General features: G+C 48.8%; 4 protein-coding genes and 1 long non-coding RNA gene across 6 annotated transcripts in view; 2 read left to right on the forward strand and 3 right to left on the reverse strand.

Annotated features, from left to right (window-relative positions):
- The window catches only part of LOC144155081 (myosin-3-like), a 14,980-nt gene extending 11,402 nt beyond the window's left edge, over positions 1 to 3,578 (reverse strand). Inside the window, exon 1 of the mRNA XM_077686328.1 lies at positions 3,118 to 3,578. Within this exon, the coding sequence (XP_077542454.1) occupies positions 3,118 to 3,237 (120 nt within the window). The 5' untranslated portion in view covers positions 3,238 to 3,578. The remainder of the gene's footprint in view (positions 1 to 3,117) is intronic.
- Positions 3,579 to 18,177: 14,599 nt separating this feature from the next.
- Positions 18,178 to 18,819, forward strand: LOC144155090 (epithelial splicing regulatory protein 2-like). The gene has a single exon (XM_077686339.1). It carries the CDS (start codon positions 18,178 to 18,180, stop codon positions 18,817 to 18,819), a length of 642 nt encoding a protein of 213 aa, XP_077542465.1.
- A 17,975-nt stretch (positions 18,820 to 36,794) lies between these two features.
- On the forward strand, positions 36,795 to 177,608 carry LOC144137874 (valine--tRNA ligase, mitochondrial-like). Its single transcript, XM_077669890.1, has 25 exons — positions 36,795 to 36,943; positions 42,403 to 42,442; positions 43,417 to 43,524; positions 46,290 to 46,398; positions 59,099 to 59,263; positions 60,070 to 60,151; positions 71,869 to 71,988; positions 85,638 to 85,746; positions 88,041 to 88,217; positions 94,545 to 94,669; positions 98,599 to 98,784; positions 104,097 to 104,173; positions 107,967 to 108,036; positions 111,916 to 112,018; positions 119,046 to 119,116; positions 127,173 to 127,298; positions 128,763 to 128,867; positions 136,903 to 137,062; positions 142,276 to 142,412; positions 149,576 to 149,731; positions 159,098 to 159,313; positions 166,151 to 166,259; positions 172,619 to 172,800; positions 172,914 to 173,051; positions 176,236 to 177,608. The coding sequence occupies exons 1-25, from the start codon at positions 36,869 to 36,871 to the stop codon at positions 176,278 to 176,280; spliced, it is 2,991 nt and encodes a 996-aa protein (XP_077526016.1). The 5' UTR covers positions 36,795 to 36,868; the 3' UTR covers positions 176,281 to 177,608.
- Positions 177,609 to 198,662: 21,054 nt separating this feature from the next.
- LOC144166512 (uncharacterized) lies at positions 198,663 to 201,560 on the reverse strand. Of its 2 annotated transcripts, XR_013321691.1 has the most exons (5): positions 200,197 to 201,560; positions 199,236 to 199,357; positions 199,078 to 199,157; positions 198,933 to 199,019; positions 198,663 to 198,863 (listed from the first exon to the last, which is right to left on the reverse strand). It is a non-coding gene; the product is annotated as an uncharacterized LOC144166512 (long non-coding RNA). The 2 variants fall into 2 exon arrangements; XR_013321690.1 differs by having other exon boundaries at positions 198,933 to 199,157.
- Positions 201,561 to 259,881: 58,321 nt separating this feature from the next.
- Positions 259,882 to 261,421, reverse strand: LOC144166523 (uncharacterized). Its single transcript, XM_077696033.1, has one exon. The coding sequence runs from the start codon at positions 261,233 to 261,235 to the stop codon at positions 259,973 to 259,975; it is 1,263 nt and encodes a 420-aa protein (XP_077552159.1). The 5' UTR covers positions 261,236 to 261,421; the 3' UTR covers positions 259,882 to 259,972.
- Between the last annotated feature and the right edge of the window lie 22,925 nt (positions 261,422 to 284,346).

The following is a 284,346-nucleotide window of genomic DNA, read 5'->3' on the forward strand; positions in this document are numbered from 1 at the left end:
GCGCGCGGCGCCGCTCTCGCCAGGCCGTGCATTTAATTCTTTAAATCCGGTTGGGTGTCCCTATTCGCACGTCATGCGGGAACAATTTTTATTTTTAGTTCGCACGCCGCGTGGGAACAATTTTTATATTTAGTTCGCACTCCGCGTCCCACCAAAAAATAAAAATTGTCCGCACGCCTTCGCCTGCGTTTATGGAAGAACGATCGCAGTGCGCCTCTTTCGAATCACTCCGCTCTCCGCTAGCACACCCTAAGCTTAGCAAGCTGCCCGCATAGCTGTTGGCTAATCTGTGGTAGTAAGTAGCTGAGTAGCTTGTTACTATTCCAGTGATAAATTTGATAAACATGTTAGCCAACATGTTGGATCCGCGGTACCACACGTCGAGTGGTTCTTGGTTGAATTGTGTTTCTGGAAGTTCAGTGTTAAAGCTGACTTATCCCCCCCCCCTTCCCCTGTTTACTTTTTTTTCTTGAAGGTAGCGCACTTAAACACGGACACTAGGGAAAGAAACGACAAACCACAGCGTGTGGTTTGTCGTTTCTTTCCCTAGTGTCCGTGTTTAAGTGCGCTACCTTCAAGATGTCCCATATGCATTACCAACTAGCCCAGTTGTCACTTCTACTTTTTTTTGTAATGCGGTTAGGCATCCTGATATTCGTCCACCGGGACAAGCTCTACTCCTGTAGTTTTTCTGCGCTCTATCATGTGACCAATGAGCAGTTCTCGGAGAACCATCGCGTTGTTCAGCGGCAGGTGCTGCTCATTGAAATATGCATACTTCTGGAAATAGATCTCTGGAATTTTGGTGAGTACAGCAGGCGCATGCAATATACTGTGGTGTGGAAAAGCAGTGGCACGTATTGTTTTTGCATCCTGCGAGTGTTGTCCGTTTACCATATATCTTTAGAGACCAAATGCGTGGCGGAAATTGCAGCAGACCACCATGAACGTCTCACACGCACGCCTACGGTGCTCTTGCCGAAACACTTCAAAGCCACAGTTGGCGAAAACATGCCAAATTCTAACCCCTATTATTAAAAAAGATTTCATATCAACACTGAATACATATCTGGATTTAGCAAACACACCAAAGCCACACCCGCCGCAGTGGCTCAGTGGCTATGGCGTTGTGCAGCTGAGCCCAAGGACGCGGGTTCGATTCCCGGCGGCGGCGGCCGCTTTTCTGATGGAGGCGAAAAGCTAAAACGCCCGTGTGTTCGAGATTTAGGCGCATGTTAAAGATCCCCAGGTGGTTAAAATAAATCCGGAGCCTTCCACTACGACGCGCCTCATCGCCTGTGTAGCGTCGGCGCGTTAAACCCCACATTCAATCGACACCAAAATCACAAAATTTTGATCCATCTTTCACGTTCCAAAAGTTTCTTCTATTTAATTCTACCTGACTGTGGCTTTCAAGTTTTTCCCATTAAGAGCACCGTAGGCATGCGCGTGAGAAGTTCACGGTGTTCTGCTGCAATTTCCGCCACGCATTTGGTCTCTGAAGATGTACGGTAAACGAACATCACCCACAGGATGCAAAACATTAATACGTGTACCACTGATTTTTTCCACCACGGTATCTTGCATGAGCCTGCTGTACTCACCAAAATGTATCAGGCGATCTATTTCCAGAAATATGCATATTTCATTCAGCAGCACCTGTCGCTGAACAACGCGATGCTTCTCCGAGAACTGCTCATAGGTCACATATGATAGAGCGCAGAAAAACTACAGGTGTAGAGCTTTTCCCGGTGGGCCAATATCAGAATGCCTACCCGAATTACAAAAAAAAGTAAACGGGGGGATAAGTCAGCTTTAACACTGAACTTCCAGAAACACCATTCAACCAAGAACCACTCGACGTGTGGTCCCGCGGATCCAACATGTTGGCTAACATGTTTATCAAATTTATCACAGCAATAGTAACAAGCTGCTCAGCTACTTACTACCACAGATTAGCCAACAGCTATGCGGGCAGCTTGCTAAGCTTGGGGTGTGCTAGCGGAGAGCGGAGTGATTCGAAAGAGGCGCACTGCGATCGTTCTTCCGTAAACGAAGGCGAAGGCGTGCGAACAATTTTTATTTTTTGGTGGCACGCGGCGTGCGAATTAAAAATAAAAACCGTTCCCACGCGGTGTGCGAACTAAAAATAAAAATTGTTCCCACGTGGCGTGCGAATAGGGACACCTAACCAAGGGCGTCACCGGCCCAGCAAGCTCCCGATTGCTTCTCCCACTGGGGCGTCTCCGGCGCCCAATCACCGCGCGCCGTGTGGCAAGAGAGACTTGCAACCTTTGAATACGCTTATACACTGCAATCTTCGCCCTTCCCCAGGTTTCACGTTAATGGTGATGGCCTGCGATTTTTTTAAAGCCCCACCGGATTCCCTGTGAACATCTTGCTGTAGCTCAATTGGAGAGGTACATAGCTGCACAAGGTGCGCATTACAGGTCTTGCCCAAATGTTCTTCATTGGAAAAATGACTAAATAAAACCAAAGGGCAACAAAGAATGCACACATTGAGGCTGATTATGTTGTCGTCGTGCTTGATGGAATGCTTTGAAATTTGTCCATCACCAAATAATGGGCTTGCACTAGCACTTCACTAGCACTGCACTAGCACTTCTGCGTTCACCTGACTAGCACGTGTAAGGTGAACGGAGAAGAATGACTGAACAATAAATAAATTTTGTGCGCGGCACGCACAAGTCTGACACAATCACCGCGGGGACAAAGTGGCTAAGGCGTCGTGCTGTTGAGCCCAAGGACGCCGGTTCGATTCCCGGCCGCGACGGCCGCTTTTCTGATGGAGGCGGAAAGCAAAAACGCCCGTGTGTTCGATTTTTCGGCGCACGTGAAATATCCCCAGGGTGTCAAAGTTCAGCCGTTGCCCTCCACTACGGCACGCATAACAACTTGTGCAGTTCCGGCGCGTTAAACCCCATAATCAATCAGTCAACAAGTCCGACGCAAAACCAGTGAGTGTGTCTAGTGGTGATTGGGATCTCCGGCAACAACCCGATGGCATCTCGTATAAATACTGAATGTAGATTTTGACTCAGTCTGTGGAAATTCCCCGATGTTGGGTGCTTCAGTGGGGTTCCTGGATCCACCTACCTGGATGAGTTGCCGCGTGTTCCCGCGCGAGGCACTGGCAACGGCGGGGACCGGCGACGCTGCCGAGGCACCGTTCCGCATGGCGGGAGCCGCATCCAAGCCTCCGGCCATCCTCCGCATCTGTTCCTCCTCCTGCGGGAGCGACAGATGAGCGCCGGCACTCTGCGGGACAGTTCCTCCCGCTGAACAAGGACAACATGCTAGACGCCGGCAGCTGCAACGCGAACTTGCCTCTCGATGGGCTGCACCGAGCTCGGATGTTCCTCCTCCTGAGGGAGCGACAGATGAGCGCCGGCACTTTGCGAGGCAGTTCCTCCCGCCGAACAAGGACGCTGTGCTCGACGCAGGCAGATGAAACGGGAACTTGCCTCTCGATGGGTTGCACCGAGCTCGGCTATCGGTATAGGGCCGCGTCGTTGCTAGGCCTGGCACACGAATGATGGAATATGGTGCAATGCCACGCGCTCTAGTTCGGACATTACGCAAGAAATGCCGCGTGCCGAAGCTCGTGGAATGAATGATGGTGATAGCGACAGTGCGCCCTGTGAGGGTGCCTTCCTGTGCTGTAGATTGAAGCGCGTTCGTCTCCGATTATTTTCTTAGGCGCAGCTTCGTTGTAATTTGTCTAAAGTTTTTTGGTAACCTTTGTCTCGCCTTTGTCTGGAATGTTTCAAGAAGACAATGGTCGTATCAGGCCTATATAACAGTGCACATCATAGAGTTAATAGTGCACACGACAGATATGCACTTGAGAATCTGGAGAGGAATTCCCTGAACTCTTGCGATGGCGGCGCCGCCGTGCGGTGGCTGGCAACAACTCTCACGTCGTCTGCTGCAGGAACTTCTGCGATTCGGAGCTAGCCCTTGCGCGGAAGCTAACGCATGCACCCGGGGCTTGAAGAGAGCGCATAAACGTTAAAAACCGGGGGTGAAGCGAGTAGTACTTCCTCTGCGCTAAAATATGCACCGGTAGTGCCGCAGTTCGCCAAATATGTGCTGCTCCTCTTAATCTACCCGCGATTTTTCACGTTTGGGTAAAAGCGCTGCCGACCTTCAGACTTGCAGCTCGCTGCATGAACACGCACTTTGATTGATTGATTTTAGGGTTTAACGCACCGACGCAACGCAGGCGATGAGGCGCGCCGTAGTGGAGGGCTCCGGATTAATTTTGACCACCTGGGGATCTTTAACGTGCGCCGAAATCTCGTACACACGGGCGTTTTTGCTTTTCGCCTCCATCAGAAAAGCGGCCGCCGCGGCCGGGAATCGAACCCGCGACCTCGTGCTCAGCAGCGCAACGCCTTAGCCACTGAGCCACCGCGGCGGGTGAACACGCACTTACGAGGCGAAGATTCAGCGAATGTGATGTTGTCGCATAGAACAAAAGAATGTATAGGTGGGTGTATATATGTATATGACGTATTCGGTGCTAAGAAAATTTCGATGCTATGTTTTTTCTTATAATCGCAAACTACAAATTAGCCCGTGATTGGCCGTTCCAAGGAAGAATGAGCATGGATTTGACTGCCACAGTACGGCTATTGCACGTGGTTCTGACCAGAAAATAAATAGTAAAAATCTATATAGTAACCCTTAAGCGTTGTTCCCCATCGTTTCGCGGACATTAAAAGAGAAAACCAAAAAATGGCTGCTGCTTAGCTCACCTAACCCTGGTTATGCAAAGCGAAAGCTTGGTTAGCCTTGTTAAGTCTTGGTTTCACTTGGTTGGCCTTTGATTTAGCTGTAATTACTATACTTAGGTATACACTCATCGTTGAGCCAGGTTTGACGGCTGTGCATAGGTCGGTGGCTAGACATAACTGTGATTAGGCTTGGATAGACACGCATGGTTAGCCACACGTGACGACTCAAAGCCTCCCACTCGCGCACTACGCTCAGAGCAGACGGCCCGGGCTCGCTCTTATCCATAGCCAAGCTCGTACTGATTAGGCGAGCGCGGCTGCTCCTCTTATAGAGGCGCGCGGTGAGTCGCGTGGTCAGGCGGCGACCCAGCAGCGGATAGTGCATGTTCCAAGCCGGCGGCCAGCGCACACGGCAGCGGCGTAGCTCGGCGCAACGAGTCACGTGTGATGCGTTGCTAAGGCTAAACGTAGCTGCGGTCAAATGAAGGTCAAATTGCCTGTGACGACGAAACTCTACTCGACTAGGTTAGTAAAGCTTCGTTTTAAAAAATATAGCATTACGTCACCGTTGGGAATCGAAAGTCGGTCTTTTGCGTGTGAAGCGAGTATTCTACAACTGCACCACATTTTGAAGTTTTGCGATCACAGCGCCCCTAACGAATTTTACCCGTTTTTGGCTTCAGTTTTGATCTAGTTGAACTTCGTTATAACGAACACTGATACAGCGAATAATTGCCTATAGCGAATTAAATACGAACTTTGGTTGGTCACGGTTCATTTCAACAACACTTGTTCTTTTATAACGCAAGGCAAACTGTGAGAGCCGCGCGCACTATCGGATATAGAAGATATATTTGACCAGTAGGCTGCGACGCGCTCTTTGGAAAAACTCCCGGCGTAAGACACTGCAGAAGTAGAAAAGGCCGCTTTGTTCGTTGACGCTGCGGAAAACATAATCCTGCCCAATGCTGTGAATATATCCACAAGACAAAGGTCACATCCTTCCTCGAAAAATATATAAACGCAGGCATGTTTTGTCAAATGAACTTTGTTCTCTTGTAATTTCCCGCTTCATATTCTGGTTCATTGAGCTTGAAATGCTACAAGAAGAAAGATAAGGGTTACCTTGTTTATAGTGTAGGTTCGAAGATTAAAATACAGTTCGTTTTTGTACCAAGGATTTTTGCGGGAGTCAGATTACTGGTTGGTTTCAACCGATTTCTAGCTCTACTGTTACAACGAATATCGGATATATAATGAACTAAATTACTGTCCCGATACTACTTCGTTGTAACAAGGTTCGACTTTATTAAAAGTACAGTAGACTCTCGATAAACGGAACTCCAAGGGACCGAAAAAAATTACTTCCGTTTAGCAGAAGTTCCGTTTACTAAATGTGTGAAAGTGCAAATATATGTGGGTGCACACTCTCAATACAGTTTCATGGAACTCTAAGCACTAGAAGGTAAATGCAGCTGATGGTTTTTCAGAAGCCAAGGAAACTACAAAAGGTTTAGCCTTTAGGCACAGCATTGGCAAAGTTGATTTGGCAACAATGAGTCGCTGTGCACTACAAAATACATCAATTAGTTTTGTTTGAGTCCTTGCACCTGTATCTTCACGGAGGCTAGAGGCCTCAACTTCGCGAGTTGTTACGAGCCGCCGAATTTAGAAGACGGAAACGCGGTAATGAAACGCGAATAGCACTATACGATGGCACGAACCAGGCGGCAGGAGCTGAGCTTTGTAACGTCGGCGTCTTGAATTGAGACCGAACGACTGGAGTAAGAACTGCGATGTTGCATTCGTTGCGCTAACACGCCTACTAGACGAGGCTTACAAGGCCAACGAGTCTAAAAAAAACACGGAGGTAGAAAAAAAGCAACAACAAAACGGCCGGAACCGTAAAAAGCGGATTCTATGTCAATGGGTTTCACAAGAAGTTCCATTTCTGGTTCCGTTTACGCGGTGACGCGGGAATTTTAGTTCCGATTACCGAGAGTTTTTTTTTACATTATCTGAATACACAACCAACCAACTTACAGGCTACTGTTCCGTTTAAGCGGCAATTCCGTTTAAGCGATTTTCGTTTATTGAGATTCTACTGGATAGGCGTTTGGACCGCTCTCAGTTCCAGTTCACTCTACCAAATTAGAGTGACCCAAATGTAAACACGGGGGGCCGGAGCGACGGCGCGTGATGCGCGCAGAAGTATCAGAAGAGAGAGGAGCGCACTGGCGCTAGGTTGTACCAGAGTCCTTCAATGCTTTTTGGTTTTACGTACACTGTTCGTTTCCCATAAACCCAGCCTTAGTCTAACTATGTGTCCTCAATAAGAAGCAAGAACGCCACAAGCACTGTCTTCACATTTTTTCAGAAAAATTAGGGCAAGAAACCGTGAATCGGAAAGAATGGTTAGAGCGCGAGCCCAGGGTCCACGCGACATAAACTCCACAGAGTTAATTCGCAAGTATGCACCAATCGGCCCGAATTCATTCGCTCTGTTATCAATTTTTAAGTTATTGTGCCGTCGTAAAAAATGGCAACCAATCCGGCATTGGTTTATTTCTTTCCGTAGAAGTTACAAATTAAAGTGATTGCCGCCTGCACACAGGCGTACTGACTGCATGCGATGTATCGGATGGCTTCCTGCTGTTCTATTTTCTTCAGTGGCGACGGTTGCGCCTCCTTAGAGGAAAGTGGCCGGTCTCTGATGGAAACAACGCGTCGATCACTCGTGATGAGGTGCACCGCCCTGATGTCAGGCCTGCGATCGGTGGGTTTGTGTGGCATGCCGCATTAAAGGGCTGTCCTTAAAGAAACAAGGCAAAACAAAAAAAGGCATATATATATAAATATATATATATATATATATATATATATATATATATATATATATATATATATATATATATATATATATATATATATATATATATAGAGAGAGAGAGAGAGAGAGAGAGAGATGACATGGCTTGCTGGAGTCCCTTTTTGCTCTACATGTGGTGGCGGTCAGCCTTTTTAGCTTTTCCCAAGAACGCGGTTCACGATTCTGGAAATGGCTGGAAGCTCGCAAGTGTCGCTAATTCTTAAGGCGAAAGCCTTAAAGGGGCCCTGAAAGAGGTTTTGACTATACATGAGTGTTCGCATTTTCGGGTAAATCAATGTCCTAGTAATCACCTCCTTCCAGAATTTTGTTAAAGCGATGAGTATTAGTGGATGTTATTGCAAATCAAAACATCGCATTTTCTCCCGCCCAGTGATTCCCCCTCGTTTCGTCAACCTCCTCGCACCACGCAAGCCTGACTGCCCGTGATGCCTCGCTTCTGCAAGAACATCCGGTTGCGGGCGTCGCCTGCTACTGTGATTTTCTGCCCCGCAGCATCCCTCTGGGATGGGGCCGTCGGACTTTCTGCGTTCCGTTTGGGCTATTTTTTTTATCATTTTGCTTATGAATCCTGGTGAAAGCTGATGGAAGGAGTCGGGCGGGACTTTTACACTCCTACACCACGGCGAAAGATCACGCGAAAAGAGAGCGACCCTGTTACCACGCGTTCGCGGCGACGACATGTCTTGGTACATATGGGAGTATAAAATATCTGGGCGAATGAGTAAAAAATCGCCCTAAAATTTGTTAGAGTGAGCACATGCGTTCCGAACCGACGTTGGTTTATATATTGCTTAATTGGCCGCTCGTTCGCGCCAATGACGAGCTTGGTCGTGCTTGGGTGACGCCGTGCACGCGCGTACAAAGGCAGTTGTAGTATTCCATTCTGTTATTCCGATCGGTTGTAAACATTTATAACCGTAACAAAAACCAGCCCAAGGGTTGCACGGTACGGCACCGGGACTTTTTTTAGAGAGCGTGGTGCATTCCATTTCCCCCTCCCCCACCCCTTACTTTGTGGTAAACTCCTACGCGACCTTGTGTTTATCAACTACTAGAGAAGCACACCGTAACAGATATTACGTGGGGTCTCGGAAGAGTAGTGTGAGTTGTGGGGGCGTGGGCGCCTGCCTCTTTGTTCGACCGTGCATATGATTGCATAAAACAATTATTCAACCCTCGTTTTTTTTTTTCCTGCAGGCCTGGAGCCCCTTTTGTCTCTATAAAAGCTGTTCGTTAATTTTAATTTTTCACGCGCTCAGTGCTGCCAGTTACGATATGTGGAGGGTGTGGTTGCCGGCCACTGCCCTATATTCCTCCCTCCACCCCCACCCCAAGCCCACCGTTTGCCTTGTTTAAGTCTATGGGAGGAAACTATGTTTACTCTATATAAAGACATACCAATTTTGCAAAATACACACCTCAGTATTTCGTCTTCTGAAACTACAATTGCCTTTTTATATATACAAAGCACGAGTTTAAGACTGAACAAATCGTTCCTATGACTTCAACGATCCATTGGCGTTTGGAATGGTAGTTCCATAGCAATCCGGGATCTAAGCCTGGATAACCTCTTGGCCTTTCCGTTTGCTTCTCTCTCTCTCTCTCTCTCTCTTTAGTTCAGCCAAAAAGTTTTGTTTTAAATTCATGAATACGATTTGCAAACCATGCCACTTGAAAGACAGAAAAAAAAAAAAAGCAACACCATGCTGATATTTGAACCGGCTACTATGGTTGACTGAGCGAAGCTTTAGTCCACTGCGCTAAGAATTTTTTTTTTTGTTTTGCACTCAACATTGCATTTATTGCACTACATGTCAATGTAGGAAACGATATTTACAACACCTATTTACAACTATGTACAGTTGAAACTCGATTTTACGAAACCCGATTTTACGAATTTCCCGATTTAACGAACAAATTCGGATCCCTTCGCAAGTCTCATTAGCTTAATGCTCTTACGAACTCGAAATAAAGAAACAAACTTCGCCGCAAAACCCGTTTTAACGAAGCAATCCGGGAAAAAAGATGCATAGAGAAAGAGGGTTTTCCTAATTTATGGCGTCTAGAATGTCTGGCAGTGTACTGCTAGCGCAGGAGCGGTAGCACACTGCCTCCACACTTTCAAAGGAGCTTCCACACTTCTACTTCCGAGGCTGCGTCGGGCTCCACAAGCCCGCAACACTAGCAGGACGAGGCATCGCCCAGTTGGGAAGAGCTTCGTCGGCGTGACGAGGTGGCCGCAGATCAGAACTGCGACGGCTTCGCAAGGGAACGCCGACGCAGACGCGGACACTGACACAAGTTCTAGACGACAAGGAGATAGTGCAGCTTGTTTCCAGCGCACAAAAGTAGTCTGAACATGCGAACGATCCGGACACTGCCGAAGCTCCCGTGCCCACACCAAGCCAGGGGACGGACCCCGTCGACCTTCTGACGCGGTTTGCTGGGGCACACGAGGGTGCCGAGTATGCTTTGACTTCACTGGTCAGCTACGAGAGGTGTGGGCTCCCGCTGTTCACAAAGCGCGCGCAGACAAAAATCTTGAGCTTTTTCACTAGGCAATAAATTTGTCCTGTTCTCTCAATTTTACGAAGTTCCCGATTTAACGAAATAGTTTGCGGGTCCCGGGGACTTCGTTAAATCAAGGTTTAACTGTACACATACAAATGAGTTAACTGCCGATTGCGCGGAAATAACCTGTATACTACATTGAGACCTCCCCTTTGTGTCCCCTCTTTCTACCTGATTTCAAGGATTCCTGGCTGGCTAACAGAACATTTCTCGAATAGCAGTTGCGCAGTAAGGTTCCACAAAGCACCAACCATAGCTGATCTCCAGCAACAGCACTGTTTCGGCTGCGACTGCGATTTCGCCCTGCGTGAACAGTGCTCGCCGTGCTTTCGTTTTACGCTTTACTTTGGTCGATATTGATTCCTTATTACCTAGCTCATAAACCGGCCGTAACTCCTCTTCTTCTCTTAATTTTTTCACTGGCCGCACACGAATATGCTGTTCGCAACTACGGGAAACGAACTGTTGCCAAAGCGAACGGCCAAAGAGTCGTAAACGAAATACGGATTGCATATGTTGAGCTGCAACTTCATGGATCTTACTACGCTTATTGCACTCTAAGAACTAACAGCACAGAGCCACATTCATTACGGCACGAAGGTTGTCGGGGCGCAGTTCTCACTTGATCGATTTCCGAGTACCGGCGACCGTTCTACCGATCGGCATTGTGTTCGTGCCGCCGTCGGCGTCAAGGCGGTCTGCCAACTCGGAAGTCGGAGTCGCCGTAGTGTCATCGTGTGGGCCTAGCCAACGCGCCTTAAAGAGAGGCGTGGTAGTGAGTAAAAAAGATAAATATGGAGGAACACAATAGCGTTAAGCGTGCTGCATGAAGCGCTAATTAACCAAAGGCACCGCCGCGGCCCGTCGACGCTGAGCAGACGACGCTTCTCTTCGCCTGAAGTGAGAGAAAAAGCCATCCAATTGCAAGATTCCGGCTTTGTGACGCACATGGGAGAATCGATGACGTACATGCGTCGGGATGGCGGACCCCCCCCCCCCCCTTCTAAAAAGCGCAGGAAATGGTGGGAACGCGCCAACCAAAGTGTGAGCTTGCCGCTGCACGTACAAATGTTATACTTGGCACAGCTGAAGTTGACCACCCAACCTAACGATAGTTCATTTAGTGTGCTCAAAACGCCTTTCAGGGCCCCTTTAAGTGCCCCATTATCAGAAAAACCCACGCTGTCCACTCAAGAAAATGGCTGCCGCAGTTAAGAATACATAAATGAAGCACACGTGCTATCCGAGTGTATTTTAGCTCGGGTCTCCTCAGTACCGATGCGCAAGCACTGTACCTTCTCTGCAAGATTCAAGCGGCTGAAGAAAAGTTGGTGTCATTTTTCGTTTCTTTCTTCATGGCTGAATTAGCACTTCGTGCTCGTACCGCGAAACAAAGGAAGACCATGATCCCAGAACGGGTTTACCTCATAAATGGCCAATCCGTTCCAACTACAGCCACATTTGCGAATTTTGGGGCTTGTTGTCCCCAGAAATGGCTGAGGAATCAACACAATCGCCCAGCTGTCCAAAAAACTGTTAACCAGCTCATGTACATTATACAGCGCTTCGCGCACTGCCGCTCCAGCCTCAAAGAGTAGAATTATACAAGCCATGTATACTGATTAGTAGAATCACATATGGAACGCGGCACCTGACACTCAAAGCGAATGAAAAAGCAAGATTTAATATAATCATCTGCCAGGCCTACAAAACCGCCCTTCGGCTGCACTCCAAGCCGTCAGTATCAAAATTACTACAATTAGACGTGCATAACAGTTGGGGAGAACTACAGGAAGCGCACCGCGTTGCTCAAATAGAGCGCATGAAGATAACACATACGGGGCGCGCGACTCTTCGATGATTGGGTTATAATATACCACTGGTCAAAGATGAATGAATGAACGACTTTATTTAGAAATAGGCCTGAGGCCCTGGTGGGTTATTGGAAGATGAGGGAAGGGGAGTCGAAAGTCTCAATGAAAATCTCATGTACGCTATTAAACACAAATTGTCCGTTTGCAGGCCCGCTCTATTGTCCGTTTGCAAATTGTCCGTTTGCAGACCGCTCTACACCGCTTTGTAAAGACCACTGGCAAGTGAATAAATGCCTACACGTTCGAGAAGGCTGTCATCGCAACGCAGGCGCTCCAGGTGCTCCGCATTCGTACGTGGTGGTGGGCAATTGGCTACCAGCTGTTCTCGGCCGCTTTCGAATGTCGGACAAGACCATATTAGGTGAAACAAGTTCGGGAGGGTATTAGCGGCACCGCAGAAATTGCACGTAGGTGCAGATGAAAGGGATGTGCTGCCGTGGTACCATTTGCGAACTATGTCCGGAGTGTAGGCGGCGTCCGCGCGTGCCCTGTTAATAAAGATTTCGCCCTGCCGAGAGAGGGATATCGAAGCAGGGAGAAAGCCTGGGGGGTAGCTTCTTGGAGCCGCCGTTGACTTTGTTGCCGCAGTTGTCGTCTTTTTTGATACCAGGCTAAAGATGTAGGTGAAGTTTCGTCAGCGGGCGTAGTAGCCAGGGGAGGAGTCGAAAGAAGGCACTCCCTAGCAGCGTTGTGTGCTTGCTGGTTTCCAATCGCTCCAATTGTGTGACCAGGTGTCCAAGCCAGACGAATATTAATGCCTTGTCCGCGCAAGGATTGAATTGTGCTTATAATGTGGTTGGTGATGAGATTATGGGTATAAGCCTTGTTGAGTTCCTGGAGGGCAACGTGTGAATCGGTAATGGTGCGGTAATGGTGATATTCGGGTTGCTGGGAGGTCTGAATTTGTTGAAGTGATCCGAGAATGGCAAATAGCTCGACATCGTCAGTAAGGCCGTACGTGTTGCTGATCTGCCGAGATCCATTCAGGGTTGGGTCTTCGGGGCAAGTCCAGGCTATTGCTGCGCTCGTGCCGCTAATAGCCGCATCTGTAAAGATGTCTAACTCCTCGGGGCCTTTGTCGTGGGCCAACTGGGCAATGTACTGCTCCCGTACAGTTCTTCGACGTCGCTCTATGGGGCGGCGACGAAGTAGGCCGAGTGCCGGGCGTACCCATGGCGGAAGAGCAGGCGGCATATTAGAGATATCTGTGTGGCTGATTTGGTGGTCCCATTGTTGGAGAGCTTTCCCTTGAGGGGTAAGGTCAAGGCGCTGTTGGTGATGCAATTTTGTCTCTTCCACGAGGATGGGGAGGGGTGGAAGCGGTGCAGCCTTCTCAAGGAGGTCGACTCTGGTGTGTCGTGGGAGGCCCGTAATGGCACGTATAGTGGCACGATGCAATACACCGAGGTCTTTCATATGTCTATCTCGTAGGTTGTAAGTGGAAAAGCCATATGCCACCCGGCCTGCCAGGGTGAGGCAGGAGCGCTGTTGGGTTCCACCATACTTGTTGGATATTCTTGTAATTAAACGCAAAGAAAACAAGTACACCTTTGAAGACACTTCAGTGCATACGCGTGGCTCCAATAACACAAAATATGCACCCTACTTACAACAAGGCCCGAAGAATGGCCCGAGAACGAGTCATATCCACAAAATAACAATGACCGCAATACGTTCCATGAGGACGCCTCTCCTTATCCGCACCATCCCGCCCCTGTAGTCTGTGTAGTAAACGGACAGGGACCAGAAATAACGCCCACCACTGTCAGGACCACATCAATCGATACTGCCTAAGAAGCAGCAATAGATCATGCAATAACTACTGCCCACCACACAGTCACCATAATCATGAACTGACAGACCGCTTCCAGAAATTTTCAACGAGGACGCATTTTCAAAACGGCACTCCGTATTCTCCAAATAAGCCTGAACACTCCCAGGGTCTACATTGTCTGGTTTCCTACTCACGAATCCCTCGAGGGAAACGAGGCGGCTCACGCCGCTGCCCGGTGGTGGTGGTGATTTGTTAAGAAAGCAGGGAAGAGAAAAGAACTGGGGATATTGTTGAACTCATCGGGGAGTTCACCCTCATACAACCCAGTCCAGGTAAGGGAAGTGGGGGCTTCAAAGGATAGGAAGAGAGAAAGAGAGGGAAGAAGGAGGTGAGTGGGGGACAGTCTATGTTGCGTTCGTCTCGTCCAAGGCTCGACAGCTACAAACGCTGCGCTAGTCCTGTCACAACCAGAAAGTTGAGTAGGTGCTGGAAGACCTCCCGCCGGAAGGCGTCCGATCCCGTGGGGAACAGGAAATCTTCCAACTTGTGGCTTGGTGCACCGAGTCACTGGAGTGCGGCCCGGAGTTCCTCCCTCGCAGTGTCGTGCTGTCGGCAAGAGCACAGTAAGTGCTCGAGTGTCTCGGGCTCTGGGAAGTCGACGCAGGTGGGGGACGCCCAGCGGCCCTGGTGGTGCAGGCGGGCTCCTACGTTGCATTAATTAAGCCGCAGGTGAAGCAGGAGCGACCGGGCGTCTCTGCTGATGCGTCCGGGCAGGACCCGTGGGGCCTGACCACTGACCACTCCGGCATCTGGATTCAGGGCCTCCACCACTCGGGCCAGGAGAGTCCTTGCAGCGTCGAATGACACCACATCCCAGGAGGCTGGTATACTCCCGCCTGGCGAGCAGCACCCTTGGCCAGGGCGTCTGCAACCTCGTTGCCCATGATGTTAACGTACGATGGCAGCCAGTGAAGTCGCAATGGACACCCCTGGGCCTCACTGCATGAAGCTTGGCCGCCAGCGACCGCTCTACGTAGCCGCTGTAGCTGGCTGGCTGGTCTGAAGCTCTTAGACGGAGGAGGGCAGACCGGGAGTCAGTCAGGATGATTGCCCCCCGGACCTGGGTCCCCTGCTCTAGAAGAAGATCCGCGGCCAAGTGGAGTCGAGCCAGCTCTGTGTGGGTGGATGGGGCCGGGAAGGGCAGGCTGCACACCTGGCTGGTTCCAAGTTCCAGGGCCGTGCAAGCAGCTCCGGCTCTGCCCGTAGACTGTTGCACGGAGCCATCCGTTTACACCTGCAGAAGTCCGGCAGCGTCGTCCTGCAGCAAGGCGGCCACCTCTTGGTAGATGGCCTGGGGTATGGACCTCTTGCTACGGACCCCCGGCAATGTGGTGGCGATGCGTAGAGCCTGCCCCGTGCTTGGTGGGGGTGGCTCCAGGCGGGGCCGCTGCGGCAACACGATATAGCTCTCGTAGGTACTAAGCAGCATGTCCATCCGAGAGTTGGGCCGGATGCGGTAGCGCTGGAGGAGTGCCGCGCCGTCCGGTGTGCCCTGCAGGCGGTGGATGTGGTGGAGCCCCACCTGCACGGCCCGCATCTGGATAGGCCAAGAGCCTGCCTCCGTTTACGTCGCCGCCACCGGAGATGTGCTCGGAAGGCACAGGCAAAGGTGGATAGCCCGGCGCTGATCCACCTCCAGCTCCTCCCACCGGCGCGGCTTGAGGTGCACCAGAGGCAGAGCATAGAGGACGGCGGACGACGCCATCCCGTGAAACACCCGCTGCCCGCGCTTATGTACACCGGGCCGTTTCCCTCTCGGGAGGATCGTCACCCCTGGCATCTAATCAACAACCTCTTCTGCGCTACATCTTGGCCCACTACCAACACCAACGGCGAATGTTCCCCCATCCACACCCGCAACTCACAAGAGATGTAGCTAACACCTTCAGGAAACTTCAAATCAACATCTATACGCACCGCACCCTCCTCCATGCCATATATCCGACCGAATATCAAGCCACTTGTAACTACTTCGCAGCACTCGGTACCCTATACTATCAGGTATGGGAGCAGCGGTTTATTCAGAATTTCGATTTTGGAGGGGAGTCGAAATTCCCCTGGGGTGTGGGGGGGGGGATGTTGGAGGGGGGGGGTGTAAATCCCTGGGCAGGGTGTTCGTGGTTGTGGAATCTTTTTTGGGGGTGTTTCGGGGGGTGTATAAATCCCGGTATGGGATTGCCAGAAAACATCGGGCCTACAACCAATCTCCAATCCCTCCATTCAACAGTGGACGTCGCGGTTGGCGAGCCACGACTCTGCGATCCAGCTTGACCTGGTGAATAGGGCCCGCGCAGCCAGCCAGAGCCAAGGAACCCCGGACTGAGGATCCCCTCCACCGCGCGAGTGCCCTAATAGCAGCACCTGTTGTTGATAAACATTTTATTCATTCATTTCTTCGTGGCTCATGCCCACTTGAAAGACTGGGCAGAAATCGGGAGCTTTGAGGGCTGATGTGCCTGCTTCACAAAATTCACAAAACTATGAATGGGAAACGTAAAAGTTGAAAAATATAGTGTGTTCCGTGTGAGACATTAAGGGGATGGTGCGTGAGTAGAACAGGTGCTTACCAGCCGTGAAGAACCCTGATTCTGGAGAAGCTGCGGCTGTACCAGTCTGCTTGCTGACGTGATTAGCGCTAGGAGACGAAGAAACGGAAGCGAAGAAAGAGACGAAAATCCGGTTGAAGAAATTTGCGTTAAAGACAAAGAGTCGATCGACAGCGAAGCAAGTGCATGTGGAAGTAGTGAAGTATTTTATAAATATCGCTTCGCTTTCAGCAAATAACACAATATAAATGCTTGGTAGGAGGACCTTTCCCACCGGCCAACCCAGTTTGTCTAAAATGCAAGAGAACACATTACGACAATTTCAAACTAACACGTTCCTAACCCAGTACGACTAAGTAATCTCTCTCCTACACAACGCTCCGCAGCGTGTACATCACTCTTAAAATATTGGTCGTGGGACTTACTAACAGAACACTAACCAGTTACTTGTCCCAGTATAAACGAGGCACTTAATTAGGATTTTACTAATTGGCCATGCATAACCTAGTAAAAAGCTACGCGCGACCTTGTGTATCGGCTGAGCGTACAGCGCGACATTGACACATTCAACACGCACATATCACACTTACACAACCAACAAACAAATTGAGCAAGAAAACCAAAGGAATGCACGAGGAGAGCTAGTACAACTTAGTTACCTTAGAAATACATCTTCTCTTGTTGCTTTTGTAGCCAACAGTGGAGTCATTTGATAGAGTTGGTGGGCTTGTCGCAAAAATCGAATATTTTAGCGATAATTTTAGACTTATATGCATTTTAATGTGAGTATATGCATGAGGATTTGAAAAAAAAAAACTTTTTAATCGTGATTTGGAGTGGGAAAAGTGCTGTAGTTATTACGTTCAAAAATTCACAGAATTTTGTCACTGTCAGTGAATTTTAGTATCAAACAAGCAGCAGTTACTAAGTGCACGGTCTAAACTAGCAACGGTTCCACACTTAGTGGCAGGACCTACGTACCGTTCTTGGGGGTAGTAAAGTTCGTAAGGAGTTAGTAAATACAGCCGTTACTACCCTTTTACGAGCTTTTTTGTTAAGAATGATTTTACGACATTTTACGCACGCTCTATCACATCGTCTGAGAGTCCGACCGAAACCCTGTCCTTTCCCCCATTCCCAACCCTTCCGGGGAGCGCTTTAAGAAAGCGTGTCATCCAGCGCACGCCTCAACATCCAGACATTCTTGGTTAAACAAGTAGCCAGTGCCAGGATTACCCATGGACTTCCGGACTAGGAAGCCACCCTACAAATGTTTCTCAAATTCTTCTTCGCCTTCAAAGAACGTAAGAAGGCTTAAGTTCCCCGAGGAATGTTATTTTGCCTTTTATATTTCCTTTGGTTTCCTTTTTATTTCACTTCTGCTCTCGTATTTTCGTCATGGCTAATTAAATTCACTGAATAAACAAAGTTCGTCTTGGCCAATGCTCCTTGGTGGGTATACGTCATTTTTATGATGAATCTTCATCGTCAGCAACAGAGGGTCTCGGGCGCTTCAGCGCGTGACGGAACGCAGCCGCCTTCGTGCAGCACCGCCATGGAGCAGCTCTCGTTCAAAGCACCGATTACTCCGCAGCCTTTGGTCGGAATTTTGCCCCGCTTACCGCAACGGTCTTCCCGCCAAAACTGCTTGCTCTTGCGAGGTTTGCCTTTCGAGTGCCGGTTGAACGCAGTCCTTGATTTTATGGTCGATTTCCGGTATTCGGTCGCCCTGGAGGGGGTCCACAGGATCAAGACCATTGAGGGCCATCCAGCGGGTGCAGCCTTCGTCCAACTGGACTCGGAAGACGCAGCCCTCCTGGCTGCCATGCACCTTAACGGCCGCGTTATGATGGGGAGGACGCCGACACGCATCGAGGTCTTCCAATGCTCGGTCGACGACATGAATCAGCTGGTCACGGAACCTGTGCCCGTGGCCCGCTTCGGCCAGCCGGGTTCCCCCTTCGGCATTCACCAACTCGGCACACGTCCAATGGTGCCCCCCGGTGCTGTACCTTCTCTGTCTCCCGCGTGCATCCCACCTGCCGCATACTGGCCCCTAAATAGCCCCTTCTCCTCGACTTCCCACCGTTCAAAAATGGCGGGCGCCACGAAAGTTCTTCTACGCGGACTGCCCTATCAAGCAACGGTGCGCGATATCCTTGGATTTCTTCGTGGCTTCCCTTACCTGACCGCCGACCGTGTCCACATGCGGCGCAAACCCAACGGCCGCCCGAGCGGCGAGGCCATTGTGACCTTCCCGACTCGACTCGAAGCCGAGCGTGCTGTCAAGCAGAGGAACCTACGCAAAATGGGCAACCGCTACATCGAGCTCTTCATCGCCTGAAGAGGAATTCACCTGGCCCAGACGTGCAGTCAGCACCTGTGAGTGGTCTTACGGTCCGTGCAACCTTGAAGACTCGTCCTGCTAGTCCTTCCTTCTACCGTCCACCTGCATGTTCAGAAATGCCCGTCAATCTCTTGTCCTTTGGCTATTGCAGAATACATGCACCCGTGTCGCCTCCTTTGAGCGTACTTTTTTTCCTCTCACTCTCTTCATACCTCTTAAATGCCAGTGGCGTCCGCTCCGTTGTCTCGATGGGCTGTTTTTCTCCTTAGTCGAAGGGGCTCATTCGAAGCCTTAGTCCAAGGCAAACCATGTCTGTTATGAGTGAAAACTAAGAAATTAGAACCGCAAAAGGAGGTGGTATCAATGCGAGTTAATGAAAGTTTCAACGAACGAAAGTCCAGAAGAACAGCATTACACTTCCATTGGAAAGCAGTATACGGTATGTCAACAATTTGATGGTCGTGAAAGCCTGTGATTGGTGTGTGCATTTTGTCGAAGGTGACAGCCGGAACTTTTTGCTTAGACGAGCGAATGTAGCGGGAGGCCTCCTCTTCGTTGCACGACGGGAACGGCTCCTGCAGGGGTGGTGCAGCAGAACTAATAGCGAAATAGCATAGCGTTTGCTGCGTTTGAGTACGTACGTGCAAAGCTAAATTTTTGCTGCCCGCCGCGTCGGCAGTGCGAAGAGAGTTTGGAAGAAACTAAGTTGGCCTGTAAAGTAAAATCGAAGTTGGTCTGGACGTCACTGCGCCATGTAACCCCGCTATGTGAGAGCGCGCCGGCTCCGCCAACCGGACAACACCGGCATGAAGCTATAAAGGTATCCCGGGTCACGTGCATGGCCACATGCTATAAAAGGGCTCGGGATAAGGGCTCGGGAAAGGGAAACAGCGAGGGAGCGGCGTCTATGGAGGTTGGCTTGCGAAAGCCGTTGCATGACGTGATGCCGTCCTCTAATTTTTTTCCTCTGTGATTTTAATGGGTCTCATGCGCTGCCTGCGGTGCTGCACGACAGCAGGCCAAACCGACTTCCGGGTAGTACTTCCGGGTAGACGAGACCGCGGCACCTTGTGGCGACGGGCCTCCGCGTAGACGACGCCGCCGCATACGCCGCATGGATACATGGGCGCCATCATTGTTCACTCCTTGACTTCATCCGCGAAGCGAACATTTTCGTTTTCATCTAATCGCCATCAACCCATACCCCCATATATATGCCCTGTGGCAAAATAAACGTTCACAAAAAAAATCTGCTGGTGTCTCATAGCCTGCCGGGTTGACAGAATTGACATGAGTGCGGTAACCCCGATTGTTTTTAGACATGTTCTCTAGCCCATCCCTGGTGCATCCGATCTCTTCTGGCGATAAACCTGGAACAAGGGGAAAAGCGGTAAATACGTTTACAGTGTTGAAAAAACTGCTGGGACTGTGACGGCGCTCTGCCACTCGCAGGGTTTTTTTGTTTAAGCTAATACACTTGGTGACACGGACTTCTCAGCAACCGCCCATCAAAAAGAAGGAGTAACGATATCGGCGACGATCGTGCGTAAAAGTCAGCGAGTCGGGCGGACCGCAGGCTCGTCTGCTGCGGTGTGCCGCGCTTTTGCGCACCGCGTGCACTTTTATTAAACACAACTGGTTTGCGGCGCCCTTAGGAAGAATACATGGTGCAGCGCTAGCTTGCCCCCCTTTTGTTGTATCGTGGCTCAGTTACGAAATGCAGCGAGCGTCATTTGTGATTCGAAAAGTATACGGGCCGTGAAGCAAAGCGGGCGGACGACCATTCTGTTTCCTTGTTTGCTGTCACTTTATTTAATTACGCTCTTGCTTCACCTGTTCCCAGTTCGCGCTTAATAGACTAGAACAAGGGCCGGCAACCTTTTAAGGTGTAAGGCCGAGTTGCAGGTAGTCGATACGGCGAAGGGCCGGACGGCAAACCTGGTGTGTGTGTGTGAGGGGGGGTGTGGGGAGGGGTTCAAATAGCAAAAATTCTGCGAATTGACGATAATATTTGATAATAATTGACAATAATCTGGCTAAGCATGAAGACGGGGGACAATGCCAACTGGCAGCGATCAATTCTCCGTTCTTGCCTCCCGTCTCAAAACTGGCGTGTGACAGAGGGAGCAACACCACCTAGACTATAAAGCCGAAATTCTCTTTTGCGCGACGCGGCCTACGTCATCGGGCTGGGGCGGGCGGGGGCTGATTGAAAAAGTCGGCTTCTTGGCAAAGCACATGGTCGTCTTCCCTGCAAAGCCCAAATACTTTTCTGCTGGCGTTGCCTGCAAGCTTTTCCGTGGGCCCTGCCACCCCTTCCTCTGTCCCCCGTCCCGGCGCAGGTAGGTACGTGCAGGAGCAGAAAGACGGCCATTGTCGCGAGACACGTTAATTGCCTCCCGATGGGGCCCACAAAAGCCCAACGAGAAGGGGACGAAAAGAAAAGGCACGCCCACTCAGCATAACTTCCCGGCTTATCCTTTGTAGTGGCTGGGCGGCAGGGTTCACTAACCACAACTTCCCAGAATTTTCATAGCCACCCCTCCCAACAAGTTTCCTTCAGGGCAAAGAGGTTCAAGTAGTGCCACACAGCAGAAGCGCCAACTACGGGGGGGCAGTGGGGCTCGTGCCCCCCCCGGACGGCTTTACGGGGGGGCAGAGCCCCCTCCGCCCCGGCTGAGGGTTTTTTTTTTAAGGGCTTGGCTCAGCTCCGCGCCCGTCGACATCGGACTGTTGGCCGTCCTGTCTGCCAACTATTGTTTACAATAGGGGTTGGGGTCTTGAAAGACAGTTCCGTCCTCCCGATGGGCAGGGGGAAACGCAGGGCCGTGTCGCTTTTCTTCACGGTGAGTTAGACGTGCTCAGTGTGTGGATTGTTGACCACAATGTAGCGCTGCGCTTGGCTATGGTGGCTAGAAGGGTGGCCCTTCTAGCCACCATAGCTTGGCTTCAGCAGCACGCCAGCAAAGCGACATTTTGTCGGGAGCAAAGGTCGGCGCACTCACTCGTGAGTACACTCATTTGTACTCATTTGTACTCAAACTCACGAGTGAGCACGATGATGAGTGAGTACACACCCAGATTAAAAAAGTGAGTATGATGACGATTGAATACAGGGGTAAGTCCACTACTCGTGAGTACAGAACTCATGCTTGCACTCGTGAGTACATGCACTCGTGAGTACAGTAGTGCAAACAAGTTCTATCACAAACCCAAGTCTGGACGCACGTGTACGAGTTTCAGACATTTAGCGGTGGCGCTGTGCTGCTTCACTCTCAAGGATGGTAAAATCAGGCAACGAAAACTGCGCCTCCCTCCGTTGCCTGTCCTTGTTTGGCGCTGTTAGCGTTTTTCGGCGGTCGCTCGCTAAGGGGTCGCGGTGAAAACAGAAAAACGAGGGGGTTAGGTCCCGGTGGGAAGCGCGGCCACAGTTACTCTGTTTCTACGGCACCTGTTGATTGGAGCAGTTATTTTCATTTACAAATGCGCGGCCTGGGAACGCGTAGCTGCTTCGTTCAAATTGTTTTAGGGGCATTCCGGTGGGGGCTGCTCACAATGCATGCACTACGCGCACCGAAGTCGCTCTTTTCCGGTCTTAAGCAGTTTCCATAGATGCATGTCATGCTCTGGAGTCGTTTCGTGAGCGGAACCGCTCATTTAAACAGTCGCAGTTAGTTTACGTGATTCGCGTCAAATTGACTGCATGGTCTGCGTCAACCACATGGTTTTATTAGGCTCCCGTTTTGAAACTTTTTGCTCAGGTTTGGTAGGACTATGTCCTCGTGCTGTCCATTTACAAGTGAGCATATAGCCCCACCGTGCAGGTTGTGGGTTGTTAATCGGACATCATAATGTCCAGTCGAACGCGTGTGACGCCTTGTTTCGCCTCGCATATTTTGTCGAACAGCGCTGGCATCTTGCTGCTGGAGGAGCGTTTTGCTTTCGAATGGCAACCCGATGAGCTACTTCTCATTTATGCCACGGTGTAATGATGAGGCTGACGACGACGGCGAATTTCGGTGGTTGTTCTTCCCCTACTTTCATCTGCTGTTTACTGGCGGGGCGGCCACTCCTCGCTAGCAACTTGTGCCGAGTTTAAGCTCGCACTGTGGAAGGCCTCATGAAAGGGCCGTTTTATATGATGAACGCCAACGCCAGACGTTGGGTTTTTACCTTTAGCTCGCGTCTTGGAACGTCTCGTAAAACATGTTGCTTGCCCATAACGACGCCACCACATTTTTTTATCGATAGCTCTCAGCTTCATCAGCGCTTCTCGAACCAAGAGCTGTAGATTTCCACTGTGCAACCAACGCACCAACACGGGAATACAGTGACGTCAGTGCAAGCTATCACGCCTCCGCAAAGCCTGTCTGCAAACACTTTGTTTTCGAGGTCACAAAGCACGCCAGAGCAGTTGGGCAGTGCTGTAACGGCTGCCAAGCACCGGCAGCAACTGGGTGCACTGCGGCCGTCGACTGCGAGCGATACCCGCTCCAAGCCTCCAAAACACATACACTGTTGGGACTGGACCATCCCACCTCAGTCACTACTGTTGCGACGTTGCCCTGCCCAGTCCGCTATCGACGCGGCGCAGACACTTCTCAACTCAGGGCCTTTGATGAGATGCCGCCGCACAACCGCTGCTTCCGGGCTGGTTTTATACCCCCAGGGTTCCGTTGCAGCCGCGTGCAGTTCCAATGCCTCCAGTCGGAGCTATCACTGGCCGCATTATGAATCTGGCGAATGGAGGCGAAGCGATTGCGTCAGCCGAGCCGCCACGACCGGGAAAGGGAAGGCGACTCTGCGGCGGCGTCTCCAGGTGCTACTTGCTGCGTGTCTGCGGGGATTAGTTCATCCCAGACATGATTTGGTCCAGCCGTCGCGATGGGAAAGGGAGAGCAGACTCGGCGGCGCCTTTCCCTCTAAGTCGCGGCACGTGTGACGCGGGCGGTTTGACCTAGGCGCGAATCAACCCCGCCATCGGCACGTCGCCAGGTGCAGCGAATTTGTGTCGGGCGCTTTGGCACAACACACACACGGATACAAAAATGAGTGGTCAAAGTCAGATCCGTTTTGGGGGCTCTTAACGGAAATGAACATAGCAGCGCGTAGCGCCCCTGTCGTGTCCCTTTCTTTTTACCCCGAACTGCCCATTAAAAGAAAAACAAATCGACTCGTTTTTTTGTGCTGATGGTTCAGTCATGCAATATTTTTGAATAAATGTGACCAGTAAAACACGTATACAAGGAAATTTCTACTGGATGCGTCAAACCGCTGAAGTTCACGGTTCATAGATTTGCGGGACGTCTTATTTGGGGACACCTCGTAGTTAGCCGACACAATGTAAAAGGCCCTCACTGCTGCAGGTGCCCCTTATGATGATGATGATTAGTGGTAGCCTCTTTGTAGCGGGGTGATGACGTGTCATCTCATAGGGACCCCCCCACCGCTTCCTCCCCCCCTCCCTTCGCCACTGCGAGGCGCACTCCAGGTCTTCCCCCCCCGGAAAAATAAGAAGTCTACGCCACTGCCACACAGCATGCCCGTGTTTGTGTCAGTTCGCGCAGTGACAACAAATATCGATGTATATTTTGCGGTAGAATGAGAACAGATTGTTCGGTAAATTGTGGACAAAGATAACGTAAAGGTTTATAAGTTACAGCCTTTATTTGCAAGCAAGTTTGACGGAGGTTGAATGATACCTACCCCGCACTATTTTCGACAGCGCATGTAAACTGAAACTGCTGTGTTCTCAGTCAGCTTTTTTTTTCTCACTGCACCCACGTGCATGGTACTGTGCGCATGATCCTGACGAAGCTTCTTTTCGTGCCTGTCACTTGTCATTCTGCCGGGATGGTGCGCACTATATTTGTGATGCCGAGCAAGTGGTCAGTTCCGTGGTGTCGCGGAAATTACACACCAGAGTGGAAGTGCCGGTGTTTCGGTTTTCTCAAGAGGACGAGTAGCGACGAAAATGGAGAGAGAGAGAGAGAGAGAGAGAAACATTTTATTGAGCCGGTGAAGTGGGAGTGGTTCCTTATTCCAGGAAGCCATGCGATGAGCCGGCAGCCTTCGCTCTGGAGGCCAAACGTGTCTGGACGTCCAGATCGCTGCTGGTCACAAGGTTCTCCCACAGCTCAGGGGTGGGAAGGGGGGATGGAAGAGGGGGGAGGTTGGGGTTGTGCTTGCACTCTAATATGATGTGGGGAAGAGTACCGGGTTGTAAGCAGAACTTGCATGTGGCCGGGAATTGCGTGGGAAACATGCGATGGAGGCGGACTGGGTGAGGGAAGGTATTGCTCTGCAGTCGGCGAAGTAGGGATTCTTCTTCTTTTGAGAGTTTAGGATGCGGAGGAGGGAAGTGCTGTCGCTCGAACCGGTAATATTGAGTGATGTCCTGAAAAGTCAGTAGAGGGACGGACGGTTCGGTATCCTCAGTAGCCTGGAGGGACAGGGCGCAGGCTTGCTGGTGAGCAAAGTTATTGCCCGTCAGTGAGGAATGGCCAGGAGTCCAAACGAGGGTGACTTTCCGGCAGGGTTGATGCAAAGACAGTAGTTTTAAGGTTGAGTGGGCCACCCTTCCGGCTAGAAAGCTTCTGCAGGCTGCTTGAGAATCTGTGATGATTACGGGGTTCTTCGTATGAATGAGGGCTAATGCGATGGCGAACTCTTCGGCAACCGATATTGACGACGTCTCGATTGTTGCTGAAGCTACGAGGGCGGTCTTGGTGGTGACTACGGCTACTTGATTCTGTCCGTTGGGGTAGGTGCTAGCGTCCGTGTAAGAGACATCTGCACGCTTTCCATAGATGGTCTCGTGCACTTGACTTCGCGCTTTTCGGCGGCCGGGCTGTAGGTCCGGGTGCATATTTTTTGGCAAGGGGCGAACCCGGATAACACTTCTCCAGTTATGAGGGAGGGGCTGAGAGGCAGTGGATTGGCATGGGACGTGAAGACTTTTCAGGAGGGCTAAGCCCGCAGGTGTTTGGGTGAGACGGAGACGTTGACTAGATAAATGGCCTTCAATAAGTTCTGACACCGTGTTGTGGAGGCCCAGTTGTAAAAGACGGGCCGTGGAGGTGTTCATAGGAAGATTTAGCGCTTGTTTGAATGCTTTTCGTATAAGCCGGTCAATGGTGTCCGTGTCACTTTTGGTGAGGATAAGGTACGGTGCGACATACGTGACACGTGAAATAAGGAGAGACTGGACCAGTCGGACCATGTCTTTTTCCTTCATGCCACGGTGGCGGTTAGAAACACGTCGAAGCATGTGGGAGACTTGGTTAAAAGCCTTGGAGAGCTTAGATAAAGTTTCATTGTTGCGTGTATTGGCCTGGATGGTGAGGCCTAAAATCTTAAGGGAGGAGCCGGGCCGTACAGTATGACCGTCGAGGTGGATGCAGACTGGTTCTTTCTGTAGAGCAGATGGATGTTTACGGATTATGACAAGCTCAGATTTTTGGGGGGAGCATTGAAGTCCCACGGAGGAGGCATAGTTGTGAACGACGTCGGTAGCCTGTTGTAGGTAGTCTTGGATGTTTCCCATGGAGTCTGTGTCTGTCCATATGGTGATGTCGTCTGCGTAAAGTGCGTGATGTATGTGAGGGATGGCTGGATACGTGCAATGCCGAGAAGACTTTCCATCTACACTGAACTCCAGGGTGAGCTCCTGCTGAAGCATGTGCTGTGGTGCAGTACAAACATTCTGCTTAAGAACTTCTGTTGCCGACTGAATGACAAGATCGCGGACGCTAGCGCAAAAACAAAAGAAAGAAAGCTTCAAATGCTGAGCAAGTGAGTCACTGTGTTCACAGCTGCACTGGTGTTCTTTTAGTGCAATAAATCCGTTTAAAGTCATCATAAATGCATTTGTAGTGCTCGATCTGCATGCTTTTAAAAGATAGCTAAATGGTTTCTTGCCGAGAAGTCACAAAGACAGTCCTAATAACACATGTTTCACTAATCTAGACGTATTAATTCCCCAATAAATACTTTACGCGCGGTATCAAAAAGTAAATGGCTCAGGATTGACGTGAACTGGTCCATAAAAAATTCGAGTAATTTTGTGGTGATACTTTTATCTGAATGTGGAGCAACATGCCCTCAAATTTAGGATAAGCGCAATAGTTCGAATGGTCGCATCGTTTCCTGCGAAATACGATAAATAGTCCTGACCCCTTCGAGTTTCAGCGTAGTGTGTGAAGGACTGCTTCTAATGGATTTCAAAAAAAAAAATTAAAATCGTTATTGAGGTGAACATTTTTCGTACCAACTCACTCTTTTTACAGGCATCGGCTGCAGACACCTCCGTGCACAATAGAACATTGCAGGGGTATTATAATGGCGTCCACGAATGATCAGCCAGTTAGTCGTATAATAATCCTATTTGTCGGTCTTGCTTTGCATTACGCTCTCACAGCGCTTTTTGGCCCATGGGAGTGAAGTTGAATATGGTGTGCATGTTACAACGAAATATTCGTAATGATGCTGTTGGTACGTGACAAAAAGATCATCTTTAAAATAAGAACAGGTAAAATTCAAATTTAGCGTTACGTTGAGTCTTTTAGCATGTATTGCATTCTACTGCCCAAAAAATATCCAAAACGAGCTCGTGTGCTTCGTGTGGTAATGTTTTGTGCTTATAACTTCACTTCTAAACTGTCCAACTTCTCCTCGTTTGCGCTTGTAGCTGAAAAACGTGAGAGTTAGTTGCATGTGCAGCACATTTAAATCCCTTGTATACACCACAATGTAATCAATGAGGAGTCTACTATTGTCTTATATATAGTTAGTGCGGTTAATGGTTAGACAAAAAAGTATTCGCGAGCAACAGTGCAAACGATTTTTGTGGCCACCGATATGTTTACTCAAACAACACAGCTTGGCGTTACATGGTCGGCAAACTATGGGGTCATGTCCAAGCACGGGAACAGAAACAGAATACTACTACCCCACAATTTTTGCAGTGACACGGGGGGGGGGGGAGAGAGAAACAACTTTCGCTGAGCCCATTTCAGGTGACGCTCGCAGGCGTCAGACGGGGTGGAACCCTAGTCACGAGTCCCATATGAGTCCAATAGCACTAAACCTGTTCATTACCTCCGCTTCCGTGCTCTGCGGGCGGCGCGCGGCCGCCCCTGCCCTGTGACGTCACGGCGGCACTCCGCAGGCCTTGAAAGTCTAGGTGGTGTTGGAGGGAGGCTTTGGGGTTTGGGGTGAGGGAGAGCCTCAACTTCAGAGCCATAGAGGTGACGAAGAGGCGGCTGGAATGGTGGTGGAGGAAAAGTAGGGAAGGGATGGGTGCGCGGGCGGAGCATGCGGAGGGGAATTTAGAACAGCGCGCGGGGGCAGGAAAAAAAAGGCGAGGGAGCGATGGGAGTTTAAAACAGGGGAGAGGGGGAGATGGGTGGAGGAATAAAATCTATTAGATTAGCTAGGAGAAGGGCACGTAAGTGGAATAAAACAGGGGAGTCGGTTGCTGACAACCGACACCCCGATTCAAACGTAGCGCCAGCCATCATTATCATCATCATCGTCACTCCAGCGCAGGAGGCCCATTACTGCTTAGAACGTCCCACTTCTTCCCCTCCTGATGATGATGATTAATGGCTTCCCGTTCGAATCGGAGAGACGGCACGCGCCATCTCGTCAACGTTAGCCATTTAATGAAATTTAGCTTCCCTACCATACTTATTTCCCTGTAATTCTGCCCTGCCGCTACCCCTGGCTGTGATAATTCCTTTATCGACTTCTCTCCTGCTTTTTTTTCCTACCAGTACACCAGTTGCTGTTTAGTGATACCCACTGCCGATATCAACTGCGAAGCCCAGTGCCTCAGAAGCTTTCCCCCCCATTCTAGCGGGCTGGATCTTTTGGCACTCTATTACTACGTGACTGATTACTTCTTTGTCCCTGCCACAACCCACACGTCTCAACCTGGGTCCTATATTTGTTCATGTACTATCATGGTAAATGGAAATACGGACAACGGCGCGCGTTTTAAGCAAGGGGCTGCGCCTGCGCAGTAAAAGTAAGTTACCAGAGGGCTTTGCAAAACCTTATGCCTGCTGTGCATACACGGCCCGTCTCCATGAAGCGCAGCTTGTACTGAAAACCACGCGCACCGTTGTTCGTATTTGAATTTATATAGTACGCCCTAGTTCTCAAGCAGCCAGCCCTAGCCTCAAAAAGCAACTCACTGCCTTTGTTGTCAGGGCCGGATTAAGCAGGGGGGGGGGGCTACGGAGGTAGCAGCCCCGCGGGCCCCCAGCTGTCAGGGGGCCCCGCTCAGCTATATGAAAAAAAAAAATTGCCTTGTTATTTTAATCTATCAGCCACTGCGGCTGAGGCCATCGCAATTGGCGGTGAGATGTTTGAGTGGCGCCCCCTGGCTCTGACGTCGGCTTAGGGACTCGCTCCGCTGTCGTCTGCTACATTCGCGCCGCTGCTACACCCGCGCCGCGGTCATCCGCTTGTGACTGGCAGTAGTGCCTGTGCTGGAAATCGCCCGCTTTGATGCTCTGGTGCTTTAAAAAGCCTATTTTCAGTCAGATTCTGACAGCTCTGAATAATTTCAAGCTTTATCTCCCACAAGTTTACAACACACGAGGAGAGAGAGAACGACTTTCATAGAGCAGCGCTCAGACGATCGTGCGTACCTCGTCCTATCTAGCGTATTTGCGAGTTTCAGTGCTCAGAGCTCCTCGATAAGTATTCAAAATGCGTAGGCTTCCCTAAACTGTTTCTGAGATGCTCTTATGAAGACTCGGCAGTCTAATGCTATACGCACCAAGCAGCGGGTCGCACAGCAGGAAATAAAACGGATGTCTTCTATATCTTTCGTTGTTGTTGACTTGTGTTAGATGAATGTTTTTTTCTGTGCCCAACTCATTCATTTTTCTGCACCGTCCCAAACGTCTTAGGAGGTTTGGGCATGTTTCCGAGGCTCACAAAGTTCGTGTAGATATTTTCTTCGGGCTGTGAGGTATACAGCACCTTCTTCAGAAATGGGCTTTCCTTATGGCTGCGCACAAAAGTACATACCCACAGCGTGCGTTGTTTATTCACATGCAAATGCAATGAGAAGGTTTGTGCTATATACGCCACCGCGAAACGGCTCATATAGCGTTGTCCACAGTACTCGAAGGCGGCTTTTGTGCACCGAATTTCTATCGAACCATCGTTATCGTAACGAACTCAATCTCAACCCGAACAATTATGTCATTATTACGGTGTTGAAGGCTTGATATACTTGCTAACGAACGCAATAAATAGTATACATGCCGGTTTTCAGTATAACACAGTTCGAAACCGATGAATATGTCCAAACAGCTCTTTATTGTTTTCCAACCCCTTCAGTCGCACAGAACAAATCCTGGCCTACTCGGGATGACGGTCGATGAATTGAAGAAAATTACTCTTACTCTCTCGTCTTGGACTGAGGAGCCTGCCTACTAACCAGCTCGATTTTACTGTTAAAGTTTTCTCCTCCTCCTTGTCCTCCCCCTCTGGAGTGCTGTTTTACTATAACGCCTATCTGAATACTGGGATATGGCTGTGGCAAATGTAACGAAATATCCCTCCAAATCTGAACAAACATAGTCTTACTGTATTTTTGCCGTACAGGTAACTTGTTTTGCTCAATAAGCCCCCATACTGGTTAGAAGCCTGGTATAAAACCAGCACGCGCCTATACACACAGCAGGTTATTTGGAAATCAACCTACATTATTTGTGCCCCATATTGCATGTCGGCACACTTTCATGCCGCGACAACGTAAAGTTACTTGATACAATAGTTTTGAGCGTTAGGTAAGGTTGCCAAATCTGTTTTACCTTACATACGATTAGCTATAATCGTAATGCCTTCTGCCAAAGCCGACAGCCCCGAAGGCCTGGAATTTGTTTTGGTCTTCCATTTTCGCTGTTGTCGGTTGTCAGACTCCGGCTGTTACCTTTGTTCGAAAGATTGCTGAATATAGAAACTGACGCCTAGCTCCGACTCTTCGCGCTCCGCACAGGACCAGCTTCGCAGCAATGCATGGGCGACGCCGGCAATGTTTTTTCCGGAGCGGTATCAAAAAACTATACTTAAAGTCACGCCTTGAGATAGTTTATGCGATTTTAAGTTTTTTGTTACCAAAAGAAGTTGCGCATACGCGAGATCTGCTATGGACAAGCACAAAAAGTCAACCGCGCGCAAAGAAACAGCAGAGAGAGCGAGCCCGAGTGAAGCAGACGACAAACGCGAGAATCCCTAAGCCGACGTCACAGAGGCGCGCTCCGCAGCGCCGCCCGTGGTTGCGCTCACCGCCAATTGCACATGCTGCAACTACCCACCAGAACCAACCACAACTCACAATTCTGCCGGCTGTATCAGTACGGCAGGGTACGGGCAAGCGCCCTTCGGCTCCTCCGGACCTTGCCCGAAGATTTTGAAATCGCCATAGTATGGACCCCAGGCCATTCGGGGCTTGCCGGGAACGAGGCAGCTCACGCTGACACCCGCGATCTGCACTTCCGGGCATTCCAATCCTTAAGGCAAGATTCCACGAGCGGCCCGGGCTCCACAATTCCCTCTCTAACACCCCTCGATCCTACATTCAATGCCATCCTATCCCACTACCTGCACTCCAGAAGGATCTATACCCCGCCCCACCCTATTCTCAGCAACCAACAGTCTCATATCTGGCGCGGGCTACATACCGGTACTTACTTTAACCACACGGTTCTCTCCCACATTTCTCCATCACTCTTTCAACACGACTGCCGCACTTGTAACCTCCCTCTCACTACCTACCACTCGGTGCACTCGTGCCCAGACAGCCCTAAACCCCTCCTCAACCCATCACCTGAGCAGTGGGAGTACCATGTCCTGTACCATGTCGTGTGCAGGCCGACACGGCGCTTCGATTACTTGTGAATCGGTGGTGTACCGGCAATCAAACCATACTAACTTTTACGCAGCTGATAAAATCTGTTATATAATACTAGACACCAAACCAAAAAATTAGTTTCCGGAAAGCGTAAGATTATGTATAATTTATCACTGATCAGACAGAATAACATGGCCTTCAAAATTTTTCGCATATTAAAGCGGAATCATTATCATCATCATCAATAGGGCCCCAAGATGCAGTAGCCCCGGGCCCCAAAATTTCCTAATCCGGCACTGTTTGTTGTTATCATTGAAGTTCTCTTTCCTGATTTCTTGTTTGCCTGCTTTATAGATTCCCAGTGATCCCTCCTTTTCCATCCTCCCCGCCCACATGAGCGTCTATGTTTCCTTCACTTGCTTTTCAACTGCCTCCCTTTGGCAGGTCGCCCCGGTCATGTAGCATTGGCTTTCGCGTCGGTGTCCACACTTCTAATGTACAGGTACCTGTGCCCTCTGGCTGCCCATTTCTTTTCATCTAAATGTCTAAGCCCCTCCTCAAAACGTATTTTAATTACTTTGCGCTTTCCAGGCTTCATATGAAGCCCAGCCCATACCTCAGTGTACAGCGTCATTCGTAGTTTTACTGAGAGCTCCCAGTGATAATCTGCCTACTGCGTTTTAAATTTCGTTAACCTCCAGTCCCGACAGGTTATCTGACTCTAAGCACAATACGCCATTAGAGAACGTGAGCGCCGCCACCATTACCCTTTCCAAATACAGTAAAACATCGTTACAAGAGACACTGTTACAAGAGACACTTGTTATAAGAGACATTTGAGTGAAAGCGGTTTGGTTTTTTTGCCCATGTTTTTCATGTTAGCAGCAATGCATACAAGAGCCCTTGGTTACAAGAGACGTTTTCCGGGTCCCTTGAGTGTCTCTTGTAACGAGGTTTCACTGTACCTCGTACTACCCGAACTTATTGTACCCCCAAAATGCTCGATGTTTCATTATTGCTGAGTTCCTTCTCCCTTTCACTTTTTCATAAGCATTCAGGTAGCCTTTTCCGTCGTTAAAGGAGTGCTAACACGGAAATTTTATGTTCCATTTTTATTGCTTTCATCGATGCTTAATGGTCTGGCGAACCCGAAACAGCACTTTAAATACTTCAGCACGCGATAATTACTGACATTGAACGGCCTGAAAATCGTTTGTTTCAAATTCTCGCGCTTTTGTCCCGTAAGGCGCATATGACAGAATCCCGGCGTGACCTCACCGCTTTGTGCGGTCGTCAAAACACTGCGGAGGCCGGTGGGGGCGTTGTTTCGACCGCGCCGCCGCCGGAGCTGAACGGCATATGCTAGGCCTACCATTGCAGCGGAAATTCGATGACTGCTTTCAATAAAAGTCCTTATGGCGACTTCTATTGCGATTCCGGGCTATATTATCGCTTCCTTTCCTGTGTGTGGAACTTTATTTTTGCCAACAGTGCCTTTCTGGGCAGCGGTTATGCCTGCAGCTCTGGCTACGTGCACCCGTTTGTGAATACGCCGGCCCCCCCTCGCCACTCGCCCGTCCGCGTGCGTGAAGTGTCGTCACGAGTTTTTGACGAGCGCTGTCGCGTCACTTCTTTTGGCTATCACGAGATGATGTCACGCTGATGTCCATTTGTTTTATTATTTATATTTGTTTATATATTTGCATATATTTATTTATACACAAATTTATATTTATTGCTATATTTTCCCGCCATTTTTTCGCGGGGCTGCCTTGGTTGCCAGACCAGGACTGCCCTCTGTTGATTAGCTCGCATCATCCGTAAAGGCCACGGATCTGTCAGCCCGCTCTGGGTATACAAACCCCTGCGCGCTCGCGCCGCGGGCCCGGGCTCGAGCCCGGGTTTTTTTTTTCGCTTCGTCCCCATGGTTGCCAGACCTGGACTGCCCTCCCTTATACGGGCCCCATACATTTGTAGTACCTGCGAAAAAAAAAAACCAAGCTCGAGAAAAAAAAACAGGCGAAAAAAAAAAACCAGGCTCGAACCCGAACCCACGGCACGAGCGATCAGGGGTTTGTAACCAGAGCGGGCTGACAGATTCGCGGCCTTTACGGGCCCCATACGTTTGTAGTACCTCCCGTGGGGACGAAGCGAAAAAAAACCGGGGCTCGAGCCCGCGCGGCGAGCGCGCAGGGGTTTGTAACCAGAGCGGGCTGACAGATCCACGGACTTTACGGATGATGCGAGCTAACCAACAGAGGGCAGTCCTGGTCTGGCAACCATGGTAGCCCCGCGAAAAAATGGCGGGAAAATTTGCGGGTACGCCAGCCGAAATGCTACCAAATTATTTATACTGATTTACTGATGGTACGGCTTCATGTTGAATCCTTACTGGCTCTGTATTAGCTTCCTCGTTAAACAGCATAGCTCCTGATTTCTGTGGGTTAAAATGTAGGCCCAGGCACGTTGCTTCCTCGCCGCAAATGTCGGCTAGTTTCTGTAGGTCTCCCGCATTATCTGCCAGCAACATTAGATCGTCCGCGTACGTGAGTCCCGGGATCCGTTACTCCACCAACTCTCCATTGCTTCGGTACGACAAGTCAAAGCCTAATCCACTGTCCTCCAATCGTCTTTTCATTCCTCTAATGTAAAGCGTGAGCAGCAACGGCGAACGAGGACACCCCTGTTTTAACCCCCCTCGAATGTACACGGGCTCCCTGTCTGTGCACCTTTCCCGTGTAATATGCGCGTTGTTATTTCCATATATTGCCCTGGGCAGCCCTATAAACTCTAATCCAAACCCCTCTTCTTCCAGTACATGCCACAGCAATCCCCTATCTACGTTGTCATGGGCTCCCTTTACGTCCAGAAACATTAGTCTGCCCTGTGCTGCCGAACTTTTGATGGCCTGGGTGAGTACGAAAATATTGCCTCCTAAGCGCCGACCAGGCCGAAATCCGTTTTGCAGTTCCCCTGAAGTTCCGTTACTCTCCACCCACTTCAAAAACTCGGATTTGATGGCTTGTATAGCTAATCTATAAGAACTGACGTTACTGTAATCGGCCTGTATACGAGCTCGCCTTGTCCTTCTCTCCCTTGCCTTTATAGACCAAATTCATGCTGCCTTCGCTCCATTGCGTTGGAATTCTCCCAGATTTTATTGCGCGTTCGATCCTTTCCCGCTCGTCCCAACTGGTTGATAGCTCTGCTGGGATTCCGTCAGGTCCGGTTGTCGTATTTTGGGGAACCTTTTGTTTTGCCTTCTTCCAGCCCAAAAATTCGATATTAAAATTTTCATCTGTCGAGCTTCTATTGGCCACCTGGGTCCCGTTCGTAGATATCTCACTTGTTTGGCCAGAAGTATATTTGTAATGACTACATGAAGGTACGTTAAAACACGTACGTTCCCCCAGGCAAGCGTTACCGTCACCATCTTGTATCCAAGTCTATAGCTGAACCTTCTTAGTTGTTGTATTCCAGAATTTTTTTTTTTTGGAAGCGCTGTTATCTTTCGTACGTATATATCTGACGCCCATCGCTCACTCGCACTTTTAATTTTTGCTTGTGCTAGTTTTTGTACGTCTAATTATTTTTCTGGGTACCAGCACCACAGTAACTGCACCCCTTCTTCCTGATAGCCCATTTTTTTCGCCTCTCTGTGCGCTCTAGAAGCCCGTTGCCGTTATTCTATAGTTAGTTCGATTTCCTTGTCCCACCACCTTCATGGTTTCTTTTACCCCTCCAAGGGTTTTTACCCTTTACTTTGACACGAGCTCGTCATATTCCCACACTTTTGTGGGCTGGGCCTTTAATACACTTTCGACGTTATTGACGATGGCTACTACCTGTTTCTCGCTCGATTTGGGGTTCCCGACGTCCGTTGCTTCCTGCCTAGCGCCTCCCACTCCACTGTCAAATTTCAGGATTATGCGCCTATGGTCGCTACCCAGGCTGCTTTTTCCTTCTTCATCTCTCTCTCTATATATATCGCCACTTCGTTACCCATTTCGTTACCCATCTATCGACATTTCGTTATAACGAAATGGCCGATAGATGGGTAGCAAATAGTAGCAAATCGGTATACCGATTCGCTACCCACCACTATCCCGAACCTTGGCGGATTGCACCTGCTCCCGATCCGCTCATGACTGCGATCTTTCCTCACATCTTCCGCTCACGCATCGCTGCACCACATCCTATGGGCCCATGATAGCACCCCACTGTCCAAGCACCGATCCCATATAATTCTCCTTACCATCACATTCACCAGCTGGGAGCTAGCCGGCCGCCCTGCATTATCCAATGCGGCCGAACTCCCTTCAAAGCTGGGCTGCACCACCCCCGTGTACAGCTGCAGCGGTCGCCAACGAGCTTTGCCGGTCGCTAAACCAGTTCATGGATGATGCAGAAGCTCCTGCCACCGGTTCCCGGCTCGGACACACTGCCAGAACCACAGTCCGTCACGGCCGAAGCCAGTGATCAAACGACGAACCGTTTACCTTTTTTTTTTCTTTCACAGCAGCCTTAAATTGGCTTCAAAATGTGAAATAAACGTGTTCAACAACAACAACCAACCCCCAAGTCCGAGAAGATCTGGCCCGCATGGCCGTCGGCACCGGACCCCTGCCCAAAAGGGGCCCTGCTGCCCGACGGACGACGGCGAAAACGTCGCCGGCCGAATCGCCCCGTCTGTGGCCAAAACAATGGTCACTGTGTATTATCGAGCGCTGTATTTCTTACTTGATTTTGTGGCCCTGAACGATCGATTTATTGATGTATTTTACAGTGCAACGCTGACGAAGAAACTTCACGCTAATGCAAAGGCATAGCGCGCGACGCTGCCGACGGCGGACAGCGCAAACAGCGCTAACAGGCTAGCAGACGACGCGAGGAGAGCAGGAGAGAGGCAGAGAGGAGAAACTTGCCGCCAGAGTTGTGGCTACTTGGTAAAAAAGCTTATGAAGGGTCTTTATCTATAATAAAATTTAACGCATCTGCTGATGAAGTGCACAAACTAATAAACTAAGATTTGAGCGTTTTGTTTTTTTGTTTGCGTTGTCAGCTTATTATTATTTTGGTATCAAGCACCAGCCAATCCAATCCGATCTTACATGTGTTATCCCTGTTCTGTGGTGTTATGTAAACTTTGCAAGCACGTTTTTACCGCTCGCTATGGGACGATATACGCGGACAGTTCACCGTTCGGTGTGCAGCTTTGGTGAGCTGATTCCTCGAACGTTAATTAAGGTAAAGTTCTCACAACGTTTCTTGATTGTGCGCAATATCTCATCGTTGCGTTATGATGTCGGCAAAGCCGACAAGGCGCTCCCCTGTGGGGCGGCTTGCCCGCTGGGACGACAAGGCTTTGCCACTGAAACAAATACGGTTCTTTTACTCACTTCGTTCTGGCAATGTTTACGGTGCAGTCTAAGCCAGCCTAAGATTGTAACTGCAGGATGACGGTTTGGTTTATTTGTCCAGCTGCATTCTGCTTGTCGCGATGCTCATCTCGCGTTTACGTGCCGTGCAGTCTAGTGGAACTACTTTCAAATTACAACCCGGGGAACGTGGGGCTGGCACGTTAGGTGGCACGTCCCTGGTTGACCTGTTGGTGGTCCACTTGATTGTTTTTTAGTGTGGGCTGTGCTTATTTGGCGTTTCCAGTTAAGTGTCGGCAGTGCGCCTCGACATCAATGCAGGTTTTCTCCGCTGAATTACGTTTTTCCGAGGAATCGTAAACAGTGACCACTTCCTCTTAATGTGCCGCAGCTTTTCACTAATGCTACGCACGTATCTTTAATCTGCCGTTCGTCGGCTCCACGTGTACGTTTGAGCCTCTGTAGTCCGTATTTTCGGGGCTTGTGCTGAAGTTTCTGCCCCGTGCGCCGTGCATTCAGGGTCGTGAGTCGTTGCACCTCTGCACACGCAGCCCCCATCCTTAATCCTCCGTTAGGGCTGCTTTTTCTGTTCTTTTAAAAAAGTGGCTCGCCTTAGTTGAGTTCTAGAATCACGAGCCTCATTGCTCGTGTGGGTATGTGGCATCTCTTCGAGGGCATCACGGGCAGCAATTGGCTGCTTACGAAGAGGACTTACGCGACAGCCTTCTTGTACCACCTAAATCTTTTCGCTTTCCAACAAGTCTTGTTCTAGTCACCTTTGGTATCACTGAACACTTGGCGGGCTATTTCGTCTTAATGTGATGTGTCAGATGCTGCCGGCACTGGGGCTGAAAGTGAGGACCCTGGCCATACAAGTTTACGAAGTGTCTGGTGCAGTGGTGTTCTTCCAAAAGTGCTGACCTTACTCATTGGTTTCGCGTCTCGGAAGTGTGTGGGCATTCATGAACGGCTCTTGTTTGTTATTGTGATTGACCAGAAGGAAGTTGGGAAAAGACTGTGGACATAGGGATATTCTGCCCAAACAGTACCGCTACCGCGTGCTGTGCGCACAGTCATGGATAAATCAAATACAAACCGCGGAATGCCTGGTCAAAGGAACCGGTGCCGTCACTAGGCAGTGGCCCTGGAAAAGGCACGGACATGCGCAGTAGAGAGATGTGAGCAAGGGTGTGAGATCCACTGTCATATGTCTCCCTCACCTCACTTGCATGCTTGCCTCGTCGCCATGCCGCAAGTTCGCTGCAAGCACTGCAAGTACTACCGCAGCCACAGCTGGAAGTGTTGGTCGTGCTGAGGGCAATGCAGCGCGTAATTGCTTGCAGCTGCGGCCAGTGCTTCCGTGGGAAACACGTGCACGCTCATTGAAGGCATACTGTTGAGTTCATGTTTTCTTGAAAGAAAGCAGCACACAGAATTATAGACAAAGATGAAAGCATGCTGCCTAATTTCTGATGGCACTGCATTGATGTGTGTTCGTGGTGCAGTGGCTCGGGAATTGAACAATGATCAGGCGGCCAAGAACACGCCTTTGTTTGACGCAGTCGTGACTGAGCTTTAGTGCGAGAGAACCGCTTGACTTGACTTGTGCAAAAACCCTGGCTTCATCAGGAAGCCATATTGGGTAACGGCATCCAAGGAGCGTGCTTTGTGCTTCTCATTGGCTGTGCTGTGCTGTGACGTGCAAAACGACCTGCTACGGCAATACAACCAATGTTCATTCACCACGCCTAAGCAATGCACTCAGCAGGAAGTAATACTCTTGCGCTTACATGTCATGAGAATTGCTTTCACATATATGCAAAGAGCATGTTTCCTGAAACTTTTTGTTTTTCCTTTGCACCAGATTTTTGCGTTGCTGTCTTGCACACTGAATTAGGCCTGCGAGATTCAGTGAGGACTGTGCTTGCAGAAAATGGCTGTGCCAATCATGCTGGTGCAAATACACTAGAGTAAATCCAGCGACATTTGTCTGCTGGGTGAATCTGTACAAGGATGCGAAGTTTTATTGACATGATTAGATTTATTCAGAAGTTGAAAAAAATGTTCATTCGTTGTCTCCCGCTGCTTGCCAGAATGCATCGTCATTTGGTTGCGGAGAAAAACATGAGAACCCTTGAATGCACCTACCTAAAAAAAAAACTTTACTGCACTGTGGTAAAATGCCTGCTTTTACCTTATTCTTACTGCAGCTAAGCTTCATAGTTTTGGACCGGCAAGGAATTGACTGCAGCTATAAATAAAATTAGGAAATAACTCATGACCTCACTCAAAAAATACTTTTTGAGTAGGGGTTTGCAAATGCTGAATAGTGGCTCTCAAAGAAAACATCGAATCGACTGAAAGCATTGTCAAATTGAATACCAGATAGCTATGAATTCATGTGCCATGAGCCCGAACCTTGCTTTTTATTTTGTTCTTTCTTTAAAGAAAAGCACCTTTGAAGGCGGATTTTGTCAGCCGTAAAAAACGTACGTTTGTTTTTCGGTTGGGCCTTTCCTTTTCGGTCCTTTTGGCCGGGCTGTCATTGCATTCATGACCATTTTTGCATAGCATGGAGAAGTTTTGTGAATATTGTCTTCCACAGTTGTCAGCTGTGTCCTTTATCCCTACCTCCTTTCTGAACTATCAACCCTCAGCATCAGAGTGGAAAAAAAAAAAAGGGAGGGTAAGCAGGGGTGTCAGGCATTCACACTTCATACAGCACTCACGGGGTGGGATCAGTTTTGGGACAATGGCCTTAAAGTGTTTGGGATGCTGATTTTTTTTTTTTTTTTTTTTTTTTTGTGGCATCAAGTGTGCCAGCAGGCCCTTAACACTGCGGGTCATCTTATGGCAGCTTGTGCCCTTAACTCAGACTATTTCTGCTAAATGAAGGGTAGTTACATTGAGTGTGCACAAGTGACAGAAGAGTACTGCTGTTCCGGTACGCTTCTCAATCCAAAGCTAGAAACCTGAGTTTTTCTTCGTTTTGTGGGTAGTTTCCTGGCACGCTTGCTCTTCCCATTTGAAGGCCCCCGCCGCATCAAACTGAAAGTGGCCAGATAACGGGCGCCGGGAGACGAGAAGATCGCTCAGCCTGCAGCAACATTGGCTACATGAGAAGGGCTCGGTTGAGTGCACCCATTTAGAGCGTTGCCATGTTCTAAGTGTACAAAAAAGGACAGCACATGGCATGTTGGCCAAGGGCACTTATCGCCGATACATTGACGGGGATTTATCGTTGCAAGCATCATCGTTTGGCCTTCTCATCCAAGGGGGTGTTGCCCGTCCCTGCTTTCGGGCGTGCCGGCATATTTTGTCAACCTTGGCGGGGTTAAAGAGGCCATGAAGAGAAAAGACAGCTTTGTTCAACTTGAAAGAGCTAGGCTTCAGTACCCCACTCAGCTCTATTCCAGCCACGAAAGATGTTTTTTTAACCAAAAAATGCAAGAAGTATTGAAAAATGTTCAAATTTCACGCTACAGTGAGGTGTTAGGGGCAGGAGTGATGTCATATGGGCCCGCACTAAAACATAATTTTCACTGTGTTCACTGCACATTAGCATTCAATTGATGTGATCAAATGAAACTTGAGGCCTCATTACAATCGTCCAGTCATGCGTATTAGTGATGGTTTAGGTCAGCCACTGCCAATCGCACAAACGAAGTTCTGTGACGTCATAGAAAAATTGCCAGAAAGGAGCTAGGGAGTTGCCACTACCTCACACGTTTTCTTTAATATCTCTATTATTTGTTCAAGGTGTGCTATAAAATTGTTATCATTGTTGTAGGGACATAGCATCTTTCTGATGAACCAAACTTGTATTTTGTCTACATGTGGCCCCTTTGACACAAGACGTTCTGTGTTTCCGTGCTCACTGCAGTCTCGGTAAGGCGTGCTTCGCACCGTCGATGTTTTGTGGGCAAAAGAAATTGTGCTCTGTGGCAAACCAGGGGGATTGCTGTGCGATTCATGGTTTCGGGTTTTTTAGGACGGCAACTGATTTGGGTCAGTGGTATTCAGCAATTATTTGCACCACTTAGAAACAGTGTGTTTTGTCGGAGAAGCTAAATAGTCGGTATTCGGTTTTTTGAATCGAATTTGGAAGGCTGAATATTCAATTCTTATTCCAGAGTCGAGTATTTGTACATCCCTGCTTCCCAGGGTTCTGCTAGAAGTCCTTCACTTTATTCTTCATTCCGTGCACCAGTGATATCTGGTGGAAGGGGATAAAAACTGCATGTTACCCAGAGTGCAGCAGAATGTCTGTACTCTTTCTACTATTTGAGCATCCAGACATTGTTATGCATTGAAACTACTTGTGCATTACTGTAGGAAGTGTGACAGGCGCTGCACAAAGGAGATCAATGATAATTTCTTTAAATGAACCCAAGAAAAATGGTGGGAAGTTATGCCATGTCAAAACTGATGAGTGAACAGAAATACTGTCAGGCAGGAGGAACAGAGCTTTATGTAACCGCTGTTGTCTGAGACTTCAGGTGGCATCATTTCCCAGCAGTGTACCATATTTTCGCGCGTATAACTCACTCCAAAAATGCGAAAATTTCAGTGGCAAAGCACGGGTACGGATAGTACGCGGCGTTTTTCCCTTATTGCAGCTTCATGGCAATGCGTGTTGTGCCGTGAAGCTGCACTTCGCGTTGTGCTGTGAAGATGACCTTGTGGACATCAGTGAGTACTGCGGCTCAAGTGATAGCTCTAGCGAGAGCAGCGACACTGAGTGAATTGTGACTTTCGCCTTGCAGTCAGTGTATTCTACTTGCTAAATATATGCTTTTTCTGTCTACATAGTATGGGATGTTGGTGCAGCCTTTCCTGTATCAAATGTGTGGGCAGTACGCGAGGATATTTTTTTCTTTTTTGGCTGGCTAAAAGTGGGGGTGCTGATTATATGCAGGGGCGGGTTATACATGCGAAAATATGGTAAGTGCACTTGTGGCACCAGGTCTGGGCCTCGCATGATAATTCATTGCACACGTTTTTTCAGTTACTTACCCCCCTCCTGTGGGAGAGCTGGACAGGGGACAGGTGCTAAGAAGTGGCGGGTTTATGATCTCTAGCCTCGCAAGGGAGGAAGTGTTATGCAGCCATGTTGAGGTCATGGAGATGTTGATGAAGGAATATTACACATCTTTTTTTTATTTAAAAAGCAGCACGGTGGACTGCACTGCAAGAAACTTATGTTCGGGGCCCACATTTAGCCTTTTCTTGAAGGTGGAGAGGAATTGTGAAGTTATAAAAAGAGCCTTCTAGACTTTTGCGTTTTGTCAGCCTCGGCTCTTACCAAGTTGCCTGTTTACATTGCAGCGGCTGTGTTCAACTGTTTCAAGCAGCCCGTTGCCTAAAGGTAAGCAGGAAGGGGGCAGCATATGAAGCAATTCAAATGGAGCTATGGAGTGGCTCCTTGCAAGTAGTTGAGGCACTGCAATAGATACACACTTGTCTGAGCAGAGTTCAAAACCAGAAAGGGCTTTCACTGAGAATGGCTATGTATACACAGCAGCCGTATACGGTCCAGCTGCTTCTCTGATTTGTTCTTTGGTTTGTCCACTGTGGCCACTGCAGCTGCGCAGCAAAACCCTAAACCTGCCCCCGGATCGTTTGTTGTGGGACAAGTGTGTTCTAGTTTATCTGATTTCATCTGAATCCTTATGTCAGAAGTTTTTGGAAGGAAAAAGAAATATTCCACACATACTACTACTGTAGCTGAACATTTGTGTGCGCAGCGGTGTACTTGTTGGTCTCAGGCCGCTAGCATGCCTGCTCGTCTTGAAGCAGATGCTTCCTGGCATCTGGTGTAGGGCCCCCGTGGCAGTTTCTGGGCTCATTCTAGTAACTAACCTCTTGTGTTGCGGTAGGGAATGGGACAGGAGGTTTTTCTAAATGATGCAGTGGGACGCTTGTGAATAGTGTTACGACACATAAGAACTTGGATGAAAGCGTGCCCTGTGTAGAAAAACAGCTACCGTCATTGGGAACTGTACCCATGGATGCTCAGTGCCATTGCAATGCCTGAACTATCATGGCGGGTGTCTCTTCTTTCTCTCGCAGGTTTTAATGTGCAGTGCATTTTACAGTCAGCATCGCAGGATTGGGGGGTTGCAGAAATGTTTGCTCAGCAGTACGACGACACAGGGGTTGCACATTAATTAAGCTGCTGAATCGGAGATGGCTCAAATGCAGCCAGGTGGGAAGGTGGGAAGGCAGGAAGTGTGCGCACTCTACCCATAGGAGAGAGCCATGGCGGGGCCTTGCTCGAGAGATTTGTTTGGAGCTGGCTTTCGGGAAGAGTCCCGTGAAATTGCTGTTCCTCTCCCACAGACGTGTGCGGCGAGTTCCCCCGTGTGTACAACTCTGAAGATGTGGAGGCTGGCTGGTTCCAGTGGTGGGAGAGCACGGGCATTCACTCACCTGGCAAGGAAGAGGCAAGTTGAGGGAGAGGTGCTGGGTTTCGGGACGGTCAGGGCCACAGCGCCCTCCGCTGTGTCACTGCTGGGCGAATGATGAAAGTTCTCTGGCCCACGCACAGGAGAATGAACACTGTGGTCTGCATGTATCTGCTTGGCATAAAAACGGTTCCATTCCAGTCAGGGCGCATAATGGGGGCAGGTCTGATCTGTGCACAGGGTCACAAGTGTGCGACAACCCTTTTTGTTCTAGTTGTCCATGTCAGGGAGTCTAGGCTGCAAGCGCTGCTGCCATTTGTAGCCCTGAAACCTTGGTGAATGGTGTTTTGTAGATGGCCATTTGTCATTATCTTTGCGTTGTTATTATTATGTCAACTTATTATTATTTCAACACCTCAACCTTTGTGAAACTTTGAAGTATGTGCCTGCAAAGAAATTGTGTGGATGCACCGAGGGAGCAGAAGGTTTTTTTTTATTTTTTTAGATGCGATGGCATCTCATTCACTCGCCTTGTCCCTCCATACGGCGTTGTCATTGTCCGTCCACACCCCTCCCCCATTCTCCTCGCCGCATGAGCTGCGCTCTCCGTCGCTCACCCCCTCTCCTCTCCGATAGCGAACACTCTCTCGCGAGGAGCATTGGATTGGATTCGATTGGCTTGGCTTGGATTGGATTAAAGTGGATTGTGTTGGATTGTGTTGCGTCATAGCCGCGCCACGTTGCGTCATAGCCGCGGCAGGGGGTTCACGGCACGTTTCACGCGATGGGAGAATCAACCTAACGGAAACAACAACGGAACCCCCTATGCGTCGCATCTACACAGGGGTTCCCGTGAGGGGAGGTGGGAGTAATTTTTTTTTTTAAAGTGTCGTACGTATTTGAGCACGCTAGCTTTCAGTCGTGAAAGGAGGGAAAGCTGCTAGCTTGCAAAGTTTTTTTTTAGGGTGGCACAAGTCAAGGGGTATTCAGTTTTACAAGTGCGTGGTTGTTAATTGCCTTCCTCGGCACGCTTGCAGTCATCAAGCAAAAGGGCGGCGCAGCATCTTCATAGAGCGGAAGCAGCATTTAAGACAGTCCCTAGCAAGCGACCAAGGTGGCACAATCTCAACTCACCGGGGAAACAGGAATGCCATGCATGCTTTGCATGCGGTACCGTGGTGCTCTCAAGCACACAGATGCCGGGTGGTGCGAGCGAAAAAGATGAACTTTTCCGTCCTGCAGAGCATTTAGGTGCCAGGCTGGGACGTAAGGTCATCGTTATCCGATATGCTTGGACTCTGGAGGGAATGAGCTCCTCCTGTCCATGGTCTGGCTTGAGGTGGTGTGTGTGAAAGCAGGCACTGAAATGCTCACTTGGGTAGTCAGTCTATTTCCGCCTCAGTGTGTGGCACTTGTGGCGTATTTTTTGCCTGCAGGGAAAATGGGCATTGTTGCACACCAAGTTGGCAGTGCAAAACCCAGCCTCTTTAATTCGTGCAAAAATGGTTGGTAGGTGTTCGCTCTTGCTGCGTAACGGGGCCACATTCCTTGGATGCCAGATTGGAGGCCCTGCCCTGTTTGAGATGGGCAGCACTTGTGCCTGGGGCTGCCTTGGGAGGCTGTGGCACTTCGTTACCGACGTAAGCTCCCTTAGCTGAAACACTGCTGGGTTATTCTTGGTTGTGAAGGAACGCCGAGGATGGTCATGCACACACGCACCCACCCGTGTACACAGATGCGTGCAGAACTGGATAGGCTCAGAACTTACAGGAGGTACTATGTCCAGTATTGCAGTGCATGCTTTTGCACCATCTTGATTGTTTGTGTATGCAGTATAAAGAGCTGTGGGAAGAGCTGCATGCAGGTTGCACGTCAGAAGCTGCTGAATAATTTGCTGTTCGCAAATGTAACGTCCCCACTTACCCCTAGATAGGCAAGCAAATAATATTTGTGCCTTAGCCTGATCTGATGTGTCTTGTCCCCCTGGAGTGTTCCATCTTCTTATGAGGCATGGTCATTGGGACTCCCATGTGTGCATGTGCAGTAAGCAACTTTGTTTTGGGTGGGACAGTCTTTAGTGCAAGCAATGGCTGCCAACTTTTGTAAGCTGGAGGCGTGATAAAAGGAGGCCCAGAAATATTCACATGCACTGATGCCCTGTCGGGCGTGCATGTGTAATACCAATCCCTCGTTGCCTTCCCTTACCAAGTGCTGAATGCACGTGAGGAAGGAGATGAACAAATGTGCCGTACCAATGAGCAACCGCAGCGGGTTGCTGAAATAGAAAAAAAAAAAAAAAGACGTAATACCAAGCACAGTGCTTTTGATGTGTGGGCCAAATCCTAGACCATAAATAGCCATGCAAGTAACAGAGGTGCACAAGTATGCAGCGTTTCTGCTACAAACCTGTGGGGACACGGCCTCTGGTGCCATATGCTTGACGTACGTTCAGTGAGAGAAACTGTCTACCCTGGGTACCGTAAACAGGCTGCTAAAGGGAGGCTGAAAACATTGACTAGGGTTGTGTGGGCTACCACCGTGAGCTACCAGTGAAGAGGTGCTTTCTCATTTTTCTGGGCATTTTGATCGACATCCTTTGCCAATCTCTTGTCCTTGGATGGCTCTTATGGTTTGGTGTCGTTTTCTAGTTTACACAAAAAGTGTGCAGCCATTTTGAACCGGTGCGGTCATCTGTGGTCCGCACAACTGAGGGCTGACCGAGTGTGTGGCTGTGTGAGGGCACCCTGTGGCTGCCCTGGCATGACGACTTCTCTCCTCTCGCTCTCCTTCCCCTCAAATGGCAGAAAGAAGGAGGCGGAGGGACGTTCAGCATGGTGCTGCCTCCCCCGAATATCACGGGCGACCTGCACCTCGGGCACGCTCTCACGGTCACCATCCAGGACACCCTGGCCCGCTGGTCAGTGCTCCTCTTCAGGGGGTCTCAGTGCGAGGGGGTGCAGGGGACCTTTTCCTCGAGTCGTCTCAAGATTTGTTCGTCCCACTTCCCTAATATCAGGACTGCAAGGCGTTACAGAGTGGTATGGGTGCACGAGTGTTTGAAACTTCGCGGGTATGTGTGCTATTCAATTTGCAGTACTTTTTTACCATTCGAAGCATTTGTGTTTTTGAAGTGTTCATAATTTTACTTGGAGGAATAGATGTTGGCTTTCCCACACGACACGCACATTTGTTGAGCTTCACCATGTGACATGCATTCGTTTTGTTTTCATTTCTCACACAATGCCGCAGTGCTGTGAAGACGCACGTAAACCGTGCGTGAAACAAGGGCATGCTAACCATGCACTAGGGGGAGCACCATGCACCTGTGGAATTTTGGAGCGGAAAACGCTTCTCCACAGTGACTAATGGCAGTGTGGCTATGCTTGGGGCGAGGTACAGAGGGGATTAAAAGAAATGCCCCCGCACGGGGCACCTTGAGTAATCTTGGTGACGGTACTGGCGATACCGCGGACCCCGAGCCCCCAAACATCAGCTGGATCCAACCGTGGTGATGTGTTCATAGGTGGAGGGTTAGAAACCATGAACGGTGGCCGTCGGAGCCCAGGTCAAGCTCCGGCGGATGGGCTCCCTGTCTGTTTACCAGGCAGGGAGCTCCGGGACCTCTTTGACTACCAGGGTAAGGTCAAAGAAGAAAGTACCCCCGTCTCCCTGCTTTCCAATGTATCATATGGCATTTTCCAAACCCCCCCCCAAACGTGATCGGCCCCCGAAAAGGGGCCGCACCGAAGTTTCGTTCCCACCTCTTTCAACAACTGTCTTGTCAACAACCGTGAGTAACTATGCTCGTTTTCTTGTGATTGAGTCAGCTGACTCAGCAAGACCTGTCGCTTCCATGTCCGTATTCTTGATCTCTAAATTTCTGCAAGGCACCATAGGTGGCAAATATCAAGCTAAAAAGCTCAGGACCGGAGAAATCCTTGTAGAACTCAATGCTGAACAACAAGCCCACACTCTTCTTGCACAAACCCGCATCCATGATCTGGACATCAGGGTCACGCCCCACAGGAGCCTAAACAGCTCCCAGGGTGTGATTTCTGAGACAGATCTCCTGACGGAAACAGATGCCAACCTTCTCGAAGGTCTAAAGGATCAGGACGTCACAGCTGTGCGGCGCATCACGATGCGCAGGGACGACAAGATAATCCCCACCAAACACATTATCCTGACCTTTGACCGCTCGGCACTTCCACAATATATAAATGCAGGCTTCATTCGATGCTCCATTCGTCCTTACATTCCGAACCCGCGCCGTTGCTTCAAGTGCCAGCGGTTCGGGCACAGTACAACCTCTTGCCGCGGCAAAACAACGTGTGCGAAATGCGCCGCGCAGGACCACCCCACCGACAACTGTAATTCTGACATCCTCACTTGTGCAAACTGCAGGGGCCCACATGCGGCCTACTCCAGGAAATGCGAAAAGTTCCAAATAGAAAAGAAAATAATCAATCTCAAGGTCACAGAAAACATCACCTTCCCAGAGGCGCGGAAGGGGTTCGCCTCTTTCCCCCTGGGGAGGTACGCCGACGCAGCTCGCCGGGGGGCGGAGCGGCGCCTGGTTTCCACAGGGACCCAGTTCAGCGAGTCTGACCTGGTCCCTCCCCCGCCCCCCCCCCCTGGGTTGCCTCTGGCAGCCCAACCCGCCACCACGCCGCTTGCTGAGGCAGCAGCGGTTGTGGTGGCAACCTCTTCCGTCGGGACCGGTGCCGCTCCCGTCCCCGCCTCCCCGTCCTCCAGTGCGTTGGAGAGTGCCATGGACACCACGGGCCCCGCACCGGCTCCCACCGCCACCGCACCGCCCATGCCACCTCTGGCGCCCCGGACGCCCTCGGCGGTGGCGGCTCAAACGAAGGGCTCCCAAGGGGGGGCCAAGTCTGGGGGGCCCGGTTCGACGGGCACACCCAGGACATCGGACGATGAGATGGATGTCGTGCCGTTCTTGCCTGCGGTGCACCGCAAGGAACGCGTCCCGACGCCAAAGCCTCCTGACAAGCCAAAAAAGGCGAGAGTCACAGCCCCGAAAGACGACACATAAACAAACACACACACTCCAGTAGCTCTCACACTAAATAATGGGAAGAGAAAACATAATTCAATGGAACTGTAGAGGCCTTCTTAAAAATCTTGACGATGTGTATGAAATACTGCATGCTAATCAGCCAAGTGTAATGTGTGTTCAGGAAACACATTTGAATTCCAAGCACACAAATTTCTTGAATAGTTACATGGTCTTCAGAAAGGACAGTGATGGCTGCACACACTCTTCTGGCGGTGTGGCCATAATCGTCTGGAAATCCTTAGCATGCCACCCTGTCACTTTAAACACTATCCTTGAGGCTGTAGCAATACGCTTAATAATATTTAATAGGTTGATAACGGTATGCTCCATATACATTCCTCCTGATGTTACACTTTCGAGCTCTGACATCGAGGCGCTGGTTGACCAGCTGCCCGAACCATACATTCTAACAGGCGACCTTAATGCTCACAATTCTCTTTGGGGCTCTTCTCGGGGCCCGGATGCCCGGGGTCGCTTGATAGAGAGGTTTCTTACATCCTCTGGAGCATGCCTTTTCAACAATAAACAGCCTACATATCATAACATAGGACACAACACATACTCATGTCTTGACTTGGCTATTGGCTCTGCAGTTCTCTTTCCTCTTCTCGAGTGGGGTGTGGGAACTGACCCATATGGCAGTGACCACTTCCCCACCTCACTTACATACATAGGTAAAGGCCCAAGCAGTTCATCTTCCCATAATAGGTTCAATGAAGCACGAGCTAACTGGAACACATTTACAGAGACATCGAAACTACACTACACAACTATAAGACACCTACACGTTGATGAAGCCGCACAACTCCTCACGGCGCACATCCTCGACGCTGCCGAAAAGTCCATTCCCCACGCCTCTGGTGCCCCGCGCAACCAGCGGAGGCCGTGGTGGAATGAGGACTGTAGGCGGGCGCGAGAGGCCCAGAACAAGGCGTGGGGTATCCTCCGTCTCGGTACCCCACGTCGGGAAACCTCCTCTTGTTCAAACGGGCCAAGGCATTCGGAAAACGTGTGCGCCGTGAGGCAAAAAGAGATAGTTGGCGCTCATTCATAACATCTATAAACTCGTACACAGACATACGCAAGGTATGGACACGTATACGCAAGCTCAAAGGACAACAGACACACAGCCTGCCCCTGGTCAGTACAACAGGGGACACACTGGAAGACCAGGCTGACACACTCGCACAACACTTCCAACACGTGTCCAGTTCAGCGCACTACACGAACACTTTCCTGAAACATAGTCCCTACATGACAACAACAAATCACAGACTTCTTACAACTCCCTGTTTTCACTACATGAGCTGAGTGCTGCTCTGAGCACGTGTAAACCCTCAGCTCCAGGCCCAGACAACATCACATATACAATGATACAACATCTACACGCAGACACACTTGAAGCACTTCTACATCTATACAATAAAATATGGCTTTCGGGGCACATTCCACACTATTGGAGGGAGGCCATTGTAGTGGCTTTCTTGAAGGAGGGAAAGGACCCGTCATCCCCCTCAAGTTACCGTCCAATAGCCCTGACGAGCTGCCTGTGCAAGCTCTTCGAGAAGATGATAAATCGCAGGCTCGTGTACTTCCTCGAGTACAACGGTCTTGTTGAGAGCTGCCAGGCAGGCTTCAGGGTGGGGCGATCAACGAACGATCAACTGGTTGCACTTGACTCATACATCAAGGATGCCTTCGTACATAAGCAGTACTGTTTGACTGTCTTTTTCGACCCCGAGAAGGCCTACGACACCGCTTGGCGTTATGGGATCCTTAGTGACCTCAGGTCATTCGGCGTTTCGGGTAATATGTTGAACACCCTTGTTAGTTATTTGTCAGAGAGAACGTTCAGAGTAAGAGTTGGTTGTGCACTTTCAAAGGTTCACGTCCAAGAAAATGGCGTGCCGCAAGGTGGCTTGTTGAGTTGCACTCTCTTCATAGTAAAGATGAACTCTCTTGGAAAGGCACTGCCACCAACAATCTCTTATTCTATGTATGTAGACGACGTGCAAATATCTTTCAAATCATGTAATATGTCAATATGCGAACGTCAAGTCCAGCTTGGTGTCAAGAAGCTTGCCGGCTGGGCAGACAAGAATGGGTTTAAATTGAATCCTGCAAAAAGCTCCTGCGTTGTGTTCTCCAGGAAGCGCGGGGTCCATCCGGACCCAGACATTACTCTTAATGGCGTGTCGCTTCCTGTGAACAAGGAGCACAAGTTCTTAGGTGTTGTGTTTGACCAGAAACTCACATTCATTCCACACATCAAGGAACTTAAACATAAATGTCTGAAAACAATGAATATACTTAAAGTTCTCTCCCATCAATCGTATGGTTCCGACAAAGAACTCCTTCTACGGCTCTATACTGCTTTGGTTGGGTCTCGTTTAGACTATGGCAGTGTGGTATATGGGTCGGCGTCTAAAACAGCGTTGCGAATGCTTGACCCAGTGCTACACTTGGGGCTGCGGCTTGCGCTTTTCGCACTAGCCCTGTCGAGAGTCTGTATGCCGAGGGTAATAAGTGGAGCCTTGAGAACCAACGGACGTACATGGACTTACTTTATGCGTTTAAAATTTCATCGCTGAATAACCATCCTTTTTATCCTGTTTTTAACGACACATCCACATCTGTTCTTTTTGTAAATCGCCCATACGTTCCTCTGCCCTTTTCACTTAGAGTGAGAGAGCGAGCCTCGGATCTGAGCGCTTCGTTTTTAGATGTGTACAGATCAACCTTTTCAGACATTTTACCTCCCTGGAAAGTTCGTCCTGTGTCCTCCGACCTTTCTTTTATGAAACTTGACAAAAATCGGGTACCGCGAGCTGCAATACTGCAGCACTTTCTGTCTCTGCAGTTTAAATACCCACTTGCAGAATTTTACAGTGACGCGTCTAAAACCTCCACTATGGTCTCCTGCGCTGCTCATGGTCCGAATTTCAGTGCAGCCAGAACCATGAGCGTCCACACGACAATTTTTTCAGCAGAAGCGTATGGGATTTTGCTGATTGTACGTCACATACTTGAAAATCAAATTCCGAAGTCTATCATCTACACAGATTCCTTGAGTGTTGTTCGCGCACTCTCATCGCATACACCCCCCAAAAACCACATAGTTAATCTTGTATTTGACACTATCACGTCTGTGTATGAAAAGAAGCATCAGCTGCTCCTCTGCTGGGTTCCAGGACACGCTGGGATCGCTGGGAATGAGTTGGCAGACGAGAGGGCTGCTGCTGCGGCACTCAGGAACACTGTAGACATAACAACCGTACCCTACACAGACCTCAAGCCACACATAAGACAACACCTGCGCAGAACATGGCAAACACACTGGGACGAACAGACAGACAACAAACTACATGTAATAAAGCCACACTTGGGACGGTACACAGCTGACTCACGCAACAGACACACGGAAGTCGCCTTGGGTAGGCTGCGGATAGGGCACACCCATGCGACGCACTCGTATCTGCTGACGGGATCTTCTAGACCCCAGTGCAGCAGGTGCGGAGAGGCCCTATCCGTAGTGCACATACTAATCACATGCAAGGCGCTTCACACAACACGACACAAACACTTCAGAGAACTCTACAGACAACATATTCCCCTACATCCATTGTTTTTTCTAGGTGACGATGCCATTGTTTCTGTGAAACGTGTGTTTGAGTATTTGTCAGAGGTCAAGTTTTTAAACCTCATTTCCTATCACGCATCATGAAATCTGGCCCTATACACCAGCCATGCTCATTGTCGTTTTGTGATTTTACTTTTGTTTTTGCTGACTTTACTTAGTGTTTAAGGTTTCACCCCTCATATATGACTATTGTTTTGGCGCTCTTTGCCCCAGTTGGCCTTGCGCCATAAACATCCAACCATCATCATCATCATCATGATTAAAAGAAATGCGAACAATAGAGCTCACAGCCTCCGACACATGCCGCACCGTCTGGCTGCAAAGTCAGTAAACTGCGCGCATGCGTAGTTCTTTCAGAGCATTTGAGAGTGTGGTTTACTGTCAGGGGAAATGCTTGATAAAGAAGTGACACCGGTAGTTTATTTTGTGGCACCTTTTTATGGTCTGTCGCCACTGGGCATTCTGTTATCTACTACATTCAGGAGCCAAGCGCGCAGCAGGCTATTTGCAGCTGGCATGATGCCCTTCAGCGACGCAGCGTGAAAAGGCGCCTCAAAATAAACAGCTGGTGTCGCTTCTGTATCAAGCATTTCCCCTAACAGTATAGGCCACGCTCTCAAATGCTCTGAAAGAACTACGCATGCGCGCAGTTTACTGACTTTGCAGCCAGACGGTGCGGCATGTGTCGGAGGCTGTGGGCTCCGTTGTTTGCGTTTCTTTTAATTCCCCCTGTACCTTGTCATGCCGACCTCTTGCTTGTTGGGGAACACTTCTTTGGGACAGTGTCTGCCGGGTGTCCTGTTTGATATGTGGTCATAGTCCTTCACTTATAATTGTCCTTACTATTTTTTATTGTGCACAAACATGCAGGCATGTAAAACCCTGGCACCCCCCAAAATTATCATATTTTTTGTCGCAAGTTCAGAACCTCAATACGCATGATGCACAAGGTATTTATGGTAGAAAATAATCGATTTCATCTTGAAGTTGGTTTTTAATTTGAACTAAAAATATGATGTTTGTACACCTGTAGAGTGGAAGTGGGATGATTGAAGGAGACGGCATTTTTTAAAGGTTGTGGCTAGCATTCCGTCCAGACGGAACGATATACAAGTGCTAAAGTTCCGTCCAGACGGAACGGAGCTCTGCGGGTTATCCTTCCGTCCAGACGGAATACAAATGAGAGCTTAGCGTTCCGTCCAGACGGAGCCGGCGTGAAATTTGTACAGTTCCGTCCAGACGAAAGCAAAACCGGCTGATTAAACGCCATGTTCACTCTACCGATTTGGTGTAGAGGGTGCGCCTCCGACAACGGCACTCTTGTACCGTGTTCGATTCCCCCTCGACATGCTTCATTTATAATTTTTTTTTTGCGTGGTTGTACCAGCGTTTAGCAACAGCTCTTCGCGCCATTGAAGCGGTGAGAGCAGTCGGTCTTGATTTTGCACTCAACCGGCCGCTCCGCTACCGCTCACTACAGCCAAGGCCGACGTATCCATCGCCAGAGTTCCGATCATCTGTAGTTCGTAATGGTGATCCCTAATTAACGGTTATTCTGGCTAGTCAATGAGTGGAAGCGGTTCATTCGGCTGGGTAAATATCGAGAAAGACTGCTCTCGCTGCTTGTTGTGAAGCGGGCGGGGTCGAGGTAGCGGTTTGGAGTTCTGTTTGACGGAGTTAGAGTTTGTATGGAGACTCGGCGGAAGTAACCGCAGTTAAGTCTAACCGTGGTTACTAAACCCTAACCGCAGTTATCGCAAGCTGCGGTTTTGGCTGTTACACGCGAAATTTTAAGTGTGGTGACCGCGGTCACTTGGTTGTGAGCGTAACAAAAATAAATTAACACACGTTTAACTTCACAATAAAAAACAAAATGGAAGCAGTGTAGACAAAAGGAAATATCGTTAAAACAGTCGCTTCCGACTCAAACGCAACGCACTCGCGCGCGGCGAGATTTAGGAGAGGGGCTTCCACAACAGCTTGCAACCGGCTTGGTTTTCTCGCGTTTGCTCGGTGTTGGGAACTTTAGGCTTAGCATCGCGGTGGATATTTGACCGCCGGTCCGCCGCTATCTCTACAACTGTGAAGTACAATCCATAGCACAATTTTTCACCGCACTAACATCCACTTTCTCGCATGTGGAAGTTCTTTTCCGCGATCAGACTGATTTCGAAGAGCGGCGACAAGCTGTTGCTGCCGTGGTCTGTGCCGGTTCGAGCCGGTTTCAGTGCCGTGCGGGCAGGCGCGCCAGCATGTTTGCAGGCACGGCCGATGCGCCGATCGTTTCCGAGTGCTGAAAACGCACCATGATTGCCTGCTTTGGCGGACGACGCGCGGAATTGACAAATTTAGCACGGCTTTTGTCGTAGTTGATCGGGTGGATCGGGAAACGAGCTGCTGCTGACTGGCAGTCGCGCTGACTGCGAGATCGACGCAAAGAACGCAAGCGCCTCTTAGGAGTAGCTTTGGGGCGCCCGCTATTTGAGAACCTTCGTCTCCTCCGAACGCCAGGTGATTTTTTATTTTTTTTTTTCACCGCCGCTGATGTGCAGCAACTTGCGTCCCAACTGACTTGTGCGATTTTGAACTGCGGTTAGCGTGACCGAATTGAGGTGGCCGAGCTCAGTGTGCATTAACCACGGTTAGCGGGGTAACCGCAGTTTCATTTGTCATGTAACGCAGCAAACTGCGGTTTTGTCTAACCGCGGTTCGCTTAACCGTGGTGAACTGTGCCCGTGTAACTAGGGAATTAGACCGATCGGCTTTGCTAATTTTTACCCAACCGGTCAAACCGCTTCCGCTCATTGACTAGCCAGAGTCACATTTGATTTATAATCACTCTTATAATTTATAATCACGAACCGCCAAGCTCGACCACGCCCGCTTCACAACGAGCAGCGCGACCAGACTTTCTTGATATTTACCCAGAAGAACGACCCCCTCCCGCTCATTGACTAGCAAGAATAAGCGTAATTAGTAATCACCATTACGAACTACAGATGATCGGAACTCTGGCGATGGATACGTCGGCCTTGGCTCTAGTGAGCGGTACCGGAGCGTCCGGTTGAGTGCAAAATCAAGACCTACTGCTCTCACCGCGTCAATTGTAAAGTGGGTGCAAAGAGCTGTTACTAAACACTGGCACAACCACATTAAAAAAAAAAAGAAACATGTCCAGGGGGAATCGAACCCGGTACAATAGTGCCATTGTAGGAGGCGCACCCTCTGCACCAAATCGGTAGAGTGAACATGGCGTCTAATCAGCCGGTTTTGCTTTCGTCTGGACGGAACTGTACAAATTTCATGCCGGCTCCGTCTGGACGGAACGCTAAGCTCTCATTTGTATTCTGCCTGGACAAAAGGATAACCCCCAGAGCTCCGTTCTGTCTGGACAGAACTTTAGCACTTGTATATCGTTCCGTCTGGACGGAACGCTAGACACAGCCTTTTTTAAAATGCAGAGACAAAGTCAGTCATGGTGGTCGAAGTTTGTCTTACATTGTTTATGTATATTAAGAGTGGGGAGGGGGTGTAGAGGAAGTAGTGTAACCTGATCTTTTTTGAGGGAGTGATTGAGTATGATAACTGGCCAAAAAAAGAAAAAAAAAAGAAATACCAGTGAAGTGCTGTATGCAAAGCATTAAAAGTGTGCGAGTAGCGGTTTTGTGTCTCTGAAGTGAATAATGATTTTGTTGGAGTAGCAGTGAGTGGAAGTGAATATTTGGCAGTTCTAACACGAAAACTGAAATTTGCAATTTCTCAAGCTCGCTTCAGTAACAAGCCAGCAGAAAGGTGAAAGGCTGAATTAAAGGGGTTTGCAAAATTTTCCTGCGACATAAAACAAGCACGAGGAAGCTATACTGCAGCTTTTAGCTTATTGGTGGCATTATATTGTCTATGGGGGCAACTTTCGTCTCGTGGGGTAGCCTCAGCCACAAGTGCTTTGGCGTGTTATTGCGGTATAATTATATATTCGGTCAAGCTATACGATTAACACAATTGCCTTATAAACAGTAAATGTAAATGGTGATTAGGCTTATTTGTGAACCCTCTCAGGCGTGCCCTCGTAGTGTGATGATATCATCCCCACTTTGTAACAGTCTGCCCTGTAACTTACGGCGTATTAATTTTACCTTCCAAATACATTGTGTGGCATGGACAAGAATCTTGCATATGGCTTGTGCAAAGTTCATTTCATGTTTAAAATGGAACTATAAAAAGGTTTCCGTCTTTTTTTTTTTTTCTGGAAGCTTTATTGCAGTGTGTACAAAACTAGACGAGGTTAACATTTTAAATGTCCTATAGGGAAGACGGGAACATTACTGGTAGAAGAAAATATCAACTTTGTGCGTCATTTGATTAAAAAATAAGGTACTATGGCTTTCTTATCTAAATAGTGTTAAAGCAACTACGTTTATCAGAATGCGAAAAGAGAAGCACCAGGGGGAAGTTTGCCCAATTCGAGAGATCGGAGGTGCTCTCCAAAGAGCAGCTTCCTGCTGCCGTTTAGCCACACCTCGCCGGTGCTGTGCGGGAAAGCTCGCGGCCACTTACGGAGAAAGACAGAGCATGTTCTTTGTCAGAGTGCGAGGCATTTGGTGCCCACGTACGTCTAACTGTTTCCAGAAAATATGTTTTAGCATGTGCTTTAGCGCTCATTTTCAGTAAGGCATAATTTCATGTTCAGCAGAGTTTAGAAGCAGTTGGAAGTTAGCGCTTGTGCTCGTTACATCTTTCTGTGCTCATGCGTTTTTTGTGCTACACGAAGTTATGGAAAATTTCATGTATTGAAATTTATTGAAACAAGGGCCCACTTGTGTTTTCGAACTTTGAAATACGTCGAAAATTTAAAATGTTTTATTCAAAATTTTTAATTGTGCTATTCAATTCAAATATTATTTTATGTATTTGCTTTGATATTCAAATTTTCCAAATATATGCACACCCATACAAAACATGTTTGTAATCGCTTAGGGTAATTTCAGACAGAGGGTGCACCTCTCGAAACCCTTTGGAGATGTTTTCTTTAGTGCCATATTTCGTGTGCAGCAACCTGTGAGCATTCAGTAACTGAAATCTTCAAACAACACTTAGTTAATTTTTTTCTTTCTAAATTGGCCAAAATTGGCCAATTTAGAATTGGCAGTGGAATTGTACTTCACAAGCTTTTGCATTTGAAGGGTTTGGGGAGGCTTGGATTTCTGTGAGGCAAGCACCTGTTATGAAGCAGTTACAGGAGTGTTACAAAGGGGATGGTGCTGAGAATTCCTGGCTGAAAGAAGTGGCCAGGAATCGTATTCAAAGCAATCCCTCCCATCATGGAGTCGTATCAAGAAAAGCAAAATGGTTCCTGTGGTTACTACTAAAACTACTCAACAGAAAAAAAGTGAAGTACGTCAGGATTTGTTTTTTTTTTTTCTTTTTCCAAAATCTAATTTGGGCATTGCACACTTGCTTGAAGGAGGTGTGAAAATTTCCGAGGTTTTGTAGCTTCAGGCTCGGCCGTGGCGGACTCTGTATAAATCCCTGGACAGTTGCAACAATGGTGGCACTGCAGGGGCTCGAGTAGCTGCTAATGGTATATGACAAGTAAAAGAGCAAGCACACGAGCAGAAAATGGCACGAGTTCAAGATGATTGGCGCTTGTTGAGATATATAAGAAAAGGAAAAGAGCTGGCCTTTTAGAACAGGGTTGTTGTGGTACGTCTTGACGAAAGAACGCCAATGAGAACCTCTCTGGTAGGACATGAGAGCGAGCAGATTGAGAGTATTTTTTGTGGACAAGGCTTTGGTGGGGCAGGAATACCTGAAAAAGATCGAGTCAGGTCGTCCGATGTTTCAGTTAATGTCTGCAGTGTCTGTACCCTTGGATTTTTCAATCCACCAGCACGCCGGCTGCATTGGGGTGGGTGGGGGGGGTGAAATTCTTTTAGGGAGCGTGGCACAGCCTGGGGTCATCGACTGGGGCATTGTGCATGCGTAGGAAGGACCACGGACGGGGCGGGCATAGTCTGTTTTTATGTCACTTTCCAACCAGAGGGTTGGAAGGTGGTTAGAAAGGGAATGGGTGCAGAAGAGTGTCTTGGGTTGTGTGAACCTGTGGTTGGTGTTGTTGCAGACTGTCATGAGCGTGCGTGTGCCATGGGAGATGGGAAACGCAATGAATGCGCAGGTACTGGTTAAGGCATCGAGTTGGGGGCTTGTTTAGTGCCCTCCATCAGCACAGTGGAGCGCGAATGTTTGCTTCCTTCGATAAAAATTCATTTGATAGTCAGCGCTTGTTTTGGGTTCTTCTTTCTCTTTCGTCTGCGTTACAAGTTGCACTGTTTTGCCACCATCACTGACGTTCACCAACTCGCCCAACTTACAGCACAGTTGGAGTAATTGATTCTGGCAAGAATTCGGTAAATAAGATCGGTGCTAGCGCAGCTATGCCGTATCAAAAGACATGTGTTTTTGTGTGCGCTTTTCTGCCCTCCTTCGGAAGCCATTGGTAGTGCTGCTCTAATTCAGGACTGTGAGTGTCCTGACTGTGCGTGTGTCAGTGTTTTGTTGGTCGTCCAGTGTGCTTCCCACTGCTTTATGATGGGCAGCACGGCAGTGGCACCTGTTGTGCGTGCAACAAAGTTGTACTCTGCGGCCACTCGTGGCTGCTGACATCTCGTCAGCCAAACCTGTTTTTACTGGGAAACAAGTGTATTGTGTAAATGAGCCGGTCTCGTGTTTCTTGACTTTATGAGGTCAGCAATTGTGTGAGAGTTTTACAAACTCTCACATGTATGAGTATATTCTGTGAGAGCATATACAAACGGCCACCCAAATGGGGGCCCAGTCCCCGTGTGCCTGTCGGGGGAATCCCCCTTTGCCCACCGGGTCCCCTCTTTCCCTCCTGGGGTGCAGGCAGCGCATGCGAGGCCGGCGGGTGGTCTGGGTTCCAGGCTGTGACCACGCGGGCATTGCCACCCAGCTGGTGGTGGAGAGGAAGCTGTGGGCCGAGCAGGGGCTCACACGACACCAGATTGGTCGGCAGGCCTTTCTTGACGCCGCCCATGACTGGAGGAAGCAGTTGAGTGCTTTGCTGCTGCCCACGGGCATGTTATTGCGTTTGGGGGCACCATCTGGCTTCAGGGGAAGGGTTGCAAGAGCGTTTCAGGGGCACGAGCCCGCTCTTTTCCAGCGTGTGGGTAACGTCTTTCGTGCCAGGAGCCGAGGCGTTGAGTCGGCGGCTGGAAGGAGACACTCGACGTCTGGGTTGTCGGGGAAGTAGCGAGCTTGCTGTCCTATATGGGCAGGTGGTCTTTTGCGGTCCTTGCCACCACCACCACACAGGAGTCGTAGACGGGGCTGTTATTTTCGTTCGCTTTTTTCGCTTAGTATTTAGTAGTTCGCTAAATAAAAAAAAAAAGCGAAATAAAAGCTAGTTTTCTTCCTTTGCAAGGCCAACTCGCACAAATACTAGAGCTGAAATGTAATAACTTGACACCTTGTTGTGGTGGCCCTTTGCTTAATTTTTATGCGGCAAGTTAGTAAGGTGTGCCGTAAATTTCACTGAGCAGTGCAGTAAGGTGTCACTGTTGAAACATCTCATTAGTGCCCAGCACACATGCTACTGAGCACAGAGGTGGGGATATGATTCATGGCTGTTTTTATGATGGAGGTTGGAAACAAAGCATACGCACCTAGATTTTCGCACACTTTAAAGGGCCTCAACGGTCTGCACTGGTTTGTAGCTGTCCACTACACCGTGCTCCAAACCCCCTGGTGTAGCATAAGTACGTGAAAGCCCAGTTTAAAGTTGTAACTGTTGTGCCATTCACTTTGTTGTGGCCAGAAGAGGCCATGCAGACAAATCATTTCGTTCTTCTTGGCAGGAAAGAAGCCAACATCCTGAAGCAGCTGAGGAGGCTGGGTGCATCTCTGGATTACTCACGCTACACATTCACCATGGACGAGGTGAGATGCATCACTCTGCTGGCAGTGCATCGTGTGTCTCGGCATCACTTGACGGGGCTTAGGCAGGGGTGCGGGACTGGAGGAATCCTTGATTGCTTGTATGCGTTGGGCATTCAAACTTGTTAGGACCACCCTTTTCTCAGGTTAATGGCTTAGCCATGTGCGCAATGTGGCTGGGCTTCCTTTGTAGCGAGTACTGCACAGTCAAACGCATTTAGGATGAACGTAATAACTCTGCGAAAAGTCATCATTTTATCAGTATCTCGTTATATCTAGGCTAACCTTTAAAATAAGGGGAAAGACAAATAAAGAGGTGTGCTACCTTTTTATTGCAGGAGCGAAGTGATGGTTGCTTGTTTTCGCACTGTAACGTGCACAACAGTCTTTCCCAGGCTGTCCAAGAGGTCAGCGTGCTCCTCGGATAGTCCCCTTGCAAAAACAAGGTCCTTGAGAGCCGCAGCGTAGTCCAGTGCCTTGGCAGTACTTATAGGCTGGTGGCCAGGAAGGTCTTTGTCGCAGTCGTCGTCCGACGATGAGGCCGACCAGCTGCAGCTCTCACTTGGCGGATGATCGACATCCAAAAACCATGTGTACAGGACATCTTCTACCTCCTTGTACAGGCGCGGCCACTGTTAGCAGTAACATGGAGCACATGGCCGCGCTCTGCGGAGCACTATGACAGGTGCCACACAAATCTTGCAGCACATGCGCTATCATAGGCAGAGATAGCTGTGTGTCGTCTGCTACGGTTCTTAACACTTCGCCGTGCACGCTCTTGTTATGCCGCTTTGTGTTCTCCCACATGTGCTTTTTTTGTTTTTCCCACAAAGACGGCCTTGAGTGCCCGTTGTAACAGTAAGCAGCCATGTAAAGCGGTCATTATATCTGGACGAAGTTTCAATGGGGAGGATTTAGGATTTGTGCATCTGAGAAAATCCACTAATTATAGCCGATATGTTGTTATATGTGCGAACATTGTACGTGGGTTTGACAGTGTTTGTTCGAATATGTAGGCAGTCATGATTATAAGGCGAAGGGGGAGTTGAAGGACCCAAGAAAAATAAAAAGTTTTCACAATACTACGAGGCAAAAGAACGAGCTAGAATTTTTCCACGCTTTCCAGGCAACTTAGAAGCGCATATTGATGCAGCAATCCAACAATCACTAGCTGTCTTCTTCCGATAGATGATTCTGATGTGACAGCACTACCTATCACATTGGTGCTTTCCTTGCTGCTGTCATGCTCCAAAAGTTCCTATCCACGGTGCTGCCCAAAGAGTTTTAAATACAGCGTTTTTGAAATGAAGCCACCAGCGTGGCTTGGGGCAGCTTTAAAGTCTCCATTCTGAGGGGCAAGCCAATGCTCTTCATGAACTTTTGTGCCCAGCCTCAGCTGTGGCCTTGAATACTAATCCAGAGGGGCTGCGATCCACTGTAAACCCTTGTGCCTCTATCTGCAACACTTCCATTGCGCAGCCAAATTATGGCTTTTGGTTCCCCTGACACATTCACTCAGGCTTTCCCCCACCTCAGGAAACGCACACACATGCAACGCACTCGCACCTTCTCACTGCATCTCCAAGACCTCTGTGCAGCAGGTGCGGAGAGGCCCTATCCGTGATCCACATCCTCATACAATGTAAGGCACTCGACATTACACGACGCAAACACTTCCCACAACTACACTCACGACATATTCCACCACACCCATCATACTTCTTGGGAGACGATGCCATGTTTTCTGTTCAGCGCACCTTTAAGTTCCTATCAGAAGTTCACTTCTTACAACTCATCTCATACCACCCATAGTTTTACCCCTGATCCTATACATCAACCACCTCATTTATCTTTTAAAGGGACACTGAAGTGATATGTAAACATTGCAGGATTACTTGCGCAAATTGTAGTCCGGAGTCCCCAGGCCATGTTTCGACCACCCTGGGCGCGTTTACGCGATTTTATTTAGTAGAAAAATTAATTCGAAAATGCTGTCCTCCTCTCTTTACGCTCGCCCATTTTCTGCGGCGTTTTCGTGTGACGTCGCGAGGAGCCGAGCTCGCAATTGGCTGCGCTACTGCACGGCTCCCCGGCCTTCAGGCAGAGTCAGTCGGCCCAGCGTTTCGTCCGCCGGCCGCCGACGGGTCGTCGCAATTCGTTCGCTCAGTTGAAACGAAGCCAGGACACGTTTGTGAATGGAAGAATCTGCCTTTATTTACTTGGTTAGTTTGTACACTGTATCTAGCTCCAAGTCAAGGTCGCTTCACACAAGCGCTGCACAAGCGCACATGTGACGCTTCGCTGACTGGTACGCCAGTAGGAAAATATAAGGCCTCTTGAAGGCGGGAGAAGAGTCAGCGAAGTCAATATAGGTACTAAGGAAATAAAATCAACTGATATTTTTACCGTACAGCGTAAAACTAGGGTGCGGGAAGCACTTTTTTTGCGCTGGGCGAACAAGCACAGCGGTCAGCAGCACGACTACGCATCTGCGAACGCTTTTCCGTATACGAAATGCAATTGCTAGACGTGAGCTATTGTGGAAACTCGGGCAACGCTTACTGCACGAGCGCAATACAACAAATAATCACCTAAGCTGCTTGAAATGCCAAAACTAAATAAAAGTGTAAACTGGTTGTACAATATATACCCTATATTAGCATCGGCCAGCGGATCCCGCCCCGTGGCCGAGTGGTCTGGGGCGCTAGGTATGTCACTGCAAGTGTTTTGCAAGTCACGAGTTCGAATCCCCGCGGGTACGTGCTTTTTTTTTTTTTTGTAAGTTAACTTTTTCGTTTTTCGCCGATGTTTTCTATATTGAGTTCACCTTTTTTTGGGCCGCAACGTTCATGGCTCCACGAACTATTCACAAAACGCGCGCAGGCTGGCACTGGCGCGCTAGCGAGTTCTCGTTGGCGTGCTGTTGCCATAAGCACCGACTGCTTGCAGGCAGTGGGCACAGGCCAGAATGAACAGATCCTTGGCCTGGTGCGAACACGCTTTTTACGATACAGGCATGAGGGAGGCAAGCTCCAAATATGGGGGAAAAGCGCATGACATTTGGGCGTCTGCGGGTACGCGGAGGGCGTTCATGCACTGCGTAGGTCTCGGCTAGTGAATGCTACAGTTCCAAGCCGTCCTGGGAGGCTTATCTTTATGCATTTTTACAGCTGACAACATGGCAGAAGCGCGGTACGATGATTACTGAGTTATTGAGAATGCCCATCCAACAATACCACCGGTTGTATTTTACAGAACCGAAACCGAAACCGAAACTTGTTTGGTTGCTCACCTTGGGCATCGTCCAATCACGGTGCCCTCTCCTCCCAACGTCACAGCTTTAGTTGGTGCGGCCGCCGCAAACCGCGCATGGTAGTTTTTCTTCTTTCGCGCTTTGTAAAATAATTACCGATTTGTCAACCGGATAAACGATGAAAAGTGTGCTAATTTGAGCCAGTCTACGCAGTGCAAGCAAAAACGGGAGCTTGACAAATTCACTTCAGTGTCCCTTTAACCACTCTTGTTCTTCACCCTGGCCCTTTACACCAGCTGTGCTCATAGTTTTTTAACTGATTTTATTAGGCGTCCCGAAAGCAGGAAAACCACCGGATAGACTCAGCAATCTACGGCCGATTGCTCTGACATGTACCTTATGCAAGCTGGCTGAGCGTATGCTAGCATCAAGGCTCACATGGTGGCTTGAGGGCATGGGTTGGTACCATCCCTCTCAGATCGGCTTTCGGCCCCACATCGGCGCAGAGGACGGCCTTGAAGCGTTCTCTACTTCCGTACTCATAGGAGGACGCTCTTGTCGTATTCGTTCTGTTCTTGCCCTAGATGTGAAGAAAGCGTACCACAATGTGAGCCATCAAGCAATCCTACAGATACTGCGTTGGCTTGGGTGCCCGGCGCCTGTGGTGTTCTTTATAGAGTCGTTTTTAACACACCGCACATTTTCAATTAGAGTCTCAGGACAGGCGGTTGGCTCCTTTTCAACATGCCGCGGGGTACCACAAGGATCGGTCCTGGCACCCATACTGTTCAACCTTGCCCTTCTCCCGCTCGCTTGGACAGTAGGGGCATTGAAAGATCTAAAATGCCTCATCTATGCGGATGATATCACGCTCTGGTCGACACTTCCAGACATTGCGGATCAAGAACACGCTCTTCAGAGTACTTTAAATATGGTTGACACGTGGTGCAAACGCGTGGGACTCATGCTATCCCGAGATAAGACAGTGTTACTTATCGTCGCCAATCGAAGGGCTCGACAAAAACTGCAAAACCGACCCATTTTACTAAATCTTGATGGCGAGCCAGTGACGAAAGTTACTTGTCACCGCATCCTTGGCCTGGACGTTGCGGCCTCCGGCTCAGCTACGCCATGGCTCCGGGAAGCTCGCCGGCGCGCCCTTCAACTGCTACATCTAGTTCGATGGATTTCCATGAAATCGGGAGGAGCTCGCACAGAGATGGCTCGGCTTCTCGTACGTGCAATCCTGCAGCCACGTATCACGTACCAGGCTCAGTTTCAGTACATGACAAGGGCGGAATGGGATCGTCTAGAGGCCATCAATAGAGAAGCCATGAGGACTATTACCTGCCTTCCTCGCTTAACGCGCATCTCCACACTACAGGAAGAAGCTGGCCTTAACACGATAGATGAGTTGGTTCACCAGCGGCGACAGGCACGATCTCTTAAAGCGCAGGTGTACACATCTGTGGCTGCTTTAAGGTGGTATATGGGCCTCCAAACTAACACGCCACCAGATCCCTCTCCAGAACCCCCTCCTTGGACCCGAATATTAATTACTGACTGCAAGCCTCTGGGTCGGTCAAGCCGTGTTGTGCCGCAACTCTCATCCAGTGCTGGCCAAGATACGTTTTACGTCGACGCCAGTATTTCAGGAAGCCTTATTACCACAGCCGTCGTAATCCCAGCCATGCAGTTTTGTCAAACCTGCCATTACTACGCCCCTCAGAGGCCCCCGTCAACACTTGCTGAGCTCAAAGCGATTTTCGACGCCTTGACGACTATAGAGTTGCTGAGGCCAGACCAATCGCAACCTGTCAACATCTTTACAGATTCAATGCAAGCAGTCCGAGACCTCCGGAAAGTACTTCATCAAGTGCCCATGTCCCAAACCATCCACGCGAAGGCTGCGGCCCTAAGTTTCAGAGTGAAGATTACTTGGGCCCAGAGGACATCGACCCCTGGACAGCAACAGGCGGATGCGGCGACCCGTATACCTCCAACGACGCATCCACTGCCCTTATTTCCAGTTGACGCAATGTCAAAGTTGGCCACCGACAAAGAAGACCTTCGGCGCTCCACACGCGCACTTATTCCACCGTGTGGATCAAACCTCCCTGGTGGGCTCACCCGCCGTGAGGAGGTGGCGCTACTAAGGATTCGCGTCGGGGCTGCTCTTACACCAGCTGTCACCCACACCTGGCCCCCGGATCGACGGGCTCCGTTTGGCCGGACATGCCCATTTTGCTCCACGTCAGCATCGACCGCAGACATTCACCATCTTCTGTGGACTTGCCGTGGCCTCCAACGTTCCCGACAGCAAGTACTACTACATAGTGTGGGACTCAACCCAGGCCGACCTCCCGACTACAGACGCTGGCTCTTTGGGCCGTATCACCGGAGCCTTTTAGACTTTCTTAGTGAAAACTTCCTGTTTATGTACATTTAAACACACTCGCCTCCACCGTTTTATGCTGCAGAGCAAACTTTCGCAATTAAAAAAAAAAAAACTGATTTTATTTCGTGTTCTCTCCTCATCAAATAACTTTGTGTCTGGCGCTCTTTGCCCATGTCGGCCTTGCGCCAATAAAATCAAACCATCATCATCATCAACACACCCTTCCAAGGTCCCCAGAAGGCTTTTTGTGTCGCTGCGCAGAGGGCCTCTGCTGTGGTGTGTTATCTCAGAACAATTGCTCTCCTCTCCATCAAACTCGCAGCGCAAGCTGCACGAGCCTTTGATGCTGTGCGCTGGCGCCACCACCTGAACTCGCTTCTTTCGTTCGCTTTTTTGTTTGTCTTCGTCATTGCGGCAATGGTGCAATGTTTTCAGGCCTGCTCCGCAAGTTGCCAGCACTTCCCCGTGTCAATGTCTCACCATAGTGACTTGCCAACACGCGAAGGTCCTCGTGGCTGTTGTGCGGTTTGACTGCCGTCCGTTCGCTTTTTTTATCTTTCTTTTACTGACGATGGGTGATTTGGTTTGAGGGCGAACATGACCTAGCGTTACTCAGTTAAGTGTTTTGAAAATTTTTGCATTTCCATGCAAAATGATAGCGTACACTTCCTCACACCGAAACGAGCATCAAAGTTGTTTACTTCAAATATAAGGCAAGGCTAGACTTTGGGGCCATGGTTTTCAGAAAAAAAATCTCACCGTATAGTCGAATAAATATGGTATTCTGTCGAGACTGCACCATGCCGCGAGCAGCCCGACTCTTTGCTGTGCAGTGTGGCCAGGGAAAATTCAGCATTTTTGAAACTGTGCTAGTAAGGTGTGTACGTGTCCTGTGGCGCATATACAGTTAAACTTCGTTTTAATGAAACGGAAGGCGCACCCGGGATTTGCTCATTATAGCCAATATTTCGTTATAGCCGTAGTGACCATTTACTGCAAATATTGTGCACTGTATGTACCCAAAACAATTATCGGGTGAAATTGCATCTCGCTGCATGGCGGTACACAAGAAAATAACGGCAATCCGGAGATAAAGGAAAAAGTCATGCACGTACCGTATTTACTCGCGTAATGAACCTACTTTTTTCCAGAAAATTTCGCATGAATTTGGGGGGAGGGTTCATTATGCGGGAAAAAATTTCAACAGATTTTTAAAAGTTGAAATTTTATACAGTAAAGCTGCTAAGAAAAGGCGCTGTCAGAGCCTTGCCATTTTTGTAAAAACATGTAAATAATTAAATTTCTTTTTTATTTCCAACATGTTAATGGCCCCTACTCGCCATGGAGCTGTCCTCACCCAAGTTGCTTGCGGTTTCACATTCGTTGTCGGCCCGCAGCGCACCGTCTTCCACGCCGTCGAGGCACTCTAAAACTTTTTTTTCCCACACCGGGAAACTTCTCTTCTTTGGGGCTACGAAACACAAGGGGATCCCTGTTCATCGCCCAAAAACGTCTCGCATGCACTGGGTCAACACTGAAGTGCCGCCCAGCCATGCGGTTTCCATGTGCGTCGACGCATGCTCCACTACCTTCAGTTTAAAACCGGCTGTGCAGCTCACGTACTAGCCCATCGTACGGCGAGCTCCAGGGGCACAAAAAAAGGTCGCAACACAGCTGAACAACAAAACCAACAGAGCGTAATGGCGACATCGCGGAACAGCAAGAGCAGAGGAGTGTGGAGTACTTTTAGTGCTTTGTTCGCATGCCGAAACGTTTTCATGGCGCAAGAAGGTCCGATTTGTGTTCTGCAGGTGGCACTGCGCAAGCGCGCAATTTTTAAATTGTGAGCCACGGCATTCGCGCTCACGTCTCCGGCTACCGTTGAGATTTCTTTTTGTTGGAATGCGTTTTTAGTAGGGGTGTGCGAATATTCGAAACTTCGAATATTCGATTCGAATTTTTTGGTATTCGATTCGATTCGAATGACACTTTTATTGTTCGAAATATTCGAACCACCCAAAAATAAAAAATAAATAAATTCAGAGCGTGTCTCAGCAGCCAAGTCGCGAAGCATATACACGGCGAACGGTACATGCTTTCGCAGACTGTATCGGTGTTTATTCGTAGTTACACTGGACTCTTGATGATTCGATATGATACGAATTTCCGAAAAGTCCCGGCGAAATTGCATTGATTGCAATGGGAAAAATTTCGGCTGTTAAGAACGGACCTGCGCGGCCCGGCGGCAGATACGAACGAGCCGGCGAGGCACCCGACTGCCGAACTATAGTGCCTAGAATATACTCCAGGCACTATAGCCGAACGAGCAAGTGACGGCTCTCGCTCCCCTGTTTGCCACTCTTTCTCCAGAAACGGCCGGGTTGTTGTTTTCTGCTCGCGAAAACGCTCTGCGCACGCCCAACGCGCGCTGACACCGCCGCGAAACCACCCCCACGCTGCGCGCGGCGCGGCCGGCGGCGTCAACATGGCGTCTGCTCCAGCCGCGAAGTGGCGCGAGCGCTCGAGCGACCGCTTCTAACCGTTCTTTAAAATGCCGCTCAAGGCAGACACGAAGTTGATTGTGCGGTAAAGGTGCTGATAATGCATGCGAAAACGGTACTATAAAACATCATCCGCGCCGCTAGTGAAAGCGCCCATAAAATATTTGTCTTGGTGCTAAGCCTAACCATCTCCGGTGGAGCCAAGCCGGCTGTCTTGTCTCATCGCAAGTAGTCAGGCTCCTCCGTTCTGCCGCGCGCGTCGTGCGTCATTTTCTGACCGAGGTAGGCGCTACCGCGGGCGCGAAATCGTCGATGCGGGCGTGAAAATACAGCGCTCGCAGAGCCGAGGCGAGCGAATCGCGTGCAAAAACGCACCATGCGGTTCACGCTTGACTGTTGCGGCGTGTAGCGAGCTTGGGCACAGCGATTGAGGAGACCAGTGCGAAGCTTTACGTGCTCCAGAAAGGGCTGCTTTGCGACATGGGGGTTAAAAAAAGCAGAAAAAATCACGAATTTCTTCACGCAAAAGTAAGAAAAGAAATAAACGAAAACTTCTTTCAGCGCCCAATTTTTTGGTCTGTGTTGGTTAATACGAATTTCGGATGATACGAATATTTTTCGCTGTCCCGCGAGATTAGCATCATCGAGGTTTTACTGTATCAGCGCGCGGCCATGTGCACGGGCTCGGGCATGCCAGCCACTAGTGTCTCAAGTGAGCGGCTGTTTTCGGTATCTGGTGGAGTCGTGACGAGCAGGAGGTTGTCACTGCTCCCCGAACATGTAGAGCAGTTAACCTTTCTCCGTGTTAACATTTAAGTGAGTGCAGACCTTAACCTGTTGAGTGCAGTGGTATTGTGTAATTCCTAATTTTACTTTGTGTGATTCGTTCTGCAATAAAGTACAGTTTTTGTGTTTCTAGATGGTGAAAACTTTAATTTTACAAAAAACAATAAGTATTCGTATTCGAAAAATATTCGAAAAATATTCGATTCGATTCGAACTTTGTTTTTATTATTCGAATTCGATTCGAAATTAAAAAATTGATATTCGCACACCCCTAGTTAGCATTTCTGCGCGTACTGTAGCTTGATATCAAGTTGCTGCGATCGTTTACGGCATCAGCAACCATGCTGAGATAAAAGCATATTCTCGCTGCATTTTCTATCAAAGTGACAAAAAGTAAATTATTAAGAAGAAAAGTGGGGGGAGGGTTCATTACGCGAGTGGGTTCATTAAGTAAATACGGTACTTTATTTCAGTTCACAATACATAACTTGTCATTTCAAACAGACTTTGCTGCAAGGAAGTCTGTAATTGACCGCTGATGCATCTTTCCGATAGGAACGATGACTCTCTCAGCTTTGTGCCTGATGTGATGGCTTTTATCATAGCCGCCTTCAGCTCTAGCATTACATTCTTTCGCTTTAGCTTCCCGCCTGACGCATTCGTGCTGCTTGAATCACGTGCACAGCATGATGAAAGATACTCAAACAAACAAAAAAAAACATGCACATAACTTTAGCAACATGGCTCACGTTGGCGAGTGCAACAGTCGCAGGCGAGCGCGCCGCAGCAGTGCGTGCGGCATGCATTGGCTGTGTCCTGCGTGCAGCGAGACGAAGGTGGGAATGGCTTTGCGGGAGCAGCGGACGCTTGGCATATGCGTTGCTGGAGGATGCATGGTGGGAGTTTTGAACTGCTAAATTCACTTGTAGCGTTGCGCACAGTCTCAAATCCGCATTTTGCACTGTTGTGAAATTGGCTCAAAATTTTATTTTCTAATGAAATTTGTTATAGTATTCCGTAAGGAGAAAATTTTACCTCGTTAGAACGAGGTTTTAAATACCGTATTTGCACTATGCTAACGCGCCCCCAATTGTGATGCGCAGGTAAGTTTACTTATGAAAATTAAAAAAAATAATTTGAAGCCGATTCTACTGCCCAGATGTAAAAAAACCATGACGCCGCATGCCTGACAGAATACATCTGATTCAATGCTTGCACCTGTGGCAGCAAAATCTCTTGTGCTTTGTAAACTTGGTTACCCATCTCCTGCTGGAAAAAAAACAGCGGGCAACATTGAGAGCCGATTTCGGTTTTGAGCTTGATTGTAACGTGCACGTGAATTTTCGGGCTACTTTTAGCGAGAAAAACGTGCGCGTTAGAATTGTACAAATACGGTACATTGGTTTCTATGGCGACTTCAAGGGGAGTTACGATTTGCTCATTATATCCATTATTTTGTTATAACCTGTCTCATTATAACAAGGTTTAGCTGTGTATATATATATATATATATATATATATATATATATATATATATATATATATATATATATACCCCTGTCACACGGCAAATTTAATGTCATTTAAGGGTGAATGATATTAGCTATAAATGACATTTGGTTTGGCCGTAATTTGTACGCAGGGAAGTAAATGTCATTTGATGTCAGCAGTGGTGATTATGAAACATGCAGAATTGCAAGTTATTCTTTAAGTCTGCCCTTTTACTCGTTTTAAACAAAACAAATTTACCGTATTTTCGCGTGTATAACCTGCCCCTGCATATAACCCGCACCCCCACTTTCCTTCGACGAATAAAAAGAAATATATCCCCACGTATTGTCCGCATATTTTACACACGAAAGGCTGGATCAAGGCTACTACTCAAGCAACATGGCACATTTGTTAATGCAAAATAACTTACCTAGATGGCTAGGTAACTAGGTGACTTGCTGAATTTTTTTTTCCCATGTTGGTATATTGTTAATCTGTGTGTGCAAAGTGAGCACTGTCCATGGGATAAGAGTGGCTTAGTCGCTATTATGGCTGTAGGGGTATCATGGCCGGACACGCATTGCGGTGAAGCTGCACCAAAGGGAATACCTTGCACATAATCCGCACCTCTGCTTTACCCAGAAATTTCCGCATTTTTGGTGCGGGTTATACACACGAAAATACGATACTTTCATAATGAAAAAGTGAAGCTCTATTTGAGGGGACATTCACATCCCAAGCAGAGAAGACAAGTAAGCAACAGATCTGTATCCGGGGGGCAGCAAACATGGTGCAGCTTTGCAAACGTGTTGTTTACTTTCTCTGTTCCACGTACGTAGCTTGCACTGACGTCACGATAGCTGCCATGTTGGTGAACCGCGTGAATGGCGAAAGGCAGTGAACTTATCTTGTGCTCTTATCTCGAGCAGCGCTAGGGAAGCTGCAAGCAGTGTGCAAGAAAGGGTGGTGGTGACGTCAGGTGCAAGCTATGTTTAGAACAACGTGCAGGGAAAAGTATTGGTTTGCTGGTAGGTTTTAGACACAGATTTGTCCTTGTTTAGTGACGAACCACCGCTGTTGAGGTTTCTCATTCGGTTCGGAAGCTAATGTGAATATGTTCCCCAAACTCAGTCGATTGCTGCATGACATTCGCGTAAATACCGTTTAGTATTCTTGTGTAGTGCTAAACTAATGGCATTTTCTGCTAATGTCATTCGCTGTAGATGTCATTAGATTTGCTGTGTGACAGGGGTATGAGACGAGCCGTGTTGTGGGCACCCCTGTGTTGCAGCCCATGAGCAAAGCAGTGACGGCGGCGTTTGTGCGGCTGTTTGATGCGGGCCTCATCTACCGGGAGAAGAAGATGGTGAACTGGTGCTACTGGCTGCAGTCAGCCATCTCGGACAGCGAGGTGAGCGTGCTGTGCAGCTGAGCAGCAGGGCCCTTCTCGCACTGGGGTCTGGATAGGCAGTACTGCCTGCCAAAGTAGCAGGCTGCCAAGGTACATCACCAGGTATGGTGTTAAGTACAGAATAGTCCATCCACTGAGGCACACTACATGTGCACAAGAAATGGTGCACAAAACCTTCAGTTCAAATTTTTCTCCAGCTGCCAGGATGTCCGCTTCGGTTAGCAGCTTCCGTGCTGCTTCTTCGTTGAAACGACTGAAAAGCAGGACACCTGCGAGTACAACAAGAGCTGTAATGATAGAACTTGAGGTGGCAGTCGCTGTTCCCTCCCCCTTGGTGGTTGTTCTCAACGTCTGCAATTTGCTGACTGGTCCAGGTGCCAGTGTGGCATTTCGGGCATGGTGTGTCTTTGGCAGTACCCTCTCCATCATCGCATTTGTGAACGCATTACCTGCACACCCCAGTGTACGATACTTTGGCGCACGTTAACGATCCCGAGGTGGTCAAAATTAATCCGGAGCCCTCCATTACGGCGCGCCTCATCGCCTGTGTAGCGTCGGCGCGTTAATAAAGCTCATAATCAATGAAATCAACCTGCAGACCCTAGAAGTAGTAGAGCTGCGAGTGGAGTGCAAGGGATCGAATTCTGGCCACATACAGTCTGGTCCTCTTATAACAATATCCAAGTGCCAACAAACAAATGCCAACCAGAAGACACCCAGATAAAGCTTTTTTGACAAGAAGGCGTTGACGCTGCGGCACCCACGAAGCTGCTTTGCCCTGCACAATTGTCACCACCCGATTGCCTCTGTAGTCACTCGCTCGAGCCAATTTCAGTCTAACTCTTTTTTTTACCTTGTAATTAGGCAAGACATGTCCTTTTCTGAACCCATACTTAGGTGCTTGTGGTTGCATGCAAAGACGTGTTGGCGTGAGTGCTTTTTAAAAGCAAAATTTGTGAGTACTGGGAAAGGGAGCTGCGAGCAAGTGCAAAGCAGGGATGATACCACTGTGACGCCATAACGGTATGCTGTGGAGTGTTTATGAATCAGGCCAATTTTTCATGCCTTGCATTTCCCCATAAGCCACTCGTTTTTTCTTTTTTTTCTCAGAGTTGACATGAAGGCATTTGACATGAAAGGCATGACATGACAAGGAGTTGACATGAAAGGCATGACATTTCCAGAAACTACCATTTCCAGTTCCTGTTCATAAGGCAATCGTGCTCATTGTATAGATTGTCAAAATACATAATCATACCATGATTACACTACATAGTACATGTTGCACGTGGTCCTCCAGCTTTTGAAGGGCGCAAGCCTCAGAAGCTCATGGTGATTTCCTATGAATAGCGTTAAAAAAGTGCTGATCGGGGGAGTGATTGCCGGCACACCACGCAAGGCTAGGTCCGCCAGTTAATTAACACCACCACAACCACCACTAGTACACTGAAGCACTTGTGGTTAAAGTTACCACAAGAAACGAAAGTTTCCCCCACATAACATCTAATATATCAGTAAAGCAACATAGCTTCTTTGTGCTCATTTTATGCCGCACGAAAACTTAGCAAAACCTTTTACTCGAGCCATTTGTATTTTTTAAAGGGGCCCGGAAGACAAAATACGAGTTCGTTTTATTCAAAAGATTTGGTGTTTTGTAGTGCCCCCAGTGCTTGTTTGGCAGCAAACGATTGTTTATTCACTGAGAAATTAAACATTTTAAGCCAAAATTTTCGTTCTCCCACTAAATCGTGTGTTTTGTAACGGGAGTGAGGACGTTTTCAGGGAAGGTACCTGAAACGGAAGTTGGTATGTTGACTGAGGCTGCTGTTAATGGTGAAAGCTGTCTTTTGTTGTCTTTTGTTTACTGTTTGTCTTCATAGGTTGCCACAATACTGCCAAGAGACCGCTTGCACTTGCTTTGTTTTTGACCTGATTTGTACCTGAACCTGACTTACTTTTGTTATGGTTGGTAGTAACCGTTGGTAAAAGATGCGTATGCTTGACCGGAAAGGTCGCGTAAGTGGCGATGTCGCTTATGACAGTTAGCCTGTGTTGTGTCAGACAGGCCCAACGTGCCCGACGGCTCTGCCACTTCGAACAACATAGTGCATGCTATACGCACTTAGTGTGGTGCTTCCATGTTTACATGTTTGTTTGTAACTTCTGTTGTTTACCCCACCATTATCGCTGCTATAAAAAGGTTGTGCACTAAAGTTATGCCTGAATAGCTCGTTCTCTAAGCTTATAATCCCTGCTTAATTTGCCTTAGATTTTGTCGGCCTGAGCCAATTGCGACGAGCTGCCCATAATACATCATAAACTTAGAGCAGAAAAGTAGGTATGGTGTCACATGCCCATTCTCTATTTTCCTCATTAGACTGCTTGCTTGCGTGAAGTTTGCGTTGAACCCCGCACGGGGCAGCTTGAGCAATCATCGTGACGGTACTGGCGATACCGCGGACCCCGAGCCCCCAAACATAAGCTGGATCCAACCGTGGCGATGTGTTTATAGGTGGAGGGTTAGAAACCACGAACGGTGGCCGTCGGAGCCCAGGTCAAGCTCCGGCGGATGGGCTCCCTGTCTGTTTACCAGGCAGGGAGCTCCGGGACCTCTCTCGGCAACAGGGTAAACCGAGCGAAGAAAGTACCCCCGTTCCCTGCTTTTATACATGCTGTATGGTTTTTTCAAAATTTCCCAAACCCAATGATCGGCCCCCTAAAAGGGGTCGCACCGAAGCATCCTATCCACCCCTTCCGATGACGACAACAATCCGAAAACCTGATAACTACCCCCATTTCTTGATAATTGAATCTCTTGAACAAGCCAGGCCTATTGCTTCGCAGTCAGTGTTCTTGCTTTCGAAGTTTCTGGAAAGTGTTATAGGTGAATCCTATAAAGCTAAGAAACAAAGAACCGGTGAAATCTTGGTCGAGGTACATAGTGAGCAGCAGGCCACAAAACTCTTGAAGCAGACCCGTATTGCCGATCTTGACATCAAGGTCACGCCCCACCGCAGCCTCAACAGCTCTCAGGGCGTGATCTCGGAGCCAGATCTTGCAAATGAGACCGATGCCGATCTTCTTGAAGGCCTGAGAAGTCAAGGTGTGACAGCAGTCAAGCGCATCACCATTAGAAGAGACGATAAGATAGTACCAACTAAACATATCATCTTGACTTTTGACCGTTCCACTCTTCCTGACCACATCAATGCCGGTTTTATCCGGTGCTCCGTCCGAGCGAACATCCCAAACCCGCGGCGCTGTTTCAAGTGCCAGCGGTTCCGGCATGGTACTAACTCGTGTCGGGGCCAAATAACCTGTGCCAAGTGCGCCCAACATGACCATCCCACAGATAATTGTAGTTCACAACAACTCCTCTGCAATAACTGTCAGGGCCCACACACGGCGTACTCCAGGAAATGCGAGAAGTTCCAGCTAGAAAAGAAAATAATAAACATCAAGGTCACAGAGAACATCACCTTCCCAGAGGCGCGAAAGAGGTTCGCCTCTTTCCCCCTGGGGAGGTACGCCGACGCAGCTCGCCGGGGGGCGGAGTGGCGTCTTGTTTCGGCGGGGACCCAGTACCGAGAGTTGGACTTGGTCCCGCCCCCGCCCCCCCCCTGGGTTGCCTCTTGCAGCCCAACCCGCCTCCGCACCGCTCGCTGAGCCAGCAGCGGCTGTGGTGGCATCCACGTCCGGTGGGGATGCTGCTGCACCCACCGTTTCCCCCTCTCCACCGGCCCGAAGCACACGCGAGGGCCCGGACGAGATGGAGACGGAGGCAGTCGCAGCGACCCCCTCCTCCGCCTCACTGCCTGTGCCTGTGCCATCTGTGGTGCTCCCCACGCCTTCGGCACTGGCAGCGCAGGCAAAGAACACCCGAAAGGGTACCACGTCAAGGGGGCCCAGTCCGCTGGGCACCCCCTTGCCTTCAGATAATGACATGGACGTCGAGCCCTTCCGGCCTTCATCGCAGCGGAAGGAACGGGCTGCGACGTCCAGGTCAGTAGAGAAGGCCAGAAAACCCCATCCAAGAGTCCAAGCCCCGAAAGACCCTACATAAATAATCACTCTCCAGTAGCTCTAACACATCGTAATGGGAAGAGAAAACGTAGTTCAATGGAACTGCAGAGGCCTTCTGAATAATCTTGACGACGTGCATGAGATTCTGTATGCCAACCAGCCAAGTTTAATGTGTGTCCAGGAAACACATCTGAATTCCAAACTAACAAATTTCTTGAATAGTTACCTGGTATACAGGAAAGACAGGGATGGCTGCACACACTCTTCTGGCGGTGTGGCCATAATTGCCCGCAAATCCTTAGCATGCCACCCTGTCACCTTCAACACCGTCCTTGAGGCTGTAGCCGTCCGCACAATAATTTTTAATAGGTTGATAACGGTATGCTCCATCTACATCTCTCCTGATCTTGCACTTCTAAGCTCTGACTTTGAGGCGCTGGTCGACCAGCTTCCTGAACCGTACATCTTAACAGGCGACTTCAATGCACACAATTCTCTTTGGGGCTCTTCTCGCACGGATGCCCGAGGTCGCCTGATAGAGAAGTTTTTAACATCCTCTGGAGCATGCCTTTTCAACAAGAAACAGCCTACATACCATAACATAGGACACAATACATACTCAAATGTTGACTTGGCTATTGGTTCAGCAATTCTCTTTCCATGTTTTGAGTGGGGAGTGGGCACTGACCCATATGGCAGTGACCACTTCCCCACTTCACTAACATATACCGTATTTACTCGCGTAATCCTCGCACTCGCGTAATCCTCGCACCCTTAATGTCAGCCACCAAAACTTGGATTTTTTTGGTTCCTCGCATAATCCTCGCACCCCCAACTTTGAAGCGGCGAAAGTTGCCTGCTCGCGAAACCCGCATGGTGCACGCGCTCTCCAACGCGCGCCCTCCCCCGCCGCCTCTCCGTTCGGCGGAGAGCGCTGTGTATCCAAGGCCATCCAGGCGCCCCAACAACCTGCATGGCTACTCCCTAACAGGCGCCCTAACACGCTACTCGCACTGTACTTGAGCCGGTTTCGCGTGCGCGCAACTAGACTGTGTTCGCGCAGCCCGCTGTCGTGTCGTCGTGTCGGCGTCGTGGTCCCGTCGTTGAGCAGCAGCAGTCAGTGAGTCACTCGCGTCAGTGGTGGATATCTCGCTGCCATTTTGAAAACTTTTTGATCTCTTTGTTTTGTGCTTGGTGCCGCTTCACCATGGGGAAGAACGCCAGCTACATTGCCGCTTTCAAATTGAAAGCGATAGAGTACGCGATCGAACACGGCAGCCGCGCCACAGGCAGGCACTTCGGCGTCACCGACTTCAACATGCGTTACTGGAGTAGGGCACGCACGTGACGCCGATGAGATAGGGCGCGCGCCAGAAAGCAAAGGCGGCAATTTCATGAACGCTGATCGACGGGAGACTGTTTACGTTGTAAATAATAAAATAAAAAGAAATAGCTGCTGTTGGCAACACTGAGCTTACAGATACAAAAAACGACCGCTACATTTAGCGGGACTGGCAGAAGGCAAATTGGCAACACGGTGCACCGGATTTTTTTTCCCCGCATAATTCTCGCACCCCTATCTTCGCATAGACTTTTCCGAAAAAAAAGTGCGAGGATTATGCGAGTAAATACGGTATAGGTAAAAGCCCAAGCAGTTCATCTTCCCATAATAGGTTCAATGAAGCACGAGCTAACTGGAACACATTTACAGATACATCGAAACTACACCACACATCCATAGGACACCTACACGTTGAAGAAGCTACCCAACTCCTCACGGCGCACGTCCTCGACGCCGCCGAAAAGTCCATTCCCCACGCCTCTGGTGCCCCGCGCAACCAGAGGAGGCCGTGGTGGAATGAGGACTGTAGGTGGGCGCGAGAGGCCCAGAGCAAGGGGTGGGGTATCCTTCGTCGGTGCCCCACGTCGGGTAACCTTATTTTGTTCAAACGGACCAAGGCGTTTGGAAAACGTGTGTGCCGTGAGGCAAAACGAGAGAGTTGGCACATCTTCTTGACATCCATTAATTCATACACAGACACACACAAAGTCTGGACACGTATACGCAAGCTCAAAGGACAACAGACACACAGCCTGCCCCTGGTTAGCACAACAGGGGACACACTGGAAGACCAGGCTAACACACTTGCACAACACTTCGAACACGTGTCTAGTTCAGCACACTACACAAACACTTTCATGAAACACAAAACATCTGCAGAAAAAAAGCCCTTACACGACAAAGACAAATCAAAAACTTCTTACAACTCTGAATTCACTCTCTATGAGTTGAGGGCTGCCCTGAGCACGTGAAACCTTCAGCTCCAGGCGCAGATAAGATTACATACACCATGATACAGCACCTACACCCAGACACTCTTGAAACACTCTTACACCTATACAAGAAAATATGGCTTTCGGGGCACATTCCACGCTCTTGGAGGGAGGCCATAGTAGTGGCTTTCCTAAAGGAAGGGAAGGACCCTTCCTCTCCCGCCAGTTATCGTCCCATTGCCCTGACAAGCTGCCTGTGTAAGCTCTTCGAAAAGATGATAAACAGGAGACTCGTGTACTTCTTAGAGTACAACGGTTTTCTCGAGAGCTGCCTGGCGGGCTTTAGGGCGGGGTGATCTACGAACGATCAACTCGTTGCGTTAGAGTCATATATTAAAGATGCTTTCCTCCATAAGCAGTACTGTATGACAGTATTCTTTGATCTTGAAAAGGCGTACGACACTGCTTGGCGGTACGGCATCCTCAGCGATTTGAAGTCCTTTGGCATGTCGGGTAACATGATGAATACGCTTGTTAGTTACCTGTCTGAAAGGACGTTTCGCGTGCGAGTTGGAACTGCCCTTTTTTAGGGTTCATGTGCAGGAAAACGGCGTGCCGCAAGGCGGTGTTTTGAGTTGCACTTTGTTTATTGTAAAAATGAATTCTCTTCAGAAGGCACTGCCACCATCGATCTCCTGTTCAATCTATGTAGACGATGTTCAACTCTCCTTCAAATCGTGTAACTTGTCTATCTGCGAGCGCCAAGTGCAGCTTGGTGTGAACAAGCTAGCCGGCTGGGCAGATAGCAACGGTTTTAAATTTAATCCAGGAAAGTGCACTTGTGTTCTGTTTTCCAAGAGGCGTGGCATTCGGCCGGATCCAGACATTCGACTCCACAGTGTCTCTATTCCTGTCAAAAAGGAACACAAGTTTTTAGGTATAATCTTTGACGAAAAGCTCACATTCATCCCACACATAAAACAACTAAAACATAAATGCTTAAAAACAATGAATATCCCGAAGGTTCTGTCGCACATCTCTTTTGGTGCTGACAAACAACTTCTTTTACGTGTTTTTACCAGCCTAATAGGTTCACGACTGGACTATGGTAGCGTTGTCTATGGGTCAGCCACTAAAACATCCCTCAGATTGCTGGACCCTGTGCTTCATCTAGGGCTCCGCTTGTCGTGTGGTGCCTTCCGAACTAGTCCAGTTGAAAGCCTGTATGTAGAGTGCAACAAATGGAACCTACAATGTCAGCGAGCATACACAGACCTCCTTTATGCTTTTAAAATTTCATCCATGCCTCACCATCCTTTTAAATCAGTTTTTCATGATACCTCCATGACTGAACTCCTTTTAAATCGACCATCGTTCTCTGCGCCCTTCTCTTACAGAGTTAGAGAGGAAGCGTCAGAGCTTGCTGTCTCCTTTTTAGACACCATCCAAAGTTCTGTAACAGATTTCATAGCACCACGGCATCTCCGCCCTGTGTCATGCGACACATCTTTCACACATGTAGATAAAAACCGAGCTCCCACATGTGCAATTCAGCAGCACTTCTGGTATTTGCAGGAGAAGTATCATTATTCTGAATTTTATACGGATGCCTCTAAGACTTCCATCTCTGTGTCCTGCGCGGCGCATGGGCCCGGCCTTAATGTCACTAGAACTCTGAATAGTCATACAGTTAAACTTCGTTATAACGAGACGGGCTATAACGAAATAATGGCTATAACGAGCAAATCGTAATTCCCCTTGAAAGCCCCCATAGAAACCAATGTATTTAAAACCTCGTTTTAACGAGGTAAAATTTCCCTGTTACGGGATATAACGAACAAATTTCGTTGAGAAATCAAATTTTGAGCTAATTTTACAACAGTGCGCAACGCGGATTTGAGACAGTGCGCGACGCGGCAACTGTATTAGCAGTTTAAAACTCCCGCCACGCGCGCGAAGCTGGATGGTGCGCCATGTGGATGCTGCGCCCACGAAGCCCCCACGTTCCTCTCGCTGCGCACGGCATGCAGACAATGGGGCCCTTCGATTTACAGTCTCGGTCTCTCCGCGGGCTCCCCGAGAAGCAGTCCGACGTTCGATTTTCCCACGTATCTCTATGGCTTCGGGGAATCCGCGGACTATCCGCGATGAGTCCGAGAAAAACTTCAAAGCTCACGGCGCGCGCGGTTGCGTCGCCTTCCTCTCCCCCCCTCCTCCTCCCCTGTTCGTATCGCCAACGTCGCTGCGTAGTTGTGTGTGCGTGGGTTTTGGCAGTCTTCAGCCTTGTCTTTTATCGTACTGCCGGCGTGATTCCAACAACGCGAATGCGACAGGCGGGAAGCGAAAGTGAAAGACTATCACGCTTGAACAGAAGACGGCTATGATAAAAGCCATTTAATCGGGCGCGAAGGAAGGTAAGGTGCACTCCGTGGTAAGGTGGCAAGAGACTTTGACGTGTGGACGAGTACGCTGTCCACCATCGTGAGCAACCGAGAGTCTATCGTCAGCGCTGTTGCACGTGGCTTGAAAAGAAGCACTAAGGACGGCGTCGGAGGCACTAGATGCGGTGGACGTGCTGCGTCGCTACTTCGGCGCGCACGAGGGCAGCGAAGATGGCGTGAACATAGCGGCCGCAGCTGAGGGAGCCATCGCTCGCATCAGGAAGGTGCATCAACGTCCAATTACAAAGTTCTTCGAAGCTAAGTCTGGTTGAAATACGAGTTTTGAACTCCAATAAAGTAGGATCGTGACTTTTCCTTTTTATCTCCGGAATGTGTTTATTTTACTGACTACCACCGTGCAGAAAGATGCTATTTTGCCCGCTTTTTGTTTTAGGTAACTACAATGCATAATATTTGCAGTAAATGTCGGTTATGGCTATAACGAAATATTGGCTATAACGAGCCAATCGCGGCCCCCCTTCAATTTCGTTATAATGAGGTTTAACTGTACTAGTATCTTTACGGCAGAGGCTTATGGTGTACTTCTTGTTGTTAATCATATACTCCAAAGCCACACCCCAGAATATATTATCTATACAGATTCCCTCAGTGTTGTGCGGGCATTGTCATCAACAAAGTCTCCAAAAAATCACGTTGTAAATCTTATCATCAAAGGTATTATGTCGGTGTATGTCCACAAATTTGAACTCGTCCTTTGCTGGGTCCCTGGCCACTGTGGTATAGCTGGGAACGAAGCCGCGGATCGAATGGCCGCTGCTGCTACACTCTCGAATGCAGTAGACATAACCACATTACCCTACACCGACGTGAAGCCACACATCAAACAACAACTTCGCAAACATGGCAAACACATTGAAGTGAACAAACAGACAACAAGTTACACGTAATAAAACCACACTTAGGACCGTACACCTCCGATACACGCAATAGATACATAGAAGTCGCCTTGGCTAGATTACGGATAGGGCACACGCACGCAACGCACTCGCACCTGCTCACTGGATCTCCAAGACCTCTGTGCAGCAGGTGCGGAGAGGCCCTATCCGTGATCCACATCCTCATACAATGTAAGGCACTCGACATTACACGACGAAAACACTTCCCACAACTACACACACGACATATTCCATCACACCCGTCGTACTTCTGAGGAGACGATGCCATGTTTTCTGTTCAGCGCACCTTTGAGTTCCTATCAGAAGTTCACTGTTTACAACTCATCTCATACCACCCATAGTTTTACCCCTGGTCCTATACATCAGCCACCTTATTTATTCTTAAACCACTCTTGTTCTTCACCCTGGCCCTTTACACCAGCCGTACTCATAGGTTTTTTTTAACTGATTTTATTTCGTGTTCTCTCCTCATCAAATAACTTTGTGTTTGGCGCTCTTTGCCCGTGTTGGCCTTGCGCCAATAAAATCAAACCATCATCATCAAGTTTGCGTTGAAAGTGGTGCCAGTGTTATTCTAACGAGGCAGTCTTTCGAATAAACCAAATTTACATTTTGTCTTCATTGCCCCTGTAAGGCTACTGAAGCATCCTTGAGAAATTGGAAATTTCAATTTTCTTATTGAAAACTACTCAATATTCACTTCAATTCGGAAATGTTCGCTTCTCTTCATGCTGTTCGAACAAAATGAATATTCGCTTCATGTTCGCAGTGAAAGCAAAGATCTTTATTTGCACACCCCATGATATAGGGTTCGAAAAGAAGAAGAAAAAAACATTGAAGTCGGGCATTTCTGAAATGCATTGAAACAGACCAAGCAGTGCTTGATCAATATGTTTTTCCTTTTCGGGTTTTTTTTTTTCCCTTGCATTTCAAATCTGTGGTGGTGTCTGTGCAATGGCTGCTGCAGAAAGCGTAGAGGGTTGTGAATGAGCTTTCCAGACCCTGGGGGCTAATGCAGTGTGCAGCAAAAAAAAAAGAAAAAGCACTGCTTAGCCAGACTCGGCCTTTCTTTCCCAAGCTGTCACTTGCCCCGACCGACATGGACAGCGGGATGTGGGAAGGAAGAAGACCTCGCATGTTGGGAGTAATTTGACTGCGCCCGGTCAATTAGGTACGACTAATGGCCGATACATGAGCAACTGCTTTAGGTTCACGGTGTCAGTTTTAAAGCCGTGGGATTCCTTGAGGAGCATTGGAGCTCTTGAGCGATGCTTTTGAAAGTCACTGATGTTGACCAAGCGAGAAAGCCGAGGAAAGGTTACGAAAAGAAAGTGCCGCACGCAGACACACCCATGCACTACTGCTGAACCTTTTTTGAAGACTCGTAATCTTCCGTGTGCGGTCTTTGTCAGAATTTTCTAGGCCCCATGAAAATTTATTGGCCTCAAAGATTTCAAAGCAGAAGCTTAACGTTCAACTCTGACTAAAATATTGCATGACAGTAAGGAAGAGAAGTGCTTTTGCCAACTTTTTAACATAAGCCATTTCAGTCTTGCCCGAAAGATATGCTTGCGTTCTGAATTTTCGGGGCCCTATCACCTTTTGGAATGGCCTAGAAACTTTTCACAAAGGATGTACCTACTTGGTGTGATTAACTGGTGGTTTTGTTGCTGAGTAGAGAGGGCCATGTTTTGAGCACATGCAGTGGCTCAATGCAGAACTGAGCGCGCAACCTGGCTGTATCCAGCAGCAGGTTTAGGATGACTATGAAATGCATGATGTATGAAATGCATGGCTATGAGCATGACTATGAAACACATTGGCTCACTTCTACAGGCAAAGAAAGTCCACCTGCCTCCCTGCTGAGTGATCAGGGGGTTGTGTGGAATTCAGACAGGGCAGGGCACTCCTTCTTATCAGTTTGGTGGCTCCCTGGGGGCCAGCAGGATTGATGCACCCTTATTTAGGACTTTTTTTTTTCCCTAACCCTTTTAACCCTTTGAGGGTCGAATTTTTTCGCCAAATGCGACCCCCCAGGGTCGATTTTTGTTATTGCTAATTTAAATTCTTTGGATGAATCTATTTCGAGAAAAAATTATCGTAATTTTTTTAGGGTGACCATAAAGTGACAAAAAAATTGTTTGTGTTGTTACATACATGTGGTTTATTCATGAGTAACACAAGAAAAATTCTAAATAAAAACGACAGAGTAACAAGCCGGCACCTTTTGAGTGAATCGAAATCAGATAGACATCAGTTTCGCGGGCGCAAGGAGCGGGAGGCGCCCGGAGGACGATACACAAACCAGACGCTGCGCGCGGGCACGCGGTCGGATGCGCGAGCGATAGACGGCGCACCGCTCCTATAAAATACAAAAAAAAAGAGAGAAAAGAGCCTCATCAGTTTCACAGGTGCCTTTGGTCTGTGGCAGGCGCAAGAAGCGAGAGGCGCCCAGGCGCCCGGGGGACGATACCCAGCTGGATGCTGGGTATCGTTACTGGATGCGCAAGCGATAGCCGGCGCGCCGCTGAAGCAAATCATAAAAAATAAAAACAGGAGCCATCAACGCAAGAGAATAATTTGACATATATCCGCAATGTGGCAGCAAATGCCAAGCAAAAGAAGTTGGCGAAAAAGGTGCGCTTTTTAAACATACAAGCGATGACGTACATATACGTTATTGACCATTTTGAAAGTGTTTGCAGAGGACATATATGTACGTCCGTGACCCTGAAAGGGTTTAGCGCCCCACCAGGTTCTTTTCAGAGCACCTTGTTCAAGAAATATTCAGTGCTGTGGCGTTCATCTCGGCACCCAATAGTTCCATTCCTAAAAAAGTACTGATATGAAACTGTCGTGTTGTTTTCTTCACTGCTATGTGTGCCCACGAGCGCCACAATCATAGAATGGCACATTAGAGGGTCGATAGCAGCGTAATTATTTACAGCCTCGTTTATTTGCGTCAGTTTTGCTTTCGACTTGACGAACACCGCGGCGGCCGCTATGACAGGAGGGCGCACGTGACGTCACCACCGTTGCGCACGTTGCACCACCGCCGGTGTGGACACGCGTGCGCTTGCGCTCGCTCGTGCGCCCAGACCAGCCGTGGTCTCTACCATCTCCACGCGCCGGGCGGCTTGACGTCAGTCCCAAAACCGTGATGTGTACAGATTAATCCATCAATCAATCAATCAATCAGCCTTTTATTTAGCCTTCTTCTCATAAAAGAGTGCTGGGACAAGAACAAAACGCCGTAGTGCAGCAGCTTGACGAGGTCCTTGCCTCATTGTCTTGGCAACTGATACAGCGTATGGACTGTTTCATACATACAAAAAATACAGCAATACAACAAACGTGTCGCAGATACTACCGCACGAATACTATCTTATTCACACTATAGGTAATACAGTAGTGGTACAAAACACAATAGTTTACGAGCACAATGTTATTGCAATATACATGTAGCTTTTTGCATCGATACAATGTTTTGCACACTAAGGGCAGAATTAAAAGTACATACATTCTGCATAATGTACAGCAATATTTCACAAAATATCAACCAGAGATGGCGGAACTGCGTGCACCAATTGTAGCCAGCACGTTGGCCACGTCATGGGAGCCCTCATGTTGGCAGTTTAAGGCCAGGAGGAGTAGATGGCGTCATGCTGATGCCGACTGCGAAAGGGTATTCGTTTGGAGCTTTCTCGTGCACACAAAATTTTAAAATGGATTTAAAATATGTCATACTGAGCGGTTACCGTTGAAACTTGCTGGGAGGTATCTTCATATACAAAGGAAGCCTTTTGCATAGTTATCCCAGTTCGAAATTTCGTGTCAGCACTCCTTTAAGGATCTGCAGGAGATGGGGGATACATGAAGCTACTTCCACCATTAAAGCAGCTGTTTATACGAGTATGCAATAATTCTCTCGTCTGGTGGATGTTTAACATCTGTTGGCTCCCCCCCCCCCCCTTTTTATTTTTTGTGTGTCTAGGTAGACCACATCAGTGTGTCGCCTGGGGAAATCCTGCAGGTGCCTGGGTCTCCTGAAGGTGTTGAAGTCGGCTTTCTGGAGCGGGTCGCCTTTCAAGTCGATGGCACTGGTCGGTCTTCTTGGTTTTCTGTGTTATTTTTCTTTTTTTTATCTCAGCACTTGCATCTTTTTTTATTCACCAAGGTGGCACTGCCTGTGGGGCCACTTATTTGCAGTTTCACTCTAGTGAAACAAGTCTGAAAACTGGGAAAGACAACCAAAGAAAAAGGGTGATGCCCGTTTTTCCCTCAGAGTTGAGCGTGGCATTGTAGTGCAGTGATTGCCCTGCCATATCCATCGTGGTGGTGCAGCAGCTAAGGTGTTCTGCTGCTGAGCCCAAGGATGTGGGTTAAGGCCCGGCTGTGGCGGCCGCTTTCCAGACGGAGGCAAAATGCAAAAGTGCCTGTGTGTCAAGGTTTCCATGCACGTTAAAGATTCCCGGGTGGTCAAAATCAATCCTAAGCGCTCCACTGCGGCGCGCCCCATAACCCTTGTGTGGCTTCGGCACATTAAGCCTCGAGAATTTGAATTTTGAGTTGCCATGCCATCTTCCTCGATGCTTCCCTCCTTTGGTTGCATCTCTCTTTTTTTGGAAGGGAGGGGAGGGGAGGGGAGTGAACAGCGAGCTGAGGCTGTGGTTCTTGAAAATTCCGCATTTTCAAAGGGACAGAAGGAAAAAGAAAGGAAGGTTAAACTTGCACCTTGCATCCCGTACATTGATCAGCTGAGACACTAGACCGGTGCCACTCTGCAGTGGTGACAAGGACGGCTGTTTGCTCATCACCCAGGGCTTAGGGCGAGGGCAGTGTTGGAGGCAACCACATCGATGGCCTGTGATCCATTCAGACCAAGCCTCGACACTCTCCAGGGATGGAGGTGCCTGCCTCAATAAGCCGCACACTGGCTGCACCAGTTCTGCAGCTCCGTGTGGCGGCAACACACGAGGGGAGTTTGCAGAGGTGTAGGGGGAGGTTTACGTGCGGCACCGGCATTGCAATCTGTGTGCACACCCAGCCTTTGCACTGAGCAGCCTCCAAGCTACTCAGCTGGGAACAATTGCGGCAATGTCAGTGCTTGCTTTGAATTCCGTTTATGCATGCAGTTTCGGATAAACCAGCTGCATTTGTGTGGCTCCCGTTATTGGATTGTACAATGTAAAATCGTCACCCATGCGCACATGGTCGAATCTGTCATTTGAACCAAGGTTCATTTGAAATGAACCTTGTCATTTTCTCAGTGTAGCGTGTGTAGGGAAAGGGCTGTGTGGCTGCTTCTCAATGGTAGCGGCAGTTACCCATGTACGTGACCTTCTAAGCGGGCTACAGTGAAACCTCGAATTATACATCCCCCGGTTTTACGACGACCCGCTTCTTACGACGGATTACCGCGGTCCCGGCAAACTCCCTAAAGAAAGAATGTATTAAAAACCCCCCATTATACAACGCTCGGGTGCATAGTCTGCTTCATACGATGGATGCTGGCGGAGATAAACCAGCGTTTTGCCGCTTCGCCACCTCGTCTCGACTTTTATTATTTCGTGACTCCCATTTGACGCTGCTTGATGTGCAAAGGTAGACACTCTGCAGCGAGCCCGACTACTTGCTGAACAGACTCAAGCAAGCAGGCGGGTAGTGGGCGGGCGTGAGCCTTCAACGGCCCCACGCGGCAGCAGAGTACCAACATTCCAACTGCTAGAAGTCAAAGTCCAGGTAGCCGGCGGACGCCCAATTTTGAAGCTCCCTTTGAGCTGAGCCGACGAACGTCATGCGCAGTACCCCATGGCGATGACTGAACTCCCGCTTTCCTTGCCCGCTTGCCCTCCCCTGCCTGCGACCTTGCCCACACTCCCGCCTTTCTCTCTCTTGTATTGCTCGGCTGTATTCGCGTCTTGCAGCTTATGTCACCTGCGTGAGGTGCAGGGCTGGCAGGCTAGTGCAGATGCCACAGGGGAGTAGCGTGGCACAAAATGGGCGTTTCTTTTTTTTTACACTTGAGATTTCAGTTAGGGGTTCACAAATTATGCGATGACGTGCTAAGTATTAAGGAAGTTCTTAGCCCACCTGTCACGTGAGACCACCTACTAGGGTGGCATTTACCCCACTCATACGACGCTTTCGTGTGGTTTTTTGAAGGTCGTATTATTGGAGTTCCACTATAAAAAAATTGGAGGTGGGGCACCATTTCAGCCAATGTTGCTATGTGATAGCAAGCGAGTGGTGTGTTGTTTTTTTATTATTGCTGTTTTCCCTCACTGCATTCAAATACTAACTAAAAGTCTAAAAAAATTGTAAACATTCTACAATTTCAGTACAAACTAGAATTATATGTAATACTAATGGCTCCCCTTCTTGTCCATTGCCCCAGAGGTGGAAGTGGCCACCACCCGGCTGGAAACGATGCTTGGGGACACGGCCCTGGCCGTCCACCCAGAGGACCTTCGTCACTCGCACCTCATCGGCCGCCTAGCGAAGCACCCTATCGTCGTGGGTCGGGAGCTGCCCATCGTGGCCGACAGCCGGGTAGACAGGGGCTTTGGAACTGGTGAGGACCTGATTCTCCCCTTCGCCGGGGTGGTGCATACTGGGGCAGGGAGTCTTGTGGTGCTGCGGCTGGCAATTTCAGAGGTCACCTGTGGGCCTTTTTCTGGGCCAGGAGGGACACGCCTGTAGAAGAATGGACAAGTGGGCTTGTTGGTAGCGGCTCTTGAGCATCTTGAAGCAGCGCAAACTGGACACGGACACAGCAGGAAGGAGGAAGTCGACAGACCACAGTGCTGTCTACTTCCTTCTTCCTGTTGTGTCCTTGTTGAGTTTGCGCTACCTCAAGGGGTTAAAGGACACACCTGCGATAGCAAGCCACTGTCTCGGGGTTGGGATGCAGCATGGCTATGGCTCTGAGCTATATAGGAGGTGTACACTGAACCTACTCTCCCAGGTGGCGCATGCATCGACACGGCTCTGTCGCCATATTGTTAGACTAGAATTTCTAGTGGCGCCCATGGGTACCCACAGTTTCGTGATTTTTTGTTGTGTTACACATCTCTATCTGCCTCGAAGTAACAGTGATGAGTTGTTTGTTTTTCACTGAGTTCTTGGTCATTTCTAATTCAACCACGGCACTCATGACCTGCTTGTTTGAAATCGGTTTTGCAGTTCCAGATCGTTTTTTTTAGCAAGCTTTGGAAGTGAGATCATGCTCTGCACTGCTTGAGATTGTAACAACCACTCGAAAAGGAGTGCTGGGGACAAAAATTCTTCCAAACGTGGTTTATTTGCGATACCAAGAGTAAATTGAAGTTAGTAGAAGATACAGGAGCCTATAGCACGAAGACGAGCTTGAGTGGCTCTGCCAGATCAACCAAAGAGTTGGATCTATCACCGAGTGATTCCAGAGTTTTGTGATAGCAAAAGCTTTTTGTTTCAGGTGCCATGGTTCCCTTCCTTGCCACTAGCGGTGCTGTCGTTTGACGTACCTTTATGCTCCCCATCCTTGACACGACCATACCTTTAGACAGAGCCACACAAGCAACGGCAGCCACATGCCTTCACTTACCTTTCCGACGAGGATGACATGGGGTTCTTGTAACAAACCGCTGTTTAGGCAACGGGCCTCTGTGGATTGTAGGCCTTGAATTCTTCACGGGTCGCACAGGTCTTGTAGCACCAACAACGCCGCCTTTGATGTAAGGTCGACTGCAGAAAGGAGGCTGACATTGCGTAACACTTCATTATCGAAAGTCGAGCGAGTCAGAAGCACCAGTGCCGCACGTACTTTTACCCATTGTGCGCGTAGGAGCAGCCTAAATGATGCGGTCACCATAGTGATAAAATACAGTGTAGACCATTTATAATGTCCCGCTTATAGTGCGGGACCGTATATAACGCGGGTTTTCTTGTTCACTGGGAGGCCTCCCATAGAACTCGATGCATAAGTGTACGCCTCATAATGCGGTTGCCCAAAGCACAATACCGTTTATAGTGTGGTTTTTGGAAGGTCCGCTGATCTACCGGTGCGGCCGGGGCATCATCTTAGGGTCACAAAAAAGAAAGAAGAAAGATGGATTCAGCCATTCAACGCAGACCACGCTCCCATCTCTCCTCTAACTTAGACACGAAGTGAAAATAAAAATAAGCACCCTTTATTTCGCATGTTCTGTTTGCACTCGCGTGATAAGCACAGTTGCCCTTGCTCTGGGCACACCACTAAAAATAGCAAGCCTCCCACCCCTGGTAAGTTGTTGCGATTAGAATCTTGTACAGATAGGCAACCACCCTTTTCTTTTTTGAACATCTGGAGATAGCGAGCCAAGCCGCTATGCCGGGGGTTTCCTCTACCGGTACCATAGAGTTTCATACAATGATAACTAGAGAGGAATCTGGCGCTAGCGTCAGCGCAAACTCCGAGACAGTGCTTACGCTTCAATGGGAACGATGGGTAGTAGTGGAAGCGGATTGCATAGGATGGAAACGTGGCTGCGGCTGCGCATATTGAGTTTTTCTACCAGTAAATATTTACTGTGCGGTTTGTTGTTTGCAAATTACATCATGCACAAGAAAGTTAGTCGTTAAAAACTGGTGGTATAAGAAATAAAATGGTGCGTTTAGGTAAAAAGCAGATGCGGAGTTAAGGAGGCTTGCTGAGTACGTTTGCCAATTGCCGCCAACTACAGCGGGGCGCATACTTCTTTAAGAACTATTTATAAAAGTTTCACCGCTTATAGGTTTTATTATTAAGAAAAGGTTTTGTACCCCTAAAAAGAAAGGAATCGTTTGCTTTTGGGGAAGTTATTTTAGCCTGAGTTAGTGACATCCATCAAGCTGCGTTCCTATCGGCCGCCAGTCTGACTGATTTACGCCATAGGAGCTGGCGTTCGTACGAAAAGTGTGGCTGTCCCAAGCAGTTCACAGTTTTCGTCAGCTTTGAAAATACATTGTAGTGGCGCCGCAACTTCTAACTCGCCGACGCATTCGATGCATACAGCCCCGTCATTTGTGTTTTTGTGCTCGCTATGCCGGCAATGATTTGATAACCCACCCAATTCGCAACTTTGGTTATAGAACATTTCCATTCAGCGCGGCGACAGCCCATGTGCGACATTCAGATCAAGGAGGAACGTATTTTTGAACGCTTCTTCCTGACACCCCGCATAGGCAAAGGCATTCATGCAAGACCACGACAAAAACAGAACTGGATGCACGATCTAATCCACAGTACCTTCCACAAAGCCATCGAGCGCCAATCTGAATCCACTACTACCCATCACGTCCATCACAGCGGACAATCGCAGCGCCATATTCCTCTCTAGTCATTGTAGGAAACATACGTTGTGCTTATAGATAAGCAATCGTCTTTGGCATCGCAAACACAAGGCGCGGATGAAAAAAAAAAAAAAAATTCGCTTGCGTTCTTATCACGTCGTCTTGCCGGCATAAGCTGGGCTTCTTCCTCTCTGTGGCATCTGTTCTTCTAGACGCTAAGAAACACAGATCTCTCAAAACATAAAAACAAAGTGTAAGTTACAAGCAGCGTTTGCAGTTTGTAAGACATGCAGCAGCATCTGATGTGAAAAAAAAAAAAAAAGACGTAATAAAGACCGTACCTCTGTTTTTAAGGGGGGACATGGCTCTTGAAAGAATTTCTTTTAACTTTTAAGTAAACTCTGTGAAACTTGTCAGTCGGGCTGCTTTTTCCCCACTGATTTCCAATATGCCATTATTTTTTCAGTGAGTCAATGACTTACCAAGATAATTAGAGATAAATGGCCATTTTTGGAGGAACAGTAGACAAAACAGTGTTAGCCGTAAAACTGTAGTCTTTATATTTTCCAATACTATGAACCCTGGTGAGTGCAATAAGAGAATCTTTTTTTTTCATGCACTGAACTAATTTTGCAGCTCATTAAAGCATGGTGTTTGAAATGGGAATTCAAAATGGTTCCTTGCCACTGCTGCCACCAAGGTTTAATGAGCTGTAAAATTAGTTCTAAGTGGTGCGTGAAAAGACCGATTCTCTTATTGCACTCACCAGGGTTCGCAGTATTCTAAAACATAAAGATTACAGTTTTATGGCTAGCACTGTTCTGCCTATTGTTCCTCCAAAAATGGCTAATTATCTCTATATATCTTGGTAACTAATTGACCGACCCATAAAATAATGGCATATTTGAAATCAGTGGAAAAAAAGCAGCAAGACTGACGAGTTTCACAGAGTTTACTTAAAAATTAAAGGAAGCTGTTTTAAGAGCGGTGTCCCCCTTCAGTGGTGTTCGCCTAAGTCAGTGGTTCTCAGCCATGACTGCTCCGGGGACCCCTTCCGGTCTTCCGAAAGTGATGGGGGACCCTACGATGGAGCATACGTTGATCGGTGTCATAATGTCAAACAATTTGCGCCTGCAGCTCACGTCGCCCACAGACTTATCCAATGCCCGCCTTTTCTGCTTGACGTTAATGACTATGCGGGCCATATTGTCAAACAATTTCCTCTTGAATTTAAATTCTTCTAAACACCTATACACTGCCTTTTCTAGGTCTGTATTTTTGCTTCTCATAGCTAGTGAATTGTGCAAAAATCAGATGTTCAAATATCTGCTACGGGGAGAAACTAAACGTACATGTAATGCGACGAAGCCACCTTTTTTGAATTGCAAGCCGGTGCTGGCAAAATCAAGAAAAGAATGGCGGGGGGAAAGTTTCGAGGGAGGCTTTGCGGACCCCTCAAATGCTCTCGCGGACCCCCTGAAGTCCACGGAGCCCCATTTGAGAATCACTGGCCTAAGTGATGATAAACAAAGAGCGATTGAAGGGTAGCTTGCGATATGGTAGGATGCGCACGTGTTTTGTTTTTAGTGCGGTACCGCTTATAGAACGGATTTTCCCAGTTCATGCGACATACATTATAAGTGGTCTACAGTGTATGTTGCCGGAACATAGTAACGAGTGACAGAGACAAGGTTCACACGGAAGGTGAAAGAGATGCGGCCGCCTCACTGCGCTAGTCCAAACAAATAGTGGCGACTGGGAACAATGAGCGCGCTCCTACTGGATGACGTCATGTGAACACCACCTAAAGCTCTGAGCTATAGGCTCTGAGGCAGTCCAAGCTGTCACAACATACGAGGAGCTTTTTTTTTCGAAATGAGTCAAATCCACCTGAAGAGAATTGCAGAAAAAAGCGAAAATTTTGTTAACAGGCCTAAATGCAACGCTTTAAGAGCTAACTTCCCCTAGCTGACATGTAGAGCATATATAATAGCTTTTACAGCGTTGCACTTAAGCCGGCTCATAAATTTTTGCTTCTTTCTGCAATTCCGTTCAAGTGGATTTGACTCATTTCGAAAAAAAGCTCCTCATATGGTCCTGCTGAAGAAGTCCGAGTGGTCGCATGCGATCCCATTCTTCAAGTGGCAGTGTACCATTCAATGTTGGGGGGTCGGCATATTTGATCTGAGATCATATCATCAGTCTATGGGGTAGCTGGAGGGAGTGTGTGTGTGACGGAGTAACCCGGCTGTGCAACCCATTGTTTTGAGTAACAAGCTTCTGTGGGAAATGTTGAATGGGCTGTGCCGTGCAGCATGGCATGTAAGCAAGGAAACGCCGTTATGTCCGTCTTTTTCAGTGGCCCCGTGAAGTCGTAAGATGGTGAAAACACATCAAGCCAGGCAGTCATGCCATCTGTGCACAGGGATGTCTGTGGAAATACATAGCAGAGAAATACAGTATGGAGTGGAGTGGCTGAAATATAAGCTCCGTTCCATGGAGCGGAGACTTGTTACACTGCAATGTCAGCAGAGCGTGCTCTTTCTGATTGGAAGGGGCAACAGGGTGTCCTTCCAGCAGTTTGATTCTGGGGTGTGAAAAATTGTTTCAGAAATTTGAGGCTGAGGTGATAAAATATGAAGGCAACAAAAATTGGTGCAAGATGGATTCGCAGATGCTTAGAATGCGTTAGCCCCTATTCCGTCTCCCTCGGGAATTTCCTCCTCTCCCTCAGGAATTTCAGGCCCTGCCTGGTGTGCATGCCTTGCTTTGGCGTTTCTTGCACGTCCCTCGCGCACCGTGTCAACCCTACTTTGCTTTCTAACCGTCTTCAGTGGTCAGGTGTGCTCGATTGGCCGCCTGTCGCTCCCTTTGTTCTCCACCAGTATTTGAATTTTGCCGCCCTCATTCCCTTTCCATCCTGGTTTGCCACCTGCTTGGCCCTGCACTCGCTGCACACTCCCTTTTACCGTGCACGCACGGAGTGATGGGTGTCAGGTGGAATGAGGTGGGCGAGCCACCATTAGGTTGGCAGTGGTGCGAACGCAGCGTCACTGCAGCAAATACTGCTGCCAGCTCAGCGATTGTCACCTTTTCTGCACATGCTCTGTCGTTTTCCGTTCTTATATCGCAGTCATTGGATCAACGATGAAAGTTTTTGTCTACTTGCCTCATCTACTCCTCGTGCAATAACAACAAGGGCCTGGGGTAAACTTGAGTCATTATTTGTGCGTGACTTTTTTCTTTTACTCTGCTGGTAGGTATCAAATGTTTAGGTCCCTATCTGTGCATAGCTTTTCGTATGTTGTATACACAAAGACTGAGTTCCGTGCAAGGGCTGTGCATGCATTCTGTGCCCTTACCTTCATAGGCAGCTCTTTCATAATAGTCCCAAAAGGTTCCGAGTTTTGTGTAGTTCAGTGTAAAACTGTCAAGGCATCAGTGTTGAAACTTTTGACTACTGCAGCATTGTTAGCCTCTTGTTTGTGCTGCCCCCAACGTTATTTGACTCCAACTCCTGAGCGGCAGCCTTTTCCCATTACGATGTCCGAGAGAGCAATACAAAGTGCTGTGGCACGCTTGTCACAGTGCCCACTGCTGTTGGTTCCAGGTGTGATGAAGGTGACCCCTGGCTACAGCAAAGTGGACTATGCACTCTCCAAGGCGCACGGCTTGCCCATCGTGGAATGCTTTGGTGACGAGGGCAACGTTATCGAGGGATACGACCCATTTACCGTGAGTGGTAAAAAGACCTTGTCTAGTAACGTGGGGCTTGTAAACTGGCTCGGTATTTTTCTTCTGTCCTTGTATAACAGTTGAGCCCACGTGCAAAGAGCTTGATTGTTGCATTCAAAATCGGTGTAATATTCATTTCCTTCCCATAAAGATGTGGTGCACAAACAACTAACGTAGCTGTGGACACCATTTCCACAGCAGTGGCATTGCGCTGGCTGAAACACTAGAGCGGCTCAAGTAGCTCTTTGTACAGTCTGTTAGTGCTCGCCAGAGTGGAACTCCTGGTGCAAAAAAAGGCACACGTGCAGGAAAATAGGTGGTAGGGAAGGTAGACATTGTCCCATCTATCTGGATCTACGCCACTAATCAGAGAGAGCTGGAATAAACGCCTACTGCACGACCAAGAGATCGGTGGGGTTTTGAAGATTCAGGCGCCCTCAGTCCAGGCTGCCTTGAGCACGGGCAGCATTAACAGCCCTCTGGCCCTACCAGAGTCTGTTGTCCAGAGTTCGCTTCCTCCCGTACAAACCACGACGTGGCAAGACACACACGGAACAGACAACGATAAGCGGCTTCTTGGTGCACTACAGCACAATCATAACAAAAATTGCATGCAGAGCTTTTGGTTCTCGGCAACCTCGTTGATGCTGGATGACGCAGCAGCGGTCGGCAAGCGAGCGCAGCCTTATTGGAAGTACATAGTTCTCCTCTCAAACGTACGTCGCAGGCATCGCACAAATTGCGAGCCGCCATTGGTTGCGGATGAACACAAAATTCCTTTGATGTTGAAAATGCCGCTGCAGAGTTAAGCTGTCACCGACTATTGTTATGTATCTGCTGATAGCTTCTGGTTGTATTGAAAAACGGTTTTTTTCTTTTGTATCTAGTGTAGCCAGATGCTGCTCAGGTGGAAGAGCTATTTGTTATGCAAATAGGTTTAGGCTGGGCTGGTTATTTATAAGGGCGTGTACTTTAAAGTACAAATAAAAGTATTGTTGACAGCTTTTATACCATTCTCCTTTGCTTTGTTTTCTTTCGTTGCTTGATCTTGATGAACTCGTTTTGCGGATTTTGTTGGATTTCGGCAGAATTTGTTGATCGCAGTTGAAGGACCTTGTCCACTAAAGCTAAAGTATGTCTGAACCGACTTGAAATCGTTTGCACGTCTTTTGTAATAAACTGCTCCAAATTTGGGATTTGGTGCTCCAGAATGAAGGTACATTTTTGCTGTGACCTGCTCCAAATTTAGTTTTTCCTGCTCCAAAACCAAGGTTTTTTTGCTTCAAAAATTGCTCCAAATCTAATTTTGGCTGTTGCACCCCTGATGGGGATGCACACATCCGTGAGAGCAGCTACTATCTCGAAATGCATTCCAGTGACAGTGACTGAGCGTTAACTCAAACTCACTTTTAACAAGATTTTGGCTCACACCCTCGAGAAGATGACTGCTAGCAAATTATCCCATTTGGCTAACAATGGAATTCACGGGTAGCGTTTCGGTGGCAGCTATAGGATTTATTTTATGCTACAACTCACGAGAAAAAAAAAAAACACCGCTGGTGTTTCAGCACGTCCACTTAAAATGTACTGAGGTGACTCGCTAGTATGCAGGCCTTCTCTAGGAGTTCAACATTCAGAGTGATGGGAAAGTCCAGAGAGAATATTGCGATTTCAACAAAAAAAGGAAGCAGGAGAAAGTATATTCCACAGACAGCCTTGGTGGTTGCTTCAAGTGTGGTCCCTAGGACAACGTTAGGGTTGGGTGGGGAAGTAGCTGGTCTATCTGTTGTCTTTAGTGTCTGGCCTTATTGCTTACTGTTGTCTTTAAAATTGCACAATATTAAAAGGAAAAAGCAGTATTTTGAATGTACTAAAATTGTACGGAGTTTTTATGGTCTCTTTAAGCTGCAAACTTTTTTTCACACTTCGGTAAGTCTTTAACTCGCTGAACCGGTTCGCAGACTGGTTCGTTTGTGATTTAGTTGAACCGGAACTGAATTTGAACCAAATAAATTTCCCGAACCCGAACTAGACCTGAACTGGTATTTTTTTCGGTTGGACACACTGAAAGGAAGACAAAATAAAAATGATTATGAAAGGGCTAGCTACCCATGGATGTTGGGCCGTCTTTACCCAACTCCAACATTTACTCAACATTTTTGCACAGAAATAAAAAGTACATGCACAGTTTCAATATCAGATCCGTTTTGCAGTTGTACACATCTTTTGAGTGTGGCTAGCGGAACTCCATGGAACCAGTGCGAAATGCTATGATTGGTCGGCGGTGTTACCCATGGAGCAACGCTCTGAGCGTGTCTTGCAGTGAAGCATCCCATTTTCCCACAGTTTGAACATGGCAACTGCTGGCGCACTTTTCTCTGCTCGCAAGAGGTGCTGTCTGTGTGCTGTGGGTCAGCAGCTGTATTTTGCTTTCTGTTTATTTTACCTCTTTCCAACTTTTAACAGCCATTTTGCAGGAAATTTGGCGCATTTTAACTGAGTTTTATTCGTTATATCTGTGCTGGCCCTCAAAATTTTTCATGAAAAGTGGACTGAAATTGCATTGCAAGTAGTATATACAAATGGCAACAGGAAATGGAGATTTGTTCAGTGTGGCCAGGATTTCGTTAAAACCGGGTTAGCTACTATAAGTGGGCTACACTGTAGTGCACAGTGTGTGGGGGGGGGGGAGTGTTCTGTTTGTAGTTGGAGCTAGGTGTGGAGTTAGTTGGAGCTGCGTATGGCCTCTTCCTTTTCACACTAGGTGGTGCTTCAGTGCTGTTGTTAGGTGTTTGGTCTGCTTTGTGCATTTGTTCCGTGAATGCTGCAAGGCCGGCCCTAATGCTTGCAGTCTCTATTTTGAGAAAGGCAGTTTGTGCACTTTTCAGAGCTACTTCTTGCTTTGGTGGGAGCACCGTCACGTGGTATTTTTCATATTTCGGGGAGGGGGGGGGGTTGTTTATCAGTCAGAATAAATGAGTATGCAATTAGTTCTTCGCTGAAAATATTGCCGTTATATACCTCTCGTGGGCATCTACAAGTGCCTCATTGACACTTCAATAATTAGCACAGTACTTCTTGAGTTATATAATTTATTACAATTAATTAATTCATCTCGTTAAGGGAAAAATTACTGCCCGCAACTCCACTATATTGGAAACATTATGCACTAGGTTTTCTTCGGGTAATGCCGTTGCTCTTGTTTAAATTCTTTGTGCGTGATAGCTGGGACACCCTGTATATGTACCAATTACAATTCCATTAAACTGACATACAATGTAAACACAGTTGAGTGCTCTTATAACAGCCCCAGTTATAACAAACAAGCACGACAACTGTTACACTACAACGCAGTGACCTCCCCAGAGTGTTGACCAGTGAAGCTTCACCGATACCACATTATCGGGATGGGAGAAAAGAAGCAGCGGGGCCGACTCAGCCAAAGCATGCAGACTTGGTCAGAACATGCACCGTGATCTGTGGTGCATGTTCTCGAACTTCGAAACTCTTCGATATTATTTTTGAAATTTTCTGATAGGGCTAGTTGATTCAAAGCTTAATCGAATTTTCTGTTATTTGCTTCAATGTTTCGAAAATTTGCACACCCCTCCTAGTTTTGTCTGTAGGTCTGCGAAAATAGGCCCTTTATGCGCAGTGAAATTTTGATTCTGGCGAATGATAAATATTCGTATCATCCAAAATCCATATCATGATTAAGACCTTCTGCGAAGATGTTGGCAGTAAGGGCTTAATCACATCAATGTAGTGCATATGAAATGCCAGGGGTGCTCATGTAGTCTCTCAGAGATGCCAAACTACGATAACTTTTTTTTTTGTTAACTCCAGAATTCGAAGTGCCAGCTGTCCTTGCTGGACTGGCCGTGTGCAGCAGTGTGACGAAAGGCGCCTTGCCCCGTTGCCGTGTGCAGGGCCTGTCCCGTTTCGAGGCCCGGGAGGCCATCCGCGAGTGGCTGCGGCATCGGGGCGCCCACCGAGGCCGCCTGCCGCACCCGACCACCGTGCCGGTCTGCAGCCGCTCGGGGGACCTGCTGGACTTCCGGCTCAAGCCGCAGTTCTTCCTCAGCATCGGCCGCCTGGCACAGGAGGCACTGCAGGTGGGCACCCGCTGCGTCTTTGGCCGGAATGTACAACGCTGTGCTCCGGGACAGGCGACTCCTGCGTTGCGATTGCGTATCGGCCAGCAGCGCTGTCATCACAAAGTACGAAGTCGAGGGCTTGGCGGAAACATGTCTGATCGGGATGAAACGTGTTGCAATATAATGACAGACACCGACTAAAAGAAACTTTTAAAAAGAGACGTGTTGGTTCCGATTGTGGATAAGGCTTCTGTAGTGAAGCCAAAATGTCCCTTGAATGTTGTTTTTTGAAGTTTGTGGCCACGTGAGCCCTTACGTGCTCGGTGCCCCACTCGTGCGGGTGACCGTGCTTAGTGCATGTGCAGCGAAAACGGGGGTGAAGTGCGCCCCACATATATAAAAGCAGCTCTCGTGTGATCAGAAAGGGAGGCCGTACGCGGGGACGTGCGAGAGGAATCGTTGCCGCGGGCAGCAAAAGAGAGCGATGGGGGGCGGCGAGCACAACCATGACACCTGGACAGGGAGGAGCAACCAGCGTCCACGGTGGACGCTCATCACCGAACCGAGGCCCAAGGCATGGAAGACACCGTCGGGAGTGAGCAGCACCATGCCGTGACTTGCTGGACAAGCAACGCTTTGTTGGCCGTAATGGTTAGTATGCGCGCTTTATGTGCTCCCTCGCTGTACGTTGCTGTGCGCGCATAGTACGGGCTTAGAAGTTATTTTTCTTCTGCCTTTCATCTTTGTTTTCCCAGAATAGAGCGGTGATTTGTTTTCATGTGCGTCGGCATAACTTTGTCGGGCAGGTCCGGGCTCGTGAACCCTTCACGCGTGAAGGAGTTTCCTTCAAGTTTTAGTAGTTTCTTTTGGTCGTGTCTGTCATTTTTATTGCAACACCACAAAGCACACGTCCACTCTTGAAGCAAAGTCTGCCACAGTTCTGCCTGCCAACTAGTCTCGGTTCTTTTATTACGAAATGTGACGGGATGGGTGGTTTCAGTGAGGCAAATGTCTCTGTATGCGTACATCACAAATCCCCACTGTTTCTAAATTGCTAATTTGTAGTGTTTACAGACTCGTTGAGTGTCGTCGCAGGGTTCCCCTGAGGGAAATCTAGCAAAAACATTGGCTTAAATTATTTGATCAAAGCATTAATGCTGGCCTATACTAGGTGGCTAACTGCAGTAGTCTCCTGGGTTCGGTGCCTGGACACAGCGGCATTCGTGGCAGCAAAAGCGCTGACCGGAGTGTCCCTATGGCCACAATCTGCAGCGGAGTGGACTTCTCGCAGGTTCCGTACAAGGGCACGAAGCCTGCAGTGCGTAGGGGAGGCCGAACATTCTGGCAAGAAGCACAGGACTTGCAAACAGACGACAAAATTCACGTAACTGAATCGTACAGTCGGTAGATACACGACAGAAAAACAGAATACATTCAGTGAGGTATCCATGTGCACGTTGCATATGGGTCACACACGGGCCACACACTCACACCTGTTAAACAGAAACCAGAGGCAAGATTAAGTTCTCTGAATGACTGTCCTGTCACTTCTGTCACAACATTTTAGCCGAATGTAGGGCATTGGACGCTGCTTGAGGACGCCATTTACGTGAAGGTCTAGCCATGGAATACCCTTAAATTCATCACTGTTTTCAGCGGATAGGCCAAGGCTCTCAACAAAATGTCTTTTAGCCTACCTGGCCAGCGTGTCGTTATGATCACCTATCATGATCACGTTTTAGATCGCGTGCAATATGCACCCACAAACTAACCGATTTTGTGCATATCACACACACATCATAAATATTTTAGAGAACTTTACTATAGAAAGTTTTGGGTGCTCTTTGGCCACCAGCTCCCTTGCACCAATAACACACAAATACTACCACCACCACAACCATTGGTATGCTATAAGTGTGAGGATGGCTGTCAGCCCTTCATGTTTTAGTTGAGTGTACAGTTTGTATAGAGCTTTACACTGAAGGAATTCCTCTACATGCTTCACTATTTTTAGCGGGCCTGCCACTGCTCACAAGCAGTTGTCGGTTAACTTATCTCACTGATATTGGATTTTTAAAACTGGTGTCTCACGAAATCTAACCTGAGACCCTCTCAGTACTGAAGGACGTATTGAGGATTCAGCCTTGGTATGCTCCAGGGGACTCACGCGCGGGGCATGTATCTCCCAGGCACCTTTACGCCTCTGCCACTGTCAGCTTCATGTACCATTGTGACCATTATCATATTTTAGATGAAGAACCCCCTGCACCCACATACTGTATTTACTCACATAATAAACACACCCCCAACTTTAGTCGTTAAAAAAAAGAAAAAAAGTTTGATACCCTGCAGACCCGCGAATGGCCGTACTGTAACTTTCTAACTTCCGTCGCTCCTGCTGATGATGATAGTGCTTGCAACCTAGAGCTATCTCTTGGAATAAAAATGAAGACTCCAGTGTAACGTTGTGGGACAGCCAATTGAAACAATGCTTAAAGGGTCTAGCCCCCTTTTTTTTTTTTTGGCTGCCATTTTCACTCAATGACAGCGTTGTCGGTTACATACCTGCCAGGTTCGCCGGGATGGCATTAGGGATGTCTGACCGGGGGGTGGTTAGTAAGAACAGAATGGAATATTTGATGTGCGTTTTTAATTTTGGTACAACAGAGCAGGAACCGAATTGTGTCGTTCAAACTATTAACGAGCTACACCAGTGCAGTGCAGCTGATGCCGTCCTTTTGAGGAAGTCCTGGGAATACTATGGAATGTAACAATGTTGAACCCTGCGACACTGCGCCAGAGCAACAAAATGGAGGGTTGTCAGACATGGATGCTCGGAGCGGGGTGCGATGTTTATTTGCTATGCTGAACTGCTCTCACATTTAGCGTTGCTGCAGCACTGGCCGGTTGAACTTCTGCGCATGGCCAACCACGCTTTTTAAGCTCTTGACTGACAGCGATATCAATTGGTGCAGCATTGAATTTGATTGTCAGGTATCTCAGGCGCAATATGGCCAGACTTGGAGAAAGAGTTCCTAAACACGGGTGCGTTTTCGGGAGATTTTTTTTTTTTTTTATATATATGTTACAATCGTACAAAACCATCTCAAATTTGGGAGTATCTCGGATAATTTAGTAAACATGGCAGGTATGCAGTTGCTTGTTTCTCTGCTTGTCCTGCGCTTCATTGTCGGCGATGGGCGGAAATGTCATTTACACGGCTGGTTTTAAGTTGGAGGCTTTAGAGGAGGCTGTAGAGCACGGGAACCGTGCTGTCGGTACGGTAGGCATTTCGGAATTGACAAAGTCCACATGTGTTGTTGGCTGAAGCACCATGACAGGCAGTGCTTTGTGAATTGGGAGTGCGTGCCATCGGGCGACCAAAGACCGGAAAATTTCCTGGTGTAGGAGAGGTAGGCCTGGAATATGTCCGGGACCTGCGAAAGGCGGGCTGTGTCGCTTCCCATGAAATGATCAGGACACGCGCGTGAGCCACAGCCAGGAAGCGCGGCATCAGCTCCACCGCTTTCAAAGCAAGTAACGAGTGGACAGCACGGTTCATGCGATGCAACAGACCATGCTTGGGGCGGCGCACATTGCTTTGTCAGCGACTGCCTCCCTGCTACGAAGAAAAGTTAGTGGAATGTCACAAGATTGTGATATGCCTGTGGCAGGACCGAGAGTTCGCCCTGTCATAAATCGGGAACGCTGACAAGACGCCCATCAACTTCAACGCGCCCATGAGTAGGACGGCCGAACAAAGAAGAGCAAGTAGTGTGCTCGTCAAAACGACAGGCGCTGAAAAGCGGCGCTTTGCAGTTATGCTGGCCATCACAGCAGACGACAGGAAGTTGCCACCGCACGTGATATTTAAGAGGAAAACTGTGCCGAAGGCGAACTTTCCTGCCAGTGTGCATGCACAAGCCCAAGAGAAAAGGCTGGATGTCGGCCGGCCTAATGGCGGACTGGGTCTGCACTGTCTGGGGTGGGCAACTTGGCGTCGTGCTTCTTCCGTCTCTCCTTGTTCAGGACAGGTTTCGGGACCACCTGGGAGAAAACGTGCGCAGGGAACTGGAGGAGCAGCTGCACACAGAGCTCGCCATCAATCGGGGTGGACTCACTCCGGTGCTGCAGCCCCTTGATGTTTGCATGAACAAGCTGTTCGAAGACGGTGCACACAGACTGGATGACCCAGGGAGGGCACGCCTCAATTCCAACTGGCAAGATTAAGAGGCCATCCGTTGAACTCGTGTGCTCCTGGGTCTTGGATGCATGGTGCGCGCTGCCAACTGATTTGATCTCCAACAGTTTCAAGAAAACGGGGATCTCAAATGCACTGAACAGCAGTGAGGACGACCAGTTGTGCGAGTGCAATTCGAAAGTGGCCAGCCACCTGGACAACGGGTCTAGTGACTTGGATGAAGACTGAAGCATTGAGGAACGAAGATGGGTGTAGGGCAATAAAAACGCTGTCTGTTTGCCAATAGTGTACTCGTATATTTGCTGCGAAAAGTAGGTTATCTAATGCATTTTTTTTTTGCATTGCGGCCTTCTTTGATCACTCCGAAAAAGTTCTTGAAAAATTACACCACATAATAAATGCACCCCCAACGTTGCGTCGGTTTTATGGGGAAAGAAAGTGCATGCATTACGCAAGTAAATACAGCATATAGCACTCTTAGTAATGTCATACTCATGCCATACACATTTTAGCCTCAAACATGACGCACTGGATGACGCGCTCTCTTGTTTTTTTTTTTTTCTTTTTGTCCTCCCCCCTCCCGCCTGTCTTGAGGTACGCCTTATGTTTACGTAACCTCGATCTCTGCTCTTACCGCTATACTCAGCCCCATCAGCTATTGGCCCGTGACGAGAAGACAAAAAGGAACAAAACAAAACCGAAGCTCATGTAACGTACACCCACAGCACGTTGAAGGTTTTCATTTTTAGTTTTGAAAGCAAAAACGCCCATGTGTACGAGATTTCGGCGCACGTTAAAGATCCCCAGGTGGTCGAAATTAATCCGGAGCCCTCCACTACGGCGCGCCTCATCGCCTGCGTTGCGTCGGCGCGTTAAACCCCACAATCAATCAATCGGCGCGCCTCATCGCCTGCGTTGCGTCGGCGCGTTAAACCCTACAATCAATCAATCAATTTTTAGTTTTGAGCCGGTTGCTTTGCTCAGGCTTTTCTTTTTGTTTTTTACCGGTATTCGTCCTTTCAAGACCTCCCTCCCATTTTCTTGGCCTCCCTCCCAATGCCCGGTGTTGTTCGCCTTGTGGAGGGGTTGTTTTGACTGCTTGTTGGACCGACTGTCTCTTCGTGTGCAGGCGATGGAGAGTGGCGAGCTGGTGTTTGAGCCAGACCACTGCCGCAAGGCCTGGATCGAGTGGCTGACGAAAACAGAGTGAGTCTGCCCTGCTTTCCTGCCTGTTGTTTTTGGTCAACGCCGCCTGTATAAACATTGCCTAACGCGTCGCGCGCTTTTCAATGAGAAGGGTAGGGACGCTTAGTTCAGGCACTCATCCACTATGTGGCGCGCGCCGGCGGACATCTCGCCTTACGTCACTGCTCGCGAGTCGCGAACGCTGCACCCACTTTTACGACATGTCTGTCAGCCTGCTTGTTGGGCTTCAAGAGCCGTTTCGCTTACATCTTAGCCGCGACGGGGCGCTAGTTCTGTGGCGCACTGGGGGATCTCGTTCAACGTGTCGCTCGCTTCATACTTGCTGCATTTTTCCAAAGATGACTGACGGAGGCGGAACTAAAATAGGGTAAGAAAATATTAATTGTCGGGTAGACAAATGGCGAACAGAAAAACGATATCTTCGGATGGTGCAGCCATTATTTTACTGATATTTTTCTCTCTGGAGGATTTAGGGAAGAAAAAATTTCGTTCACATTTTTTGTTCCTGTGCTCACTTCTACCATTATTTTTCAAAGAAATCACGTGCTTGTAAATTTCAGAAGATTACAGAAAACAAAAGGATAAGCAACTGAGGATCCCGCCATGCTGTCCGGGCGCTTCTACAGTACAGTCCTCAATTTTAAAAGTGCATACCGAAGTGGAGTGCGATCAGCGAGGACAAAACAAGACTGAAATGCGGAGGGGGGAGAGGGGGATGCCCCACTCAGAAAATGTCGGGGCCCGTGAACCAAGTAGATAAGCGCGCAAAGCCGGCATCAGCCTGCGGCAGCACAAGTGATTTTGCTCCGTGGCAAAGGCGGTTTTATCAGCGACAGACCAAGACAGACAGGCATGGAGAAAAACAAGAAGGCGTAGGAGCACCGCCTGGGGAATGCTAAACAAACTGTCAACTATTTTGCATAGTTTTCGAGAAGCGGCGCTGGCCGGCGGACATGAAAGCACACAGGAAGGCTATGCAGCGGGAAAGGGTAGGAGAGAGCAACAGGAGAGTGGCTGTTTGGCCATTTTTCGCTCACGCATTAGGCAATGATTATACAGGCGGCATTGTTTTGGTCCACTCGTGTACGACCACACACAGAGCAGGGCCAGCACATGTTTCGTGTGGCAAGCTAATGTAAGAAAAGCTGAAGTATTGTTTGTATGTAGTTAGCTGAATGACAGCTGGACGCAACAGTGAGCGCATTTGAGGGCGGTGAAGTGTGTTCGGCAACTGTGAACTGCTTTGGATTCAAGGGGATTTCTTCAGTGGGCACTCATGCTCTTGGGATTGTTCCTTGTCATGTTTTTGGTGAGTATAGGGTGCAGCCATTGCTCGTTCAGCATGTTATGGGTCAGAATTTGTAACCGAGAAAGAGTGATTTCATGATCACTAACGGTTTCATTAAACGGCTGTGCCTTTTTTTTTATTATTATTATCCACCACGACCCTTCACTGCATCATTTAGTGACATCCCACCTTTTCAGTTTTCTCATGACAGCTGTGCCTGCAAGCAGTGGCTGTAATGGACAGTGACTTGTGCAGTGCTCCACTTGAGACTGTCATGATGATGACACTAGGGGGAAATCTGAGTGTAATCTCTATGCAAGCCTCCAGATGGGCACATCGTCCCCCGTGGGAACGTCAGAAGGTGTGGCTTGGGATCTTGCTCATCATGTTAGTGGCTGCGAAACCACAAGCTGCCTGTATGAGTGTTGCTTCCACTGTTCTGCTTCCTCATCTGTTTGGGCTCCCACAGGGGCAGCAGAATAGGGTACGCAGGGCTGCTGCTGTGTTTGCCCATTTGTACAACACAAAAAGATCCCCAAGAAGCGGTGTTTTGTTCCATTGGGTTCTGTGCGTTCCTATTAAGGGCAGCTTGAAGAACGAGGTTTTAAACAAGAAGGGAAGGGAACTGGTTCTAGCTTGCACCAGAGAGAGAGAGATAATAAGCTTTATTTCAAGCATCGTAATGGGGCAAGGGGTTTGAGTGAAACATCCCGCAAAGAAAAACAAAAAAGTGGGCAAGGGCGGCTCGAGAATGATTCAGAGCTGCAACAGCACAACAGACTTGTCCCCCAACCGGCAGCGCTGTTTTTAGGGCACCATTTGCCCTCTGAGCAAACCAGGCGTATATCGTATTTTCGCCCGTATAACCTGTGGGATTCTACATTTCACACACTAGTGATTTCCCTTCCCGCAGCCATCGCACTCAGCAAACAAGCCTTGCGAGCGCCGGCTGCGGACGGGTCCGTTGTTTGCGGAGACAGACAAAGGCAGGAGGCGGCGAGGGCAAAACATCAATGGCAGCATTTATTGCAAAGTGCAAATCAAATACACTGCATACAGACTAATCGTAGGCCATAACGGTAACACTGGGAGCGAGGCATTAAACAACGCTAGAGATCGAGATGGTTCGACTCACCGATTGAATACCGGAGCAGCGGGGCACCGCGCGTGCGAGCGTGGGTGTAGTCTCCGAGCTCGCCCGGGAGCATCCGTTCGTGGCGCGTTCCCCAGGTTTGGACCAGCGCGCCGAAACGTCCGTGCGCTACCGCATCCACAAGACAAGAGAGCGTCCTCACGTCATCCGACAACCCACCACACCTCGCCTTTTGGTGGCGCTAGTATCGAGGAAGAACTGGTTCTCGGGTAAGGCAGAGGGGAAAAGGGTCAACGCCTCACCAGGGCGACAACAAACCGTCCGGTCGCTGGCGCCCTCCCATATGGTTCCCGTCGCGTGAGCGAGGCGTGTTGTGCTCGCCGGCCGCGATGGGAAGCTAGCCAGAAAGGGGTTCGCGTGAAAGTCGTGATCCCCACAAACCCGAACCAAAAATGCGAAAATTTCAGTGGTGAAGTGGAGGTGCAGATTATATTCGAGGTACTTCCTTTGGTGCAGCTTCACCACAATGCGTGTTGGGCCGTGATGCCCCTACAGCAGTAATAGCGACTAAGTCACTGTTATCCCATTGACAGTGCTTATTTTACACACACAGCTCAATAATACACCAACTGAAAAAATGTATGCGGCAAGTCATGTAGTTACGTTGTCAGTTAGGTAAGTTCTTTTGCGTAAACAAATTTGTAATGTTGCTTGAGTTATTAGCTTTGGTCCACCCTTTTATGCATAAAATATGCGGGGAATACACGGGGATATATTTTTTTTTATTCGTCGATGGAAAGTGGGGGTGCGGGTTATATGCAGGGGCGGGTTATACGTGTGAAAATACGGTAATTATCACCGTCATCACATTTGTCGATATTGCAGTTCCTTTGCGTTCTTGGCGCAGAGCACCTGCAGAGAGAGGACATCCTTGTTACGCAGCATGTTTTTGGTGCAAAGCACGCCCCTTCTGTTTTCGGTTTGCAGCACGTTTATTTCAGAGCAGCGGTGGAAGCATTGCAGAACAATGTCACTGTTGCTGCCGTGTGGTTGAGATTGAAATGTGTGAGAGGGAATGTTTTGAAGGTGGAACTGGTAGTCTTGAGGCTGCCACGTAGGGAAAATTTTTCTTGATTTTGGGCACACGTTAAAGATCCCCAGGTGGTCTGAATCAACTTAGAGCTCTCCACTACAGTGCACCTCATAGCTTTGGCGCGTTAAACCCGCAAATTTTGAAATTTTTGAATGTTGAGAAAACTTTTTTGTGCTCGGTTGCTACAATTGTCAGTTATAACAATGACTTTCCGGTGGCACTTCAGTGTTGTTGTAAGTGGACCGTACTTGTAAAGTTAGACTGTGCTTGTAAGTGTGGCACTGATCACCTCTGACCGAGGCTTTGGTTTCAACTGCAGGGATTGGTGCATCTCCCGGCATCTCTGGTGGGGCCACCAGATTCCAGCCTACCGAGTGCTGAACGCCGAGGTCAGCCCCCTTCTCTGTTCCAATATGGGAAATGTGATGCACAAGCATCCAGGGAGGGAACTATTTGTGAAGTGTGGAGGGTAGGGTGGATGTAGCAAGGCTGATTTCATTGACTGATCTAAGAGAGTCTCAGTGCAGGAAGGACCGCAGCAACGTATCTGCAAAACTTGTGTCATTGGCTAAGCTCCACTGTACTACTAGTTTGTCGTGGACAGATAGATAAAAAAGCTTAGGCTTCAGACGACTCCAAAGTGAATAGTTGTCTGAGTTGAGCAATGTAAAAAAAAAAATATAGCTCAGATTAGTTCATGCATGTTATGCATTATCGTCACTTTGATATTCGTCAAAACGGCGTTGTAAAAACAGCAGATACAGTGTAGACCACTCGTATGTCGGAGGAGCAGGGAAAGTGCACACTGTGATTAAAAAATATGTGGACAAGGCTTCGTGTGCAACCAATCTTTCTTTTGTTTACCATTACTCAAATGAATGCCATTTGGAAACACAGGCGCGGTGTTTATTTCAAGTGCAGTCAAGGCTCGTTAATTTGTTGTTACAAAAACCCCAATTCGTAGCTAAAGGGAAGTGATATGGGCCAGCACTGAACGCACAGTTACCAGCGTGCTAACTGTGCATTAGCATTCAAGTGATGTGACCAAACAGAACCAGAGGCCCCACCACTAGAACTGCCTAGCCATTATTCTTGGCAGTGGCTTGGGTTGGTGTCCGCCAATCACACACAGAAAATTCTGCGACGTCATCGAGCAATCGCTGGAAAGTGGCTGGGGAGTGGCCACTGCTTCATCTGTTTTCCTTACTATCTCAATCATTCTTTTTAAAGTTTGTGATAAATTGGTATCACTCTTATTGGGATGCAGCAGTCCTTCTAATAAACCAAACTTGTCTTTTGTAGGGGGGTTTGTAGTTGGACAAGTTGGTACATCATTTAACGAAACAGCGCAACACATGGGACAGAGGGAAGATAAGACGACACAGGCGCTGACTAACAACTGTTTATTTGATTACAAAGTACGGAATATATATATTGTAAGCGCTGGTTAGGGCCACGACGCCAGAGGAATGTGCATCCAGACAATCCCCTGCTGGTTGTATACTAACACTATGGGTCAACTACTAGCAGAAGGGTATGCGCCAGAGGACTCGTACTTCGCACGCTTGCTCTTCCGCACGCAATCATGCTTTATCATCGTCATCAGTTGATTATCACCATCAACGCCCGTCTTGGCTGTTCTCTGGGGCTCGCTCCCAGTCAGGCAGGACAAGGCTCGCCCGATAAAGACGTCCTCCAACACTTCTGGTGCGGGCCTTATAAGTGGTGGAGGTAAGCTCCTTCGATCCCGTGTACCTCGACCACCGGCTTACTCCTGGAGCTCCACTCAGGTCGGCGTGTCCAACGTTCGACCTTCACTATGACGCAACGTGACCCCACCCATATGAACAGCGCCATGGGTGCTTCACCGGCAAGTTCATTGGCGCCAGCCTGGACAATTACCTGCCAGCAGCGCGAACCTCGGTCTTTTGCTGGGCTCCGCACTGAGTACGTGGAGGACTGGCTGGATAATTACAAGCAAGTCAGTGCCTTGAATCTGTGGGACGGTTCCCTCAAGCTGAGGAACGTCTCCTTTTACCTCGACCTAATAGCGGAGACATGGTTCTACAACAATGAGCACGACTTGGCTGACTGGCAGCGCTTTACATCATAGCTCAGCCAAGTCTTCGGCACATCGTCTACGCGTGCAGAAGCCACCAAGAAGAAATTGGACGAGCGCGTGCAACGACCTGGTGAGTCCTACATTGAGGACGTTATCGCATTATGCCGCATGCGAATAAAGACATGACAGAGGAAAGCCGAGTTCGCCATGTCCTCAAAGGAATTTCCCCCTTGGCATTTAACCCGTTGGCCGCACAAAACCTCACCAGCATTAACCAGATTGTCACAACATGCCAGCGCCTCGACGACCTTCAGTCCCTTTGTCGGCAGCCAATCGAGTGGGATAGCCGCGCCTCGATGGACAAAGCCGATCTGCGCTCTTTGATACGTTGGATCATCCGCGAGGAACTGGCAGTACAGACATCGCACGGCTTTTCTGAACCACGCCGCGAGGCCTCCTTACCAAGTCTGCGCGAGCTAATCGAGCACGAACTGGCTTTCCTTGTGCCTCATTTGGAACCTAGAACTGACGTTCACCCAGTCTCTGACCACCCCACGGTGGCTCCACTGCCTTTTGCTTCCAGTGGTCCAGTTCTGACGGCGGTTCTCCCTGAACCTGCATGTTCACCTCTGGCATCTGCCTCTCTCCCTCGACCACCGGTCCCTTCGCATCCAGACCATACCCATCATTACCCAGTGCCACCTGCTGGTCCTCCTCAGTTTGCGTACGGCTACCCGGCTTGGCATCCTCCGCGGCCCATCTGCTTTTATTGCAGCATCCGGGGGCATGTCTCCCGCTTCTGTAGACGGGGCCAAGAAGATGAAAGACTCGCCTACTTCACCATCCCACAAGGCAGCCGTCAACAATCCTGCGAGTACTACGCACAACGGTTACTTATAAGGTCCGCACCAGGAGTGTTGGAGGACGTCTTTATCAGGTGAGCCTTGTCCTGCCTGACCGGGAGCGAGCCCCAGAGGACCGCCAAGACGGGCGTTGAGGATGATAATCAACTGATGACAATGATAAAGCATGATTGCGTGCAGAAGAGCAAGCGTGCGAAGTACGAGTCTACTGGCGCATACCCTTCTGCTAGTAGTTGACCCATAGTGTTAGTATACAACCGGCGGGGGTTAGTCCGGATGCACATTCCTCTGGCGCCGTGGCCCTAACTAGCACTTACAATATATACATATATATATATATATATAGTTCAGGTGAAAGATATGAACAACTTTGCGGTTAACTTGTTCATTAGAAATTAGTCCAACAGTTTCGGAAGTGGAACTTCCTTCTTCAGGGACAATCTTACAATGCACACAGAACACTTATGCGCACTGCAAGCGAGGGATTTCTCTCTTCCTCTCCCTCTTCAAGGAGAGGAGGGGAATACGCCAGAGGAAGTAACAAATCCGGTAACAACACGGCACTTGCGGGGCTTGGTGCTGAGAGGGAGAGGGTGAAAACTAAGGAGAGAAGGAAATGAAAAAAAAAAGAAGAAAAACAACAACACAGGAAAGGCGGTGGGTTTAGTGAGAAAACGGCACTGCGGGGGAGGGGGGGGGGGGAGCAAAGTTTTGTATCGGCCTGCTGCGGCTGTGACGAAAAGGAAACTCGCAAACAAAATACAGACAATGCATGTGCACAGATTGGAAGAGCGGGGCGGTGGTGTAGTAACTAAGGATGCGGTCTTGCCCGGCACTTGTTTCGTGGGTTAACCCAGGACAGACCATTAAGCGGAGAGGCATTGCTTTTACCAAGAAACCGGTGATAATTCTACTTTGTTTGCCCTTTGAACGTTCGCGACATGGTGACAGAGAAAGGCACTCGCGGCAGCCAGCGGTGAGCCACACAGCGGTCAGACTGCGCGGAAGACAGGGATCATGTTACACAGGGCCGCGGTGAGTTCGGAGAAGGCGACGGGTGCTCCGTCCGTCCTAGGCCGCAGCGTAGAGCAATGCAAAGGCACACATACGGCGCGACATGCGTGAAGTTGAATAGAGGGCGGTAGACAGAAAACCACTGAATTACGCCACTGCTATGTCGTACGACAACGCGAAAATTTTAAGGTACGGCCAGACTGCGGTTTAAGGTACGCCAGATATGTATATATATACATATATATAATATCGCATTCGCTCTGCAACGTTCAACCTCCTCAGCCTTGCAAGTGTGCAGGGTGCTGACCCTGTGACGTGGGTGTTTGCAGAGCGACGAGGTGTGGGTCAGTGCCCCGACTGCAGCGGAGGCGGCCGTCAAAGCCGCAGCCAAGCTGGGTGTCGAGAGGGAAGACGTCCTGCACCTGCGGCAAGGTGAGCGTCGCCCCCTGGTGCCCGGGGGGGTTCAGAGTTCTTTCACATAGTGCACCAGTTGGGAAACTCCGCTTCAGCACGTGGGCGGCGCAAGCACCTGTGCTTCGTTTAAGCCGAGGGGCAAGTGTATTGGCGGGGCACCTAGCTGGGGAGCAAAAACTGAACTTCGCTGAACATTTACTTAATAGCACCACTTAATGAAATAAAGCTTGCTTTTCAAATCAGAAAACAATACATGAGGTAGTGTTTACTTACTGTATTTACTTGTGTAATGAACCCACTTTTAGGGCACAGCCCTTTGGCAGCCGCCCCTGTGGTTTCGCGACTGTGTTGTAACCGAGCGAACGGTGGGAAGACCAAAGAATGAAAGAAGGCAAAGGAGGAGACTGTCGCAAAATTAAGGGGGGAGGGCAGTTTGCTGGGGTGGCACTAGTCACTTCTGTGAAAGTGTGCGAGGGGTGGGGGGGGAGCAGTATGCTGAACCCACACGAGACACTTCGCCGCAGCGACACAAGGTAAAAGGGTGAGGAGGTGGCAAGCACTCGACAATGATGTGCGTTCACTTCCTGATACGCAGTTCGTGGTCCCTTCCTGAGACGCACTAACTCATTTGTACCACATGACATTTGTGCGGGAGGTTCAAGCACGATTGGCAACAACTTGCTCAGCGGCGGTGACGCGTGGCGAGATAACTGCATAGTAGCGAGTGTCGCCATATGTTCGCTGATCACGCAATCATTTCCGGACATGCAGCAGATATGCGCCGTGACAGAGGAGACTGCAGTTTGTGCTGTGCACAAATTGCGCATTAGGAAGTACAGTAATCATCAGGTTTTATTATTATTATTTTTTTTTTTTTTCACAAAATTCAGCATGAACTTTGGGGGAGGGTTCATTATGCGGGAAAAGTTGCAACAGATTTTGAAAAGTTGAGATTTCATACAGTAAAGATGCTAAGAGAAGTGCTGTCAAAACTTTACCTTTGCAGTAAAAACACGTATACTCGGGGACAACTTTCTGTGGCAATGCAGTCAAGGCTACAGAGCCGAATCACACCATTTCGCTGCACTCCTGGAAGTAATTCAACAAACATAATTTCCTGGCTGTTACCTAGGCAATTAAAAAACAAATAGTTCTTATGTTTTAGCCTTGGATTGATAGTGCCACTAAATTACTAGCCAGCATATATGAAACAGAGAGCATTATTTTCTTGATTTTCGGATTTTTTTGGTTGCCACTGTCACCACTGGCGTCGCAGTGGTTCTCTTCCGAAAAAAATATGGCGACCTCGTCGATGACCTTCGGCGGCTCGTGACAGCTCGCCACTTCATTCTCCGCATAGGATTTTTAAGAGGATAGAGAAGCAAAAGCTTGGTTGATTGTAGGGTTTTGACGCGCCGACGCAACGCAGGCGATGAGGCGCGCCGTAGTGGAGGGCTCCGGATTAATTTTGACCACCTGGGGATCTTTAACGTGTGCCGAAATGTCGTACACATGGGCGTTTTTGCTTTTCGCCTCCATCAGAAAAAGCCGCCGCTGGGAATCGAACCTGCCACTTCGTGCTCAGCAACGCAACGCCTTAGCCACTGAGCCACCGTGGCCGGTAGAAGAAGCAAAAGCTGTCAAAACAAACGAAGCAACTGCTTTGCAGAGTGTGCGCCCAAGTGAGGCCGATGCATTCGGGACTCTCTGTTGTTTCCACAATCTGTTTGGTTTGCCAGTTTGCCGGTGTAAGCGAGCGGGTGCGTAAGCATTTGTGCGTGCTGCTCTTTCGGTATACTGCGCCTGTGCTATGTAAGTACACTACACATATCGCCGGTGCTGCCCAGCTTTGAGCTCCAGAAGAGTTTACAAATCAGTGCTTGCCATCAAAACTGCAGCGCTGACAAAATTCACTTCACTTCTGAGCGACACAGAGTTGGGCGGTATAGTTCACGGTCGGTCCAGTCAAAGCGTTCTCTTGTGTTTACAAACAAACGAGGCGGGGGGAAGGAGGTGCCATATGCCTACACGCTCAGTGATCATGCTTCAGTGCACTCAACCACGGAGCTCAAGCGACTAAGTGAACAGTATCAAATGCGTATCTGTCACGCCGAAACTGAAACCGAAACCAGTTTATAGAGAACTACTTTGGCAGAGTAACATCAAGGCAGTTAGCTCCCCCTTCCCGCTCCCCCCATAGCTTTCGCTCCATTACCACAGAAAGTTGTCCCCGAGTATAGGTAATTAGTAACCAAATTTCTTGTATACTCTAAAGGTGGAAACACGTGTACTCTAAATGTGGAAAGAGGTGGTGTATGGACGATTTTGATGTCAGCTCACCAGGCTAGGCTGCTGTGTGGGAGGGCGGTGTTTGGGAACGTCCCACCCCTTTCTCTGGCGCTTACAAGAGTCTCTGACCGCAACGGGGTAGCTTTTTCGTTCAGGTGCCATTGAGATTTGTCTTGTGATCAGTGTGGGCCTTTCTTTACTGCTAGTGGGAGAGTGGGGCAGGGGTGATCTGGTTGATCACTTCTTCACCACCAGCTGCGGGAGGAGTGGCTGTACACTTTCTAAGATTAGGAAACAAGCTCAGAAAAAAGGTGATGAAGTGATGCGCTTTATGAACACCTCCCACTTGGCAGCGTGACAAATTGAGTGCAGTGAACAACCAATGAGCACAGTTGCAGCCACCGCGGCTGTTCACAGACAGGCCAGGGCAGCAAGTGCCTCCCTGCCCCCGCACGGGGCACCTTGTGTATTTAAGGTGACGGTATTGGTGATACCGCGGACCCCGAGCCACCACACTCATGCTGTAACCAACCATGGTAATGAGTTTTTAGGTGAAGGGTAGAAGCCTCGAACGGTGGCCGTCGGAGCCCTGTTCAAGCTCTGGTCTGTCTACCAGGCAGGGAGCTCCGGGACCTCTCTTGCCATCAGGGTAATGCAAACGATTGATTGATTGTGGGGTTTAACGTGCCGACGCAACGCAGGCGATGAGGCGCGCCGTAGTGGAGGGCTCCGGATTAATTTTGACCACCTGGGGATCTTTAACGTGCGCCGAAATCTCGTACACACGGGCGTTTTTGCTTTTCGCCTCCATCAGAAAAACGGCCGCCGCGGCCGGGAATCGAACCCGCGACCTCGTGCTCAGCAGCGCAACGGTAATGCAAACGAAGAAGAACCTTCGTCCCCTGCTTTTTTCCAATATTGCATGGTATTATCTTTCCTCTCCAATGATCGGCCTCCCAAAAGAGGCCACACCGAAGTATTAGCTAAAAAGAAGACAGAACATTTCCACAAGTTTCTTGTAGTCCATTCCGCAGAAGTCACCCCTGTTGCAAAGAAGTCAGTCATTTTTTTACCCAAATGCATTGAGTCTGTTGCTGGTTCAGACTGTGATGCTAAGAAGCTTTCACCTGGTGACCTTTGGTGACCTACCTACTTGTTGAAGTAAAAAACAAAAAAATCGAAGCGAAAACTTACTGAAACAGACCACGTTGGCTGACTTGTCTGTTCTTGTGACTCCACGTAGGACCCTCAACTCCTCTCAAGGTGTCACCTTGAAAAAAAGATTTGGAGTATGAGACAGAGGTGGAACTTCTTCAGGTGCTTCAATCTCAAGGAATAACTTCTGTCAAGCGAATTGTAATCCGCAGAGAAACTGAAGAAATTCGACAAAGCATCTAGTCCTAACATTTGATTTCACAACCCCACCGCAAAAGGTCAAAGTGGGCTTTCTAAGCTGTAATGTACGACCACATGTCCCTAATCCCAGGTGATGCTTTAAAAGTGCCAATGATATGGCCATGGATCTCAATCGGGCTGATGAAAGTTGACTTGTACCAAATGTGCAAAGACTGATCATTCGTCAGACGACTGTCGAAACAGCACAGTGAAATGCCCGAATTGCAGTGGCCCACACCCTGCTTATTCGCAAACTTGCACAAGATTTAAAGCCAAAAAATAAATTCGACACATCAAAGTAACAGAAAACCTCACCTTCCTTGAGATGCACCAAAATCAGAGGCTGCTTTTGTCCACACCTTATGCAAACGCTGCCTGTTGGGAATGGGGCGGCGTTTGGTCAGCACAGGGACACAGTGCAGCCTCCCTGCTGACGTGTCGCTGTCTCCACCCCCAGCTGAGCGACCACCTCCTGCTTCTGCAACAGCTGTGGAGGTCCCACCCGGGCGGCCTTTGGCAATCCAGAACCGTGACTCTCCACTGATTGGGGAGACGACGGTCTCCATTGGGAGGGGTTCAGTGTCTTCCGATCCAGCTCCAATGCCCCCCAGTAAGTCTGAGGGCGGAGAGGATATGGACACGAGGAGCCCTGGAATCACACACACCTTCACTGCACCGCTGGCTGTCAAGAAGCCCGTGACCACTTCAGGTAGCACTCATGGTGGGCGTCACAAAGACACCACTCCGTCCACTCCTGAGGTTTCGGATGAGGACATGGACGCTGCACCTTTGCGTGCTGTGAAAGCAGCGAGAGCGGCCTAGAAACAGTGAACGGCAAAAAAATTTTCCAAAAGTCACTGGGACGACACCAGATTGACCCGGGTAAATCGAGACATCCACTTTTACTCTTTCATAAACACACACACATACACACTCCAGTTGCTCATAACATGAAATAATAGGAAACGAAAGCATAATCCAGCGGTACTGTACGGGCCTTATTAAAAACCTAGACGATGTATATGAGATGCTGCATTCCAATCAACCAAGTTTAATGTGCTTACAAGAGACTCATTTCAACAACAAACATACAGATTTCCTTAATGGTTACTTGGTATTCAGAAAGGACAGGGACGGTTGTGTATATTCTTCTGGTGGTGTGGCTATTGTCGCACAAAAATCTCTGGCGTGTCATACCATACCATTACAGACCGTCCGTAAAGGCTGTTGCTATATGAACAATAATTTGTAATAGATTAATTATGATATGCTCTCCTTACATCCCACCAGACAATCACCTAACAAGCTGCGAGTTTGAAGCTCTGATAAATCAGCTACCCTAACCATTGTGCTGCTGAGCACGAGGACACGGGTTTGATTCCCGGCCGGGGCGGCCGCTTTTCTGATGAAGGTGAAAAGCAAAGACGCTCATGTGTACAAGATCTCGGCACACATTAAAGATCTCCAAATGGTCAAAATTAATCCGGAGCCCGCCACTGCTGCGTGCCTCATTGCCTGCGTTACGTCGACGCGTTAAATCCTACAATCAATCAATCAATTACCCTAACCATTCATCCTAGTTGGTGACTTTAATGCCCATAATCTGCTCTGGGGATCTTCTCGAATGGATGTGCGAGGTCGTCTTATTGAGAGCTTTTTAACATCATCGGCAGAATGTCTATTTAACACAAAACAGCCTACATACCATAATATATAGCACCCAACACCTGTTTGCACCTCGATGTAGCGATCGGCTCTGCAGTTCTCTTCCCATCTCTTCAGTAGGACATGGGCACAAACCTGTAGGTAGTGACCACTTCCCTACCACATTGACATACACAAGTAGCACCCCAAACAGTTCACCTTCCCACAACAACGAAGGCAGAGCGAACTGGAATACATTCACAGAGACATCTAAACTACACTACACATACATAAGACACCTACACGTAGAGGAGGCAGCCCAACTCGTTATGGCGCACATCCTTGCCGCCGCCGAAAAGTCCATTCCCCACGCCTCCGGTGCCCCGTGCAACCCAGGGAGGCCCTGGTGGAACGAGGACTGTAGGCGGGCATGGGAAGCCCAGAACAAGACATGGGGTGTCCTCCGTCGGTACCCCACGTCAGGTAACCTCATTTTGTTCAAGCGGGCAAAGGCTCTTTGGAAGCGTGTGCGCTGCGAGGCAAAACGGGGGAGTTGGCGTGCCTTCCTCGCATCCATCAACTCATATGCAGACACACACAAAGTCTGGACGCGAATACGGAAACTCAAAGGACAACTCAAAGTGTGTCCCTGGTTAGTCTACCCAGGGACACACTTGAAGACTAGGCTAATACACTCGCACTGCACTTGCAACATGTGTCCAGTTATGCACACTAGACGAAGACTTTCATGCAACCAAAATATCTGCAGAAAAGAAGCCCTTATGCGACAAAAACAGGTCAAATTCTTACAACGCTGAATTTACACTGCATGAGTTGAGGTACTGCACTGAGCACATGTAAGCCTTTGGCTCCGGGTGCAGACAACATTACATACCCAATGATACAACACCTGCATGCAGAAACACTTGAGACACTCCTACAGTTATACAACAAAATATGGCTTCTGGCAAAATATGGTTTCTTAATCTATATTTCCGAAGCCATACAACAAAATATGGCTTCTGAAATATGGCGTTCTGACGTCTTGGAGAGAGGCGATTGTAGCCTTCTTAAAGAGGGAAAGAATCAAACATCACCCGCAAGCTATCGTCCTATTGCCCTGACAAGCTGCCTGTGGAAGCTCTTCAAGAAGATTGTAAACAGGAGACGTGTACTTTCTTGAGTACAATGGCCTTCTCAAGCTGCCAGGCGGGTTTCAGGGTGGGACGATCCACGAACGATCAACTCGTGGCATTTGAAGCATACATGAAGGATGCCTTCGTCCATAAGCAATTTTGTGTAACAGTGTTTTTTGACCTTGAGAAGGCGTATGACACCACTTTTTTGATTACCTCAGGGATTACCTAAGTAGTACTGCATTTTTGATTACCTCAGGAATACTAAGTGCATGTGTGGAGCACATTTTTGTTTGCCTGTTTTTTCTTCAGATATTCTATTCGATATTCACATCTTTGTCCCTACTATTTGAAACAATGTTTGATTTGGATTGGATTAGAGTGGCAATTTCACTGTTTGCATAGCTCTCTAGTCATACCTCTCTCATAGCAGAGCATGGTACCCCTAAAAAAGGTCGAAATACACAACAAAGAAGGTGTGAGCTTCCAGGATTTTGTTTTCAGAAAACTATGTGTGCATATTTCTGATACATTTCTGATACATTTCAAATCAGCATTGCTGGCGTTGCGCTTATTTTCAGACGTGGATGTTCTGGACACGTGGTTTTCGTCGGCGCTGTTCCCGTTCTCTGTCTTTGGCTGGCCACACCAGGTATGCGCACCCATTGGAGCGCGCCTCTCTACTGGTGGCTGTCTCCTTAGGGGAGTGGGAACTTGGTTGGGCTGCCGTTTTTGTGTTTACGTTTTTCGCTGCTGAGTGCATTCAAATTGATTACCGATGATCAAAGCTTTATGTCGCTGATTACAACATGTTGTAGTCATCTCTCATGCACCTAGCACACCAAAGTGGTTAGTCTAGGCACTGCACTTTTGTAATCAGTTTAAATTTTCACGCTCTGGCGACGTGATTTTTGGCAGCGATTTTTTTTTTTTTTTTTTGCAAGCTGAGGTGCCTGCGTTGTTGCGAAAGGAGGCGTGGCTGTTGCACTTGACAAAAAGGCATGCCACTCGTTGTTATGCTGCATTACCATCGACTTACCCTGATCAAAAGGCTCCCAGCAAGTCAAATACCAAATTATGTTGGCAGCTTTGTAATCTGAAAGCGTTTAGTGTTAATAACTACCTGAAAATGACACTGGCTATTCACTAGTGAGCTTTGGTTCAGAGAAAAAGGTAGCTTTATTCTGCCAAAGCTTATTCCTGAACGTCCCCCGCATGTCTAACAAACGGGCCTGGCATTTTCAGTCAGCTTCCAGCAGTTTCGGTTTCATCTTTGCGTTGCAAAATTCCTAATTGGTGCAACTACAGAGTTACACAACTTCAAGCAGATTTGCCATGGTGCCTTTGTAGTCCACTGCTGTTCCCCCCCAAATAAGCACGCCGCTCATGATTTCACATCACCCACACGTTCCTTCTGTAATAACAGCTCCAGCTTAAAGTCGAAAGATAACGCCAAGTTGTCGGATATCAGTTCAGACAAGGAGAGTGCTTCAAACTGGCCTTGTGCACCGCCAGCTGTTATTCGGCCTGTTTCGTTCCCATACATAGGTATTTGCAGAGGTCTAGTGTTGCTTCGTAGTTGAGCTATCTTTCCTGAGAAATTCTTCAACAGGTGTGGTATTGTTCCTTTTAAAAAAGGTCAGGTGGCGCCGCAATGCACGAGGCTTGTAGTGAACTCCTTTTGTCGTGCAACAACCACTCGTTGAGAGCTTGCTGGGCATGATTCTAGCGCACCGCACTTCATTCCTGCAAGCAGGGCTACAATAACAAACCAGAAAATGATCATAAACCGCCAGTGAAAGTTCTGACAGATATGTGATGATAAACGGGCAGTGAACGTCAACAAGCATCCACTACAGAGTTTTCTTCACATTGCGGGCTTGCCCCGAATCTTGTGCTGGCCATAAGTGCAAAGTTACTCATTTACAGCGTGCTTTTACATCATGTGGGGACAAATTGGTGCCTCTAATAATGTCAAGCAACCAGATTTCTTCCAGAGAACCATTCAAAATTGCACACTTTGAATGGAGCTTGGGCTTCACCGCATGGTGTGGGCACCACCCGTGCTAACATTTTCTGTTATATCTGACAAATTGTTCTGCGCAACTCAGTTTTTTTTCCTAGGATGTGTTCTAGTTTACCTACAATATGTATGTATATTGTACGGGGTTACTCGGGGACTATGTCAGTTCGCTGCTAGGCATTATAATCTAGAGAGTGTTGACTGGAGCAGCGAGAGCACAACCTCATTATCAGGATGCGAAGGGGGAAGAACGAGGGTGGAGTTGGCACAAGCAAATTTCTTTTGCCCTTTAGCGACGCGTCGCCGGTGTAGTTTTGGGTAAGCATGTTGCCGCTAGCTGAGGAAGTCAGTTCCTGCTTGTGGTGGCAATGCCGCCTGTATAACGTTGCCTATTGCATCAGCCGAAAATGGCAAAACTTCCACTTTCCGATTGCTCTTTCCTGCCCTCCCCCTCACTAGCCCTTCTGCATGCTGCCTGTATAGTGTCCTGAGTTTTGTCCACCAGGTGCCATCGCTTCACGGAAGCTATAAGAAAGGATTTACAGGGTTTGTGCAGCGTGCGCAAGGTGGTGGCCATACGCCTCCATGCTTAGGGCCCCTAGGACACCTACCGTATTTACACAAATATAGGTCGACCCTTTTTTTCAAGTTTGACAATGCAGTGTTGGGGGGTCGACTTAGAATCGAAATCGAACTTTGTGCTGCTTGTAACGGCAAGAGAAATGAAAAAAAGGGCCCATCTCCCCGCGAGGGGGACTCGAGTAAATGCGTCGCATAGGGGGTGGGTGTATTGCGTTAACGTTTAGTGTTTGGGGAGTTGGTGGTAGTGAATGCGTTGTATCAGCAGCTTCTTGACGTAGTTTGAATGAGTCAAGGATATAAGGCGCATTCGTAGCCTTTGATTCTGTGTCGGTTTTGTGGCGCAGTGGGAAGAGCACCATGTACCTCGCGTTCCGCCCACAGGTAGTGAATGCGTTGTATCAGCAGCTTCTTGACGTAGTTTGAATGAGTCAAGGATATAAGGCGCGTTCGTAGCCTTCCATTCTGTGTCGGCTTTGTGGCGCAGTGGGTAGAGCACCATGTACCTTGCGTTCCGCCCGCAGGGTCGTGGGATCGAAACCAGGCGCCAGTAAGTATTATTTTTTTATATAGTGTAGGGGGAGGGGTGCGGACCTGTTGTTGAGAGCGAGGAGTGTAGCGTGATGCGGGAGAGGAGGAGTGGGGGAGAGGGCGCACCTGGAACGGCTGTTGCGGACGCCGAGGCACGCCGACAACACCGGGTGACATCGTGAGTTAAAGAAATGCTCTGCATTTAAAATCAGGGATGCTACGAGCTGGGGAAAGCGTAACACCCTCGTTTCTATGGTTACTGTCAAAGCATAGCATTTATCATTGCATACATTCTGGCTTCAATAAAGGTGATGCTGACTTTGAAAGTTGGTGTTCCCAATCTGTGCCCTTTGTCCACCATACCTAGAGCGGCTAAACTTCCACCATCGCGTTCGGAAGTGTACTGAACAACGTGATATGATTCTATCTACGTCAGCGCTGTGTATTGATTCAAGAGATTCGTTAATACTCATTTTGCGTATTAGAGACGAACATAACGCTTTTTGAATGCGAGTAACGTACTCATGAATCAAAGGAAATCGCGAGCGGCCGCTTCTGTCAGCCGCCATGTTGTTTGTTTTGGTATCGCGCTGCAGTGGTCGCAGCCAGTGGCTTTGATGGTTGTCATCTCGCAGCGAATGTGTTCTCATGATTGGGAATAAAGTTTCCCGCTCAACCCACAGCACATGGTTTGGTTTTTCCACGTGCTTATACAAAAGCTTTTCTTTTTTAACATCTACTGCCCGCACCATGAACGCACGGCTCTTGTGGGAGCATCGATCATTGATGGGAAGAGCCGCCGTATGGGGGGCATTGCTAGTTGACAGAAGAGCTCCTCTTCGTGATACGATTTTCTTGGCGGCCATGGTGCCGCGAGCTTATGCACTTCCAGGGTTGCCAGGTCTGGCGATTTGGCGCCAATCTGGCGACTTTTTGAGACTCGTGGCGACGGAAATTTCAGTGCGTTGACTTGGCTACTTTCTGGCTCCTTTGAGCATTGAAATTTTCTATATTTGCGGGCCATTCCAGTACCCCACTTTCCACAAAGGCGCCTTATATGAAGAAAAAAAAAAGCTACAGAGTGAAAAGAAACAAAAACCCAGAAAGATGACGGGACGAGCGCCGACTTCCAACTGAATTTAATAAGAGAAACCGTGCACCTTTTATACGCACTCTGCATGTTAACTCTTTCGCTACCGCCGGAAAATTGACTAATTTTTGGGGTCCAAGAAAACATTTTTTTTCCTGCTAAAAAATTTGTTAGGCACTAATTGCAGGAACACAAAATGCAGATTATTTAACGGCCTTTCTAATAACACCTGTTTTTTAAAGGTTTTTACATATCATAGTTGTAAAAAAAAATATCAAAATCAAAATTTTTGTCAAGTTGTCGAAAAAAATGATAAAAAAGGAGTTGTGTTTATCAAACCACCGGTAGTAGAAAAAAATTAGAATATACATTTTGTAGGGAAACATTTCAAAAACACGCCCTAGAAAAAATGTCGACTTGCGCGAAACAGTTTGTCAGATATAAAAAAAAAAATGTTACCATGCACGGTGCCCGTGTCATGCGGTGAAGCCCAACCTCCAATTCAAAATGTGCAATTTCGGGTGGTTTCCTGGAATAAACCTGGCGGTTTGTCATTATCAGAGGCACCAATTTGCCCCCACATAACGTAAAAACATCATGTCAATGGCTGACTTTTCATTTACAGCGAGCACAATATTTGGGACTAGCACGCGATGCGGAAAAAAACATGCATGAAGTTGAAAACGGAACGCCGTGGCTGATGCTTGTTGTCTTTCACGGTCAGTTATCTCTCAAAACATAAAGCTGAGCTTTATTATCATCTTCTTACTCGCAATTGCAGCCTTGCTCGCAAAAATGAGGTACGATGAGCTAGAATCGTGCCCTGCCATCTTTGGCCGAGTAGCAGTTGCGCGCTGAAAAAGATCAGCACAATGAGCCTCCTCTATTGCAGCGCCACCTAACATTTTTCAAATGAAACAGTACAAAAACTTATCGGAGACTCCGTCCGAATAGACAGTTCAACTAAGCAGCAACATTAGACACGCGGATATACCCTCGCATGGAAACGAAACTGGAAGTCGAACAGCTGGCAGTGTAAGGCCGTTTTGAAGCGCTTTCCTCGGAGGAACAGATATCTGGCGACTGGGTGTGATCTTTTGACTTGCATCTGAAGTTCTTATCGCAGAAATCGGGTTAGGGTGGGGGAAATCAGGAGCGCCGTGCTTTGTTCGAGGATCAGTCGCGGACGCTCCAGGCGCCATGGCAGGTAGCCTTGAAGTTGGGTAACTGCGTAGTAGCACTAATTATGAATTTTGCGATGCAGAAATGAAACCGAAACTGTTGTAAGCTGTTTGCGAATGGTCCTGGGGTAAGTAGAACTACCACAGTACTTAGAACAACGTGCGCAAAGGCAATAAAACTGCCTAAAATCATAAAGTAGCTTTGCAACCAGGCACTGCTTGACATTTTCAGCCGATTTCTGGGATTATTACTGTCAGAGCGTGAACCTGACGATTGAAAATCGTTTGCTAGTTCCCCATTCACGCCCTTATAGCAAAAAACAAGCGCTGGTGCAGAGTAATTACGAGTTGCACGCATTCTTCGTTGGTAGCAGTGACGCACGATGACCACGCCCCTTTTCCACACACAGGTGATTCAAAAGCGTGTCAAAAATCCCGTTTCCGTAGCAGAAATGAAAACAAAACTGATTTTGAAAGGCCATTTTCTGATCTAACTCCAAACAGGTTTACTTGTTCGAGAAACGCCTGGAACGCTATGAAAAGGCGCTCCCAAAAGTATCGATCAAATTGATCGATTTTGATAGGCGCGATAGCGAAAGAGTTAACACCAGTAAAAAATAAAATAAAATATAGAACAAGAACAGCAACAAAAACAGACGTATAATCTCTGATAGCACACCGTCACATCAAAACGCGTTCACGCACTTGGCACAGTCTACACAGACACCAGACACAGCCACAGGCGCTGATCCCGTCGTCTTTCTGTGCCCTTGTTTCTTTTCGCTCTGTAGCTATTTTTTAAAAATTAACCACCAACTCGCCCAACAGTACACCTTGTTAAGCCTTATATGACCTACGAGTGCATTTCAGCCGTTGAGACAAACTGAACAAACAAAACAAGAAATTTTTCGGCACACGAAGGTTATCTGGCAAAGTCAAGAATAGATCTCAACAAATCAGTTACTCAAACACACCACCGTACAGAGCTACTGACCGGCAGAAATGGAAATTTGCCTTGCTATTTCTTAATATTCTGAACCTGATGTCGTATGAATATCGTCGAACCCCTTAATTAAGCAGCGCCATCAGTTTAAAGTGTAATGCTTCAGTAGTTTACGGGAGCTTGAGATCTCATGCAGAGTGGTGGGAAGTGTGTATGACGGTGTATAATAGACACCGGAATGTAAAGAGGCAGCGAAAGTGGTAAAAAATGGGGTGCAGCAAATGCCCATTCCGAGTCATTCATATTCTTTGAATGCTTTACCTAAACCAACCCTGCATATTTTAGCCTTTTTGCACACAGTAGTCAACTGTGGTCACTTTCCCGCACCGCAGCAAAGGAATAAAATTTGTAATACGGTTGCCTACTTGTCTGAATTTCTGGATTTTTTCCACGAAGGTAATCAAAAAGTGCATACTAGCAACACCTTGCTGAAAATGGCGACTTTTCTGCTCGTTTTCAAACATTTACTAGAAGGTGGCGACTTTTTTTGGCCATTTACGGCAATATCCTGGCGACCTTTCCTTCTGAGGAGCTGGCAACCCTGGTCACTTCTGTGTTGTGTAGAATCGTCCCGTCTGTCATGCGTACCCTGGGCTTGGAGAGCTCTCTCGGCGCTCGTTCCAAATCAGCGTTCAAATGAGCTGCTTTCTGCGCTCGCTTTTTTTTTTTTAGAGATGCAATTTTGGTGGGTCGACCTACATTCGAGTTGACTTACAATCGTGTAAATACGGTAGTTTCTCAACTGATCTGTAGTGCGGTGCGTGCTGGCAGACATGTCTCAGGCCTCCCTGATGATGCGACAGGCAGTGGCAGCGTTGGTGGTGCTCAATCGCAAGCACTCAAAATGTGGCTCATCTGGTGTCCAGCTATTTCAAGCTTGTTTTCAAGAAAATATTTTTCACTAGTTTTTAGTGGATTGAAATACTTAAAACATTATCCAGAGTTTTTGAAGAGTGCTTTTTGACTCGAAGCTGAACGGAGTATTGGGTCATTCACTTGGATGTTCGGACGTTTCTGTTGTTCACACAGGCCTAATCAGCCAGTGTTCACCACCAAGTTTTCTTTTCAATTTCGGGTGGATTTTATGGCTTGCATGCTTGCATGTTGTGCTGGGTGTAAATAAAAAGTTGATCATCAAGAAGCTTTTTATGTTACACGGGAAGGATTTGTTACCACCGGCAATAGGAAAACGACTGATTTCTTCAACAGGACCATCTAAAAGTAGGCACCAACCACCTGTGATACCGTATTTACCCGATTCTAACGCGCCCCCGATTCTAACGCGCACCCGATTTTCCTGGCAAAAAAACCGAAAAAACTTGCATCTCCGATTGTAACGCGCACGAGACTTTGTGACCCAGACAAACGAATGAGAGAGAAACGGGTTATTTATTTCCCGAAGTAATCTCACTCATCTCACTCGTCGTCGCTCTCCGCTGACCACAACATCTCGCCCTCGGTGCCGTCAAGTGCGTTCGCGATGCCACACTTCTGAACGAACGTTTAACCATGGTCGATGGGATCGTGTCCCATACCGAGAGCTTTTCCAGAGGTGCACGCTTCAGCCGACTGCTCGTTTTGAACGCGTGGGAGCCGCTGCTGCCATTGCTGTTATCAAGCGCGCATGTGAAACGATTTGACGATTTGTGTGAACGCCGATAGAAAAGCCTAGGCGCCTAGGCTTCCTGCGTCCAAAAAATCGTTGCTAAAAGCTTTGGCGCAATCTTGAGATGGCGATGGCGATGGGTGGCCGAAATTTTCGCTGTTTCGGCAGTTTCGGTTTCGTATCCGATTCTAACGCGCATGCGATTTTTCGGCCTATTTTTCCGTAAAAAGAGTGCGCGTTAGAATCGGGTAAATACGGTAATTTTTTTTATTCCTTCGACATGTGTATCAAGATAATTTTATATTGGCTTGTTTTACGGTTTTTACCTCAGTAGAAATTGTGTAATTGGTCTAGCTTACCTGTAACAGCCCCACACCTCCTTGGATTCATTTTTAGCCCGCAGTATTGTATGATTAAATAAATAAGATAGTGAAAAAGGCCGCCACCTGTGAGCGCTGCACGTGTTACAATGGGCAGGATGACAACTATGGTAGGTACAGTTAACTGCTGCCTCGGGAAAGGGTCACAAACGACCGCGTGTGTAGCCTACAGTGTGTGAACGAGGAAGGCGCGCCTTGGGGTGCAAAGGGAAAGGCAACCAGTGCCCTGCTTGGAAGCTTGTACTATGAAGCGGACGGCCTCTGGGTGGTGCCGGATGGGGTGATCCCTTTTGTGTGTCCCCCGCCCTGCTGCAGACACGGTCCCTGCGCTCCTTCTACCCGCTGTCCCTGATGGAGACTGGCCAGGACATCCTCTTCTTCTGGGTGGCACGCATGGTCATGCTGGGCAAGGAGCTCACGGGGCAGCTGCCCTTCTCCAGGGTGGGTGCGCCTCTTCCCCCCCCCGCACACGAGGAAGCCTTGTCCGGGACCCACCACGGTGGCTAAGGCAATGTGCTGCTGAGCCCAGAAACGCGGGTTTGGCTCCCGGCCACGGTGGCTGCTTTTCTGATGGCGATGAAAAGCGAAAACGCCCGTGTGTTCGAGATTTCGGTGTGTGTTAAAGATCCCGTGCAGGTGGTCAAAATTAATCTGGAACCCTCCACTACAGTGCACCTCATCGCCTGTGTAGCGTCGGCACTTTGAACTTTATAACCAAATGTTCGGGCATTTGATGCAGGCTCGTGTTCTTCGTGGGACAAAAGGCATCCGCTCAAGAGCAGACCGATCGATTCTCATTGTACTCACCACGTTTGCCAGATGTCCATTGAGAAGAAGTTTGAACTGCTGCAGCCATAGTCTTCACTCATTGTGCTCTCACTTTTTTTCGTGCCTGATGAGGTTTTTCTATACACTGTAAGTGTCTGTAGCACTTGGAATGCCTCTCAGCTGCAGCAAACAGACGACGCTACAATCTCACTTCTAAGCTTGTAAAGAAGTTACTCAAGAAAAAGAAAGTAAGAGAACAAGTAATTCCGTAAGAAAGTTTGTCAATCAGCAGTTTAGTTCTTAGAAATGTCCATAGTGAGCACAGTGGGAGGGCACTGCAGTTGAGCAGTGTGGAGGTGTTGAGTTTATCCAACTAAATGTCACTCAATCATACTGCACTATATTGCATGATGGAAATGCTGTGTTGATGTATGATTATTAAGAAGAAAGGCAAAACGTGTGGACAAGGATGATATCTTTGAGAAGGCTCATTGGTTGACTTAAAAGCTTGGTAGTGTAGAAAATGTTCTGCCAACAGTGTAATGAATGGGCTAAAAGCATAGCATCACCATTTCTGCAAGTTGTTAGTGTTAAAAGAGAAACAATTTGACCCAATAGTGAAGCCTACAGCCTTAAATTAGTGTGAAGTGTATGGCGGTTGGAATGGGTCACCAGAAGACCGGCACACTTTTCTGTGCATCCCAGAGAAATTTCTCTGAATATGTTGAAGAAGTTAGCCATGGTGACAATGGGTGCCTTTTTTTTTAAACATTAACAGTGTTGGGTGCTTTTCTTTATCCGTGCCCTGCTGAGGCGTACGTGTTCACTGTGCGTCAAGATCAGCCCTGTGGCATAGAAAGGCACGCTTTGTCACTGGTAAATCAAAGGAAATGACCCCCGATGGGTGTGTTAATTGAATAATCGTTAGGGTGATCCTCCACAGCTTCCCTTTGTAGCAGATTTTGAGCTCAAGGTGAACGAAAGCTCCAGTTTGCAGCCCCGTTTTAAAGAGGGGCGTGACTGCTTTGTTGGTGCTCAATTTAGGGCGCGGGGACTGTGTGAAACGTGTTCGAAAGCTCTCATCATTCCTGCACCCACGGCTACTGGAGGGGTGGATCATTTCCTGTGATCTTGTAGGTCCTGCTACACGGCATGATCCGGGACTCGGAAGGCCGCAAGATGTCCAAGTCCTTGGGCAACGTCCTGGACCCCCTGGACATTGTGGAGGGCAAGCCCTTGCACGTGCGTGGTCTTGCCTCCTCCCCCCCCCCCCAGTGCATGCAGGAGAGGTTGGGTACTGCCTCTCGTGGGTGGTGGGAGTCGCCCGTTTTATTTTCAGTCTCACTGCACCACCTCTTGCTTCCTTAGTTGTGCTGCAACTTGTGCGTGGTTCCTGTGAAGCCAAGGACTGTACGGCTTGGTAAGATGGATAGCAAAGGTTGTCTCAGCCGTTGCATTGAAACCACTAAACTCTGGAAGCTGTTGAAATTTTAGTTAAAGGAGTAATTCCTGTGAAATCAGGAAGGGAGTGAGAAAAGTTTTGAATTCCATAGAGAACAATGCAATATTCAGAGCAAGTGGTGTGCAAATCACGTGGGGCCAGAGAAAAACAATGAACTTGTAGCTTCGCGCTCCTAGACACCGAGATACAGCTTTCTTGACAAGAAGGCATTGATGCTGCAGCACTCACGAAGCTGGTTTGCCTGTACATTTGTCCTCGCACACTTGCCCCGATTTTGGTTACGACTCCTTTTTATCTTATGATTAGGTGTAAAATGCCCTTTTTGGGACCCATATTCAAGACTCTTGTGGATGCATGCGAGGACATTTGTGGTGCACATGCTTTTTACAAATGAAATTGATGCATTGGTAGTCAAGTCCGGGTCACCTATCACTTCGATCTAGGACACAATTCAAGATATGGAGGCAAAGGAGTTGGACATCATAAAAGTCTGTAAAAACACTTCACTGATGAAACTGCCTTACTTTAAATGAACTATCTTTTCTTGAAGTATCTTTTGAAATAAAGTATCTTTTTGGATATGGGCAACTTTGCTATCTGCGACAGTATGCACATCTCGACATTGTCTAAAGAGTCGAAGCAGCTGAGGCTGCAACATTCTAGTTGCACCGAAGCGCCGGATTAGTGGAAGTGCAGTAATCACAGCTGAGGATGTGGGCAAGAGATTTTTGTTGCTTTCCTAGTTGTGCCCGCTTTCACTTGCACTTGGTACGATGTCACCAATGTAGTCTTAGCTTCCCAACTCTCCCGTGGTCACCCACACTTACAAACTCACTGATTGTTGATCTGCTAATGGCGCCTGAAAATCCCATCAACTGGACTGAGGTGGCTTATAGGCTCACTTCGGCAACACTGGCAATGGTTTCATCGCACTCGCTAGAGTTTTCAGTCATCACAGGCACGCGGAAGCAGCATCAGATGGTTTCTTTTGTAACATCTGCCCAGGACCTGCCGACACGAACAATTCCCGCCTTATTCTTCCGAGACCGAGCTGAGGGTGCTTCTCGAAATTGTGCGCGCTGCGGGTGCGTCAAACTTATCACCGCGTTCGACACACTTTAGGATTGCCTGCTGTACAATGAAAGGCAAGTTGCGCCGAATCGTGCTATCCATCACAGGAACACTGTGCAAGAAAGCTCGCTCACAAAGTGCAAACAGTACAAACACAAGGAATAACAAAAGCATGGCAGCAGGTGACAACTTGCAAGCAGCCTGTGATTGGCTGTCAAAGCATGCAAAACAAGTGGACCAGGATCCTTTCTTTTCTTTTTTTTTTTTTTATATGGAGAGCGTCAACAGCTTACCCTACACAGCACAGTAGAGTGGTTACGACAGAAAGAGTGAGGGAGCGGGGGTAAGAGCCGCCCACAAGCAACCGGAGTACATCACTTTTATTCTGCACCGGCAGTATTTCCCCTCTGCTGCGAGGGAAAGCCAACCTAAGGGGGCACTTCTATGGCAGTTTGCATTTGATATATCAGAAGTCGCTGGTATTTTTGTTTGGTGTAAGCGTAATTTTTGCTGTATATTCTGATTGAAAATATACTGTGTTCAGAAATAGCTCGATATGCAGGATAATTTGATGCAAACAGGTTCAATTTAGCCGGATTTGACTGTAGTATTGGGAAAGGAACCCATAAACAAGCGCAAAATGGGAATTAAAGTACCGAGTTTGGTGACGGTGGATTAACAGTCAGGCTAGTGTTTCATGCATTGTGCTGTTCTATACACAGTTTCCTTTCTACAGACGTCAACAATAACGAAGCTGCTGTATTTGTTTTCTTCTTAAAAGGAACGAGTTACTTTTCAGAATACACCCTCATTACACTAAACTTGTGGTTGGGATGAGCACTTGTGGCTGAGATCATCACATTAGATGAAACCTCCCCTCCCCCAATTTCGTAAAATATAATACCATCAATAAAGCTAATGTAATGAAGACAAGTGAAAGGACTAACGGACCTCGATCGTCCAATCCCTGTTCGGGTATGTGCCGGAAGCATCAAGCTGGCATCATCTCTGTGCGTCCTTGTGGTCAGATCAGCGATCCCCTATCCGGTTCACCTGGAACAGACTGCGCTGCTTCCCGCCTCTCGCTTTTACTGCTTGTTAGCAATTAAACCGCCTTTCAAGTGGTGGAGGAGCTGGGTACGAGGTGAACCAACCTGGAGCTTCGCAACCGCACCGTACCACTGCCCGTCAACCCCGTCGACGTAGGCCAACAGCCACCATCACCGGTGCCACCGGTCATCTGTGCCGGCACCATCCGTCAGCGTGACCCGCCCTTTTTCACCAGAAAAGGTAATTATGATGCCGAGGATTGGTTGTCCACATTCGAGCGAGTGAGCGTCTACAACAAGTGGATGACAAAGCTAAGCTGAGCAATGTCGAGTTTTACCTTAGGGAAGTGGCTGAGGTCTGGTTTCGGAACAACGGCAGGACCATCAAAACGTGGGGCGAATTCAAAACCCTCTTCGCAGAGGCGTTCGACAGGCCAGAGGTGCGGAAACTGCACGCTGAACAGTGTCTTCGCGTACGCGCGCAGCAGCCCGGCGAGAATTTCACAAGTTATATCGAAGACGTTGTGGATCTCTGCAGGCGTATCAACATGGATATGTCTGAGCAAGAAAAGATTCGGCACATACTGAAAGGAATTGAAGACGACGCGTTTCAGATGTTGATGTCCAAAGACCCAAAGACCGTGGCTGAGATAATTAAGCTCTGCCAAAGCTATGATGAGCTGCGGCGGCAGAGGAGTTTTGTTCAAAAGTCGCTCGGGACGGGCGCAGAACTGTCAAGTTTATCGTGCAGTTCTGAACAAGCATCGCTTGAGATGAGGATTAAGGACTTTGTCCGGGAAGAGGTCGCTCGGCAACTTTCGCTGGTACCTTTTGTAGAGCAGCCTGCACCAAGTTTGCCTCAAGCTGTTCAGCGCACCGTCAGGGAGCAGGTCGCCGAAGCCCTATCACCTGCACACCAGTCAACTACACCCGCTGCCCCGCTGACTGTTCCAACCATGGCTACCATAGCACCGCCAGTGACCGCTCCGTTGACGTACGCCGAATGCGCTGCAAGGGCTGCCCCGCCACTTGTCCACTCCTTTGTCCCCTCGTTTGGACCCTACATACCAGCGCCTGTGACGTTCACTCCTCAGCCAGTCTCCCAGTTCCGCCGTCCCGCGCCATTGGCTGTACAGCAGACAAATCCGTGGCACACTCAGGACAACCGACCTATATGCTTTTCCTGTCGTCTCCCAGGACATGTAGCACGTTACTGTCGCCGTGCAATGCAGCAGGTTGAAGCATCTCATAGTCCAGTGTATGTTTCCCGCCAAGCTCCCCGTCGCACACCTGCGGGACCGCCGTCACCATCCTTTCAATCCGACCATCAGACGTTCGCGAGTCACCGATCGCCTTCTCCTCGTCGCCGCTCCATCTCTCCTATGCGTCGTCAGTCAGCGCCTCATGACGCGGGAAACTAATTCCCGCAGTTCCGGAGGCACGAACTGCGTACGTAGCAAAATGTCAAAGTCCTCGTGTATCTCCGAAAAATGTCGTCGACGTAGTTGTTGAAGGAGTTCCTATTCTTGCTCTTGTGGATACTGGTGCCGCGATTTCTGTTATGAGTGTGAAACTATGCCGCTATCTGAAAAAGGTTATGACGCCACTGTCGGGACTTTCGCTTCGAACTGCAAGTGCTGAACATGTGTCAGCACTGGCTGCATGCACTGCTCGAGTAGTGATCCAAGACACTGTCTACACCATCGAATTCGTTGTTTTGTCTTCATGTTCCCATGACGTTATTCTTGGATGGGACTTCTTGTCAAGCCATAACGCAGTAATTGACTGTGCCAAGGCCGAGATTGAACTTATTTCCCAAAACGATCCGCCGCTGTCTGAGCATTTGTTTGGTGAATGGAAGATTACCGTGGACGAAGACGTCGATATCCCGCCGCTAAGTTCCGTAATGGTTGACCTTGCTAGTGCGCCCGTACCCGATGGACCTGTCCTATTCACACCAGGCGACCTTTTTGTTCGCCGGAAGGAGTTGCCACTCCCATTCGCCGTTCTTACAGTGCAAGGTGGGCGTACAAGAATGCTTATCTCCAATCAAACCCACTGTTCTGTCAGCCTGCTCCATGGAGAGTCAATTGGCCATGTTGAAGCTATGCGCTCCATCAGCCGCTTCGACGTTTGCGATGATCCCGCTGCGCTTTCGCTCACTGCCCTGGACTCGTCCATTTCTACCGACGCTTCACTGTCCGCCGACGTGTTCAAGCAGTCCCTGGACGCCGATTTGGATCCCACACAGCGCACGCAGCTTCTCGCCCTTTTTAACAAGTTCCGTTCTTCCTTTGACTGTGCACAAGCTCCGTTGGGTAAAACGTCAACAGTCACCCATCACATCGACACAGGCGATCATGCTCCCTTGCGACAACGACCCTACCGTGTGTCGGGGCCGGAACGTGGTGTTATTAGTGAGCACGTGGATGACATGCTACAGCGCGGCGTCATTCGGCCGTCCCAAAGCCCATGGTCGTCGCCCGTGGTCCTCGTAACAAAAAAAGGATGGGTCTTTGCGCTTCTGTGTTGACTACCGCCGCCTAAACAAGATTACCCGCAGGGACGTTTATCCGCTCCCTCGCATCGACGACACTCTCGATTGTTTACACGGTGCGGAATTCTTCTCGTCCCTTGATTTGCGCTCGGGCTACTGGCAAGTGCCGGTTGCGGAATCGGACCGCCCCAAGACCGCCTTTGTTACCCCGGATGGTTTATATGAATTTAACGTCATGCCATTTGGCTTATGTAACGCACCTGCTACATTCGAGAGAATGATGGATAACATCTTGCGTGGTCTCAAGTGGCATACATGCCTTTGTTACTTAGATGACGTCGTCGTATTCTCTCCCGATTTTGACACACACCTAACTCGTCTCCACCAGATCCTGGCGTGTCTCACCGCTGCCGGCCTCCAACTAAACTTAAAGAAATGTCGTTTTGGTGCGCGCAAGTTGACTATTCTGGGCCACGTTGTTTCAAAAGATGGTGTGTCGCCTGATCCCGATAAGCTACGTGCTGTCGCCGACTTTCCGAAGCCGACTTCCTTGAAAACCCTCCGGAGCTTCATCGGGCTCTGTTCCTATTTCCGACGCTTCGTCAGAAATTTCGCTACCATCGTTTCCCCCCTAACAAGACTGCTGAACGGCGATAACACTCTTTCTGCGTGGTCCCCGGATTGTGATGAAGCATTTTCTTCCTTGCGATGTCTGTTAATCTCACCACCTATCCTCCGGCATTACGACCCAGCAACTCCTACGGAGGTGCACACTGACGCCAGTGGCGTCGGTCTCGGTGCAGTGCTTGCCCAACGGAAGCCCAACTACGACAAATACGTTGTAGCGTATGCAAGTCGAACTCTCACCAAGGCCGAGCGAAATTATTCCATGACCGAAAAGGAATGCTTGGCCATAGTTTGGGCGCTCACCAAATTCCGCCCCTATATTTATGGCCGCCCCTTTGATGTTGTCACCGACCACCATGCATTGTGCTGGCTGTCGTCTCTCAAAGACCCCATGGGACGACTTGCTCGTTGGGCCCTCCGTCTACAAGAATTCGACATTCGTGTTATGTATCGATCCGGCCGCAAGCATTCTGACGCCGACGCCCTCTCTCGCTCCCCGGTGTCCGCTGATACGGCACACCTCAGCACAACGGACTCTACCTTGTCGTCGCTGACTCTCTCAGACATGGCTTCTCAGCAGAAAGAAGATCCATGGATCGCTACTATCGGCAACTTCCTGTCTTCACTGTCGACCCTTCCTCAGCCTAGGGCCCTGCGTCACCAGGCTGCTCACTTTGCCATTCGCGACAACCTCCTCTACCGCCGCAACTACATGCCGGATGGCCGCAAGTGGCTCCTTGTGGTTCCACGGAGTCTCCGCGCGGAGGTGTGTGCCGCTTACCACGATGATCCTCAGAGTGCTCACGTGGGACTCTTGAAGACCTATACCCGACTTCGTCAAAGATACTACTGGCGTGGTATGTACAGCTTTGTGCGAAGATTTGTTCGTGCCTGTACTGATTGTCAACGACGTAAGTCGCCTGTCCCCAAGCCAGCCGGCCCGCTGCAGCCCCTGCCGTGCCCCGTTCGTCCGTATGAGCGCGTTGGCATTGATCTTTACGGCCCACTGCCATACTCTTCTTCTGGTAACCGGTGGATAATTGTGGCAGTAGATTACCTAACCCGCTATGCCGAAACAGCAGCGCTTCCCGCTTCCACGGCACGTGAGGTTGGTGCATTCATTCTGCACTCCCTCGTCCTACGCCACGGTGCACCACGGAAACTCCTAAGCGATAGGGGGCGTGTATTCCTCTCTCAGGCCATCGAAGCGCTCCTCTCAGAATGCAAAATTGTGCACCGCACCACATCCGCCTACCATCCCCAAACCAATGGACTGGCAGAAAGATTCAACCGCACGCTTGGGGACATGATCGCAAAGTATGTCGCGCCCGACCATTCGAACTGGGACTCCGTGCTACCGTTCATAACGTTCGCTTACAACATGGCCGTGCAGACCACTACAGGTTTTTCACCTTTCTTTTTGTTATACGGACGGGAGCCATCGTGTACAATGGATACCATCCTTCCCTACAGCCCTGATCCGTCCGAATGCCATCTCCTTTCTAACGCAACGCGCCATGCAGAAGAGTGCCGCCTGCTCGCACGTTCGTTTACGCCGAGCGACCAAGCTCAACAGAAGCACCGTCATGACCAGGAGCACTCATCGACTTCTTACAGTGCTGGCGATCTCGTTTGGCTGTGGATACCGTCTGCCACTCCTGGTCTCTGCTCAAAGCTCCTTTCTAAATATCACGGCCCCTACCGTGTCATCGATTCTTCCTCCCCCGTTAACTACGTTGTAGAACCACTGAAGCCAACGGAAGACCTTCGCCGTCGCGGCCGCGAAACTGTCCACGTCTCTCGCCTAAAGCCCTATTACGATCCGCTTGTGCTGCACTCACCGTAGGTCGCCAGGGTGGCTCTCTCTTCGGCGGAGGGTGATTGTAATGAAGAAAAGTGAAAGGACTAACGGACCTCGATCGTCCAATCCCTGTTCGGGTATGTGCCGGAAGCATCAAGCTGGCATCATCTCTGTGCGTCCTTGTGGTCAGATCAGCGATCCCCTATCCGGTTCACCTGGAACAGACTGCGCTGCTTCCCGCCTCTCGCTTTTACTGCTTGTTAGCAATTAAACCGCCTTTCACTAAGAGCAGGAGGATAGCTTTGTGTTTTTTTTTATGCCCCAGGAAAATTTTCGTAACCCTTTTGACGGACCCTCTTATTTTTCTGGAGGCTGTGTAGTCATTGGAGCGTTCTGAGAAATGGTTTATTTCAGTTTTCTTATTATAAATTGCTAAACATTTGCTCCGCCTCAAAAATGGTCGCCTTGATGAGCAGCTACTCCATCGGCATCATTATTTGCTTTGTATTTACTTTGAGACCAAAAAGGTGTCCAGCACCTCCTGTAGAGTGTTCTCTTCATTTTGTGTGTGCTGCGAGTGAAAATGTTGTGATCCCTCGCTAGGGCAATTTGTTTGCCCAGAATGGGGGATTGTCACCATTCGTTAACGTCTGTGCCCCCGTAACAGTCCTGGGACGGTGTTCACTTGTGCACTCGGTTGTTTGGGGACACTGTAGGGGGCAGCCCTTTCTTTGAGCTCACCTGTGTAATGAGAGCAATGGTGTGCGCAGGAGCTGGAGCAATCCACGAGGGAGCTGCAGCGGCAGGGCTGCATTGGCGAGCGGGAGTTGGCGGTGGCCCTGCGGTCCCAGCGCCACACCTTCCCGTCGGGTGTCCCCAAGTGCGGCGCCGACGCCCTGCGCCTGGCCCTGCTCTCCTACGACGTCAAGGGTAGGGGGCCAGGGCTGGGAGCCTCCATGGGCAGTCGGCTGGCTGGGTGGCACGGCAGGCACCGAGAGCAGCACCTATGCACACGCACAAGCAGCGGCCATTACCCAAGCCGCTGGGAAGAGGCTTTTCCACTAATGGCTGCTCCATCTGTGGTGCCAAAAAAAGAAAAAAAGAGCAGCATCACAGAAAAGTTACTTTTTTTGAAACTACCATTTTTCAAAAAGTACTCGTGCTTTTATCTTGGGCCACCAAATTTTGCATGACTTGAATCTGCACTTGGATTATAGTACAGTGGAACCCCGATATACGTCCCCCCGTTTTACGATGACCCGCTTATGACGGATCACCGTGGTCCCGGCAAACTCCCCAAAAAAACAATGCATTAAAAACTTCGATTATACACTGCTCGGGTGCGCAAGTTCCGCTTTATACGACGGACCCTGGCGGGGATAAATGGCCATTTTTCCCACCTTTCACACCACTTCACTGCCTCATTCCGACTCCTCTTTATTCTTGACCCCGTTTGACACTGCTCGATGTACAAAGGTCCACAGGCGGGTCCGACCATTTGCTGAACACATGCAAGCAAGCAGGCGGGTACTGGCGAGTGGGAGTTAACCATCAATGGTCATACGCAACAGCAGGATGCCAACGTGCCAACCACAAGAAGTCGAAGTCAAGGTGGTTGGAGTACCGCGAATTCGAAGCTCCCATCGAGCCAACAAGCATGAAAACACATAGGTACGCAGCAACCCCATGGCGATGACCGAACACCCACTTTCCTCATGCGCTCAATTCAAGCTTCTTCCTTTGTTTCAACATCCGCATCGGCCTACGGTAGGAGTGTGTGAATACCGAATAGTAACTTCTGAATCGAATATCGAATATCAGTTTATTTTGACAGGCTTCGATTTTTCGTAGGTTTTTGTTCAAAAAACAGGCTACTTCGTGTGTTTGGGAGTCATGGCGTTCTTTTTGAACCTGAAGAATGCACTTTTCAACTCATTTGCAGTAGTGCAGTCGCCGAACCACTATGAGGCAGTACTGCAGGAATCCCAAGCAAGCACAATACGCATTAAAAAAAAAAGACTTGCTCTGGAGTTGCTGTACTGCAACCATAGGCAATGACTAAACAGCGCCTCCTAACTCCAAGGCGAGCACTTTACAGGTATGAACAATATGACACGAAAACACGGCACAACCACAACCACGGACTACGATGAGGGACTTCATTATAAGCTCATGGCGAGCGTGAACGATACGTTGTGGAAGGAAAGCTCACACTACAGTCATCGTGCGTGAGCCTGTGCTATCCCCTGCAGTAAAAAAAAACATGCTAGAAACATACACCAACTGCATTAAAAAAAGCCAGAACCGCTTTTTATTTTACGCTGACAGAGGCAATGTCAAAAACAACTATAGCGGCGGCGATTGCTTTACCGGAAGCTGCCCTAACATGTACACATCCGGGTCGCAGTATTCAAAATGACGGCCAAGGTCAATGGCACGAAGGAAAGATCTTGTCGATGCAATCGCAAATTACTCCATCTAGTGACATAAAATTTATGACCTCTGTAGGCACGCGCATTGAATGCACGATTTGGATAAGACTTTCCAAGCAGACAGTGTACCAGCAGTGCGTTAGCATGGGCCGATATCTCTCGCTTTCGCTGAGCCGGGAACATTCAGAAAACCCACTCGACTAATAAAAAAATTGAATAGTGGATATGCGATTCGCGAATCGAATTATTCGAGCAGGTACTATTCGATTCGTATTCGAATATTTGAGTATTCGCACTTCCCTACTCCACGGTCCTTTCTATCCAGCCTTTACCACATTTACCTATCTGCTCTCTGCTTATCAGTGTCTTTGAAAGCCACGTTGTCTCTCTGTTCCTTACTTTCCCGCCTTTTTTCCATCACTGCCTCGTACTTTCGTTTGTTTCGCTTGGCCTTGCCAGTTTCACACTCTTGCCTTCTCCCCTCCCAATTTGCCCGGCTGCGTCGGCCTTGCCAGCTTACTTTGCCCTCGCGACGCATGGCTGGCGGGCTAGTGCAGGCATTGTGAAGGGGAGGGGGGCACGAAATAGACGTTTTTCTTTTTAAGAACTTGGGATTTCAGCTCGTGGTTGGAAAATTACCTGAAAACGAGCTAAATATACAGTGTAGACCATTTATAACGTAACCGCTTATAGTGCGGGACCGGATATAACGCGGGTTTTCGTGACCACCGGTTTGGCTCCCATAGAACTCAATGCATAAGCATACCGCTTAAGATGCGGTTGGCCGAAGCACCATACCGTTTATAGTGCGGTTTTTCGGCGGGTCTGCTCATCGATCGGCGCAGGGGGCATCGTTTTGGGGTAGCAAAAGAAAAAAAGAAATGATGAAATCGGCCATCTGACGCAGCGCGCACCCCTTGCTCTCTAACTTCGACACAGAAGCAAAAAATAGGCACCCTTTAGTTCGCGCGTATGTGATAACCACAGCTGTCCTTGCTTGATGCACCTCGGAAGATAGCGACCGGCTCCCCGTCCGCGCGTGGCAAGTTATTTCTATTAATCGTGAACCGCATGGCCCGTTTTCGCACATCGGCGTTGCGCGTGCGTTTTTTTTCATGCTCGCGTCTACGGGTCTATTCGATTCAGCCTGCACCTCTTGAACCAGTTCACAGCGGTGCAAAGTGGGTTCCGCCATCGGCGGAACCAGCCCTGCACTTTTTTCGTCTGCTTCTGCACCTCCTCTGCAGGGAGTGCAGGCAAAGCCGTGAACCCGTCCTGCACCCGTCGGCACCACCGGTGAATCGAACGGCGCGGTTCAGGTGCCGCGAGCTGCACCGCTGAAACGAACGGCGAAGTGCGGCACCGCCTGAACTGGTTCACGCGGTGCAGGTGAAACGAATAGACCCTACGATTCCGCGCTCGCGGTGGCTTCTTCGCGTGGCAGTGGGAGGAGCCTGACGACTTGCACCAATGGAAAGACGCGCACCTAATGGCAGGAGATTCGAAGCGCTCCGAGCCGGCTAGCCGCGCCAAAGGTGTTTAGGCTAAAGCCCCTCGATCAGATGAAGGGACTTTAGTTTAGGCTTACCGCCGCGGTATTTTTTGATGGGCGCTTTCACAAGCAGCGTGGATGGCAGTCTATATTCCACTTTGCGGTCACATTAGCAGCTCTTTTCTTGCATGAGTATCTTCGCTTGCGCCTCGTGCGGCATTTCAGCGAGCGGTTAGAAGTGCTCGCTGGAGCTGCCTGCACCGCTTCACGGCCAGTGCCGACGTCATGTTGCCGCCTCTTACCGCGCCGCACACATTACGTCAGTTTACGCGCCGGCGTCGCCGCGCTTGCGGCGTGCGCTGCACGTTTTCGTGAGAAATCGCTCCATGCGGTTCACGCTTTAGAACGTTGTGCAGATAAGCCACCGCTCTTCCCGAACAAGCGAGCCGCGCGAAGATTTCCACCACCAGTACGTTGCGCTGATAAGCAGCCGCCTTCGGCATCGTGAACGCAAGGTGGGGTAAAAAAAAAAAAAAATCCCGCTGGCCTTTCTTATCATGTCCTGCGGCATCTTCATAGATGCAAAAAACGCAGCCATGGTCTTTCAAAACACAAACACAATGGAAGTTAAAGCCGCACTCGCCGTTTGTAAGACCGCGCTTTTGCAATGTGTGAGACCCGGCAGCAGCGGCTGATGTTAAAAATAATACGAAATAAAGACGCTTCCTTCGTTTTTAGGCGCTGTGCGTTTGGGTGATAAAAAATTTAGGATGGCTTGAGAGGTAGGTGGCGATTTGGTTGAATTCGCGCACGTTTTGGTTATAGTGCGGTACCGCTTATAGTGCGGATTTTTGCGGCTCCCGCGACATACGTTATAAGCGGTAGTTTACGTAAGTTCTTCGCCCAACTGCTGCGCAAAACCGTCTACTAGGCGGGCATTTACCCGTACCCGGATCATACAACACCCCGTCATACGACGCTCTTGTGCGGTCCCTTGGAAGTGATATTATTGGGGTTCCGCTGTATTTTGTGTTTAACATAGCTTACAACTAGTTTCAGCGCAGATATTTGGTTTACTGCCTGCTCCGAGTGTTTTATCACACCCTCTGATCATTCTTTGTCTCTCTCAAACTTTACCATAGTCACTACTTATCGGTTATAATAATTCAGTGTGGCACTATCAGCCAACTGAAGCTATTGCCTTATGAGACTTGTGGGAGATCATGGGCGCATTCCATGTGCGATCATGCACAATTTAAAACAATAAGTGCCATCACTCATTATCTCCGCAGCATTTTCTATATTTCTAGTCCCCAGAAAAAGTTGATGACTGCCACATTCTGCGCAACCATTGTAGCCGTGAAGGGAGCCACCTCCCGACCGCCCTTTCTATCTACTGCCAGCTGGTCCATGAGATAAGTGGGACAGGGAGCATTTTTTCAATGCCTTTGAGATCGGAATAACACCATAGCATTGTCATTTTAAATAATTGAACTGCATCCTCTAGGTTGCTGTTAATCATTGGGATTTTAGAAAATAGCAAACTTTGCTTCAGTTGTACGAAAGCTGCTATCGTCAAAAAAAAAAAAAAAAAGAGAGACAAGGATGAGGTGCAGACACTTGCTTTTATCTAGAGGGCGCTTATCCTTCCATGTGGGTTGTGTTGAGAACGTGCATGCATTGCTTAGTCCATGCATCTGTACAGTTGCATTTCTTTTCTGTTCATGGCTGGCTGAAAAGCAACAAATGCTTTGAATGGGATCTTTTTATGCACAATCTGGTTATCACAATTGCCGGTTATAAAAGCTACTTTTTGGTGGTACTTCTATATTGTTATAAGTAGTTTGTGCTGTTGGGGGCTAAGGACAAAGCTACCACCAGGAAACATGATTGTGTGATTGTTGGGGTGGACCCGGTTTTGTTTCATTGCACTGCTTCGATGTTAGCATGGAGGTGACACAGCAGTGATGTCACTGCCGACAAGCACCACGAAATTTGAAAACTTGTAAATGTCTATGTTCCATCTTTTTTGTGTGTCTGTGCGTGTGCGTCTGAGTGTGCGTGAAAGAGAAAGAGGGTGGAAGCGATGCTTTCAGGGCTGGTTAGCTCAGTGAGTTATCAAGTTACCGGTTTTATTTTAAACAAAATGATGAAACAAGCGTGTATTTTGCCTTAACAAGTGTGCGTAGCAGGCGTGAGCGTGCATTCCTCCCACGCAGCCAGCAACGTGAACTTCCAGATGAAGGACGCCGTCCACTGGCTGCACTTCTGCAACAAGTTCTGGCAGGCCACGCGCTTCTTCCTGTCGGCCTGCGATAAGCTGGGCGGCCGGCCCCACTTCACTCCGCTCTCGGAGGTACGCTCAGTAGAACAGCACTCGACTGCACTGATTGCTCCCCATCCTGGCCTTCGTGCTCGCCCAAAAAACACTGGGCTAGGCTGGCATGGTGACCTCGTCGCACCGGTTTTTATGCGAGCAGTCTCTAACCATTGCCCTTTCTGCATTCACTAGTTGCTGGGAAAGCAAGGAGCCGAGAGGTCTTTTTGTGCCCTGTCACACGGCAAATCGAATGACATTTAGATCGGACATTAGCTGTGAATCACAGTAGTTTGGCTCTGCACAAAAATACGGAATGGCTAATGGTGATCGAATGATTTCAGGAAGTGCATTTGCATTTGCTTCCGAGCCAAATCAGTAACTAACTTTGACAGCGGTGGCTCGTCACTACACAAGAAAGTTTTAGAATAATCGAAAGAGCACTGTCTCTAAAATGGAGCAGCTAATCAGCATTTCTTCCTGAATGTAGTTTTAGATAGAAAAGGAGGCAAACAACACCTTTTCAAAGCTTGGCCATGTTCACTGCTACCCAGATACAGTGTAGACCGCTTATAACGTATGTCGCGGGAGCCGCAAAAATCCGCACTATAAGCGGTACCGCACTATAACCAAAACACGCGCGAATTCAACCACATCGCCACCTATCTCTCAAGTCAACCTATATTTATCATCACTCAAACGCACAGCACCTAAAAACGAAGGCACGGTCTATATTTCGTATTATTTTTAACATCAGCCGCTGCTGCAGGGCAAAAGCGCAGTCTCACAAACGGCGAGCGCGGCTTTAACTTCCGTTGTGTTTGTTTTGAAAGACCATGGCTGCGTTTTTAGCGTCTATGAACAGATGCCGCAAGACGCGATAAGAACGCCAGCGGGATTTTTTTTTTTTTACCCCAGCTTGTGTTCACGATGCCGAAGGCGGCTGCTTATCAGCGCAACGTACTGGTGGTTGAAATCTTCGGCTTTGCGCGGCTCGAATGTCCGGAAAGGAAAAGAGCGGTGGCTTATCTGCAAGAACGTTCTAAAGCGTGAACTGCGTGGTAGATTTGGTACCGCGAAAACGTGCAGTGCACGCCAGCGCGGATACAACTGGCGTGGTGTGGGCGGCGCGGTAAGAGGCGGCAACATGGCGTCGGGACTGGCCGTGAAGCGGTGCAAGCAGTTCCAGTAAGTTCCAGCGACCGCTTCTAACCGCTCGCTGAAATGCCGCACGGGGCGCAAGCGAAGATGCTCATGCAAGAAAACAGCTAATAATGTGGGCGAAAAGTGGAATATAAACTGCCATCCACGCTGCTTGTGAAAGCGCCCATCAAAAAATACCGCGGTAGTAAGCCTGAACATCTCTGGCGCGGCTAGCCAGCTCAGAGCGCTTCTAATCTCCCACCATTAGGTACGCGTCTCCCCATTGGTGCAAGTCGTCAGGCTCCTCCCACTGCCACGCGAAGAAGCCACCGAAAGCGCGGAATCGTCGATACGAGCACGAAAAAAAAAAAAGAAACCGCGCAACGTTGATGTGCTCGATTCGTGCGCGAAAACGGGCCATGCGGTTCACGATTAATAAAATCACTTGCCGCGCGCGGATGGGGAGTCTGTCGCTATCTTCCGAGGGGCATCAAGCAAGGTCAATTGTGGTTATCAGGTACGCACGAACTAAAGGGTGCCTATTTTTTTTTCTTTGGGTGTCTACGTTAGAGGAAGGCAAGGCGTGCACGCTGCGTCAGATGGCCGATTTCATCCTTTCTTTTTTCTTTTGCTACCCTAAAACGATGCCCCAGCTGCGCCGGTCGATCAGCAAACCCGCCGAAAAACCGCACTATAAACGGTATTGTGCTTCGGCCAACCGCATCTTAAGCGGTATGCTTATGCATTGAGTTCTATGGGATGCAAACCGGTGGTCGCAAAAACCCGCGTTATATCCGGTCCCGCACTATAAGCGGTTATGTTATAAATGGTCTACACTGTATGAATTTGTTGTGTGCTTTGTCTTGGCTTTTGATGTCTACATGTGTCACCTAGAACAGGGATACACTTTTTTTTGTTTGCTTAGGAAAAGTTGTTTTACTTTCAAAATCTTACAGGGTAAAAAAAAAACATTATGAATGCATTTACCTTGTTATTTCTCAGCTGTGTGAGCTCGCTCTATAATTGTCACTGCTGTCATTGCCAAATGACATTTGTCTCACTGCGGAGGCTCGCACGGCCGAACCAGATCTCATTAGCAGCTAATGTCACTCACTTTGAATGACATTTGATTTGCCGTGTGGCAGGGGTATCAAAATGGGGCTGTTTGAGGCATCATTCAGACTGGACTGGGATGATGTCCACTATATTTGGTACTTCCCAATAAAAGAGTGGTGAAACAGGGGATTTCATTGGTGAGTGGAGGCAGTGTGTAGCTTCAAGGTAGCTGGGGAAGCATTTTCAAATACAGTTAAACCTCGATGTAACGAAGTCGGTAAAATTCGGAATTTACTTCGTTACATTGAAATTTCGCTACATTGAAATTCGCGGTTATAATGAAGTGTTCATCCCGTGAAGCGTTTCCTGAAAAAGAAAACGTGGCGCGCATACACGGCCGGCGCACTGTTTCTGTTTCTATCGGTGCTTAATCGTCTACGCGGGCATCAGCGTGATCCGCATGGAGCGTTTTCTTCCCGCAAAAACGCGCCCCGCAAGCCACAGGCGCGCTGACGCAGCCGCGGAGACCACCCGCGCGATGCGGGTAGCTCCAGCGACCGATTCTAACCGCTCGCTGAAACGCAACTCGAGGGGCAAACGAGAGGGGTATGCGAGAAAAAAAAGCGGATAACGTTGGCGAAATTTTCACTGTAAAACGTCATACACGCCGCTTACGAGAGCGCCCATCAAATATCCTTCGCGGCAGCCTTATCGTCTAGCCAGCCAGCATCCCCGAGCGCTTCGAAGCTCCCGCCGTAGGGTGCGCGCCTCCCCATTGGCGAAACCATGGCGAAACTGCTCAGGCTCCTCCCACCGCTGCGCGCAGCGCGAGTCACTTCCCGCCGCCGGCACGCAATCGCGGACGCCGGTGTGAAAAAAAAAAAATGCGCGTGCAAGGCTCATAAAGATTCACAAATGCTTGCTGGGACGACGAAACCCAACAAGCATGAGCGAACTCGAACGAAGTGCAAAGCGGCGGCTTGCGGCGGCGGCGGCAACGCCAGCGGCGAGTAGGCTTACCACCGCGGAGGATATTTGATGGGTGCTTTCGTAAGCGGCGCGTGTCACGTTTTACAATGAAAATTTCGCCCACGTTATCCGCTTTTTTTCTCGCACGCCCCTCAAGTTGCGTTTCAGCGAGAGGTTAGAAGCGGTCGCTGGAGCTACCCGCATCGCGCGGGTGGTCTCCGCGGCTGCGTCAGCACGCCTGTGGCTTGCGGGGCGCGTTTTGCGTTTTTGCAGGGAGAAAACGCTGCGTGCGGTTCACGCTGATGCCGATTAAGCAGTAGACGATTAAGCTCCGACAGAAACAGTGCGCCAGCCGTGTATGCACGCCACGCAGTTTGTAGGCAAGGGACTTATCAAAGACTCCGTGGCTGGCTGCATCCGCGGCATTGGGCGACCCGTGTCGCCGTTCGCGTTTTATTGGGACCCCATTTCGGCGCTTGCGTCTCCCAAAATTTACTTCTACAACTTAAATATCGTGCCTCGTTCTCCATGAAACTTCGTTACATTGAAATTCCGGCAAACGGGACTTCGTTACACAGAAGGTGAAAATACATGGTGTGCATACACTTGAAGTTACAAAAAATTCCGTGGTTCGTTACATCGAGGGTTTCGTTACATTGAAGTTCGTTACATCGAGGTTTAACTGTATTTCCAAACTGCATGGGGCTGGACATAGCTGTTTGGCTGTAGAGTGTGGACTGCTTGAGGTGCAGATAGTGATTTTCTGCTTAGAAGTGAATATGAAGTAAATAATGATTTTGTTCGAATAGTTCTGCATCAAAGAAAATATTTACAAATTTAAGTGGTAATGTACCGCAGATTTCCAATAAGAAAACTGAAATTTAGAGTTTGTTTTAAGCACGCTTCGTAACTAGCCTGCAGAAAAATAAAATGTTCGTTTTTCCTGTGGAATAAAACAAACATTTAAAGCGCACAGCAAAACATACAGCACAGTCCAGTGCTTGTGTATGTCGCTTCTTTTTTTCTGCCCTGTTTTTTACACTGTTACGTTCTGACGTGTAGCAACTTGCCCAAATATAGTCTTCGAAACCTACAGAAGCTATCCCGCTGCTTGTAGTTTTGCTTTCGATATTATATTTCATATGGTGAAAACTTTCATCCCTTGCAAAGACTGCAGCTGTGATTGTTTCTGTATTAGTGTGATGAGGGTATGCATTCTGGCAAGCCACGATTAATACATTTCTCTTCAAAGAAGAAGAACAAATCGCTGTTCTATGGTTGTTCGTCTCTGTTGTAGGGAGGAAACCTTCAGTACGAGGCAGCATAAGGCGTGGGAAATAAGCCCGGTCTTTGACCCTTTGCGATCCAGAATTTTTACCCACTTAGCGGTCGTTCCGGTCTGCAAGTATTTCGCCAGTTTCTGGCGCCGGGAAGAAAAACAAACCAAGCAGGGAAAACTTGCAGGACATTTTTTTTTTTTTTCGCTTGCATTCTGTTTGCAATTTCTTTACTGATATTTGAGCAGCGTGTTAATTAAACCATTCGAAGCATTCTCCGGGATGCAGGCCAGAGTTGTTACTGCAGTTTTTGCAAAAAAAACGGTTTTTTTCCTGCCTCCTTTTATTTTTCTATCACTACAAACAGCACAGTCCGTGCTGCTTCGGCCTCGGAGCTTGTAGATGAAATGGCTTGTCCTATCCAGCCTTTCCTCGCACTCCATACGTGCAGACAGGCCCCGCTTTTTGGCTCGAGCCCTGAGATCACCCACCAGCTGTTGGATGAGGTTGCGACGATACTGCAGGTTTTGCTGCTCTTTCTCGCCATTGTACTGCAGCTGTGTACACGTTCAAATAAAACTACTGACAATGGAAACCTCTAGGCGCCAGGAAAAAGCTTTTGCCACCATTTCATTGTCTTTCGACAAAATGCGTAGCTCACAGAGTAATGACTCGCACGGTGCCGTCTCCACCGCTGTCGTGGTCGTTGTCGACAGAAGCGAGCGACAACGACCACGACAGCGGTGGAGACGGCACCGTGCGAGTCATTACTCTGTGAGCTATGCATTTTGTCGAAAGACAGTGAAATGGTGGCAAAAGCTTTTTTTTTTTTTCCTAGAATCTAGAAAATGCTGTTGCTCGCTTCTGTCAGAAGAAAAACGCCTGTGTGTTCGAGATTTCGGCGCACATTAAACATCCCCAGGGGGTCAAAACTAATCCGGAGCCCTCCACTACGGCACGCCTTATCGCCTGCGTCACGTCGGCGCGTTACTAAACCCTACAATCAATCAATCCGTCAATAGCTTCTATCGAATCGCTGTCATCACTAACTGATGGAGGCACGCAATTCTCTTCCTCACTGAAGTCATCATCGCTTTCGCTAAGTGCACCACCGTAGAATGCACGCAATGAGGAAGCGGCCACGCTTCTCAGTGAACAGCACGCACATGAAAATGCTCTGCAACCCAGAAGGCCCGTGCTGAACATTATGCTGCACCCTAGTGCAAAAAGAAAACTTCAACAAACAAAGTTCACTTATCCCTCAAGAGATGGTGCATCGTGTTTGCAAAGGATGCGGCTGCATCGCAGCGAAAAATACCGCGAAATTTAATCTTGAACGCCCAAGTCGTGTGTACCCCGACAGAGGACTGCTACGGTTGTGTTGCGTTTTGGGGCGGGGCCCAACAACGGACCGCGGAGGGTTACACCCATGCCAGCATGTCCTCGTGGTGTGGTGGTGTCATCCCCACTTTGCACTTGCTCACGGGCTTCTTTTTCAGTGCAAACAATGTGTTGATTTTATGTTTAAAAGCTGCAAATGTCCCCACACGTGAGCCCGAGACTTCTGTAAATCGGACAGGAATTTCATGCCCAATGTAAACATACAAAAAGAGTTGAATCTGAAGGAATTTCATGGCCAGTGTAAACATATAGAAAGAGTTGAGTCTGAAATGGGGGAAAGTGCCTGATAACAGACGTGGGCTGTTGCAAGCTAACTTCTAGCTTTGCAGGTGCTGAATCGTCTACACCTTCTTGTATACAAAGCTTTATTTTGGTCTCTAGAAGAGTGTAGCAATACATGTTCCTTGTTTTTTCTGTGCTCTTATTTAAAAAAAAAAAGAACATTACAGGCTAAAAAAGGGGGTCAAGTTTTTGCATCGCTTGATTAAATACAAGGGTCTGCGCCTTTATGTAGCTGGGCTTTCCTATTTTGGGACCCTTGACCGGAGCAGCTTGAGGGCGACTAGATTATCAGGATGCAAAAGAGGAGAGCAGTTTGGCCCACTGCCAAGGCGAGAAGAGGCACTCTCCAAAAACACCTTCTTCTTGTCATTTAGCCGCATGTCACCGGTGCCTTGAAGAAAAGCCCGTTGAAGCTAGTGGAGAAAGCTCACACATGTTTGTGGTGGTTGATTGCAGGCACTGCTAAGTGTGATACATTCGGTGTTAAGTATAGTTTGAACTTGTTGTAAATAATACATTTTTCGTGTGTTTTCGCGGGGCATTTCTCGTTTTCAATTAGGCCTAATTTCATGTGTCCAAGTTCGCTGAACCAACTGTTCATTTACACTTTTACATTTTTGAACAGTGTAATACTTTAAGGATTTACTCACGGATTTCCAGTAGTGCTGTTCTGTTTGAAGTTGAACCAAATAAACTGTTATTCACTTTGATATTACAAATTATTTTTAACATTCACGAACCCCTTAAAGTTTCCTATAGTATACATGTTTTAAAGCGAGCTATGTGCTCACTAAGATTTTTTATGTATGGTTCACTGCCACTGCAAAGTACTTTGAAAACAGACGACGGGGTGCTGCTACTTTTGCAGCTGTTTCAGCATGCTGCACAGGGTTTGAGGAAATGGCTGCAAAACAAGTTTCAGTGTGCAAGAAAATCATCTCCGTCAGCTAAGATGAAGCCATGAAAACGACCACCATTCAGTGGTGGCAGTAGTAGCACCTTGTTCAACAGAAATGCCGCCATGTGTAGCCAGTCCTCAGTGAGTCCACGCGCGGACTGTCTTGTGTGTTCCAGATGGAGGCGGAGCTGGGCGTGGCCGACCGGTGGGTGCTGAGCTGCGTGTCCCGCTTTGTGGGCGCCTGCAACGAGGCCCTGTCCACGGGCAGCCTGCACCACCTGGCCGCGGCCATCCAGCACTTTGTCGTCCAGCAGCTCTGTGACGTGTACCTGGTGGGTGGCCAGGGGCATTGTGGGCATTCGGGGGCCAACACAGGCTGCGGTCATTGCAGAGGGGAGTTTTCTGCCCGGTTTCAACAGAGCCATTGGTATTTCGGAATCTCTGGGGGCCGGATTTTACTGCTGCTGTCAGCTTGGTCGTGGCTCACAATGAAGATCGAATGGGAGAAATGAGGTTTTGAGAATTAAAAAGAAATGTTTAATTACTTGAGAAAAAACTGAAGTTACATATGGGATCGAGATAGAGGAGCACTCAGAAGAAAGCATCCGGAGTGGTGTGCGTCTGTCAGGCGACCCAACTGCGCGAAAGGCACGCACCACTCGAGAGAGTTCCGAGCTTGCACTCTGTACGTTCACTGGGCCTTGAAAATATGTCTCGGGGTGCCTCAGCATGACGGCCAGAGGTTATTCAGTGCACACAAGCCGCGAGCGCTGTTGCGGTGTCGTCAGGCACTTCGCATTGTCCTCTCAGCACACCGCTAGCTGGTGTCCACTTTCTGTTTTTGCCTCTGGGCGCGAGAGAAGCACCGGAGCCAGCTGACACTGCTGATGCTGGGGCACTCCTCTCCCTTTTTTTTTCCCTTTTTTTAGGCTGAACATAGTTACAAAATGTGCGCGTGCCAAGTTTTTGCGGGAACAAAAGAAAGTGGCTGTATGCTGTGTGAGGCTGAAGTGTGCGTTCTCATCCTGGTGGAAGTGCCATTCCGTGTACTTGGGGGGGGGGGCACGAAATGCATGTCCCTTATTAAGGAGGGAAGGGCGGCATGCTTTTGCAATGCTGCCGAAACGTGCCGCAGTCCAGAGAATGCTCCAGAAAGGTGCAGTGCTCCAGTTGTAGCTTTCATGTTGTACCACTTGAGGGGGGTTGGGGCTGCCAGTGTATTTCGTGTTTGCATTGGGATGGTTCTTTTAGTTTCCTCCATTCACCTTTTCTCTTCTTCCTTTATATGTATCGATCCATTGCTTAATTCAAATTTATTAAGGGCGTGTGAATAGCAGTTTTGTTCAAATACCAGTTGCAAATTGAAGTGAACGTTTAGTGATGTCTAATAAGAAAACTGAAATTGACAATTTCTCAAGCATGCTTCAGTAATAATGCGGCAGAAGAATGAAAGTGTCATTAAAAAGGCTTGGCGAAATTTTTCTATGGCATAGAAAAAACATACAGAAGCTTTTCTGCTGCTTTTAGCTTTATAGGTGATATTATATTTTATATGGAGCAACCTTCATCTCATGCGGTGACCTCAACCACAAGTGCTTTAATGTGTTAGTTAATGAGGGCCTAACTATATATTCAGCCAGTTATATGATTAACAGAACTCCCTTCTCAAAAAAAAAAATGTAATTGGCAGTTCCTTAAATTTTTGTGGCACCTCTAAGAAAAAGAAACAGCGGATGGAGCGAGGTAAGGCATGAAAAAATAGCCTGATTCATAAATCTCCTTAGGCCTGCATTCATAGCAATCACATCCCTACTTTCCAACGTTTTGCTTGCGGGGGCCTTTTTGTGCACTAACAACGCATGAATTTTCCCTTTAATACACTCTTGCACCTCACACTCAGGAGCCCTAAATGTTGGTTCCGGGAATTAAGGGCAAGCATTTCATGCCTAATGTAAACGTATTATAATGTTTAAGATCAAAAGTGGCCGAAGTGCATGATAATGAGCATGTATGGTCCTGCAAACTAGCTTCACCAGTGTACAGTGTCAGCGCAGTTTTTAAAAAAGCTTGTTGTGATTTCTTGGAGTAAGAAGCACCACTCCTGCTTTTCTTTTGTTATCATGATAAAGGCCTCCATCCTCTGAAGCTGCTCCCGTCAACACTGCCAAGATAACAAGGCCTAGCGGTATTCTGTAGTACCTTAGTGCCAGTTTTCACACTAACTAATGCACCTGAGAAGAGCTTCTTGCTGGACTAGTTGGTGAATAGTTACCATGATTTGAAGCGCAACAAAAGAACGCGAACGAAGAAACAGAGTAGACGAGACAGGCAAACAGAGTAGACAAGACAGGCTCTACAAGACAGGCTCTAGCGCCTGTCTCGTCTACTCTGTTTTTTTGCTTCGCTTCAAATCGTGGTAGCTAATGCATGTTCATCCTTTTTTTACCTGTAGTGTTCCAACTGCTCATCATTTGCATCTAAGCTGTTTTACTTAAAGCATGTTGTGGGAGGGCAGCTTGAGCAGAGGACATTATCAGCATAAATAAAGAGAAGCCCTAGGTGGGAAGTTCGCCCACTGCGAAAGAGCTACGAAGTGCTCCTTAACTCTTTCGTTCCCAAGCCTATTCAAATCGACCACCAGTGATCGATGCTTTATTTCGCCGATTTCTACATGTTGTAGTTGTCTCTCATGCACCTAATGTGCCCCAGTGGTTAGTGTAGGCACTGCACTTTTAGAATCAGTTAAAATTTTCCCGCTCCGGCGACATTGAGATTTTTGAAGGCGGTTTTTGCGAGTTGAGGTGCGCATGTTGTGAAAGGGGGTGTGGCTGCTTAGGGAAAGCTTGCTGGGCAAGGTTCTAGCACATCGCACCTCATTCCTGCTAGCAGGGCTACAATAGCAAGTCAGATGATGGTAAACCGCAAGTTAACTCTTTCGTAACCACGCCTATTCAGATCGATCACCGGTGGTCGATGCTTTATATTGCCGATTTCAACATGTTGTAGTCACTTCTCGTACACCTAATGCACCCCAGTGGTTAGTGTACGCACTGAACTTTTTTCTCGCTCTGGCGACATCGAGATTTTTCACTGCATTTTTTGCAAGCTAAGGCGCGTGTGTGTTTGCGAAAGGGGGCATGGCTGCTGTACATCACAAGAAAGCATGCCGCTTGTGGTTATGCTGCATTACCATCAATTTTTTTTTTTTATTATGGGAAGCCTCCTAGCAAGTGAAATACCAAATTGTGTTGTCAGCTGTAATCTGACAGCTTTGAGAGGTGATAATTACCTGAAAATGACACACCGGCGATTCACTAGTGACCATTGGTTCGGAGAAAGGGTATCTTTATTCTGCCAAAGCTTATTTCTGAAGGTCCCCCGCACGTCTAACAAGTGTACCTGGCATTTTGAGCCAGTTTCCAGCAGTTTCGGTTTCGCTATTTAGTTGCCAAATATATATTTTTTGCGCTACTACGCAGTTACCCAACTGCAAGCCGATTTGCCATGGCACCTCCGTCGCCCGCTACTGTTCCTCGAAAAAAGCACGCCACTCATGATTCCACTTCACCCACGCCTTAGTTCTGCGATAACAGCTTCAGCTGAAAGTCGAAAGATAACACCAAGTCGTGGGATATTCGTTTCGAGGAGGAGAGCGCTTCCAATCGGCCTTGAACACCGTCAGCTATTCGCCGACCAGTTTCGTTTCCGTACCGGGGTATTTCCGGAGGTCTCGTGCCACTTCTTTGTAGAACTGTCTATTCTGACAAAGTCTCCAACAAGCTTGAGATTGTTTCTTTTCGAAAATGTTAGGTGGCGCTGCAATGTAGGAGGCTCGTATTGCTGAACTCTCTTCATCATGCGACAGCTGCTTGGCCAAAGCTAGCTGGGCTGGATCCTAGCGGATCGTACCTTATTCCTGCAAGCAGGGCTGCCATAGTGAGTCAGAAGATGATGGTAAACCGTAAATGAAAGTTCTGACATAAAAGTGATGATCAGAACTTCAACAAGCATCCCCCACCGAGTTTGGTTTTCAGCTTCAGAAGGATTTCTTCACATTGCTTGCTTGCCCCAAATTTTGTGCTGGTCGTAATCATTGACAAGGTGTTTTTACATCATGTGGGGACTATATGGTGCCTATAGTAATGTCAAACCACGAGATTTCTTTCATAGAACCACCCAGAATTCCGCATCTTGACATTGAGTTTGGGCTTCACCACAAGGTGGGGCACCACGCATGCTAACATTTTCTTTTATATCTAACAAATTGTTCCGTGTAACTCAATTTTTTTTTCACAAACAGGTTCTTAAAATGTTTACCTACAAAATGTATATCTACTACTGGTGGTTTGTTATACACAACTTCCTTTATTTCATTTTCTTCGCTGCCAGGACAAAAATTTTGAATTTGATAATTTTTTTCGCAATCATTATTTATGAAAACATAATGAAAACTGGTGTTATTGGAAATGGCGTTCAAACATCTGTATAATATGCCACTGCAATATGTGCCTAACTAATATGTTTAGCACAAAAAAACTTTTCTTAGACCCATAAAAATCTGTCAATTTCCCGTGGTAATGAAAGAGTTAAAGTTCTGACAGATAAGTGATAATAAACTGTCGGTGAACATCAAGAAGCATCTACCACTGAGTTTGGTTTTCAACTCCAAGCAGTTTTTGTCGCATTGCATGCTTGTGCCAAATCTTCTGCTGGCTGTAATTGCAAAGTCAGTCATTGACAAAGTATTTTTATATCGCGTGGGAGCAAATCGGTGATGTCAAACCACCAAAATTGTGCATTTGGAAATAGAGGTTGGCCTTCCTCGCATAGCGTGGGCACCACGCGTGTTGACATTTTTTTTTATATATATGATAAAAACTGTTTCGCGCAACTCAGTTTTTTTCGTAGGACGTGCTTTTGAAATGTTCACCTACAAAATGTATATCGGTGGTTTGCTATACACTACTTTTTCGTCAGTTCTTTCAACGTTTGGACAAAAATTTTCATTTCGATAAATTTTTTTTGGCCATAATTGATGAAAACATTTTAAAATCTGCTTTTGTTGGAAAGGGCATTGAATCATCCGCATTTTGTGCCACTTTACCTAATCAATATGCTTAGCAGAAAGAAATGTTTTCTTAGACCCCTAAAAATTGGTCAATTTCCCGCGGTAACAAAGAGCTAAAAGCACCTTCCTGTTGTCGTTAAGCCGCACACCAGTGGTGCATTGTGGGAAAGCCCGTTGCCACTAGTGGAGTCTGCCCGTTTGCGTTTGTGAACGTTGAAATGGTTCGGAAATTTATTCGAAATTTTCTAAAAGTGTTATTCAATTTGAATGCAAATTGAATACCGTGGTATTTGCTGTGATATTGAAATGTTTCGGATATTCACACACCCTTAAAATTTATATAGTACTTGTCTACCACTTGTGAGTATGCGAAAGGCACTTATGTAGTTCTAGACAAAACACTGAATTCCCCTGGCCCACACCGATCTCACCTTAATCGTGACAGCCATCTTTCTGGCGTGCTTCACCGTGCCTTTCTTGTGCAAGTGAAGCAGCTTTGGTTCACATCGAAATGCCACTGCTGCAGAGCCAATATTCACAAATGAGTACACAGCTGCCACCGTCTTGCATTGCACAGCTCGCTGGCCAGCCACTGTTAGGCCATGAAAAGGGCTCCACCACAACTACTGCTGAGCTCAGCCGCTGTCATGTCGCCTCTGCTAGTGTTTCCCACTTCATTGAGAATGAGGTTGCGACACGCGTTGGAACACTCCGCATGTGGGAAAGCCGCAACTGTGGTGAGGGGCTTACGCAGTCTAATCCTGCTACAGTAGCCGGCCGTTTTTTTGGGACTCCGAAAATTCGGACTTGCTGGATATTCCGGACTTTCCTGAGGAACTGCCAATCGGGCCACAGGAGTAATGGCTCACGGATTTTTCCGACTGCTCTTTTATTCGGACCGTTTTTGGTTCCCCTCCAGGTCCAGAGAATCGGTCCGCTGCTGTGCAGTGAAATTGCAGGGTGCGCAGAAAATTTTGTTGCGGTGGATGCTTCGTTGCTGTGAAATGGAAAGAGGGCGAGGGGGAGGGGGCATCATAGGGTTAGCGCTCAGATAAGGTAATGGTGCTGCCCAGTGGCTACCCACTTTCTGCGCGTCTCTGAACATGGCCACAGTTTTGGTTGCATGTATAAATGCCTGGCTGGATTAAAACTGCGCAAAAAGAAGGTTCCAAGAGTTGCTGTTGCAAGCCTCTCTGCAGTCATGAGCCCAGTAAATGCGACTGTGGGGTAACATCGGCCAGCCTAAAGGGACACTGAAGTAAAAATACAGGCTGCTCTAGATCAATAGATTAGCTCACCGACAACACGAATATGGCACTCTTACGAGCAGCTTTTTTTTTAAATAAGCAGGGGTGGCACAGCTGTGCCATTTGTGCCATTGAGCGACAAACTCGTTTACCAGCGTCATCCTGCGCCACAGAGCCCCAGTTGTGCCGTAAGATACGACCGCCATGATGCCCTCTGCCAGGAAACTTGGCTGAAACATCGTGTTTTCAGTTTCAATGTGATTATGGTTTCGGTTTCGTTAAGGCTATGAGCGGCTATGGATGTGGGCTTTTGCTTAGCTATGTGCCTTCTCCGCCTTCACTTTAGATTTCTTTGTGTTGCATTTGATTGATTGATGGTAGGGTTTAACGCGCCGACGCAACGCAGGCAATGAGGCGCGCCGTAGTGGACGGCTCCGGATTAATTTTGACCACGTGGGGATGTTTAACGCGCGCCGAAATCTCGTACACACGGGCGTTATTGCTTTTCGCCTCCATCAGAAAAGCGGCCGCCACAGCCAGGAATCGAACCCACGTCCTTGTGCTCAGCAGTGCAACGCCTTAAACACTGAGCCACTGTGGCGGGTGTGTTGCATTTGCACGGTTTTGTTTGCCGGTGCCGGCCGCTGCGCCACCATCGAGGGAAAATGGTCAGAACTGAGTGAAATTCTTGTGTACATCGCAAACAGATGGTTAACAGAATAATATTTGCATGAAAGGTTGTAGTTTATCGGAGGTGAACTTCAATTTAGTCGACCGTTTTTCACGAATATAGCTGCACGTATTGAACAAACAGGTTCTTGGACGCTTTGCCCTCACTTGTTACAGTCTAATCCCGCTACAACGAAGTCCGCTTCAACGAAATTTCCGCTTCAACGAAATATTTCCAATTCCCCGTCAGCTAGCCATAGAAGTCAATGCAACAAAGTCCTCGCCACAACGAACCATTTGTCTGGCTTGCTTTCGCTTCAACGAAATTTTCGATGAATTGGGCTGGGTTTGAACAATTATTTCACAATAAAATAAGCATAGCGCCAGCTATTTGTAACTTTTTAAACATTCAGGACGCTTAGTTTCACCGAAAACATGCGCGGTGCGCCCACACCGCCACCCAAAAAAAAAAAAAAAAACTCATAGGCGGGCGCCATTGTTTCATGGTGATAACGATGTGGCTGGCCGTCTTTACATGAGGCACAGGCCCGGTTCGCCAAGCCGGAGCTATAGCCAATCTGTATCCAATTGAAATCGCACGAATGTGCTCCGCTGCTGGCGCGGCGCCGTCATGTATGCGTTGTGGCTCGTGAGCAGCTGTCCTTGCCGTTTTCTTTCTACCATTCTTCATAGCCAATAGCAAAAATCATGTTTGCGTGTTTGGTCTTGAAGCCAAGTCATCCTATCTTAGTCGCGAGCGCGCGGTCTTGTTTAATGCAAGCGCGCGCGTCTTGCCTGCCAAAGTCAGTAGCTGCCGTGCCGTCAGAGGATAAGATAACGCCACTGCTCCTGCCACAAGCGAGGGGGGCTTCCGACGGCCTAGCAGCTATCTGAAAGTAATCAGCTCGGTGGGCACGCCTTGTTGTGCAGCAATACGTTTTCCGCCTGCATTTCTTCACCCACCTCCGTAACGCGTTCTTTGCGTGCAGTGAACACAGATAACCATTGGTATGTTTGTTATCCGAATAAACGTGACGTTATTGCGCGTCACTCCCTTTTCTAAACATTGTTTTTTTGCTGCCAATGATGCGGAAACATACGGGGCTATTTTTCTGGCCTTTCCGTGTTGTGTTGGGGCGGATTTCGCCTCAACGAATTTTCGCTTCAGCGAAATTTTTCGCGCGTCCCGTCAATTTCGTTGTAGCGGGATTCGACTGTAATTCGGTTTGCCTTTGTTGTGAGGTAGTTACTCATTTTAACCTGCAAAGTTTGGGGTTAGCTTTGTTTATGTGGAGGATGGTGCAGCATTAGGTAGTTATGCCTTCGAACATGCTCTCGTTACATGGTCTACTGCGTACGTTCGTTGACTCTCGCAACTCTGTGACAGGTGGGGACAAAGCCATGTTCTGCTTCGCACGCACTGAAACTGCTGTTCGATAGAAAAAATGCAAGCAAACACCTTCTTATACGAAATGCCACCATTAGTTCGCTTAACACTGCCGTCTACCGGGCACGAAGCCAGACCTGTTATCTGATCCTCTTTGAACTGCGGCGTGAGGTTGAACGGTATCTTTGAACGGTGATAACGCTGCGCAGTCGCTGTGGCCGAAAGTGTATAACTCCGCATATGGCAAATTTCCAGATGTAGTACAAGAACTGCGTTCCTGTTTAGGAGTAGGTTCTAGTGCACGGTAGAATGCCTAATATGGTAGATAAATAGATTAAACCTAATTGGCAGAAGGTTGGCACAGGACAGCAGCCTTCTGCCAGACAGACGGCCTTTCTGGCTTCTCCAAGCCTGCTACAAGAGGCAGTTTTGCCTGCTGCCAGGACTGCTCCCAAACCCGTGTACCCTGTTCCACCCCTGAACAAGGCAGAAAAAAAGCAAATGCATGAAGACAGATGCCGCCGCCACTGGCTATAGCACGGAACTTGCACCGGAAGTGCTATAAAATTGTCTGGCATGCGCGACATCTTTCCTAGCGGCCACTGGATGGCGCTACTCATCCATACTTGGGGTGGCGGTACCGCTTTTTGAGGAAGCGTGCTGGCTACGCACGAGCAGTTGGTTTGACGCCACCATTTGCCACTATTGTCAAAAGGACAATAGGTTTTTTTTTCAACAAAGCGTCAGTACTGACCACGGGTCCCATGAAGGGGCATTTTGCCTAATGGTTGAGAGCTGCAAAGGACGTGGGGGGGGGTCGGGAAAGCACGACTGATTTGACCAAAACTGACCCAAACCACGCGGTGCATGGTGGCGTTGTAATTGGTGGCTTTTATACCACTATGCATCACCGCTGTCACATTTGATTAGCGTTTGGTTAGCAATTTCTCAGCAATTAAGGCAACGTTTGGCACTGAACCAACGCTACAATGGCTGTGGGAAGGTTAGACTTTCATTTGAAACCCGCTTGCTGATTGCCTTCAGTGTCCCTTTAACAGGTTGTGGGTCTAGGATTGTGTGCCAGTGCTGCTAGAATTCTAAAAGAAAAAAGAGGCTCTGGCATAGCAGGGTTTTTTTTTTTTTTAACCTGGGTAATCAGTGCAAATCAGTTCCACTTGGCTCGAGCAGACTAGGCTCATGGGCTTGTTACACGTGTCGAGAGAACGCTGTTGCAGATGTTCCTGTGGCATTTGCCCTCTGTTGCTTGTTTCAGTTCTAGCCATAAATTGCCAAGGGCAGGTCTGTCTGAGCTCGTGCCGCTGTGCAGGAGAGCACCAAGGCAGCGGTGTGGGAGAGCCGGACGGGAGAGCTGCAGCGCGTGTGCAGCGTCATGTGGGTAGCCCTGGGAACCACGCTGCGCCTGATGGCACCGGCTGCACCCTTCCTCAGCGAGGAGCTGCACCAGCGGCTGTCTGCACGCTTTGGCAAGGAGGGGCGGCCTCCCACCAGCGTCTGCACAAAACCCTACCCGACCTGCAAACAGGTACGCCCTGGTTTCCGTTCCCTCCACATTATGAGGGCGGGAGAGAATCCCCTGGCATCTGAAGCCCCTAATGCACACCGTGTGAGATTACCCCACTCGTAAATGTTTTCCTATTGCCCCATAAAAAGCAGTTTGGTCTGCACAGGGGGGAGAAAAAGGTGGCCGAAATGCAAAGAAGTGGTAGCATTTACTATCCAACATCTTGTCTTTCCCACCACTCAGTGCTGCTAGTTTATCATTGTCTGGAAAAAAAATTTGAAACTACTAATTTGAATTTTGAGGTTTCACGCACCGAAGCTGCACTTTTGCTATGAGGCGCATTGTACTGGGGGGCTCCAGATTATTTCTGTCCACCTGGGCATCTTTAACGTGCTCCCAAATCTCTACAATCCTCCTCTTCCTGCATTGCCAAACAACAAAGGCGCGAACAACCGACTCAAAACACGTGCCACTAGAACTGCACTCTCTCAATTGGAGTTTGCCATGGGAGCCAGCTGTCATGGCCACTGGCACGTCACCAGCAGCTGCGTGGATCTTTAACCTTTGGTTTGCTTTGTGTGCTGTCCTTTCGTTTGTATTTCATGTGCTATGGGGTCGAGCACATCCCTTATAATCACAGCAGGAATGTCCAAAGTCTTCTCGTTACATGAACTTCCATCAATTGGACGGTGAAGCTGTCAAACATGGCAGAGTGGCGTGCAGTCACTTGACTACGACCCATCTCCGTGTAACATGCAGAGTTAGCAGCCATGACGAGGACTCATGAAATGAACTCGGATGTCTTGCACTTTCTTGAAGCGGCCTCTTTTTAGTTTAGTTCGCAGTGAAATGAAGTGCGCAGCATTGCCTTCTGAGTGAAAACCAGTGTGCCGCAAACCCGCCGCGGTAGTTGGTGGGCTGAGGCGTTGCGCTGCTGAGCCCAAGGGCACGGGTTCAATTGAAGGTCGCGGTGGCCAATTTTCTGATGGAGGCAAAAGCGATGATGCCCGCGTGTCAAGGCTTTAGTGCATGCTAAGGATCCCAAGGGAGTGGAAATAAATGTGGAGTGGTGCACCTTATACCCCGTGTGTTTCACCGGGGCGCAAGACCGCTACATTTTTTTCCTTAATTAGGTGTGCCTCCAGCCAATGTCGGGAGAGATGTGGGAGCGGGTGGTTGGTATGGTGGACAGTACACTGTGCGAACTGATGCACAGCTTTTTTTAAAGGGGTCCTGAAATACCTTCCGCCGATGCATGGATGTACATGTACCCAAATAAAGCAATGTATTTGCAATCTCCTCCCGCAAGAATTTTGTTAAAGCGATTAGTATTAGCTGAGAAATCGTAAATCAAAAACCGCGCATTATCGTCGCTCCGCGTTTCCTCCTCCTTTCGACTACTCTCCGCTGTTGACGGCGCGCGAGCCTTGCCTCCCATGATGCTGCGCTCCACAGCGGTGACGTACTTCCACTGTTGCGCAGCTCAGACTGTCGTCTGCTACGGGCAAGCTTTGTTGACACCATGAATTCCGCACTCCGCTCCAGGCTGGAAAAGCGAACGAAAAATCTGGCCGCATGTATGCGGCGGCCTGGCCTTGCCCTTTCGCGGTGTGCATTGCTGGCGGCACATGACTTTTTATCGGCGGCGAACTCGCAGCCGCACGGGGAGGGTCGTGCGCTCGTTCCCTTGATGCACCGCGCACTGTTTATCCAAAAAGCGCCGTATCAGATGTGGCCCCCACTGGTGCCGGGTCTTATTTTGCGGCGGTGGTAATTCCTGCCGCCGGCATGTGAAAAAGTCATATTAAACCGATACAGAACCCGTGCACAAAACGCTTCAATCATGTGACCAGTTCAGCTTGGGGCGACGCGTGGTGGAGAGTGGCAACGTTGGCAAAACATGCTTCGCCGCGGCTCTGAGCTTTCTTGCGCTGGAGCGAGCGCCATTTCTTTGACAATCTCAAACATCGGTTGCCTTGGCAACAAGGCACAAACCGCTCCAGAAGTCAGTTACGGTTGCGTGATCCCGGTTCAGCTTGGGGCCCCACCTCGCGACATGTGGGCACTGCAGGCGTACCACTCACTCCCATTGGGAAGTGCGAGATGCGTTTGGCATTACAGGAGGCGGTGGTGTGTGTGTGTTGTGGACGCCTTTGTTTCGCGATGAAATGCGACGTTGTGCTTCTGCGGGTGGATAGTGCTTCCCATGGTCTGGATTATCTTTCTCGAGCGACGTACGACTCAACCTCGCATGGGGTATGTGCAGTGTGCGTGGCTAAAAGCCATCGGCTTGTGCGCCAGAGTTAAGTGGCTTGCTGTTCGTCCCCGCAAAGCGCGCGCGAGGTGAGTACCGAATTTACGACGGGCAGGAGGCAACCCATCCTCTGTCAATCGTGGTTCAGACTTGCAACGCATGTTGTGACGTTGTGTTCGTTAGTAACACATCTCTGGATTGTTTTGAAGTTGAATAAAATGTATGCGTCAAACCCGGGCATTCGGCTCAGGGCGTTCTCTGCGATTGCACGAAAGAAGCGCCACGGGGCTTCAACGCTTTCTTTATGGAACGTACTCAGGTAACAGAATATCCATGTCGTGTTATGGCCGTGTTGCATTCAATACAAATGGTTAAGCGTTTGTTTTACACTTGTTTCGTTTGTCGTAAAATGCCCAAGCACTCCGGCACTCCGCTGGCAGATCAGCCGGCGAGCCGACGCTGAGCAGACGACTCATCTCTTTGCCGGAAGTGCGTGAAAAAGCCGCCCAATAGCGGGATGTCTAGCTCATGACGAACATATGGGAATCGATGATGTAGACATGTGAAGATGGCGGCGTCCAAAAACACGAAGGGAAGGGTGAAAAAAAAACGACAAACTTTGCAACAAAAGTGTGAGCTTTCCGCTGCGCGTAAAAGAGTAATACTTGGCACAGAGGACGTTGACGACCCAATCTAACGGTTGCGCTAGTTCATTTAGTGTGCTCAAAATGCCTTTCAGGGCCCCTTTAAGGGTCAGGGTGGCTTCACACAGTGGTCTGGATTTGCAATAAATCTGCCATTGGGCCTACACAAACATGCCTTTACAAAAATAACTAGCATTCTTAAAGGAGTACTGACACCAAATTTTGATACCTAAAATATGATATAATTGGCTTCAGTAGTTTGTACAGATGCCTCACAGAAATTTTTGCAGCGATCCGAGGCCGGAATCACATCTAAAATCGATTTTGATTGTCCAGGCCGCGAGCTTCCACAAATCGGCAGCACTAGCGCAATCGCTTTCGGCGTGACGAAACATTGGCCTACGTGTCTGGCCGGTTCAGGGTGACGTCATAAGTCGTTTTCAGAACCGGAAACGATATCCTGCGCTGCTGTTGTCGGTGGTATTCGTTTGGGCAGGAGACGTGGGCGTAGCTGTGTGAGCAATGCTTGTAAACGTTGCGTGTTCGACGTCTTTGCTCTTCAGTTCGTTGCCGGCGCATGGTGTTCGACACTGGTGCCGAAAACGGCGTGGTGCGCGATGTCGACGGGCACCGCGGCGACGCGGCGGTGCGCGTCGCCGAGCTCGCCCAAGTTGTGCTATGGCAAGCTCGCGGTATGCGAAGTACTGCTCGTGGAAGCCTGCCCGAGCATATGACGACGACGCCAAGATGCATTATTTTCCACGCGACGACATGCAGCGCTAAATGTGGACTTCGTGGAGTTCGTGCACCCCGGCGGCCGCAAGAACTGTCGCCCAAGCCAGCGGGCTCGGGGTTGCACGGGTCGCCGTGGGTGTTGGGAACTTAGTATCGTGGCGACTATTTGATCGCTGGTATCTGTACAACTGCGAATGACCATCCCTTACACAACTTTTCACCACACTATCATCCCCTTTTTCGCATATGAAGCTTTATTTTGGCAATAATTTCCGTTTCTGCGATCGGTGACCAAGACATCTGCCGCGGCCTGTTTTGATTCTAGCGCGCAGGTGGCGCCATCTTTCGGCCGTTCGCCGCACCGTGGTGCCGACAGTGCTGGGTCGGAGCGCCGAACTAAGGTGGCTAGAAATTCTAGCCACCTTAGCCGAACCTCCGCTGCCGGTCAGCGTAGGCTTCCCATCGCGGCAAATATCTGAACGCCACTTTTAAATTCAGCTCTGATAACAACTCCTAGCACAATTTTCAACACACTAACATCTAGTTTCTCGCATGTAGAGCTTCTTTTTCGTGATCAGATTGATTAGAAGAGTGGCGACAAGCTGTTGCTATCACGGTCTGCGCCGGTTCGAGCCGCAGTAATATTAAAAAACGGACGACGGCAAAGACATCGCCGGCCTAATCGCCTGGCCAAATAAAGTTGTTCTGTCTGTCGGGTGGCAGTGACTCATCCGAGTCTGAAGATTCAGACGACATGTCGACTGCGCGGGCGAGTCGCGGACCATGTACAATCGTAGCAGACGATGCGGCGAACGCATGGAGGAAAGAAAAACGTCCCTGACGTCACGGGTGAGACCGTGACGTAAGGCTGCCCGCTTGCAGGCTGGCCTTCGAACGGCCATTTTCCCGCGCGGCGACCAAATTTGAAATTGGTTGCAATAAACGTGCTATAATTAATTCTGTGTTGGCGGCTGACGGCTTTCGGTTCGATTTTCGTAATTACTGGGCCAATAGGCATTCTTTACAGCATAAAAACTGAAAGCGAGAAATTTCGTGTCAGTACTCCTTTAAAGGAGCCATGAAGACAAAATACAAGTTTGTGTTATTCGAAAGATTTCGTGTTTTATAGTGCCCCAGCGCTTGCCCGAATGCAAACGATGCTTTGTTCACTGAGAAATTAATCAATTTGAAGTTAAAAGTTTGATTTTCCTGCTAAATCGTGTGTTTTTGTGGTCCGCAATGACATCACAGACCGCCCTGCAGCCTAGGGTCCTTTGATTCACGCGTCCGCCGTACAGGGTGGAGACACGTATACGCTGGCGCTGCCATTTTGGGTCGCTCGTTCGCCGTCGAAGCAAGTCATTGTATCAAAACGCGCTACAATTATCGCCGCGACGCGGTTAACTGGCGAAGTTTGAATCGTCTTATCTGTTTCGTGTTGCTGGGTCGCGTGGGAAACGCAAAGAACGACTTTTTGAGCACGTTGACCAATTGCAGCGGCACGGGACCGTTCAAAGGGTGTCTCCACCCTGTATGGCAGCGTTGGCATCAAGGTGCTCACGCGTTTGTTTACGTTAAACCTAGATGGCGCCACCATACAGTGGCATGCCGTTTTGTGCCTTTGGTTTGTTTTTGACCTTCTTTAACCTGACTTGTTTTTGTTCCGGGAGAAAATCGTTGCCTGAAACATAGTGCTCGCTCGACAAATATGGTCACGTAAGACACCGTAGCGTCAATCAATCGGCCAGTATCGTCTGAGACGACCCCAAAGCTCCGCAGTTCTGTGCAGCTAAACAAGCATAGTGCGCGCAGTACCAACAACAGTACGCATCGGTACTTCTATGTTTACATGTGCTTTCGTAACTTACACTGTTTGTCCCACCATTCTTACGGCTTTAAAAAGAATGTGCCCTAAATTTAAGCACAAATAGCTCGTTCAGCAAGCTTATAAACTCTGCCTAATTTGCGTTTGCTTTTGCCGCCCTCCGCCAATCGCAGAGCTGTCTCATGTGACATCATAGGTTCTGTTGCGGGAAATGAGCTAGTGGGTCGCATGGCTATTCCCTTTTTTCCTAATTATGTAGCTTATTTGAGCGAAGTTTACGTTAAAAGTGGTGTCAGTATGATTCTAACGAGGCAATCTTTTTAATGAACCAAACTTGTGTTTTCTCTTCATGGCTCCTTTAAAGCTTTTCATCTAATGGGGAACATGTAATCCACCATGCCATGGTTATTCAATTATGAGGCCAGGTTGCAGTGGGAGCAGATAAACAATGGTAAAAGACAAGTATGCACACTGTGCATAAGGCAGTAGAAGTGGCCAAAGAATTCCATGAAGTTCTTACTCGTCGGTATTATCCAGAGAGTTCAGTACACGGCCCTTCTGAAATGGTGCTGCCAGTCTGTTGCTTAGGAAAAAAAATCCCACCGGCACCATGCAGCCCCACTGGGCTAAAGGGTGAGGGCAGGAGTGACTTGATATGGACCAGCACTGAAAATACAGTTATCAGGGCACATAAGCACTCGAGTGATACAATCAAGCGGTACTAGAAGGCCCACTGCAATTGCCCAGTCGTGTTTCGTTGCGGTGGCGTAGGTCTGCAGGTGCCAGTCATCGTGGAGAAATTGTCAGAAAGGGGCTCGGGAGTCACCACTGCTTCATGTGTTGTCTTTTTTATACCGATTATTTGTTTGAAGTTTGCGGAAACATTGGTGGGATTGTTTTCAGGACAAAGGAGTCTTTTTGAGGAACCAAACTTGTATTTTGTCTTCATGGCTGCTTTGAAGTTGGCTGTATTGAAGTTCTAGTGTATTCCCGTGGGACAAAGTCCTTGTTGTAGCAAAGTTGTCTTTGTGGACCTTGGAAGGGGTCGAAGTCGAAACAGTCTTCTTGGAAAACATTTGATTTGCAGCCAACTTGTATCATTGATATGCAATTGGGGATCACAAGCTTAGTACACCGCACAGCCCCGGTGAAGAAGGGCCACAGGGTGCTGCCTGGAACGTCTGTACCACTAGGCATTTTACTGTCCAGGCCACGAGTAGAGGAATGCTCGGCATTTGTTGTTCCTGCAGGCGTTGTTGCGCCCCATCAGTGGTTTAGGGTTGCTGGCGCACTACTCGAAAGCAGCGATTGATGCCTCTCAGAGCATGGCCCCGTGGGTTAGGCGTTGGGTTCGCCCTTGGCAGTGGGGGCCCGTCTCAGCCGTTGCTCCCCTCTTCCAGTGGGCCGCCTGGAGGGACGAGGAGCTGGAGCGCCGCATGCAGAGGACGCTGCTTGTGGTGTCTGTGCTGCGCAACGTCAGGCTCTCCTGCGGACTCAAGCAGCCCCAAGGTGGGTGTGTGTGGGGGGGGGGGGAGTCGGCCCTAGAGCCAGTGCACAGGGACCCAGGCACATGTCGCTTCGTTGGTGCATGCGGAGTGCGGAAAGGTTGAGCAGCCACCACCTTCACTCAGCCCTCAGAGAGAGTGTGCGTGCAGTGCATTCAAAATGTTTCTCAGTGTCATTGTTCATGCTCAGTACAGGTGCAGAGTGTAAGTGCACTCCGGGCAAAACTGTGCGGCAGACACTCCTGCCTGCAGCTGAACCATCTGCCATCTGCACTCACTTTTCAACAGCAACGAAACTCGTTGAGAAAAACGAGGCTGCAAACGGGCAAGCGTGGCACCGACGACTCGTGAAAATGATTAGAAGCATCCAGATTCTCAAGTACACCAACTCAAATTGAATAGCTAGTCTGCAAATATTTCAGTTCACAAAACAAAAATCTAGGAAAGTGGAATCCTAATTATTATGGGTGTGAGAATACCGAATTGTAGCTTTCGAATGGAATATCAAGTTGAATTAGGAAAGAAAGCCAAATATCAAGTTTAATATCAAATATCGACTCTTTTTACAGGCCTCGATTTTCCACAGGTTTTTATGCAAACATGGCAGCTACTTCACATGTTCAGGAGTCATGACATTCTTTTTACGACCCGAAGAACGCACTTTTTAGCTGTCACTCACAGCAGTCCAGTCGCCAAACCACTTTGAGGTAATACAGTCAAAACTCCATCTAACGAAAGTCGATCCAACAAAACTTGATCTTCCGAATTTCCCGATTTAACAAACAAATTCGGATTCCCCCGCAGGTGCCTATACGGCTCAATGCTTTTGTGAACTCAAAACTAATGAAATAGATTCACCGCCGTTCCCGATATAATGAAGTATTTGGAGAGACAGATACATTTAAAAATGGAGAAACTTCACATGTATTTCGCCCGAACACCACAAACATTATTGCGCCACGTCAGGAGATAAACTCAGCGGTTCTAGAAATTGTGCAGTTAGTTTCCAACACACAAGAGGTGCCAGAGGGTGTGGATGACCCAGTAACTGGTGAAGCTCTTGTACCCACTCCAGGAGAAGTAATTGACGCTATTGACTTGCCTAGGCGCTTTGCCAGCTGGGGCTCACAAAGGAACTGAGGACGCATTGAACACGCTTGGCTGCTACAAAAAGTCTGTCCACTGAGTGCTAGCTTAGCACACGCAGGCAAAAATCACAGGCTTTTTTGCAACGAAATGAATTTGTTTCTCCCAGAAACACTAGTGTTTTATTATTATTTTCACCCTGACATTTAGGACATTGCTCAATTTTTGGCATGCGATCGCCGCAGCCGCTGAAATTTCGATGTCAAGGTAGCTGCTGGGATGCACCTCCCTTTAAACGCCGAATTTAAGGAATCAACTACAGTGGAATCTCGGTCATACGAATCTCAAGGGGCGGCAAAAATATTCGTTTCACCCGAAAATTCGTATCATCAGAAAACGAGAAAAAGTGAAAACGTGCCGTGCCGCGCATGCGACAGGTGGCGGCAACATGGCGTCAGCTCTTGCCGTGAAGAGGTGCAAGTAGCTTCAGTGACCGCTTCTAACCTTTCATTAAAACGCAGCTCAAGGTGTGAACTAAATTGGTCATGCGGGAAGGAGCTGACAGTTCGGGAGAAAACTGCACTATAAAATGTCATCCGCGCTAAATATCCACCGCGGAGGTGGCCCAGCCAGCTGCTGCGAGCGCTTCGAAATCGCCGCCATGAGGCACACGTCTCCCCATTGGCGCAGTCGGGAGGCTCCTCCCACTGCCGTTTGCGGCAACCGAGGCAGAGGCTGGTGACGGGGTGCTGGTGCCGTACGAACATGAAGCGCATGCGATTCGTGCGCGTCGACGATTTCGCCCCCGCGTCGGATTCTACCTCGCTCAGAAAATGACACACGACGCGCGCGACAGTGGGAGGAGCCTGCCGACTTGCGCCAATGGGGTGGCGCGCTCTTCATGGCGGCAGTAAGCACTCCGGACAGCCCGCTGGCCCCACCGGAGATTTTTAGGCTTACCACGGTGGCGGATATTTGATTGGCGCTTTGATTGGAGTATTTGGATTGGAGAATATTTGATTGGGGTACTTTGCAGGTGTAAACAATATGACGCGAAAACACGGCACAACCACAGTCACGGACCACAATAAGGCACTTCATCGGAAGCACATGGCAAGCGTGAAGCATGAATAATACATTGCAGAAGCAAAGCTCCCAATACAGTAACAGTACCCGCCGTGGTGGCTCAGTGGCTAAGGCGTTGTGCTGCTGAGCACGAGGACGCGGGTTCAATTCCCGGCCGCCGCGGCCGCTTTCATGATGGAGGCGAAAAGCAAAAACACCCGTGTATACGTCAAAGATCCCCAGGTGGTCAAAATTAATTTCGAGACCTCCACTACGGCGCGCCTCATCGCCTGCGGTGCGTCGGCACGTTAATCCCTACAATCAGTGGACAAGCCTGCGCTACGCCATTTAAGGGCAGCTTGCTACAGTACCACAATCGTGGAGTGCATCAGCTGTCACTTCAGGGCAACGAAACACCTGCAGAACGCTTTCACTGTGATCCTTACTCTCCGCACATAGACCACTACAAATGGCGAATGCATTTTGCCTGCTACGCGACTCAGTTCTCTCAGTCCACATTGATGGGGTGCTCCTGATAGTGCATACCGTATTTACTCGAATCTAAGCTGATACTTTTTTTTAAAAAGTCGTTTACGAAAGTCGGGGGTTGGCTTAGATTTGAGGATGCAGTCTTCCTGTCACTGCCAGCCACTCAACGCCATATCGCGGCCATAAGCTTGCAGCTTGCAGGTTTGCAGGTGCCATTTTGCTTGTTTGAACGTTGTGAACTCGGCTCTGAGTGTTCCGTGCTTGCTTGCGTTCGTCGCTGCGTGATCTCGAGAAGCGCCCGTGTTCGCGGCACAATGGCGCCCACCAAGCAGTGCCATTACACCGCGGCTTTTAAGTGGGAGGTGGTCTTGGAGGCCAAGAAAACTTCAAGCCTTCAAGCACAGCGCCAATTCAGCATCAATGAGTAGAACGTGCGCCAACGGCGGAATCAGCGGGACAAACTTTTCAGCTGCGCTACCAAGCGAATGGCCTTCACAGGACCCAAGAAAGGTCGACACCACGAGGTGGAACAGGAAGTCGCTGACTTTATCTCGCAGCAAAGAGAGGGTGGAATGCCTGTGATGACGGAGATGATACAAGCGAAGGCGAGGGAGATTGCAAACGTTCGAGGCGTCGCACAGGCTCAGTTCAAGGCCAGCAGGGGCTGGGTCACTCACTTTATGAAGCAGTTCGGGTTCAGCCTGCGCCGGCGGATGTCTGTGTGCCAAAAGCTGCCCCCTGACTTTGAGGAGAAGCTGGTCGCATTCCAGCGCTTTGTCATCAAGAAGTGGGTGGAAAAGGAGTACTGACTGGCCCAGATCGGTAACGTCGACCAGACCCCGGTGTATTTCGACATGCCTGTGGCCTACATCGTAAATGACAAGGGCGCAAAAGAAGTCGAGGTCAAAACTGCAGGCTACGAGAAGCAGCGTGCCATTGTGATGTTGTGTTGCACGGCCGATGGGCAAAAGCTGCCACCGTACATTATTTTTAAGAGGAAGACTCTTCCAGCTGAGGAAGTTTTCCCTGAGAACGTCATCGTTTGGTTGGGTTGGATGGTTGGATGAGTGGTGCCCTCGTCGAAGAGTGGGTCTAGACTGTTTGGCAGCGACTTGCCAGTGCTCTGCTGTTTAAGGAGTCATTCCTGGTTCTGGACTCCTACTGCAGCCACTTGACAGATGCTGTTAAGTCCGTGCTTTTGGAGGGCGGTACGGGCATTGCGGTAATACCCGGCAGTATGAAAAGCCAGCTATAACCGCTCAACGTGGCCATCAACAAGCCATCCAAGGACAGGCTGCGGAAGCATTACAACGACTGGCTGATGCTGCAAGACCACCAACTGACATCGACCGGGCGCATCAAGCGTGCTTCACTCAGCCAACTGGCGAACTGGGTCGCGGCGGCATGGGTCGAAATTCCAGACAAGGTAATTGTGCGGGCCTTCCGTAAGTGCAACATTTCAAACGCGCTGGACGGAAGTGAGGACAGTGACAAAGAGGACAGCGACAATGAGGGCACCGATGTCGACGACGACGACAAGTAAGCATTGAACATTCTATGACAAGCACCATAAGCGTAATAAAGTGTATGTTCTTGTCTCAGTCCAGTGCCTTTTTTTCATTTGGCTTACATTCGAGGTAAGGTTTTTTTTTTTTTTTTTCTGACCTTCTGAATTTCGGGGGTCAGCCTAGAATCGAGACCGGTCTAGATTCAAGTAAATACGGTATATATACCCGGCTAGTATACAAAATTTTTATACACTTTATGCATGTATGTATGTCATGATGCATCATTATTACCATTGTCAGTGTAGAGAGGAACATGGTCTTCATCGCATAGCTCATAAGAGATGGTGGCAGATAACTCGTCTGGGCCAGTGCAAGCAGTGCTTTAACGATCGCCTCTTCGTTGTGGGTTATCCCTCTCCGGGCTTAAAAAAGTACAGTCTACACCCCTTACAACGGACCCTCTTAATCCGGGAAAAAATGTCCGCTGTAGCCGAGGTATGCAGTATCCAACTTTGACCGGTATTCGTTCTTTCTACATGCCTGCAGCACCTCTGCATAGTGTTTGCGCGAGCAAGGGCAAAGAATTGCCTAAAGACCGTTTCCAAAGCTTAGCACCGGCACCTGGAAAAGACCTAGCGCATGCGGTCAAGTGTGCAAAGGCGCATGATAAGCTGAGCAAATAAAGCAAGAATATAACTACGAGCAATGATTAACCAGCTACAAAAATCAGTCGTGGCCTACTGAATTAGCTAGGCTCTTTTAAATCCCTTCGTGACGAGGCGGAATTCCCCGAAACCGTTCGTCAAACTAGTCGGATCGCTGCCTGACGTTCCCCCAAGGCAGCTGCCACATTTTTTTATGATTTTAGTCTGGTCATTGAAACAGCTGATACGAAATAACCTGATGGACAGCTGCGAAATCGAAAGTTAGACTAGTTGGACTGTGCACGGCCATCGGCAGATTCCACACAATGGATGGGAACCTACTTGAGGCATTTCTTACCTTTTTTACCTAATGGAACAGGAACGATGCAAGCGTGGGAATAATAAAGACCGAACTTTACTGAACCCGAGTTCTTTATTATATAAAAAAAATACTGTGACGGGGGCAGACGCGACTCGGGGTGGACCACTTTGCATATTCGATAGTGCTGTTGTTCAATCTCACCGGAGTCGCGTTTATTGGCAGCGGCCTTGTTCGTGACGGTTGAGAGGACCGTCTGCTTAGACAGGCCTGTACTTCTGGCGATGTCGGCCTGTTTTTCCCCATGTTCAACAGCATTAATTATGCTTAATTTATCCGACAGTGAAATCAGCTACCCTGCCGCTCATGCCGCTGGTAGCACAAAAAAAAAAAAGGCCACTGGCACTGGCTTGGCTTGGCTGCGCCAACGACCCGGCTGCCCACAATGTTGCCAGACATAAGTTTTTTTGCCCAACTAAACAAAAAAAAGCATATCGGGTGCCGGCCCTGTGGAAGTCCGCTATAAACATTCAGTCGAAACAATTTTTGCCCAAAATATAGTTTGTTGTAGCCGATAGTCTGCTCTAGCCGGGTGCGTCATGGGCGGAGTGGACCCCATTTAAAATGCATGGGGACCAAACAAACCATCAGAGGCACAAAGTGGGGCCAGGCCACGTGGGCTGGATCCATGGCATGTGGCGGGGATCGGGGAGCTCTGAGAGCGGGGTTTGTTTTTACAGTGCAGCTGTTGTAGGCCAACTGCCCTAGTTCTTTTCCGTGCGTAGATCAAGGAAAGCCGCTCTCCTCCTCCTCCTCCCTCGGGCTCACCCTCTCCCTCTGGCCCCCTGTTCACCTCCGGCGCTTCATATTATGATTTAAGATAGTGTCCGTGTTTCTTCGAGAGGTGAAGCCAATTTATGTAAGCGTGGTCTTTGTAAGCGAGCTTTCCAGCACTGTGTGTTTCACATAAAGAAAAAAGTAGGCGTCAGTGCGCGTGAACTCACCAGAAGGAGACTACCGACGACAATCGAGCCATGGATGCCAAGTGTGAGCGCAATGCCCACTAATATGCCAAATCCCACAGGGCGGAAAATGCAAGACATCGGTGTGTTTTCAACTGTGCTGTATGCTACCCCGGCGCAACGGCGCGGTTTGGGCGGGAGTTAGTGGTGCACCCCCCAAGCAGCTCCGCCAATCACCCACCTGCATAGAGTGGGATGGCGCTGAGTCGTTTCCCCTCTGCTCTGTGCAGCCTTTGTGAAGATGGAGGAAGACAGTGCCCCCTTTGTGCGCCAGCTGGCCCCGACTGTGTGCCACCTGGCCAAGCTGCAGGAGGTGAGCGTGGTGAGCGGTGGCTCCTGGGCGCCGCCCACCGAGTCCCGCTGGACGCAGGCTGCCGTGGACACGCTCGCAGACGTCTACGTGGAGACGGACGTGAGTGGCCCCGTTTGTGCCGTGACTATAGCAGGGTCAGTGAAAGCAGCACGCACATCCCTGCGTCGTTTGGGAGGCAGCTGAGGCAGTCCGCTGTTACACCTCTGCTGCAGAAAGCTGTGGTGGAAGCGGCAGCACGCGACCGTCTGCAGCAGCTCCTCAAGAAGCTGGACACCCTGGAGCGACGCGCGTCCCACCCGAGGTTCCGGCAGCAGGGCTCTAACGCAGAACGAACCAGGCACGCCGAACAGGTGGGCACTCATCCTTGTGCTACCCACGTGTGCACAGTCGTTAGGCCATGGGCAGTGTTTTTGCGTCGGTTGATTGAGGGCTTGGATTCCTGGTGGAACTGTCTTGTGCAACCCAGACTCGTGCAGCTGTTTCAAAATTCTGTGCAGATGTCAGCTCAATATTCTGCAGCATCGTGTACGGCTGTGTGAGTGCTCAACTTCTGAAAAGAGGCAGTAAGCAGCTGTCATGGGATGGTGGTGCTGTAGCAGGTTGTGCTCTACCAGGTGGTGCTGTACCTTCACTACCTGGTCTGTCAGACGTTTGATGCGCTTGGGTGACACACAAATTTACATGAGCTTTATCAATATTGTGCACTATTTTCTTCCTCTAAAGCGTGAACCGCATGGAGCGTTTTCTGCTCGCAAAAACATGTCGCGCACGCCACAGGTGCGCTGACACTGCCGCAGAACCATCCGCACACTGTGCGTGGCGCGGCCGGCGGCGGCAACATGGCGGCTTCGGCTGCGAAGTGGTGTGGGGAGCTCGAGCGACCGCTTCTAAGCGCTCTCTAAAATGCCGCTCGAGGCACACACGAAGTTGCTTGTGCGGTAAAGGAGCTTATAATGTGGGCAAAAATGGTACTATAAAATATCATCCGCGCCGCTAGTGAAAGCGCCCATGAAATATCTGACGGGGTGGTAAGCCTAAACATCTCCGGCAGAGCCAGCCGGCTGTCTCGAGCGCTTCTAAACTGCCGCCTTAAGGCACGTACCTCCCCATTGGCACAAGTTGTCATGCTCCTCCCACTGCCGCACTCGACGCGCGTCATTTTCTGATCAAGGCAGAAACTTGCACGCACGCGTGGAATTGTGGACGAGGGCGTGAAAAAATCGCACGCGCAATGCCGACGCGCACGAATCGCGTGCAAAACGCGTCATTTGGTTCACGCTTAATTAAGCTGTTCCAGAAAGTTTGTGCACACAAGAAAAATATGTGCAAGTAAAGAACTGGCTTCCGTGCACATGTGTAGGGCAATGATAGATACATAGCTTCTGTGCCACCAGGGCAGTTGCTGTCTACAGGCCGTCTGTGTCATGCCGCCTGGCTTCTTGACGTGACCGTCGAGTCTCAGCGGCGCCAACTGATAGTAGTAAATGGCCTGGTCGGTTAGAAGGGGCCCCGTCGAAATCTGGAGGAGGAATAAGCAGGGTCGAGATTCTTACAAGTTTCTGTTGCATTCTACAAGCACCCATACTGTTTCATTGGTAAGCTGCAAGACTCTATTGCCATTTGTGTTTGGTATTAGTACTTGTTGCCATACCTTACCTCTAGGGGTAGTGTTATCCGTCCTTTTGTGCCTTGAAAAACTACGAATTCGAATTTGGGGTTTAGCATGGCGAAGCTACCCGTGGGCTATGGGGCGCACCGGAGTGGAGGCTCCGGATTATCTTCCACCACCTGGGGATCTGTAACATGCGCCGAAATCTCGGCACACGGGTGTCTTCGCTTTTGGCCTTCACCAGAAATGTAGCCACCGCGGCTGGGATCAAACCGGCGACTGAGCCAGTGCAGCAGGAGCTTTGCAGAAACGGGAAGAGTGGCCTTCTATGCGGCCAGCCTCTGCTCATCGAGAAGTGAGGGGAGCCATGTGGGGCTAATTTCATGGGCGTGTCTGCCAGCAAGTTTGGCACGATGAGACGCTGATTAGGCGCACTGTCACACGGCTGGCGAACAACCTCTACATTGGCAGCGTCCCTCAATGCTTTTCTGCCCACAAAACTCCAGCCGCAGTTTCATACAGGGACAAAAGCTGCCGCTAGGGTCGCCGCTGTCAGGGAGGGGGCACTCCGCACCTGGAGAAGTTGTACCGTCCGAGGTGCGCAGTGCGGATCAAATTCGTTACGGGTCTACAGTGTCACCACGATGGGGAATATATGTGGTGAGGGACTTACAGCTCCTTTTGTGATGCCAGAGCCCCTCGGTGCTTTTGAGGGGCTCTGGTAATGCACACGCCGTGTTGACAAAGGAGGGAATTTTGGCACGCGTCGTAGGAACAATACTATAACATGGCCGCCCAAGTGTCGATGGCAAGTGCTCAGAGTTGTTTAAGTCAGTTAGTTTTTATTAGTGATGTGCTTGTGCTTTGATGAATACCTTGGAGTTTCAGTGAGAGTGAGAGTGTGGATCAAGAGATTGTTTGTGTATAAACCTTTGGTTGACGTGGCTAATTAGCGGCTCAATGTGTGTTAGTTAGTAGTTCCTCCTCACACTCTTTTGGGACAAGGCCTTGAAGGCGTGGTTTTAATGTATTAAAGCTGGAGTGTTTGGTGTTTGGGGGTGCATCTAATGAAACTAGAAACGAGGGTCAGTCAACCAACCGAGAGCAAACGAGGGCAGATGCCAGGAGACCGTCGCGACTTAAATATGTTTAGCTAGATGCATTCAAGTATTTCTATGTTTTCATGTAAATTGAGTACATTCGTTAATTGATATGTCTTGAATTGTAACCAAATGTCGTATGTAGATTAAAAATAGTTCACCCCAGGACCTCACAGCCATTTTGCACTTCATCGCTGTATTGCAGTCCTTCAGTGGCCTTCAATGTTTTTTGAAAAGCATTGAAGGACTCTGGCTGTACTGAGTATGCTATCATAGTGGCAGGCGAAAAGCAGTCTCTACAATATATGACCAAAGGGGCAAACAAGCCACCGACGCTGCCGGGTTCCGTGGGAACCTAACTTTGTCGACGCAGCACGCAGGTCTCGTCTGGCCCCTCCGTGCTCCAGCACGACATAGCAAACTCCTCCCAGAGCGTTGCGGCAGAGTTTCGTGACCAGAAAAGCATTGAGGGACTCCGGCAGCGTATAAGCCTTCAGTGAACTCGTTGCACACAGGTCGAGCATGCCTGTTTCAACTTACACTTCTCCCAGGCTCTACCAGTTGCTTAGGTGGAACCTTTTTGCAGAAAAAGGAGAGGTGGGGCTCAATGCTATGCCTAGACATAACTTATAATGGAAAGAAACAAATTTCACTTGGCAACACAGTGCATGTGCTACAGAATTGGGAGATAAAAAATGAAACAAAGTTGTTGGCCAGACCTGACTGAGAAATTTTAGAAAAACGAGGAAATACATTGTATGCATCCCTGACGAGCTTTTTTTTTTTTCTCTCTTTTTTACTCTTCCTTTCTCATCATTTCTGCAGGTCGCCAGCATAAAGAAAGAAATTCAAAGGCTGCAAGGATCGTAGCAATTCTCCTTGTACCAGAGTGTGGGAGACATGTGCAGCAGAGAGCGGGCAAGTTCCAAGAAGCAGTTTCCAGCTCTGGTCACGCATTGCTGACTGTTGTGAGGTTGGGTATTGCATGGGCCAGTAAAGGCTTGGTTCAGAGAAGGAATGCGTTTCCGCGCACCCAAGCAGGTGTTTGCCACAAACTCTACCATCCAAGGAGTTTTCAAGGTAATGCCACATATCTCTACTGCGTGTAGCATTGCTGATGGCAGAGAGAGCGAGGAGCTTCAACTGTGGGGTTCTCGCGTGGAAATAGCCTTGTGGAGCTGTAGAAGCCTGTGATAGACACTCGACGTGTAGCAGTTGTGTGTGTTCTTTGTGTCTGTGTAATCTTCGAAAGGAGCCACACTTTTGAAGGCGGGCAGTCGACAGATCTTTGGAAATGAATCCCAAACTCCCCGTGTGGTTGTCTCTGTGGTCATTTGTCACCGTTCTTCTAATGCCTCGCACGAGCAGACGGGATCAAATTTGTTGCTAATTTTAGTGCCTTCCACTGCGAAATTTGATTTTCGCTAATCTGGAACTTCCACTCATCCCACGTAGCAGAAGTTTTCTTTAAGGAACCCCGGTGGTGAATATTCCCCCCACTTAATCAACGTGAACGGCACGTCATCATTGTCCTGCAAGGGCTTCTTGATCTCACTGGTTGCATTTGTCAGGTGAGGCTGTGAGGAAAGACGGCAGCTTGGCACTCTTACCCGTGTGTGCTCACGCATTCGAAACTCTGTCGCCAGCTGCAGGGCGCACGACTTGTGCCGCAAACAGACTGTGGTTGAGGAGAAGCCCATTCTGTTTTGTGGCGTAGCGCATATGTAAGAGTCCAGCCAACAAGGAACGCCAGAACACCTCAAAGGAGTGATATGACGTCCTGGACCAGCTAGCTTTCAAAGTTCCTTTTCTCAGCCTCCCCAGTAAAGGCTCTGTTTCGCAACGTGTTAAGTTTATTTGACAAGAGTGAATGATGCGTAGGTGGAGTGTCCGTATTTCCTGCACAGTGAAGGAGCTTTTAAAAGAACTTAATGCTACTTGAACTGCAAATTTCGTTTTTTTTTTTTTTTTCTCTTCACAAATTTTGTGTTTTCGTTGTCTCTCAAGCATTCTTACAAGGTGGCCTTTGACTGGTGCTCCAGCTTGGGGCTTGAATTGCCCTGTAATAACGTGCATTCCCTTTACTCTTCCGACGTCTCCCATCCCGTCCAGGTCTTGGGCAACTGCCCTCTTTTTATTTAGAGCCTTTTACTCTCTGTCCCACTGATGTGCGTGTAATAAAGTTTAGAAAATTCGAAGTGTTGTGTGTGATGACTGTTGCCGCCATTTCTGCCAACAACAGGAAACACAGTTGCAAATCTTGTGAGTTGTGGCCACGCCACGTGGCGCCTACAAAGCAGATTTGCGGTCTTCCTATTTGAATTTGTGTGGCCCGAGTGGTGGTGACATTTTTTAATAAACTGCTGTGACTGCCTCACGCCCATGCTGTGTAACACTAATGGTGATAATTTGGGCTTCTTTGGCATAGTTGTCTGTGCAGAAAATGCCCAGCCCAATGTAATGTGTCCCTCATGCAGCCATCCCCTACAGGGGGCCTAACTGGTCATGCACGAGCCTTATTTCGTGTGTGTTTGATAAATGGTGAGCTTCTTCTCGATTTCCCCTTGCCTTCTTCCCATGGGCTGCCAGAGGCAAGGGTGGGCCGTTCATTCGGCACAGCTGCACACCAGTTGGCTCTCGACTTTTTAGGCAGCTGTTTCAGGCTCTCAGTGGGCTGCTTGGTGCAACTTGTGGGCTAACGTACAGGATAACAGAGGGCCCCGGCTAACTTCGCTAGACAAAGTGCTAAACGCCGTACACTAGCCCCAGCGGAATCCGAAGGCTCACGCTTGGGTTCGGGTACTCGCACACGGTAGACAGACTCTGGCAATCGAAGTAAGGCTTTATTGCCTGGCAGATACAAGGTGCATACCAGACGACACGACTGTTGCTCGCAGGGAGACAAGGGCTTCGTTTGCTTTCTCAAGCCACAGGGACCCAGACTCGGATGTCTGTCATCGCAGCCGCGGGAAGAGGGGGTCTCCCACTACGACCAGTCACGACGGCATCTCCTAGCAGAGTCCCAGCGGAATGCTCGTGCGTGCCGCTCGTCCGCTCGAGGGGGGGGGGGGGGGGGAGGAGATCACCCCCGGGGGTCAGAGAGAGGGCGACACGGAGGAAGGTGACAAACTGGTCCTCCTTCCCCTGTGCCCTTGCGCACACATTCATGGCGAGCCGGTTCGGCGCATCACATGGGGTAGCGATGAGGTCACGTCTCGCGCTACACGCCGGTTGCCCAACATGGCAGCTCCCAGCTTGCCAAAACATGCAGACAAGGCGTAGGGAACCAGGGGTCCTCAAAAACTGCCGGGAGATTTGTGGTCCGGCAGCTAATGGGTGTACATTGATTGGTTGATTGGGGAACTTGAACGAAAGCAGGACACAGCCCGATGGTGGTCTGTTGTTTTGCTGCGTTGGTCTGAAAAGTTGGGCACCAAGAACGACCAAAGGGCCACTTCGGCTGCACCACATGTCGGTGATGCACAAGACACAGATTGGCAAGAGTGATGCCTTGCTATGGATGAGGTGGGGATGCCCACAACTGATGAAGAACAAGGTTGGCTGGTTAGAAACTACAACCATTTGTTCGTGCTATGTTTTCTACTGCGGTTTATGACCGACTAATGTGTGTGGTTTTAGAAACACGTGTTTAGCTGCAGAAGGCTCTGTGGCTCTTCCACATGTCACGAACTCCCTGTTGAACGAGCCATATTGGCACAAGGCATTGGAAACGGGCACTGAGCGTGGGTGGGCTCTCTGTGTGTGAAACTCGATTAATCAAGTCCCAACTGAAGTCGGTTCACCTTGGATTGTTGCACACTCGGGGTGGTCAGTGCAGGGTCCAAAAGCAGACAACAGTAGCACTGCAAACAAGCTCCGCTGTGCCAACAGTGTTCATTGCCGCACAGTGTTTTTAAACTAGGGCCACATGACCATCGCAGAAAAAGAAGAGGCTTGTTTTGATGGATAGGCAACTTCTTCCCTACACGGTGGTGTGCATGAAGAGACACTTGTGCAATCCTAAAGGCATCCTGAATTCAAACACATTCGGCTTATATTGGTAGAATGGAGTGCTGGAAATGCAGTTGTGTCACTACACCATAGCAGTGGTTTCTTTTTTACTCTGAAAATAACACAAGGTCGTTCCTGAGATGGCTGCATGAAGTTTGGATGCATGTGTCTGTGTTATGTGACACAAACTTCCACCTTTCGAAACAACTCTAGGGGAAACACTCTCTGTGCTAGTGACTGAAGCACAAGTGCGTGGTAGCCCTACTCAAATGTTGTTTCAAGTATTGGAGCATGAGGGTCCACCAAAGGGCTACAGTGACAATTCTTGGTGGGTGTGTAACCTTTGATCAAACTGCTTTGGCTGTACACCAAGAGGCCTGGTTTTGTGACGGCCAACAGTGCCTTAACCATATCTTCATGAGTATGCACGTCGCACAGCTGGTTTATGTGCATGACATAATGCAGAGTCATGCGCACACAGGCAGTCAGGCTTCAACGCCCCCTTTCTGTCCCAGGTGAAAATAGATGTTTTTTCTAGCTGGATTATTGAACCAGAAATTTATTCTAGCTAGAAATAGGCTGAATTTCTTGCTAGAAATTCAGTTTTTAGTTCATTTCTAGCTAGATTGAGGTTTACTTCCAGCTAGCATTTGCCAGTCCAGTTAGAAGAAGAAAAAAACCCACAAGCTGGAAATGATTGTCTCTAGCTAGACTAAGAATTTTTCTAGTTAGAAGCTGTCGATTCCAGCTAGAATCTAATAATGTAGTCAGAAATGAAGCTGGAAATTATGATTTGCTAGAAATGCTCCATTTTCACGGGGGGGTAGTATTATAAATGCGCGCTTCCAGGAATACTGATTCTTGTGCCAGACTGCACGTGAGCTCCATGGTGTCTGAAGTTTGCGGACCGTTACCAATGCATGCAGCCGTGGTAAGAGCGGGCGTGTAGAATGTCAGTGTGGGCAGTTTATGTGCAGTCCAGCACCCTGCAGTCACCATGCTGTGGCTGACAGTAAGAGCCCTGGACATCACACGAGGCACCCAGCCACATTGAAAGACATGGCAAAAGAGTGCTGAGCTCTTTGCAACAGCAACAAGCTTGATCCAGCAGCCTAACGAGGTAGCAGCCCTAATGACTACTGAAGAAAAAGTGCACAAGACACCGTTGAACCTCGATGTAACAAAGTCGGTACAACTCGCAATTTACTTCGTTACATTGAAATTTTGCTACATTGAAATTCACGGTTAAAATGAATTGTTAATCGCATGAAGCGGTTCCTGCAAACGAAAATGTGGCGCGCATACACGGCTGGCGCACTGTTTCTGTTTTTTGGAGCTTAAAGGCCAACTGCACTCAAATTTCACCTCGACCAAATTTATTTTTAATGTGTATAAGTACCTTCAAATCAGCTGGGACACGACTGGTATGCCTCGTTAATCAGTCAGAAGCGTTTACAAAAAACTCTGCAGCAGGCGACGCAGCCATGACGCGCCTGTGACGCTCCAGCCGACGGGGGCTTCCTCTGGCCAGCCACGCAGCTGAGAACCGGTCGAGCTTTGCTGCGAACGCGGCGAACGCTTCACCCATTTGCATGCCCCGTGCGCGCGTAGAGCTTGCGCGCAGGCTTGCTCCCGAGCTGCTGACCGTCCGGCCGCTCGCTTGCCGGGTATACATCGTCATTCGCTCTCCTCAATTTCGGTTTCAAAATCGCCGATTTTTGGTGACCGCTTGCGGCGTCCACGCGCGTATTTCAGCTATTGTATTTGCATCTTACTTTCTTTTTTGGCGGTGAGCGCGACCACGGGCGGCGCTGCGAAGCGCGCCTGCGCAGGCTCTGCTCACCGCGTCTCGCGGCGCCCCACGCACCTTCCCATCGCGCAGCGCAACAAAAGGGAGCCCCGAAGGGACGGCTACCACCTCGCACCGAATCCCGGGCAACCCTCTAAACCGCCCATAGGCCTCCTGCGCTACCCAGGGGGCGCTGCGCACGCGGCTTCCGGGCAGTACTTCCGGGTAGTACAAAGCTGCGCGGGTCCCATAGGATCCCGTGTTGACAGAAGCAAAATGAGCTCGACGCTCCCGATTATTTTGCGACGTGGTCACCAGCTCATCCCCGACGCGTCCGATCTATTTCAGCGATCAACTTGGCATTATGCTTTGCAGCGAAACACAGCGACGGCTCGAGCGACTGAGCATGCGACTGAGGATGGCGATTTCAATGTTTCCGCACTGCGCATAGTAACGCGCTTGGTACGCTGGATGTTGGCAAACATTTTTTTTTTGTTCATTTGTCATAAAAAGCATGACTGAAAAGTATTACGCCTTTCTACCTTGCTTTAAATTTGCACTTCATCGCATCTCTAAAACTGGTTTGGGTTAGCGATAGTGCACGCTTTTTCTTCTGCGCATCGTCTCTCGGCTCCAACATGAACGCCGCTTTCTTCGCTTTCTTGACGTCGTTTTTCCAACACGGGTCTCACCCAGTGTGTGCTGGAGCCTTCTTGCTTATGCTTCAGCGTGTACACAAGCTTTGCCACGCAAATCTTTCTTTGCCGCTGCACCGCAAACGTCGTCTGCGTGGATTTGCAAAATCTTCCCCCCGTTCTCTTTCAAAACCGGAGGTTGCGTGCTTACGTAGGGGCTCTCCTATTGGCTAGTCGCTGAGGCCACTTCCAGGAGGCGAGCGACTGTTTCTGGCGACCCAGAAGTTAGAACCGAGCGATTCGATGAGCGACTTGGTGCGCGGCGAAAAGTAGTTCGTCGCTAGTCGCGTCGCGACTCGCGCCCCAAGTCGCTCGCAAAATCGCTCCATGTGGTTGGGGCTTTACACCAGACACGGAGCGCTGAGGGATCACGCTGCACTGCAAGCGTCGTTGCTTCTGCGCTCACTGTATCCTTCCGCCAAGAACGGAGGAGCGTCAAGCCCGGTTTGGCCCGGTGTGTTAGTGCTTTACACTCCGGTATAAAACAAATATGTGCGACTGTGTAAACGCACACACACTCAAAAGATGTTTTTTGTAGCTTTCTGATGTTTTTACGCTCGTAAAAAATTGATTAAATGAAGAGCGCACTAACACGTCACGATTAGTTCAAGAAATAGCCGTTGCGCTCCGATACCATCGACCCCCCAAAAACCCCATCTCAGGGGCCCTTTAAAGGACGCAAAACATGCACCAAATCACACGCCCGCCGCCTGCAGAGATGTGTACTTCTATAACATCACATAACACAGCCGCATACACGGCGCGGGGCCCCGACCGAATATTTACATACGATCATCACTGACTGTGTTGGTTTTCTAGTGCAGGGGTCGTCGAATCTGAACGCCGACACGCCAGTTTTGACTTCAAATGGAGTTAGACAGCGAGACAAGAACAGAGAATTGGCGTCCTCCAGTTGAATTGCCCCTGCCACCCCCCCCCCCCCCCCCCCCCCCCCATCTTCACACTTCGCCAGATTATTGTCAAATATTATTAGAAATTCGCTGAATTTTTTCTCTTTGCATTCAAAGCCTCCCTCCTCTTCCCACATTTGCCGTCCAGCCCTCCGCCGTGTCGGCTGCATGGAACTCGGCCGTTGCTGACCCTCATTCTAGGCTATTAATTGCGAACTGGGAATGTATGCTGCAAGAGCGCAATTAAGTAAAGTGAGAGGAAACAAGGAAAGTGAGCGGCCTCTTAGTTCGCCCGACCACTTTGTTTTACGGCCACTAATTTCGGGATCGCAAAACAGATTTCACGCTTCTGGCGGTCGCGGCATTTTGTCACTGAGACACGCAACAAAACGGCAAGCTAACGCTGCGTCATGTATTCGTAACGGCGACGCAAACGAGCACTGTTTAATGAAAGTGCACACATAGTGTGCAGGTACGCAAAAGAGCAGGCGAGCCTGCGGTCAGCCGGACTCGGTGGCTTTTTAAAGCGCGATAATCGCCGATTGCGTCACTCTTCTTTTTTGATCGGCTGTTTTTGAGAAGTCTTTGTCACCTAGAGTATTAGTTTAAACTAGAAATTTCACTTCGTACGACCATCGATCGGTGAACCTGCGAGTAGCAGCTAGACGCCGTCACGGTCTCGGCACTTTCGTCGGCGCTGTAAACGTGTTTCGCTGCAAAGCATAATGCCAAGTTGATCGCTGAAATAGATCGGACGCGTCGGGGATGAGCTGGTGACCACGTCGCAAAATAATCGGGAGCGTCGAGCTCATTTTGCTTCTGTCAACACGGGATCCTATGGGACCCGCGCAGCTTTGTACTACCCGGAAGTACTGCCCGGAAGCCGCGTGCGCAGCGCCCCCTGGGTAGCGCAGGAGGCCTATGGGCGGTTTAGAGGGTTGCCCGGGATTCGGTGCGAGGTGGTAGCCGTCCCTTCGGGGCTCCCTTTTGTTGCGCTGCGCGATGGGAAGGTGCGTGGGGCGCCGCGAGACGCGGTGAGCAGAGCCTGCGCAGGCGTAAGGTCCCTAAAATTACTAAGGTAGCGCCATCTTTAGATCTCGCCGCCTTTCGCCCTCGCCCGCGCTCCTGTCTTACTTCGTTTTTTGCCATTTTCTTTTTCGCCGGCGAACGCCGCGCGCCATTGGCCAAGGGAAAAGTCACGTGGTTTTGTTTTTTTTGCTCCGCCGCCGGGTCGCCTCGCCGATGCCTCGCCGGCTGGGACATTGCGCAACGCCGCCGCTGCGACGCCATTGCTGGCTTCCGAGCCACCGTCGCCACCGTGCTTCAGTACCGGAATTAGCTGCTCGCTTCGAAAAAATGTCGCACCGGTGTCGTTTTAGGTTGCTTCTCGGTGTCGATGTGTTGTGCCTTAGGCAGCGCGAATATCGTCAGGCAGGGCACAAGACTTCGTTATTCCGTCCGGGAAACGCGACGCAGAAAGGAGAAAAGTTTGGTTGCATAGATTTGAACGGGCATACTTCAGGCCGACGCTACCATCACGCTTTTGCGAGGTAAGTTTCTGAATGCTTGTTCTTGCTCTGTTAAATTCTGCGCGAGCTTGAGCGGTCACTTACGAAGAAATGCGTATTCCCTTCGCGACCGTCGTCCACGCTTTGTTCTGAGTAGGCATTGCGCGCAGCGCCGAGTTCGTTCCGTCGTAAGCTTTGGTTTGGATAAGAGGCCGTGTATTTGTCATGTGCGCGCTTAACTTCCAGCATCAATATCAGCGGCGTAGCATGTTCAGTCAGTTGTCGTAAGGGTTTCGTGACGCGAGAATTGTTCACCTGAATTCATGCTTGTTTTGGCCGACGGCAGCTTGCGTCTGACCATGTATCGTGTGCGTTCCGAGTGCGTGTACGCTCTTTTTGGCGTGAAATCATGTTTTGTGTGTTAGCTACCCGGGTGGTATTATAATCCCGTTGTTATGACATCGGAATGATTTGCTGCGTAATATGGGCTTGGTCGGTGCGGCGCAAATTGAGGCTGTTGCGAGAAAAAAAAAATTGCGGCTAGGTAAAACAATTTAAGGTCAGCTAATATAGTGACCGCGCCGTTGACGTACGTTTGATGCGCAATTTCTGTTATCGCTTTATTAAATTCGCGCACGTTTGAATGAGCACTTCAAATGCATATTCGCACCGTAACGGCTGTACGCCCTTTCTTCCGTGTATGCACAGAGGAACGTTAATTACGACTTACGTTTGCATTACACGTGATGCCGTACATTTGCAGTGTGCGCGCTTACTTCATCTTAGTAGTCAATGGCGCAGCGTATCCAGTCATTGCGATTTGAACCAAAACACACTGGGCGACTATATTATTTTCAGCAGACGTATTTTTGTCCAGCAAAGCGCTTGCTAAACGGGTTTAGTGTAGCGAGTTGAGCGGACGCGGCACTGAGCAGATGCGCGAACACGAATTTGACGTCAAATTCGTGTTTGGTACCATGCTACGGTAGAACAGTCACTAACTCCCTTCTGCAATGCATTATTGCCTATATTTGCGGAGTGTTTGTGGCGCATCTCAAACTCGGTGGCGACATTTCTTTTCCCTTCTCAATAGGATTATTTCACGGATCAATTTGAGCAACGGATATTGGAGAAGCTTGGCGTTAAAAAAAACTAAACCCAAATGCCACTCCCAACATTTTTTCTCACGGGAAGCCACGTCAGCAGCACAAGCCACCTGCACGACGTCATTACGGACGTTTGTTCCAATAAAATATCTATTTGCTGGCACCAATTCATTTTTGTGATTTATTGTTTTCTCTTGATAATCATCGTGACATTGGTCCTCTTTAGAATTTCTTTCGGGTGTATCCCTGTGTTAGTGCAATGTACAAATCTTCCAGAATATATCCCAGCACAAAACAATTCTGTCCAGGCGCCTCCATTAATAACGGCTGTAAACGACCGCGCCCGGTGAAAAAACGTATTGCAGGATTAATTAACTGCAGTAACTAGTTACATAATTTGTACCTAGAGGGACTGTAATTTCAGTTTACCCGATCGATTGATCGCAGTCTTCAATGGCGCGTATTCCCAGAATTACAAGTCTGCGTTTTTCACTAGGTTCGCACATGAACGTACGGCCGCGAGTGTAGTTTAGTGTATCCGGCTGCGAAGTCGGGGAAGCAGGGGCTTTTCACGTCGCTGTACGTGCACACACGCACAACAGCATGTGTATGTTTTTAGTCTACTCACAGCAGCCTATAACGACATGAAGGTGAAGGAAACATTTCTACAAAAACGGCAAAGCACTCTAAACTGCGCGTAATTAAGGTAGGCTGTAGGTCGTTAGTAAAAGCGGGCGCAGAGTGAACGCCGCTGAGGATACACAATTATCGCAAGAAAGGCGAGTGCAAGGACGCCAGCGCAGCGCTCGAACTACGGCATTTGCGAATGAAGCGCACTGTATACTGCCGCTAACCGTGCGCAAGACCTCTGTGCAGTGATTGCACGACCACAGTCACGCGAATGCAAGAACGGAACTACCGTACAGAGCAGTTTGAAATGTCCGCGCTCGATCCTTTCGCATTCACGAGCTATCCTGAGGTGTTACAGAATGCCGCACACGTAAACAAAAACCGCGCTGTGCGTATGCACCAGCGGCATCCGCCCCGCAAATATCCCCTTGTAGACAAAAATATAAAACAAAACACTATCACTCAGTGCCTGTTGGTAAAACGGGGCTCTAGAAATCCTATAAATGCTACCAAAGAGCGATTTCGGCGCGAAAACAAGAGCAAACTGCAGCGAGCGCCCTGAAGCGTAGCGAGGGCGTCTGCTCTCAAGTGGCCAACAAATATGGCGGCCCCGCCGCGGAGTTAAAGGGACGGCGGCGCCGCGGGTGAGGGGAGAGAAAAAAGAGGAGGGCAGCGGAGAAGGAGGGAGCAGTTGGCGCTACCTTAGTTCTTTCAGGGACCTTACGCTGATGATGATGATGATGATTTAATGGTCATACCTTTTGCAACGGGTCGGCACTATGAGTGCTCTGGCCAACTAAAACAAACATACAAAAAAAAACAGTGAAAGACATACAAAACATGGAAAGACACAAAAGAGTACACTTCGGTGTTGACAGTTTTGCATGTCGCGGTTGAGCACTCCTGCACGAGTGTCACACCCGACGATGCCACTGCACAATGCCTGCAGGCCACGCACACCGTAACCGAGCGCTCGAATGCGCGGTTAGTTTGTGCGCGACAGCCCACCATTGCGTTAGGCGCCGCTTTGTCACCCGGACACTCGATTCCCCTTCTGCGGTGCCGTCGCTGGCCTCTTCGCTATCGTCGCTCAGGCGGCTCAGGTGGACAAACCCAAGCGCCACTGGCAGGGTGGCGCCCTCTCTGGGGTGCGGCGGGAGTTGCGGGCATTGAAGTACGATGTGTTCGATAGTTTCTTCTTGGGCTCCACACACACGACATAGCGCAGTCTGTACCTCAGGGGCCGAGTCATACCGCCGGCGGTACACCTGCGTCCGTAGTGCCCCAGCCCGTGCCTCAAACAGCAGTTTGCTTCCAATGCTGTTGTCATAGTGCTTCTCGGCACCGATCGCGGTCTTGTGTTGCCGGTAGGTGCCGAGTGTCTCCTTGCCCTCCATTCCCGCACGCCAGACGCCCTCTTCTGCTTCTTGGACTCGGGAACGCACTTCCCGGGTGTACGCTGCTGCTGTGCCCGCTTCGATGGGCCGGCTAAAGATGTTGCATTTAGCCTCAATACGATATACCCGCTGCACCCATTTTGTGCGGACGCATGTAGCAGACAGGTACTCGAAGGCGCGCCGTGCCCACCGCTCACGGGCCATGAACAGCAAACGGCCACGGAAGCTTAGCTTGCTCGAGGCCTCCCGGGCCTCGAAGCTGGACCATCCAAGGTCTCCCTGTATGGCCTCGTTTGCCACGGCACCATGACACCCCACTGCGGTGCGACCAACCTCTCGCTGACGCCTCTCCAACCACTCGCGGGTTCGTGCCGACAAGCAGATCACCGCATTGGCGAAGGTTAGGCCAGGGACGTGGACCAGCTTCCACAGGTCCCGCACCATGACATACCGGTTGCAGCCCCATAGACAGCGACGCCGGAGAATGCACTGCGCCCTGAGTGCCGTCTGGCGGACTTTGGCCTCATGGAGTTCATACATGTTGGCCCCAGTACACAGCGTTACGCCCAGATATTTGTAGGACGTGGCGACAGTCAGTTGCTCTCCCTGCAATGTCAGGACCGGTTGTTTAGTCATGTCCCCGGCTAGTTGGACAACCATGGACTTCCGTTGATTGAAGCGGAGACCAAGTCTCTGGATTTCAACTGAGCAAATGTTCAACAGCCGTTGTACATCGTGCTCGTCCTCTCCCATGAGGACAAGGTCGTCAGCATATGCGAGACCCGGCAGGCGGCGGGAATCATCAACTCCGCTGGTGCTGTACCTTAAGCCAAAGCCCAGGTTTGCCTGAAGGAGGGACTTTTCTAGGCCGGACACATACAGCAGATAGAGGAGAGGCGACAGTGGGCAGCCCTGTCGCAAGCCTTTCTGGACCGTGACTCTCTCCGATCGCACGTTCCCAAATACAGTCGTGACTGTATTGCCCACATATAACCTCCTTATAGTGTCCAAAAGAAGTGGCGCTAATCCCAGAGTGGCAAGGCGATCGAAGAGGGTTGCGTGCGGAACATGGTCGTAAGCTTTTTCCACATCCAGAAAACAGCAGATGAGTCTACGGCCCTCTTTCCTGGCAATATCTATACAGCTCGTGAGCACAAACAGATTATCTTCCAAACGCCTGCCTGGACGAAATCCGTTTTGTAGCTCCGTCAGGCACCCCGCAGTCTCCGCCCATCCGCTAATCCACGCTTTCAACACCTGCATGAACACTCGATACACAACACTGGTGACCGTGAGTGCCCTATAGTCGCAGATATGAGCCGCATTGCCGCCGTGCTTCAGAAGGAGCACGACCCTGCCATCTCGCCACTCCTCTGGTATATCTTCCCCGTGAAGAATGTTGGTGAACAGCTCCGCTAGCTGTTCTCTCGAGCCCGGTCCGAGCAGCTTGAGTATGCGAGCAGGTATTCCATCTGGTCCCGTGGCTGTACCCATGCCAATGCGGCCCAGTGCACGTTTTATGCCTGCCGGTGTGACTTCCCAGGTTGTTTCTGATTGGCTTGGAGGCGATGTTGGGGGCCTTGTCTCCTCTTGCCTGTCTTCCGCAGGCGCGCTTCGCAGCGCCGCCCGTGGTCGCGCTCACCGCCAAAAAAGAAAGCAAGATGCAAATACAATAGCTGAAATACGCGCGTGGACGCCGCAAGCGGTCACCAAAAATCGGCGATTTTGAAACCGAAATCGAGGAGAGCGAATGACGATGTATACCCGGCAAGCGAGCGGCCGGACGGTCAGCAGCTCGGGAGCAAGCCTGCGCGCAAGCTCTACGCGCGCACGGGGCATGCAAATGGGTGAAGCGTTCGCCGCGTTCGCAGCAAAGCTCGACCGGTTCTCAGCTGCGTGGCTGGCCAGAGGAAGCCCCCGTCGGCTGGAGCGTCACAGGCGCGTCATGGCTGCGTCGCCTGCTGCGGAGTTTTTTGTAAACGCTTCTGACTGATTAACGAGGCATACCAGTCGTGTCCCAGCTGATTTGAAGGTACTTATACACATTAAAAATAAATTTGGTCGAGGTGAAATTTGAGTGAAGTTGGCCTTTAAGCTCCAAAAAACAGAAACAGTGCGCCAGCCGTGTATGCGCGCCACATTTTCGTTTGCAGGAACCGCTTCATGCGATTAACAATTCATTTTAACCGCGAATTTCAATGTAGCAAAATTTCAATGTAACGAAGTAAATTGCGAGTTGTACCGACTTTGTTACATCGAGGTTCAACGGTGTCTTGTGCACTTTTTCTTCAGTAGTCATTAGGGCTGCTACCTCGTTAGGCTGCTGGATCAAGCTTGTTGCTGTTGCAAAGAGCTCAGCACTCTTTTGCCATGTCTTTCAATGTGGCTGGGTGCCTCGTGTGATGTCCAGACTCCAGGGCTCTTACTGTCAGCCACAGCATGGTGACTGCAGAGTGCTGGACTGCACATAAACTGCCCACACTGACATTCTACACGCCCGCTCTTACCACGGCTGCATGCATTGGTAACGGTCCGCAAACTTCAGACACCATGGAGCTCACGTGCAGTCTGGCACAAGAATCAGTATTCCTGGAAGCGCGCATTTATAATACTACCCCCCCGTGAAAATGGAGCATTTCTAGCAAATCATAATTTCCAGCTTCATTTCTGACTACATTATTAGATTCTAGCTGGAATCGACAGCTTCTAACTAGAAAAATTCTTAGTCTAGCTAGAGACAATCATTTCCAGCTTGTGGGTTTTTTTCTTCTTCTAACTGGACTGGCAAATGCTAGCTGGAAGTAAACCTCAATCTAGCTAGAAATGAACTAAAAACTGAATTTCTAGCAAGAAATTCAGCCTATTTCTAGCTAGAATAAATTTCTGGTTCAATAATCCAGCTAGAAAAAACATCTATTTTCACCTGGGACAGAAAGGGGGCGTTGAAGCCTGACTGCCTGTGTGCGCATGACTCTGCATTATGTCATGCACATAAACCAGCTGTGCGACGTGCATACTCATGAAGATATGGTTAAGGCACTGTTGGCCGTCACAAAACCAGGCCTCTTGGTGTACAGCCAAAGCAGTTTGATCAAAGGTTACACACCCACCAAGAATTGTCACTGTAGCCCTTTGGTGGACCCTCATGCTCCAATACTTGAAACAACATTTGAGTAGGGCTACCACGCACTTGTGCTTCAGTCACTAGCACAGAGAGTGTTTCCCCTAGAGTAGTTTCGAAAGGTGGAAGTTTGTGTCACATAACACAGACACATGCATCCAAACCTCATGCAGCCATCTCAGGAACGACCTTGTGTTATTTTCAGAGTAAAAAAGAAACCACTGCTATGGTGTAGTGACACAACTGCATTTCCAGCACTCCATTCTACCAATATAAGCCGAATGTGTTTGAATTCAGGATGCCTTTAGGATTGCACAAGTGTCTCTTCATGCACACCACCGTGTAGGGAAGAAGTTGCCTATCCATCAAAACAAGCCTCTTCTTTTTCTGCGATGGTCATGTGGCCCTAGTTTAAAAACACTGTGCGGCAATGAACACTGTTGGCACAGCGGAGCTTGTTTGCAGTGCTACTGTTGTCTGCTTTTGGACCCTGCACTGACCACCCCGAGTGTGCAACAATCCAAGGTGAACCGACTTCAGTTGGGACTTGATTAATCGAGTTTCACACACAGAGAGCCCACCCACGCTCAGTGCCCGTTTCCAATGCCTTGTGCCAATATGGCTCGTTCAACAGGGAGTTCGTGACATGTGGAAGAGCCACAGAGCCTTCTGCAGCTAAACACGTGTTTCTAAAACCACACACATTAGTCGGTCATAAATCGCAGTAGAAAACATCGCACGAACAAATGGTTGTAGTTTCTAACCAGCCAACCTTGTTCTTCATCAGTCCCCGCACGGGGCACCTTGAGTATTCATGGTGACGGTGTTGGCGACACCGCGGACCCCGAGCCCCCAACATAAACTGTAACCTACCGTGGTGATGTGTTTAAAGGTGAAGGGTAGAAGCCTCAAACGGTGGCCGTCGGAGCCCAGCTGGTCAAGCTCCGGCGGATGGGCTCCCTGTCTGTTTACCAGGCAGGGAGCTCCGGGGCCTCTCAGGCTATCAGGGTAAGGTTTGAGAAGAAAGTACCCCCGTCCCCTGCTTCTTTTACATGCCATATGGTAAATCGTAAATCCCCCCCCAAACATGATCGGCCCCTGAAAAGGGGCCGCACCGAAGGTTCATTTCCACCACTCCCAACCCACAGTCTTCCAAAGCCCGATAACTACCCCCGTTTTTTGGTGTTGGAATCCAGTGACCAAGAAAAGCCTCTTGCATCACAGTCCGTGTTCCTAATATCGAAATTTCTGGAGGGCATCATTGGTGACAAATATAAGGCCAAAAAACAAAGAACTGGAGAAATCCTGGTTGAAGTACACAACCAACAGCATGCAAAGATCCTCCTTGAACAAACTCGCATAGCCAATCTTGAAATCAGGGTGACACCCCACCGGAGCCTGAACGGTACTCAAGGTGTCATCTCTGAAGTAGACCTGATGAATGAGACAGATGCTGACCTGCTGGAGGGCCTGAGAAATCAGGGCGTGACAGCTGTGAGGCGCATAACTATGAGGAGGGATGACAAAGTAGTTTCGACCAAGCACATTATCCCTACTTTTGACCGGTCCACACTCCCAGAGTACGTCAATGCAGGTTTTGTACATTGTAATGTCCGGCCCTACATTCCAAACCCGCGCCGCTACTTTAAGTGCCAGCGGTTCGGGCACGGAACCAACTCCTGCCGTGGTCGTCTGACCTGCGCAAAATGCGCTCAGCATGATCATCCATCTGATAATTGTCCATCGTCAACCCTCACCTGCGCCAACTGCCAGGGACCCCGTGCCGCCTACTCTCGAACGTGCGAGAAGTTTAAGCAGGAGAAGGCGATTATTAATGTGAAGGTAACTGAGAACATCACCTTCCCAGAGGCGCGAAAGAGGTTCGCCTCTTTCCCCCTGGGGAGGTACGCCGACGCGGCTCGCCGGGGGGCGGAGCGGCGTTTGGTTTCGGCGGGGACCCAGTACCGCGAGTCGGACTTGGTCCCGCCCCCCCCCCCCCCAGGGTTGCCCCAGGCAGCCCAACCAGCCTCTGCACCGCTCGCTCACCCAGCAGCGGCTGTGGTGGCAACAACATCTGTTGGGGATGCCGCTGCATCCACTGCTTCCTCTCCACCGGCCCAAAGCACATGCAAGGGCACGGAGATGGAGACGGAGGCAGTCGCAGGGACCCCCTCCGCCGCCTCACTGCCTTTGCCGTCTGTCGTGCTCCCCACGCCTTCGGCACTGGCAGCGCAGGCAAAGAACACCCGAAAGGGTACCACGCCAAGGGGGGCCAGTCCGCTGGGCACCCCCTTGCCTTCAGATGACGACATGGACGTCGAGCCCTTCCGGCTTTCATCGCAGCGGAAGGAACGGGCTGCGACGTCCAGGTCAGTAGAGAAGGTCAGAAAACCCCTCCCAAGAGTCCAAGCCCCGAAAGACCCTACATAAACAGTCACACTCCAGTAGCTCTGAACACATAATAATGGGAAGAGAAAACATAGTTCAATGGAACTGCAGAGGCCTTCTGAATAATCTTGACGACGTTTATGAGATTCTGCATGCCAATCAGCCAAGTATAATGTGTGTCCAGGAAACGCATCTGAATTCCAAACACACAAATTTCTTGAATAGTTACATGGTATACAGGAAAGACAGGGATGGCTGCGCACACTCTTCTGGCGGTGTTGCCATAATCACCCGCAAATCCTTAGCATGCCACCCTGTCACCTTGAACACCGTCCTCGAGGCTGTAGCCGTCCGCACAATAATATTTAATAGATTGATAACGGTATGCTCCATATACATTCCTCCTGATGTTGCACTTACGAGCACCGACTTCGAGGCTCTGGTTGACCAGCTGCCGGAACCATACATACTTACAGGCGACCTTAATGCTCACAACTCTCTTTGGGGCTCTTCCAGAACGGATGCCCGAGGTCGCCTGATAGAGAAATTCCTTACATCTTCTGGAGCATGCCTTTTCAACAATAAACAGCCTACATACCATAACATAGGACACAATACATACTCAAATCTTGACTTGGCTATTGGTTCGGCAATTCTCTATCCATGTCTTGAGTAGGGAGTGGGCACTGACCCATATGGCAGTGACCACTTCCCCACTTCACTAACATATATAGGTAACGGCCCAAGCAGTTCTTCTTCCCATAATAGGTTCAATGAAGCACGAGCTAACTGGAACACATTTACAGAGACATCAAAACCACCACACATCCATAGGACACCTACACGTTGAAGAAGCCACCCAACTCCTCACGGCGCACATCCTCGACGCCGCCGAAAAGTCCATCCCCCAAGCCTCTGGTGCCCCGCGCAACCAGCGGAGGCCGTGGTGGAATGAGGACTTCAGGCGGGCGCGAGAGGCCCAGAACAAGGCGTGGGGTATCCTTCGTCGGTACCCCACGTCGGGTAACCTCATTTTGTTCAAACGGGCCAAGGCGTTAGGAAAACGTGTGCGCCGTGAGGCGAAACGAGAGAGTTGGCACACCTTCTTGACATCCATTAATTCATACACAGACACACACAAAGTCTGGACACGTATACGCAAGCTCAAAGGACAACAGACACACAGCCTGCCCCTGGTTAGCACAACAGGGGACACACTTGAAGACCAGGCTAACAAGCTTGCACAACACTTCGAACACGTGTCCAGTTCAGCACACTACACGAACACTTTCATGAAACACAAAACATCTGCAGAAAAAAAAGCCCTTACACGACAAAGACAGATCAAAAACTTCTTACAACTCTGAATTCACTCTCTATGAGTTGAGGGCTGCCCTGAGCTCGTGCAAACCTTCAGCTCCAGGCGCAGATAAGATTACATACACCATGATACAGCACCTACACCCAGACACTCTTGAAACACTCTTACACCTATACAATAAAATATGGCTTTCGGGGCACATTCCACGCTCTTGGAGGGAGGCCATAGTAGTGGCTTTCCTAAAGGAAGGGAAGGACCCTTCCTCTCCCGCCAGTTATCGTCCCATTGCCCTGACAAGCTGCCTGTGTAAGCTCTTCGAGAAGATGATAAACAGGAGACTTGTGTACTTCTTAGAGTACAATGGCCTTCTCGAGAGCTGCCAGGCGGGCTTCAGGGCGGGGCGATCTACCAACGATCAACTCGTTGCATTAGAGTCTTATATCAAAGATGCTTTCCTCCGCAGGCAGTACTGTATGACAGTCTTCTTTGATCTCGAAAAGGCGTACGATACTGCTTGGCGGTACGGCATCCTTAGCGACTTGAAGTCCTTTGGCATGTCGGGTAACATGATAAACACGCTTTCCAGTTACATGTCCGAAAGGACGTTTCGCGTGCGACTTGGAACTGCACTCTCTAGGGTGCATGTGCAGGAAAATGGAGTGCCACAAGGTGGAGTTTTAAGTTGCACCCTTTTTATTGTGAAATTGAATTCCCTGAGGAAGGCATTGCCACCGTCGATTTCCTGCTCAATTTATGTAGACGACGTACAATTATCCTTTAAGTCTTGTAACCTGTCTGTCTGCGAGCGCCAAGTCCAGCTTGGTGTTAACAAGCTAGCTGGTTGGGCAGACAGCAACGGTTTTAAATTTAATCCAGGGAAGTGCACTTGTGTCTTGTTTTCAAAGAGGCGTGGCATCCGGCCGGATCCAGACATTCAACTCCACGGTGTCTCGATTCCTGTCAAAAAGTAACACAAGTTTTTAGGTATAATCTTTGACGAAAAGCTCACATTCATCCCACACATAAAACAACTAAAACATAAATGCTTAAAAACAATGAATATCCTGAAGGTTCTCTCGCACATCTCTTTTGGTGCTGACAAACAGCTTCTGTTGCGTGTTTTTACCAGCTTGATAGGCTCACGATTGGACTATGGCAGCGTTGTCTATGGGTCAGCCACTAAAACATCCCTCAGAATGCTGGACCCTGTGCTTCATCTAGGGCTCCGCTTGTCCTGTGGTGCCTTTCGGACTAGTCCAGTCGAAAGCCTGTATGTAGAGTGCAACAAATGGAACCTACAACGTCAGCGAGCCTACACAGACCTTCTTTATGCGTTTAAAATTTCATCCATGCCTCACCATCCTTTTAAATCAGTTTTTCATGATACCTCCATGACTGAACTCCTTTTAAATCGACCATCTTTCTCTGCGCCCTTCTCTTACAGAGTTAGAGAGGAAGCGTCCGAGCTTGCTGTCTCCTTTTTAGATACCATCCAAAGTTCTGTAACAGATCTCATAGCACCATGGCATCTCCGCCCTGTCTCATGCGACACATCATTCACACATGTAGATAAAAACCGAGCTCCCACATGTGCAATTCTGCAGCATTTCTTGTATTTGCAGCAGAAGTATGAGTGCTCCGAATTTTATACGGATGCCTCTAAGACTTCCACCTCTGTGTCCTGCGCGGCGCATGGGCCCGGCCTTAGTGTCACCAAAACTCTGAATAGTCATACTAGTATATTTACGGCAGAGGCTTACGGTGTACTTCTTGTTGTTAATCATATCCTTCAAAGTCACATCCCACAATCCATTATATATACAGACTCCCTCAGTGTCGTGCGGGCGTTGTCGTCAACAAAGTCTTCAAAAAATCACGTTGTAAATCTAATAGTCAAGGGTATTATGTCTGTGTATGTCCATAAATTTGAACTAGTCCTTTGCTGGGTCCCTGGCCACTGTGGTATAGCCGGGAACGAAGCAGCGGACCGAATGGCTGCTGCTGCTACGCTCACGAATACAGTAGACATAACCACATTACCCTACACCGACGTGAAACCACACATCAGACAACAACTTCGCAAAACATGGCAAACACACTGGAGCGAACAAACAGACAACAAGTTACACGTAATAAAACCACACTTGGGACCATACACCACCGACACACGCAATAGATACACTGAAGTCGCCTTGGCTAGATTACGGATAGGGCACACTCATGCAACGCACTCGCACCTTCTCACTGCATCTCCAAGACCTCTGTGCAGCAGGTGCGGAGAGGCCCTATCCGTGATCCACATCCTCATACAATGTAAGGCACTCGACATTACACGACGAAAACACTTCCCACAACTACACACACGACATATTCCACCACACCCGTCATACTTCTTAGGAGATGATGCCATGTTCTCTGTTCAGCGAACCTTAAGGTTCCTATCTGAAGTTCATTTCTTACAACTCATCTCTTATCATCCATAGTTTTACCCCTGGTCCTATACACCAGCCACCGTATTTATCTTTTAACCACTCACGTTCTTCACCCTGGCCCTTTACACCAGCCGTGCTCATAGTATTTAACTGACTTTATCCGATTTCCCTCCTTATCAAATAACTTTGTATTTGGCGCTCTTTGCCCATGTCGGCCTTGCGCCATTAAACTTAAACCATCATCATCATCATCATTGTTCTTCATCAGTTGTGGGCATCCCCACCTCATCCATAGCAAGGCATCACTCTTGCCCATGGAGGAAAGAAAAGGTTAGGAGAGGCCCTGACGTCACATTTGTGAAGCCGAGTCCCGCCATGACTTGAGCCCACTGAGCCCAGCACTCTATCCCATCATCCTTTGCTATCTCCGGTTTGATTTGACTAACATGGCGTCGCCCTGCCCTCCCGCTTCGCAGCGAAAACAGCTTCGTCGCTAATTCCTCGGTGCGATGTCATGTTCTAAGCTGTTGATTTCGCCTTCAATTTGCCCATTCTAACCCTCACCCAAAGTTTCAATCGAAAAACGGCCTTCGTTTTTGAGATAGAAGGAGGATTTTTCAGCTCTTAAGCCTGGCAAAGTAGCGTTTGTCGTCGTCATAGCAACAGGCTCGCGGGATGGCGAACGCATACGAGTTAAGGCCGCCTCCGATGGCGGAGTTTTCAAACTGGCCTCGTTTGTCGTAGCGACTGTACTGGTTTGCAAGCGTTGCGAGGCAGCCACATACCAAGCGCCTTAAAAATTTGTCCGTTCTATTTGCCCAAATTTGGCCGCCGCAGTTGTAAACAAGTAAGCAACATTGTCCATGTGCTCAAGAAAAATGACGCCACTTCCTCCACACTTTTCGCAATGCATTGGGATGCTAAGGGCCTCTCCTGAGTTTCTTTCCTCCATGCTCTTGCCAATCCGTGTCTTGTGCATCACCGACATGTGGTGCAGCCGAAGTGGCCCTTTGGTCGTTCTTGGTGCCCAACTTTTCAGACCAACGCAGCAAATCAACAGACCACCATCGGGCTGTGTCCTGCTTTCGTTCAAGTTCCCCAGTCAACCAATCAATGTACACCCATTAGCTGCCGGACCACAAATCTCCCGGCAGTTTTTGAGGACCCCTGGTTCCCTACGCCTTGTCTGCATGTTTTGGCAAGCTGGGAGCTGCCATGTTGGGCAACCGGCGTGTAGCGCGAGACGTGACCTCATCGCTACCCCATGTGATGCGCCGAACCGGCTCGCCATGAATGTGTGCGCAAGGGCACAGGGGAAGGAGGACCAGTTTGTCACCTTCCTCCGTGTCGCCCTCTCTCTGACCCCCGGGGGTGATCTCCTTCCCCCCCCCCCCCCCCCCTCGAGCGGACGAGCGGCACGCACGAGCATTCCGCTGAGACTCTGCTAGGAGATGCCGTCGTGACTGGTCGTAGTGGGAGACCCCCTCTTCCCGCGGCTGCGATGACAGACATCCGAGTCTGGGTCGCTGTGGCTTGAGAAAGCAAACGAAGCCCTTGTCTCCCTGCGAGCAACAGTCGTGTCGTCTGGTATGCACCTTGTATCTGCCAGGCAATAAAGCCTTACTTCGATTGCCAGAGTCTGTCTACCGTGTGCGAGTACCCGAACCCAAGCGTGAGCCTTCGGATTCCGCTGGGGCCTGTGTAAGGCGTTTAGCACTTTGTCTAGCGAAGTTAGCCGGGGTCCTCTGTTATCCTGTATGTTAGCCCACAAGTTGCACCTAGCAGCCCAGGTATAAACCGGCATTTTAGACCTGTATATTCATACATTTGATCCCTACACTGATCAACACACAGAATTAAGGCAGTCCGGCAAAATAACGAACTAAGAAATGGCGGAATTTTAAAGCAAGGAACATGCAGATAGCGTAAATAACAACACTGACACTCTTTAAGATGAAAGGACATGTGCGTTTTATTTTACTATTAACAATCGAGCCGAATACGTATTCTGTTAAAGCCTTGAATTTCGCAAGTACACTGTTTCAGACGATGCCTTCGTTTTCCTCCTCCTGGGCTTGCTTGATCTTGTCTTGACAAGTCAATTTGATGACATACTTGACGGCCATGAACCCAGTGCGACGCTTCTGCGAAATGAACGAAATGTGTAGTTTAGGAGAAGTTACAAAGTTGTTACAGCATATACAATATCTCACCTCTAAGAACACCAGGACTTTTGGTATACAATATGGCCGCATCGATTTTCTTGTACTGGCAGTTCAAATGAGATTTTACAGCCATTCCTGCAGGAAAACAAACAAAAGGGCAATGCTGTAACACATAGCGTGCTCAAAAGCTTACTTGCACTTTGGATGACGTTTTCTTGCAGATGAGCTTATTCGTGTGTCAGTTTTGTGGTGCCGGTAAATATGAAGGCATTTCTGAAAACAAAAAAAGTATATAGAAGTGATGCAGAAAACTGAAGTGAAGCAAATTTTAGCAAATGGGGAAAATCTTACCTTTAGGAAGGAATATAGCAAAACAGGCCTTCCCACTTTACACTTTGTCTTGCTTGTTTAGCTTTTTCTAATGCCTGTGTCAACTAAATTTATGACACGCACAGTGGGTTTCTCAAGCATTCCTGGAAAACAGAAAAGGACAAAAGTACTTAATTATATAAAATACCTCACAGCTTTCTTTACAGGCCATTGATTAATTAAGTGAAAAGTCTTCAGACAGCGTGCCAGAGAATTTTCAATTAACAAGCGAGCCGACCAACTGATGACGACGGGGCACGTCGGCAATATTAATTGAAAGAAGACGATAATTGCCTCAGTGCCCATAAACATAAAAACACAACGAACAAAAATTAGAAAACAGGCAATTGTCAAGAATGGAAACATTAAACAAATTACAACCATGTGTTTCCTTGGTTGCCTAATTTAAATTTACCGTTTGTTCTCGAAAAACTGGCATTGAGCTGGTTTTTTTTTTTTGCGTATGCCATTTTCTTTATAATTATAAGCATCCGACGAACACCAGCTTTTCACATGGAAAGTTTGTGGATACTACAAAGACGTAAGGCGTTGTTTTACATCGTAAGATGGTTAGCATATAAGCAGCTCATAACATGGCTTAACTGCAACGCTAAATAGTGTTCTGGAACAGCATGCCGCTGAAACTTGCGTGAAATTAAACATGACAACGAAGTTAAACTTCTTAGTTTTATTTCTCGCGCGCGTGAGCAGCTGTGGCGAGAAGTAAATTAAAAGCCAATCGTACGTATCAAGGTTCTTGCAGAACCTACACTCGATTTCAGCATCATAACAAAAAATCTACTTCTGAACGCCCACATCATTTCGCATTATATTCTTTCCCTAAAATGCGGAATATTCTTTCCGCATTATATTCTTTCCCGCTCTTTTACGAAGTAAACTGCGTTCGAAAGAACGAGGCGAGCTCAGAAAAACGAGCGCTTACCTTCACTGGTCGGTTGCTATGAACTTTCCACGCTTTCCAGCCCACAAATATTCACCATAACATGCGGCCACACAACAAAATTTCGTATTGGTCCCTTCTCCATTCCGCTTGATTGTCACGATGCATGGCTGCTCGTTTCTGCAAAAGCGCGCGCTTTTCGTTCGCTCTCCACAACCCAACGCACGGCAGACGGCAGCAACTGTTGACGGCAGCCACGGCTAGAGTGTACTAGAAGTTTTAGAGTGGCCCGAGCGGGGGCCTCTCCCATTGCTCCGCCGGGTCGACTTTCGCGCAGAAAATAAAAGCGGTATAGCGGCGGCGCTGCTGTCGTCGACAACTGAACAGCCGGCGCTCCCCGGCACCAGCTCCAAGCCTGCGCGCGGCAATATTTGCGTTGCTCGCGGCGGTGTTTTGCGCTTGCGAAGCTGATTTATTTTGGATTATGAAGTTTAACGCGCCGGCGCTACACAGGCGATGAGGCAAGCGGTACTGGGGGGCTTCGGGTTAATTTTAACCACCTGGGGATCTTTAACATGCGCCGAAATCTCGAAGACATGGACGTTTTTCGCTTTTATCCTCCATCACAAAAGCGGCCCCGCCGCGGCCGGGAATCAAACCTGCGCCTTTGGTCAGCTGATTTAGAAAGTAGACGCAGAAACGTTATGACTCCGCTTGAACGATACTTTCTCATTTTTTATGTGTTTTCTGAAAACGTTATAATTGTTGATATACAGTAACCTCTCGTTAACTCAAAGTCGTAAAATTATCTGAAAATTTTGAGATAAGCGCAGAGTTTCGAGTTAAGTCAAATACAGAAAATTTGTAGCCAGGTCCCTGAAATAACAGCTAGTGGTGCTAACAAAAGCACGATTGCACAGGGGAGATTTCGTAATAAAGGCAAAATAATTCGCAGAAAAAAGAAACGTTTATTATTGCAGAAGAAGAAGAAAGAAGTGTGTTGCGCTCGGCTGTTTCGCGTTCGCATCTGCACCCTAGAAAAGCGTACCCGAGCTTCTCAATGCATCGCATGAATTGGTGGTCGCCACCGCTACATTTTACCTTGTTACAAAGCAGACGCAGCATATGTACTATGCTGTTTCTGCCGTTGTACGCACGCACTTCTGGAGGCTCCTCCTCGTCCGCATGATCAGCTGCGTCGTCCACAGCAATGATGTACGCGCCAGACAGCATTCCGGTAACGGGGACGCGTAGTCCACGTAAAATTGCACTTCACGACCGCGTTCGGCGCGGTCGTGAACATATTTAGAGATAGCAGAGTTCGAGTTAACGAGGGATTAATTTGACGGACAGGCACCAGGAATGCTTTTCCTTTCCCCTTCTTGACTCTGCGCATGAAGTAAAAGCGGCGGTCGCACATTCTATATAGGCTGCAAAAAATTTAATGTTTTTTTACGTTCTCATTTGGAACGAAAATACCAAGAGCCTTCTTCTGGGCTACCCCTGCCGTTGATGCTTGTACTGTCATTAGTGGGATTTCTTATTTTATTAACCTGCTATGTCACCTATTGCAGGCACTTGGTAAGGAAGTGTGTACTGAAAACGAAGTGCCAAGTCTGCATGACCAATCCTGCATATGGGAAGGTGCCGCTGTGTTTACTACCTCTTGTATTTTAGGGGGGGGGGGGAGGAGGAGGGGGGCTTTTGAATCCTTCCCCGCATTTTCGAAAGTTTATTAGCGATCTCTAGGACGTTTTTCCCAGTTGCTTCAGCAACAAGGAGCTCCACCATGACAGCGTTATGGATGTGCCACAGCCCTTATTCACAGCAAACACCTTAACGGTGTTGGTTGCGACCAGCACGTGAGACCTTGACAGCAAATTTGGTTGGGTTCTGTATACATTGTGACACGGATTCATTTCTATATAAAAGGTTTAATCAAGTTCCGTGATTACATGCCAAGGTGGGAGCAACACCTTAAACTTAGCCGTCGCTAATGATCGAGGGCGAGTTATGAAAATGCCTTGGCCAAAAATGTCAATTTAAACCTCCATGTTAGCGTTATTCCTAAACCTTTACCTGTGTAGATTTTGTAGACAGGGAAAATACAAGACCAAAACAAATTCCATGCCTTCGGGGCTGTCGGCTTTGGCAGAGGCTTTACGATCCCCGGTAATCATATATGTAACGTAAAATAGTTTTTGCAACCTTGCCGAACGCTCGTAAGTATTGTATCACATTAATTTACGTTGTCATGGCATGAAAGTATGCCGACATGCACTATGGCGCGCAAAAAATGTAGGTTGAGTTCCAAAAAACTTACGAGGCAATGGTCTAATTAGTGTCGCATGATGGCGGTGATGGGAGCAGTCATAGTTGATTTTACGCAACCGGCGAACCGCTTCCGCTCACTGACTAGCCAGAGTGATTATTAATAATTACAGTGACTCTGGCTAGTCAGTGAGCGGAAGCGATGCTGCCAGTTGCGTAAAATCAACTGACTGCTCCCATCGCCGCCATCATGCGACACTAATTAGACTGTTGACGTCTGGACAACGTGTCTGGGGCGCGATCGCGGTGGCGCAGCACAAACCTTCTCATTGTGTTTGCATGTTAATAAACAACGCACGCTGCTGATATGCACCTTCTTGCACGCAGCCATAACGAGAGCCAATTTGTGAAGGGAAGGGCCATACAGCTTGAAGAATTCATCCACATGATCTTTGTGAGCCTCCCAAACATCCCCAAACCTACTAATGAGACGTTTGTGATGGTACAGAAAAATTAATGGGTTGGGCACAGAAAAAATAAACGTTCATCTGATACAAGTCAACAACAACAAAAGAAATAGAAGACAGCCGCCTTATTTCCTGCTGTACGATGCGCGTGTAGGGGCCCGCTGCTTGGTACGTAGCATTAGACTGTTGAGTCTTCATAAGAGCATCTCAAAAATACTGTAGGGAAGCCTACGCATTTTGAATACTTATCGAGGAGCTCTGAGCGCTGAACCTCGCAAATAAGCTAGAAAGGACGAGTTACACACGATCTTCTGACCGATGCTCTGAAAAAAAGTTGTTCTCTCTCCTCGTGTGTATCAAACTTGCGGGGTACAGCTTGAAATTATTCAGATGTGTCAGAAGCTGGCAAAAATAACTGAATTACTAGAAATGCGCTTTTTAATGCACTAAAGCATCAAAGTGGGCGATTTCTAGCACAGGCGCTGCTGCCCCTCACAAGCGGAGTGTAGCAGACGACAGCGGCGCGAGTCCCTACGTCACAGCCAGGGGGCGCCACTCAAACATCGGCGTTTTGTTTGCCTGCGTTGTTGCAGCTCGCAAAAGCTTGGGTTGCCACTGGTGGCTACTTTTCGCCATATTGGCGACTTTGAGAGGCCCGTGGCGACCTAAAATCATGAATGGCGACATGGCGAATTTCTGGCGATTTTGGGAACCCCTCATCCGCTTCCCCTTTCTCCATCTGTCTCGGCGGCAGTGCAAAAATTTGCAAAAAGCGGCGTTCGAAGGGGTGTTTGTCTTATTTCGCCCGAGGCGTGCCCTTGTCTAGGCGGGGGCACGGGGGTAGGCATCGGGAGGCGGAAAACGGGACGGCTCCCGTGAAAATCTTTCGCCGCCGCGGCTGGGGCACCGCGCATCTAGCTAACTTTCAGCGCGCTTTTGGGTACTTATCCGTCCAAGCGCAGCCACCACTTTTTTTCTGTGTCTGCAAGATAACGATCACATGCTACGTCGGTGGAAAAGTCGCTTTGTCGGCTAAGCCATAGCCTCCTGTATAACGCTATGGCTGAAGGTAAACGTGGCGCCTCGGCGTGGTTATTTTAATGTTTATTATTTTATTGATTAAGCCTTTCCTGCAACTGTTGCTACGTTACCCCACACCCCGCGGTACTGGCCTCCCCAGTCACAAAGGAAAAAAAAGTTAGGAGAGGCTTTTGCTAAAAGCAATGAAGGAACTTTAGTTGATGATGATAACTGATGATAATGATGATGATGCTTAGCGGCTTCTCCGTTGTAACGGGTTGGCGTTGCACAGCGGCCTTAGTCGCAACGCCATTGTACAATCACCTCGCCAAAAAATCCAAACAACATGAATAAAAAATAATATAAAAATAAAAAGAGAATACTTTTACGAAATTTTTGTGCTAGTCTGACTTCTTTGTTCGCATGTCTTCCCAGATTGTTCTCTGCTCTTTTCCCACCAACATTCTAACCTTCTTTTACTAACCTCTACTCCTGTCCAATTCACTTTTCCGCTAAGCCAAGGGCCTCCGGAGAGAGAGAGAATAAACGTTTATTTAAATCAACAGGGGGGATTGTGCTGAAGCTTGAAGGAGGCGTCCTCAGTCCAGGATGCCTTGAGCGCGGGCAGCATTGACAGCCCTTTGAGCCAGCCGAAGCTGGTCGTCCAGGCTGGTGCTCGCCAAGGCGCTCCCCCAAAGCTCGACAGTGGAAAGTTGCAGGTTGGGAGGAATCAGTGGAGATTGGTCACATCCTCCGACCATATGGCGTAGCGTTCCGGGTTCTCCGCAAAATCGGCAAAGCGGCGAGTTCTGTCGGTCGAAAAGGTGAAGCCGGATAGGATGGGGGAATGTATTAGTCTGGAGAGCACGTAAATGACGTTCGTGCTCTCGGGGTAGAGATTTGTGGGGGGTGGGGGGGGGGGGGGGGAGCAAGTGTCTGACGAGACAGCCTGTAGTGCTGCGTGATCTGGGCGTAAGAGGTCAAGGGCTGCATGCGCTCGGGTTCGGCAACGCTGCTCTCGGCGCCCGCTCGGTGGGTCAATTCTCGAGCGATGGCGTCCGCCGCCCCGTTTCCAGGGATACCGTGATGTGCCGGAGTCCATACAATCCTGATTAGCCTCTTCAGGGGCTGCTGCTGAATGATGCGTAGAGTTGTTGTGTGAGGGCGTCCCCTAGTGAAATTCCGACAAGCCTGCTGCGAGTCGGTGACAATGGCCGCTGCATTAGTTTTACGACGGCGAGGGCGATTGCTACTTCGGCAAGCGAGGGGCTGCAACGGTGCTTGTTTTCGACGACTACGGTGGAAACCACCGCGGACCTACCCGGATAAGACGCCGCGTCCGTATACGCTGTTGTTGGTTGATTGCCATAGATCTTGTATATGGCTTTTGCTCTGGCTTCCCTCCTGTCGACGTGGTACACGGGGTGCATATTACAGGACAGGGGGTTTACCGTGATGTTTTTACGGACTTCGTGCGGTAGGTTTCCCGTGAGTGCAGGCGGGTGGTCGAGTGGAGCCGAGAGCCTCAGGCGTGAGAGGATCGCCCTCCCCGTTTCCGTAACCCCCAGACTCGCTCTTTGGTTGGTTAGATGAGCCTCAATTAGCTCCTCGGCAGTGTTGTGAATGCCGAGCCGAAGAATTCTTTCGGTGGAGGTGGAGACCGGAAGTCCGAGTGCTTGTTTATAGGCCTTTCAGATCATCATGTTGACCTTCTGTGTCTCGGTGATGTTGAGCAGAGCGTATGGCAACACGTATATAATCCTCGACACGACAAAGGCCTGTTACGAGCCGAAGCAGGTCCACCTCTCCCATGCCACGGGTTTTCGTGGCGATCCGGCGTATCATGTGAGTCACCTGATCGGTCATTGTCTTGAGTTTGGCAATGAGTAGTGAGTTGGTCTTGTTTGCCTGAAAGGTCATTCCGAGAATCTTTATATGCTGGGATGGAGTGATGGTGTGGCCATCCAACTTGAGGCAGATGGTGGATGTGCCTAAGACATGTTTCTGGCGTGGCGAAACGACTAGCAACCCCGACGTCATCCGCGTATAGGCCATGCCTGATCCCCGGTATGTTGTTGAGGAGAGGCCGAAGCCCAACGAGGGCAACGTTAAAGAGCAGGGGAGAGAGCACTGCTCCCTGAGGCGTACCGCGACCTCCCAGGAGGAATGGAAGTGGAGGTATCACCCATTTTTATGATAGCTTTCCTGCCGGAAAGGAAGTCCCTCACGTATCTGTATGTGATCGAGAATGATTTTATACCACCCACTGGTGTCGTGTGCCTTTTATAACTAAAAAAATTGGTATAGACCGTGGTAATCTAGACTAAGAGCATATTTTACATAGAATTTCTGTCCGTGCCATAGCAGAGTATTTCTCCTTGAGCGGGCGCACGCACGCACGCACGCACGCACGCACGCACGCACGCACACACGCACACGCACACACACACACACACACAGAGAGAGAGAGAGAGCGAGAGAGAGAGAGAGACGCATGCACGAACGCACGCACACACGGAGTAAATCCTGGTTATAACGAAATCGCGTTATTCAAAAACTCGCTGTATTTAAACTGTTTGACTTTAATTCCCCACACCCGGCATCAGGATACTCCCGAAAGCTCAAGCACGGAAGAATATTAACCGGCGAAGATGCGATTCCCTAATACCCCACAATGGTGGGTAATAGCATCTGGAGACACCATCCCGGACCTCACTTTCACGAAAAAACATCAAGGAGGCCATTTGGAGGAACACGCGTAGAAACCTCGGAAGTGATAATTGCATCACCGAAACAATGATCCAGACCGGAGCAGATACATCAATGGTTGACGTCACACGGGATATAATCACCAAGTGGGACACATTCCGCAAATTACGGGAGGCAAATGTCGAACCCGGTGGGGCACAGATGGAACTCTTGCATGCATGGATTTCGGAGGTAGAAAGGCACGTTGGCCTGGCCACACACATATACTGATAATGTGTGTGGCTATTATACGAATGGCTTGGATTCTCACGGCAGGTTGACTAAAGCCAGCATCCGATCGCGACTCCACAAGGTGACACTAAATCGCCCCTTTCGCAGGAGATTAGGAAGGCTGCGCCGGGAAATCGAAGCCCACGCTATCTCACGAATCAGCAATGGCAACCTTTATGGGACCGCATGGACTGCCAAATGAGGAAAGTCAGCACGTGGAATATGCTAAGAAGCCTCCTAGACCTTAACGGGGGTAAAACGGTAGAACGAAATAACCTGCTCGCTCTCCTACGTACATATGGCGGCGATGAGCATAACGTTTTCAAACGAACGAGGACGTCTGCAATTAAGAGGGAGAGCCAGAACCGTCACATGATAGTACTGAGCCGGAACACCCCTAACGGACGCTGAAATCCGATCTGCACTAAGAAACCTCCGGACTAAATCGGCCTCTGGCCCGGATAGAGTAACGAACAGGCTGCTGAGTAACCTCGACGATTGTTCCATAGCCGCCCACACATGGTACATGAACCAGTGCTGGGAGCGAGGGTGAATTCCGCCAGCCTAGAAAACAGCAAAGATTTCCATACCGAAACCGGGGAATGAACTTATGTTAGAAAACTTTGGTCCGATTTCCCTTACGTACCTGCCCTTCAGGAGAGGAATTAACACACCATTTCGGCGGGTGAGGAGGATCGCTAGGCGGATGTGACGTCACGTTTGCTCGCAGCGTTCCCGCGCGGTATGTTTACATTTTAAATGCAGGGCATTTAAAATGTAAACATGTAAACATGTCACCATGTCACCAAATGTAAACATGTCACCCGGCGTTGGCGTGCCTCGGCGTCCGCAACAGCCGTTCCAGGTGCGCCCTCTCCCCCACTCCTCCTCTCCCGCATCACGCTACCCTCCTCGCTCTCAACAACAGGTCCGCACCCCTCCCCCTACACTATATAAAAAAATAATACTTACCGGCGCCTGGTTTCGATCCCACGACCCTGCGGGCGGAACGCAAGGTACATGGTGCTCTACCCACTGCGCCACAAAGCCGACACAGAATGGAAGGCTACGAACGCGCCTTATATCCTTGACTCATTCAAACTACGTCAAGAAGCTGCTGATACAACGCATTCACTACCTGTGGGCGGAACGCGAGGTACATGGTGCTCTTCCCACTGCGCCACAAAACCGAGACAGAATGAAAGGCTACGAACGCGCCTTATAGCCTTGACTCATTCAAACTACGTCAAGAAGCTGCTGATACAGCGCATTCACTACCACCAACTGCCCAAACACTAAACGTTAACGCAATACACCCACCCCCTATGCGACGCATTTACTCGAGTCCCCCTCGCGGGGAGATGGGCCCTTTTTCCGAGTGCTGCCTACACGGCGTACGTGCCGTAGCGATTCAAGTAGTCGCGTTCGACTTATGCGGTCGACGCAAGAATTCATTAACTGGCGATGGTTGTCGCCCTGTCAGTCGTCGTTCAACAGCTCCAGCGTCTTCTGGCACAACAGCTTTGCAGTTAGCTGTGGGCGTTCAACTGTCCACCATCGGCCGACCAGGTGAGCGCTCCTTTTTGGCGGGTTTGCAATCAGTTCGCATATCTCCTACTGCAAAGCTTGCTTTCTGCTCGCGGCAGTTATATTAGCGACGTTTACGAAATTCTTAACGGCGCGTTCTCACCGTCTTGCATTATAGACCCTTTGCAAAAAGGCGGACAACACTGATAATTCAGCGGTGGTAACGATGGTGGTGAACGCGACGACGCCATTAGAAAGGAAGCAGGTCGTACCAACGCCATTGCGGTTGCACGTTGTCGCCCACGGCCTCACGAGTCTGTCCCCCCATCGCAGTAGTCATATTTCTCTCCTGAAATGGTGTTTTGCGCTACCTTTCGAAGATTAAGGCTGGTCGATTCACTTCCGCTTATCTACCCCGCTGCAGAACGGCTCGTATGGGGCGAGTCGAGACGTATCCATCTTTTCTCCTATTTCTTCTGTGTTTGTTCCTTCCTCTGAGTTCCTCTCAAGGTCGACTGCCTCTGCTCGCTGCTCACGCACGCGTGCGACCTATCGCTCCCGCATTAGCACCGCATTCACCGACGGAAAAATCAAGCGCCGCAGGTACAGAGGCGGTGAATCGCGAACATGACCTCTAGCAGAGACATCAAAATCAGTTTCATTATGCATGCTTTGGTCATTTTCGCGAATAGTCTTGAAAGTTTGAACATACGCAAAGTGAGCGCTCAGCAAAGACGGACCCTTCATGGCCCGTTCATCGCGGCCAGCCGCCGCTACCACGGGGCAAGGGCGCATCGATTAAACCCAATTAAAACTCGACAACCAAACAAGGAGACAGCGCTAAGGCTGTTCTTTATTAGCAACAAATCCTACCTTTGCTACCTTTGCTGACAAACAGCAGCGGCTGCTGTTTGTCAACACTGACGATGGCGTAACGTAGGACTGCACGCTGACGTATGATCGCTCGTACTCGTAGGACCTTTCAGTGGTCGACCTCGAAGAATAAAAATCCTGAATAGACCGGGCGGCAAAGTTATTTTCCCATCCTGCAGTGGGGAACACCACTTCGCGGAACGCGTATACAATTACGTGGACGGTGGACGGTAGACGGTAGCTACTCCATAGAAACTCTGTGCTCGCAGCGTTTTCGCTTCCTTTCTAATGGCGGCGCAGCGGGTGCACACTGTTGCCAGAGTGGCTTGCTGCTTTTCCGCCAACGATTTGGCCATTTTGTAACGCGCCTGTCGGCGATCGCAAGCTGTTGACGGTTTGTTGCACGGTGCGGAAACTCGCTCGCATTGCAAACCCGTCTCGCCCATGGCGTTTCTTTGTCTCTTCTTCAATGTGGCGTCATTAACATCACTTGTTTTCCTCGACGCTTTTTCTAGACAACGTGACTTGTGCTAACCGATCTTAATATTGTAATGAAAATGAACTTGCAGTACGATCTGTTGGTGAAGTTAGGAGCGTGACAGAACGCTGTTGGCAGGGTTTTCGTGTGTGCGTGTGGTTCGTGAGGGCGTTGTAACACGCTGCTTTAGCCTCTTGCACCTCTTTCCTGCATCTAGTACTCTTGCTTGCCAGGAGTGCCTGCCAAGGGATGCTTACTTCGTTATGTGTTTTCATCTTTAATAGTGGGGCCAGTCGGCGTTCAATAACCGATGGAAATTCAGCTGGAACGACCCGGATAACGCAGGGCGGGCAAGAGCACTGCTTGTGTGGTCTTCGCTGTCGTTTGCCCTTTGTTTAGTCATCCTAGATTGTTTATTTACTGCTGCCTCAAGGGTGTTTCATTCCTCATGTTCCATTTCTTTCTCTTGCAGCATCTCCTGACTGCAGTCACGGTGCCCCTAGCCTGCCTGCAGCACTCATCCTGCCATTCTAGTGGCTTCTAGTGGGAACTGCCATTCTAGTGCAGGTCACTTGTCACAACCTAACGGGTTCCCGCCCTTGCCTGGCTTGTAATTGATGGTATACTTTAGATCCACCAGTGCGTTCTCACTCCGTGTACATTTCAAGCGAGGGTTTACAGTAACACGGTAGTTGATAGCCATGAAGACAGCAGCGTGTGTACTAAAAATCAAGTTCAGTTATTTAGGCCAATGTCAAAAAACCAACCTGGTCTACGCACCCATTCCAGCCTGTCATTTTCAAGTACAAGTCTTTCAGTAAGTAGTGAAACAATGAAGAGGTAGGTATAGCTCATGCACTGCTTATTTACTACCTTCATTTTTTTACTGTTGAAAATTTATGGACGATGCTATATGTACCACCTAGTGAAGTCCCACCAGAAATTGTTATATGCACTACCGATATAGCACAATCTGAGGCGGGCTGGCGTGACCTTCCTGAAAACAGCATCGTACGTGGTTTTCGTCACGACCAAGTTTGCACTGTAGTCTTGGGCGTGTAATGGGTTATGGCTGACCACAGGGCCGTTTACAGTGCCTTCCAGCTTCCAATGGAGGCAGGCACAGAAATTACGTGGTCGGCCAGGACACAATACATGTTGTTGGTCAACACCATAGATATACCGTGCCTCGGATGCCTGCGTCATTTTTTTTTTAAATTTTACTTTTGAGTTTTGTGTAAGCAAGGATGTATCTAGTGCCCCTATACTGTCTATCCATGGTTTTTGTAAACAGTAAGTAATATCACACGGTAGCTTTATTCGCCTCAATGAGATTTCTCAGGTGCCAGATTGCTCAGATCTCGCATGGTTTCCTATGGCTGCAGGGATGTACAATGTCTCGGGTTCGATTCTTGGCTGCCGAGGCTGCATTGAATTTATAAAGCCAAAAAATTAACCTTCTGTACACGATGTCTTGGTTTACGCTCAAGATTCTTGAGCGAGAGGTCTACCACACTGCCCTGTGCCTCATAGTGCGAAGTGACCTCAGTTTACTCGATTATGATGCAGTTACTTAATGCCTTCTCATGTAAACTCTTGAGTGCAAACGGGAGAAGGTGCACCTACCTCGCCTTGAGCTGTTAGACTAAGTTGCCTTTTTCGCACGACGTCTAAGCTGTGTGAGAAAACCATACAGGGCTAAGAATGTTGTAAGAAACGCCTCTTATGTGAAGCAGCTCATACATAACGTTTAAAAAAAGCGTAAGTCACATTATTTTGCAGTGCACTCTTTAAACGTTTTACACCCCTCCTACCGCCCTGCTTTTATTGTTAATAAAGGCGCTTTGCATATTGTCACGAAGACAAGGACGATGCAGTGGTGTTGAATGAGAAACACGTTTATTGGAGCGAACTTGTGCTCCCCTAACAACTCAAAAGAATACAGAGGCGGCGAAGCAGCGGTCAACAAAGTGACTTGCACAGGCGAGTGTCGTCGAATCGAATGCCCCGGCGTCCGCACTGCAGGCTTTTTATCTTTTGGCGCGCGTGGTTCTCGAAACGTCGATTCGCATCGAGAACATAGTAGATCCAAGAAGATTATTCTGGGCTGTTCACGTTAGATCGGAATGCTCTCCCTATCACAACAGATAACACATGCGGCACAGAAAGAAAGAATGGAACACGCGCTTCCCTTGGCGCAGAGATAACACAGACCGGCGCAGCCGGGCGGTAAAAGCAAAACACAAATAAACAAACCCAATGTATGGTTCGCGGCATTACCCCCCCCTCTAAGAGTGCATCGACCCGATGCTAACATAAGCGACAGTCCGAACAAATGAAAATAAAAGTTCGTCATCGTCCGTAGAAAGGTTTTAAGCGAACCACGTGGACGACTTCAGGCCGCGTGCGTCGTCGTGATGTGCCGGAGTCACCATCGGGGATCACTTCGTAGGTAAGTTGGCCAACACGTCGTAGAATCTGGTAGGGTCCGAAATACCTTCGCAGGAGCTTCTCACTGAGTCCGCGTCGTCGGATGGGAGTCCAAACCCACACACGATCCCCTGGTTGATACTCGGCGTCTCGGCGTCGGAGGTTGTAGCGGCCCGCATCCACCAGCTGCTGGTCCGTTATACGAACTCGAGCGAGCTGGCGGGCCTCCTCCGCACGTTGAAGATATCCGTGGACGTCGGCGTTGAGGTCGTCGTCTTCTACGTGCGGAAGCATGGCGTCGAGCATCGTAGTCGGCCTTCTACCGTAGACAAGCTCGAACGGCGTCAGCTGTGTCGTCTCCTGGATAGCCGTGTTGTACGCAAACGTGACATACGGGAGCACTTCGTCCCAAGTCTTATGTTCAACGTCAACGTACATTGACAGCATATCTGCGATTGTCTTGTTCAGACGTTCTGTTAGTCCGTTCGTTTGGGGGTGGTACGCCGTCGTTCTTCGGTGATCCGTGTTGCTGTAGCGTAATACTCCTTGCATCAGCTCCGCAGTAAATGCCGTTCCGCGGTCTGTGATTAGGACTTCCGGGGCTCCATGTCGCAGCACAACCTGGCTTATAAAGAACTTCGCCACTTCTTGTGCAGTCCCCCTCGGAAGAGCGGCGGTCTCTGCGTAGCGCGTCATGTAGTCTGTCGCTACGACAATCCACTTGTTCTGTGATCGTGATGTAGGGAACGGGCCTAAAAGGTCCATTCCAATCTGTTGAAATGGTCTCGATGGGACGGCGATCGGTTGCAGAAGTCCGGCGGGTCTTGTCGGCGGCGTTTTTCGTCGCTGGCAGTCACGGCAGCTCCGGACGTAGTGGGTGACGTCAGAGGTAAGGCCGGGCCAGTAGTACCTCGCCTTGATTTTTCCGATAGTGCGGGCTGTGCCCAGATGTCCGGAAGACGGGTCGTCGTGGCACGCTTCCAAAATTTCGTCACGAAGGTCCGCGGGGATGACGAGAAGGTAATTCGCTCTTGTTCCGGGGCTGAAATTCTTCTTCACAAGGACGGAGTTTCTCAGGCTGAATGCTGGTAAACTGCGTTTGAAGGTCCTAGGAACGGCAACGTTGCATCCCTCGAGGTACTCGATTATGACGCGTAAGTCGGGGTCGGCACGCTGCTGGGCGGCTAGGTCGCTCTCCGTCACGATCCCGAAGAACGCGCTGTCTTCATCAGAGTCTTGTGGTGGTGGGTCGACGGGGGCGCGGGACAGGGAGTCGGCGTCGGAGTGTTTCCTGCCGGATTTATAAACGACTGTAACGTCGAACTCCTGCAGGCGCAAGCTCCACCGCCCAAGACGGCCAGAGGGGTCCTTCAAATTGGCGAGCCAACACAGCGCATGGTGGTCTGTTACAACCTTGAATGGCCTTCCATACACGTATGGGCGAAATTTTGAAATCGCCCATATAATAGCCAGGCACTCTTTCTCAGAGGCAGAATAGTTTTTCTCCTCCTTCGACAGACCACGGCTAGCATAGGCGATTACCCTTTCGCAGCCGCTTTGCTTTTGGACAAGGACGGCACCCAAGCCTATATCACTGGCGTCCGTATGCATTTCCGTTTCGGCATTTCCGTCGAAATGAGCGAGCACGGGCGGGCTTTGCAGGCGTTTTTGCAGCTCGCCGAATGCTTTTTCTTGGTCGTTTTCCCAGCTGAAAGGGGTGCTATCTTTCGTCAAGCGCGTGAGTGGCTCTGCAATGCGTGCGAAGTTTGCGACGAAGCGCCGGTAGTATGCGCACAGCCCGAGAAATCTCCGCACGCCCTTCTTGTCTTTTGGCCTTGGGAAGTTCGCAATGGCTGAAGTTTTTGCCGGGTCAGGTAGGACTCCCGCGGCGTTGACGACGTGGCCCAAGAACTTGAGTTCCCCGTATGCGAAACGGCACTTTTCAGGCTTCAGCGTCAACCCCGACGTACGAATGGCCTCGAGTACAGACTCCAACCTTGCAAGATGTTCGTCGAAAGTCCGGGCGAATACCACTACGTCGTCGAGGTATACGAGGCAGGTGTGCCACTTAAGGCCAGCTAGCACAGTGTCCATGACTCTTTGAAACGTCGCTGGTGCTGTGCACAGCCCAAACGGCATCACCTTGAACTCGTATAGGCCGTCTGGGGTTATAAATGCAGTCTTCTCTCGGTCTCTCTCGTCCACTTCAATTTGCCAGTAGCCGGTCTTCAGGTCCATCGATGAGAAGTACTTCGCGTGGCAGAGGTGGTCGAGGGCGTCGTCGATTCGGGGGAGGGGGTACACGTCCTTTTTCGTGATTTTGTTCAGTCGCCGGTAGTCAACGCAAAACCTTAATGTGCCGTCTTTTTTCTTTACGAGTACGACGGGCGCAGCCCAGGGGCTTTTCGATGGCTGTATAATGTCATCGCTCAGCATGTCGTCGACTTGAGTCCGGATGGCTTCCCGTTCATGTGAAGAGACGCGGTACGGTGACTGTCGGGTAGGTCGGGCTCCATCTTCGGTTATTATTCGGTGCTTCGCTAGAGGGGTCTGACGTAGTTTTGCGCTCGACGAAAAACATTCGCTATAGCGACGCAGCAAAGCCAATAATTTTTTCCGTTGTTCTTGCGGTAGCGCCGGATTCACGTCGAATGGCTGCGGGAGCTTGAATGTTTCTACGGGTGTGCGTTCAAAGTCGGCGACTGCGATCACATCACTTGCTTCTTGCGTTTCTTCGAGGAACGCAATTGCAGCTCCCTTGTTTAAATGCTGGTACTCTTCGGTGAAATTAGTGACCAAAACGTGAGATTGGCGTTGCTTAAAGTGCGCAATGCCTCTTGCGACGGAGACACCGCGGTCGAGAAGCAACCTTCGATCACTCTCTACGATAGCGTCGATGTCAGAAGCAGCATCCTCACAGTAGACGGCGATCATCAAGCTTGCGCGGGGTGGCAGGGTGATGTGATCGTCGGCGATCCTGACAGCAGCACGGTGATCGGGGTTCGGCTGCGGCGTCGTGGAGTGATTGGAGGAAAATGTTATCGACTTGGTCTGCAGATCAATTATTGCGCCGTTGTCCGTCAAAAAGTCCATTCCGAGAATCACGTCGCGGGAGCAGTTAGGCAGAACGACGAACGCCGCAGGGTACGTTGTGCCGTCTATGGTGACGCGCGATGTGCACGTTCCACTTGGCGTCACGAGGTGGCCTCCTGCTGTGCGTATGTGCGGACCGTCCCATCTGGTCATAACTTTCTTCAGTTTAGACGCAAATGGTCCGCTCATTACCGAATAGTCAGCTCCCGTGTCTACGAGGGCGACTACGTCAAAGCCGTCGATGGACACCTTGACGTCAGATGCAGTCGTCCTCGAGTTGCGGGTTCGTCGGGGCGTCGTATCTCTGCTTGTACGTGTTGATGGTCGGGCACTGTGCATCGTCGTTGTCGTCGTCTTCTCAACGGACGTCTTGGTCAGGTCGGGTACGCGTCGCGCCGTGTAGCTGTCGTCGTGTTCAGGAGTCTCGTTAGGGCTAGGTCGGGTCGTCGGGATGAGGGCATGTCGTGAATGATGGTCTTCAGCGAGTCGCTGCGTCGTTGGAGGGTTTTCATTTTTCCGCCGTTGTGCAACTTTACCTCCCGAAGTTGCTGCTTTTAGTTTCCCCCGCGTGGGCTGGGGGACCTTCCACGTGAGAAGTCAGCAGTGCTGCGGCGGTTTGGTGACTGAGACGGGTAGGGCTACGGTGAACGGTTGAAGCGGGCTGGTCCTCGGTTGGTGTTGGAGAGGTATTCTTCGATCTCAGCAGGGCGCTGGCCGTATCGGGGGCGTGGGGCGTCGACGGAGAACCCTCGCAAACCGAGCCTCTTGTAGGGACAGCGACGGTAGATGTGGTCGGCCTCTCCGCAGTGGTAGCACAGCGGGCGATTATCGGGCGTTCGCCACACGTCGGTCTTCCTTGGCGTCTGGTATTGGTCTACAGGGCGTCGGGCGGGCGGCGTTGGACGGCGGTATGGCTCAGCCTCTTGACGACGGGTTGGAGCAGGGCGGGGTTGACGAACAGCCGAGGAGTAGGTCATGGCTTGTGGTTCGCGGGGTGCTTCCGACGGCGTAGAAGTTCCCAGTGCGTTTTGGACTTCTTCTCGGATTACGTCGGTCAGGGAAGCCACTTGAGGTTGCGGCGTCGTTGGAAAAAGCTTCCGAAGCTCCTCCCTGACCACTGCTCGGATGGTCTCTCGCAATGTATCGGAGCTTCCATTTGCAGCACCGATGGTCTCCGAGAACAGCGCGTTGACAGGGCGGTCGTACTGCCTGGTTCGAATTTCTAGCGTCTTCTCCATCGCGGCCGCCTCAGACGCGAATTCGGCCACTGTCTTCGGAGGGTTACGGACTAGACAAGCAAAAAGCTCTTGCTTCACTCCTCGCATTAGAAACCTGAGCTTCTTTTCCTCGGTCATTTCAGGGTCCGCACGACGAAAAAGTCGCTTCATCTCCTCAACGAAAATCACGACTCCTTCGTTGGGGTGCTGCGTTCGAGTTTCAAGCAAAAGCGCAGCTCGCTCTTTTCTCACCACGGTAGTGAAGGTCTTAAGGAACTCCCTCTTGAATTGAGTCCAGTCGGTCAAAGAGCTCTCATGGTTCTCGAACCAAGTTCGAGCAGCATCTTCTAAGTAAAAGAAGACATGCCGGAACGTTTCTTCATCGTCCCACCTGTTGAAGATGCGGACGCGCTCCAACTTCTCCAACCATTCTTCGGGGTCTTCAGCGGGGGCTCCCCGGAACGATGGCGGTTCTCGGGGCTGCTGCAGGATGATTGGCGACGTTGTTTCTTGCACCATGGTGTTGGTTGCAGCGTTCCTTCTCTTGGGCCCTTCTGGCAGAAGACCGAACTCGGGCGGTAAATCTTGCAGGCGGGGGCTGGCTCTTGTTGGACTGGCTTGGCGGCTTTTCGAGGTTGTAGTGGGCATGAAGGGTGCGTACCCAGCACCTCCACCAGATGTCACGAAGACAAGGACGATGCAGTGGTGTTGAATGAGAAACACGTTTATTGGAGCGAACTTGTGCTCCCCTAACAACTCAAAAGAATACAGAGGCGGCGAAGCAGCGGTCAACAAAGTGACTTGCACAGGCGAGTGTCGTCGAATCGAATGCCCCGGCGTCCGCACTGCAGGCTTTTTATCTTTTGGCGCGCGTGGTTCTCGAAACGTCGATTCGCATCGAGAACATAGTAGATCCAAGAAGATTATTCTGGGCTGTTCACGTTAGATCGGAATGCTCTCCCTATCACAACAGATAACACATGCGGCACAGAAAGAAAGAATGGAACACGCGCTTCCCTTGGCGCAGAGATAACACAGACCGGCGCAGCCGGGCGGTAAAAGCAAAACACAAATAAACAAACCCAATGTATGGTTCGCGGCAATATGTAGACACAGGAAAATGAAGCAGGAAGACATATAGATATATTTTTCAGCTGCACAGTGTCGCAGGCTATGCACCTGACGCAATGCTGTTTGTTCATCACGGTTTGCACTGTGCTTTGAAACAGTTTGTTACCAAGATACAAAGACTCACTTGGCCATTTCATGTCAGGAATGATACAAAAGGATCATCTGTGGAAGCAATGCCCATCTTATTCTTGTCATTTTGTAGTTTATGAGAGCTGCTGCAGCCAAGCATTCTATGGTATATTTATGAACTAGAAAATACATGGAAAAGGCAGTCTCTAAGCTGGAGGGAAACTATCGAGTAGCATCTGCATTTAGTTTAAATAGTGGCGTGTTGCCCAACTGCTGGGCAACCGCTATTAATTTTATGCCGTGCTTGTGATTTGCTCAAGTATGTGAACTCTTAGGCAGTTGCGTGTTGATAAAAGAATTCCATGCTATCTTCATTCATTCACTGCAGCTCGTTTGTGCTCATGGGGAGCATTCGGAGTGTGACCCTTAGAATGATAAAAATCAGAATACGCCTTACTCAGTTGGTCTCAAGATATACCTGATCAGGACACGTCTACTTCTGAATGCTTAAATACCTGATCACATATGAAAGAAGCAGCCCCATTCCTTCACCGTAAAATAAAAAGAAGACAAGAAGAAACTATTTTACATTGTTTGCAGGCAATTAAAGGGGTCCTGAAATGCCTTCCGCCGATGCATGGATGTACATGTAACCAAATAAAGCAATGTATTAGCAATCTCCTCCTGCAAGAATTTTGTTAAAGCGATGAGTATTAGCTGAGAAATCGTAAATCAAAAACTGCGAATTATCGTCGCGCCGTATTTCCTCCTCCTTTCAACTGTTTCTTCGCTGTTGGCCTCCCCTCCCATGATGCTCCGCTCCTCAGCGGTGACGTACTTCCGCTATTGCGCTCCCACAGACTGCCGTCTGCTACGGGCCAGCTCTTTCGGCTTTTTCATCTCTGTAGACACCATGGACACAGGCTGGAAAAGCGAACGAATGACCTGGCCGCATGTGTGCGGCCTGGCCTTGCCCTTTCGCGGTGTACGTAGCTGCAGGGCTGCAGTTGGTATCGGCGGCGAACTCGCAGCCGCGTGGGGAGAATCGTGCGCTCGTTCCCTTTGGTGCACCGCGCACTGTTTATCCAAAAAGCGCGGTCTCAGATGTGGCCCCGCTGGTGCCGGGTGTTATTTTGAGGTGATTGTAATTCCTACTACCGGCGGCATATGAAAAAAGACATTTTCAACCGACACAGAACCCGTGCACAAAACGCGCCGGATCGGATCGCTTTATCAGCGGCGATGAACGTGAAGGCGAAGAGCAAACCAACGCTGCACTCGATCAGCGAGAACCCGTGTTCTGACAAGCTGCACCCATGTGTTGCATTCAACACTGACGGGAAAGCGTTTGTTTGCACTTGTTTGGATAGTCGTAAAATGTCCAAACACTCCGGCACTCCGCTAGCAGATCAGCCGGCGAGACATTTCGGAAAACATTTGACAGATGGCGCCGTATGCATTAGTGTGTCGCTACGCAAAACTGATGAGACGCTCTACTAAAACTCCCATCGCGGTGTCACGTAGAGGGACGCAAAAATTTAGCGTTTAGCGTATGCAAAGGCCACAAACGCTGTACTAAAACTCTATTAGCAGCAAAATAGCGTGCGTATGTGAAACCGCTTGCGTTTACAAAGCTTCACGCCGAGCGCGTACGTTTCAAACCTAGTGACATCGTTTAAATACACTGGCAAGCACAGTGTAACGTAGTCAGATATCAACCGTATGCTCAGGCGACAAGCAAGAGCTTGTTTTATGTGGGGCGGAGATTGCGTATAAAGGCTCGTTCGCACTTGCGACGAAAGCGAGTGAGAGCGGCAGGAATTCCGTCGCTTTGTCGCGCGACGATCGTTTTTGTCGAATGGTCGGGACAAATTTTGGTTGCGCGACAGAATTCCCGTCGCTTTCGCTCGCTTTCGTCGCAAGCGGGAATGGAAAGTTCTGCCGCTGCCGTCTGCTACGCAGCTCGGAGGTAACCGCGCGATCTGCTCGGGCCGGATGAACGCGCACACTCCCGCACGGCAGCGCCCCAAGCGGCAGACGGCCGCGTACATCGCTCCCGGCGCCCGCCTGGAGCCCGCCCTCGGCACACTAGCCAGTATATTTCAGGCACTATAATGGAGGAAAGATTTTTTGCTTCCGATGAACCTAGTTCTTTGCCCCTGTGTTTTTAAATACGTGAAGTGGTTAGCACGTCGTCCTCACGCAGCTCTGTATCGTCGTAGCATCGCTGATTGTCCGAACGAAGCTTGCAGCTAAGCCAATGCAGCGACCGAAGCTGTGTGTGTGTGTGTGCGCATCGCCTCCTGTGTGTTGTGGACGCCTTCGTTTCGCGATGAAATGCGACATTGTACTTCTGCGGGTGGATAGTGCTTCCCATGATCTGGATTATCTTTCTCGAACGACGTACCACTCAACCTCGCATGGGGTATGTGCAGTGTGCCTGGCTAAAAGCCTTCTCGCTTGCGCGCCAGAGTTGTGACTTGCTGCTCGTCCCCGCAAACCGGGTGTGAGGTGAGTGCCGTATTTACGACGGGCAGGAGGAGGCAACTCATCGTCTGTCAATCGCGGTTCAGACTTGCAACGCATGCTGTGACGTTGCGTTCGTTCGAAACGCATCTCTGGATTGTTTTGAAGTTGAATAAAATGTACGCGTCAAACCCGGGCATTAGGCTCAGGGCGTTCTCTGCGATTGCACCAAAGAAGTGCCACGGGACTTTCTTTATGGTACGTACTCACGTAAGATAAAATCCACGTCGTGTTATGGCCGTGTTGCATTCAATACAAACGGTTAAGCGTTTGTTTACACTTGTTTCGTTTGTCGTAAAATGTCAAAGCACTCCGGCACTCCGCTGGCAGATCAGCCGGCGAGCCGACGCTGAGCAGACGACTCATCTCTTTGCCGGAAGTGCGTGAAAAAGCCGCCCAATAGCAGGATGTCTAGCTCATGACGAACATCTGGGAATCGATGATGTAGACATGTGAAGATGGCGGCGTCCAAAAACACGAAGGAAAGGGTGAGAAAAAAGCGACAAACTTTGCAACAAAAGTGTGAGCTTTCCGCTGCGCGTAAAAGAGTAATACTTGGCACAGGTGACGTTGGCGACCCAATCTAGCGATTGCGCTAGTTCATTTAGTGTGCTCAAAATGCCTTTCAGGGCCCCTTTAAGAATAGGTCTGCATGCAAAAGGTCCAGGCGAGGCTGTTGTTTCTTACGCTTTCAAGAATACATTAATACTGTTGTTGTTTTACAATATAAAGTGAATTTTTCTTACACTACTTCCTCGGCTTCAGTTGTTTTCCTTTCTGGGTGACCTATGAGACCAAAGGTGCAATGTAATTAACAGTATGGCTATGTTGGTTGTAAACATGATAGAAAAAGAGCACAAAAATACGCATGGCAAAACTCAGGACTTTTGTTGTGTTGTTTTTCATTTATAGTTAATTTTGTTTTGTCCTATGGCACAATGCAATTCTTGAAACCAGCTTTCCTGAGAAACCTATTGAGCACAATTTTTCATACCAGGCAATATTACGTGGAATGGCTGCACAACACTTTTTGCCTGAATATAAATGTGGCTAAAAAATGTCTTAGTTATTTTGAGGAGGAGGAGGAGAAAACTTTATTGAACAATGCGATCGAGCTTGTAAGTGGGCGGGGTCCTCAGTCCAGGACTCCGTTGGTGCGGCCTGCCGTCTTCGCCCTTTCAGCGAGCCAAAGCTGCTTACTTAGGTCCGAGCTGGCAAGTTCACTCTCCCACTGCTCGTATGTAGGACTGGGGATTGGTGCAAGGTCTGGGTTTGAAGGGCATGCCCAAACCATATGGAAGAGCGTTGCTGGGCTGCCGCAGTGCCTGCACAGGGGGTAGTATAATGTGAGGTGAATGGCGTGTAGCCGTGTGGGATGTGGAAATGTGTTTGTTTGAAGTTGTCGGAGGATGACTTGTTCTTTTGTTAATTTTTCTGCCGGTGGCGGGAAGGTGCGTCGTGTTAGCATGTAGTGTTGGGTGATGTTATTGTATGTAATAAGTGGGTGTCTGGTCCTCTCACCGTCCTCTTGCGATTCCCGGCGAGCAAGATCTCCGGCGTGAGCGTGAGCCACTGCATTGCCGCGAAGGGACGAGTGGGCAGGCGTCCAAATGATTTTAATTGTTCTTTCAGGAGGGTTTTGGACCAGAATGCGAAGGGCTTTCGTGGAAATCCATCGGCTATGTACTTCCGACACGCCGCTTGCGAGTCGGTAATAATAATCTGGGCTTGGGTCTGGGTTATGGCTAATGCGAGCGCCGCTTCTTCCGCTTCGAGGATGGTAGCCTGGCGAAGGGTGATACCAGTAATAAGACCAGTGGGGGTGTCGACAACCACTGTTTTGGTATTTGCACGTGCATAGTCCGCTGCGTCTGTGTATTTTTGAGTGACAGTACAGCCTTTCAAGGGTTTGTGCCCTGGCTGTTCTTCTGCCTTCATGGTGTTGAGGGGTCATATTTCTTGGCAGGGGAGAAATTTTTAGCTTCAACCTAATTTCCGGTGGAATGTCTTCGGCAGTCTCCATATCCATTAAAGGGGCATATCCCAGGTTCATAAGTACTTGCCGGCCTGTCGGGGTAGTGCTTAGTCGTGCTTTCTGGGCGTTCAGGTGCGCCTCTGTAAGCTCGTCTAGGGTATTGTGCACCCCTATCGCCATCAAACGAGACGAAGAAGCGCATGACGGAAGTCCGAGGGCTTGTTTAAAGGCCTTTCGAATAATGGTGTCGATCTTCCGCCTTTCTGCGGCCAGGAGGTTGGCGTAGGGGGCGACGTACGTAATTCTTGAAATCACAAAAGTTTGAACAAGACTCAGCATGTCCTGTTCCTTCATTCCGTGTTTTTGGCTGGCAATGCGGAGGAGCATTCTGACGATCTGAGCGGTTGACGAGTCCAATTTCCGGATTAGTTGCGTATTTTAGATGCGACGGTGAGAGGAGCATCTCTTGCTGGCGGCCCTGTCCTGCGTGCGTGCGTACGCGTCCGCATCCGCACAGCTGCGTCTCTCCTCCGCTCACCCCCTCTCCTCTCTCCGATAGCGCACACTCCCACCCAAACATCTGTAGCGCGCGGCGCTCTCTCCGACGGTTGGCGGCGCTGTGCGCATGTGCAGCGCCCTCTCTCTCCGCGGTCTCCTCTGCTTCGGGCGCTCCGAATACAACCGGTGTGCCGCTCTCCGCCGGCCTTTCGGACAACGGTTGCTCTCCGCTTGCGCATGAACCCCCCTCAGCGTCGCATCACACCAGGGTTCCCGCGAGGGGAGGTGGGCGTAATTTTTTACAATTTTCCTGGTAGGTCATTCCCAGAATTTTGATGTTTCGAGTTGGGGAAATTATGATGCCATCCAACATGATATGGATGTCCGTGGTGGGATCCCGGTGGCGTTTTTGAACCAAGAGAAGCAGGCAGTTTTCATTGCCAGTCAGACAATGATGGGGCCAGATGCCATCTGTGCAGAACCGCATGTGACCGCACCATGGGAGGAGAAGGACAAACATTTTATTGAGCCTTTAAACGCCCCTTAGGAGGGCGTGGTGACCGGCGTACCGGTGACCGCAGCAGCCCTCGCCATGACCACCCGTTGGGTAGACAGGTCGGAGCTGCCCAGCGCCTCAACCCAGTGCCCACCGTCTGCTAAGAGGGGATAGGGGTTGTGGGGACAGTTCCAAATGAGACGGTCCAGTGTTTCACTGCTCCGCAGGCCGGGCAGTTGAGGGAGGGGTAGACGGAAGGATAAATACGGTGCAAGTGGTAGCGAGATGGGAGGGTATGGGTTTGCACCAGTCGCCATAGCCGTTCTTCCCTGTTGGATAAATCCGGGTGTGCGGGGGGGAGCTGGTGGCGTGAGAATCGGTAATGTGCCGTAATGTCTTGGAAGGTCAAGAGACTGTCCCGAGCTGATAGGGCTCCGTGAAAGGGTTCGAGGCTAGGGCGTGCTCGGACGATAAGCTCTCGAGCGGCCCTATGTGCTGCCTCATTTCCCCCCACGCCCATGTGGGCCGGAGTCCAGATCAGCTGTATTGGTATGGTAGGAGGATTTTTGAGGAGAATTCCGAGCGCCAGGGGCGAGATCATGCCTCTGGCGTAATTTCGAATGGCCGTTTTCGAATCCGAGATTATAGTGGTAGGTTGGGGGCGGCCTATGTGTAAGGGCTAACGCGATTGCCGCCTCTTCCGCCTCAGCGTGTCGGATGGTGCGGACTGTTAGGGATTTAAGAGGAGGAGTGTTGGGATGGTTGATTACTGCGACAGCGTATGCGTCCTGCCGTCGATAGCAAGCTGCGTCCACGTAAACTGTAGTGGAGTGGACGGGGTATTTCTCTGTAAGCGCTCGTGCCCGTTGTTCCCTACGCTGCTTCTTGAAAACAGGGTGATATTGCGCGGTAAAGGGCGGATAGTGAGGGAGCCATGAATGTCGGCTGGTACCGGGAGCCTGTCGTCACAGAGAATAGGCGCTTTAAGGTTAAGAGTAACAAGGAGAGTGTGACCGGTGGGGGTGGATGAGAGCCTATTTAGCTGACCGATAAGGTGGGCTTCAATGAGTTCCTCCGCCGTATTGTAAATGCCGAGTTTCTCGAGTGTGGCAGTGGTAGTGCTCTGGGGGATTTGTAGCGCCGTTTTGTAGATCTTTCGAATGAGGCAGTTGACTTTAGAGAGTTCGGTACACGAGGGCAAGAGATACGGGAAGGGGTAAGTGAGAAGGCTGATCCCAAATGCCTGTATCAGCCGGATACGCTCCGTTTCTTTGAGCCCCTTGTTGCGGGTAGCAATCCTGCGGATGAGGGCGATCGTCTGATTCACCTGAGAAGTCAGCTGTGCTAGGTACTTAATGTTTGCGCAATTGCGCTGTATGCAGAGCCCAAGTATTTTCGGGACTGCCACTTGGGGAACATCCCTACCATCAATCCGGACCTCAATGGTGGGTGTCTGGGCTGGGTTGCCGGTTGATTTGGCGGGGAGGATTAAAAGCTCAGATTCTTCAGATGAGCATCCAAGCCCAACTTCGCGAGCGGCGGCGGTAACTAAGTCAGCTCCCTGTTAGAGAACCTCCTCGATTTGAGAGTCGCTGCCTCTGGTGGTCCACAGCGTAATATTATCGGCGTATATGCTGTGGCGTAAGCGAGGGATAGCGGTGAGCTTACTGGGAAGGTGGATTAGGGCAATGTTAAATAGGAGCGGGGATAATACTGCGCCTTGAGGCGTGCCAATGGCTGGGAGATGGATAGTGTCGGATTGTAGGTCACCGAGCTGAACAACAGTCGTGCGGTTCGAAAGGAAGTTAGGGATATAGTTGTATGTGCGGCGACCCGGAGCCAAAGTGGCAACGTTACACAAAATAGCCTGGTGTGATACGCGATCAAAAGCTTTCTGAAGATCAAGTGCCAAAATGGCTCAATTATCTACCTTTGAAGGGGCAGCGATCATTCCGTGTTTTAATTGCAGGAGTACATCTTCGGTTTCCGCACCATGGGAAGTGTTGTCCAGTTTTTTGCAAATCGCTTGTTAGCCCTACGGGAACCGCAGCACGTGTAGTGACTGCCATAATCTTTTTCTCAGCCTTATAAATTGGCGTGAACCTTTCTCCTCCTTACTTAAAACAGATTTCCTTTTTTGTTGTTTGATCCTGTTTACAGTAAGCAGTATTTTTTGTAGAGAAAAGGAACTGCCACCTGAAGAAAACCACCTCTGCTTCAAAAATGCACTGATCAAGATTAGTATCGTACTACAATGAGAACATATAAATGTTAAAATGTAAAAAAATTGCCATGTATACAAATAACTAATAAAGTGTACCGCTGCGCAAATTGGTTTTCAATACATAAACAAAGGAGTGCTTCAAAGAGAAAGGACAAGAAAAAGGGCAGGGGTGTTTTCTGGTCTGTTTCACTACAACCTAAAATTATGTTTTGGCTCTCAGGAAGATTAAGTACACTATTTATATGGTACTAGGAAGTGTCCAAGCAGCATTTCTGACTCGCCCCGTCTTTCTACGAGCATTACTGACAGTTTCTCTCTTGTTGTTCGAAGAAAGAAGTGAAACGCGCTGAAAGCATCAAATCTGCATTCGCACCGTTCAGTTGCATGGTCTGGCTCATTAACAAGGAACCACACGACAAACAGACATGCTCGCACGTCAGCTCAGAGTTGCGTATCGAGAAATTCTGGGCGAGCTAGAGAAGCTTGCCAGTCAACACAGGTCTTGTACTTAAACATCGGTAAAGCATGTATTATGGGACAAACCAACGACGACAGAAATAGCTACCTTCATACTGGGCAAGTGTTCGAACCACTGTGGCGTGTTAACGCCGCGATCAGAAAGTTGCCACGCCAGTTTTACAGCCCTGGCGCGAATCGTGTGTGTCAGTCCGGCCCACAATTGAAGACTTCCGAGTTATTACCGTGATTTGTGGCAGCCAGATTGGTGGGATTGACCCATGGATGATCGGTCAGAAGCAGTGACAAGCAGCAATGTTGACCCTCCGAACGCTTGAAAGTACGTGTGAACATATAAAAAAGTGTTTCTGACTGCACCTAGATAATGCTATATCGGTGGTGGGTATAACACTTCATAGGTTGTATTCACTGGTGTGGCCCACAAGTGGGCAACCCTGTGTGCGCGCCGCCATGTATGTGCCACAGCGTCTGTGCTACGACGGGCTTCATGAGTTTGCTGTAATGGACCTTTTTCTATTTGCAATCTGTGCATGCGCAGGCTGGTAATCCACCATTCTAGGCAGTCGCCTCGGGCAAAACAAACAAAAGGGTGCCCCCTCCACTTGTTGCTGGGGTAGCAGCTATGCTTTCTAGTGCGGCACGTTTTTATTTCTTCTTTTTCGACAGCGTGTGGTGAGTTGTGCGTGCACACAAAGAAGGATTTCAAAGGAAAGGGGTGAAGACTTGAGGTTGGTCACGGTGCGAGCACATGGCTACCAGCAAGGGGGTGAGCGGTGCAAGCATGGCACAACTCGGGAGATGGTATCACGTGCACTGGCTTGATTTATTATAAATGTAGAATATAAATATAAATCGGCGTGTGCATAAAACATTTCTTCGAAAGCAATATTTGGTTTTTGTTTTCAACTGTGCATTAAACGGCACTTGTGTCAACATCCGTAGTCGCAGGTGACTGCAGCGTTGCCTCTTGCATGCCGCGTCGCTTTCGTTCATAGCCGCAGGGTCATTCTCCAGTGATGCAAAGTTCTTGAGGGCAAGGAGAGCACCAACACGTAATTTGAGTGCAATTAATAGGTCTTCTGTTAATACTAAGGCCGACAATCGGGTTGAAGTGGTGCAGACGATATGCGCCGAGGTTTTCTTTTTTCAGCGAGGTGTGGGCACAATGCGCAGGCACAGGCATGGTGGTTTCCAGTGTTGTCGGGTGAAGAAATCTCCCTCTGAACTTTTCAGTGAATACCATCTATTGGGTTGCAGTCCAGTCTTTCTGAAAGGTTCTTCACTGCTATTGTGACCAACTTTTTAGAGCAGTCATGGTCGCTAAGATGGTAGTCTTGAGAAGCTGAATCACTGTTCCAGAGGAGGCTGGGACAACTGCGCTATTGCTCCGCTCGTGCCCAGGCTTGGGTTGCGACATCAGTGTCACGACAGCACCACACCTAGCTTGCTCGTGCCAGAGCTGGCATTCTCCTCCTGGTGCATTTTTCTTGCTCTTTGCTCCGCCTCCTTTCCATCTTGAGGTCCGTGCTTAAATACTCTCGTCATGTCCTTGCAGCACCTCCTGACTGGGCTCTAGCCTGTGCCTGCTAGTGAAGAGAAGTTTGGTGTGAGACGAGGGTCTTGATGGGCACGTAACTCCTGTTGTTAAAGTGAAGCTTTCAGGGCCTGACTGATTGCGTTCAATGTGGCTACATAATGCACTGCAGGAAAGCTAACTTTACACAGTGGGTTTCACGAAGCGATGAGGATGATAAGCAAAAGCACATCAAGAAAAAACGCTTTCCTTGTTCATAATGGAACCAGTGTCCCTTGCATTATGAAACCATTGTCTGTCAGACTGCGCCATTCTGATACGGTCAAAGCAGTTTAGATTTTGGACTTTGACTCAAGTTGCAAGAGAGAGAGAGAGAGAATAAACTTTAATTAAATGCGCAAAATGCTTCAGAGAGGTGTCCTCATTCCAGGATGCCTTGAGCTCGGGCTGCGTTGACAGCCCTTTCGATCAGGCGCAGCTGACTTTCGAGGCCGGAGCTGGCCAGAAAGCTTCGAGTTAAGGAGGAACATCAGTTTTTGATCAAAAACTTTATTTTTACAGTTATGGTGATAACAATCGGGGGATGCATGTGGTTTTTCATTGAAACTGTAGATATGAAATTTGTTTCTGTGTAATACGACTATATTCACATTTATTTGGATTTTTATGTTTGATTTTACGACAGCCTTTATACAAAAACTGCTGGAGGGGTGCAGCTGAACAAGGTACTGGTAAACTGGGCACAAATCAAGGACTGACTGCCATAAGACTAACATTATCATTGTATATGGTCTGTAGCAGAATTAAGTTACAGCCATTTGAAGTTTGGGCCTAGAAAATGGGAACCAGGAAAACTGGTGTTGCCGTCCAGGCCCAAACTTCAAACAGGTGTCACTTCTGCTACAGACCATATATAATGATAATGTTAGTCTTATGGCAGTCAGTCCTTGATTTGTACACAGTTCACCGGTACCTTGTTCAGCTGCATCCCTCCAGCAGTTTTGTTAGAAAGGCTGTCAAAAAAGCAAACATAAAAGCCAAATAAAGTTGAATATAGTTGTTTTACACAGAAAAAAACTTCATATCTACAATTTCAATGAAAAACCACATGCATCCTCCAATTTTTATCGTCCTAACTGTAAAAACAATGTTTTATTTTGTTTAAGACCACGTGCCCCCTTAGAAAAATAGAATTTGAGTTTTTTGGTAGACAGCCCGGTAAAAGACGTCCCAAAAGCAAAGATTGAGGTGTGTTTCCACCATACTACTCTAGGGTGCTGGTGGCAACTGCCCTGGATGAACCGCCTTTAAACTTTATTTCAGGAAATGAGTGAAGATCAATCCCCTTTTACGGTGGGGCGCTACATGAATGGTTCATTTTTAGCCACTAGATTCAAGTGTCATGTCTTCATCTTCTCTCTAAGGGGTTTTGGCACCTCCCCTTAAGGGTGATTGACCTTGACTTGTGACAGCCACGCAGCACTTTTTTCATTTGTAACATCATGGCAATTTGCAGTCCCACTTCCAGTTTGGTTCCTCCTACTGTGTACTGTGGAGTACAGACTACTGGGTGGTAGTAGTGTCACCAGCAAGCAGTCCTCTAGCTCCCGCGTTGCTGTTCATCTATACCATCCAGCCACACGCCTGGTTGACAAAAAAGTACAGTAGCTACTAAGACTCCCAACCCTTAATTTTGTCCATTTGCTGTATTCTTCGTCTCTGTCCGGCTGCGTGGGAAGGTTCAGCCGCAACTGCTGTGCTCTTCTATTGCTCCGTCTCCTATCCAGACAGTTCCTCTCCACAGTTATGTGCAAATCTGTAATTGTTGTCAGTTTCATCATTGCTTTCTGTTACTTGTTCTGTCATGTGTTCATTAGTTGCTGTAATTGCAAGGGAAAAAAACGTGCACGCTTTTGTCTTACGATAATAATGGCTTTTTTTAACGTTTATTGAAATGTAGAAAAAACACCCGGGGGTCTCTTGCTAGTGCATCAGACCCCCTTAGGGGTAGCGATTAGTTGAAGTTCACGACGGGTATGGGTGGGAAATAGCAAGGGAAAATAGTGGGTCGGGATATGAAATGCAGGAGTGTTCCACACTGCCTTCGCTAAATTAGGTGGGTAGGAGGGACGCAGGAGATCATTTAAGAAATTTGGTTGTAAGTTAGCGGGAAGGGTGTCTAGGAGAACCTGTCTCAGTTTTCGTGAGGGATTCCTTGCTTGATTGTCATCTGAGCTTGGACGTTGCCTGTTTGAGCTATCACTTTTACTTGCACGCAGTTTCGACTTTTGATCGCAGTGGCTTTCAAACTTCGCCGCTTGATTTTGCTTGACGAAAGCTTCACGTTCAACTGTCGTCGTCATTAGATTGTGAGGTGCACTATTTTTGTCTAATTTTGCATGTCGATGCACCGCTATCCAGATTCAAACTGCTTCGACCATGTTGCAATGGTGTCACGGAATAGATGTTGGTTTCACACCGCGAGGGTCCTGATTTGTTTCTGACTGCGGGAAGCGTTTTTTTTTTCTGCACTTCTTTACCCACGATCATTATCATTGTCCGAGAAAGTTGGCTTTTCTGCAATGCCTTTTTGGCATGGCATATTCCACTGGTGAGACATAGAAAGTCTTACTTTAAAATCAGGGGTCTTCAAGCACTTTTGGTCCAGTGAGTAGCAATCTGCACGTATTTGTAACCATACAATACTGAGTTAGCACCCTTCGATCCTTCCTGTCTTGTGCCAGCAGTCTCGTCATCCAACACATGAAAGTGCCCTCGACTTTTGTCCGCACCTTTCACTTATCCCTGTCCCAATAACTTTTGTTGATTTCCAGTGTTGCGCATGTCACATTTTCATTCAGGGTCACCTTGGGGCAGATAAGCGCCTGTTTGTATTTTTACCAAGTGGTTTTAGCCACGGAGCATGCTTCGCACTCTTCTGTGAGCAGCATTATGGTGCCTTGTTGCTTGTCCAGCAAGTGATGTGATGCCATGTCAATAAACATTCTTCAGTGTTTGTGACGACTTTGGTGCTTTCTTGGCTTCACTTTCATATAGTGAGAGTTGCTATCCATCAAGAAGCATACACTTACAAATGCTAGGTATTCTTATTTTTTCTTGGAGGTGACATTTACAAAGTTTCCTTGGCAACACAGCATAACATCAAAACAAATAAAACCAACTCAAATGGCAAATGTGGCATATTTTTAAAAATAATAAACGGTGGAAGAACAACAAAGCACGAGAGAGAGAGAGCACGAAAAGTGACAGCACTGCCTGTTTGTACTGTTTTGTTGTTTTCGTGCTAAATATTTTCAAATAAAGAAATATGCAAGGAATGCAGTTGAAGTAGGGTAACTTTTTATTCGAGCTTGTCTCTTGGACATACAAGTACATTTCTTGAATCGATAGCTGGAATGCTGGATGCAATTTTCGATATTAGGCAAGCACTGGATTCTCGAAGGGACACAACAGTACATTTGTTCAATCCTTATTTGAAATTGCATTGTGCAGTTTAACCAGTAAAAAACATTTGGCCAAAGTCCAAAGCATTGGTTTAGGTAGAACAAAAAAAATGCCTGTGTGCCAAGATTTCGAAGCATGTCAAAGATTTATAGGTGGCTTTCCACTGCAGTACCCGTCGTAGCTGGCCCAAGCTATGCTGAGCTTTTCCACGTGAAACCTACAAAGCTGAATTTTGATGTTTACAGCTACGCTGTGCAATGTATAAGCCTAGCATAATTTACTCTTCAGTATTTTTACTCTATCCAGGTTTTCTGTTAATTACACCACAATCAAAGTTTGCAGCCAGTGTTGAATTGACAAGCGTCAACCAATTCAGGTTGAAAGCACAAAATGCTCTAACAGAAATCGCAGTCTTCACATGTGATCAAATACGTAGTTTAACACTAAACAAGGCCACTGCAGAATGCTAGGAGCGTAAAATATACTCGATGAGGGGCAGTTGGCCAGTGCGTAATTTAAGCAGCATTGTTTTAAGACATACGGGAATTGGTGAAACAGCCATGAGCTTCTGACAGCAGCTATCATCGTGACTGGCCAATTCACCTGAGTGGGGATGTTATGGCTATGTGCTGTAGCTTGAGCGTGTGGCCTAATGAATTGCCAAGAAATTTCAAACTCATTGTATGTCGGGTTGCTTGTACCTGTGGACGTTTTTCCGGTTTAAGGTCATAATGCGCTCCCTGGGTCCACCTTTAGTCAGCTAGACCCACTGAGCTATAGTGGTGTCAAGGATGTGGTGCTGGACGTGCACTAGGGATGTCCTGGGTTTGAACTCTTCCCAAAGTTTTGAACTCAATCCACTCTTTGCTCTCTTTGCACTGCCGGCCGATTTAGGAGCTGTTGTGCTAGTACAGACAGCGGATAGTGGCTTCTTAGTCAATGGGCCACATATTGCTTTCGCGTTGATAAGGTAGAGTTTTCAAGATTGTGTGTTACGGTGGGTTACACTTGCCACATTTAGGGTGCTTAAATCCGACCATGTGCAAATTGCAGGCCTGTGATAAATGGGTACAGGTGATTATCTAGATGCATAAAACTGCGCCTACTGTCAAGGCATGCCGTGAATTTGTTGGTGGAATGGACGTTTACAAACATGCATTCGCATGATTTCCACTGCAGCATAAAAAATTGAGGCTCCCTATATGAGGACATAAAAGTTGCATTGTAATTTTGCCGCTCCCAAGTAGTACACTACGCAAGACCAGCACTGCTTCCCCTTGTGGTGCTTTGGACGGCTCACAGCAAAGTGCACTAAGCAACAGAATCAGCTAGTGCTTGATGTAGTTGCTACATCGGTTCCCTCTGAAATGCAAGCTGCTGGACACCAGATTTCCCTACACTAATAACATTAGAATTGGGTTAGACAAGTGAAATGAACTGGAAAGCTGTGGGTGAAAAGAATGATCAACATGACAATTCCAACAGGGACAAGACCACCATGTTTTGGGAGCTTTACCCAAAAAGACCAAGGCACCTAAGGAGCCCCAGCTGAAAACAGCAAGGCCTCACGGCTTGTGGAGGGTGCTTCTCGTGGTAGAATATAACGCCTGTCATCATGCGATTTCGACTGCCCAGGAGTCTTCACCACCACTGTGTTGACATTTGAGGAAGGTGACAGGAAAGTGTCCGCAAAGTCGTGCATCAAGGCTACTATTCCTGTTGACACTGGACAGACAAAAGCCAAAATTACTACTAAACTAGTTTTCTGCACAACAAAGAGGTAACTTTCTTGTTTTTCCAAAGCTAATAACATGCCCTTAAATAATCCATGCATGACATATGTTCATCACAGATGGGTTTGGGTGCACCAAATTATTTGTTATACGGAACCTTTTTTCCCCGCACTGAGCAGTGCGAACTCGCAGGAAGCAGTTTTATTTCGTGTAAGGCATTTCCAAGAACAACGCAATCACTTTGTTCTCTGTCTACCTTACTCATACTATTGTTACGGGGAAAATGGTATATTGCAGGGGTAATTAAATATGCCACACGCTGGGGAACACAGCAGCACACAGTCTCAAGTGGGCATGCAGCCAGAGAGCGAGATGGTTCGTCCTCTTTCTCCTCGTCGGTCAACTGTCCACCGCACCAGCTGTCCGGGCTGGGGCCAATCCCTCGGTGTCCATATGCCTTTCAGAGGGTGCATACCCAACCCGTGAAATAACTCCCGCCGGTAGAAGCATCGTCTCGGTGCTCATGAGCCTGGTGCGGAAGTTTGGCGATAGGGCTTGAGACGGGAGACATGCACGACGTCCGTAAGGATGTGGCGCGACGTGTCAGGTTTAACTGGGGCGATTTCGTGTTACGGGGGTAACCTCACGAAGTACACGATAAGGCCCAGAATACCAGGACAAGAGTTTTTCACAAAGTCCCACACGGCGTGAGGGCGACCACAGAAGTACTAGTGACCCCGGTGCAAAGTGGCGATCTTGGTGCCGGCTGTCACAATGTGTCTTCCGAGACTTGAGATGAGGAGAGGCGGATACGAGTAACTTGGCGGGCGTGATCAGCGCGAGCTATGGCGGTGCGCGCATAGTCGGACGTGTGTACAGTAGACGGCAAGACTGTGTCCAGTGGCAATGCTGGTTCGCGGCCGAAGAGCAGATAGAAGGGGGAATAGCCAGCAGTGTCATGACGCGACGAATTGTACGCAAAAGTAATGTAGGGCAAAGCCACGTCCCAGTCGCGGTGGTCTGCGGAGACGTAAATGGACAGCATGTCGGTAATTGTTCGGTTAAGTCTTTCGGTCCGGCCATTAGTTTGAGGATGGTAGGCGGTGGTGATCTTGTGATAGGTGCTGCAGGAGCGAAGAATGTCGGCAATAACTTGCGATAGAAAGGAGCGGCCACGATCTGTAAGGAGCTGTCGAGGGGCCCCGTGAAGAAGGATAATGTCACGAAGCAGAAAATCGGCAACGTCAGTAGCGCAGCTCGTAGGAAGGGCCCGTGTTATTGCATAACGCGTGGCATAGTCGGTGGCGACGGCTATCCATTTATTGCCGGATGCGGACTGGGGAAATGGACCGAGCAAGTCTAACCCAAAGCGGAAGAATGGTTCACTTGGTATGTCCAATGGTTGAAGAAGCCCAGCTGGAGGAGCATTGGGAGTTTTCCGCCGTTGGAAGAGGTCGCAGGAGTGCACATACTGCCGGACAGATCGGTAAAGGCCGGGTCAGAAGAAGCGGCGTCTGATGCGATCGTAGGTGCGGGAAACACCGAGGTGGCCAGCAGTTGGGAGGTCATGAAGTTGTTGGAGAACGTCCAGACGAAGGTGCTCAGGAATGGCCAGTAATAATTCAGGGCCGTCAGGACGAAGGTTCCGACGATACAGAATTCCGTCTTTCAGTTCGAACATGCGAACTGAAGGCGTCGAAGGTGTAGATATAAGGCTAGATCGATAAGGGAGCGCAGACGAGGATCCCGTCGTTGTTCGTCGCCGATGTTGGTGAGGGTCGAAAGAGACATGATGGCGGGCGCAGCAGGAGCTGGGTCAGGCGGATCTACGGGGTACCGCGATAAGCAGTCAGCATCTTGATGCAGGCGGCCCGACTTGTATATGACAGAATAGGAGAACTGAAGGCGCAAAGCCCAGCGACCCAGGCGTCCCGTTGGGTCTTTGAGCGAAGACAACCAGCACAGAGCGTGATGGTCAGTAATTACTGAGAACTTGTTGCGGCCATGCAAGTAGGGACGAAACTTAGCCACGGCCCATACTAGAGCAAGGCATTCTCTCTCAGTGATGGAGTAATTGCGTTCAGACGAGGAAAGAAGGCGACTCGCGTATGCAATGACGCGATCGCATCCGGCTTGTCTTTGGCTGAGAATGGCTCCAATGCCATGCCCACTGGCGTCAGTGCGAACCTCGGTGGGAGCGGTGACGTCGAAGTGGGCTAACACCGGGGCAGATGTCAGCCGGGAGATTAATGCGTCAAATGCCTCAGCTTGCTCAAGGGCCCACGAAAACGGGGCGTCCTTCTTCAGTAGATCAGTTAGAGGTTTCGCGATGTTGGCAAAGCCTTTTATGAACCTACGGAAGTAGGAACAAAGGCCAACGAAGCTGCGAACGTCGGCCGTAGAGCGAGGTACTGGAAACTGCTTCACGGCTTCGACTTTATGAGGGTCAGGCTGAACATTTTGGGCATCAACAAGATGCCCGAGAATGTTAATGCGGCGCTGGCCGAAGTGACATATTTGGCAGTGTTTAACTGAAGGCCTGCTTGGCGGAAAAGCGCGAGTATATCAGACAGGTGGGTAAGATGGGAAGCAAAGGAGGGCGAAAAGACTATAATGTCGTCCAGGTAGCATAAACAGGTAGACCGTTTGAATCCTCGAAGAAGAGAGTCCAGCATGCGCTCGAATGTTGCAGGCGCATTGCATAAACCGAAAGGCATTACCTTGAACTGGTACAGGCCATCAGGGGTGACAAAACCGGTTTTTTCTTTGTCCAAGTCATCTACAGAAATCTGCCAATAACCGGAACGGAGGTCAATGGAAGATAAGTATTGGGCACCATGGAGACAGTCAAGGGCATCATCGATGCGGGGCAGGGGATATACATCCTTCTTCGTGATTTTGTTTAGGTGGCGGTAGTCGACGCAAAAGCGCCAAGTGCCGTCTTTTTTCTTCACTAGCACCACCAGTGAGGCCCATGGACTGCAGGATGGTTCAATTATGTCCTTTTTCAACATTTTATCGACTTCGCTTTGGATGACGGCGCGCTCGGCATGCGACACGCGGTATGGTCGTCGGTGAATGGGACTAGAGTCACCAGTGTCGATATGGTGCTTTACGGCCGTCATTCATCCCAAAGGACGATCGGGGTAGTAAAAAATGTCGGAGTAATTAAGCAGCAGGCGGCGAAGATCATGGGCTTGCTCTTGTGAAAGGTCCGGGCTCAGCATTGTCATCACCTTGTCAGTGGACGCAGGGGCAGCTGTATGAGTAAAGTCACAGTCAGGGGAAGTGATGGCCAAAAGTTGAGACTTCGTAGTCGTGTAAGGGGCACACTGACGCAAGCGTGATTCCTTTCGGTAATACCTGTGCATGAAAACCGAAGTTCAGGATAGGTAGAGACAGTCTGCTGCCAGTGATGGAGGCCACTGAGTGAGGCAGCGTTACATTTCGCGTCAGCAGAACGTCAGTCATTGGAGTAATAACATACTCGCCATCAGCAAGAGGGCTGGGGACTGCCAACGAAACATACGTGATGGCCTGAGGCAGGAGACGAATGTGCGTTGTTGAACACAGGCGGGTGGGATGAGTGTTATTGGCCACCGGCGGATTAGCTAGCTCCAGACTCAGGAATCCTGTGGCACAGTCGATGAGCGCTGAATGGTCGGCTAAGAAGTCAAGGCCTAAGATCACGTCATGTGCGCAGTTTTCTAATACGGCAAACAAAACAGGAACAGTACGGCCAGCAATCGTAACACGAGCAGTACACATTCCAGCTATTATGGGCGTTCCACCATCAGCTAGTCGGACATGAGATAGGGCAGGCATCAGGACCTTAAGAAGGCGAGAGCGTAGATTTGAGCTTATCACCGATATTGTCGCCCCAGTGTCAATGAGCGCACGAACAGGAATGCCGTCAACTTCAACTTCTAGTAAATTGTCTGTGGTTGGGAGGGTCAGAAGAGGATTTGCGGGCTAAGTCGAGACTGCAGCTTCACCTCCGGGAGCTGCATCCTTTAGTTTTCCGGCGAGTAGCGGTTGGAGGTGGTCGGAGATGATGGTCTCCGAGACTGCGGCGAGCGAGACTGACGTCGGTGCGGTGAGGGCGAGTGGGCGAATCGGGACGTCGAAGTGGCCGCGGAGTCATCTGGCTGCTGTTGGTTACGAGATGTAAAGCAGCGGGGCGTACTGTCGAAGCGGTCAGGGGAGAAGTTATCACGAGGAAACTGGAACCAGCGGCGCTGGCAGTAGCGAGCAGCATGTCCCACACGCCTGCAGTTGAAGCAGATGGGCCGGTCGTCTGGTGTTCTCCACTCAGCTGGATTGCGATACCGGGAAGAAAAATAGTCGCTGCGGAAAACGGCTCGGGGAGGTGCTTGTCGCAGCGGGTGGTGGCTCACTGAACAGACTGGATGGATGCCCACGTTAGCAAATTCCTCCCGAACAACCGCTTGAATAAGGGAAACGGTGGGAATGTTGCTCTCCGTCATGCGCGGTGGAACGGCAGCTGGAGCCATGGCTTCAAGTTCGCGGCGTACAATCCTGGTCACCACATTTTCAGAAGGCCCAGTATCCAAGCTGCGCGTGACCGGGGGTGGAGGCAATGGCAAAAATGCTGCTTCGCAGGTTGAAGTAGCCGCGGTATTCGGAAGCCGTGCGAACTGGGTCGTGATACGACGGCTTTTGGCTAGTTCAAAGCGCCGGCATTCCTTAATTATCGCGTCGACCGTGTTGCAATCCTTGCAAACCAGCAGATTGAATGCATCATCAGCGATCCCTTTCAGTACGTGGCGACTTTTTCTTCTTCATTCATTCTGTCGTCTGCGCGCTGGCACAGGGACAGAACATCCTGTATATAGACCACATACGGCTCGGTCGACGTCTGAGCGCGAGTTCTTTTTTCGCAGCAAGCTGGCGGCACTCTTTCTTTCCGAATACCTCACAGAGCCCTGCTTTGACGGCGTCCCAACTGGTAAGGTCTGCTCCGTTCGTTTCAAACCATGTGAGTGCTGCTCCCTTCAGGATGAAAGGAACATTTGCGAGCATTATAGTTGGGTCCCAGCGGTTCAGGGCACTTACTCGTTCAACAAGTTTGATTCAGTCTTCAACGTCGGTGTCATCGGTACCGGAGAATTTTCCAGGCTCACGGGGCTGCGCCATGACTGCGAACGGGGCTGCGGCGGTGCCCCCGGTACCCAAGGTGTTGGCAGTCATCACGGTTGAGCCGATGCGACGCCCGCTTCGGAGATCCGTGGCGATGGGACGTTACCCCGCACCTCCATCAAAAGATGTTACGGGGAAAATGGTATATTGTAGGGGTAATTAAATATGCCACACGGTGGGGAACACAGCAGCACACAGTCTCAAGTGGGCATGCAGCCAGAGAGCGAGATGGTACGTCCTCTTTCTCCTCGTCGGTCAACCGTCCACCGCACCAGCTGTCAGGGCTGGGGCCAATCCCTCGGTGTCCATATTCCTTTCAAAGGGTGCATACCCAACCCGTGACACTATCAATTCGTAAGTTTATACCAGCAAATAGAAAACAAACAGAAGGAAGAACAAAATTTAGCGCACGAGATATCCCCAGCTGTCCATTGCTTTGATACTCGCTGAAAGATTTATAATGGTCAAGCTGGCATAGATCTGTAGATCGTTTGGTTTTGTTTTCACTGGCATTTCCAGTACACACGCTGCTGTCTTCATGGCTATCCACTGCTGTGTTAGTGTAAACACTCGCTTTAAATGTATGCAGAGAGAGAAAGCAGCAGTGTATCTAAAGTATACAATCAATTATAAGCCAGGCAAGGTCGGGAACCCGTTAGGTTGTGACAAGTGGCCTGCGAACATCAGTTCCCACTAGAATGGCAGGATGAGTGCTGCACGCAGGCTAGGGGCACCATGACTGCACTCAAGAGATGCTGCAAGAGAAAGAAATGAAACGTGAAGAATCAAACAACGTTCACGCAACAGTAAATAATCTACGACGACTGAAAAGAAGGGCAAACGACAGAGAAGACCCCACAAGCAGTGCTCCTGCCCTGCGTTGTTATCGGAGTCGTTCTGCCTGCATTTCAGGCGCGTAGCCAGGATTTTTGTTCGGGGGGGGGGGGGGGGGGGGGGGCTTAGGTTGTTCTCGCCCCCCCCCCCCCCCCCCGAAGAAAAAAAAGTGCGGTAGTTTGCAAGCGCCCTTAAAGGCTATGAAGATAAAATACATGTTTGGTTCATTAAAAAGTCTTCCTTGTCCCTATATCAATGACACCAGTTTTATCGCAATCTTCAAAGGAATAATCAAAATATTAAATTAAACGTTTGAAGCAGTGGCGAATCCCCGCCCACTTTCCGGCGGCGATTTCACTATGACAGTTCAGGATCTTGTTGGTACGATTGGCGCCCAACGACTTAAGTCACCGCCACGGAACATGATTGCGCGATTGTATAGACGGGCCTCCATTGATCTTATCATTTGAATTCTAACGTGCAGTTAACGCACTCATAACTACGTTTTAGTGCTACCCTATATATATATACCACTCCTGCCGATATCACTTCACTGCAGCGCTAAATTAAAAAAATTTTGACATTTGTTGCATTGCTTCGGTTTAAAAAACGCCTGTGATTGGAATGGAGCTGTGCGAGTTACCAAAGGCTAGTTGCTATTCAATTGAACAAGGTTGTATTTTGTCTTTAAAAGGCCCTATAAGGTTCTCTCATGATATTGGTGTTGATTATGATTGTCTTTGTGCCAGCTGAAGTTGTAAACTGGGCGGAAATCCGCAGACCACGTGGTACAAATCTCTGCCCGTGATACGGGACGTACATTGCACGCACGGGAACCTTGTGCAGGCATTGCATTAAACGGCCATAGTTTCATGCAATTACTTGCTTTATTTCAACGTGTGGAGAATGATGAGTGTGACATCCGCAATGAAATGACGTAGGCTGTAAGAATTAGATTTTTTTTATTTAGTTGTCCTTGTCCAAAATGCAAAATAAAATGTTTTGCATACGCCTGCACAGTAGCGGCCAGTGTCAGGCCAATGGAGCTCATTCTGTGCAGTATACATCGAATCTATGCACTTGCGTTATGTGTAGCGCAGGTCTTATCTTTAAAAAATGAGAGGCTATGAATTGTACATACAAGAAGCGTTATATCTCTAGCAATAATTTTAACAAATATCAACCCTAAACACACACACATCATGAGCAATAACAGCGCTGTTAAGGGCGAAAATTACATGAACATGGCAAGATTAGTCCACACCAAAGCGGAATAATTCAGCCATTGGTATTTGTTGAGTCATGCCAGTTTAAATTTGAGCTTCTGTTTTGAGTCTCAACACAGTCCTTTTCGTAGCTTCTATATCGGGTCTCCGGGCGGACATGAGAAGCTTGTGCTTTGTAACATAATGGATCTGGTTTACATTTCGGCACAGCCCAAATGTAGAGTCTGCTGTAATGAGCTTGGTGTTCTCAAATAGTTGCATTATTACCTGTCAAGTTTCCCCGCACGGGGCATCTTGAGTAATCTTGGTGACGGTGTTGGCGACACCGTGGACCCCGAGCCCCCATACTCTTGCTGTAATCTACCGTGGCTACGAGTTGTAAAATGAAGGGCAGAAACCACAAACGGTGGCCGTCGGAGCCCAGGTCAAGCTCCGGCGGATGGGCTCCCTGTCTGTTTACCAGGCAGGGAGCTCCGGGACCTCTCAGGCTATCAGGGTAAGGTTTGAGAAGAAAGTACCCCCGTCCCCTGCTTTTTTCAATATCGCATGGCTTTTTCTTTATCCCTTCAATCCAATGATCGGCCCCCTAAAAGGGGCCGCACCGAAGTACTAGCTAAAGGTAAACCAGAACATTTCCACAAATTTCTTGTCATTCACTCTGCAGAAACCACTCCTGTTGCAAAGAAGTCTGTCATTCTGTTGGCAAAGTGCATTGAGTCTGTTGTTGGTTCAGACTATGATGCTAAGAAACTCGCCTCAGGTGATGTACTGGTCGAAGTAAAAAGGAAAAATCAGAGTGAGAACCTACTGAAACAGACGACGTTGGCCAACTTGACTGTCACTGTGACACCACACCGGACCCTCAACTCCTCGCAAGGAGTCATATCAGAGAAAGAACTAGAGTCTGAGACGGAAGCAGATCTTCTTGAGGCACTCCAACCTCAACATGTAACTGCAGTGAAACGAATCGTAATTCGGAGAGCAAACCAAGAAATTCCGACAAAGCATCTAATCCTAACGTTTGATCGCACAACGCCTCCAGAAAAGGTCAAAGTGGGTTTTCTTAGCTGCAACGTACGACCGTATGTCCCAAATCCGAGGCGCTGCTTTAAGTGCCAACGATACGGCCATGGAACCCAATCATGCAGAGGGAAGTTGACATGTGCCAACTGTGCTGAGACAGGTCACTCCTCAGAAGCTTGTGAAAGCACCACTCAGAAGTGCCCGAATTGCAGCGGACCGCACGCTGCTTATTCGCGTGCGTGTACACAATTCAAGGCCGAAAAGGAAATAATTCACATAAAAGTAAATGAAAACATCACCTATCCAGAAGCGCGCCAAAAGCACAAGCTGCTTTCGGCCACATCGTACGCAGACGCCGCCCGCCGGGGGTTGGGGCGGCGTTTGGTCAGCACGGCAACACAGTGCAGCCTTCTTGCTGACGTGTTGCTGTCCCAACACCCAGCTGAGCTGCCACCTGCTGCCTCTACAACACCTGTAGAGGCTGGGGGGGCCCCGTCTCTTGCCGGACTGCCTTCGGTAGTCCAGAGTAGTCAGGAATCGCCCAGTGTGGCGACTCCAGCGAATGTGGCGAGTGCGATCGCCGCTGGGAGCTCTGCCGCTCTCACTGTGTCCTCTCCACAGGCCCTAGGGACACCTGAGGGCACGGAGATGGACACGGTAGGGCCCACAGAAGCGCCCATCCTAGCCCCGCCGCCTGCCCCGCCCGCGGCGCTTGCGGCTGGAACCAAAGGCACCCGTAAGGGTGCCAAGTCCAGGGGGCCCGGTCCGCCGGACACCCCCCGAACATCTGCTGAGGAAATGGACGTCGGACCGTTCCTGTCTGCATCGCTCCGCAAGGAACGGGCTGCGGCGTCCAAACCAACAGAAAAACCAAAGAAACCCGCTCCAAGAATACAAGCCCCGATAGACAAAACATGAACCCACACACACATTCCAGTAGCTATTAAAGGTACATAATGGGAACAGAAAATATCATCCAGTGGAACTGTAGAGGCCTCCTTAACAATCTTGATGATGTCTACGAAATATTGCATTCCAATCAGCCAAGTGTGATGTGTCTACAAGAAACACATTTAAACTCCAAACACACAAATGTCTTGAATAGTTACATGGTATTTAGGAAGGACAGGGCTGGTGGTGGTACATCTTCAGGTGGTGTGGCCATCATTGCCCGAAAATCATTGGCATGCCACCCTATCCAATTACAGACTGTCCTTGAGGCTATTGCCATTAGAACCATAATTTTCAATAGGCTAATAACAGTGTGCTCCATCTACATCCCTCCTGATTTCCAGCTTTCAAGCTCCGATTTCGAGGGTTTTGTAGATCAGCTACCAGAACCTTTCATTCTTATAGGTGACCTCAATGCACACAACACTCTTTGGGGCTCTCACCGCACAGATGCCCGAGGTCGCCTAATCGAAAAATTTCTAATATCTTCAGGAGCATGTCTATTTAACAAAAACAAGCCTACATACCATAATATAGCACACAACACTTATTCACACCTCGACTTGGCCATTGGCTCTGCAGTACTCTTTCCATCACTTGAGTGGGATGTTGGCACTAACCCATATGGTAGTGATCACTTCCCTACCTCACTGACATACATAGATAAAGGCCCTAGCAGTTCCCCTTCCCATTGCAAGTTTATAGAAGCAAGAGCAAACTGGAACACATTCACAGAGACATCTCAACTACACTACACAGACATAACACACTTACCTGTAGAGAAGGCAACACAGCTCGTCACGGAGCACATTCTCGCCGCCGCCAAAAAGTCAATACCCCAGGCCTCTGGGGCCCCGCGCAACCCGAGAAGGCCCTGGTGGAATGACGACTGCAAGCGTGCGCGGGAAGCCCAGAACAAGGCGTGGGGCATCCTCCGTAGACACCCCACAAGTTGTAACCTTATTTCTTTCAAAAGAGCGAAGGCATTAGGTAAGCGTGTGCGCCGTGAGGCAAAAAGGGAGAGCTGGCGCGCCTTTCTCACATCCGTAAATTCATACACGGACACCCACAAGGTATGGACCCGAATACGTAAACTAAAAGGACAACACACACATAGCCTGCCCCTGGTTAGCACGACAGGGGACACTCTGGAAGATCAGGCTAACACACTTGCACAACACTTCCAACACGTGTCTAGTTCTGCGCACTATACAAACACTTTTATGCAACACAAAACATCTGCCGAAAAGAAGCCTATACGCGACAAGAACAAGTCAAAGTCTGGATACAACTGTGAATTTACACTCCATGAGCTGAAGATTGCTCTTGCCACTTGTAAACCTTCTGCTCCAGGTGCAGACAACATTACATACACTATGATTCAACACCTACACGCAGACACCCTTGAGACACTCCTGCACCTATACAACCAAATATGGCTATCGGGGCACCTTCCAAGGCTTTGGAGGGAGGCCATAGTTGTGGCTTTTCTGAAAGAAGGGAAGGACCCTTTTTCTCCCGCAAGCTATAGACCTATTGCCCTGACAAGCTGCCTGTGCAAGCTCTTCGAGAAGATGATTAACCGGAGGCTCATGTACTTTCTTGAGTACAATGGTCTTCTCGAGAGCTGCCAGGCAGGCTTCCGGGCAGGGCGATCCACAAACGATCAATTACTTGCACTGGAATCTTATATTAAGGATGCCTTTATACACAAACAGTACTGCATGACCGTATTTTTTGATATCGAGAAAGCTTATGATACGGCATGGCGTTATGGCATTCTTGCAGACCTAAAATCCTATGGTGTAACAGGTAACATGCTGAACACTCTTTCCAGTTACCTGTCTGAACGAACATTTCGTGTCAGAGTCGGTACGGCACTCTCAAACGTTCACGTACAAGAGAATGGCGTGCCTCAAGGTGGCGTATTGAGCTGCACCTTGTTTATAGTTAAGATGAACTCTCTCCGAAAGGCACTGCCGCCAAACATATCCTGCTTGATGTATGTAGATGACGTTCAAATATCTTTCAAATCACGTAACATATCCATTTGTGAACGTCAGGTCCAGCTTGGGGTAAACAAACTTTCCCGCTGGGCAGATGAAAATGGATTTAAACTTAATTCTTCTAAAAGTACCTGCGTTGTATTCTCAAAAAGGCGGGGCCTCCTGCCCGATCCCGACATAAAACTCTTTGGTGACTCGATTCCAGTAAAAAGAGAACACAAGTTTTTGGGTGTGGTGTTTGACGAGAAACTCACGTTCATCCCTCACATCAGACAACTAAAACATAAATGCCTCAAAGCAATAAACATACTTAAGGTCCTTTCACACCACTCCTATGGCGCGGACAAGCAACTCCTCTTACGTGTCTTCACAAGCTTGGTGGGGTCCCGCTTGGACTATGGGAGCGTGGTTTATGGGGCGGCAACAAAAACAGCGCTGAAAATGCTAGACCCAGTGCTTCACTTGGGGCTTCGCCTCGCGTCGGGCGCGTTCCGTACAAGCCCCGTACAAAGCCTATACGTCGAGTGCGACAAATGGTCCCTAGATCATCAGCGAACATACATAGATCTTCTGTACGCTTTTAAAATTTCGTCAATAACCCACCATCCTCTCAAACCATTTATTTGTGATACACCCATGTCCCAACTTCTTCTTAATCGTCCATCTATCTCTGCTCCGTTCTCACATAGGGTGAGACAGGAAGTGTCAGAATATCGGTCACCTTTTCAGACACCTACAAATCAACCCTTTCCGACTTTTTACCACCATGGCAGCTGCGCCCCGTGTCGTGCGATTTGTCCTTTGTAGCGATTGATAAAAAACGAGTACCCACAGCTGCAATCCTTCAGCACTTATTGTTCCTTCAAGATAAATACAAGTGTGCAGAATTCTTTAGTGACGCGTCAAAAACAGCCCGTATCGTGTCGTGTGCTGCGCACGGACCTGATTTTAGGGTATCTAACACTTTAAACTCGAAAAGCAGCATTTTTACGGCTGAAGCCTATGGGATATTTCTGGTTTTAAAGCACATAGTTCATCATAAAATTCCCAAGTCCATCATCTTCACAGATTCCTTGAGTGTAGTACGTGCATTGTCATCTAAGCAGTACTGTAAAAACCATGTTATTCATCTAGTTTACAAAACCATTATGTCAGCTTATGCATTAAGTCTTGAAGTAACTGTATGCTGGGTGCCAGGTCACTCGGGGATCGCCGGAAACGAGACAGCAGATCAAATGGCCGCTGCTGCTGCACTTGCAAACACGGTGGACATAACAACAATACCATACACTGACCTTAAGTCACACATCAGACAACACCTTCGCAATACATGGCAAGCACACTGGAATGAACAGGCAGACAACAAGCTACACGTTATAAAGACATTCTTGGGAGCATACACCACTGACACACATAACAGGCACAATGAAGTTACCCTGGCTCGATTACGGATAGGCCACACGCATGCAACACACTCATACCTGCTCACAGGATCTCCAAGACCCTTGTGTAGCAGGTGTGGAGACGGCCTATCCGTGATCCATGTGCTACTTCAATGCAAAGCACTCCACACAACACGACAGAGACACTTCGCCGACCTCTACAGACAACACATTCCACTACACCCAGCATTGTTTTTAGCGGATGACCCCATGGTTCCTGTACAACGCACGTTTAAGTTTCTTAGAGACATCAAGTTTTTACACCTGGTTTCCTATCACGCGTAGTTGCTTTTAAACCCGATCTCATGCCACGCACCATCACAACCTGGCCTTTTACACCAGCCATCCTCATTGTCTTTTACTGAATTCACTTTGGTTTTCTTTGAACGGTTTTAGCGTTTACGGTTACATCCTTCATACCTAACCACCGTTTTGGCGCTCTTTGCCCTCGTTGGCCTTGCGCCATAAAACACCAACCATCATCACCTGTCAAGTTTTCAATGCTTCGTGCATAAATGCCATATAGTCTGCCTGAAGGCGTGTACTATCCAGTAACTTTTCTGGAGCAGCCACCCCATTTAGTTACCACTCCCAGATGAGGTAGAGCAAGTCACTGCAAAGTTCACCATTCGATGCTGTATCGAACTTTATATTTAGCAAGAAAAAATAGTAACGCAAAGACGACGATGTCTGACCATACTCTTGCGGTTAGGCATGTTCTGTGCAATCTGAGCAAAATATTGCTGTTTTGAATTTTGTCGTGAGATCTGAGGAAAGAGTTATAATGCGGTCCTACCATTTTGGTTTCAAACTTTAATGAAAGGACATACTTTTTTAGCTGACGCGTGCACTGCCATTTTTCAGCCGAGTACACACTGCCGGATTTAAAGCTAAACGACAAAAAAATATCAGTGCATAAGCATGGGTGGCTCTGGAATGTATAGGGCGCACAGGAGTTTTGTAGTTTTTCTTAGAGACGCGAAATGGAAATTATGTTGGGAATCACCTTGGTCCACCAGAAAACGGAGGATTGGGCAGCTGTGCAGAGACAGCATGACCTTCGGGCGTAGTGCGATGCCCGAAACAAGTCAGCATTTCGTTTTCCGGAGTGCACCAAGAAACCATGCGTATTGGCATGGCCCCGCATACAGAAAGACCAAAGACTACCATGCTTCAGCATGAAGCGGACAGTAATGACATAGTTAAACTATTTCCTTGGTTGACAGCGAGCGTGATGTTGAAACTGAAGCATGGCTTCAGGCTACGACAGGATAGATTGGCTAAAAGTTGCAAAGTTGTTTACCGTGATAATTCCTCGGTCATTTCGGTTACTTAAGAAATGCTCACGATTGCTCAAAGTGTCCTTCATGCAACATTTTAGAATGTATACGTAGCAGTTGTGGATTCAGGAAGAAAGACAACAGCGCGCACCCGTATGTGTGTGTGCAGGGGGGGGGGGGGTGAGGTGAGCGGAGGAGGAGGGCGGAGATGTGCTGGTGCTCTTGAGAGGGCCTGCTGACTGTAGCCCGTTTATTTAATTAGGAAATTCTGTTGTCTTGCACGACCGATTGAGCCTTAAAAGAACGATACTCCTGCGTCCACAGAACTTCAAAGAAGGCCAGGAAGAGTTAAAGGAAAATTCTACCAGAAAGGCACGTTCGTTTCTTCGCCACCAGTACGAAGGTCCTTCACTTGCGCTTTGCACGCTGCTATGGGTTTAAAATTGGGTGTAGCAGTCGATGCACGCGTAGATACGAAACGCGGTAACAAAAGTCCCGATAACGCGCACACAATGCGACAGCGGCTACATCACATGGAGTTTCGTTCCAGTAGAAGCAAACTATTAAAACTGCAGCCAGAACAAATATATTTTTCACTCTTTATGTACTGATACTAACGCTGTCCCGATACACTCTGAGTAACCCTCTCAAACTTCGTGCATAATAAAATATTTAGGCGTTTACACGAGTTGAATTTACGTTTTCCCTCATTAAAAATCACCTATCCACTCCACCGTGGGCGCTTTTAACGACCAATTCAAACGCAAATATTGCATTCGAAATAAAACGAAATACACAATTTTAGCTCGCAGACGCAAGGTACTGGGGCATCGTGCAAATATAAAGAAATTATTATTTAAATATCAGAGAATGCATAACTGATCTGCACTGCACAACTGAACGTACAATGCAACCTCCATCGCCAAAAGACATCAGTGATCATGGAAGGATTAATCACTGGAAGAAAATGACTTACAATTCGAGGCCTCTTTTGGGTGTTGGCACTTGCAACATGAGCTTCTCAAAACCAGGTGCGCTTCTAACCTCGCGGCATATTGCCGTTGTGTTTCAGGCCCTTAATATACACTGCTCTGGGCAGCCGCCGTCCAGGGAAAAAGCGGCCGTGGACGCAATGGACGGGCTTTAGTTGTGATCGAGGTAGAATATGGCCATGTGATCGTTGTTACTGTTGCGACGTCGTCTGCCTGTGGCAGGGCTGGTGACCGCCGTGCCTTCACATTTAGGATAAAGTCTGGGACTGGCTCTGGGAGCTGCAGCGCGCCTTTTTTGTCGAACCGCTGTTCTCCAGTTTCCTAGGTTAGGGGAGAATACCGCCGAACAAAGCTGCCTAATCGCAGGGGTGAAATTGATTGTCGGAACATCGCCTTCGGAAGGGGACACTCAGTGCGCGCAATCTGAGCCCACTCCAACAAAACCCTCCCGGGCTCGACAGAAACGTGAAAAAGGAATAATGAAGGGCTGACGCAAGGAAGAGGGGCATACCTTGCTGTGTGTCTCATTCGCAAAGGCCCTCCGCCCGCGCACGACATTCATCCAGCTAAACTGCATGTTTCATCCATTACGTAGCCCCATCGCATTCTTCAGTTACCTTGCACGAGTCTTGAATGTGTGCCCACGGTCGCTTGATCTCCCCTTTTCTAGGAGATGGAGCGGCCGTGGTCAGCCACCGCCGCTTGCAGGTTGTTCTGCTCAACATACAAAGATCGTCTGTTCCCTTTCGGGCCTGCATCGTACCAGTCTTCAACCATTAATGACCGGCGGTCCCTGTTTTTTTTCGCCGCGAGTTAGTGCGGACCACTCCTTGCTTCCCCGGCCGAGTCAATCTGCTCTGCTGAGAACGACTCAGCCGGCCTATTATTCTCTGTGTTGCCACATGTCTCGCACAAAGGGACACAACGCATGCCTTTGTCATCCCGTGCGCTGAGCTTACCTGAAGGCGCCGTGGCTTTCGGGGCTGCCCCCCTCCGCAATCATCCCTCAGCGGTTCGCACCCTTCAGGCGCTTCATTTTGTCACGGCCGGACTCGACTCCCTTTCTGCAGCGCGGAAAAAGAGTCGAGTCCGGCCGTGGTTTTGTGTAAACACCCTTGCGTAGGGCAGACATTGAGTCGTGCATGCTTCTATTAGTGCCACTTTCAAAGGATATGCAGCTTTGTTCACAGGCGATGTACCAGGCATACAGGCAGCTTGGCGACGGCCGGAAAAATTTCGAGGGGGGGGGGGCTGAAGCCCGGTCAGCCCCCACCTGGCTACGCCACTGCTGCATTTGCATCAGTTATAGAACGCTGAGTGGTTCACTATTAAATATGAAAACACATAACAAGTAAGCATCCCTTGGCAGGCACTCCTGGCAAGCAAGAGTACTAGATGCAGGAAAGAGGTGCAAGAGGCTAAAGCAGCGTGTTACAACGCCCTCACAAACCACACGCGCACACGAAAACCTTGCCAACAGCGTTCTGTCACGCTCTGACTTCACGTATAGATCGCACAGCAAGTTCATTTTCGTTACAACATTAAGAGAGTTTAGCACAAGGCACGTTGCCTAGAAAAATCGTATAGAATAACAAGCGATGTTAATGACGCCACATTGAAGAAGAGACAAAGAAACGCCATGGGCGAGACGGGTTTGCAATGCGAGCGAGTTTCCGCGCCGTGCAACAAACCGTCAACAGCTTGCGATCGCGACAGACGCGAACAGAGCAGCATAAACAGCAACAATAATGCAAGACGGTGAGAACGCGCCGTTAAGAATTTCGTAAACGTCGCTAATATAACTGCCGCGAGCAGAAAACAAGCATTGCAGTAGGAGATATGCGAACTGATTGCAAACCCGCCAAAAGGAGCGCTCACCTGGTCGGCCGATGGTTTACAGTTGAACGCCCACAGCTAACTGCATAGCTGTTGTGCCAGAAGACACTGGAGCTGTTGAACGACGACTGACAGGGCGACAACCATCGCCAGTTTATGAATTCTTGCGTCGACCGCATAAGTCGAAAGCGACTACTTGAATCGCTACGGCACGTACGCCGTGTAGGCAGCACTCGGAAAAATGTAAACATACCGCGCGGGAACGCTGCGAGCAAACGTGACGTCACATCCGCCTAGCGATGCTCCTCACCCGCCGAAATGGTGTGTTAGTACACCCTTTAGAAAAGTCAGTCTGGCAACGTAACTTACTATCATCACCATCGATATTCACTTGGCGTCGGCCATTACTTGATCTCTACCACCAGCCCGCGTAATACCGGCGTGGTGCGCAAGCGAGCTAATCTGACCCGGCACTTAATTAAAATGCCCAACGACCCGATTCAGTGGTCGAAGGATTTATCCTTGCTACCGGGTGGGTTTTCAGAGAGGCGATTAGGCCCCTACTTCGAAAGTTTCGGTGCTTCCAGTTCGTCCGGACGTACTTGCGAGCGCAGCCACAAGCTCGTCTCGGAGTCGTATGCCGACCCGTCGTCTGTGCGCGTTGCTTCATCATCGGCAAGGTACAGTACATTAATATATTTGATTTTGGTTAACTGCATGTGAACGGTCAGCATAGCTTCTCAGGAAAGGCTCTGCCGCGTTGTTTCCCGGCTACCAATGGGTGCGTGTAGGTCGTTCACGTCGCCGTTATGTCAGCTCCGTAATGTAGTCAGCGGCAAAGCTGATGAAAGGCTTCAGCCACGGCCGCTCGATCTCCCTTCAGCGCTCGAGCGAACCTTCGCCCTACAAAAGCTGCATGGCAACAAAGCATGCGGCGAGGGATCTGTAACATAGTACACGTGGAAACTTGGGCGCAAATCGATTGAATGGCAGGTCGTTTAGTATGTAGGCATTTATTTCAAAGGGCAATCCTTTTCAAAAACGAGCAGTCACATGGGGAACTCGTCGAACATATGATTCTAGGTGTCGGCGATAGGCGCACGCAGCGTGGCGCAGAAGCAAAACAAACAAAATAATCGGTACATAGTTCTAGGCTCTACGTTCCGATCAGACGCTGCATAACCTGTGTACCCTTCGCTGCCTAGTGAAGCTTACAAAAACATGCGCTGGCATAGGCAGGAAAAGTAGATCGGTGGTTGTGAGAGGTGGCTTACGTTAAAACCGCTATAAATGCTCGTGAGTTTTCCTATTGCGCATACATATTAGGTCGTAAGACATGGTGCAACCCCCCCCCGGCCCCTCCCCCTGCAAACACCAAGTTTTAAACCATTTTTGAAGTCGGATAAGAGGTAGTATGTGTGACATCACCCTGCCAGGGAAAAAAAGCGTGTAAGAACCTATGTAGGCCCAAGGTCCCCAGAGTTTTCGGCCAGGTTGTTGGTGTCTCACACATTAGTGAAACTATCATTATTATTGTCCTTCCCCGCACGGGGCACCTTGAGTAATCTTGGTGACGGTGTTGGCGACACCGCGGACCCCGAGCCCCCATACTCTTGCTGTAATCTACCGTGGCTACGAGTTGTAAGGTGAAGGGCAGAAACCACAAACGGTGGCCGTCGGAGCCCAGGTCAAGCCCCGGCGGATGGGCTCCCTGTCTGTTTACCAGGCAGGGAGCTCCGGGACCTCTCAGGCTATCAGGGTAAGGTTTGAGAAGGAAGTACCCCCGTCCCCTGCTTTTTTCAATATCGCATGGCTTTTTCTTTATCCCTCCAATCCAATGATCGGCCCCCTAAAAGGGGCCGCACCGAAGTACTAGCTAAAGGTAAACCAGAACATTTCCACAAATTTCTTGTCACTCACTCTGCAGAAACCACTCCTGTTGCAAAGAAGTCTGTCATTCTGTTGGCAAAGTGCATTGAGTCTGTTGTTGGTTCAGACTATGATGCTAAGAAACTCGCCTCAGGTGATGTACTGGTCGAAGTAAAAAGGAAAAATCAGAGTGAGAACCTACTGAAACAGACGACGTTGGCCAACTTGACTGTCACTGAGACACCACACCGGACCCTCAACTCCTCGCAAGGAGTCATATCAGAGAAAGAACTAGAGTCTGAGACGGAAGCAGATCTTCTTGAGGCGCTCCAACCTCAACATGTAACTGCAGTAAAACGAATCGTGATTCGGAGAGCAAACCAAGAAATTCCGACAAAGCATCTAATCCTAACGTTTGATCGCACAACGCCTCCAGAAAAGGTCAAAGTGGGTTTTCTTAGCTGCAACGTACGACCGTATGTCCCAAATCCGAGGCGCTGCTTTAAGTGCCAACGATACGGCCATGGAACCCAATCATGCAGAGGGAAGTTGACATGTGCCAACTGTGCTGAGACAGGTCACTCCTCAGAAGCTTGTGAAAGCACCACTCAGAAGTGCCCGAATTGCAGCGGACCGCACGCTGCTTATTCGCGTGCGTGTACACAATTCAAGGCCGAAAAGGAAATAATTCACATCAAAGTAAATGAAAACATCACCTATCCAGAAGCGCGCCAAAAGCACAAGCTGCTTTCGGCCACATCGTACGCAGACGCCGCCCGCCGGGGGTTGGGGCGGCGTTTGGTCAGCACGGCAACACAGTGCAGCCTTCTTGCTGACGTGTTGTTGTCCCAACCCCCAGCTGAGCAGCCACCTGCTGCCTCTACAACACCTGTAGAGGCTGCGGGGGCCCCGTCTCTTGCCGGACTGCCTTCGGTAGTCCAGAGTAGTCAGGAATCGCCCAGTGTGGCGACTCCAACGAATGCGGCGAGTGCGATCGCCGCTGGGAGCTCTGCCGCTCTCACTGTGTCCTCTCCACAGGCCCTAGGGACACCTGAGGGCACGGAGGAGATGGACACGGTAGGGCCCACAGAAGCTCCCATCCTAGCCCCGCCGCCTGCCCCGCCCGCGGCGCTTGCGGTTGGAACCAAAGGCACCCGTAAGGGTGCCAAGTCCAGGGGGCCCGGTCCGCCGGACACCCCCCGAACATCTGATGAGGAAATGGACGTCGGACCGTTCCTGTCTGCATCACTCCGCAAGGAAGGGGCTGCGGCGTCCAAACCAACAGAAAAGCCAAAGAAACCCGCTCCAAGAATACAAGCCCCGATAGACAAAACATGAACCCACACACACATTCCAGTAGCTCTTAAAGGTACATAATGGGAACAGAAAATATCATCCAGTGGAACTGTAGAGGCCTCCTTAACAATCTTGATGATGTCTACGAAATATTGCATTCCAATCAGCCAAGTGTGATGTGTCTACAGGAAACACATTTAAGCTCCAAACACACAAATGTCTTGAATAGTTACATGGTATTTAGGAAGGACAGGGCTGGTGGTGGTACATCTTCAGGTGGTGTGGCCATCATTGCCCGAAAATCATTGGCATGCCACCCTATCCAATTACAGACTGTCCTTGAGGCTATTGCCATTAGAACCATAATTTTCAATAGGCTAATAACAGTGTGCTCCATCTACATCCCTCCTGATTTCCAGCTTTCAAGCTCCGATTTCGAGGGCCTTGTAGATCAGCTACCAGAACCTTTCATTCTTATAGGTGACCTCAATGCACACAACACTCTTTGGGGCTCTCACCGCACAGATGCCCGAGGTTGCCTAATCGAAAAATTTCAAATATCTTCAGGAGCATGCCTATTTAACAAAAGCAAGCCTACATACCATAATATAGCACACAACACTTATTCACACCTCGACTTGGCCATTGGCTCTGCAGTACTCTTTCCATCACTTGAATGGGATGTTGGCACTAACCCATACGGTAGTGACCACTTCCCTACCTCACTAACATACATAGATAAAGGCCCTAGCAGTTTCCCTTCCCATTGCAAGTTTATAGAAGCAAGAGCAAACTGGAACACATTCACAGAGACATCTCAACTACACTACACAGACATAACACACTTACCTGTAGAGAAGGCAACCCAGCTCGTCACGGAGCACATTCTCGCCGCCGCCAAAATGTCAATACCCCAGGCCTCTGGGGCCCCGCGCAACCCGAGAAGGCCCTGGTGGAATGACGACTGCAAGCGTGCGCGGGAGGCCCAGAACAAGGCGTGGGGCATCCTCCGTAGACACCCCACAAGTTTTAACCTTATTTCTTTCAAAAGAGCGAAGGCATTAGGTAAGCGTGTGCGCCGTGAGGCAAAACGGGAGAGCTGGCGCGCCTTTCTCACATCCATAAATTCATACACGGACACCCACAAGGTATGGACCCGAATACGTAAACTAAAAGGACAACACACACATAGCCTGCCCCTGGTTAGCACCACAGGGGACACTCTGGAAGATCAGGCTAACACACTTGCACAACACTTCCAACACGTCTCTAGTTCTGCGCACTATACAAACACTTTTATGCAACACAAAACATATGCCGAAAAGAAGCCTATACGCGACAAGAACAAGTCAAAGTCTGGATACAACTGTGAATTTACACTCCATGAGCTGAAGATTGCTCTTGCCACTTGTAAACCTTCTGCTCCAGGTGCAGACAACATTACATACACTATGATTCAACACCTACACGCAGACACCCTTGAGACACTCCTGCACCTATACAACCAAATATGGCTATCGGGGCACCTTCCAAGGCTTTGGAGGGAGGCCATAGTTGTGGCTTTTCTGAAAGAAGGGAAGGACCCTTCTTCTCCCGCAAGCTATAGACCTATTGCCCTGACAAGCTGCCTGTGCAAGCTCTTCGAGAAGATGATTAACCGGAGGCTCATGTACTTTCTTGAGTACAATGGTCTTCTCGAGAGCTGCCAGGCAGGCTTCCGGGCAGGGCGATCCACAAACGATCAATTAGTTGCACTGGAATCTTACATTAAGGATGCCTTCATACACAAACAGTACTGCATGACCGTATTTTTTGATATCGAAAAAGCATATGATACGGCATGGCGTTACGGCATCCTTGCAGACTTAAAATCGTATGGTGTAACAGGTAATATGTTGAACACTCTTGATAGTTACCTGTCCAAACGAACATTTCGTGTGAGAGTCGGGTCAGCACTGTCCAGAGTTCACATTCAAGAAAATGGCGTGCCTCAAGGCGGAGTTTTGAGCTGCACGCTTTTTATCGTCAAAATGAATTCGCTTCGGAAAGCATTGCCTCCATCGATCTCCTGTTTAGTATATGTGGATGATGTACAAATATCTTTTAAATCTTGTAACATATCCATATGTGAACGTCAAGTCCAGCTTGGGGTAAAGAAACTCTCTCGCTGGGCAGACAAAAATGGTTTCAAACTTAATCCCTCAAAAAGTACCTGTGTCGTATTCTCAAGGAGACGTGGAGTAAGGCCCGATCCTGAAATAAACATCAATGGTGACCCAATCCCTGTTAAAAAGGAACATAAGTTTTTGGGTGTGGTGATGGATGAAAAACTTACATTCATATCTCACATCAAACAACTCAAACAAAAATGTTTAAAAACAATGAATATTTTGAAAGTCCTGTCTCACCAATCATACGGTGCAGATAAACAACTCCTGCTGCGCCTTTATACCGCTTTGGTAGGGTCTCGTTTGGATTACGGTAGTGTTGTCTACGGGTCGGCCACAAAAACAGCGCTAAAAATGCTCGACCCAGTGCTGCACCTCGGGCTTCGCCTCTCGTGTGGTGCTTTTCGTACAAGCCCTGTCGAAAGCCTGTATGTGGAGTGTGACAAGTGGTGCCTGGAGTACCAGCGAATTTATGTTGATCTTTTATATGCTTGTAAAATATCATCAATCGACAACCATCCTTTTAAACCTGTTTTTATGGATACATCCACGTCACAGCTGTTTTTAAATCGTCCATCTCTGTCTCTACCTTTCTCACTTAGGGTGAGAAGGGAAGCTTCTGAACTGTCAAACTCCTTTTTGGACACATTCAGAACATCCACCATTGACTTTATAGCCCCCTGGCAATCTCGCCCTGTATTGTGTGACCTGTCCTTTACACAATTACAGAAAAGCAGGGTACCACAAATCGCGATTTCACAACATTTTCAGTATCTGCAGCAAAAATACCAGGCTGCCGAATTTTTTAGTGATGCATCGAAAACTTCCACCGCGGTGTCTTGTGCTGCGCACGGACCCAACTTTACGGCCTCTACATCGATGCATGTAAATTCGAGCATCTTCACGGCGGAAGCGTATGGCATTTTTCTTGTTGCTGGTCATATTGTTCAACATCACATTCAAAAATCCATCATCTACACAGATTCACTCAGCGTTGTACGAGCATTATCATCCCAAAAGCGTTCTAAAAATCACGTCATAAATCTGGTTTTTAAGACTTTAATGTCAGCGTATGTCAAAAATCTCGAAGTGATTGTATGTTGGGTACCGGGTCACTGTGGGATTGCGGGAAATGAGACCGCAGACCAAATGGCCGCCGCTGCGGCACACACGAACACAGTGGACATTACAAAAGTACCGTACACCGACCTCAAGCCATACATAAGAGAACACCTTCGCAGAACCTGGCAAGCCGACTGGAGCACACAGACAGACAACAAGTTACACCTAATTAAACCACACCTAGGACCATACCCTACTGACTCACACAACAGATTCATTGAAGTTGCACTAGCTAGATTGCGGATAGGCCACACACACGCAACACACTCCCATCTGCTCACTGGTTCTCCAAGACCCTTGTGTAGCAGGTGTGGGGAGGGCCTATCTGTAATTCACATTCTCATTACATGCAGAGCACTCCACAAAACAAGACGCAAATATTTCCCACGACTATACAGACAACACATCCCACTACATCCAGCACTGTTTTTAGCGGATGATCCCATAGTCCCCCTACAACGTACTTTTAGGTTTCTTAGCGAAATCAAATTTTTACAGCTTATTTCCTATCACACGTAATTCTTGCACGTAGTTTCATGCCCTGCACTATCACACCCTGGCCTTTTACACCAGCCATCCTCATTGTCTCACTGATTTTACTATTTTAATCTCTGCTCTTATTGAGTAGTCTTAGGGATTACATCTTCAACCGTCATACATAACCATTGCTTTGGCGCTCTTTGCCCTAGTTGGCCTTGCGCCATAAACATCCAATCATCATCATCATTATTATTGTCCTTGCCAACTGCTCCCTTTCTAGAGTTTCAAAGCGTCCATGTTTCGACATATTTGGGTGTTTGTCTTAATATTCACAGAAATAAAATTGTCTTATTATTCACAGAAATAAAATCTATGTCATGCATGTCATTTACTCAGTTTAATATTCTGATGCGGGTAAAAAATGGCAGTGTTTTTCACTAGTGCACATGTACGGAATGAGTGCATTAAACTTGTTCTGTATTCATTCCAGCCCTGGGGATGTGCATGTGAAATGCAAGTGCTTCAGGAGCCAAAAAAAGACTTCAAAGCCCTATGAAGTGGACGTGGTCCTGGGGCCTGGTGGCACCGTGACAAAAGCTACGTGCCAATGCCCCGCCGGTAGGAGTGGTGCCTGCAGTCACAGTAGGGCTGCCCTAAATCTGCTGGCATTACTAAAGCAGCAGGGATATACTGAACCGCCACCCGAGCTGTCCTGCACAGAGCTGCCGCAGCAATGGCGAAGGCCACGCAGCACCCCACTTGCTCCCATGCCACTGGAGTTTGTCGATTGGAGAAGAGTGCGGCAAGAAGGATTAAGAGAGCCAATCTACAGTAAACTCTGTGATGCAAGGGTGACTGTGGAGTCATTCAATGAAGTGGCTACCAGTATAAGGACGCTCGGATCACAGCTTTCTTCCGTCTGTCCTTCACCATTCTCAAGGCAACTAGAAACAGGGGACCTCATTGAGAGCTCCTCAAGAATGGGGCCTACAGCTGTGGACAGCCCACTAGAATATTTGAAGCCAGTGGTGCCTCACGGGTTCGAAACACTGATCTGTCCCGAGGTAGAGTGCACAGCCCCAACCACGACAACACCGACAAGGCCAGCCCTGTTCCAGTCATGCACGGTGTGGAGGCACACTTCAGCGAGCTGTCTTCCTAAGCAAGCTGCAATCCTTGGGTAAGTATGCAGTCTAAAGTTGCGTCATAACCAGTACTGGGCAGGGAACTTGCAACGGTGGTTGCCTGGGCAGGTTGGTGTAACGTGATCGATACTTAAATCATCACACCAAAAAAAAGGCACTGAGGATAAAGGTATAAAAATAGGTATAAGAATAGCTTTTTTTGTCATCGTGGCGCAGTGGCTAAGGCTTTGTGCTGCTGAATCTCGTATAACAATGTTTTTTTTCGTGGTCCACTAATCTCCATAATAGCACGGGTCTGCTCCACTTGAAACTTTAGGCCAAACAAGCAACAACCTCTTCCCAACATTTCTGTTCAGGGCTTGGAAATCACGCCTGCTGATGCTGCTGCCCTGGAGCAGAATACACGCCAGCAAGCCAACAGCGAAACGTGGAAGGAGGCTCGGTCGCAGCGTGTAACAGCATCGTCCTTCGGGGTTGTCTTGAAACGCCCTACGTGGACGGATAAAGGACTGCAAAATTTTACGTCGCAGAAAGATCTGTCACGCGTGAGACCTATCCAGTAAGTACAAAAATGTTTGGGCTTCTTCCTAATAAAAAAATTGTGTAGTAAGGCCTTTCTTTTTTACAATGCAAAGGCAGGAAGTCTTATGTGACTTCCTGCGTTTTTTTCTTGTTATGTAATCTTGGTCAAGTTAAATTTGGCGATGTAGCTTTTGACAGTGGCACATACTTCCTTTTTCCACCAAAATGGAACATGGCATGACCCTACATTCAAGCGACTGTTTTTTTACGTTTGTGAAATTTCATTGTCACTTCACCATATGAATTAGCAGTTTTGAATGCGCTGCGAGACACGCACTGTGGCCAATGACTGCTACTGGCAACTTCATCTCGAAGCATTACAAGGAAGAGAAAATTCTCAACTATTGAAGATTGATGTAGCATGCATTTTTTTGTATTTTTGAGATGTGCACGTGTACAATGGGCAGAAACTGAGTGAGCTAGTTGGTTCATGGCTGAGTGAACTTGGTTTCTGGGTCAGAGCCCACAAAAACTAATGCAACACGGCTACAAAAATGTGACGACACACAGCATTTTTGCCAAATTTTGGTTGCCCATGTAGCATTAGTTTTTGTAGGCTGACCAGTAAACCAAGTGGGATGTGCGCATGCATCGGCCAAGACCAACTGCATGCATTTTTATGCTCCATATGTGCAAAATTTAGTTAACATTTGGTCCAAGATGCACGTGTGCAAATGTATCTGTATGCTTGTTTTATTATTTTGTATCGTGAAAGGTTTATGGGCTACGTGTTCAGCATTTCCTGAAGCTGAATCCCCAAAAACCGTGTCGCCTGAACTCGGGACACTGATCATATAGGCAGAGGTGAGCGTGCGCTCGCCTCTGATCACACCATGTAGCACGAGCAATAGGAGACAACATCTGTAGGGTCGTCATGTCATTTTAGCATTTTAGGCAAAGGTTTCACACAAAGCGAGGAGGAATGGCACGAGTGTCAATGTATACCTGCAAATGTTTCATGCTTGCAACGTATGTGGCAGTTGCGTACTCTTTTTTTCGGTTCAGTGGTGCCGCTGAGTACCACAATGCGTTATCTTTGCCACAGCAGCCATTTTTCTGATTGAGGCAAAAAACAAAAATGCCCGTTAATTGAGATTTCGGTCAACGCAAAAGATTTCCAGGCGGACGAAATTAATCCCAAGCCCTCTACAAGGCATGATAGCTCAGCTTTGGCGCATAAACACCCCCTCCTCCACCTTTTTTTGAAATTGTTTTGTACCACTGATGCAACTTTTTCTTACAGGTATGGCATCAGCAACGAGCAACCTGCAGTTCACCGATATGTGTCGGTGATGAAGACCAGAGGACACGATGTTGAAGCCTTTAGATGTGGGTTGGTGGTTGACCCTTCATGTCCGTGGCTGGGTGCGTCGCCAGACAGGCTGATATTTGATCCGTCAGAGACACCTATGCATGGCCTCCTTGAGGTTAAGTGCCCATACAGCCAAAAGGGCAAGTCAGTTTCACAAATAGGAGAGCCCTTTTACATGGTGAAAGACCATCAAGGCATCTTCAGGCTAGACCGTAGTCATGACTACTACTTTCAAGTGCTCGTCCAGATGGCGTTGGCAGGCCTGTCTTGGACAGATTTTGCCGTGTTTTCGGACCAGTTCATGATTGTTGAGCGCATAAGGTTTTGCGAGCAGGACTGGGCTGTAGCCAGGCCTAAACTTGACAACTTTTTCTTTTCTGTTTTGCTGCCCTATTTGGCCAAATAAATGTGATAAAAGGGGCAATGCAGAATTTGCTAGTCAGGAGAAGCACACTTTGTGCTGCAAGTTCACACTGCAAGCACAGAGGTGTCATAAAGATAAAATACAAATTTGCTTTATTCAAAATATTTAGTGTTTGTTTATTCAGAGCTTCTTCCTCTGTTCTCCAGCTCCTGTGCGGTGGATGAATCGTCCATGAATAAACACATTTTCATTCACTCACACTTGGTGTTGAGTCATTTGGGGTAGTGTCATTAGGTGTGTGGTCACTTGGTGCACATATAATGGGAGACTGAAAGTTTGTCAGCAATACACACACCACCCACATCTCGTTGATGACAGGACCCAGGGAAAGCGGTATAGGTCTGTCGAAGATGTGGAAGTTCTTGATTCGCTGTATGCGTCGCTCCACGTGTATGCGCAGGGACGCGATTTCCTCGGTCTCTTCCACCTCCTCCTCCGAGAATTGCTCTCTGGTAAGAAAGGGTGGTGTGTTCAGCTGAACCTTGATGTCATCTAGTAGGTCCTGGATTTTGAAGCCCTTGTCAGCCATTACGACGTCACCCTCCTCAAAAGAACGCTTCAAAAAACCACTTTGACGCACGCATTCCTTGTCGGAGATGGAGCCTGGAAAAAGGTTTGACACAAAAGTGACGGTGCCATCGGGTGAAATGCCGACCAAACCCTTAAACGTATTCGCAGACTTGTAGTGCGAATATGTTGCCGACTGAAGTGCGAGTGAGCTCGCTGCCTGGCATTTTATCTCAGTTGCATCCAGGATAACGCGTGTTGAGGAGTACTTGGGCTTGAAAGCTGGAGGCATCTCTTCAAGCACTTTTGCTTTAGAAAACCATAAATTCAGATGTGACAACTTGATAAAAGCGAAGCTTGTCCAAGTTATGCATATGCTTGAAACGGTGGCAATCGACACGCAAAATCTGTCTGCCAAGTCTTTTTCGAACAGTCCGAGGCGCATCCTCACAAGAAACAAAAAGAATTCATTTTCCACTGTGAGACTCCTTGGTCTGCCTGCTTTTGGTGGGTCTGAACGAGGTGTGGACCAAGTTCTCACATTTTCCCGTTGTAAGCCAGGGTTGAAGAACATAACAAGAAACTGGAACACCGTGTATGATGGTAGGCCAGTATAAAAACGCATATCTTCATCGCTGTGCTTGAACCGTTCAATGGAAAACTGTGTTCCGGCTTTTTTCCGCAGCTTATCTGCCACCTCCTTCATCAGTTCTAACTCCCTCGTAATTTGCAAAACCTTCAACTTAGCAGCCTTCAGCTCCTCTTCTAGCTCTTCAGCTTTTCGAAGTTCCATTTTAACACGTAACAGTTCGTTCTGCGTGGCTTTTAGATCATTCTGGGCTGCTTTCAGCAGCTGCTGATTCTGTGTCGCTGCAGTTTTGGCTTCATTGCAGAATGGGCAGCCTTGGCTGGAAACAGATGACTGTTGTTCCAAGCTGCTCATTTCAGTGTCCTCGTTGCTTGGTTCGTCCGAGGAAGGGAGATCTACATCTTGTGCACACAACCCATCAAAGTTGCTATTCCCAGTAAAAGCTCCTTGACGTTGGGTTGTCAACTGCTGCACATTTGTTGCACAGCGTTGCTTAGGGGGTGGCCGTTGTACTTTAGGACGTTGTGACGGGAAGTTGAACACACTTGGCACAGCATGCTCTTTCAGGCGTCTTCTACCGGATACGTAGTTTGAGAAGAAGTCACTATCAACAAAGTGCTTTGAGCAGACCTTCGTGTGTTTGGTTATTTGAAATTTCTTGCCTTGATCTCGGTGTATAGCCACAATCCACTTTTTTTCAGGCCAGGATCATTTGGGAATCCTAAGAATGAAACCTAAGAAAGGGGTAAAAAATTGCATTAGCCCAGAGAAGCAAAAAAAAAAACATCGCGTAGTTGCTTTCTATACTATTCATGTTTTTATCCCTTTAAGAAAAGGTACAATTTAGTACAATGTTTCTAGGTTGGCTGATAACCATAAAAACTATGAACGGGCGTTGAGTAGTAACCACATGCGATTTTGGCGAGCTCACTAAAATCGTACCGTGAAAACTACATGCGAAGCAGAACTTCGACTGAAAACGTAGAAGTAGCGCGCTCACGAAACTAACTGAAAAGTCATTGAGACCAACAGGAAATATGACGCGAAAGTCATCGGGCGAATTCAACGCGCTTCTAAAAATGCTCGACCCAGTGCTGCACCTGGGGCTTCGCCTCTCGTGTGGTGCTTTTCGTACAAGCCCTGTCCAAAGCCTGTATGTGGAGTGTGACAAGTGGTGCCTGGAGTACCAGCGAATTTATGTTGATCTTTTATATGCTTGTAAAATATCATCAATCGACAACCATCCTTTTAAACCTGTTTTTATGGATACATCCACGTCACAGCTGTTTTTAAATCGTCCATCTCTGTCTCTACCTTTCTCACTTAGGGTGAGAAGGGAAGCTTCTGAACTGTCAAACTCCTTTTTGGACACATTCAGAACATCTACCATTGACTTTATAGCCCCCTGGCAATCTCGCCCTGTATTGTGTGACCTGTCCTTTACACAATTACAGAAAAGCAGGGTACCACAAATCGCGATTTCACAACATTTTCAGTATCTGCAGCAAAAATACCAGGCTGCCGAATTTTTTAGTGATGCATCGAAAACTTCCACCGCGGTGTCTTGTGCTGCGCACGGACCCAACTTTACGGCCTCTACATCGATGCATGTAAATTCAAGCATTTTCACGGCGGAAGCGTATGGCATTTTTCTTGTTGCTGGTCACATTGTTCAACATCACATTCAAAAATCCATCATCTACACAGATTCACTCAGCGTTGTACGAGCATTATCATCCCAAAAGCGTTCTAAAAATCACGTCATAAATCTAGTTTTTAAGACTTTAATGTCAGCGTATGTCAAAAATCTCGAAGTGATTGTATGTTGGGTACCGGGTCACTGTGGGATTGCGGGAAATGAGACCGCAGACCAAATGGCCGCCGCTGCGGCACACACGAACAGAGTGGACATTACAAAAGTACCGTACACCGACCTCAAGCCATACATAAGAGAACACCTTCGCAGAACCTGGCAAGCCGACTGGAGCACACAGACAGACAACAAGTTACACCTAATTAAACCACACCTAGGACCATACACTACTGACTCACACAACAGATTCATTGAAGTTGCACTAGCTAGATTGCGGATAGGCCACACACACGCAACACACTCCCATCTGCTCACTGGTTCTCCAAGACCCTTGTGTAGCAGGTGTGGGGAGGGCCTATCTGTAATTCACATTCTCATTACATGCAGAGCACTCCACAGAACAAGACGCAAATATTTCCCACGACTATACAGACAACACATCCCACTACATCCAGCACTGTTTTTAGCGGATGATCCCATAGTCCCCCTACAACGTACTTTTAGGTTTCTTAGCGAAATCAAATTTTTACAGCTTATTTCCTATCACGCGTAATTCTTGCACGTAGTTTCATGCCCTGCACTATCACACCCTGGCCTTTTACACCAGCCATCCTCATCGTCTCACTGATTTTACTATTTTAATCTCTGCTCTTATTGAGTAGTCTTAGGGATTACATCTTCAACTGTCATACATAACCATAGCTTTGGCGCTCTTTGCCCTAGTTGGCCTTGCGCCATAAACATCCAATCATCATCATCGAATTCAACGCGCTTAAAACATGAAAATATCTACCTCCAATGACTTTACATCAGCCCACGCTAGAGAAGCTCTCAGTTAATCTTCACAAACTGCTCCTAACCGTAGTATTTAACGATAATAAAAAAAAACTGAAGCAAGCGCGAGCAGTTCGCACGAAGTGCTCACGGCGAGCCCGACCACTCAGCGACCGCGACCAGGGAAAGTACGCACTCGTCCAGCAGCGCAGCACGCTTGCCAATGGTTTAAACAGATCACCTCCCCTTCTTTTTGATGCAAGCGGTTTTTCAGTACGCATGGCCAGCATGTTTTCCGTTCATACATCAGATCTGCTACGGCACGTTCTAGCGTCACGTATGTACTGAGTGCGTACGTACCTTGTTTCCGAGCGCGTCTTTCGTGGCACGCTGGCTGCACAAAGGCACGCAACAGCATCCTGGCATCGCGGATGTGTTCAGACGATGGCGACTAGCGTCTGCAGGGCGCAAGAGGCCGCAAAAAGTACAAAAGATAGTAAACTCGAGCCACTGAGCGCTGAGGCGTACCGTGTGTGCATGCCGCACGCTGGCAAGTAGATCAAGTAATGGCGGACGAGAGCAGTTGGTGCGTCCGTCACTAGGTGGCGCTGGCTTTCTTAAAGGGTGTATTCCTCTCCTGAAGGGCAGGTCCCTTACGTCGTGCCTGTGCAAGGGTTTGGAATACGTGGTCCCGAACATATCAGAAAATAATGGAAAAACTAAGCTATATTATATTTCTTAAAATACGATCGGTAGATACACTGGAACCTTTTAAAAAGCTCGAAACAAACTAAATGATTAGCTAAGACAAGCTAAGGCAACATATCATCAGCAGTTGTTTGAAGAAATTTGTTCAAAGCACTCCCTATGCCCCGGTAAAATAGCAACACATATCGAAAACATAGTCCAGGATGACCATAAACTATCTGGAAAAATTCTTGTGGATTGCTGTAATAGGTGCTTTACCAACATTGATGTACCAGCTGCACTCCAAATACGTATTAGTGGTCCTACTGGAAGCGTTTTTTGGAGCGTACTGATAATTTCGAAGTATACACAACTTTTATGAGCATAAAAAATAGCAAAGCATTAGATAAAAACAACATTAAAGTAAAACCTGTTAGGTATGTCCTAGAATTTATTACCGAAATACTTACTCACAATTACAATTTAATTCTTCAGACTGCGGCGTTTCCGGATGAAATGAAGCGAGCAAGAGTAACGGTAATATTTAAGCACGGAGAACAAAATGATCGTAAATATTACAGGCTTGCATCTGTCATGCCAGTCATCTCCAAATGTTTAGGCGAATGAATCTTTGCGCGTGTGTCTAGTTATCTTGAAGCAAAAAAATATCATTGCGGATGCACAATTAGGTTTTCATTAAGGAAGGTCTACTGAAACGGCCTTGGTAACTATTAAAGAGTACATTTTGTCACATATAGAAAACAATAACTTTACTTCAGCACTTTTTATAGATTTTAGGAAAGGTTTCGACTATCTAAATCATAATATTTTTGCTAGAAAATTATCGCATCGGGAATTCGTGGGAAGCCCGTAACACTAATAAAATCGCATCTATAAAACAAAGTGCAGTCTAGTATCTAGAAAACATTTGCATATTTCTGGTGAACAGTCTACCTTTCTAACGATTTTAAATGGTGTTCCTCAAGACAGCGCGCTAGGTCCCCTCCTTTTAAATTTATGTATAAATGACATTACACACATTGGCCCAAATGCGACATTTGTAATATATGCCGATGACAGTACTATACTTCTTTCTGGTCCTGTCGTAAATAGTCTGACGTTGAAATGTAACGCGGTTTCGGAAAAGGTATTCATTGGTTAAGTTCAAACCGAATTTAGGTTAATCCGACAAAAATAAAAACAAACCTATTCCGACCTAAAAATAGAAGAATTGAACAGAAATATACGATAAAATATGCCAATCATGAAGAAAAATTACTAAATGATCACAGGATCCTCGGTGTTACGTTCTCATCCCAACTTCGTGTGAATAAACAAGTTGATACCACCTGTAAGAAACTCTCTTCTGCAGCTGGCGCGATAGCGCGCACACGATGGCTCTTCCCAGAAAAGTTACTGAACATTTACAATGCCTTATTTGCCTCCTATATAAATTACTGCAGCTTAGTATGGACGAATACCACTAAAAAACACCAATAAAATACTCATCTTGCAAAAGAAAGCCGTTCGCCATATCGCAAACGTACATTATTGTTCTCCCACTCAGACTTTCTTCGCACGTTACAACATAATGAAGAGAAATTACATGTACGACTTCCGAATTTTCCGCTCCTTCTACTTTTCTTCGTCACCAATAAAAAAGTTTCTCATACATTCGGCATCACTCCAGGCCAGAACGCACCCTATGAATACCCGTAACACAGACAACTGGCACCAGCGAATATTCTGCAGTAACTACGAGTTGCAATCACCCGAGCACAACTTGCCATTAATACTAAATAGATACAATTTTGTAGCAAAGTTTCTTTGAGGACAGCTGAAAGTGTTTTTTGCCAGTAAAGAGTAAACTGGAAACAAGTATTTGTTGATTGACGAACGTAAATTAATATTATTCATCTCAGCTGAAATGGTTTTGCTGATACCTTATTTCTTTAGTGTTTTCTCCTTCTTTTATACATTCCCTTCCCATTCAAGTTATAGATTCTCCTTATGCATTGTTGTATATTTTTATGCGTTCCATTCTATTGTTTTTATACTTCAAGCCATTATGAAGTTGGACATTTGCAAATTGTTTGTAGTTACAAAATTGTATATTTGCGAAATGATGTACTCACACTGTTACCTCCGTTGTATTAAATTGTGTAAAAGGCAGTTTGCTATCCTTATGTTTTATTTAAAATGCTAGAGTTTATTTGAAGTTTTCCTGTGTCATACTGCTACTGCCATGTAAGGGTTCATAGGCCCAGGCAAGCTGTTAAGTCTGCTTTTAGCCCATGGACCCATCCAGATGTATTTCCGGGAAATAAACTGGTTGATTGATTGAATAGGTTGTACAGGCCCATGGAGGCAAACAACTATATCGCCACAAGGTGCTACATTTCTGGCCTAAGCTTTCCGGCAATACGTTATGATGCAATTTAAACACCGGAATTTGCACAAGGTCTAGAACTCGACACGAGAGTTACACCATGGACCTCACCAGGGCGTTTGACGTCAGGCACGAAATAATTGCCTAAAATGTGGTCTTGAATTTCTAACTCATCGCGCGGCAAGTCAAACCCTGGGGGGATCGGAATCGGAGCTCACACATTGCGGTATTACAATCTGGGCGACTAGATGCCGTGACGGGAACCTGAAAGACAGGCTGCAGCGAGCTCTCCATAACAACATCACCCCGAAATGCCTTGCCTGCTTCGCGCGAAAATCTGATACTTTTCTACCAGCCCCTAAACAGGGAAGAAAGAAAGAAATATGTCCCGAACATTGAAGTCTATGTATACAAGGCAGCCTAATACGATGCGTGGAGTGCAATCGTGTCTTTTGCCTTCGTGTTCAGGCAAGTGGAGCCAACTCGGCTACTATATCGGCATTGAGATCCAGTGCGGAGCAAATCAGCCGCCTTCTTGCCCTCATGGTAAACAAACACTTCGGCCGCAAAGAGGCAATTTACAGCGCCTGGTTCATGCTTTTATTGTAAGCCGCATCGTATACGTGGCTCCTTTACTGAGCTTCACAAGGACAGAAATTGCAAAAATTCAGAGCACCGTCGGGAAAGTCTACAAGCCAAAACAGACGACTGGGCGAGTTGGTACATTGTCTTGCTTGGTAACAGCGCAAATAAAACAGGACACAAAAGGAAGAAGGAACGGACAGCGCTGTGTCCGTTCCTTCTTCCTTTTGTGTCCTGTTTTATTTGCGCTGTTACCAAGCAAGTCTACAAGCAAGGAATACCCGTCATGGCATTCACGGAGCGCTTCCATGCAATGGGGTACATAATACCCTGGAAGAGCTTGTAGCAGCTCGAATGACGACGCAGCTGCCCAGGCGCTCGCGCAGGGAGACTGGCCGCGCACTTGTAAGGTCCCTGCGTATCTCCTCCATTTATCAACACAAATGCTCCCTAGACCACAGCACTCGTTCATACATAAATACCGCAAAATATACACCCGGGGCATCATCAAGACACAAACGGGACAGCTTCTGTCCCTCTCCGGCAGTCGGTGGAACTCACATGTCCTATATGTGAATTCTGAGGGTTACTGAGTCTGCCACCCACGGCTGCAGCCGTAGCCATGATGGAATAGCAAGGAAACGCAGTGATCTCGGGCATAATCGGTGGCGGATGAAGCGGCTGTTGCGCTCTCAATAGCTTACACAGAAGCCAGAATTCTTGTATCTGGCTCGACGACGAATATCCTGGCGAGAGGCTTAAATAATTTTCAGGTTTATCGCCGACAAATTCAGGCATGTTCGCCTTGTATGGACACCAGCACATTCGTATCTGCCGGGGAGTGAACTGGCTCACGAGGCAGGCCGAGATTTTTAAAACCAGGCTAATCTCGATAAAGGCATCGGGCCAGTGTTCACGGGGAGCAGAGAGAGAACCATTCCTAAAGGGACACTAAAGGCTGAATGAAATTTTGTTTTAACCGAAAGATCATACGTTTCTTAGCTCTCTCGGCTTTTGCTCGACGAGGAACAATGCGTTATTTGCTGAGAAATAAGCAAAGCTGGAATTTCTCTCACCCGCTTCAATTTAATTTTTTCGTGATCTGGTTATTGCGTCACAAACTGGGTGCGATGCACCGGCAGCACCGGTGTGTTCTAGAGCGCAAGCGCTGGCAGCGGTAGCTTTTACATCTCCGAGCCATGGCGGACTCCGGTACTTTTCTCTGGCCGATGAGGCTGCCTTGGGCGTTTTTTATTTTTCACCGACGGAACAAGAAGCGCTTTTAAATTCTCGAGCTGCCGGTGTGCCCGTCTACTACGGATCCCCAGAACCCATCCAGCAGCGGCCAGCGAAGCCTCTTTTGAAGCGACAAGCGCCGTTTCGAATATCAACCGCGGCGTCCCGGGCTCCCGGCTGGCGCTGTTCAGGAGCGCGCCTTCATTTAACCCGTCCTCTGGCGATCACAGACCCTTATATTATCTTCTCTCGCGAGGCGCCAATCCAGCGTGCAATAAACACTCTTCACGGCAGCCGTGTCGGGTTTAAGGCCAAAAGAGAAAAAGGGAATCTCCAACAGATTCTGGGAATTTTAGGAGTCGTGGAGTGGAAAAGAAAAATAATGTCAGTAAACTGGACCTCACTTCATTTATTACTTTTTTTTTATTTCCCTTAACAGATCCTCGGATTTTTGTTCAGATTCCCGCAGTCGTGTTAACGAAGGCCACAAGCAGCCAAGCCCGCTTCCAACCCAGTTCACAAAACACGAGGGAGCATAGAAGAAAGAACACTCTGCGAGAACTAGCTGGTAAAGCATGAAGCGGCCACAGCTGAAGGTGTGAAGCCGCCTGTTCGCATGTATTCCCGCGCAATATTGACCGTTCCTACTGGGGCGCCGCCATCTTGCGTGCGCAGCGCCCTCTGGTAGCTGGCCGATCTGCTGGCTTGGGCGTTTGTTCCGCGGCGCATAGGCGCCAGCGGTGTCTCGGGGAATTTTTTGTTGTAGCGCGTTGTATGTTCTTTTCGTAATATACTTTAAAAGGGAAAATTGTTGCATAGGACCAGTTTAAGCGATCTGGCAAAAATTGGCGGCTTTTGGGGCCGCGGTGGAGCTGAAATTCGCTCGAGATAGCGTGGTAGCAATACTTCATCACACTTTTTTTCCTTTGCGTGTGTGTGCCGTGTATTTTGCTTGTTTCCAGGTATATAACGGGTATTTTGATCGCTTTACTGCAAAAACTGATGTTTGTTAAAGCGATCAAACCGTGATACGCTCGGCGCCCATGGGCAACAAGCAGAAGCGCGTGTCAGTGTCACAGACGTCTGGCTTCATATCCCTGCAGGGTGTAATACACGTAGTTCTGGGTGAACTTAGTAAGTATTTGGCATATTACATAGTTTGTATTAAATGTTATCGATATATCAACCCCTCACCCTCAGACACCACTGCCAACAACTATAAACAAAACTTCTCTCTATAATTCCAAGCTGCTCTGCAGCACAATACAGCCGTGTAACTAATGTACAACATAAATAAAATAAACAACATGGCTACTGGAGAGTGTCATATACGGACTTATTAAGCGTTCTCCGTTCGGGAACCAGGCAAGAGTTCGCTTTTGTGTTGCTTAGTTCGATATTGCCGGCAAACAGACATCACAGTTGGGTGGAGTGAGTGAGTGAACAACTTTATTTTGCCTGAGTCGGGGATAGGGAAAGAAGGAAGGCGGAATCCCCTTCAGTATCCCCCTTTCCTTCCCCCCAGATGGGCAGAGGAAAGGTGCAACCTAGGGAGGCAGTAGTCACAGTGAAAATCTTCAGCCCAGCCCACGTAATACTTGGAGCTGGGTATGCCGCAATGTGATCGCAGCAATGGTGCAGGCGGAATTAATACCATCTGGGGCACAGGCAAGTTTCAGTGACCCATTTCAGCTTAGAAAGAAGGTAGAAGAATTTCCTGCCACTACTTCAAAGTAGGTGTACCGAAAAAGCTCAGCAGAACAAAATTGCCGAAAATCTTGTGTGCTTTGAAGTGCTCAACTCACAAGCTGCTATTCTGGCTCATTTATTACCAACATTTAATTAAAATACTGCGTAAATTAGGGATAAACCAGCCCGCGCGATGTCTACAAAGCGTATTCAAGGCAAAGGAGCAGCCGCGCCAGCGCCGCCGTGATCGGCGCGCACACTTCAAGGGGCCCTGAAAGGCATTTTGAGCACACTAAATGAACTAGCGCAATCGCTAGATTGGGTCGCCAACGTCACCTGTGCCAAGTATTACTCTTTTACGCGCAGCGGAAAGCTCACACTTTTGTTGCAAAGTTTGTCGCTTTTTTCTCACCCTTTCCTTCGTGTTTTTGGACGCCGCCATCTTCACATGTCTACATCATCGATTCCCAGATGTTCGTCATGAGCTAGACATCCTGCTATTGGGCGGCTTTTTCACGCACTTCCGGCAAAGACATGAGTCGTCTGCTCAGCGTCGGCTCGCCGGCTGATCTGCCAGCAGAGTGCCGGAGTACTTTGACATTTTACGACAAACGAAACAAGTGTAAACAAACGCTTAACCGTTTGTATTGAATGCAACACGGCCATAACACGACGTGGATTTTATCTTACGTGAGTACCTACCATAAAGAAAGTCCCGTGGCACTTCTTTGGTGCAATCGCAGAGAACGCCCTGAGCCGAATGCCCGGGTTTGACGCGTACATTTTATTCAACTTCAAAACAATCCAGAGATGCGTTTCGAACGAACGCAACCTCACAACATGCGTTGCAAGTCAGAACCGCGATTGACAGACGATGAGTTGCCTCCTCCTGCCCGTCGTAAATACGGCACTCAACTCACACCCGGTTTGCGGGGACGAGCAGCAAGTCACAACTCTGGCGCGCAAGCGAGAAGGCTTTTAGCCAGGCACACTGCACATACCCCATGCGAGGTTGAGTGGTACGTCGTTCGAGAAAGATAATCAAGACCATGGGAAGCACTATCCACCCGCAGAAGTACAACGTCGCATTTCATCGCGAAACGAACGCTACACACAGAGGCGATGCACACACACACACAGCTTCGGTCGCTGCATTGGCTTAGCTGCAAGCTTCGTTCGGACAATCAGCGATGCTACGACGATACAGAGCTGCGTGAGGATGACGTGCTAACCACTTCACGTATTTAAAAACACAGGGGCAAAGAACTAGGTTCATCGGAAGCAAAAAATCTTTCCTCCATTATAGTGCCTGAAATATACTGGCTAGTGTGCCGAGGGCGGGCTCCAGGAGGGCGCCGGGAGCGATGTACGCGGCCGTCTACCGCTTGGGGCGCTGCCGTGAGGGAGTGTGCGCGTTCATCCGGCCCGAGCAGATCGCGCGGTTACCTCCGAGCTGCGTAGCAGACGGCAGCGGCAGAACTCTCCATTCCCGCTTGCGACGAAAGCGAGCGAAAGCGACGGGAATTCTGTCGCGCAACCAAAATTTGTCCCGACCATTCGACAAAAACGATCGTCGCGCGACAAAGCGACGGAATTCGTGCCGCTCACTCGCTTTCGTCGCAAGTGCGAACGGGCCTTTATGCGCAATCTCCGCCCCACATAAAACAAGCTCTTGCTTTTCGCCTGAGCATACGGTTGATATCTGACTACGTTACACTGTGCTTGCCAGTGTATTTAAACGATGTCACTAGGTTTGAAACGTACGCGCTCGGCGTGCAGCTTTGTAAACGCAAGCGGTTTCACATACGCACGCTATTTTGCTGCTAATAGAGTTTTAGTACAGCGTTTGTGGCCTTTGCATACGCTAAATGCTAAATTTTTGCGTCCCGCTACGTGACACCGCGATGGGAGTTTTAGTAGAGCGTCTCATCAGTTTTGCGTAGCGACACACTAATGCATACGGCGCCATCTGTCAAATGTTTTCCGAAATGTCTCGCCGGCTGATCTGCTAGCGGAGTGCCGGAGTGTTTGGACATTTTACGACTATCCAAACAAGTGCAAACAAACGCTTTCCCGTCAGTGTTGAATGCAACACATGGGTGCAGCTTGTCAGAACACGGGTTCTCGCTGATCGAGTGCAGCGTTGGTTTGCTCTTCGCCTTCACGTTCATCGCCGCTGATAAAGCGATCCGATCCGGCGCGTTTTGTGCACGGGTTCTGTGTCGGTTGAAAATGTCTTTTTTCACATGCCGCCGGTAGTAGGTATTACAACCACCGCAAAATAACACCCGGCACCAGCGGGGCCACATCTGAGACCGCGCTTTTTGGATAAACAGTGCGCGGTGCACCAAAGGAACGAGCGCACGATTCTCCCCACGCGGCTGCGAGTTCGCCGCCGATACCAACTGCAGCTCTGCAGCTACGTACACCGCGAAAGGGCAAGGCCAGGCCGCACACATGCGGCCAGGTCATTCGTTCGCTTTTCCAGCCTGTCTCCATGGTGTCTACAGAGATGAAAAAGCCGAAAGAGCTGGCCCGTAGCAGACGGCAGTCTGTGGGAGCGCAATAGCGGAAGTACGTCAGCGCTGAGGAGCGGAGCATCATGGGAGGGGAGGCCAACAGCGAAGAAACAGTTGAAAGGAGGAGGAAATACGGCGCGACGATAATTCGCGGTTTTTAATTTACGATTTCTCAGCTAATACTCATCGCTTTAACAAAATTTTTGCAGGAGGAGATTGCTAATACATTGCTTTATTTGGTTACATGTACATCCATGCATCGGCGGAAGGCATTTCAGGACCCCTTTCAGAGAGGGGAACAGGTGGCCCGCGTGCCACGACCGCTGAGTACGAAAGTGCGTTTCCCCCTTTCCCGATGGCATCGAGCTTCGGGATCGCTGCACCGCCTGCCGCCGCTTCTCCGCGGCGTTGACGGGATTTGCGCTGGCGTGTTTCCGTCTCCAAAACGCTGTACCGCAAAAACTTCCGGTGACGTCACACAAAAATAAAAAACAAAAAACAAATACGCAGAAGCCGCCTATGCATTAAGTAGTAATAAGGATAATCATAAAAAGTAAAAATATTGCTGCGGGTGCAAGCATTTGCATCGAAACGTTTCACGCATTAACGAAAGTGGGGCGGATGCGCCGCGAGCGCCTACTAGTGGTAGAAAGCACCCGTAAAAAAAAAAGAAACAATGGCGTCTTCTGATTTGTCATAGAGTTGTATACTGTAAGAAACTCTATGCGATTTGTCCACGAAGTTTGTGTAGGAACTGTTACGAATGTAGTGCATCATAAGGCTCTAAAGTCGTCTGCGCAGCGCGATCATCGTACAGGAGGCGATGGCGCGCTGCTTGTGTTTACATTCTCGAGTGACAATGGTTGTGATGGTTTTGATCGCATTGTTTTTCAGCAGTATGCCAAGCTTTTCACATGGACCATTTCAGTGCGGTTGCTTGCCCCGAGGCCCGTCGCCGAAGCTGTAATTATCGATGTAATTATTAAGGGTATTTACTAATTAATAGTGAGCGGTAGCGGTGTGGTAAAAATGCACACAGGTTGCCTTCACTGCGAGTTGTGAGCCGGGAACGCTGTTTGGCGTTCCGCCTGGACGGAAGGGCTTTCTCGAAATCCCCGTCACCTTATCTACGCTTGATAAAGAGCGCATCCTGCACCTGTAGTAACTATTTTTAGTCAAGTTCACGAACAAAAACACAGCCTCCGAAAAAGTTGTAGTTCTGGGTATTGTATTTCTGAAATGCAAGGGCGGAAAGTACATTGCACGATTTCTTTCTCAGCCAGCTAACAAACGATGATATAATCGCAGGAATAATACTGCAGCATCTGAGTTGGGACCATTTTTACAGGGGCCGTGCTCACATTTCTCGAAATTTCTATTTCCCCAGAACGCGTATGTGTCAAAATTGGAAGGTTAGCAGCACAAGTAGATAAAGAGAGCGTTAAAATTAAACTGCACCTGTTGACTGTCATTTGCGAACGGTTTTGTTTATTGTCCGTACCATCTAACAGTGGTTCAGAGACCAGAGTCACGTCACTTTGTTGGTACAGTGTAGGGTATGGGGCATTTCATAGCACCATTCCCTAGTAGGCTGCATTGCAGGTGCTTAAAATATAAATTATCGCCTACATCTGAGAATGTAATTCCCAAAACCTGTGTCATCGAAATCGTGCAGGTGCCATTGACAAAACTTTTTTCACTTATTCTCTACAACTCCAATGCCACCATCTACCACCAGCTCAGCTCCAATTTCTGAAATTTCAGTAACTGGCGACAGTGCCAGTGTTTCAGTAATCTACTTATGTACTTTATTGCCGCTTTCCAGTTTTCGCTACAATTTGCGTAGACTTTTTTTCCCCATTAATCGCAATTTTTGAGGTGAAGATGTACAGGGGGGATTAAAAGAAATGCGAACAACGGAGCGCACAGCCTCCGACGCATGCTGCACCGTCTGGCTGCAAAGTCAGTAAACTGCGCGCATGCGCACTCCTTCGAGAGCGTTTGAGAGTGTGGCCTACATTATTGGGAAATGCTTGATCAAGAAGCGACGCCGGTCGTTTATTTTGAGGCGCCTTTTCACGCTGCGTCGCCACTGAGCAGGATGATCGTTGAAGAGCATCATGCTAGCTACAATCGGCCTGCTGCGCGCTTGGCTCCCGAATGTAGTAGATAACAGGATGCTCAGTGGCGACAGAGCATAACAAGACGCTTTGAAATAAATGACCGGCGTCGCTTCTTGATCAGGCATTTCCCCTAACAGTAGGCCACACTCTCAAATGCTCGGAAAGAACTACGCATGCGCGCAGTTTACCAACAGTTCAGCTAGACGGTGCGGCATGCGGCGGAGGCTGTGTGCTCCGTTGTTCGCATTTCTTTTAATCCCCCCTGTACTAATGTACTTTATTGCCGCTTTTCAGTTTTCGCTACAATTTGCGTAGACTTTTTTTCCCATTAATTGCAATTTTTGAGGTGAAGATGTGTGCTAGCAGTCCCTTTTTCTTATATTGATTTGATAAATTGTGTGGGGACACAAACCAAAAAAAAAATTGCACTTTCCAGCCACCTCATTGCATAGAGGTGATTTCCTGTACAAGCTGGGTCAACTTTTCAAGTGTAGTCACACGCCAGCAGCATCTTCTAGTGGTAACAAGGGCCGAGCACCAGGCTTGTACCTATTTTCTCAATAGGTGCCCGGCACCACCAAGGCACACGAATGCACATGGTGACTTCCACAGCTACGCTGCACACTCTACTCAGTAACCGCCTGTGGTAGGACATGCCGCCAGTCTCTTCCTCCCTTCGGCAATGCGGTGTTGTAGAAGGCCGGCGCCCTACCAGATTGACAAAGGTCGGAAGCTCCTCGCAAGGGTAAAGGCAGCTTTCCAGGCGTGAGTTATCCTTTCAAAGGTCCGCACTCGACCAGGGACACCTGTACCCATTAAAGAAACCAGTGGGTGCCCGGCGGTGCGCAGATTCGAACCCGGTACTTCCCCCATATGAGGCGAGTGCAGTACCTCTGAGCCATCGCTGATGAGGCATAGCCACATTACGTTTCTGCAGTGCACTGCAGCAAAGTTGTGTCCCCGTAATCCAGGAACACATTGACCGCCAGACTCATAGGGTTTTCTGCAGAGGGTTTTCTGACACCAGTGCTTAAGGCAGTTGCAGACTGCCTCCGTATCAAGTTTAAAAGGCAAAACGAAAGTGCAGAGGCCCGATGAAAACAAGGTGAAAGTGATGCCGTATCTTCATAAGCCGTCGCACAACATAAAGAAAATTATTTCATGGCGCAGTGTTCGAGTAGTGTTTTCTGCACCATGAAAGCTGTTCAGGCTGTGCACGCACCGCCAATACTGGGAGCGCTGGCAAAGGTGATGGCGGAGGTGTGGGTCCTATACAAAAATTACACTGTTGTGTTCATGAGAAGCACCAACTTCACAGTCTCAAGGCCTGGCATGTTCTCTCACTGCGACTTCATGGCTGTAAACAAGAGGTGTGCTTGAGAAGCAGCGGCTTTACAGCCCGAGGGCCTCACATGAATCCATTCCAGCGTACTACATAAATCTGCAATTCTTGCCGTAGCCTTCTGCAAAGGAGCAACATTAGCACCTCGAAGGACTGACATCAAACCATTGCAACCTGCTGGGCAACTGGTTCCTATTCTTACTGCAGCTGTACAGCCAGAATATTCTTGAAATGCAGCAACATGAAGCGCTAAGGTCCTGAACTATTCTGATATGCTGCATAATTTTCTATTCTTACCGCAGCTGCATAATCAGATGCAACTGTGCATGCTTGAAAATCAGTGACACAGCACTCTGAAGCCCCTCCAAATCGTCATAGTTGCTAGAACAATAATAACTTCCAAGTGTATGGAAGAGGTGTTGAATCTAAACAAACTAAAGATTTATGGGAAGTCTCTGAAAAAATTGTCCCACTTGGTAGAATAATGGCTCTATCGTTGTAAGGGGACGCTGGACACCTGACAGTTTGCCAATACACTTTGTAAACTCCTTTGGAAAAATTTATACTCTACTGTTAAACTGCGCAAGCACCAAAATGTAATCATGAAACTCCAGCCATCACTATGAAGCACAATTTCAAAAGCACATTTTTATTGCTCACGAAGGTCATTCTACAAACTCTGAAGAAAAATAAAGGAAATATCAATTGCTGGGTTCATTCCTCAGAAATGCACTGCACAATTCCAAAATAACTGTAATAGCTGACGACACTTCAGACAGAATCCAACACTGCCAACAAAATAACGGCAATTTGAGATCAGTACACCCTTAGTCGGCCCCTTTGATGCCAGCTTCATTAGCAACGGGAACAACGAACCAGCAGCGTAGCAGGCATAATAAAACACTGCGTGTATGTGGATTTTTAAAATCAATTTATCAAAAACACGTAAAGTAATGCCGCGGGGCCACATACTTTCAGATTTCTGCAATGACGGGGTCGAAATCCAGCAATGTCTTTGGTTCCTTTTTCATAACTTGTAAAGAATACTACTGTAGTGTCTTATGTAGTGGCTGTCATCCCGTACTCCGGAAACACAGCCGCGTGTGGAAATTGATGATGATGATGATGATGGTTAGAGTTTTTTGGCGCAAGGCCAGCTGGGGCAAAGAGCGCCAAACAAAAGTATCTAAAATAAAATAGTGGCTACTAAAGCCGAAACAACAATAAAATCAATTAGCGGCAATGGTGATGGCTGGTGTATAGGGCCAGATTTGATTATGCGTGATAGGAAATGAGGTTTAAAAAATTCACATCTGACAAGTACTCAAACACACGTTTAACGGAAAACATGGCATCGTCACCCAGAAACAGAGATGGATGTAGAGGAATATGTTGTCTGTAGAGTTCTCTGAAGTGTTTGTGTCGTGTTGTGTGAAGTGCCTTGCATGCGATTAGTATGTGCACTACGGATAGGGCCTCTCCGCACCTGCCGCACTGAGGTCTAGAAGATCCCGTCAGCAGATACGAGTGCGTCGCATGGGTGTGCCCCATCCGCAGCCTACCCAAGGCGACTTCCGTGTGTCTGTTGTGTGAGTCAGATGTGTACCGTCCCAAGTGTGGCTTTATTACATGTAGTTTGTTGTCTGTCTGTTCGTCCCAGTGTGTTTGCCATGTTCTGCGCAGGTGTTGTCTTATGTGTGGCTTGAGGTCTGTGTAGGGTATCGTTGTAATGTCTACAGTGCCCCTGAGTGCAGCAGCAGCGGCCCTCTCGTCTGCCAACTCGTTCCCAGCGATCCCAGCGTGTCCTGGGACCCAGCAGAGGAGCAGCTGATGCTTCTGTGCATACACAGACATGATAGTGTTAAATACAAGATTAACTATGTGGTTTTTGGGGGGTGTATGCGAGGACAGTGCGCGAACAACACTCAAGGAATCTGTGTAAATGATAGACTTCGGAATTTGATTTTCAAGTATGTGTCGTACAATCAGTAAAATTCCATATGCTTCTGCTGAAAAAATTGTTGTGTGGACGCTCATGGTTCTGGCTGCACTGAAATTCGGACCATGAGCAGCGCAGGAGACCATAGTCGAGTTTTTAGACGTGTCACTGTAAAATTCTGCAAGTGGGTATTTAAACTGCAGAGACAGAAAGTGCTGCAGTATTGCAGCTCGCGGTACCCGATTTTTGTCAAGTTTCATAAAAGAAAGGTCGGAGGACACAGGACAAACTTTCCAAGGAGGTAAAATGTCTGAAAAGGATGATCTGCACACATCTAAAAACGAAGCGCTCAGATCCGAGGCTCGCTCTCTCACTCTAAGTGAAAAGGGCAGAGGAACGGATGGGCGATTTACAAAAAGCACAGATATGGATGTGTCGTTAAAGATAGGATAAATAGGATGGTTATTCAGAGATGAAATTTTAAAAGCATAAAGTAAGTCCATGTACGTCCGCTGGTTCTCAAGGCTCTACTTATTACACTCGGCATACAGACTCTCGACAGGGCTTGTGCGAAAAGCACCCGACGCAAGCCGTAGCCCCAAGTGTAGCACTGGGTCAAGCATTCGCAACGCTGTTTTAGTTGCCGACCCATATACCACACTGCCATAGTCTAAACGAGACCCAACCAAAGCAGTATAGAGCCGTAGTAGGAGTTCTTTGTCGGAACCATACGATTGATGGGAGAGAACCTTAAGTATATTCATTGTTTTCAGACATTTATGTTTAAGTTTCTTGATGTGTGGAATGAATGTGAGTTTCTGGTCAAACACAACACCTAAGAACTTGTGCTCCTTGTTCACAGGAAGCGACATGCCATTCAGAGTAATGTCTGGGTCCGGATGGACCCCGCGCTTCCTGGAGAACACAACGCAGGAGCTTTTTGCAGGATTCAATTTAAACCCATTCTTGTCTGCCCAGCCGGCAACCTTCTTGACACCAAGCTGGACTTGACGTTCGCATATTGACATATTACATGATTTAAAAGATATTTGCACGTCATCTACATACATAGGATAAGAGATTGGTGGCAGTGCCTTTCCAAGAGAGTTCATCTTTACGATAAAGAGAGTGCAACTCAACACGCCACCTTGCGGCACGCCATTTTCTTGGACGTGAACCTTTGAAAGTGCACAACCAACTCTTACTCTGAACGTTCTCTCCGACAAATAACTAACAAGGGTGTTCAACATATTACCCGAAACACCGAATGACCTGAGGTCGCTGAGGATCCCATAACGCCAAGCGGTGTCGTAGGCCTTCTCGAGGTCGAAAAAGACAGTTAAGCAGTACTGCTTATGCACGAACGCATCCTTGATGTACGAGTCAAGAGCTACCAGTTGATCGTTTGTCGATCGCCCCACCCTAAAGCCTGCCTGGCAGCTCTCGAGAAGACCGTTGTACTCGAGGAAGTACACGAGCCTGCGATTAATCATCTTCTCGAAGAGCTTGCACAGGCAGCTCGTCAGGGCAATAGGACGGTAACTTGAGGGGGACGACGGGTCCTTTCCCTCCTTCAGGAAAGCTACAACTATAGCCTCCTTCCAAGAGTTTGGAATGTGCCCCGAAAGCCAAATCTTGTTATATAGGTGTAAGAGTGTTAGAAGAGTGTCTGCGTGCAGGTGTTGTATCATTGTGTATGTGATGTTGTCTGGTCCTGGAGCTGAGGGTTTACACGTGCTCAGAGCAGCCCTCAGCTCATGTAGTGAAAACAGGGAGTTGTAAGAAGTCTGTGATTTGTTGTTGTCGTGTAGGGACTTCTTTTCACAAGAGGCTTTATGTTTCAGGAAAGTGTTCGTGTAGTGTGCTGAACTGGACACGTTTTGGAAGTGTTGTGCGAGTGTGTCAGCCTGGTCTTCCAGAGTGTCCCCTGTTGTACTGACCAGGGGCAGGCTGTGTGTCTGTTGTCCTTTGAGTTTGCGTATACGTGTCCATACTTTCAGTGTGTCTGTGTAGGAGTTTATTGATGTTATGAATGTACGCCAACTCTCTCGTTTTGCCTCACGGCGCACACGTTTTCCTAATGCCTTGGCCCGTTTGAACAAGAGGAGGTTTCCCGACGTGGGGTACCGACGCAGGATACCCCACGCCTTGTTCTGGGCCTCTCGCGCCCGCCTACAGTCCTCATTCCACCACGGCCTCCGCTGGTTGCGCGGGGCACCAGAGGCGTGGGGAATGGACTTTTCGGCGGCGTCGAGGATGTGCGCCGTGAGGAGTTGGGTAGCTTCTTCAACGTGTAGGTGTCCTATGGATGTGTGGTGTAGTTTGGATGTCTCTGTAAATGTATTCCAGTTAGCTCGTGCTTCATTGAACCTATTATGGGAAGATGAACTGCTTGGGCCGTTACCTATATATGTAAGTGAGGTGGGGAAGTGGTCACTGCCATATGGGTCAGTTCCCACACCCCACTCGAGAAGAGGAAAGAGAACTGCGGAGCCAATAGCCAAGTCAAGACATGAGTATGTGTTGTGACCTATGTTATGGTATGTAGGCTGTTTATTGTTGAAAAGGCATGCTCCATAGGATGTAAGAAACCTCTCTATCAGGCGACCCCGGGCATCCGTACGAGAAGAGCCCCAAAAGAATTGTGAGCATTAAGGTCGCCTGTTAGAATGTACTGTTCTGGCAGCTGGTCAACCAGCGCCTCGAAGTCAGAGCTCAAAAGTGTAACATCAGGAGGAATGTATATGGAGCATACCGTTATTAACCTATTAAATATTATTAAGCGTATTGCTACAGCCTCAAGGATAGTGTTTAAAGTGACAGGGTGGCATGCTAAGGATTTCCGGACGATTATGGCCACACCGCCAGAAGAGTGTGTGCAGCCATCCCTGTCTTTCCTGTATACCAGGTACCTATTCAAGAAATTTGTGTGTTTAGAATTCAAATGTGTTTCCTGAACACACAATACACTTGGCTGATTGGTATGCAGAATCTCATACACGTCGTCAAGATTATTCATAAGGCCTCTGCAGTTCCATTGAACAATATTTTCTCTTCCCATTATTTAGTGTGAGAGCTACTGGAGTGTGTATGTTTATGTGTCGTCTTTCGGGGCTGTGACTCTTGGATTGGGCTTTTTGGGCGGCCTATCTGTAGGCTTGGACGACGGAGGCCGCTCCTTGCGCTGCGTTGCAGGCAAGAACGGCACGACGTCCATCTCGTCGTCCGATGTCCTGGGTGTGCCCGTGGAACCGGGCCCCCCGTACTTGGCCCCCCTTCAGCGGGATTCACACGACGGAGGAACCCTCTCTTTTTGGCCCGCGGGAGCCGCTCACGTGACCGGTTTTAGGCTCCGCCCCTCGGTGGGGATCGCCCGCGGATGCTCCGGGAAAGAAAATGCCACCGCATGCTTTCGCTCGGCGGCGGCGGCCCTCCGTAGTAAATGGAACCAGTTTTTGGCACATAGGGCGGCACGAAGTCTGGCAACGCGTGCTCATTGCGGTCACGTGGTTTTATGTCGTAGCAGGTTGAAGCGGGCGGTTTTTTCGACGCGGCGTGGTCTCCACGTTTTGCGAAGTGACAGGTGCGGGCGCCGCTTGGGATATCGCTGCGGGTGTCTCCACACGCGCACAATGAACGACAACGCATTGTTTTATTTGTTCTCGTTAATAGAAGAGCACCCCACTATTTGGGACCTCAGTCGGGACGATTACGCTAATACCGAGCTTAAACAAACGCTTTGGGAAAGCATTGCGACTGAGATGACTGCAGCGTGGCCGGCTTATGCACCGTACACCACAGGTATGTCAGACCCTTTCACATTGTGTTAAATTTCACATTTAGGTTACTACCTAAACCGATTTTGATTGCAGTAATAGATCTCGTATTCAGTTCGTAGCCAGAATTGTTTTCGTGTGTGCGCGTTTGTGTTCAGGTACAACAGTCGGGGCTATAATGGCTTTCTAAGAAAAGGGGCAAAGACGTTTGAGGCTGAGCACGCTGCCAGCACATGGCTGCCAGTGAGGGGGTAACGAAAATGAAAAAGAAAAAAAAACAGGAAAGGGGTGCTTCGAACACTGCAGATTAGTCACGAGAACGTGCGCCTGCTTTCATGACATTCATGTGAAAGGTAGGGGTGACGGGTGAGTGCGGGAGAGACTGCAGGGCCAGGATATTTTGTGCACGAGTTCTCCGAAAGCTTAACATTGTTGGGACAGAAAAACAGCGAAGTGCTTGGCACGATACTTTTCCAAGAGCGAACAATGCGCCCACATGGTCCGACCAGCAATCGCGTGCAAGCCACGTTACTAGAGAAATGTTATGTTCTTCTTGATGAGTTTTTATAATATATGTATACAAAGGTGCTTCTGAACACTGATTGATTGCTTTGCAGATGCACTCAAAGGTGCGTTCGCCAACAAGCGGCGCACCTACCGCACCGAAAGGAAGAAAATTCAGTACGTTAAGAGCGGCCAAAGCCTCAAAGAAGTGTACACCGGGAAGTGGAGATTTTTCAGAAGTCTGCGCTTTCTGGATGCGGTCATAGTGCCAGCTGACCGATCGTTCAGCGAAACCTTTGAAGAGACCCCAGATCTTGACCAGGTAACCACCCATTTTAAGTTTTAAAAAAAATCTGGCGGGTTAAAAAAATATTAGGAGGGACGAGCTTTAGCTCGTCCCTCCTAATATTTTTTTAACCCGCCAGATTTTTTCTTCTTACAGCTGCGTGGCTTCCATGCTACTTTTGCAGCAACGAATGCTACTCGTATTTCCTAAAACCGCTAATTTTATGGTAACTGCTACTATGAAGCTCGCTACGTTTCAACCAACACCTCAACGCCTACTCTTGTTTTAGAAAGTGTTGCAAATACGTGTAAACATGCATTCGAATGTTCTTTTTCTAAATTTTCTAAAGGTAGGCCGGAGAGGTAATGACTAAAAGACGTTTACTTTTGTACTACTTGTTGCCTTCTTTTTTATTCCTTATTTCGCGTGTTTGCATTGTAGTCAGAAGAACCACGTTCGGAAGAGTGCCCCGAGGAGCAGGTGCTATCCGAGGACGAGACCTCCAGCCCGGCAAGTCCAGCGACAACATCGAGCACTCCGTCTACGAATTCCGACAGAGACTCCGGGCCAAGTGCGAAGCGGCCAAGACACTCAAAAACTTCTCCGCCGTCAAAAGAGTGGTCTGAGAGGCCGGGTGTTTTGGAAAAAATAGCCGACGCCATGCAAACAGACCGGCAGCCAAACGGTGCTCCGGAGCAGTTCGGTCAGCTTTTGGCTTCGTACATTAGGCAACTGCCAGAACCCACCTGGGTGCCCTTCCAGATGGAAGTGTTCGCTGTTTACAAAAGGTTTTACGGTGCTGCCAATACAAACTAAAATGAAAACATAGGCAATAAACTTTTTGTTGTTTCTTTATTGATTTCTGGTGTTTTCGTTCAATACGCGTCCACAGTAGCGGACGGAACAAAAGAAATTACACTGCTCAGAGCCAGGAAAAAATGCATCCGCTCCCAAATGCAGAGTAGGGGGAATAAGTTTAAAAACACTTAAGTTGTGATAGCCAGTTCAGATTGTTGTGAGGAAAGCTTGCTTTTAGCTTTGGTCGCGGAGCATGCGTCTGCCGGGAATTTCCACATGCGCGCTCTCTCGCTGCCACGGGACTGCACCCCTGCCATTGAAAAATGCACACATTTTCTCTCGTATGGCAGCCCCGTATGCATTCGCGCGTCCACGGCGTGGACGAAAGCCAAACAGGGTAGTATCTCCTATCACGTCCTTGTTTCCTTCGGGAGCACGCACCACATCTTGGGAGAGGAAATTGTGCAGTACACATGCGGCGTCCACGATGGCTTTTGCTCTATCTGGCTCGGCATTGATGATGTTCAGCAGACACCTGAACCGGCTGGACAATATGCCGAAGGCATTTTCAACAATGCGGCGAGCTCTGGACAGCCTGTAAGAAAAAAAAATCAGATAACACAATTTATTCTTTAAAAAACTTCAGCGAACGCTATAAAGTGCGCTTTATTGCATTGCTCGAAGAGTTAGGCCGGGTTCAGACTGTTGTCGCAACTGTCGTAATATCTTTAAATAATGACATCATTTGACGTCTCAGCCAACCGAACGCGTGAAAAGCCGTTTTTTTTTACTTCCATAGCGCACGATATGGCTGTTACGTCGGTAGTCTCAACATAGAACGAAATATCGCTCTGCTTTAATTTGCTGTGCCGTTAAAATCAATCTGAAAACGAATTCTATATAATTACATCGATACGCAAATCACGAACACGTCTATAGCCACCTTTTTGCACTTCCTCAAATAACATGGGATAATAAACCACTCTCAATTATGCGTTAATAAGCATT

This window comes from Haemaphysalis longicornis, unplaced genomic scaffold (genome assembly GCF_048455015.1).
Source record: "Haemaphysalis longicornis isolate Haplotype H1 unplaced genomic scaffold, Haemaphysalis longicornis Haplotype H1 scaffold_1, whole genome shotgun sequence".
Taxonomy (NCBI): domain Eukaryota; kingdom Metazoa; phylum Arthropoda; class Arachnida; order Ixodida; family Ixodidae; genus Haemaphysalis; species Haemaphysalis longicornis.

Bases quoted from the DNA above. Each gene is read 5' to 3' on its own strand.
- LOC144166523 (XM_077696033.1), bottom strand. From the start codon at position 261,235: ATGAGCAGCTTGGAACAACAGTCATCTGTTTCCAGCCAAGGCTGCCCA.
- LOC144137874 (XM_077669890.1), top strand. From the start codon at position 36,869: ATGGGACGATATACGCGGACAGTTCACCGTTCGGTGTGCAGCTTTGGT. The intron at 94,670-98,598 runs GTGAGTGGTAAA...TGCCGTGTGCAG, and splicing joins AGGGATACGACCCATTTACC to GGCCTGTCCCGTTTCGAGGC. The intron at 98,785-104,096 runs GTGGGCACCCGC...CTTCGTGTGCAG, and splicing joins TGGCACAGGAGGCACTGCAG to GCGATGGAGAGTGGCGAGCT.
- LOC144155090 (XM_077686339.1), top strand. From the start codon at position 18,178: ATGGTCGATTTCCGGTATTCGGTCGCCCTGGAGGGGGTCCACAGGATC.